This window comes from Sturnira hondurensis, unplaced genomic scaffold (genome assembly GCF_014824575.4).
Source record: "Sturnira hondurensis isolate 20B ecotype Veracruz unplaced genomic scaffold, ASM1482457v3 Scaffold0000780, whole genome shotgun sequence".
In the NCBI taxonomy this organism is placed as follows: Eukaryota; Metazoa; Chordata; class Mammalia; order Chiroptera; family Phyllostomidae; genus Sturnira; species Sturnira hondurensis.
The window spans coordinates 22,064,703-22,307,209 of record NW_028073411.1 but is presented as its reverse complement, the minus strand read 5'-3'; the positions used below and the strand labels follow the sequence as shown (position 1 = coordinate 22,307,209).

The 242,507-nt window shown below is 63.4% G+C and overlaps 3 protein-coding genes across 4 annotated transcripts; 2 read left to right on the top strand and 1 right to left on the bottom strand.

Annotated features, from left to right (window-relative positions):
* Window positions 1-11,774: 11,774 nt before the first annotated feature.
* Window positions 11,775-63,328, top strand: GRAMD4 (GRAM domain containing 4). Of its 2 annotated transcripts, none has more exons than XM_037049313.1 (19): window positions 11,775-11,946; window positions 35,924-36,134; window positions 39,267-39,387; window positions 50,326-50,446; window positions 51,628-51,689; window positions 53,543-53,675; window positions 54,195-54,220; window positions 54,398-54,489; window positions 54,921-55,012; window positions 55,823-55,871; window positions 56,787-56,858; window positions 57,176-57,219; window positions 57,297-57,406; window positions 57,546-57,703; window positions 59,163-59,307; window positions 59,447-59,540; window positions 60,081-60,165; window positions 60,713-60,781; window positions 61,175-63,328. In XM_037049313.1, the coding sequence occupies exons 1-19, from the start codon at window positions 11,918-11,920 to the stop codon at window positions 61,280-61,282; spliced, it is 1,821 nt and encodes a 606-aa protein (XP_036905208.1). In that variant the 5' UTR covers window positions 11,775-11,917; the 3' UTR covers window positions 61,283-63,328. The 2 variants fall into 2 exon arrangements, with proteins under 2 accessions (XP_036905208.1, XP_036905212.1); XM_037049317.1 differs by lacking the exon at window positions 11,775-11,946 and adding an exon at window positions 23,813-24,097.
* A 1,887-nt stretch (window positions 63,329-65,215) lies between these two features.
* Window positions 65,216-93,160, bottom strand: CERK (ceramide kinase). Its single transcript, XM_037049318.1, has 13 exons — window positions 92,787-93,160; window positions 82,820-82,933; window positions 82,293-82,415; window positions 80,814-80,939; window positions 79,643-79,706; window positions 77,743-77,888; window positions 72,141-72,215; window positions 71,220-71,372; window positions 70,546-70,651; window positions 69,765-69,841; window positions 68,661-68,866; window positions 67,866-68,065; window positions 65,216-67,114 (listed from the first exon to the last, which is right to left on the bottom strand). The coding sequence occupies exons 1-13, from the start codon at window positions 92,917-92,919 to the stop codon at window positions 67,042-67,044; spliced, it is 1,596 nt and encodes a 531-aa protein (XP_036905213.1). The 5' UTR covers window positions 92,920-93,160; the 3' UTR covers window positions 65,216-67,041.
* A 17,555-nt stretch (window positions 93,161-110,715) lies between these two features.
* On the top strand, window positions 110,716-225,890 carry TBC1D22A (TBC1 domain family member 22A). The gene is made up of 13 exons (XM_037049308.1): window positions 110,716-110,948; window positions 125,414-125,470; window positions 126,216-126,517; window positions 129,856-130,032; window positions 153,060-153,130; window positions 159,562-159,690; window positions 161,265-161,327; window positions 165,637-165,751; window positions 182,514-182,623; window positions 187,860-187,935; window positions 197,847-197,974; window positions 211,567-211,662; window positions 225,381-225,890. The coding sequence occupies exons 1-13, from the start codon at window positions 110,887-110,889 to the stop codon at window positions 225,507-225,509; spliced, it is 1,515 nt and encodes a 504-aa protein (XP_036905203.1). The 5' UTR covers window positions 110,716-110,886; the 3' UTR covers window positions 225,510-225,890.
* The last annotated feature ends 16,617 nt before the right edge of the window (window positions 225,891-242,507 follow it).

Genomic DNA, 242,507 nt, shown 5'->3' with positions numbered 1-242,507 from the left:
TGGGGGACACAGCACGGTGCAGGGAGGGGAGATGACACCTTGAAGGCCCAGCTCCAGGGAGCAGTGGCTGCAAGGTCACAGCTGTCTTCGCCTCTGCGGTGATGAAATGTCTCTGGCCCCAGCCCCTGAGCCACACTCAGCACTGGAGTCCAGCGCCCACTGTGGGGACATGCTGGGGACAGAGCACAGGCCTGTGGCTCAGCTCTGGGTGCCGAGGGGCAGTGAGGAGGGCCCACCGCCGCAAGGACAGGGAGAGAGCCCGCTGGTCGAGGACGCTGGGGCAGGGAGCACCCTGTCCCCAAGCCTGACCCTGAGCCCAAAGGACCTGCTACCTCAGCTTCCACCAGGGCCAGGGTGCGGCGCCGTTGGGCCTACAGGGAGTCCCAAATTCCAGGGAGCATGGGGACTCTGGCCACCTGGTGACCGAGATACAAGATGTGGTGTATCAGAGACCAGTGGCTTCTGAGCCAACAGGCTCCAGCCCCGAGGAGCCACCAACAGTGAGGGGCTCCTGGTGGCCTGTCTCGCCAGGCAGGAAAGGCAGGCCAATGCGGCTATCTTTCGAGAGGGGCCTATTTGTCATCAGGGCCAGCAGAGGTCCCTGTGGGAAAGCTGGTCTGAGGCCTGAGGGGGCTCTTGAAGTCACCCAGGGGGTGCAGGGACAGCTCTACTGCCCAGGCACTGGCTCCGGCCCCAGGCAGCAAGGAGCCTGGGATGCAGGGGCGAGGGCCCTGCTGGAGTGAGGGGTCCTGTCTGCTGAGATACGCAGCCCCTCCGTGCCCGCAGCTCCCCAGGACAGCAGACCAAGAGGCGTGTCCTCGTCTATCTCCACACCCTGACCCAGAGGCGTGGAGATGGACGAGGACACTGTCCGCAGGCCAGCGCCACCTGGCTGGCCTCTGGGCTGCAGGAGGTGGCATGCTGGGTGCCCAGGAAGCTGAGAAACTCCGGATTCTGTTGACGTCTGTGGCACATCGCCACCGCCTACGTCAGGGGACAGAGGACAAGGAGGGGCTGTTGGCACAGCATTGGGCTCCTGCAAGTTCCAACTTCTGTCGAAATTGGCTAATTGGGTGCTTCGCATGACTCAGGGGGCATGTGCCTTCCCGGTGCGCCCAGAAGGATGGACCTGGCTCGTTTCACCACCCTCTGCCCTCTGCGGGACCGGCAGTGGGTGTCTGGTCTGCCACGGCTGTCCGGGAAGGACAGTGGGCTGGACAGGGAGCACCAGACAAGGAGGCCTGGCGGTACCACTGGCTGTGGGCGTGGGCACGTCCCTTCTCCTCTCTGGGCCTCTGTCCCCTTGTCTGTGAAACAGGGTGAATTCGTTTCCTGTGGCTGATGTAACAGCAGCACACAAACCTAATGACTTAAGCACACCTTCTGTCCTGCGGTTCCGAGGTCGGGGGTCCAACACGGGTCTCATGGGCCGAACTAAGCATCAGCGGCCAGTGTCCTTTCTGGTGGCTCCGGCAGGGGGCGGGATCCGCTCCCCTGCCTGTCCTGCTTCTCAGACCGCACGCTCTCCTGGGCCGAGCCCGTCCTCGGCTCTCGACGCCAGCGGTGGCTGGCACGGTGGCCTCCCTCACTCCCCCACGCTCCGGCACTGGTTCTCTGCCTCCTGCTCCCACTTTCTAAGGACCCTCCTGATGACCCTGGGCCCACCCTGATAACCCAGGACAAACTCCCATCTCCGGTCGGCTGATTGGCAGCCTTAACTGCATCTGCAGCTCTCGACGAGGTGGTGCCCGGAGATCACAGGCCTAGCTGCTGCTGGCCTTGACTTCCAACAGTGGGGCAAGCAGGCGCCATAACAGGCCAGAGCACTGCCAGCGGATCCTGGCATTGTCCACACTCATAGCCTCACGGCCTTGCCAGGCTCCTGAAGAAACAAACCAAGGGAACAGCTGGGACAGGCAGAGGAACACCAGCGTCTGCTGGATACTCGCACTGGACAAGATGGAGGCAGGGCAGGGCGGGGTGGTGAGGAGGAGGGGCCCTGGGACTCCTCGCTCGAGTGGAGATCCTTAACGGGGGAGACCCCCTTACAGAGGTCATGGTCCCGTCCAACCCTGCCTGCCGGCGAAGTGAGCCTGCCGGAGGGGAGGGCATGTGCCTCAGGGCTGCGGGGAGTGCACCTGGAATAGCGCTGATGAGTCCCCTGAGACGCTCCCCCGCGCAGAGCTGGAGCTGGGGGCCCCCACGGGTGGAATCCCAAGCCCAGGGGCAAAAGAGCAGCCCCAGAGCTGGGGAACCCCTTTGTGATTGCTGGCTGGAGGAAAGCGTCCCATGTCAGGCTTTGAGGTTCCAAGAGGTGACGGTGCCCAACCAAATAGAGACCCAATTTAAAAAAAGGGACAACACTGGACAAGCCATCGTGGGTGAGAGTCTGGAGAGAGGATGAAGATGTAGCTACCCCCCAAACCTCAGACAGCTGAATGCTTGGAACAGATGAAGCGATACCAGATGGGGTAAGGAGAAGTATCAAAAAGGCACGAGAGTCTATTAGGAAAAAAGACCACGCCTATTTGAAAAGCCACCAAGTAGCACTTTTACAAACAAAAATAGCAATGCTGAAGCTTTCGCTCCACCGCGGAACAGCTGGGGAGGGAACCGGTGACCAGCGGAGCTCCAGGGTGGGGAGCAGAAGGGAAGAGCAGGACACACGGAGGGAGGGAGGGCGGCCGGGAGGGCGGCCGGAGGCGAGCCCTGGAGGGCAGGTGCCTGGTTGGAAGCGCAGGCCTGCAGGGTAGGGCGGTGCTCGCGGAGGGAGGGCGGAGGTGCTCGGCTGATCCAGGCAGAGGGAACTACGTGTGCCAAGGGCCCAAGGAGCCTGCCCAAAGCCAGTGGGCGAGAGCCCTTGCTCGGTGGCCGGCCCAGTGCAGGGCGACGCTGGCGTGCAGGTGTTTCCAGGCTGTTTTTGCCCCAGCAGCAGGTGGTCTGAGGGGAAGCCAGTGCAGGGAGCCTGGTGGGATGCTGCCTGGCTAGCTCATTTCCTCCCACTCTCAGGCCATGTGGTCCAGGTATGGCTCACCCGAGTCCTTCACGTTTCAGGGGTTGGCAGATAACTTTAGCCAGTGAGTCCCCATTCTGAAATGGCTTGTAGAACAGCTGGGCAGATGAAACCTCTGGTCCTGCCAGGGCTGCTGGCCGGGGAGAATATCCGCCCGGAGCTGCTGTGAGAGGAGCCAACACAGAGGGAGGCAGGGCCCTTTAGTCCTGGATCCAGCCGTTCCTGAAGGGTGCCCCAGGCTTGGCCATGAATGTGTTCATACGTTTCCTGTTCCACTTGAGCTGGCCTGGTTCTCCTCTCACAGGGGACTCTGCTCTCTGTCCCTGTCACACAGGAAAGCCCGGAGGTCAGGTCCCCATGGAGACCCTGGCCCAGCCTGGGGGTCAGGAATGCTTCCCAAAGGAGTGGCTGCTGGGCTGGGCCCTGAGGGCTGCGTCATGGTGAGCTGGGGCCGAGGGCCTGCCGGGGCAGGCTGGCGCGGGCGCTGGCTGTGTTCCGGGGAGTCAGCGCGGCCCACCTGCTCCTGGGCGAAGCCTCTGCCCAGGCCGGCCCCAGGTTCCCAGTGTGGCTCTCAGCCGTACCTCGTGATGGCCGTGGGCGCAGGCAAGGGCTGGAGGCCTGCAGGCGTGACACCTCAGAAGAATTGCACAGGGGTGGGGCAGTCCAGGCCCCCAGGGGTCCTGCCTCATGAGTCACGCTAGTGCATTCGGACCCCAACCTCAGGATTCACTGAAGTGCATGAGGAGAGCGAGTCAGTCAGTGTCAGGAGGCCATCAGCCCCCAGATGTCGCTGTCCAGCCACCAGCCTGTTGCTGCCAGCTGTGCCTCCCCACCTGGCTGAAATGCTCCTCTTCCAGAAAGCCTTCCCTGACCACCCCAGTGCTCCCTCCTGCCTCTCAGGTCCCTTTGAACCCGGGAAGAGCAGGAGCCTGGCTGTCATGGTCTGCAGTTCCATGTGTGTTGTATCTCCCTTTGGCTCATCCCTGTCCACTCGGCGCAGCCGGGCCTGGCACGAGCTCCCGATGGGGAAACACTCCCTAAATGACGAAGGGGTAGTTGGGTGACTCTGTGGGGGCCCAGTCACCCCGCCCTTGCTCTACGCCAGGTGCTGTTAGAAGTGCTGAGTAAGCACTAACTCCCTGACCCCTCATGACGGCCCTCGGCGGTCTGTGGTCTTCAACCCCTAGGGGGTTGAACAGGCGAGGACACACAGGCACAGAGAGGCTCGGCAAACTGTCTGGAGACACACAGCCTCTGTGAGGCAGAGCCAGGGTCAAGTCCAGGGGCTCCTAGCCCCCGGGCCATGACCCGCCCCCACCCGGCCTGTGTGGCGAGAACACCAGGACCAGGGAGGCCACTCGGCCTGCGGCCAAACCCTCCTCCCTCGTCTGTCTCTGCCCTCTTTCAACCAGCAGCTGCGTGTGGACCCTCAGGGGGGCTCACCTGTCTGTCTGTCCATTCACCAAGCTTCTTGGAGGCTGCACGTGGCTTTTACCCCAAAGAGGTGGAGCTAGTCTGGGCCTCTCCACCCTCCTCTTGGGGGCAGTGTTGCCTGTGGGGACACCAAGTGTGTGGTTGGTGGGTGTGTTTTGGGGCTGCAGGCTGACAGGTTCAGCCTTTGGGGACAGAGGCTGGCTGGGCGAGTAACCTGGCCCCCAGGTCCCCCACTGACGGCAGGGCCTGCTGTGGGGCAGGGCTCCAGACCCACCCCCGGCCCTGGAGTGAGGCCCTGGCCCCGGTGTCCGGGGCAGCAGGCCACCCTGATCGCTGGGCCTCCTTGGGGCCCTGCAGGAGAACGGACTCTGGGCCTCGCTGAAGGCAGAGCAGGGGGCAGTCACTCCTGACACAGAGTGACCTGCCTGGGAGGTCCCATGACCCCCAAGGCCAAGCTGAATAGGACCAATAGCTGATGGCAGGGGGTGAGCCACTGGCCGGCCAGATTCACCCCCTGCGGTCTCCAGCCAGACACCCCAGGAAAAGAGGCGGTGTGGGGGTTCTCTCCTGGAGGGCTGAGATACAGAGGGTGGCCGTGGGACCTGGGGTGCTCATCACAGGGAGACCGGAGGGCCTGGGGTCCTGGGAGGGCTTAGGGGACTTTGGGGGACCTTGGAGATCTAGGGGACCTTGGGGAGTCTGGGGCACCTTGGGAGGCCTGCAGGATCTTGGGAGACCTTGAGGAACCTTGGGGAGCCTTCAGGGGCCTCGAGGGGATCACAGAGCCCTTGGGACGTGGGGGTTCTTGGCGCGCCTTGGGAAGGCAGGGGCCCGACAGGGTCAACTAGGGTATTTCTTACCTACACTGTTTGTATAGCCTGCTTGCTGGTTCGTTTTTCGGAAACGGGGCCCTGCGTCCTGACAGTTCCCCACCTTCTGCTTCTGTGACTCAGGCCTGTGGAGAACAGACATCCTCCCGGGTTGCCGTGAGCCGGTGCCCAGCTGGGAAGTGGCGCTGCCCAGCCGCCCCTTGGAGCCATGCTGGCCGGTCCTGCAGAGCCACGCTCCCGCCGAGGCCCCGAGCTCTTCACTGAATGGATCACATCTCCCTGCAGAACGGCTATGTGGGGGCGTGGCTGCCACCCGGGCCAGGCCTGGGGACTCGGGGAGAGTCAGGCTCACTATTTCTGGGTGGGCCACTTCGTGGGTGAAGGTGAGTTTCCCATCAGGAGTTACCACCGAGGGCTGTGTCCCCTTTGGGGGGTGAGGACCAGCACCGGTGGGCCACGGCCCACCCTCGCTCGGGGCCCTTAATCCACAGGAGATGCAAAGCCGCCCCGGGAACTCTATCACCGCTTCTTCGTTCGTCGGCCCGAACCCCACACAGAGAAATTCCCCCTCGTCAATGAGTGACGGCCGTGGGGTGGACGAGGCACACGCTGGTGCCTTCCTGTCTCCTGTGAGTTTCGGGATGGTGAGCTGACCCCCGGGAGCCTGTGGCTGTGAACTCAGCCTGGCCTCCTTCTGCGCTCCTGGCTTCCAGCAGGTGAACTCGGACCACTGCGGCTCTGACCTTTATTAGCCCCCAGCTGCCCTCTCCCTGGTCTGTGGGAGACCGCCCTGCGGCCTCTGGTCATTTCACCATGACCCTGGCCGTCTTGGGCGGCTTCTTGCCTTTTTAGCGTGACTGGACGCCCTTGGCCCGTTCCCTGTCCCCACCTGGGACCAGCCCATCCTCTGAGAGGCTCTGCTTCCGTTTACGGGAGGTTGGGGAACTCGGTCTCCTGGTAAGGGCGTCGCTGCTGCAGGGGCAGCCCTGGTTTCAGGGCATTTCCACTGGACAGAGAAAGCAGACATTTGTTTGTAAATAAACGCAGCATAAGCCAGCACCCACGTTTTCTATCCCGGATGACAGCATTTACAACTGGACCTGCTCGGAAGTCCCCGTTCTCATGGAACGTGGAGAAAATGATTTCTCAGGGGCTCTATGCCACACTGCGCATGCCACCGCCTCGGGAAGACGGCGCCGGCGCCGTCAACCTGGAAGAGTTAGGTTTTGCGTTTCTTTTTGTCCTTGGGTTATATACCACGAGAGGTGTGCAAGTTGTCGTGTGTTAAGGTCACACGGATGCTTCTTCCATGCGGTTCTGCCGCCGTCCCAGTGGGCAGTTAGGTTGTTTTATGTCATTTCACTTTTTATTTTTAGAGTTTTAAAAATTCATTTTGTTTCACTAATAAATCTACAAAGGAAGGTATTTTTTCATTTTTCTTTTTTTTACACTTTTTTTACCCTCACACAAAGACATTTTGTTGTTGATGTTTTAGAGAGAGGGCCAGGGCGAGAGGGAAACATTGGCTGGCTGCTCTCCTTATGCACTCGAACAGGGACTGGACCTGAAACCTAGGTATGTGCCCTGACTGGGAATCGAACCCACAACTGAAAGGTTACAGGGTGACGCTTCGATCAGTTGAGCTACCCAGCCAGGGCCAAAAAAAATAATTTTCAAAGAAGTACTCTCTACCCTGTCTCACCCTTCTTCGGGGGAACTATTTTTGAAATTTATGAGTTATTCTTTAAGTTTTCAAGACTATGAAATAAATTTGTATTCCTCACTTTTAAATATGAATAATTGTCTTTTCTAAGGTAGCCTGTTTTATTTACTCTGTCTTTTCATTATAGCTTTGCGTGTTGCATTGATGACTTTATATTAACATCTTTTTTCAGTGCCCTTGGTCCGCCCTCTGCCTGCCCGCCATCCCTCTCTCCCTCCCCCTCCCGCTTTCTCCCCGGCTGCCTGGTTGGCTCCTGGCAGGAGCCGTAATGACACCAGCTGGCAGCCTTCATCCCTCCCCTCCTGCCCCCCAGCACCTGGTTTGAAGTCGTACTTCCTGTCCAGTGACCGCCCAGAAGGTGGCCCGCAAGCTGACCAGCTTCTCACGCACACCTGATCTGCCCGCCCCCACCCCCCCGCCCCTGGGTGTGGACGTCAAGTCAGTGAGGTTTACTTCCGAGGATGAGAGGCAGCTGCTGCCCCGCCCGGTCCCGTCTCGCTGTCTCCCCGTTCCTTTCCATTCCTGAAGTTCACTGTCATTGACAGATTTCAGGAGAGGCTCCTGGAAGCAGTGACCCTGACCAGGAGCAGCCCCTCCCCAGCCTTCAACGCCAGGGGCCACTTGGACTGGACAGAACATTCTGGGCTCACACGTTCTTTTATCAGAACACATGTTCTGGCGTAAAGCTCGGCTGTCAGCCGTCCACCGGGGGGCTGGCACTTTTCCTTGTAAGTGACACTAGCGTTCTTTTTATAACCAGGGTGTCCAAAGGATGGCCCTTTCTTTTTCCACGAAGTTCAGCAGTTCTGGTCACCGCTGCCTCAGTGTCTGCACCTCCAGGTCAGCTTTCCTCGTAGGGGGCCTGAGCTCTCCACGTGCGATTTCAGGGGTGTTCGTTTTAAAACTCAGGAACACTTTCTCGAATTACAGCTTCAACATTTGTCTGTCTCCGTAACGAGTCGCAGTTCGGGCTCTCTTGCCCGTCTTCCACGCACACCTCCTGTTCTCCCGCAGTCCTTTTTCTCTTACGCTTCTTTTGGATTAGAAAGATCTCCCGCTTTCCGTCTTCCATTTGTCTCAAGGCCCTTCCTGTCCTGTCTCTTCCTCCTCTTGTCCCCTGTAGCTCTGTCTTCACTTCTGGCTGATTTCTGCTTTGATCGCTAGCTATTCCCTGGACCCTTCGACTCGCAAATTTTTTTTCCTCCAGCCTTCCATTTTCTGAGTTTTTCTAATTCTGAATTATGTGGTTCCTTCACAATTCCTTTCTTTTTAAAAAAATTTTGGGCCTTTAGTTTTCACACGTTGCGGGGGGTAAGTCCAATGCACCGTCGTAACCCGTGGGGGGGCTGTCTGCGTGGTAGGACCCCCCCCACGCGGCGGCTTACAGGTGAATTAGGTACAATGAACCACGCCCACAAGCTCAGCTTCTCAGTTGCACCAGCCACATTTCGAGTGCTCAGCAACCACGTGTGGCTGCCTGCCGCACTGGGCTGCTCAGACACAGGGTGTTCCCACCATTCCAGGAAGTTCTGTGGGACGGAGGATACAGGATCACATTTCTCTGTCTCACTGTTTCTCTTACCCTGACTTTGTGTGGGCAGTGTCCTCCGGCCCGGCCTGCCGAGTCCCTCTGGGCTTCCCCCTCACTGGTCACTCTGCTGACAAGCCCCCCACAACGAGCTCACTCAGCCCCTCTTGGGCCCAAGAACACAGAAGGCTGTCCCCCTCCCATTGCGTTCTCCCTCCGGTCTCCTTCAACAGCCCCAGCCCCAGCCCTCACTGACCCCGTGGGCAGGCGGGGCACACCAACCTTCTGCCCCACAATAAGGTCAAAGGGGGTCAGGTGGGACTTCCGGCTGCCTCCACGTGGTTGTGGAGTGAGTGAAGGGCTAGAAGGACAGAGGTCCCTGGCCACCCCCCTGCGAAGGAGAGGAACTGAGGCTGGAGAGGTGGAGGAACTTGCCATGGTTACACAGCAAAGATGCAGAGCCTAGATCCAGGCTAGTGGTGGCCCGCTCCCTGTCCCCACCCCAGGGGGCAGAGGCAAGACTGCTAAGGAGGGAGATCCTGCCACGTAGCCAAGTGGCGGCCGAGCCTGGTCCGACGACCCGGCGCCAGGACTGGATAAAAGGCGGGGCCTGGGAAGGTCTCCAACTGGTCAGCCCAAAGAGCTAGGCGCCAGCCCCTGCGCTTCCGCCTGCGACCACGAGGTGGCGCAGTCTGCTAGGTTCGGAAGCCAGAACTGAAAATCTGTCAGGCAAGCCCGGGCCGGGCCCGAAGGCACGGGACCCCGCTCTGCAGCCTCCCGGCCGGGCTGAGCCCTGCTGAGGAGCCCCCACTCTGCAGGGAGCACAGCCTTCCCCGAACCACAGCAGGGAAAGCCCTTCACGTCATGAATTCAGCCCCCAGAGGTGCTCACAGGTTCCCCTCAACCTCCTGAGAAGCTAGTGCACCTGCAGTGCGGGAGAGCAGCTGATGCAGTGGTGGGTGCTTCGGCTTTTCCTGAAAAGCTGTTACTAAGTCGGAGCATCTTACCGATGGCATTTGAAAGTCCACGAAATGTGAGAATGACGTTTCTGGGTGTCATTTGGTCACTCAGTAGTGCATTTGCTGCATGCCTACTGTGTGCAAGGCACTCCCAGGGACCAAAGGGCAGACATGCTGATTTGCACAGGATACAGAGGCTGGCAGGCCTGCAGCCCCCTGGCTGGCAGGCTGGCACCGTCCACCCTGTTCAGGAGCCCTCCTCGGAGGTCCTGCACGCCTCTGGCCTCCCCTACAAGGTGCACCCACCTCCTTGGTGGGGACCATGTGGGCCTCAGTAGAGACCACAGCCCCATGGTGGGCCCCTCACTTCTTCCTTTTACAGATGAGGAAGCCAAGGCTGGAGGGTTGGTCAGTGTGGCCAAAGTTTGCAACAACAAGCAGCTGGGGGGAGAGAGCAGGTGCCTGCGATGCCCAAGGCTGTGGCCAGGGCTCAGAGTCCAAGGTGGGACAACAGCCTGGAGGCCAGGGTTCAAGCCCAAAGGATGGGGTGGGATGGAAGAGGATGAGGACAAACAGGGGCTGAGGCCCGGGGCCGGGATGAAGGAGGAAGCCCATACAGGAGGCCATGGCTGGGAGGGACATGTGGGCAGGCTTTCATCTGAAGGGTTCAGGATGGACAGAATGGTTCTGAGAGGGCTCAGACTAAAAGGGTAGTCTAGTGTGAGAAGACTTCCTGGAAGAGGGGGCACTTAAGCATGGGTGTGCCTGGAAAGAGCAGAAAGGGGTGAGATGGCCAGAGAAAAACCACTCTCCCTGGGTGTACTGTACCTAAGACAGTACCCCAGCACCTGCTGGGCCCCTGGGCTAGGAGGCTGGAGCCAAATGTGGGCTGGGATCTAAGGTGGCCCTGGAGCACCGGTTGGCTGGCGGGAGAGATGAGTTCAGAGGTGAAGGCCACCCACAGGTCTTGGTGCTGGGAGGGGAGGAGGCACAGCACCTCTGCGTGCCTCAGAGGAAGGTGCCCAGCTGCAGCCCGAGATGGGTAAGGGAGAGCACTCCAGGCAGCGTCTGGAGCCTGTAAAAAGGGCCTGGGTTTAGAAATGGTCATCGGGCACATCTGTGTGCAACCCAGGGTTCACCTGCAGGCCCGGGGGTGAGCAGGCCTTGTAGGACCAGCTGGTCCCACTGGGGACGGCTGCTCTGCGCACGGTGAGAGCACGTCCGTGGGATGTCTGAGTGCCTCTGCGGCCGGTGGTTAGAGAGACCAGAGCAGAGCACGGGAGAGGGGCCCGGCAGAGACCATCAGCAGGGCTAAGACGACCAGGTGCCTAGCAGCGGGCAAAGCTGGAAAACAAGGGCCTTGCCCCTGGGGTGCCTTGCCCTCTCCTAGCACATGGAGGCTCACGTGGTTTGGACCCCCTAACCTGTGCTCCCTAAAGATACCTTCTAGGTATCTTTGCAGTTGTGTTTCAGCTGCAAGCCCAGAAAAGCAGCAAAACCAGACAAGTGACACCATGGCTGCCTCAGGACCAGATGCACTGACCAAGCCCACTGAGTGGGCTTTTGCTGTGGCCAAGAAATGCCTGCTTGCTTTGCTGCACTTTCTCTCTCCACTGAATTCTTTCCTTAGGGGGGACAAGAACCCAGGTCTGGTGGCCTGGCTGGTAACTTCACCCCTGAAGGGAAGGGGGCCGGGTAGCAGGCCTGGGCAGGGGTCTCTCTCTCTGCAGTGCAGTCTCCTTGACTACTGAGGTCGCTGACCCTGCCTTTGGTGGGGACTGATCTCATTCCCGAATTTTTGCCCTACCCACGAGACCACTGCAAACGGATGCGGTCCCCATGTGCCCCTGACGGGGTGTCCGGCGGGCGGGCCCCGGGCAAGGTGACAGCAGCTTGCGTGCTGGTGCGTGGCTGTGCCCGAGCTCTCTGCCGAGCCAGACGCGCGGGACCGCTTGTCGGTGACCGCGAGTGGCTAGCGGACACGCTGGAGCCGCCGCGCAGGCACGTGGGCGCGAGTGGCGGGGACGCACGTGGGCCACCCAAACAAAGGCTGCGCCGCGTGACCACACTCGCGCGCGCGGACCTGCTAGGGCAGGCGCGCTCCCGCGGGCCCAGGCGCCGGCCGCGCGGGGGGCGGGGCGGGGCGGGGGCGGGGCGAGGCGTGAGGCGGCCCCTTTAAGGCGCGGCGCGGGGCGGGGCTGTGCGCGGAGCTCCGGGCTGTAGGTGGCGCGCGGGGCGGGACTGCGGCTGCGCAGGCCAGGCTGGGGGCGCGCAGGCTCCGCACAGCGGGACGCGAGCGCGCGACCTGGCGCCGCCTCCGCCTCCGCGCTCGTGGCCCGGACCCGCGGGGCCGCCTCGTCCGCGCTCCCCGGCGCCGCTGGGCTCCCGGGCGGGCGGCAGGTGCAGCGCGGCCGGGCGGCCGGCGGGTGGATGAGAGTTGGCCCCGATCTCCGCTCAGGGTAAGCGGCGCGCGCGGACGCCCACACGGACCTCGGCGGACAGCGGGACACCCGGACACGTCCCGGCGCTGGCCGGCCCGGGCCGCGACCCGCCGCGCCCCGCCGCGTTCTCCCCGGCGCCGGGAGCCAGGAGCCAGCGGCCCGCTGCGCAGGGCCCCGCGCGGGCGCGCCCCGCACACACGCCCCCGGGCCCGCGCGGGCCGGGGAGGGGCGCGTCCCGGCGCCTGGTGTCTCCGGTCTGCGTTGTGCTGGGCCCGCCAGGGAAAGAAGGACGTTGCGGGGCGCGGGGTCTGGGCTCGCGTGGTGGTCGCGGGGCCAGGGGTTACCGAAGCCAGGCGGGGGCGTGGGCTCGGCGCGTGTCGTCTTCCCGACCCACCCTGTGAGGGCACAGGAGAGGAGGGAGCCCCGGGGCCCTGCGACCTCCGTGACGACCCCGCCAAAAAGTTGTGGGCCTTCGCCGACTCCTCACACCTCTGTTTCTGCCGTCTCCTCTCCCTTTGTTTGGGACTGTTGGTCAGTGGGGCTCTGCTGGGGCCCAGGCCCCTGGGCAGGAGCGGAGGTGGGGTGTAGTGGGGCAGCTTCCAGCCTGGCCCTCATCTGCCCAGAGCAGGCCCTGCACCCCTGTCAGGCAGGGTAGGAGAGCCAGGGACGGGCCCTGCTTCACGTGGAGACTCTGTGGCGGAAAGTGCGCCAACCCCGGGGGCAATTCCAGCACCCTGCAAGCTGGGTCCTCCCAGCAGCCCTGCATTTCCCGAGGCAGGGACCATTGCGTTCAGGGGACACCTTTTGTAGCACAGGGTTTCCTTCTTGCCTTCCTTGAGAGGGCTGGCGAGGAGATCAGAGTTTGGAGCCTCTCCCACAAATGGTTGCCCAGCCCCGTGGCTTATTTTCCAGCAGGGCCTGGTGAGGCGGCAGGGCGAGACTGGGCCAGGCTGTCATGAGCAGCAGGCTCCGGAGGCTTGTCTGCCCTGGCCACACACCTGCTCTGACCTTGGGCAACTGAGCCTGTCTTTGTCTCAGTTTCCCCTGCCAACGGGAGGGGGGCAGATGGGGCACACCCAGCACAGAGTTGAGCACCCTGGCCAGGCTGGAAGTGCCCTTTGCCCCCCGCCCCCCTCCAACGGTCATGTTTCACTGACTGTGTCTGCCCCTCCCGTGTCCTGAGCCTGTTTAGGGACATGCAGTCTGGCTGGGTGAGTGTGTTCCAGGAATGCCCTGGCCCCTGCTCCGGTCTGGACAGTGCTGGACTCACGGCCAGGGCTGCCGGCTGGGACCCAGGGACTGGAAGGTCGGTGTCCCTAGCCTGTAGGCGGGTGCCAGCCCCGTCTCTGGCCTTCTTTCCTCCGAGCTGCCCCGGCGCCCGGCCGTGGGAGGTGGCAGTCCTAGCAGTGTGGCTTGCCCCTGTCATGTCAGGAAAGGCGTTTCCTGGAAACCCAGGGGAAGCTCTCGAGCTGTGGTCCGTTCGGCCCTGGCCCTGTGGGTGTCTTGCTCAGTCTTCCACCAGCGCGCGGGGGGCCCCCACTTGTCTGCGGAGCCCATCCTGGAGTGGGTGTCAGGGGGCGAATTGGCCGCCAGCTCCTGTGACCTCTGCTTTCCTCCCCCTCCCAGGGCCTCACCTTCAGCAGCTGGAAACCAGGATCAGGCTGGTTTCCCTGAATCACCATTTTTGCTTGTGATAGAGAGCGGTCCAGGCTCAGTGAAAGTGGAGTGTTATTAGATTCCAGCACTGGTTGCCAGGGGAGGCCGTGAGCCTGAAGCCCATTCCGTCTGTAACAGAGTATCCGAGCCGCGCTACGGTGTAACTGACGGCGGCACCAAACCCAGACCACGACCTGACGGGACCGGTGTAATCGGAAACGGGGCTCTGCCAGTGTTTCCATAGTGTCGCCCATGTTAGTGGCTGTGCCGTGGGTACCCTGGCACGGCAGGGGCCCCAGTGAGCCCCTTCCAGCTCCCCACACTTCATGGGTTGGGAGTTTCCCTCCGGAAGCTGGATCTGGCCGAGCTTTGTGAGGGAATGGGGCTCTCCCCTGGCAGTGGCCTGGTCCAGCCAGGTGCTCATTTCAGGGGGAGAGCGCACCCCTTGGAGCTAGGCTGCCACCCCTGGTGTGGCCTCTGGTCCCCATCTCTGCTGCTTGGCCTTCTGAGAATGTTGGGGTGAGGACTCCTGCCTTGTGGCTGCCGTGGGCCCTGCAAGGCAGGGCTGGGAGGCCACGTGCCTGTCATCGGGGGTGGCGGAGACCTTACTCCCCATGACACTCACTGGTATCAGAGGGAGAGGAGGGGGTGGAGAGGGAGAGGAACAGGATGCGAGAGGGAAACATCGACCGATCACCTTCTGTGCTCACCCGTGGCTGGGGAACGAATTTGGAACTCAGGTGTGTGTCTGGACCAGGGGTCGGACCTGCGACCTGTCAGTGCTCAGACGACGCTCTAACCTGCCGAGCCACACCAGCCAGGGACAAGGAGACCATTTGTGTCAGGAGCTGAGTGCGGGCTCACTGCCCAGCGGGGCTCCTGCCAGTGTCGGGTGGTGGCAGAGCTCCCTGTGCTGCAAGAAGTCACAGGTGAGCCGTGAGAAGTGAGCCGTGGACGCAGCTTCTGCTAGCCTGGCCGGGCCCCGGCGTCTGCAAGAAGCCACTGGGGTGAACGCGACAGTTCCAGTGGGGCCTGGCAGGCCTTGGTTTGGGGGACTGACAGCCGGCTCGGACTTTCTGGCACTGCCCTGGCCTGGGCCTCTTCTTCCTGGCTCTTGGGTGGCGTGACCATGGTAACTGTCCTGGATAGATTCTGGAGAACCTGAGGGGTGGGTTCAAGTGCTCCCCCGTCGGTTCCTCGGACATGGGAGGAGGCCCAGGTCCCCAAAGGTGACGCTGCTGTGGTGTTTAGAGTGGCGAGGCAGCACCTAGCCCCGGGGGGTGGGGGTGGGACGGGGGGGCAGCCTGGTCCCTGCTGGGAGCCGCTGGGGACCAAGAAATGTAATCTGTTAACTTGAGAACTTCAAGGCCGGCTGCTCTGGCTGCTCTTACAGGTGGAGGAGGAGGAAAGTGAGGTTCCCTAGTCAGAGAAAAGCTGGGGTGTTCGTGTGGCCTGTACACAGGGGCTGGGTGGAGACACTGCCGTAATCCCTTCTAGTGACAGTTGCCATCTGGGCTGTTGTGTGGCCTCCAAGTCGGAGCCGGGGCCGTGATTACGTGTGAGCGCCGGCATTAGCGCCCTGCAGTTACACCGGGACGCAGGGAGCGCTGGCCTGTCAGAAACCTTAACAACGGCACCGGAAATCCGTCGGTGCGGCCTCAGACATTGTGGCCAGTGTGTTCCACACACTGTCCCATGTGGTCCTCGTGACGGGCACTTGCACCCCTTCTGCTGCCTTTGAGGAAACTGAGTCACAGGGAGGCGGGCCTGGCCACCTAAGCCCAGAGCTGGGCTGGGGGCTGGGGCTGTTTGTCTCCAGACGTGAGTCTGCCTCCTGAGTAGCCCCCTGGCAAAGCTACGTTTCTAGGGGTTTGTGGAAGGAATCCGGGTGAGTGCGAAGTGACGCTGAGCCCACAGTGACAGCCACGGGGCCCCCGACCACTGTCTGTGGTGGGGTTTTGTAGCAGCTGCAGGGGAGGCCATTCTTAGCTTCACCTCCCTGCGAGCAGGCCCTGGAACGGAGATGTTAAGCCGCGTGTCTGAGGCCACAGCCACTGAGTGGTGGAGCCGGCTGGAGCCTGGCAGTGCCTGTCGGGGGTTCGGTGGGGAAGGCTCTCGGTCTTGCCGTGTGTTCGTGGGTGGGGCGCTCCACCTGTCCGGGCTTCAGTCAGACCACTGTCAGCCAGCGCCCTGGTCTGCGGTTCGGCAGCCTGAGGTCTGGAGGTGGCCCTGGCTGGAGCTGGCCCAGGAGGGAGGAGGAAGAAGGGGTGGGAGGTCCGCCCCATCCTCAGCACCGGCTGGTGTGGGTGGAGCGGCCGTGGTTGTGTGGGAGTGAGAGCTTCTGGAAAGATCCGTGACACCGCGCCCTGTGATGTGGGGGCCCTCAGAATGCACTGCTCTGAGGTATCACCTGTTCCTTGGGAATGGGGGGAAGGGCAGCTCAACCACAAGCCCTTGGAGGCCCCCAAACCAGAGTCAGGCTGTGAGCACCATGGAGGGCCTCGGGGGCGAGGGGCCCCAGGAAACAGTTCCCCCTCCCAGGGTCCCCGTGTTCAGTGGAGAGGGCTGGGCTGGCTGGGCAGGTGGGCATGTGGGGCATGACCCCAGCCTGTGCCCCAGCCTGTGCCCCAGAAGCTGCCCAGGCAGCTCAGTTTCCTTTCCCAGCTCCGCCCCTGCCCTCTGCCCCTCTGCCCCCTCTGTGGGGTGTGGGCCACCTCTCTGCTCCTTCCCCTGGCCGGGCACCTCCTGTATGTGTCTAGGTGGGCGCGCTCAGCCTCATCGGGCACCCGGGGTCAGAGTTCACACCAGCCCCTTCTGTCGCTACAAGCCATCCAAGGACTCTTGGTGCTCACTGTGTGCAGACCCCAGAGCCCTTTCCTGTCTCCCGTTTCATTGTCAGTGGCCATTTGTGTGAGCTGTACTCACGCCACCTCCTCCAGGGAGCCTTCCCGGCCATTCCACTCCCACAGGGTTAGGGTGCCTGCACTGTGCTCCCTGTGTGTGGCCGGCTGTTGACCTGCCAGCCTTGTGAGTTCTGGAGGAAAGGGCCCGCTGGCTGGCCTCATGGGGGCGGTGGCGGGCGTGTGGGGAATGAATTGTTGCAGGGGCGGCTAGGGACGGGGTGGGGCACCTCTCTCACTGACTGCCCCACTATTTCTGTCCTTGATTATCTTTTTGTTGAGTGCACACACCATTTCACGGCATCCTGCGTGGCATGCTGGACTTAAAAAAGAATGGACTCATTTTTAGAACGATGTTAGATTTACATAAAAATTGCAAACGCAATGCAAAGATCCCATGTGCCTCCCTACCCTTCCCCCTGCCCCGTGTCTCCTGCAGTGAACAGTGGGGGCTGTGGTCCCCATGAGTGAGCCACATCGACACACTGTTATTAAGTAAGGCCTGTGCTTTATTTAGGGTTCCTTACCGTCCCCCGATGTCACTTTCCTGTCCCAGGACCCCCAGCTGGAAGCTCCTCTGGGCTGGGACGCCTCTCTGACCTGACTCTGCGGACAGCCTGGGCAGCCTGGGTGGGGGGGTGTCGGGCACACGCCAAGGCCCCTCTCCGTGGAGTTTGCTTGGCTGATTGGAACTTGTCTGTGGGAGTTTGAGTGTTTTTTTCGGGGTCACAGTGAGGTCATGGGTTTGGGGAGTTGACAGAGGGGAAGTCCCCTGCCTGACCACCATCGACCTTCTTCTTCTGGCCGAGGCTGTCAGGCCCCGCCCCCCTGGGGCCCTCCCTGCCCACACTGTCCTCTTTGGAGGGAGGTTGTCACGCACGGCCCAAGTGAAGGGGGTGGGGGCCGAGTCCCCCCTCTGGAGGGTGCAGCGTCCGCGGGGACAGCCTGGAGACCTCCCCCCACTAGTTAGTGCAGTCCTGACGGAGGTCCGTGTGCACTTGCGACCCTCGGGGCTGTGAGACAGTCCTCACCCCGTACTCATGGTCCCCTGTCCCAGCTGTGGCCATTGGAGGGTCCCCGGTCACCATACCCCATCTTGGTGGGGTCAGGGGAGCGTGTCCTCACTGTCCGGCCCACCAGGGCTCTGGCTCCCCGTGTGTTCCCCACCCAGCCCCAGGTCAGCCAGGTCTCCCAGGAGCTTCCGTGGAGGGTGCTTCCAGAGGCCCAGATCTGGGTGCTGGGCGTGGCCGCCTCAGAAACGGAATGGGGACACTGTACGTCTGTACCCGCTTTGCAGACATCAGCGCCCGCTCTCAGGGAGAATGAGTTCTCTCTGTAGTACGCAGCCACGGTCTGACACTCACCACACGGACCTAACTGTCCGGTTCCATTGTGGCTGCCCAGCGGGCTCAGAACTGTCATCGTGGCCGCAGGAAGTGGTTGTGTGGGCCGCGGTGCGGCACACGTGGGCAGTTCCTTCTGCACTTACAGGAGCAGGTGGGGGGCCAGCGGGGTCCCCTGCAGGGTCCTGCAGAGGCCGGGGGAGGTGTGTGGAGGCGGTGGCCTCCCTGAGAAGGTCCGAGACTTGCAGGGAGAGGCAGAGAGGACGGCGGGTCCCTGCTGAGCCTGGGCAGCCCTGCCTGCGTGCGGGTGGGCACACACCTGATCCCCTCTGAAACCTGGGAGTGGGGTTGACTTTGAATGCACCCAGAGGTCCGGCCCGGCAGCTGCACCTCCAGGTGTGCATCCTGAAAGCCCTTTTCTCTCTGCTGTCGGGGGGGGGGGTGCCACATGGCCCCGTGCCTCCCTCAGTCCTGGGGGGCGGTGAGGAGGCGCCGGGGCCCCACGGGGGGCAGGGCTGTGCTGGGCCCCACTGGGCTCCTTCTGCTTTCGGGGCTGGGTGTGTGCGCCCAGAGACCCCGAGCAATGGGCACAGGTGGCTGTGGGTGCCGTCCGCCAGGGGACGTCGCCCTTCCCTGGGTGTCATGCTCTGGGGTGATCAGGAGAGTTTCTGGGGTCACAGTGGCCCTGGCGGCTGCCTGGTGGTGGCGCAGAGGGGGCACCCTCCTCACCCTGAGCCTGGCCCAGCCGCAGCCCGGAGGGCAGCCTCCAGCTGGCAGTTCGGCTTTTCTGGCTGGGAGTGACCCGGGAGGTTAGGAGGACCTGCAGACCGTCAAATCACAAATCACTTCTGCCAGAATCTCCCTCTTGGGAGGGCAGACTGTGACTGACCGCCCCCAGGGCTGCCCGGGGTCCACCGCCCAAGGGCTGTCCCCTTGTCCGAGGCAGGGGAGGGAGGGGGAGCCCAGCCATCCCCAGGGGCCCCGCCTGGCTCTTCTGGCAGCTCGCGGCCGTGCCTCAGGTTCTTTCAGGGCCTGGGTGGGCTGGTACCCAGGGGCTGCTTTCTGTTCCCTCCAGAGAGGAGGGTCGGAGGCAGACGGGGGACCGGACAGGAGGACACTTGGAAGGCCTGTGGTCCGTGCTGCCTGCGGGTCAGTGGCAGCAACCCCGGCCCCCCCCACCCCCCCACCCCCACCCCCGGCACTGGGTTAGCATGTGCAGGTGTGCTGGGCCCGCCAGGATGAGGCGGGACAGGGGTGTTGTGTTCGACGGCTGTTGCTTAGGAACTCGGGGAGCAGACAGCTCCTATCCGGGGTCGTCCTTTAGAGAGTTAAGGTGCTGTGTGAGGTGGGTGTGGGGTGGAGGGGGAGGAGGGCAGTAGGGGCCCGAAGGTGCTGGGCCCAGAGGCAGAATTTTGAGGAGTGAGGGGGGATTTGTGGACATCACAGTCCCTCGAGCCCAGCCCACTGGCTGCAGATGGGACTTGGCTGCGGCCGGCACGTTGCTGGGGAGGAAGTGAGATGAGCCAGCTGCCGGAGAGCCAGGCGTGGGGGGCAGGCGGTGCTGTGGGCAGGGTGGGGACATGCAGGGCGGGGTGGCCTGCCGCCCTGTGTCCCGGATGTCACACCCTGCTGGGGTGGCCTGGGGCCAGGTGTCGGTGTCTGTCTGGAGGGCCCGGGGCGTGGCCTGGGAGGGGCGGTGGGCGGGCAGGGGCTTTAACTGGGCTGCCCAAGGGCCGAGTTCTAAGCTGACCATCCAGAATCGTGGCTCTGGGGGTGGACAGGCCAGGGAAGAACAGCCTATAACCCCCATCTGCTGCCCAAACAGGGTGCCCGTGGGGGAGGGAGGGAGGAGGCCCCGGGGGGCAGTGGTGGCACCCGGAGGGAGGTGCCAGGCATCACAGGTTGGAGTTGGCTCTGCTTTCTCCAGGGGCAGGCAGCTGGTTCTTGGAGGATCCAGGATTCTTGGGGATCCTGTGGGGGTGGGACCGGCCTCGAGGTCGCAGGAGAAGGGGAGATGGGGCCTCCCTCCAGCAGCCGCCCCCTAAGCTTTGAAAAGGCCCACCTGGCCCTTTGTGGTCACATGGCCACCTACTGCGTTTGGAGACTTGGCCATGGGGGGACGTGAACCCTGGGTGTCAGGGCCCCTTCGACATGGCCCAAGGGTGGACTGCATGGTGGGGGCCGGGCTGACCGGGGTCTGTGGGGGCTGTCTGGGGAGAGGGGGGCTGGGGGGTTGCAGGCGTTGGAACAAGTGCTGGGTGCCAGGGGTGTGTGTGGTGGCTGCCGCCCCCTCCCCAGAAGGGGCCACCTTGTCCCTGCTGTGCAGACGAGTGTGTGCAGGGCCAGAGAGTCATGGGGGCAGCTGTGCTGCCTGCAGGCCTGGCCTCCCTCCCTGGCCCCCCTGCCCACTGCTTTTGGGCTTAGGTGTTTAGAAGGTGGACGTGGCTGTGTTACCCATGTGTGGGCCTCTTTGAACCCCTGACCACTCTCTCCTGGCCCACGCTCTGTGGGGACCACAGTCCTCTCCACCTCCCAGCCCCTCCGAGAGACTGTCCCGCACTCATCCGTTCTGCAACCCCGGTCCACAGGTGCCTCGCTGGGCCCAGGGCTGCCTGCCCTTGCCCGCCCCGGGAGGGGCCACCTCATCTCACATTCTGTCGCCTGGGCTTAGCTGGACTTTGCCGCTGCCTGAGAACACGGGGGCTGCAGCTCGCACCCGTGTTTACCAGAATCAGACGAGGCCGGCACCGCTGCCAGTGTCCCCGCTCATGTCCTCAGGGAGGCCTGTGTCCCCTCCCCTGTACTCTGGCAACTGTTGCCATGCGGGACGGGAAGGGTCAGGCGGTGCTGATGGGCCACTGGCTGCCCTGGGCCTGCAGGGCGGTCGGCAGGGAGTGTATCTTCACCCTCGTCCCCGGCGCTGGGCCCAGGGCCTCTTTGAGGCAGGTGGCGGGTGGTGGGTGGCTGTCCCTCCGCCTCCCCTCCAGGCTGCCCAGCACCCCAGGCCGACCCCTCCTTTTAAGTCGGGCGAGCGTGTCTTTCACGATGGACTGCTTAGCTGTGTGACTGAAACTCATTAAGTGACTGGTTCTCGCTGAGTCATTGGGAGAGCCCTGTGCAGCCTCCCGGCTTGGCCACTCACGCCGGGGCTGGGCTGGGCTCAGTCTCTCTCCCAAGGTGGCCAGTGTTTCGGTCAGGTCAGGGAGGCACTGCGCCTGCTCCCCCAACAAGGAACCCCAGGGTCACAGCGGGGTTTCCCTCCCCAGAGTGGAACCGGTGGCTGCATCTGTGGGGACCAGCCAACTGGCTGGCACCCACTGCGTGCCATGCAGAGGTCTCGGCCGTCCCAAACCCCATGCTTCTAGGACACGGCGGTGGTGCTGGTGGCGTGGGGGACGCCGGCTTCCTGCCTGCCGCCGGTTCTTCCACACACAGAGGCCGGCCCGGCTGCATGGAGCTGTGAGGTCTTGGTGATAAAAGGGCCTATTATGACCTATTTATAAAGCACTTCGGAATCACTTCCACGAGTATTGTCCTAAATTCTGTGTAATTAGAAGATGTAAACCCTATTCTGTGATTATTTTTGTTCGCCAACATAACCTGAATTAGAGCTCTCTCTGTGTAGGTGTGTAAGAAGGAAGCCACGCTAACAAAAACTCAAAAGGAGCCAACTCTTATCCACCAAACGGCACCGGTGTGGTGCCTGTGGGCCGTGGGCCGCGCTGACCCTGTGATGGGCAGGCCCTGGCCCCTCACCTGCGGCAGAGGGGTGAGCCCACGGGAGTGGTTAAGCCTCCCCGGCGCTGACTGGAGGCTGGTGAGCAGCACCCGCCCAGCGCCCCCCACCCCCAACCTCCGGCACCCGGCCGGCAGGTGAGCCTGGTGCTCCAGGGGAGGTGCGCACATGGACCCCCCAGGTGAGGAGGGCAGGGTCTCTCTGCTCAGCGGTGCCTGTTAGCTGCACCGTGGGCAGGGTGGGCGTGGGGCCGGGTTTGCACAGCAGCTCCCGTGGGTTGCAGGGGACTCGAAGGGGGCGACTCCTTCTGCCTGTGTTCCAGTCGTGGCCGCCAGCGCCCGCCACCGGGGCCTGTGTGCTTCCTTGCTGTCAGCTGAGTGGTCCCCCTCCTGCTCATGCCCCCAGCTGCCGGTGGGGGCAGCGCCCCGGCTCCTCGTCCCCTGGTCTGCGCTTCTCTCCAGGGTGACCCCGCACCGTGGTGTGATTGCGGCTTCACCCACCTGCTCAGAGGCGTTTGCCCGCCCCCGATGTGTGAGAGAGGGACTGGTGGACATGGGCGGGTGGGTGGCAGAGGCTGACAGGGACATTCTGGGCCAGGTCCGAGAGCAGACAGGTGTGCTCTGGGGTGGGCCGGGCTCGAGAGCCACCAGCAGTGGCCAGAGGAGCAGTGAGGGGGCTCTGCCCCCTCAGAGTCCATGGGTGGGGAGGACACCCGGGGGGGGCCAGGGCGGGTGGGTGTTTCCGCCAGTTTCAGGTGTAGAAATGACCCCGCCGAGGTCTGTGCAGGAGATGAGGCTGGGGCCAGCCTGGTCCTGGGCGAGGGGTGTCTCCCAGGGACCGAAGGGGAAGGTTGAGCCACCCTGAAATTGGGGTGCGAGGGGCCAAGTCGGGAGTCTTGGAGGCTGGGAGGGGCTGCTCCGCGGCACAGCATCGAGGGGAAGAGGTTCAGTGCCCTGCACAAGGGGCCTGCAGACCAGGCCTGGATCACCGTGCCCTTGGCCCAGGGGCAGGGGTGCTGGTTTCGAGGGCCCTTGGGGAGTGAAGAGACAGCGGGTGCACAGGGTGGTGCTGGGGAGCCAACCAGAGATGGGGCGCCACAGAACCGTGGCGAACCTGCCACAGGTTTCCAGAACCATCCAGGAGAAGGTTGCCTGGAGGGAGTGTCCTGGCCTGTGACTCTGCCCTCGGTGAGGAATTTCCGGGCCCCAGAGACCCCCATCTTGTGGCCCCTGTGGCCGGCAGTGCTTCTGGGAGAGGGAGGTGAGGCCCAACATGCTGGGCCTGGTGGAGGCGTTGGGGTCCCCGCCTGGAAAACGGGCTGTCGGTGGCTCAGCCCTTGGCCAGGGTGGGCCGGGCACAGCTGTGGGGACTGCTCTTCCCGCCCCAACATGCCCGGCCTGTGCCAAGTCCCAGCCGTCCCGTGTCCTGTGCTGTCACCAGGGAGCAGCTGCTCTGGCTGACAGTCCCCCAAGCCACCAAGGGTGCCCTTGTCAGGGGCCAGGGTGTGAGTTCACAGGGAAGCCTCGAGCCTGGGATGCGCGGTCAGACGCTGCCCTGCCCTGCAGGGTGCCGGGCCCTCCGAGTCTCCGGCACTTCCCCCGGCCCCGCTGGCTATGGCCGGGCAGCCGAGGGCAGCTGTCAGGGTGGAGCGGAGCTGGCGGCGAGGACAAGCTGGTGAGATGGGGCACCGCACACTGTCCTGGCTGAAACTGGCCCCAAGTGGACACTGCTGGGACCACTGAGTGTTGGCCCAGCACCCAAGGGGCCCGGGGCAGGGTTGGGAGGGACCTGCGAGTGAACAGATGCTCAGGCTTGGGCACTTACCCAGCTGAACCTTGTGGATGAGGCCACCGCCAGGGCCTCCACAGCGGGGAGCGTGCTCAGGCAGCCAAGGTCGGGCAGCCTTTCTGGCAGGGTCATGGCCCTAGCCCCTGTGTGGCCGCTGAAGGGCGTGCCTGGGGCCTCCTGAGGCGTGGGGGTGTCATGTGCCTGGCAGAGGCTTCGGATGGCCTGCTCCTCTCTGGAGCAGCGACAGGATTCTGTTCCCTTTGGACTCCGGAGGGGATTCCCCAGTCTGGCCATCTCGGGCCTTTCCACATCCCCGAGGCCTCGGGCTCAGGGCTGCGGCCTGCTCTGCTGTCCTCTCCAGGTCAGGGAGGAGGCCGTCGTTCTGTTTGCCAACCTGTCCGTCTGGTTAAGCTGCTTTGGGTCCTGCCCTCCCCTGGGAAGCTACTGCCAGACCCGGGTCGGGCAGCAGCTGCCACAGCCTCACAGAACGAGGCGCTGGGGCCGGAGCAGGGCCACCCCACGGCTGGGGCAGGGGTGCGCGTGGGGTCCTGGCTGAGGGCCACGCACTGCGAGGCCACGTCAGAGAGTTCCTTCTGCTTCGTGCTGGGTTCTCCTCCAGAGAAGAGGAGCTGAGGCCCAGAGCGTGAAAGCTGAGTGTGCAAGAAGTGTGTAAGGAGGCGATGGTGTGGCGTCGGGATCTTAGACCTGGAGGTGCCCCGCTGAGCGATGTCCCTCTCACGTTGCAGGTGACTCCAGACAGGGTGTGAACCAGGACTTGAAGGGGGCCTCTCTGTTCCAGGCGGTTCTGGGGGCAGGCTTGTGGGCAGTGTGGGCTTCTACCCACGGCCTGGCCGCACACCTGGCCCAGCGTGGGGTGTTCTGGGTACTTTGGGCTCTTCGGTCACTAAGGCTGGGCAGCGGTGACCTTTTTTGGCGGAAGTTTGATGAAAACTCTAGTCAGGTGTCAGGTCCAGGACTCCACAGCTGGAGCCTGAAGATTCTGAGGGTGGAGCGTGTGGGGCACCAGATGCCCCCCACCCCCCAGCAGCGGCTCCCCACTGCTTCTCAAGGGGGCGTGCCAATGCTGATTCTGGCCCCTCGGGGTCCAGCTGGGGGCAGGAGTCTGTTTGGAGGGCTGGCCTCGGCTGTGGGTGGGAGCCGCTCCCCGACGAGGGCAGGAGGAACTGATTCTGGAACCAGGAGCTGCCCTCCTAGTGGGGCCCTTGCCCGAGTGGCCCAGAGGGCCCGGGGCGGGGGTGGGGGTGGGGCTGCACCATCGGCAGCAGTACCAGCCTTTCCAGGCCTTGGCGGGCAGAGGGGCGGATGGAGCTGAGACACAGTGCGGGGAGGTGAGCGCCTGATGGGGACTGGCTCCCACCAGCGGCTCTGCCTCACTGGGCGGCCCAGCAGGAGACTTGGAGGGTGGGGTGCCCATGGCCCAGTCTTTTGCAGCCCCCGGTGTCGGGCAGTGTGGTGGTCCCTCGGGACTGATGCCGAGAGCCTGGGAACGAAGCCGACTGCGACGTGGGGTCAGGTCGGGACATGGCGCGGCTGAGGGGATGCGCACACGAGGTTGATTCTGGGGACCGGGGACTAGATGGCTCTGTGCAGCTGCCCCGGGGGAGGTGGGGGCTGTGGGTGCTGGCAGCTTCAGCCTTATCTCCGCATGTGCGTGTGTTTGGGGATGTTAACACTTCTGAGAGTTGGCATCACCTGGTGGCGTGAGCTGCGCTCCACACATCGGCCTCATCCCTTGGGACACGGAGGTGAAACCCTTCCTCCCTGGCCCCCCTTACACACACACACACACACACACACACACACACACCCCCCCCCCCCCCCCCCCCGGCTGTCTCTTGACGACCTGTATGGGGAGGAGGCCTCTGCAGGCCGCCCCGTGTGGGGACCGCCTCCACAGACGCCCAGGTGTGCGTGGCTCCCTCCCCACTGCCCGCACTGCAGCGTGCGCACCCCTTACAGACACCGTGTTGGGGGCCTACAGTCGCACGGTCAGTCTTCCCAGAGCACCTGTGCGGAAACTGGGTTGTTTCACCGCTGATGTCTTCAGGCCAGCGATGCCTACGGCCTCCCAAGAGGGTGGCCAACCTGTCACTGATTCCCACAGGGGCCACCGGCTTGTCCCTGTGCTCTTTCGTTCCCAGGCAGGCTGTCTCCCTGAGTGGCAGCACCTGTCGGTCCAGGCTCCCGTGGGTCCATTACCCAAAAGGCCTGTGTTCGCTGAGCTGCCTGTGAGGCGGGACGTGAGCCTGGCCGCCTTCACTGGACCCGTCCTCGCGCACACAGGAGGTGGGGCATGAGGGGTGCGTACATCAGTGCCCAAGTGTGGGGACTGCTCATGGGTAGAGAGATTCCTGGTGCGCTGGGTGCCCTCCAGGGAGGGCTTCCTGGAGGCGGAGACATCCTCGACCCGTGAAAGGTCCTCAGGGCCCAAGGCAGGGAAGGCATTTGTAAACAGATGGGTGGGGGAACCGTGGTTTGCTTGGCAGAGGCTGTGGGGCTGAGGGTGAGGAGGAAGCGTGGGCTCGCAGGCGCCTTCTCTGGCCAGCACGAGCCCCCGGGGGAGGCGCAGGAGGGGGGAGGGTGCACTTGGGCCACCCCAGTATGCAGGTTTAGTGTGGCACATGTGAGGCCCGCAGGTGAGGGCGCTGTGATACTAGGGCAGCAGGCCCGGCCCCTCCCTCCAGGTGGCTGAACCCTCTCCAGCCCTGTAACTGTGGGGACCCTGGGGTCGCCTCTCCACACACCCCCTCTGTCTACTGGAGCGAGGGCGTGCCAGGGTGGGCCACGCCCGTGTGCAGGAGGGCTCCCTGGCTGTCCCATGTGCCTGGGGAGTGGGCCAGTGAGGTGAAGGGGTTTGGGGGAGGGCTCCCCCACCTGGCTCCTCAGGCGTGTCTGTGCACGCAGCTCCCAGCTGCGGCTGCAGAGGCCTGGGGCGTGTGGGGGCATGGGCTGAATGCCTGGGCCGCCCCTGCGCTGCTCCCCAGAGCCACTGGGGTGGATCTCGGTTCTTAGGCCCTCTGGTCTGGGAACCCCGTTGGCGTCCTGTGTTAGGGGTCCCCGAGAGCCTCGGTGTGGTACTCTCTCTGCTCTTTGCTGTCAGAATTTAAATTTATTAATATGCCTCCAACTGCCAACTGGTAACCCATTACATGCGCACACTTGTAGCGTGCTTCTGTTTTTTAAGTGTCGCTGTTATGTCTCCCACCCCACCCACCCCCACGAGGAGCGCTCCGCAGAGCGGGCACAGGCTGTGTGCGGCCGTGGCCGGTGCGGTTGCGGGCAGCTGGGGCCCGGGGCGTCTGCAGCCCTCGGGGCGTCCCGGAGCCAGCGTGGAAGAGCGGAGGGCGCTGGGGCTCGTGTGTAGTTTTGATGTGGGGGGCCCAAGGGTTCCTGGCTCTGTGTCGGGAGAGAGTTCTCTGCAGCGGAGGGTGGGGGTTATTTTCAGAGTTTTGTTTTGTTTTTAATCTGAATCGTTTTATTTTAAAATTTAATTTTAAAACTTAGTTTACTGTGTAGTAGTCAACATACTCAGGGTCCGGGACGCAGAAGGGCTGAAGCGTGTGGTGGCTCCCCAGCACCCCGCACCCTCCCTGGTAGCCGGTGGCAGCCCACACCATGCGCGCGAGCTCCCTCCCATGCCTGCCTGCACTCACGCTGGGGCGTGGTCTCGCCCACTCCTGCCCGCCCGCCTGTCTGTCTGTCTGTCTGTCTCTGAGTCTCCATCCCATGGTTCCTTCTGGCAGTTCTGCGGTAAGGACTGTGTCCGGCCACGCTCCTCCCTGGGGAGGAGGGTCCTCCCTCTACAGAGGACCCTGGGGAAGGCTGGCTCCTCAGACTGTCAGCCCGCCAGGTGGCTGCCACTGTCTGGGCGGGGCCTCCCCGGGCCTGTCTCTGTCTGCCCTCCTTTTCGGAGCTCAGGCCCGTGGCCCCCCTGAATCCCAGCAGGAGCTGGGAGACAACGAACAGGAGACCTGTGTGGGGCTCCTCTGTCCCCACGCTGGGAGCCGGCGGGACTGGGGCAGAGAGCACTTGGAGGCTTTGGGGTTTTTATTATTATTATTTTTATTTTTTGACCGGACAGGAGTTTTGTAGCAGAGGCTGAAATCAAGGGCTCGGCCCCTCCACCCTGTCCCGGGCTCCGCTCGTCTCTCCCAGCTGAACCGGTGCAGCTCTTGCTGGCCCGGCGCTGGCCCGGCGCTGGCCCGGCGCTGGCCCGGCTGGGCGAGTTAGACGATGAGGGCACAGGAAGGACAGGTGTTCTGGGGGCACGAAGAGTACTCTCACCTGGGGGCTCTTTAAGGCGGCAAGTTCTTTCAAGTGCACCTGGCCCTCCATCCACGCCCCGCCAGGCAGCGTGCTGGGTGGGGAACGAGGACGGCACGTGAGGGGGCGTGGGGAGGGGTTGGAACACCCCTCCGGGGGATGGGGTGCAGGCCTGGGGGCGGACAGCTGCTCCTGGAGGAGGCGGGCTAGGCCCTGCGTTCGTGTGGTCTTTTCACTGTGCTGTTGGTCTGTCACCGGGGAGCACAGGTCCTGCCCTGAGACTGAGGGGTGCCAGGTCTGAGGGTGAGGGCGGGAGGGGAAGTTGGAAGGGGGAGAAACACTTTTCAGAACCGGTCTCCTTGCGGCCGACCCCTCTGCCTCAGGTGGTTACGGGTGCTGTGGGGGAGTCCCCGGCACACGCCCAGGTGGACAGAGATGGGTGGCCTCCTCCCTGTGTTCCTTCGGACCGTGCAGAGCGCAAGAGTGCCCGGGCCACTTGGCCTCACCCTTTCTTAAAGGACCAGGTGAAGGTGAGGTCCGCATGTGTGCGGGGGTGCGCCAGTCCCTGGTGGGGGCCCAGGTGCTTATGGAGGGCCCAGGGCCCCCTGGGCCGCCCGGTCCCTGCGAGTGGGCGGTCAGCCCCAGCACGCGTTTGAGAGCCTTGTTCTGCTAGGTGTCTATTGCTGTGAGACTAGGGCCAGGACCGAGTCGGCCACGGCCACTGGTTTTGTAAATGGTGCTTTTTTGGCCCTTAGCCACACCGGTTTCCGGTTTCACGGCGGCAGCCGAGCTGAAAAGTGGTGACAGAGCCCGAGGCTGCCAAGCCCCGGACCTCATGACCTGGCCCTTTGCAGGTCCGGCAGAGCCGCACCCCAGGCTTTTGGCGGCTGCAGCCATTCCTGCCCAAGGGCATTCGGAGAATGTCCTGTTCTCCGACAGCGGCCAGCGGTGCGCTTTTCTGCCTCAGGTGCTCGGGCCGGAGCCATAGCAGGACACCCAGGAGCCCTGGGCCCCCGGAGGGCTGGGGCTGCCCGAGGCCTGTTGCTAAGAGCAATGCGGGAAGGAGAAAGTGACAGGCTCCTGGGTGCGGTTCCTGTTCTTGGCTTGTTTGCTTGTGTGACAGGGGTTGTCCACTCACTCACTGAGACACGTAGGGGTTCCTGCTGACGTTGTTCTGTCCGGGCAAACATCCGTGTGGCGTCCTGCCGGGCTTCCCACTCCGAGTCCTCCACAGAGGGGCCCCTGAGCTGCCACGCGGAGGGATGGACGCGTTACTAGAGGCCTGTGTCCGGGAGGTGGGTGGCTGGGCTGCCTGGTGTTGAGACAAGCAGAGGCCCAGGAGTCCAGTGAGACTGGCTTATGTCCCTGCCTCCCCAGACTCAGTTTCCCTGTCTGTCTGTTGGTTTCAGGGCGGCTGTGCCTTCAGTGGCCATGATTGGGACAAGCGATACCTGGGATGGGGAGAGGAGGGGTTGCCTGAGATCTGGGGCCCCATGTCAGCTTTGGGGTACAGGGAAACCTGGGGGCAGTGAACACAGCATCTGCAGGGCTTGTCCACCCACTGTCCCCTGCTGTGTGACCCTGGGACCCCAGGTTTGGGTCCCTCCCAGTTGAAGCTGGCAATTCCTGGGGTTCTCGGGGTGTGCTGGAGCCTCTGACCCTCGCTTCCCTCACTTGTCAGCGCCCCAAAGATGAAACGATGGTGACACACACAGAGAGGGTTCGTGGTGCGGTGAAGGGGACGCTTGGTAAACCCTGGCGCTCTTGCTGTGACCCCCGCTGGTGGGCCGCGACTGCCCTGCCCTGCACCAACCTCGGGGAAGCCTCCAGGAGGCCCTGGGCAGGGGCTGGAGAAACCGGCCTGGGGAAGGTGGTGGGATGCACCCCAGGCCACGCCACAGTGCCCCGCGGGGTCTGGCTTCGGGCTGCCGCTGACCCGAGTCGCTGTCCTGTGTGGGGCGGGAGGAGCAGCTCGTGGACGGAGCTCGGTGCCCAGCTTGCCGCTCCTTGTGGGCCCCCGACACACGGAGGCAGTTAGCACGGTGAGGACCACCCGGACCGGCGGGCCTCCCACCCCGGCCACAGGAGTGGGGTGTGACGGAGGGCAGGGCAGGGCTGGGGGAGGTGCAGCCTGGCCGGGCAGGCGGGAGGTGCTGACCCAGGGGTTGGAAGGAGGTGGTGGCTGCCCCGTGGGTGGGGATGGCACCAGCCCAGGCAGGGTCCCATCAGAGGCCAGGGAGCTCCTGGGACCTCCTTGGGGACCCACGGGGGCTGGGACGGTGATGAGCAGGGCAGGAGGATGGCGGTTGTGGCCCGCCTCCTTGCTGCTGACCTTGGGGTTGGAAGGGTGGCCCCAGTCAGGGTGCTGGGGTGTGGCAGCCCTTGAGTGCACCCCTGTCCATCCCATCTGGTACCTGTGAGCACAGCCTTCTGGGGCCTGCCTCCTGGGGGGCCTTGGGTCCTCTCAGAGACTCTCATTCTGCACTCTGACCTCTGCCCCCTGAGTGGGGTCAGGAGGAGGGTGTGAGGGTGCTGGTGTTACGGAGCCCGCTCCCTGCACGGCCTCGGCTGCTGGGCCGGGGTCCAGGCCGGCTACCGTGCCGCCTCGTCCCTGGCTGCAGGGGCCTTTGTTCTCGGGACCTTTGGGAGCTGGCCTTAATGGCGGTGAAAGTGTGTGGACTTGTAGTTAGTTAAGTCCTGTGAAAAACAGACGTATTTGGTACCCGAAATCCCTTGTTTCTGAGTGTTTTGGTGTGTTTTACCACGGGGTTTTAAGCCCAAGGAGATCTGCCTCTCTGTGTCACCCCAGGTGACCAGGGCCGTGGGCGTGACTTCCATCCCGGCCACACATCGCTCTGGTGGCCACAGGAGTGTCTCCACCACGGATACTAGCAAATACGACCCGTCGGGGTCTCACTTCTGGTTCCGACGACGGCCTGGGCTTCAGACGGGGACAGCGGAGACGTGCGCGTGCGGACCAGGCCTGCGGTTGCTCAGAAGGGCCCAGAGGGCGGGGTGCGTCCTGCCGTCCGCAGACACGCAGCTCCAGCAGGGCGTTCGTCTCACACGGTGGTTCCGGCGGATGCTCTCCATGGTCGCTGTCATGGAATCCTGTCAGCGTGAACAGCAGCGCCGAGGGCACCAGGGTCGGGCAGACCTGTTGGGGGCGGCACGGTTGTCGTGGGGGAGAGGCGCCCACGAGGGCGAGGGGAGCCACCTGGGAGCACCCACTGGCTGGCTGGAGTTCACAGTCAAGACCGTGGTTGTCGTGTGGTTGTTCGTGTGTGCCGTGCCTCTTCACACCAGTGACTTTTATAAGAAGTGTGTGTCGCCCAGGTGCACAGGTCCCCCTGAGGGGCTGGTCCCTGCACACTCCAGAGCTCTCTGGGCCTTTGGTGGGACCCCAGGTCACTGAGGAGGGGCTGGCGGCCCCAGCAGGCCCCCGGGCCCCAGGCAGGGCCCCCGTGTGGCATTCTCTCCGCAGAGCCTGCTCTCCGTCACAGTGCACGCGTGGAGTGCTGCACGGGGCGCGTCCCATGAGCTTGGTGGGACCCTGAGTCCCCGAGGACGAGTCCCTGAGGGAAGAACCTCAGGCCTCCTGCTGGAGGAGTGCCCAGGTGGCCGTAACCTTGGAATTAATTTCCCCCGGTGCTCACAAGCCCAGGGGCCACGGGGTCCGGCAGGGCTCCTGGGGAGGTCCGTGCACTCTGCCCGGGAGAGCTCTCCCATCGCCGGCTCCTGGGCACCCCGGGCTGCCGCCCCTGTGCGCACCCTTCCTCCCTCCCCTCACGGAACCAGGGTGGCCGGCGGGTTTCTGCCAGCCGGCATCCGCACCCACTTCAGGGGCCTGTATCCTAACAGGATGGGTGCAGGCCCCAAACGAGTGGCCAGCCCCGTTGGAAGTCCCAGATGACACATGAGACAGGATGCTGGAATCTGGGGGGACTTGGAGGAGAGGCCCTGGGACAGGAGATGTCAGGAACCAGGGTTGCCAGGCCCCATGGCAGGGCTGGCTGGAGCCTGGGGAAAGGAAGCCCCTGGGTGGGCCTCTCATCCAAATGCCCCAGGGTCTGGTTTCTTGCTGGGTGGAGAAGGGGCTCTGGGGGGCACTGTGGCCACCTGGCCTGGCCTGCCTGCAGGCAGGGGGCTGCGGAGGGGTCATGTGATTGAGACTGGGGCTGTGGGCTCAGCCCAGTGAGTCGGGCTGCTGGTGGGACCTGTGACAGGCGGGTGAGCTTGGGAGCCCTGCGGGCGTGGGGGTGGAGCCGGCAGCGCCTCGGGCTGACTCCAGGAGTGTTGGGTTCTGCCAGCAGGAGCCAGGCTGATGGCCGTGGCTCCCAGACAAGCCTCAAGTCTGGGGACACCCAAGGGTCATCAGGTGTGAGCCAACATCTTGAGCCCAGGTGTGAGGCAGGGATGGTGCCTGTGGGTCTCAGGTGTCCAGACCGATCCCGGAGACCCCCAGCATAGGGCTCTTCTCGGCTGCCTGTGATCTGTGTGTGCTGGGGTCCTGGGGAGCCACTGGCAGGGGGCACTGTGGGGGTGCTACTTTGGACTGGTTCTCGGTCAATGCCCCCTCCCAACCCCTCCCCACTGCAGAGTTTTGGACTCCATGGGGTTGGGGTCATCTTCCCTGAGGACAGAGGCCTGGCAGATGGCGGGCAGCTGGGACCAGCTGCTGGGGGGTGGGGCAGGGAGGTGCTCGGTCCTCACTCAAGTGACCCCCCAGGGGCGGGGTGCTTCCTGTGGTCAGTGGGTGAGCCCCAGGCCCTGGGGGTGCGGCTGGGCTTGTGGGGTCGCAGCCGGGGGCTCAGGGGGAGCAACGTGTGCAGTGTCTCCAGAGAGGACATCTGGGAAGCCACAGACTCCAGAGACTGGGAACCACTTTTTTTAAACCCCTGGGCTGGAGAGAGAAATAAAGCCCTTTGTGGTTTCCCAGTCCACTGGGCCCCAGACACTGCTGCCTCTGTGCGTCCAGAGCCGCTGGCGGGGCTCCAGAGCGGAGCCCTCTGTGTCCCCGGCCAGCTCTGCTGGACGCAGTCCTGCGCGCAGAGGGCCTGGAGCCTGGCGGGCGCTGCCGCGGGACCAGCACCAGGTGTCCACTCTGGCGGGCGGTCTCAGGTTCCCTGCGGAGCGCCGTGCCCTCTGAGGAGGGGTCTGGCAGAGCCTCAGCCAGGGAGCCTTCTCCAGCAACTGTGCAGGCACAGGGCAGCGGGTCCCCTCGAGGGGGGGCGTGTGGGGAGCTGCCCAGGGGAGCCTGTGGGGGTGCACTAGGGCTGGTTCCTGGGGCAGCCTCTGAGGAGGTGGGTTTCCTCCCATGGGCCTGGGGAGGGGTCTAGTGGGGGGGGACACAGGACAGCAGCGACCAGAAGACAGGCACAGGTAAGGCCTGTTGAGGTGGTCCCCTGGACACTGGCCCTGAGGGAAAAGCCCCTCTCCGGGTGTCTGGGAGCCTCCGCCTTCTGTGTGGACGTCCGTCCGCTGTCTTCACCTGGAAGGTGGGGGTTGTGCTGTGTTGCGAGGCATCCCCCAAATCACGTGCCGCCAGAACCTGTGAGCGGGCCCTTACTTGGAGACGGGGACTTGTGCATGGTTCAGACGAGTCATCCTGGGGGTGGGACGCCCCTTGCAGGGTGCCGCGTGGGGGCTGCCCGGCAGCTTGGACCCACCCTGTGGGTGGCGTGGGTGCTGGGGAGTCTGGTCCTCACTGGGCAGCAGCCTGCATTGGGGGGGTGGTCAGGGGGAGCCAGGCAGCCGGGACGGAGCCAGCCCCCGGGAGCCCCTTGCTAGGGCAGGCTGCCTGTTTCCGCTTGACGTGGGCTGCTGTGAGCAGCTGGCAGGAGAGGTTGGGGCTGGGGTGGCCTGGTTCCTGGAGGGACGTGCCCCATTGGGCAGCCCAGTGCACGTGGACCCGGTGCCGACCCTGAGGCTGGGTGCGTGTTGCCTTCTGATGGTGGCAGGCCCGGACACTGGGCGCTTTGTCCCCTCTCCCTGTGCGGCCACCTCCTCTGCTTGCAGGAGCTGAACTGAGAAGGAAGGCCTCAGCCTCTGGGAGCAAGCTCTGTGGGACAGGAACTCTGCCCAGGAGGGACACGCCTGGACGCTGCCCTCCAGGCCGAGGGCAGCCGGGGACCCAGCTCTGGGGTCTGCCTGACGTTGGCCTGCAGGGAATCGAAGCGAGAGGAAGCAGGTTTCTCGTGGCTGCACTTCTCCCTCGCGCAGTTTGGTTTCCTTCGAAGAGCAGTGGGAGGCAGCGCAGGACTTTCGGGAAGAGGGGCCTAAGGAACCGCCTGCAGCCCTCGCACAGGGTCCTGTGTCCCCGTCGTGTGTCCCCGTTGCTGTCGCGGTGACCGTGGGGCAGCAGCATTGGTAACTGCCTTCGTCACTCACTGGGACATGTGTCCAGCGCCCAGCCCTGCCCCTGGCAGTGGGGAGTGGGGGTGATTCCCAGCGCCACCGTCGCTCTCCGAGGGAGCGAGACCAGCCCCATCTGTTGGGTTTGCTCCCAGGGCGCATCTACACAGGCGAATTCAGGGGTGGGGGGCCCAGCTGTGTTCGTGGCCTGCTCCCTCCACTGTGGGGCCGCCTTTCGTTTCCTTTGCCGGTGGCATGGGCCTGGGGCTCCTCTCTCGGAGACAGCCTTGGCTCTGGGAGTTCGCCTGTCTGTGTCCTGGGCTCCGGGGGCCTTTACCAGCCCACTGTGCCCCGCAGCAGAGGCTGTAACCCGTTGTGCGCCCGCTCGCCGCCCCAGCCCCGGCATTGCTGCCTGGCCTTCAACGACTTTTTGTTTGTCCGCTTGACCGTTGGGCCTCCTCAACTCTGTGCTCCTCTCCTCAGTCTCCTGAGGAGACAGTCACCCCACCTCGAGGGACTTGATAAACACTAAGTTATCTTTTTTTTTTAAGTTTACTTAACTTCTTAGTCCATCTGGAGTTCGCTGTGTCTTTACGCACATATTTTTCCAGATGGCTGGCCACACGCCCCCGCCCCTGGGTTCAGGGGTGCCACCGCCCCCACCCCCCCCACCACGGTCCCGCATGGCACTGTGCACCCCGCACTCTCCTGAGTCCCAGGGGGGCACTGGGTTTCCTGCGGCTCTGGCACCAGGGCTGCGTCGGGCCACCCTGGAGTGTCCCCAGGGAGAGCCGAGACACACCTGTTCCCAGAGCGCCCGCCCACAGCCTCTGCCCTGACCCTCGCACGTCTCCCCTGTCCCCGCAGACTGGAGCTGGTGCTGGTGTGTTCTGTTCTGTGTGGGGCCCTTGCCGGGGGCAGGGACACCAAGGGGAGCCAGGCCCCTGGAGGGCAGGGCAGGCGGTTCCCCGGTTCCCCCCCCCCCGCCCCCGCGATCCACAGCCCTTTGTGGGGAGCCCCGTGTGCCAACGGTCGGAAACAGGAAGCACTTCTCCCCGCCGCCCTGGTTCTTCGTGAAATACCCAAGCTGGGCGGTGAGGGCCAGTTCACAGATTCCATCCTGCTCCCCCACTTCCTGCGGCCTTGTGTGGAAATAACCGTTGTTTACTGGGCCCCGGCCCAGTGTCAACCCGCAAGCGCGTCCGTCATCTGGAACTCTTGGGCACTTCAGCCCTGCTGGGTCATCCCCACATCCTGCGTGGGAACTGAGGCTCAGAAAGCTGGTCAGCAGCAGAACAGGCTCCCGGCCTGTGTGTGTCCAGGCCCCCGCTTCTGCAGGGCCTCCTGGAGCAATCGGGGCCTGAGTGTGCGTGAGGCCCGACCTGCGGCCACAGGCGCAGCAATGTGTGGCCCTGCTTTGGGCTTGAGTGAGGTTGGCCGGACGTGCAGGGGAAGGGCCGCTCACACCCCTCCCCTGGGGATTTGGGAGGCTATCTGGGTCTTCCTGCCTGGGTTGGGGCAGAGAGGGGGCACTGGGTGGGGGGCCAGGAGGAGCGAGGGCCCCCACGGGGACACCGACACTGGGGGCACGTGTCTGTCCCAGGCTCGTGGAGCCCCAGCCACGTCCTCACTGCTGGTCAGGAGGACCTGTGAGGGTGTCAGCCCCACTGTCTGTTGCCGTGTCCCTCCCCTGCCCTGTCCCAGGGTCCCAGCTGCTGGGACCCAGGCCGACCCGTGCCTCTGGTGCGAAGGCCCTGCGGACACACTAGGCTCCTTCTGTCCTGTGAGGGGCACAGTTGGCTGGCTACTGTGCACAGCAGTGGCAGGAAGTGGGGGCGTGTGGGGCAGGAGCCCCGGAGCTGGCTGCCCCCGAGGGCAGGGCCATGCCAACGTGGTGGAGACCTGCTGACCGTGTGCCCCCTCTTCTCTCGCAGGGAGCCTGACCGCAATGTGAAGGTAAAGCAGAGGGGCCCCGTCCTGAACATGCTGAGGAGGCTGGACAGGATCAGGTTCAGAGGTCACAAGAGAGACGACTTCCTGGACCTGGCAGAGTCTCCCAACGCCTCGGACACCGAGTGTGGGGATGACGCCCCCCTGAAGGCGCCTCGGGCCTCGCCCCGGGACAGCGAGGAGCTGAGGGACCCCGTGAGTGAGCGTGTGGGCCTCCTTGGGCCAGAACGCCCCCACCCCCCACCACTGCTTGGCCTGGTACCCCGAGCCCTTGGGGTGGGGTCCCCCAGCCCCAGGGATTGGGCTGAGTGTGGACCCAGGGGGACGTGTCCCGCCCAGATGGTCAGAGACGAGCTGGGCTTGCTTGCCTGCCCTGCCCTGCCCCCCCCCCCCCCCCCCCCCCGGCCCCTGCCCCTGGTGGGGCTGGTACTAGACCCTGGGTGAACTGCCCCTCCTGCACTGAGGGCTGGTCCAGGAGCTGCCTTTCCTTCCCAACTGGTTTCCTGGGTTTTCACACAGAAGTGATGCTGACCCCAGCTTGACCCCAGACTGACCCCCAGCCTGACCCCTGGGAGCACCTGGCATGGGGGAGGGGGGAAGGAGATGGACAGGGTGCTGTCTGGAAGCTGCTGGCCGTGGCCTGCTGCCGGCAGCCCTTGGTGCATGCCCCTGACCCTCAGCAGTGGGTTCGGCCCTCAGTGGTCCACATGGAGACAGTGGTCCCCGTGGGCCTGTTGGTGGGGCCCTCTTCACTGGGGCGGCGCACGTCTGTGGTGGCTTGTTGAGGCTCTGTGGCCCCCACTCGATCAGGTACCGGAAGGCCCAGCCTTCCAGAGGCCCACGTTTGGTTGTGGGGGCTGATCTCTGGGGCTATCATGGGGGGTGTGGTCCCTGGGCTCGTCCCCCATGGGCACAGCTGCTGAGTGCCCCCACTGCCACTGAAGACCCCAGGGCCACCTCAGACTGCTTGTGTGTGGTTTCCTGGCGTGGACACCAAATCTGGTGGCCAGGTCATTTCCCCTCCGAGTGCCTGAGCCAGGCTTTCTTCGCCGATCTGGCCGGGGAGCGGCGGGGGGCGCTCGCCTTCCCCTGCTCTTTGGATTACTAATACTCTGCCCGAGACCAGCCTGTGCGCCCTCTCCTGGCAGGACCAGTAATCTACCGTACTGCCTCCTGGGAGCCGGCTGCTCCCTGGGTCACCCAGGCCTGGGCCCTGCTTGCTGCGTCCCGGGCACAGAGGTGTTAAGAGCGGCGTAGGCTTGGCTGGTGCAGAGAGCAGGGTTTGCCCCGGGTGGCCGGTGCCAGCCTGGGGCGCTGGGTCCGTGGCCCTCGGATGTGCTTAGGGCCCAGGGCGGGCCTCTCAGGAGCAAGGACCCCCACCTGTGGTGTCCAGCTCTGCGAGTGTGAGTGTGTGTGTGTGCGTGTGTGCATGCCCTAGATCCTACACAGAGGCTGCAGTCGGGCTGTTCTGGCTCCCTGCTCAGTCTGCCTGTCCATCTGTCCATCCAGTGCCTGTGGCAGCTCCCAGCTGTAGGAACTGTCTTGGTGGAAACCCAGAACCCGGCACCAGTGGGCATGTGTGACTGAGTGTGGGGTGGGGTGACAGCCTGGAGGGTCTGCAGGCCTGGGGTGGTGTCCCCACAGGCCAGGGGACCAGTGATTTAGCCTGGCAGCCCACCTGTCCCTGGGCTCTGGGGGTCTCAGCGCTGTCCTAGGAGCATGAGGCAGACCAGGGTGGGCACACAGGGACTCTGTGAGCCAGGCCCCCTCGCTTTCCTCCTGATCCTCCTCGGGGCTCTTTTTCCAGGGTGGGGGTGGCTGGGCCCGGTACCCTGGCTGGGCACGGTGGGGTGTGCCCTTGCTCCAGTTAGCACCCCGCCCACTGAGGGACACCGTGCCGCCAGCGTCTGACTGTCCCATGAGCCACATGCCTGTGGGGCTCGAGTCACCCCCGCTGGCTGCCGGGCGTACGGTGTCGGGGACACTGGCAACTGTTCCGGGTTGCCTAGCTGCGAGTGTGCCGGTGTCCTCCACAGCCACCCGGGGCCCGCATCTTTCGCCCTTGCCCTGGTGTAGGCGATTTCTAGCTTTGCGGTTTTCCTGACCTGGGGGGTGGGGGCGCCAGCACTCGCCCTGGGCGGTTTAGTGTGCCTGGCTTTCGCTGTGAGGGTGGTTGGCTGTCCCCGCTGGCGTTCGGCCTCTTTCTTTTCATTGTGCGTCACGTTGTGGGAAAGTGTGTGCCACACACTGCTTACTGCTGTGACCAGTGTCGGGTGTCCAGTTCCGTGGGTGAAGTACATTCACATTGTTGTGTGGCTGCCATCTGGGCTGCTGAGGTGGGGGATGGGCAAGGAGGGCCAGCCAGGCTGGCTGGCAGGTGGGGGTCTGCCCACCTCCCCCCGACCCCTGGGTCTGCCCTTGGGGGCCCCTGGCCCAGGACACAGAGCCTCTGAGCAGCGGGAGGTCAGTGCCAGGCCGTGGTGGCCGGGGCGGAGGGTCTCCCAGCATTTGGGCTCCTGGGGCCTGCTCCACCAGGGCAGACCCTGTCCCCGCTGCTTGTCCCCTTCCACCCTCACCCGGCCTGGAGGGCTCGTGGAGACCAAGCCTGAGGAGTCAACCACCCGTCACCTGGCGGGGCACGTGCTGCTGCTCCTCGCCTGCTGTGCAGCAAGACGTGGTGGGACGGCCACAGACGTGTCCCTGTGCAGCCGAGGGGCCCCGGGCGTGTCCCTTTCCCTCCTGTGTGCAGGGCGTGAGGTGGCCCCCTGCACCACCCCTGGTCGAGGGGATACCAGGCGGTGGCTGCAGTGAGCCCTCTGCAAGGGGGCTCTGTTGGGGCCCACTACCCGGGGAGTGTGGTCCGCCCCGATTCTGCAGCCTGGCAGTGGGTGCGGCCGCCCACCGCCTTGGGGCGCTCTCCCTGGAACTCGAGGGATGCAGCCCTGCTCCCAGGCGTGGAAGCCGGGGCTCCTGTGCTGGGACTCACCCCCCCAGGAAGGCGCCCCGCCACTGGCCAGTGCTGAAGTCGGAGGTCTCCGGCCCCCTGCGGCCTGGGGGGGAGGTCGAGGCCCTGGTTCAGGTTTTCTTTAAACTGAGCATTCTCAGGGCTCCGGGAACGTCCGTGGTGTCCGAGACTCTCTTCCCCCGGCCAGTGCAGCCGAGGTGCACGGGTTGGGGTTATAACTAAGGCTGACTGCACACTGGCCTGGTCTGTGGGGGTGTGGCAGGTGGGGGCTCTGGGCCCACCCCCTCCAGGCGTGGGGTTCTTGGGCCCCTTCAGGACGAGGGGTGGACACAGGACGCTAGCTCTTCGTGCTTCCCTTCCAGGCCGGCCCGGGGACCCTCATCATGGCTACAGGGGTCCAGGACTTTAACCGGACAGAGTTCGATCGACTGAATGAGATCAAAGGCCACCTGGAAATCGCCTTACTGGAAAAACACTTCTTACGTGAGTGCCCTTGGGGGAGGGAACCAGTCACAACTGCGTCCCTGGGCTCGTGGGGACAGATGTGGCCCCAGGGATATCCCACACGGCCTTTGGCCCTCCCTCCCTGCCCCCCGCCCCCCACCCCGAGCCCCGGCGGCCCCTCTGCTGCCCTGCCAGGCCGGGCGCGCAGGTTTGGTGGGAGGTGATGTCCACGCCCCGGGGGCAGAGGAGAAAGTCCTGGGGCAGGAAGGAGACCGCGCTGCTGCTCTGTTCCCAGCAGTCAGCTCGGGGCTCGCCGAGCTCGGTGCGGCGCAGGCGGTGCTTGCTCTGCTCTGTCCGGTTTGCACGTCCAGGTGGGAGGGACAGTGGCGGGACGTGGCCCTGCACTCCCGCTGCGGCTTGGGAGCGCTGACAGCAGAGGTCCCTTGGGGGGGGCCTGCGGGTCCCTCACACAGAGGGTCTCGTCCGGGTGTTGCCTCTGATCACCCATTGCCCCTTTCTGACCCTCTGACCCCTCTGAGGGGTGAGGAAGCTGAGGCTTGGAGGGCGGAGTGAACGCAGTGGCCCAGAGGAGGCGCCCTGACCCCGGCGGGCAAGCCCAGGGCCCACGGGTGCGCAGCTGTCTCTGCTGACCCGAGGCTGTGGCAGTGTGCTGTGGGGGAGGGGAGCAGCCCAGCCCCGCGCTCGTCACACCTGAGCCACGCAGACAGTGCCAGGCCCCACTGGGTCTCCCCAGGTCCCCACGGAGTCGTCTCCCTCCTTCCGTCCTGTGTCTCCCTGGGGGTTCAGGCGTCCAGTGTCACGTCTGAGCGGCAGCCTCGAGGGCCCTCACTGGCAGGTGGAGGCAGGAAGCTGTGGGGTGCCCGCTGCCTGCTCCCAGGAAGTGGGCCATGTGGCCATCACTGCGTTTCTGTAGTTCATCCCCCCCCAGGGGCTGCTGTCTCCTCCTGCCCGCAAACCCCCTTTGCGGGTCAGCACGCCCCCCCCATTGGGTGAGTGGGTGTGTGCGTGTGTGCACACGTGTGTGTGCGGTGTGCGGCTCTCCCCCATGCAGCCTCGGTCTCCCCACACTTCCAAGGTTACTGGGGGAGTGGCCCAGCTGGGTCTGCCCAGGGCAGCAGGTGGTGACTGGCCTGCCTGTGAGGCCCCCTGACAGGTGCCTGTGACCTTGGCTGGTGCCAAGCTCTGCAGGGAGACGAGTGAGCAGGCAGGGCAGGCCGTCCTGCCGGCTGATCGGCCAGTGCGGACGGGGCTGCCTGCGGAGCTGGCCCGTCCCCCTCTGAGCATGGCAAGGATCTGCTATGTCAGCACATGGAACCTCATGAACTTGGCTTTTGTGGGTCCAGTGGCCGGAAATCAGTCGCATCACGAGTCCTGATGAGCTGGAAGAACCAGGCACTCTCCATGAAGGGGGGGCAGTCTGTGAGGGCCTCTAACACGGGGCGGGTGTTGGCGGAGGGGGCGGGCAGTGTCCTTCTCAAGGGCAGGACAGCAAGACCCATGGGAATGCTGGTCTGGGGCTGAGGGGACCGTGTGGAGGAGAGGAGACCCCAGTTGAGGGGCCGCGTTGCTGGTGTCCTGGGACCCGCTGTCTCGGTCTGTGCTGGGTGCTGGGTTGGAGACGTGTGTCCTGTTCCCAGGGCCCTCGTGTGGTCAGAGCTGGGCCTTCCGTGCAGACGGCCTCCGGTGGCAAGGAGGGGCCTTCTTTTTCAGCGGGGTGGGGGGGATTTCGGCGACACACACAGAGCGTGTGGTGTCGTCTCCTCCACAGCCCCACCCCCGGGAGTCCCTGCCCCCACCCTGTCCTTCCATCTGTAAACGTTTGTAGCAGGAGCTCAGCACTTTGCAAGACGAAAGCCGCAAGTCTCGTGTCACAACTGGAAAATCAGTTTTCCTTTGAGGCTGTCGCCACCCCGACACGGGCTCGAGTTTCCCTGATAGCCTCGTTCGCCGTCCTTTTTCAGCAGAGGCCTCACGGGTGCGACGGGCGGGGTGTCTCTTCGGACCCTGCTGCCTCTCTCCTCTTTGTGGAGCGGCCAGGCCCTCCGTCTAGGGGTCCCCACTTCGGACACGGCTCAGGGTGTCCCAGGACTCAGCAGGGGCCCTGTTGTGTCCCGTCCCTCGGGGCACATGGGCGGCGGGTGACCCCAGCCCCAACCTCAGCCCTCAGGGCTTCGCTCCGGCATCTCCTGGAGGCAGCCCCCACCCCCTCTGGCTCCGCCGCTTTTCCTCCGTGTCCCAGCCAGTGAGTTTCCGAGCATGTCCAGCTGCTCCGAGCGGGGGAAGGGCAGGGTGCGCGCTTGGACGCTTCCCTTTACTTTCCAGTTTCCAAAGCAATGACATCATTCCCTGCTAGGGTTTGCGCCGTGGTGAGACTGCGGATCTGAGCGTCAGTCCCTGGGCTTGCCGTCTCCTCGGGGCTCAGACACACTCCCCCCTCCCCCAACCCACCCCCAGCCGCTGGGGGGGCCCTTCAGGTTTGCGCTGGCCCCCGTGGGTGACACCTTGCTTTCTGGGGCGGGAAGACCTCCCAGGCTTCTCTGAGCATTTCCAGCCCACCCTGGAATTACTGTATTTTGCTGTGTATAATGTGCACTTTTTTGCCCAAATTTTCAAGGGAAAAATAAGCATGTGCCTTATACAGGGGTAGTACTAATTCTGTATCCATGTAAATGTTTTTAATGCTTTTGTTCGTGCTTATGTGTTTAAAGTGTAACTGTAGAAAGCAGTAACGATATCCGTGTGCAAAGTCATGCTTCGGAATATGATAATCAGCTTTGTTTCTAAATAAGTAAATGAATTAAGTGATTAAAATGAACGACGTTTTTCCTGAAAGTTTGGGCCAGAAACATGGGTGTGCATTATACACGGCAAAACACGGTAACCGCTTCTCCCTGCTTCTGTGGGTGGGAACCCTCTTTTCTTTAACCCGTCCCTCCACCCGCGGACACTCGGGCTGCCGAGGACACCTGGCCATTGTGAGCAGAGCCGCTGTGAGCACAGGTGTGCAAACACCTCCCTGAGTCCCTGCTCACAGACTGTGACCGAGATCCTCGCCGACCCCGGTCTGACTGCCCCCTCATTTTTCTTTAGTGTGGCAGGTGCTGGTTCCCGGTGAGGGACAGCGACCAGCACCTGGGCCGAGATAGCTCACTTGGCAGCCTCAGGGTGGCGCTCAGCCCTGTGGCATTTGGTGGGCGCGGGGGGCGCGTTGTTTCCTGTGCTTTGCCTTCCAGGGCGTCCCTCCAGGGGGTCACATCACCCAAAGGTCACCTGTAAGAGTCTTTTCCCTCTTTTTGGCTTCCTCAGTTCAGTGCAGAGTTTGGTTCATTTGTTTTCCTCTAACAACTCACTCGACACAGTTTCAGACTCGCTGGAATGTTGCGAAGACCCCGTGTGGTTTCCAGCCAGTCTCCTCCCCGCAGGTCAGCACTCTGTCGCCTGCGCCTGCGTCTCCTTCCCAGCCGCGCGTCCCCCCATCTGTCTGCGTTTCCTCCTCCGAGCCGTTCGGTGGCCGACTCAGACTGGACGGCAGGGTGGCCTGGGCCCCGGACACCTGTGTGTGTGTTTCCCGAGAGCAAGGGCGCCGTCTCACCCAAACCCAGCAGGCCATCGCAGTCCACCCACGGGCCCCTCACGGGCCCGTGACCTCCCCGGAGACCTTGTCCTCGCTCCTCCAAGTGCCCCAGAGACGTCCTTCCCAGCAGAGGGGAGTTGGGTCACGTGCCACACTCGTCCTGCCTCCCGTCACCTGCGGCGGTGGGCCAGGCTGCGTCTGCGATCCGTGCCCACGGTCTGCCGGCCCGTCCGTGCCGCCGTGGTCAGCGCCCTCCCGCCACGCAGCTGCCGTGGTGCTTTCTCTCAGCAGAACAGGCTGCTTCTTGCACAGAAGGAAATGGCGAAGCGCACAGCGGCGCTTCGGTTGTTAAATATTGAAGGGAACAGATGTCTCTTCTGTGAGAAAAGGACACAGGACGGAGAGAGAGGAGTTGAGTGCGAGCTGGCTCGTGACCGGAGGCAGGATCCTGCGTTCGTTAAAGCAGCGCATAAATAAATGAGAAGCACCGCCACACACTTTGTCCTGAAGTCCCGCACAGCCTCACACCGCACGGGCCCCCCTTGTTGGCAGGGGCACATTTACCACCCGAGGGAGCAGGCCAGCTAGGGCCTCCGGCCGTGTGCGGTGTGCGCGTCGCCCGCCCCACAGTGGAGCTGGGTCACGTGGAGCTGGGTCGCGGGGGTGGGGTGGGAGTGCTCACAGGGCATGGGGGTGCTGGGTCACACCGAGACCCCTTCCCGTGTGTGCCTTCCACGTCGCCGAGTCAGGAAGGCCTTTGGAGTCCCCCCAGACAGGCTGGAGGCTGACCATTGGGGCTGCGCGTCCTGGGGTCTTCAGCCCTCAGGCGAGGAACTGCCACCATCTCTGGGCCACCGACACCCACCTGCTCATGGCCAGGGCCAGGTGGGGCCCGGTGGACGCAGCCAGGGAGGCAGCGGTGATGGTTCCTGGAGAGCCTGGCTTGGGAGAAGGGCCCCTGAGCTCCCGGGGCTCCCGGGGGTCCCCTTCCTGCCCTGCCCCTCACGTGTCCATGTGGCTGCCTGCTGCCCTGGGGGGCTTCTTGGGGAAGCTGGGTGGGGCCACAGGTGGGCCTTCTGGATCCCTGGACTTCCCAGGAGGCCCTGGAGGGGAGGCTCTGGGCCGGTCTGCTGGGGCCGAAGTCCAGGAGGCTGGGGAGCAGCCCACCACCGCCAGTGTCCCGAGAGGCACCGTGGTGTTCGAGGCCCACAGGGACGGGCTGGGCGTGGGGTGGTCGGCTCCCTCTGGACCCTCCCCTTTGGGCCTGGAGATGCCTCTCTGTGGGGATCTGGGGTTTTGTGTGTGTGTGAAAAACTCATGTGTATTGGTTGTGCCGGGAGGAGGAACCCTGTGCCTGGGGCGGGGGCGGACGGCCCTGCCCCACACCAGTGTGCTCCCTGAGCCGTGTCTGCCCTTTCTCAGGGGCGGCTGGTGGATGGCCGGGGCAGACAGGAAAAGGACAGTCGGTGAGCAGGGGGGGACAGATGAGGGCGATGGGGCTGGGGGCTGAGTCACGCAGAGTTCACCCCGGAAACCGTGAAAGTGGCCCCTGAGAAAATCAGGTGCCTGGCCCACTGGGCTGGCGAGGATTTCGTCTCCTTAGACCACGTCTCCTGCCTGGTGAGGACGCTCCTCCATTCATCTTGGGGCACAGAGGCTGACTGTGCCTGGCGGCGTGGCTCCTGCCTGCTGACACCCCCTTTCCTTCAGTGCACAGTTTGGAGGGGAGGCCCCTGCTGTCCCGGGTGAGGGGCGGCCAGAGAGGCGGCCGGTGTGCCAGCCGTGAGTGGGGTTTGCATGGCTCCGTGTCCCGGCCCTGCCATGTCTGGCGGCTGCCCGGACCATGGCAGCATCGAGCTCCAGGGCGGGTGTCACAACAAAGCTCCGTGACTTCTCTCAGTCTCCCCCCGTGTCCCGCCCACTGAGCGGCTACTGGGCTCCCTGGGCTGAGAGAGGCGGCTTGAGCCCCACTCCCAGGTGGCACTCCCTGGGCCCCGTGCACGCCATGGGGAGAGGGGCTACCAGGCCAGCACACCCTCCCCGACCCCTCCTGCTGAAACTCCCCTCTGTGGAGCCAGGCTGTCTGCTAGCGCGGGGTGGGGGGCCTGGCATTCCAGCTCCACGGGGGACGCCTCTTCGCCCACATTGTGCCTCTTGTGCGGAGCTGGGCCTCGGGGAGGAGCGGGGGAGGCAGCTGCCACCTCCCGAGAGTCCCCCGGCCTGGGCGCAGGGCCGGACAGCTGTGGGCGCCAGTGGGCGGGCGGGCGGATCGGCGGACGGACTTGTTGCCCCCTGGATGCCCCCTCTACATTCCCTTCAAGGCCCCCCCAGGCGGCCCAAGCCCCTGTTCTCCAGGTGCCCCCTTCCTTGCCCCCATCCTCTCTGGTGTCTGGTCCCTAAGCGCGTTCTCTGTGTCGCCTTGTTTCCTCTGGGCTCCGCTACTCTGACCTGGCGTCTGGTCTCGCCATGCTGGGGGCCAGGGGTCCCAGACTGCCCCCCACCCCGCTGGGAGGGAGCAGACAGCTCATGGCTATGGGGAGGGGCTGGGGCCCGGAGGGCTCCCCTGCGGTTGCACGGCGAAGGGCCAGAGGGTATGGGGGCGCGGCAGGCACTCGTTTCCTGGCTTGGCCCTGGGTTCGACCCCAGGGCGGCCCTGGGTGCGAAGCAGCCCACCCTCTCTTCTGGAAGGCACAGGTCCCTGAGGGTCGTCATTCTGGGTGAAGTGCTGGCCGGCTCCTCTTCCTTCTTGTCTCACATGGGGGGACTGTGACAGGGGCGCTTTCACCCCGCACCGGGGTCATCTCCTGAAATGAGCCTGAAGCACAGCAACGCCCCGCCCGCTCCGTGCACGCCACGCCACGCCACGCCACGCCGCGCCGCGCCGCTTCCTGGTCCCCGGCAGTTCACCATCCGAAAGCGCTGCCTTGGTAGCAGCGGCTGATGACTGGCAGTCGGTGCCTCTGGAGGGAGAGATAAAGGGAGAGATAAGACTGTCCCTTACCGTGACCGTGACTCACTTCCCGCCCTGGCTGCTTCCCCAGAGCGGGGGAGGAGGGGCAGAGCACACAGCGGCGCGTCTGCCCTGGCTGCTGAGAGGGGGCGAAGGGGCATGCCCTGCCGGGGACCTCACACCTGGGCCCTTTGGGGGGGGCTCTGGAGGGGTGTGGCTCTGCCTTCAGGAAGGGTCCCCAGCGATGGTGGGTGGGGGCCAAGGTGGGCGAGGAGGCTGGAAGCCCAGAGAGTTGGGGTGAGAGGTGAAGAGGGAGGCGAAGGGGCAGAGCCTGGGGCCTCCAGGGTCAGGCCCCCCACTGGCTAGGGGGCGGAGCCACCTTTTGAGGGGTCCCTGTGTGTGCGTTCCTGGCTGGTGGGAAGCAGTTTATTTAAGGATTATCACTTGAGTTTTATTTCTGGCGTGGCTGGGCCCGTTGAGTTGTGTGCCAGGAGCAACTCCTGGTTGAGATTCTACTTTCACAGGTTTAAAAATAGCCTGGAAGTCGAGTCTCCCTCCCTGCCCGTGCCTTCCCCGGAGGCTGGGCGGTGGGCCGCACCGGCCTGAGCCCCTGGGTGTCAGGGAGCTGTGGGCTGGTTGGGGGCAGGGGGCTCCCAAGTCACGGATCAGCTGGCCAGCGTGCCCTTCTCCCTGACCTGGAGGCTGACAGCTGGAGCAAGTGGATGGGCCAGCCCCTCGTAGGGAGTGCCGGCTGCAGTCCTTGTCACGCGGTGCTGGTTTCCTGTTTTCAGGGCTCCGTGTCTGCACCTCGTTCTTCCCTGTGTCTTCAAGGGCCGCAGCCCCCAGTCTCCACGCAGAAATGGGGCCCAGACAGGGCCAGATGACTTTTTCTGCCAGTGCGGCCGGCCTGTTGAGGTGCCGGGCTGCTGGAGGGGGCGTTGGGACAAGGGGACCAGGCTTCAGGAAGCCAGGCCGACATCTCTGTGGGTTCTCCGGATCGCCTGTCTCCCCATCTCATTCTGCTGCCCTCGGCTCGGGGGAGGTGGGCATTGCGGACCAGGTCCCCTGGGAGCCGACCTGCTTTCCCTCCGGGTCCGCAGACCTGGCCACTTCCTTCGCTCACGTGCGTGTCCCTTCGAGTAGGAACGCAGTGGGAGGTTTGCGCGTCCTGGTGCCAGCTACTGGCTCCCGGGTGCACCTGTGCGCCCTGGAGGTCGGGGGGTCCTGACTTACTCCTGGGGGGGGCACTTTGGCTCTCCTGGGCCCCCCCAGCCGTAGCCCCGGTTGATGCGCCAGCTCAGCAGTTGCTGCAGAGCCCCAAGCCCGTCTTGGCTGTCGCCAGGCCCGAAAAAGCTGGACTCATCGGGTGCCATGCCGCAGCCCTGCCCCAGGCCTCTGGGCCTTCCCTCCCTGAAGGGCTGCGACTGGAGGCCTGACCGACAGGCAGGCACGTGGCCCCTCCTCCAGGGCCCCGCTGGTGACCTAGCTGAGCTGCTGGGGAATGACGGCCTCCTGTGCAGAAGCTGGACCCGTGCAGGGTGCCCAGCAGAGGGCCGAGGGGCTCTGGAGAGCCTCCAGGAGCGCACTGCCGCCCTGCGTGCGTGCGTGCTGTGCGTGCGTGTGTGTGTGCGTGCGTGCTGTGGGAGGCCGAGGGCGCGTGGCAGTGTCCTCTCCGAGCGTCCTTGTCACCGCGAGAGTTGAAGCTGGTGAGGGCTGCCTGGCTCAGGGCACCATCTGTGGAGACACCACCGGGGGCACTGGGCAAATCCTGCTTCTGGTGCGTTTGGGGCTCAGCTGGAGGCGGGAGCCTGCTGGGGCCCCCGCACCCCTGAACGCCCTTTGACCCGCCAAAGAGTGCCCTTCCCTGTGCTGTGAGCCGTGCACTCCTGGGCCAGGTGGGAGGATGTCATTCCCTGACCCTGGAGCCACTGGGGCCTCCTGGGACCCAGAGTTTCATCTCAGGGGAATTGTGGTGACCACAGTCCCACCCCCCTGGAGGCGTCCATGTCCCGATTACCAGAACCTGTACCATGGCACCTTACACGGCACAGGGACTTGGCAGAGGTGATGGAGTTAAGGATCTGAGACGGGAGATGATCCTACGGGGGAGGGCATTGTCATCCAAGGGTCTTTTTGAGAGAGAGGAGGAAGGTCGGAGTCAGAGGTCACAGTGAGGTCATTGCCGGAACACAGGCACCTCTAGGAGCTGGAAACGACCGGGAAACATCCCCCTGGAGCCCCCAGAGAGAGCCCACCCTGCGCCTTGAGCCCAACCACCCACCTTGGACTTGCCCTCCACGGCTCTCAGGGGGGTCTGTGCCTGTGTCAGCCCGTGTCAGCCCGTGTCTGCGGCCGCCGTGCTCACAGCAGCGGCAGGGGGGCTAACGCAGGCTGTGGGGGGGGGTCCTCGTCTGGCCCTGGGGGCAGTGTCACACCCTCCATCTGGTGGATTGGGGGTGTCTGCTGGGGATGGGGTGGGCCCAGCTCGGCCCAGTCCCCCACCCTGGCACCCCCAAGCAGCCCAGGAGACAGACGGTCCCATGTGAGGCCAAGGGGCCCGGGGCCGGCCGCGCAGCCCGACAGCCCCCAGAGGACCCGTGTCCAGTGGGGGCCGGAGAGAGGAGGCCGCCATTCAGGTGTGCGGCTCAGCACTTTCAGGCAGGAGGGTGGTTCCCGGCTCTTCTGCTCAGACTGGAGAGAGCGCCCCGCGGTGGGGAGCCGCAGGCCTGTGCTGTGCGAAGGGCCCGCTGCAGTCTGCGTGCTGCGGCTGACCTAAATACGTCACTGTCGGAGGGAGTGGGCCGTGAGGTCTGCTGCCCTTGCTGAGACCATTATTTCAGGCTCGGGGGAGAGNTGCGGCTCAGCACTTTCAGGCAGGAGGGTGGTTCCCGGCTCTTCTGCTCAGACTGGAGAGAGCGCCCCGCGGTGGGGAGCCGCAGGCCTGTGCTGTGCGAAGGGCCCACTGCAGTCTGCGTGCTGCGGCTGACCTAAATACGTCACTGTCGGAGGGAGTGGGCCGTGAGGTCTGCTGCCCTTGCTGAGACCATTATTTCAGGCTCGGGGGAGAGTCGCTCAGAGAGAAGGCCTGTCAGAGGAATAGCCACTAACTGCCCATTGGTCTAGTTTAACGTTTAGCTGCCTTTGAGCCACCAGGAAGTGAGGCCCTTGGAAGAGGTGGGACGTCTTCTCCTGGCCTGGCTGGGACCAGGGTGTGCCCATCCCCAGGCTGTGTCTGGGTGCTGCTGCCCCTGCACAGCCTGCCCTGGGGTGGCCCCTGTCCCCACACTGGCTGTGGAGGGCCGGCTCTGCAGCCGCCGGGGCAGGGGACTTTGTGGGGTGCGTGGCTTTGGCGCCGGGGGACAAGGAGGCATGTTGGTCTCAGCTCTGCAGGGAGCTGAGGGAGGGGAGGGGAGGTGAGCTGGGGAAGGGGAGCTGGGGCCGCCTCTGGGGGACCCAGAGCCCAGGCTGGGCGCATGAGACTCCTCTGGGGGGCTGGGGCCCCTCATTTCTGAGCCCCGCAGCTGGGCAGGCTGGTCCCTGGCTGGCCAGTCATCGGCTCAGGGGAGGGGCTGCTCCTGACTTTTCAGGTTCCAGAGGAAGCCCTGCCCCGCCCTGCCCCCCCCCCGCCCCGCCNCCCCCCCCCCCCCCCGACTCCTCCCTGCCCCCGACTCCGCCCTGCCCCTGACTCCGCCCTGCCTCTGACCCCAGAGTCACAGGAGGCTGCTCGGGTCTCTCTCTGACCTCTGACCTTCCTCTAATGAATTTGTGTGACCCAGGTAACCCAGCCCTCTCCTGCCTTCACTGCATCGAGTTTGCCAAGTCTCCGGTCCTCCTGAGGCCACTTGGTTGCAGGGGTCAGAACGGGGACCTCTTTGGGCCCTGGATCAGCTCACATTCGTCTCCTGAAGCTCCCACGGCAGCCACACGGCATGTGTCTGTCCCCCTAGACGCAGTGCCGGGCCTGCTTCCTGGTCCCAGGGTTCCGCACGCCCCCCGCTCCCCTGTGATGCCCCCCAGTCTTGGGGCCTCCCACACCTGTCCCCGCCCTCTGCTATTCCCCAGGGACCTCGGCCTCCCTCTCCAGGTTGTCGGCGCCCCAGCTGGCTGAGCTTCTCTGGCCACCCCCCTCCTAGGGCCGCCCGGTGCCCGTGTCCTGGGTCCCTGCCCCTGGGCATCCTGCCAGTCAGCGTGGTGGCTGAGGTGCCGGGGACATCTGTCTTGCACCCAGTTTACTTAGTGAAGCAGTCTCACCTTTGCCTCGCCCCTCGATTGCCCCCGCCCTGTGAGAGGAGCCTGACTAATAGCCCCGCCTACGGGTGTCCACTCATGACGGGAGCGGGCAGCCCATGTCTCCCATCAGGCAGCCTTCACTGCCCCTCTCACCTGCACAGCCTGAGGGGCAGGAAGTCACCCGGTCCTTCTCTCCGCACAGAGGAGGAGCTCCGGAAGCTTCGAGAAGAAACCAATGCAGAGACACTGCGGCAGGAGCTGGACCGGGAGCGGCAGCGACGGATTGAGCTGGAGCAGAAGGTCCAGGAAGTGCTGAAAGCCAGGTGAGGAGGTGACCACGGCTAGGTGAGCAGAGGCAGGGTGAGCAGGTACCCACAGCCAGGTGAGCAGCAGTGGAGGGGACTGGGTGCGTCCCGAGTCTCCTGCGTGGGCTCCTATTCTTTCCCCTCCAAGTCCCCATCCACGTAGTCAGCTGCAGGTGGGGACAGTCACTTGGGTGGCTGGCCCCTGGGAGCAGGGTGTGCAGGCTGGGCCCCTCCCTGACCACGGATCCGTCCCTAAGACTCCACCCCCACCCCAGGGCCCTGCGCGCGCCCTGCTGGCTCCTGTCCCTCGGGGCCTCGGAGCTCCCTGCTCTAGGTCCTGGCTTTGGAGTTACAGTCCTGCAAACCGGGCTGGCTCTTGGAGGTGTGGGGTGAATCCCACGTGTGAACAGAGCAGAAGCAGTGCCCCTCCTCACTGAATCCAAGGGTGTGCACGTGCTGAGGGTCTCCTGGCCCCACGGTCCTGGTCCTGGGGCCCCTGCATCCCCAGGCCCCACTGAGGTTCACTGGAGCAGTGCCTCCCCCACGTCCTGGGGTCTCTGCCAGATGGGCACGCTGGGAGCCCGGAAGCAGCAGCCTCGACCAGTGCAGAGCGAGGGAGGCGGGCCTGGGCAGGCAGGAGGCGAGGGCCGGCCAGAGCAGCAGGAGACGCCACCGTGGGATGGGCCGGGGCCAGGCCTGTGCTGAAAGTCCGGCTGACGGTCGGGAGCTGGTGCCTCCAGGAGAGCGCTCCAGGCCGGGTGACCGCTGAGGCTGGGGGTGGCTGGGCCACAGGGGCTGGAAGCCAGGCAGGTGGTGGGCACGGGGACCTGGGCACAGCCAGCTGGGGCAGGTGTCGCCCAGTCTGTGGCCTTGCGTGGTGCTTGATAATACTGTGTGTTGAAAGTCTTTTCATTGGCAGGCCAGTGAACTAGCAACAGAGAATATGTGTTCTGAGCCTAATGGTGAAGCAAGGAGGAGGGTGTGAAAATTAACAGGAAAGAAAAGGGCTGTGTGTTTACAAGGCGTGTTTTCTTGGTCATTAACAGGAAAAGTTATGCCTCTTAGGACACAGCGAGGGGCCCAGAGGGAGCCCCCTGGTGGCGTGAGCATGTGGTGCAGTGGGGCATGGTCGGGCGGCCGGTGTTTTGAACTGGCGGACGTCAGGCTCCCCACTTCTCCCCTCTTCTCCCCTCTTCCAGAACCGAGGAGCAGACGGCCCCACAGCCTCCGAAAAGCCAGGCCCAGCTCAGTAACGGTGCAGGTAGGCCCCCTCCCAGCGGGTGCTGGTGGTGATGGAGGGTGTCGGTCCTGCTCCGGGACACGCGTGCTCGCTGCCGTGGCCGCCTCCTGTAGGAACCGGGCCAGTGTCTCCCTGGGAATGGGAGCAAACATATGTCGTGCCTCGGGAACGTGGTTGCGGCTCTCGTGGGCAGGCCACGCCACGTGGGTGCCGCCCTCCCCGCAGAGAAGCAGTGTCCTCGTTGCGTTGGCCACGTCGCCAGTCATTCCCCCTGCAGGGGGCAAGTGAGCAGGGGGCAGCTGTGGCTGGTTGGTGTCCCCGAGCGCCCCACCGCAGGACCCAGAGCCAGCCCTGGTCTCCGCCCCTTTCTTCCGGCCCCAGCTCGGGCTCCACAGCTCTCCCCGCGTGCCACGCCTTCCAAATTATCCCTTGGGGGGGCGGTGTCGGGGGACGCCGGGTTTCCATCTGGATGTCGAGGGGCCTCATGGGAGCTGTGCTGGGCCCTGGTCTCTGGGAGCTCGGACCCAGGACCCACTTCCGCAGGCTGGCCATTCATGGGAAGCCCCCTGCCTGTGTGGGGGCTTGGAGGGTCGCCCCAGGAGGCCCTGAGCTATAGGCCCTGCCCAGTGTGGAGACGAGACTGAGGCCCAGAGGGAAGACCGCCCCAGGGCCGCTGCCTGGCCGAGGACCCCCATCCCTGTCAGGGCCTGGCTTGCTCGCTCTCCGGCCAGACGCTGGTGCGGGGGGGCCCGGGTGCAGGACCGGCTGCTGCATCCCTAGAGCCTGGGTCTCGGGGTTCTCGGGCCCCACAACCGGCGGCACAGGCTCCCTGGCAGGAGCAGCAGCACCGGGGGCCTGGGAACCTAGCTGTGCGTGACAGTGATGAGTCTGCAGTGGACGGGGGCATGTGGGGTGCAAGACTCCGACTCCGCGGGACCCTGTGGCCCCGGCCTCTGCCAGAACCCACACTCGGCTGCGTCCCTGGGAGAGCTGTGGCCCCGGTGGGTGGGGCACCAAGTACAGCCCAGCGTGAGGGAGGCAGGGACAGGAGTCTGGGGGCGCAGTCCTGCAGCCAGGGCTCTGGACCCCCAAACCCGTCATCAGCCCAGAGCAGGCCCGAGCCACACCTGGGGGTCGGAAGGCTACAGCCCATTGGCTTTTGCGTTTTGAGTGTTTTTACATATTTTAGTGGTTGAAAACACATTTTATGGCTGGTGAATGTTACCTGCGTTTTAAATGTCTATGTCTAGAAGCACACGGGGTCCATAGCTGCTGTGGGAACACAGCTGATCCTGCCTCCCACTCAGACCCTCAGGCCGTTGAGAGCCCCCACGCCCTCCCTGCTCCTCGGTGGGGCGTGGGGGCCTGGGGACGAGGCCCTCTGATGGTGGTGGACAGTGCCCCCTGTGGGCATCTCTGAGACCTGCACCCACAGTGCCCCTGTTCTGTGGGATTCATCCCTGTTTTCTGGATCTGTGGCGTGGGTGCCTTTCTCAATCCTTGGCTGTGGAAGAGCAGAGGCCACTTCACTGCTGAGGCCCCATAGCACCCTGTCCCCAACACTTGCCCCCTGGCTGGGGCTCTGGGTCCTTGGCAGTGAGCCCACCCAGCCACTTTCCAAGCAGACCAGCATGCTGGTAGGATGGGAGGCAGGCCCACGTGGACTGCACTGCCCAGACAGTGCTGGTGTGGAGACGGCCTCTGTCAGGTGGGCCCTGAGCAAGGCCCACAGAGGCCCAGGGAGGCCCAGCTGGGCTTGGTGGGCCTGCTTGTGGGCCTGCCCCTCCCCACCCCAGCTGGGGATTCCGAGAGTGCCCACTCGCCTTTCTGCTGCCCCATGCCCCGTGCCTCAGCTGATCCCCCCGTCCCCACAGACCGGCGCGGCCAGGGGCTGTGCTCCCGCGTGCAGAAGTGGCTGTATGAGAAGTTCGGGGAGTACATGGAGGACTTCCGGTTCCAGCCCGAGGAAAGCGCTGTGGAGACGGAGGAGCCCCTCAGTGCCCGCAGGTGGGCCCGCCAGGAGGAGGGGGCCTCCAGGGGCCGGGCCGGTTCTCGGGGAAGCCAGGAGGTGGGGCTGCCTGTGGCACGGCTTGCTGGCCTGGCTGCGCCGGCCTCTAGGGACCGGCCTCCTGTGGCCGATGCCCACAGGTCTCACAGGTGTCTGGGGGCCGCTGCACCGCCATGCCCGCCACTCTGGTCTGATTCATGCTTGTGACACATAGGGACAGTGGGCTTAGGGAGCAGCGTCCACCCGCTGGGCTTCACGGGGTCCTGTGCCTGTCCGAGAAACACTCCACGCCAGGTGCTGGTGTAGGTCCTGGGGACCGTGGGCGGGAGATGAGGGACAGTCCGCAGGCAGGGCCCCCCAGCATAGGGGGCGGCAGCGAGGTGCCTCCTGCACGTGGCTCCCACAGCTCTGGGTCTCCGGTGCTGCCCATGAGCCAGCACAGCCTGGCAGGTGCAGTGTCGGGGCGCGGCCACACGCGAGTCCCTGCTGGCGCTCACCTCCGTCCTCTTGTCTTACAGGTTAACTGAGAACATGCGGCGACTCAGTAAGTTCCTGGCTGGGGCTGAGCCCTGGTGGGTGTGGGGCTGGCTGAGGGCTCTGCCGTCCTTGAGAGCCTCTGCAGCCTGTGAGTGCCTTGCTGCAGCCTCCGGGCTGGTGTGGCCAGCCCTGCCTCCAGGCCTGCCTACGGGCCGGCTGACCATGCCCTCCGTCCTGTCCCCAGAGCGTGGCGCCAAGCCTGTCACCAGCTTCGTGAAGAACCTCTCTGCCTTATCTGACTGGTACTCCGTCTACACGTCGGCCATCGCCTTCACTGTGAGTGCGCCCGGCGGCACGGGCGGGGCAGGCGCCTTCTCTGAGCAGGATGGCCTCAGTTTCTCCACCGTGAGGGGGTTGGGAGGGTCAGGCGAAGGTCACCCTGCCTGACAGAGGGGGTGCTTGGGAAGGGACCTCTGGCTGTGCTCTGGTCTGCTCTCTCAGCTGGGCGGAGGGGCAGCGGGGAGGTCTGTTCTGTGGGACCCGGGGGCCAGGCCAGCCTGTGAACCACCGGTCCTAGTTCAGGCGGGGGCGGGCGGCCCTCAGGGTGGACAAGGTGCTTCTGGGAGGAGGGGCCTGGCTGCCCCACCTGCCCTGCGCTGTGGCCGTCCGCCTGCCTCCCCGGTGGGGTGGGCGCCCTGCCTGCATGCCCCCGCCCACTGGGCCCAGACTCGGTCTGCCCAGCCACACACCCCGCCCCCCCCCCACAGGTGTACATGAATGCTGTGTGGCATGGCTGGGCCGTGCCCATGTTCCTGTTTCTGGCCATTCTGAGGTTGTCCCTCAACTACCTCATAGCCAGGTAGGCCGGCCAGTGGGCCTTGGGGGGGGTGGCTGTGCTGTGTCCCCACGCTGCCGTGGGCATTGGCGTTGGGGGTCAGCCCTGGGACAGGCTCCAAACCCCCAGGTTCACTGGGGCTGCCACTGGCAATTCCCAAACTCCCCGCCCCTCCTCCACCAGGTCCCCCCAGACCTCCAGAGAGATGTGGGGTGGGGGTGGAGGGAACCCCTTCTGGGCCCCTGCAATTGTTTGTGGGACGAGAGCTGGGTCAGAGTGAGCCCTGGGCTCTGCGTGGTTGCGACCCTGGGGGCTCTGGAGGGAGGCCAGTGTCCCTGTGCAAACATCCATGTCTCTGGGCCTCTGGGTCCCTCTGAACCTGTTTCACCCCGGCAAAGTGACCATGCTGCCACCGGGCCTGAGGGCCCCGGGCTCTGCGTCGGGCCGGGCCCTGCAGCGTGTGCACGCTTCCACACGCTTGTCTTCTGGGCACTTCCCAAGGCTGGCCCGCTGGTAATGGGCTTCGTAGAAAACATTTAAATGTGCCAGGGAAGGGGCTCCCCCCCCATGAGACGCATCCACCACAGGCCCACGGCCACCTCACCCACTCACCTCGGGAGGCTTCTCATCCCATTGCCCCTGGGGGTTTTTGAGCGTGTCCCCGTTGGGAGGGCCACCTGAACGGTCTGCACCGGGGAGTGGCCCTGACGGTCTCAGATGTGAGGGACAGGGGCTTCTGAAGCCCTCTGGGTCTGAGTCCCGGGCGCGCCCCCCCTCTGGCACGCGGGTGGGGCCTGGAGGCGGCCCTGCAACCCCGCCCTCTCCGGTTGCCAGGGGCTGGAGGATACAGTGGAGCATCGTGCCGGAAGTGTCTGAAGTGGTGGTGAGTCCCGGGGTGAAGGTCTCGTCCGTCTCCACTGGGCCAGGCCCCGACTGGGTCCCCCACAGGCCGCTGAGACCTCTGGGTGCAGCCGCCCGGGTGCCCACCCAGAGTCCTGCCTGCCCGGGAGAGGCTGGGCGGAGGCGGTCAGCTGTCCCCAGCCCAGAGCCCTGGGCAGCTGCTCCCTGACCCCTTGACAGCTGGCCGCCCCAGTCCCCTCCCAGTCCCCTCCCTGGCCCTAGCTGGGCTGTCCGCCCTGCCTTGCCCTCCCAGGCCAGCCCAGAGGGTGCCCGCCCCAGCCTGCTACCTGGCTCTGCCGTCGACGTCGCACTGGCCACACGCCTGCTCAGTGGCACGTGTCTTGGCTGCCTTGGGGCTGGGACGGCCGAGCCAAGTAGCTGTGATGGAGCTCACCTGTCCGCTCTCTGGCCCTCCCCCCACACGGAAAGTTTGCTGACCTCGCTCAAGGGGGGACTCTGGTCCCTGGGGCAGAGCCACTGAGTGTGGGCAGGAAGGAGCCCTCAGGGCCTCCTCAGATATTTGAGTACCTACTCTGTGCATGGGCACACAGTAGGTGTGCTGAGTGGGCAGTGCGGGCAGGGCCAGGGGGCTCTCGAGAGAGCTTTGCTGAATGAGCTCACATAGGCAGGGCCGGATCTGGTCCCCCCCTTGCCTCGGTTCCCCTGCCTGTGCAGTGAGGTGGGGGGGGTCTGCATGGTCTCCGAAGCACCTTCAGAGGTGAGCCTCAGCCCCATGGTTATGAGGGTGCCCACTGCCCTCCCACCCTACCCTCTCAGGTGGAAGGGGGTGCCTTCCAGAGTGGCCACCCCGTTCGGGCCCCTTGGCTGTGGGGCAGCTGAGTGGCCTGGGCTGCCCCGTGGGCGCTGACTCTGAGCAGACCCCCCCCCTTTGCTGAAGGAGCCTCTGAAGGAGGACCTGACCGTGTCCGAGAAGTTCCAGCTGGTGCTGGACGTCGCCCAGAAGGCGCAGGTGCGGCCGCCATCACCTGTAGACGGTTTGCCTGTGGCCCCTCACGCACCCGAGACAGCCCCGAGGCGTGGCAGGGTCTCCCGGTCTGGTCGGGGACCCTGCCGGCCAGGGCCCAGCCAGCTCCTGGGGTGGGGGGCACACAGGGCGGGGTCTGAGGTCACCGTCCCCATGTTAACCCGCGATTCAGACAGGACCCCCCAGCTCAGCCTGGGGGATGGGGCGGGACCACGGGCTGCCAGGGACCCCGGGGCCCTCCCGGTGCGGCCATCGGGACGGTGGCCCCGGGTCTGCCCTAATGCAGCCGCTGCCTCACACAGAACCTCTTTGGCAAGATGGCCGACATCCTGGAAAAGATCAAGAAGTAAGTCCCCGTCCCCCTGCCACCGCCGCCTGGTCGGGGTGCGCCCCGCGCCCGGCTGAGCCCTGTCTCCCTCGCAGCCTGTTCATGTGGGTGCAGCCGGAGATCACGCAGAAGCTGTACGTCGCGCTCTGGGCCGCCTTCCTGGCTTCCTGCTTCTTCCCCTACCGCCTGCTGGGACTTGCCATGGGTGAGCAGGCGGCACCGGCGGGGGCTCAGGTGGGGCCGGGCCTCGGCTGCCCCCGGACTCCAGCGCCAGCCCGGAGCTGCGGCGGCTCTGGGGGGCTCAGTGGCCGGTCCTGGCTGACGTGGGCTGTGTGCCCCGCCAGGACTCTACGCCGGAATCAAGTTTTTCCTCATCGACTTTATCTTCAAACGCTGCCCGAGGCTGCGAGCCAAGTACGACACCCCCTACACCATCTGGAGGAGCCTGCCCACCGACCCCCAGCTCAAAGAGCGCTCCAGCGCCGCCGCGGTGCCCCGCAGGGTGAGCCCGCCCCCCACGGCGTCCGGGGCGAGAGCCAGCCCTGCTCCGCGGGCACACGTGCTCCCCGGGGTCTCGTGTCTCTCCTGTTCCACGGGGCCCTGGAAACAGACAGCTGAGGGGTCTTCCCTGTGACCTCTCTCTGTGGTGCTGAGGGGCCGGCCAGCCCTGGGTGGGGATGGCTGCCGGTGGAGGCCCGTCCCGCCTGGTCCCACAGGGATCCTCCCATGGACTCCTGGGGATGGGCAGGCCTAGGGCGCACAGGCTGTGGGGTGTTGGCCATGGCCACAGAGAGCCTGGGGTCCTCGGGAGGAGGGTGCCCTCGCAGTGGTCACTCGGGGGGTAGGTGCCAGGTTCAGCGATCTCCAGCTCCGAGGCTCAGGTACAAGGCCAAGCAGCACTCGATGGGCCCGCCCTGTGCTCACAGTCTGGTACTGGGTCCACATTTCATTCATCGGACACTGTGTCCGGAGCCAGCCCAGGTGCTGCCCTCTGGGGCTCAGGCAAGTAGGGCAGTTCTGGGCCCAGTAGAGCTCCTGGCAGGTCCAGGAGGGCTTCCTGAAGGAGGTGGCATTGCATTGCCGATTCTCCTGAATGAATGTGCTCTGGGGAGAAGGGTGTTCAGCGACCTGTTAACACTTCTGTCAGTGGGAGGGAAGCTCTGGGTTATGGTCCCAGTTTGGGGACAGTGAAGCTAGTTGGGGCCTGAACTCAGCAGCTGGGTGCTCTGTGGGCGTGTGTGAGGTGGTGGACCCCAGGGAAGGGGCAGAGAGACTGGCAGCCTGGCTCCTGGACAGCGAGTGGGGAGCCCTCTGTGGCCCAGACGGGGCCTTCATGAGGTCAGGACCGCTTTGTGCAGGCCACTCTCAGGAGACCGTGAGGGAGGCCAGGACGTGGGCCCCTGGGTGGATGGCGACCCTGCACAGGCTGAGCCAGGGCTGGCAGCTCGCCCAGGCTCTGGGTGTCTGACCTGGCGTCACGTGGACCCTGGTTTTTCTTTTGTCGCGGTCACATGTGTCTGTGGTCTCCCTCGTGGCCAGCTGTCGGGGCCTGACAAGGTATGGGGCCGTGCGGGAGCCCTCTCCTCCCGCGGGGCTGACGCTGTGCGGTGCTGTGCCGTGGTTGTCTCCCTTTTTGATGCTGCTTCTGGTGGCCTGTGCCATGACCAGTTCTGACCGAGCCTGCGGCCCGGGTCTGCGTGTGCTGGGGTGCAGGCTCAGTGTGGCGTTTTGGGGGCATCGCTGGGGGAATGGGGTGTCCCCGCTGTAGTGGGGCTTCTCGCAGCGGGAGGGGCCGATGAGGCCCCGGTGCCCGTCCTGGCCCGTGGGGGAGCCCGCGCCCACAGCTGGGCGCACGTGGCTGTTCATGCACCTGCTGCTGGTGTGAGGGGCGGCCGTGTGTGTCCCTGTCCCTGTCCCTCTCCGCACTGGCCTGGCTGACGGGGACACGGCCCTGTTGGCAGCTGCAGACGACCACCTCGCGGAGCTGCGTGTCCAGCGCTCCCGCCGGCCTGAGCAAGGACGAGGACGCCGGCCGCCTCCACGGCACCAAGAAGGGCAGTTTCCACGAGATCTTTAACCTGACAGAGAACGAGCGACCCCTGGCGGGTACGTGCGTCTCTGACCAACTTGGCCGAGGGCGGGGGGCCGCCCGGTCCAGGCTCTTCCACCCCTCCGCCCCCCGTGGCCTTGGCCGGGCGAGAGAGCAGGTGGGCCCCGCGCAACCTGGGCGGCTGTGTCCCCGCAGTGTGCGAGAGCGGCTGGCGCTGCTGTCTCATCAACCGGGACCGGAAGATGCCCACGGACTACATCCGAAATGGCCTGCTGTACGTGACAGAGAAGTGAGTGAGGGCCCGGGAGAGTGTGGGGTGCAGGCGGGGTCCTCGTCACGCTGCTTTTGGGGAGTAGCTGCCCTGAGGTTCTTTTTCCTCTAGGGCGAGACTGCGCTCAGCTCATCCCAAAGCTGTGCACCCCGCCCTGTGTGGAGGGTCGGGCGGGGGCTGCTCTCCGTGTTGGGGGCCCCCGGCCAGTTGTCCCCCAGCGGCAGCGAGGGCCCAGGCTCCCCTCTTCACCCTTGGCTGAGGGAGCTGGCCGAGGAGACCCTGGCCAGGCCTCAGGGACACACATGTGCCTCTCTGGGGGCGTCTCCGGGTCTGGCGTCTGGGGGTACATTTCAGGTTCAGTGTGGAGTGGGAGGTTTTAACCTTGAAAACCTGTGAAGGTGTATTTAAAAGTGAAAACTTTTGTAAAAGGCCAGAGCACCCGACAGGGATGGGGGGTTCTCTGTTCGGGTTGCCTTTCATCTGCTCGGCAGGCGCGGCCGTGGCCGGTGGCCTCCGGATTCAGGTGCTGGGTTTTGCCCCCTCCCCCCCGCCCCGTAGTTACTTGTGCTTTGAAAGCTCCAAGTCCGGCTCCTCCAAGAGGAACAAAGTCATCCGGCTGGCGGACATCACGGACATCCAGAAGGTGGGTGTGCCCCCATTTTCCTGTTTCCCCTTGTCTTGGGAAGAGGACAAGGTGCAGGGGTGGGGTTTGCTTGGAAGGTGGACGTATTTCCGAGTGGGGCAGGTGCTGCCTGGACACTCCCCGGGCATGGCTACCACCCGATCAGGGCTCCCCTTCCAGAGGGCCCCTGGGTCCTGCCACCCCCACCTTCTGTGGGCCAGCGCCTGGCGTCCCCCCGCAGGTTGGGCGGGACATTGTGGCGAGGTGGGCCCAGCGGTCAGGGTCTGGGCCCCTCTGACCACAGTGTAATCCGACTCTCGTCCCTTAGACCCCCGCCCTGGGCAGGTTCAGGTGAGGGCATGGACAGCTGTCCCCACCCTGGCATTGTCCAGCCAGTGTCCCTGATGTGTGGCCCCATGGAGTGTCCTTGAGTGGGTGGCGGGGCCACCCCCTCCCCGCAGTGCGTCTTGTCGCCTGCAGGCCCCCCAGAGGACACCCCGGGTGCAGGGGGGCAGCAGGGCTGTGTCCCCTGACAGAGGCTTGCGGTGACTTGCGCTCCTGTCCCCAGTACAAGGTCCTCTCTGTCCTCCCGGGGTCTGGCATGGGGATCGCCGTGTCGACGCCTTCGACCCAGAAAGTAAGTGCAGGCGGCGGGCAGCCCAGGGGTGTGTGTGTGGCCAGGCTTCCCCCTGGTGGGCTCAGAGCCACTGACTCCGGGGGGCCCCTCGTCCCCTTCTCCTGCCCCTGTCCACCCCCCTCCATCCCTGTGGCCACAGGAACCCCTCACCACACTGAGATGGGGCTGGAGGCTGAGGCCTGTGGGGGACGGCCCAGCACGGCCACTCGGGGGGCAGAGCTGGGGGCCCGGCCTGCACCCTCTGCTGCAGTCTCTCGCAAGTCGGGCCTCCGGGGGCTGGTCTGTCCTTGAGCACCCAGACCCCACGTGGCCCCATCAGGGCCTGGGCGTGGGCGGCCTTGTCCCTCACCCACCTGGCCACGTGGGCTCAGGGACGGCACTTCCTCCCGCCAGCCTCTGGTGTTTGGCGCCATGGTGCACCGGGACGAGGCCTTCGAGGCCATCTTCAACCAGTACGTGAAAATCACGGCAGCAGTGGCGGCGGCCGGCGGCGACAGCTAGGGCCGTCTCTCCGGGGAGGCTACACGGTCCCAGCCGTCTGGTGGCGGGGAAGAAGCGGGATGTCCTTGCAGCCTTTGCAATAATGCCCCTTGACCTGAGGTCCCGTGGGGCCGCCCTGCGGCGTGTCGAGGCGCCTTGTGCAGGGCTGGGGCCGCGCGGGTGCTGCTGGCCCGTCTGCAGGTGAGGCACATCCCAGACTGTGGACACAGGGCAGAGGGTCCTCCAGGCCCCCAGAGAGGACGACACGCAGGACGCGCAGTGTCCCAGCCCTCGCCAAGCACAGCTGCCGCTCCTGTCCCTGGCCACTCCTCTGCACCAAAGCCATAGCTGAAGGACGTCGCTGATGGAGGACAGCAGCCCGTCACCAAGCCCCGTCACCAACCTCCGTCAGCGGCCAGCAGGACTCTCCCTTCCGTCAGCCGGCTGCCGGCTGCATGTCCTCCCAGCGCCCTCAGGCCGGGACTCTGCTGGGTCTTGGGGGGGCCCGTGCGCCTCAGGCCGGGGTCGGGCCCATCATCCACCCGGGCCGCCTGCCGTCTGGGCCTGACGAGCCGGTGCGGGGCCCTGTCACCGGCCTCTGATTCTGGTGCAGAGAGGCGCGTGGCCAGAGCAGTTTTTCATGCTTCACTCTCTGGAAAGGCCCGGGATCAGAGTCTTCCCGGCCTTGGTGGCTCCCGGTGAAAGTTGCTGCTTCGAGGCTGCCACTGGCCTCCGGGCTCAGCCACCAGTGTCAGTCAGGGGGTTCCAGGGCTGGGCGTGGGGGTGTATGGGAATGTCCTGGGCCCCTGGTGGTCCCTGCTGCTCAGGCCACTTGGGAGGACCCTGTGGGGGCATGACTGTGAGCCGGACATAGAGCTGTTCACCGGCAGTCGGGCCCCAGCGTTGGACAGCGTCCCTGGCCGTGTCCCCTGCCTACATGCCTGTGGGTAGGACTGAGCCTCGCCCCTCAGGTCCCCAGCTCCCCCTGCCCCCTCTGCCCAGGAAGCCACTCTGATGGAGGCGCCCAGGCTCGGTCCATCCCGGGACGGGCCTGGAAGCCAGCTCTGTGGCACAACAGGCCCGTGGCTGAGGCAGCAACACTCGGGTGGGTCAGTGTGCTCCCCGTCACGGACCTCGCTGGCCCCTCGGCTCACCCCGAGTCCTCGGGGGCCACTGAGGTGGTGGTTTTTTGAAGAAACAGATTATATTTTTTACAGAGAGCGAGCTGTTTTTCTTATTTTTGTATCATTTTTCACGTGTAATTTTTACCTTTGCTCCAGTCCCAGCGTGCTGGTTTGGGGAGAGTGGTGGCGTTCCTCTAGTCGCTGTTCATGGGAAACCAGGGGCGGAGAGGCTGCAGGACCACATGCTGGGGTTCAGGGGCCACTTGGGGGAGCCACACCCACCAGGCAGGGCTAGCACACGCCCCACTCGTCGGTGAGGTCTGAGGGGACTGCAGCACCCCCAGCTCTCGGGCACCCTGGCCTGGCGGTCGGGATTCTGCAGGTCGGAAATGAAGGCAGAACCCACTCTCACCCCTGGCCATGGCTCCCACGTCCATGCAGGTGGGCCGGCTCTTGTGGGTCCCATAGAGGCCTCGAATGCACCCAGGGGACCAACCCCAGAGGGGACTCCTGTTCGTGTCCAGGGCATAGTGGGCCCTGAACTGCCCCCAGGCACGGGCTGTAGGGAGGACTGGCTGCCATGGGGCCCATGCGTGTGTGTCAGCAAAGCTGGAGTTCTGGCCCTAGCCCCAGGGGTGGCCCTGTGGGTGCATAGGACTTGTCGGCTTCAGCAGAGTGAGTGGTCCAGTTGGAGTCCCTTCCGAGAGAAAGGGAAATGAAGACTCGCCACACGACGGTGCGGCTGCCTGGCCCTGTGGGCCGAGGGGTGCAGGGCGGGGGGCACAGGACGGGGTCCCCACATTGCACACTGGGTCAGCGGCAGGAGGGGCCTGGGCCCACGATGGAGAGAACTTGGCGTTCTACTGAACTGTGTAGAGTCTGTGCAGATATTTAATTTCTGTGACTAACCACTGGACTAGAATGAATGTTAAATTTTTCCGTCTGAGGCTCATCTGCTCCGGTCTGTAAGTCGTCGTCAGTGTTGCCCCAGGCGGCAGAGGGGCTGTGTGGTGTGAAGAGCCGATGAAAACCCCCTGTAACACTTTTTAAAGAAAACCTTGTTTGTTTAAAGAAAGAGTCTTGTATAAATTATAATTTTTATTTAAATAAACCGGAAATGCTTTCTGCTAAGGTGGGTGAGGGGGTTGGGGGCCAGGCCATGCAGGCCATTGGAGAGGGCAGGTGCAGCCGGGGCCCTGCAGCCACCAGCTCTGGAGGGCCACGGGGTTCAGCTCCACGGCTGCCTGGCTGAAGGTCGAGGGGGCCAGGGCCCCGCCCAGGTGGAGGGCTGTGCGGTGGGGCCGTGCACAGCTCGAGGCTGGGAGCCAGGCCTCAGAGGAGGAGCCGCCAGCGGCGGCAGCGCATGGAGGACAGCCGGGGCCTGGCCCCGGGGCGGTGGGTGCGGTGCCGGTGGGTGCGGTGCCGTTGTTACCCCGAGGGTGTACGGGGAAGCTCAGAAGTGGGGACACAGCACAGAGTTTGGGATGCAGCCCTAGCCTCAGCCCCACCCCCACCCAGAGGTGCCTTTCCTGGGGGCTCTGGGCGCCTGGGGGACCTAGGTCTGCAGGCAGAGGGGTTCCCAGTGGTACACGTGCCTTGGCTGGTGCAGGGACTGACACTGGACCCGGGGATGCAGGAGGTCGCCCGGCGCCGAAACCCCAGGGGCCTCAGGCTGGACTGCGTTGGGCAACCCCGGGCACCCCGGGGTGCCCTGCCTCCCACACCCAGAGCCCCCAAGGCAGGGTCTTCCAGAGCCGCCCAGAGACTGGGCCAGGGCTGGGGAGACCCGGCCTGGCGGGTTGGCTCTGCTGCCAGGTGTGGCCTGCCCACGACCGGTCTGTCGTGGTGTCATCCTGGGGCGGGGGCGTGGCTCTGACCCACCACAGTCCCCGGGAAGCTGGCATGTGACAGACACTCAGGGGAGAGCCTGCCGTCCTCCCTGGGTCACTGCAGACGAGAGGCTGGACTCTGGTTTTTTAGCCAAAGTGAACTCCCTGACCTCCCATGCCCGCAGCCTCCCCTCACCCCAGCCCCTCCTGGCAGCAGGCCCCCACTGGTCCTCACATGGGGGACACCCTGCTCCCTGGGGGAACCCTGGGTGAGGAGGGAGCTGGGCTGGCTGCTTGATGGTGTTTGTTAACCTGTCAAAGAGGCGCACAGGTGCACGTTTGGAACGGGAGTACCAGCCCCGTTTCGGTGACTGGCTCCCTCTGCTGGCCGCCACATGCTAGTGCGTGCGTTTGACAGCAGTCCCTACCAGCCCAATTTAGGATGGTTCAGCTTTGATTTTTGGACTTTGCGACAATGTGAAAGCTGTACATGTTCAATAGAGGCCATAATTCAGAACAGGAATTTTGGCCTCTTTCCAGGCAGCAAGTGATATGTGACGCCGTGATACTCGGTGACGGTGGCGTGGCCCCACTGCGCTGAGGGAAGGGCCTGCACTGGGCTGGCGGGGGGTCCGCAGGTGGGGTGTCAGCACACGTTGGACCTGGCGTGTCTTCAGCGGACGCTGGCTTTGTCAGGGCAGGGCCCTATGTCTGCAGGGGCCCCTCATTCTAAGAGGGCGCCTCCTGGCTTTTCCTGGCAGGGAAGACGGTTCTTTGGCGCCCGTGTAGTTCTTGGGTCTTATTCTTGAGGACTCGGGGCCCCTTCCAGCAGAAGCCTTCGCTCCAGCTGTGAATCCGAGTCAGGGCTGCCCTGGGGTGGGGAGAGCCTGGGGACTTGGGGACAGACAGAAGCACAGCGGGAGGTACAATCACTGACTGCTTTTTTCTCAGACTGGGGCTCTCTCCATGTGCACGGTTTATTTCACAACAGCCAAGTTCTTCCCAAAGTAACTTTATTTTTGTCTTCTCGAACGTATCAGTGGCCATTTTCTAATCCTGAAACCAGCAAGATTAGAGGAATGTCAGGCCCCTTCTACCCACACTGCCCCAGAGCAGAGCCCGCAGCCCGGGCCTGAGCAGGAGGGCCGCTCGGACCAGCCTGAGGGCTCCAGGGCACAGACCGCCCCTCTCTGCACCCCTGCTTGCTCCAGCTGCCCTCCGCTCGGGTTCCCCTGCAAGTCCCGAGGGCAAAGGTGCGGCTGCTCCGTCCAGAGGCTCTGCGTGGGGACGCCGACCGGGCATTTCTGTCCTAGTACGGCTGCTGGTGAGCTCTTGGAGTGTCCACACGGTCACGCCGGCCCCCCAGAAGTTCCAAGTGTGCGATTGCGAGCAGGCGGCCAGTAAACTCCACCCAGGCCGTCTGGGAACAGCCCAGCGCGGCTGTTCTTTCGGGACACGGGCTGCTCGCTCTCTGCCCCGGACCTTGCTGGGTCGGCAGTGAGTGTCAGGGCAGACCCGAGCACGGGCAACATCTCCCAGGGGCCCGAGGGATGAAGGCTGCCCTGGGAGACCTGTGAGGAGCAGAGGTCCCGGAGCGGCAGGAGGCGTGGCGGCCCTGCTGTCAGGGCTGCGAGTCCCAGCATCTTTGGCTTCCTCTCCCCAGGAGCAAACACTCAGAGCGACAATGGCCAGCGGACGGTAACTCTACACCCAGGCTTCCCCACCCGCCAACCACTCAAACCGTGCGACTCTCAGAATCCCTCAACGACGTGGTCCATCAGAAGAACACACGCTGTTGAGGCGGCTCTTCCGCCTGACTCGGGTGGGACGGGGTGGGAAATTCCACTGTCCTTCCACACACAGATGCCCGCGAGTGGGCTCTGAAACCGCGCGGCCCTCAAAGGCTGGAGGGGCCGCGAGCCTGGGCCAGCTGCAGCACTGACGATGCGGACACCTCGCTATCTTCTGGGCGAGCGGGCACAGCCGCCGAGGAACAGGTGGGGAAAAGCGTGAAGATGAGCAGATCGGGGCCACAGGTGTGCATTGGGGCCCTGCCCCCCAGGGCCGGGTCAGGCCCTAACGATGAAGTTCCACGGTGCGCATCCCATGTGTGGCCTGCCGCCTCTGTCCACTCTGCCTCTTGTGCAGCTGTGAAGGGTCGCGCTGTGACCGTAAACAGTGTGGCCGCTGCCTGAGCGCCCAGCTGGATTGTCGCGGCAATGCTGGATGCTGCCGTGGAGACAGCTGGCTGTGGAGGTGCAGTGACCACTTCCATGCCCTTTCCCCCTGGTCCACTGCTGGGTGCGGGTGCCTGGCAGAAAGGACACGGGAACAGCGCCCTCACTGTGAGCTCGGATGGAGGTAAAACCAGGGCAGAGAGCCCACTGCCCGCTGCACCTGACCACGGACCACTACTGATGAGCCTGGCAAAGCGGATCAGAGTGCCCGGAGGCGCCCCGTGGCCTGACGGGGCCTCAGCAGAGAGCAGTCCTCTTACACTGTCCCTCGAATGACCGCAACAGAGCCTGCTGACTGGCCATTTCCAAGTGTGTGTGCTAAGATCCGTGAAGCCAGCGCCCCAAATCCACGATGACTGCTCGCCGAGAGTAAGTCGCGTGACACGCAGCCCAGCGATGCGCATGGGACTGAAAACGCCGGGTACGGTCGCAGAACTGTGGGCAGAGGTGTGTCTTCTGAAGTCAGGATTTAACTATCAAAAATAAATTTCTAAATTTAAATGTACGTATCCACATAATTGGTCTGTAGTAGTTTCCCAACATTCACACTTCCAGGAGCAGCCAGAAGGTGGGCGATCAGAGGAGGCGTCTCAGTGGTGCGGCTCCGGCTTAGGACAGTCTTCGATGCCCCGTGCAAACAGCCGCACCAACTGGCAGTGGACCCTGTGGAGACAAAGGGCCGCGCTGACGCCCCGGGTCCCCGACTCCCGGTCCCAGAGGTGGGGCCACCCTCCCACCGGACAAGGCGTGCGTCAGAGCCAACGCAGGTCCAACCCCATAAGGACAGTCAGGGATTGTTCACACTCCAAGAAGCTCCGTAAATGAGGGCAGGTGGCGGCCCGGGAGACCTGGGGATCAGAGGGTGGGGCTCTAACTCCGACGGGGCGACCACAGGCAGCCACTGTCCTGCCTCGGCCTCGCCAGCTCACTGGGCCCTGTGCACGTGGGGGTGGACAGGCCACGTGGACAGGGCCCCCCGGGCCTGTGCACCCCATCCCAGTGACCGGTGGCAGCCCAGCCCACTCAGAGATGGTCAGGAGTGGAGTTTCCAGAACCAAATGCAGTGGGCCGCAACAGGTTTGGGGAGGTCCCCCCTCCCAAACTCCCCCTGCTGGAGGAGCCCCGCACTGCCAGGCCGGGTGCAAGTCCAGGCAGTGGGCTGGGCCCCTTGGGGACAGAGCGCCTCCTGGTGGACGCAGGAAGCCAGGACTCAGCCAGGGCCCCTGATGGCCCTTTGTTTAGGTGGGGATGAAGCAGGTGCTGGTGCGCGGGGCGCAGGAGAGGAGGAGCTGACACCGGGGGGATTCAGAGGCCTGTGCAGGCGACCACATTAAGACCTCGGCGCCAGAAGTGGAAGCCCAGGTGCCGGGCCGCACCCTCGCGGCCCGGCCGTGGCGACGGGCGCCTCACCCACCTGACCTCCAGGGCGGAGCCGTGCAGCATCTCCCCGTCGCAATTCCAGGTGCTGCTGGACACGGAGCAGCAGCAGGGGGAGGGGTGGCTGCAGATGGGGCCCAGCCCCGGCTTGCTCTGCTCGCTCTCCTCCTCCTCCGCCTGCTTGGACACAAACTGGAATCTCTTGACCCGGTAAACTTCCACAAAGGCGAAGTCAAACTAGAGGCGAGGGGGGAAATGTGTTCCCAGAGTTACCGTGTGGGGAGGGGCGGCCGCCCCCCTCCCGTGCACACGGCCCCCCAGGGCACACGCTCTGGGCCGCACGTCCAGCTCACTGGCGCCCAGCGCTGGAGGGAAGTCCGGGACCTGCCCTCCCAGGCACCCGGCTGAACACTGGGCCGGCCTCTGGGAGTCCGCCTCGCCGGCCGCCACCACCACTCGAGAGTCCAGACTGGCAGAGCACCTCACCCTTTCCACACGGACTGTTTAAAAAGCCACGGCAAACACAGTGTGGGTGTCGTATGTGCACAGTTTGAGTTTTTAAAAAACAAAGTGCACTGAAACCAGAGACTGATCCCCGGTTGTCTGCACACTGTCCAGCCCGGGCCATCCCCACTGTCACCTCCAGGACGCAGGTGACCAGGCTAGGGCTGCGGGAGGCTGCACCCCAGCCCAGCCCTGGGCACTCGGTCGCTGCCCGCGACCCACGGGGGCTGCGGAGGTTCACCGCCTCGCTGCCATCTGTTCGGGCAGCGAGAGGCCGACTCCAGCAGCCACGTCTGCCGGTCTCTGCGCTCAAAGGGCCCCCACCCACCTGGTCGCGCTGGTTGGTGTGCCGGACGAGGAACCGCAGGAAGCTGAACCTGGAGCACTTTCGGATGAGGATCAGATCGCAGGACCCGTCCCCCAAGTGGGCGGCCGGGGACAGGCCCCGGGGGCTCCGGGGACACGCACAGGACATGTTGGTGGAGTTGATGGCCAGGAACTTGCCGCAGACCACTTTCCACTCCTCCACCTCCTCTGGTGGGGGAACGGGGCACGGGGGCGTCCGGTCAGCGCGGGCAGCCTGGCGGGGCAGGACCCGCCCTCGCTCCCGCCACTTTGGACTCTCTCAGGCCTCCCGCAGCCACACAGCGGGGACAGAGGCCCGGCAGCCGTCTGTCTGTCCCTGCTAAGGACACTGCCACGCAGGCTGGGCACCCACTCTGGAAGCCATCACTGCCCTCGTGCGGGGACTTTGGAGGGGCGCTGTGGAACGGGGGCTGTGCACGGTGGCCTGCTGGTGGCTACATGGGTCAGTGTCACACTTGGAAGTGACGCCTCGTGACACCAGCAGGTTCTCTGCAACTCATGCGGCAGCCCCCCCGGACGCTGTTCCCGAAACACAGCGTGCCCACCCCTCNGTCCCTGCTAAGGACACTGCCACGCAGGCTGGGCACCCACTCTGGAAGCCATCACTGCCCTCGTGCGGGGACTTCGGAGGGGCGCTGTGGAACGGGGGCCGTGCACGGTGGCCTGCTGGTGGCTACATGGGTCAGTGTCACACTTGGAAGTGACGCCTCGTGACACCAGCAGGTTCTCTGCAACTCATGCGGCAGCCCCCCCGGACGCTGTTCCCGAAACACAGCGTGCCCACCCCTCCGCGAGAGGCTGGCAGATCCCTATGACCCACTGTGCCCCTCACTGGAGACCACCCACCCCCACTCCTGAGCGGTGCCGGCCTGAAGTGCCCGCGGCCCGGAGGAAGGCGGCAAACAGCGCATTTCCAAACCCCTGCTCTTCCCTGGCCAGCTGTTCCCCACCCCCCACCCCGCGTGGCCACCAACATTAAAGGGGGCACTCAGTGCAGCGAGGGAGGGCCTGGGGCCGGGGCGGGACGGAACACGGCGAGGGCAGGGTGCTTCCCCGGAGACCTTACCGGAACTCCCCAGGCCGTAGAGCGACCTCTTCTGCTCCTCCTCCAGCTGCTGTCTGCTCTGCCTGCAGACAAAGCACCTAGAAGACGAGGAGCCGCCTTCCCTGACCCAGGGACCTCACGGTTCTGGCCTCACGCTCAGAACTCAGAGTCTTCCCACGCAGCAAACAGGTCAATGCCAAAGCCTTGGTTAAAAGTACTTCCTTCACATACTAATTTGAATTTTCAAAATTTGACTTACTATTAAAAATTGCATGTCATCGTGTCCTTCTCTAAGACTGGTGACCCCTATGAAGGCAGAGAGCACCCCGAGCCCCTGCACTAGCCCCCCAGGCGCCGCGCCAGCTGGAGGACCAGACATGAGAGGTGCCATTCAGCACGTGCATCCCACTGAGCCTGAGTCACCATCACAGGACAGAGGACGCCGCCATTGTCAAAGCCCGTGGCTCAGAACTGACTCCTGAAACCAGGATCCACTTGTGGTCCCGAGCACCCCGCCCTCCCGCCGCCAAGCAGGCCGTGCGCCACCCCGTCAGCACCAGCTCATCAAGTCGAGCGACTTGTCCATCAACGTCTCCCTCCTGCCATTCTGACCTCAGGGCCTCAGACTCTCCCCTCTGGCCGGGAGGCCGGGGGGAGGGGCCGATGTCTAAGTGACTTCTAGGGGACGTCCAAGCCCTTCAAAGACCCGTAGCCTCCGCGTCCACCCTCAGGCCTCTCAGCGGGAGCAAACCGCACGACCTGCCCACTCTCCCATCACCCCCCATGGCCCCCGTGCGCTTACCCGGCCCGGCAGGGCTTCCCGTCCCGCGGTGAGCCCACTGTGTGCTGTGCGGGCAGGAAGGACACGGTGCCCTCGTAGCAGTGATGACACAGGAAGGTCTTCAGACCTGAGGACACAGACCTCTCAGAGCAGGGCCGAGCGGGACCGCCCTGGGGTTGGGGGCCAGAGGACCCCCCCAGGCCCACGCTGCACCCTGCGTCTGGCTGCCGGGCTGCGCCGCGGTTCTGAGTAGAGCTCTCCTCAGGGTACAGCTCCCCAAGTTACTATTCGCTCCTCTCCCCAGACAACGCTTTTGACTCCAGAACTCGGAATGACTCAATGTAACTTAACGTGGACTTGCTCAAAAGGACCCAGAGAGGGCAGTGTGCGGACCAACGCCACCGATTTCATGCTGCCAAGAAGCCCACCGCGGGACGAGAGCTGGACCCCGCCCCGCCAGCATCTTTTCTGTGCTGGGAAGCCACACGGCCTGAACCGAGCAGACGTCACTCTGCGCAGCCTGGAGGTGACCAGATGGGAGGGGACCAGCCGTGACCCAGGGCCGGTCTCAGGGCGCCCAGGGCCCGTGGCTGCAGGGGGGACGGTCCTGGGTGTGTGTGTCACCGGTGCCCTCCTCTCGCAGGGTGCAGACGAGGCCACCGAGGTGCACAAACGCCCTCAGTGTCCCGCGTTACCTGAGAAGTCGTATCTGACGAGACCCATCCAGCGCTTCTTCTCGCTGTCCTTGATGATGTCCCCGTAGAAGCCGTACCCCAGCAGGGACACCGAGTACCGCAGCAGCGCCCCGTTGTGGTGCACGGAGGACACGTCCATGGCCAGCGAGTCACCTGCGGAGAGAGGCCCCGGGAGCTGCTTCCCGGCCACCCACCCCACCCCGTCCCCGCGCCGTCCCGTCCTGCAGGCGCTGAGAGATGTAACTAGAACACAGACGACGCAGGAGGCGCCCAGGCAGCGGCCCGCACTGGGGCCCCGCTCTCGAGTCGAAGGACAAGACTTGCCAAGCAGGCGCAGAAAGCTGCCGTGTGTGACCGGCCGGAGCGCACCCACGGAGCCCGTCCGCTGGGACCCGCGGGAGGGAGGGGGTCTGACAAGGGAGGAAAGGCGCACGTCAAAGCACGCCGGGGACTGCGGGTGACACAGTCGTCGCAGCAAGGCCGGGGACAGGGGCCTCGGCACGTGTGGGCGGTTGGGCAGCCGCCCTGGTGCTCCAGCCCTGGGGGAGGCTCAGGGTGCAGGAGCAGTGAGGCCAAGCACACAGGACAGGGACAGCTGTGGCCGCGGCCAGAGACCAGCCTGCCTGACCAGTGACAAGGAGCAGAGCCCAGAGAGGAGAGAAAGCAGAGTGCAGGGCATGGGACAGGCCAGGACCGAGGGGCAGAGGCCTGGCAGGTGCATGGGGACACTGAGGGGAGCTGGTCGGGTCACGGGGTGCTGGCACGCCCCTACTTCGCAGCGCTCCGGAGAGCTCCGAGCGGGACTCATGTTTCTGAAGGGTCCCTCCGATGTCAGGGGAAGACAGACGAGGTGGCAGGAGCCCCGCTGGCAGAGGGCCCGGGGGCGGGACGGACAGGAGCCGAGAGGCAGGTGGGACCCACCCAGGACGATGTGCAGGGCAGAGGTTTCTGCGTCGTTGGTGCCCACCGTCGAGTAACACACACAATCCGTCGACCCTGACAAGGGAGGAGGAAAGCCTCGATGTCACTGTGATGACTTTGAAAAGCGGCAGGTTTGCAGTCAAGTGCACGCTGCGCTCTTCCCTCTCTGTGGCCTGGAGTCACAGGGAGCGAGTGCACTTGGTCTGCAACGTGGTGGGTACTGGGGACACCGACGTTAACTCGTCGGAACGCCGAGTTGACCTACGGGGTCTCGGGGAGTGGAGCCCTGAGAAACACCTGGGGTGGTGGCGGTGGTGGAGGGGACGCAGCTCGGCATCCTGCACCAGCGTCCCCTCCCAGCAGGGACAGAGACAGCGGCGGTGTCTCCAGTGGGAAAGCGCAGGCAAAGCGGGACGGCGTGGGAAGGTCGTGGGAAGGCGCCGCAGAGGCCGGCACACCGAGACCAGCACCGCGCTCACAGAGAGGCGCTTCCTGGTCCCCATGCGCCTGCCACAGCTGGAGCCCCGGCCGGTCCTGCCGGGGACTGGGCGCAGCTGCCACTGGCAGACAGTGATGCGGGCAGGGCCCGGCCAGACCTGCTTGGAACGGCCCTGAGCTCAGCGAACCAGGCTCCCTCCTGCCCCCGCACATCCGCAGAGTGGGGGTGGCCTCAGGGTACCCCACCCACCTGGGCCCTGAGGTGTGGCTACTGGGCCTGGGGCTGAGCTGGGTCAGAATCCAGGTGGGGTTCGCAGCCTGAGTGGGCAGAGAATGCCCCGAGGCACCATTTCACACCAGACTCCTGAACCCCATGGCCCAGGTTCCGCCGAACAGGTTTGGGATGGGCTGAGCAGTCTGTATGACGGTGGGGCGGTATCACCACTGACCGACTTTGACGAGTCAGGCTGCCCGGGTTCACAGGCCCAGGCCCCAGGCAGACACTGGGCTCTGCCCACAGGACTCAGGCACCTAAAAGTCTGGCTTCCAGTGAAGCCCAGGCATGCGTGCACGGTTCCCAGCGGCCTGGTTCGGCCGCTGGCTCCTTTGTCAGCAGATCCAGAACCTGGTCCAGTTGAGGTCAGAGCAGAAGGGTTTTTTATTCACTCCAAGCTGAGCGCGGCTTCTACAGCGGCTTATGTGTGTGCACACGTGTTCACACTCACACACTGTAACGTGCGTATTTTTTGTGAACCTTGACGGGAGTGACATCTGGTTCCAAAAATGAGCCAAAATGTAAACACTTTCAACCCAACATTTAAGATCATAGGGATGGCTAACTCTCAACATGTCATTAACTCAGCCAGACTGCCTCCCACACCCTGACCTGAATCCCGAGGGACCCAGGCAGCCAGCACAGACCTTCCCGGGACAACAAACTGGGAAGGAGCCGCCAAATTAACTTGAGCCAGGGCCCAAGGTAGAGTCCTTCATGCCCCTAGAACTTTCCAGAAGTTCCCAGAGCTGCACGCTCCACCGTCCCTAGAGTGAAGCCTGACCAGACACCCAGCCTCCCCTGCATTTAATCAGATGTCACACGTATGATCTTTCGGGCAGGAAAGGCAACAGTGACTCTTGTGTGTGGCTTCTCAGTGGCACCAGGCCTTACAAACCCAAGACTCCTGACGTCCCACTTCCTTTCTGGGCCTCCTGGTCTCTGGTGGCCCTGGGCTCAGCAGACGCAGAGGAAGCCAGAGGTCTTCTACAGTTGGGGGGGGGGAGCAGGCACCCCGGGCCCGGGACAACCAACACAAAGCTGCCCTTCCTGATGCCTGGCTCAGGGCTCAGGGCTCAGGGCTCAGGGCTCAGGGCTCAGGGCTCAGGGCTCAGGGCTCAGGGCTCAGGGCTCAGGGCTCAGGGCTCAGCCAGGCGCCCTCTCAGCTGGGGGGCGTGGGCGGACGGGAGGGGCTGCCATCCCCGCTCCCAGCCGTGCGAGCCTGGCCCCCCTCTCGGGGTGCTGGCGGGCAGGGACGTGGCCCACTGGCCCAGGGCTCCAATTCACTCGGTCGGGCGTAGCCGCAAACTGTCCACCAAGAGAGTGTGGCAGCGGGGAGCCCAAATGGCGGGGGATTCCAGAGAGGAAGCCCCGCCCCCGACAGGGCGGGGCGCGTCCACTCTGCCGTCTGTCCTTCCTGACGCGTGCAGCAGGGGCGCTGTTTCCCACAGGACGGCTGGGATTATCTCGTTGGAGAAAGGTGAGATTTTTAAGGAAGGTAATCAGCTCACCTCACTCCTGCTCAGAGCCCTCCATGGGGCCACTGTGCTGCCCCGGCCCCACACCTCCCACCCCACCTTCCACCGCCACCTGAGCTCCCACAGCCACGCAGGGCCTCTGCAGGCGTGCCCTTAAACTTGCACCCTGCACGGCCTGTTCCGCCCCACAGGCAGGGACTGTGCAGGTCGGGGTCCTGCGCCAGAGGCCTCCCTGAGCACCTGGTCTGGGCCGGCGCTCCCCACCCCGTGGGGCTCTCCCCAGGCCCCACCACGGCAGCGGCAGCGGGTCCGCAGCAGGGTGACCAGTCTCTGGGGAGGGAGCGGAGCGAGCGCACGGCGATGGAGTGAACGAAGAGTCCCAGAGCACGGGGCGACTGCCGGTCCCTTGTCCAGCTGGCACCCGGAGTGACAGCAGGGCTTCAAGTCCCTCCCAAGTCCCCAAGACACCTTGTCTCCCTTGACCTTCCAGGACATAACTCCCTGGTTGTTTCCACAGGCGCACGTGGGAGCCAAGAGGAAGAGCCCGGAATGTCCGGAGATCTGCTTATGGGGCGTCACAGCTGGCTCTGCCATCGAACCCCCGGGAGCCTGGGGACGGCCCAGCCCCAGTGACACGTGCTCTACGCGCTGTGCTCTCAGCCCCCTGGGACCCAGGCAGCTGCAAGGCCACCCCCTCCCAGCACTGCCCGGACCCCGTCCTCCCGGGAGCTGAGTCACCCTGGATGAATGGGGCAGGTGGCAGGCACCAACTGCCCCTGTAGTGACAGCCAGCTGCGGCCGTCCTGCCTCTTTCCACGCAGGACACGGCCCCGCTGAAGCGGAGGCCACAAAGCTCAGCTCCCAGGAGAAGCGAGCCAGCCTCTGCGTCCCGGGATGCTCTTGCTCAGGACGGAGAGCTTGTGGCTGGTGAGTGCATCCCATGCAGCTGGGCCTGGATCCCCTAGGCCCCCACGGGCCTGCAGGTGTGGCCACCTCGCCGTCCAGGTCCAGGTGGCAGGACTGTAGGCGAGTCTGTGGCTGGCAGTGGACCTGGTGACAGGCTCCTGTCTCGGCGGCAGAAGCGCAGGTGCCGGGAGTCGCCTGGTGGTGCAAGTGCTTCCTCCGTCGAGGCTTCAGTTCCATGCAGCCTCCTCGGGGCCAAGGGCACGCGGGACAGGCCTCGAGCGCCATCCTCCCTCCCCAGAACACATGTCCACCAGCTGGGCCCCATCCCAGACAACGTCCCAGCAGCCGACAGTCTCCAAGGGCGCTCTGTCCTGAGGACCCTCATCCACCACCAACGACTCCTCCAGAGCGCCGGAGACCTACATGCACTCACTAGCTCCAGGGGCCCCGGGACCCATGTCCCAGGGCCCCTGCCTGACTCCCGTCTCAACCCCACCAGGCAGCCGTCCTCGGTGCCCCCCACACTCCCACTCTACCCAATTCCGTCAGCTCTGCCTGTGCAGCTTCACCCTGTCTGCCAGCAATCCACGTCGCCAGCGTCACCCTAGGGCCTGGTGGCTGTTTTTAGCCACTCCTAGAACAGAACATAGGGCCTGATCTGCAACCCGGTCAGGGCCACTCCCCTGCTGACCCAAGGTTCCGTCCCCTCTCGTCCCCTCCGTCACCCCACCCTACATCCTCCAGCTGCACAGGCCTCTTGCCCTGAGTGCATAGCCTGTTCCCATTTCTCCAAACCAGCAGGCCCTCAGCAGGACCCCATGTCCACACCGGCTGGGCCTTGCCTGTCAGCTCTCCCTCCCCAGAACCCACCGCCCAGCGGCATCTCCTCTGAGGCAGCCACTACAGAAGACCCTTCCTAGCTACACCCGTGTGCGTCCACAGGCTTCTCCACGGGCCTCTCCACGGGCGGAAGCCAGGACTGCCTTGTTCTCTGCTGGACCCCAGCGTGCTCCCCACTCCCTGCTCCCGCTGCCCTGGCTCAGCCCATGCCAGGCCCGTGTGGGTCCTGCCCCGGGCAGGTGTGAGTGGTTAAGTTCTTTTCTAATTTTATCTAGAGCTTCGGGTTTCAGGTATCTGCGGCCATCAGTGAATGGAAGGGAAAATAGATCGGAGCAGAGGAAAATGAACGTCAAGCACCCGGGACACACCACACACAAAAGCCTAAACTTGGAAAGGAGCTGTGAGACCAGCCAAGGGCAGATGCACTGAAGGCCTCAGCCGGTCGGAAGGGTGTCCTGCCTGCGGCTGGCGGGGGCCTCTGCTCCCCCAGTGCCCGCACCCCAGGGCAGAGTCTTCACCCGTGAAGTTGGCTAGGACGGTGCTGACCTCACACGGCTGTCCTGGGAACAGGAGTCCCGGACGCGTGTCCCAGAATGCTCACCCAGAGCCCGGCCATACCGACCAGACAGCAGGCGACAAGCCGGACGGGGGCGCCTCACCCCGCCTGTTGAGAGCAGAGCCCTGAACCCACAAAGCAGCCCCTGATCAGCTCACAAACACAGTGCTTTTCCAGACCTACGGGCTTCCCAGGAAGCCGCACAAAACACTGAGCCAGCTCCTTCCGGACCCAGCGGGCCCCCGGGGCTGACAACCCCACGCCTCCCCGGACGCCCTGCCTGACACTCAGTCTCTGGGCCCCTCCGGGTCCAAGGAGGCCTCAAGTGCTGCGCTCCAGGGACTGGCAACGATTCAGCCAGCCCCTTGCGTCCCCACCCCTGCCGCACGGTCCCGCTGCATTCCTGGCTGTCAACACCAGGCAGGAGGTAGGGTGTCAGGGAGCAGGACAGGGCTCCCTCCAAACACACCTCTGTGACCCTTCGATGGGTCGGTAACCACCGCCCGAGAGAGCGGCAGCGCTTGTGTGATGACGGAATCACGGTTTAAATGAGGACATGGACCTGAAGGGAAATGGGAAAGGAGGTCCCCCTGTATGTGGCCTGGTGACGGGGCGTCCACGGACACAGAGAGAACCCTGAAATGCCCTGAACTAAGGACTTCGGCCGGGGTGGGGTAGAGCCAGAGGGGCCGACCATCTACCTCGGGCCAGCCCAGCGGAAGGTGGGCTCACACCCCCACGTGCACGTGGGGCCTGTCAGCTCCCAGGTGGTGCCACAGTTACCTAAAACGGGGGGCGGCCAGGCGCCCCAGGGCCCCAGGGTTCTGGCCCACAAGGGCTCTCTGGACCCTACCGCCCCTCCCACCTCCCCCACAGCTACTGTGAACCCTCTCAGACCGGCTCCTGCCCTCATCCCCACCTGATGGGCTAGATGGCCCGGCTTTCTGACCTGGCCCTGCCGTGGGTCGGCAGACCCAGCCCCTCAACCCACCCTTCCGGTTGGCAGTGGCCCACCAAAAGCCCCTTTCGAAAAGACTTTCAGCTGGGAAGTCAGCAAGTCTGTGGCCCCGGCACTGGAGGCTCAGGGCACAGGCAGGAGGCCGGTCCCACCTGCAGGAATGATGCCGATGCGCAGCCGGCTGGGCAGCAGTGCCGCCTGGGGCTCGTTCTGGTCCACGCCGGCGCTCCTCTGCGTGCTGCCGATCAGCCCGTGCAGGACCTCGCTGAACATGCCGTCCCCGCCGACACAGACGATCCTGGAGGAGCAACACGGGCACGTGAGCGTCCCCGCCCTGCCGTCCCCACAGCCCTCCCTCCATAGCTCCTCATGGCCCTTCTGCGAGGGACAGCGTGTCCCTGAGCGCGCGCAGTGCAGCCGACATACGTCCACGTCCCTCCCGACGCTCCGTCCTGCCCTCAGCACTGCTCGCCTGCCGGGGCTGCCCAGCCCTCCCTGACCCTGTGTCAGTGCCCTGGGTGACACGTTTCTGCTGCCGTCACAGCCACCGGGAGGCTGAGGCTCCCAAAGGCCACCAAGGGCAGGGGAGGACCAAGCCCCAGGCCCCGCTGTGCCCCCCTGGGCAGAGTCAGCTCCTCCTCAGCCCCCAGGCCTGCAAGTCCCTTCAGGCCTCGCTGCGGAGACAGAACCAGACAAAACCGAACGGGAACAGGCCCCTCCAGCCCTGGTGGAGGTCTCCAGGGAGGGGCCCCACCCCCACCCCCCGCAGGCACTCTGGTGACAGCAGCCCCTGCCCTCCCTGCCCCCTCACCATCCCTGCCCCCCCTCAGAAGCTCCTCTCTGTCTCTGCGGGGCACCTGTACCGGCTTTGCAGGACTCTTCTCTGGGGGCGTCCCGCACACCTCTGGTGTCCCTGGGGCGCCAGCGCCCACCTGGGACCCCAGCTTCCTGACTCACAAGCCTCCCAGCAGCGCTGACCCAGGGGCGCAGGGACGTTCACGACACGGAGCCCTGGTGCAGAGCCTGCCCGGCCGCCCACCAGCATGAGTGGGGAAGCACAGAGCAGGACCGGACCCTGGCTGCCCCTCCCCTGCCTCAGCTCACAGCCCAGGGGACACACAGCTCCATTTGGGCAGCACGGTCACCTCCGAAACCCGCTTTGGCTCACCCCCCAGTGTGACACCTCCACGGCACTGGGGCCAGGCCCCCGTGTGTGTTCTTCGAGGGTTGGGTGCTGGGACCGGCTGGCTCTCTGTCAGACGTCCTGAAGACCGCCCCCTCTGCGTGGGCTCTCTGCCACTGTCCCGCCAGCTCTCGCCCGCTGGCCCACAACCCAGAACCTCACTCGGGCCCTGGGAATCCAAGCCTGCCTCCCTGCCATTCACCACGCTGGCCTTCAGCGGGGCCTGCTACCTTCCCCACGCTGCCCCGTGCCCCGTGCCGTAGCAGCTGGCCTCTGAGGGGCGGACGTGCCCACCGGGCCGGGCAACACACGCACAAAGCCACCTGGGGGCTACTCCGCCGGAACGACACTCCTTTTGGGTCACTGTGGCCAGAAACACCCAATCAGGGCCTGACCAGGAGGGAGCACCTCAGGGACTCGGACGGAGACACACGAGCAAAGGGACGGGCCCGCACACAGCCACCCGACTGAGGGCCTGCTCTGTGGGCGAGTGCCGGGGGCGGTCGCGACCCCAGGCGTCCTTTGGTGGGAAACCAACCACGGGGGCATCTGCATGGAGACCGCAGACAGGGGGCTGTTTGACTCTGTATGAGACGCGCTTGCTTTCTGTAACAGACACCGGAGCCCGCAGAAACCACGGGTGTTCACGCCTGTACTATGCACTCACATCACCCTGTGTAGGCAGCGAGGCCAGAAGGAAACACAAGTCTGCTAGACAGTGGTCTCTGCCTCTTCCCATTTTCTGCAAGAAGCAGGCTCACTTCACGACCAGAAAGAAAACACCAGGTGAGGCAGCGAACAGAACCGGGACGGGGGGTCAGACGCGGGAGGACCCACTGCCCACGGGCGAGGTGAAGGGGGCTACTCACCCGTCGTACTTGTCCAAGTCCGTCTCGTACAAGGTTTCCTTGGCGTGATTGGCGCGCTCCGTGACTGGGGAGAGACGCATTGGAATCCTGCAGCAGACCCTCGCGTCTGGCAGCCCACCCCGGCCATTAAAGGCCCCACGCGTCCTTCAGGGGAGCTTCCCATGAGAGGTCCCTTCTCAGATGGAACCCGAGTTCCTCCCAGAGAAAGTAAGCTGCACCTGCCCCACAGGGTGGGCCCCCCTCTCAGAAAGATGTCCTGCCAGATGGCACCTTCCTGGCATTTCATGGCCGACAGGTAATGGCTTTATGGAAAGCAACTATACTTCTATTTTATAGTTTTCCCTTATTATCCAAGTTACTTTGAAAACTTGGGAATACACTAATATGTCGAAAACATAAAGTCTGTCCGGAGTCTGTACGCCCCACGGGAGAAACAAGCCCCTGCTGACCCGCCAGCACCGCGGAACAGCCCCGCACCCTTGCGCTCCCCACGCCGCATCACTTTCCAGCGTAAAAACTCTCTGTGAAGACTGTTGGAAGGACTACACGCCATTCCTTCAGGTTCACCATGATTTTATCTTCCTGTTCCCTGTCTGGGGACATTTAAGTTGTGTTCAGTGTTTTGCTACCATAAAAGGTGGCAACGGACCCGACTGTTTTCCTGGAAAGGTTTAGAAAACTGCATGAGTGGGCAAAACCCCTCGTTTTTAAGGCCTGCGGCCCACATGGCCCATTGCCGAGTGCCCTCGAAAAAGTTCACACGAGACCCTCAAAGTGCCCACCTCCCAGTATTTTCTTGGCACCAACAACTCGCTCTGAAAACACGGAGCCACGAACACGGGAGCACATCACCTTTCCTACAGTATCACTTGTAGGTCAAGTTGTTTCTAAAACATTAATCGCTTTTCTCTCTGTCTTGCAAGACTTTTCTGTCTGTGAGCTTTTCTTCTTTCATCTACACGGTGTTCTCCTTCAGTGCTTTACGTGCTAGACTCAGCTAGAAAAGTGTATGTTCTTTATTTGTACTCTTCTCTTTCTCATTTGTATACAAAAAACAAAACCACACATTGTGTTTTGTTTAAAATAACCTCAGAGGCTACAAATCTCCAGTGGCCATATTTGAATCCCTCTCCGATCCACTCGTCCGTGGCCGGCAGGGCGTCAGCCTTACCGATGACCTCGGTGGTGATGGCGGCCAGCTCGAACAGGGGCGCCACTTTCTTCTCATAGATCCGCTTGCCTCGGCCTTTCCCTCCGAAGGGGTTGATGAACACCAGCAAGTGCTTCGGTCTGCATGCTGCAAACAGCAATGACACGTGGGTCACGATGAATGTGACAAAGGGGCGAGGGGAAGACCCGAGCTGCTGAAAACCACACCCCCAAGTTTGAGACTTCTGCTCAGGTCGTCTGAGAACAAGTGTTCGTGAGTGCCTGCTCGTGAGCTCAGTCAGTTGGAGCGTCGTCCCCACGCACCAAGGTTGCGGGTTCCATACAAGAAGCAACCAGTGAATGCGTGAGAAAGTGGGACAACAAAGCAATGTTTCTCCCCCCCGCCCCGCTTCCCTCTGTCCTATTTTTAAGTGAATGGATGCAACCTAACCACAGAGTTTTTAAAAAGATACACGGGACTCCGTTAAAATCAAGACGGTACATCATCCAAGGAACGGACGGAGGACGGTGACAGCGCCAGCCCCGCCGCGGGAGGCGGCGCTCTAATCCATGGACCCACCAGCAGAGCGGACCCACGGTGTGTGGACAATGTTTGCATGTCATTGGGAAAGACAACCCAGCAGAAAAACGGACAGAAGTCGCTGTACAGGTGCCCTGCAGGTTTCCGAGTGGCCCGTGAACGGGCATGCGTTTCTTAACTTCAGTGGCTGACGGGGAAGTGCAGATGACAGCTGCAGTCGACCTAACACCCCCACCCCCCACCCCCAAAGGCTCAGGTGTGAAGGGTGCAGTTCAGACTCGGGCTGGCCATGACCTGGATGTTTAAGGGCGGGGAGTGTCCCTGCAGCCCCCACCATGGGACAGGCTGGTCGTGCCTCTGAGTTTGGACACGTGTACCCTGTGCAACCCAGTGACCCCAACCCCAGGCAGACACCCAAGTGTGAATGTGTGCAGCCAAGAACACACGCTGGGACATATGTGGTGGCACTATGGGCAATGCCAGGCTCCCAATGACCACAGTGAGTGGAGGAATGGTCACACATTCATGCCGCAGCCACCTGCGCCCCACACCACAGCCCTGCTGGGCTTCTCCAGCCAGAGCCCCCCCTGCAGGCACCGTACCCACTGACCTCTGGTCAGAAGAGGCATGAGTGGCACAGTGACACATTGCCTCCAGCTTGGCTACAGGTGGGCTGTGAGAGGCAGGAAGCAGAGGTCACGGCAGCACACATGCACGTGGGCGCACCACACACACTCACATGTATAGGCACATGTTTTCCCGTGCAACATGACCACACAACACACATGTACACGCACCTAGGCACAGCGTGCACACACATGCGGGCACCCACACATACATGCACCCACATACACTCACACGTGCACACCCCAGAATACACATGCACAACAGTCACGCATACGTGCAGGCGATTCCAGAGCCACTTGGTCTTTCTCTAAATACCATTCGGGCGGCACGTACTCAGATTGTCCAGTTGCTCCCGGAGGGTCTGCAGCCACAGGTGACACACCTGCTCGTCAACACCACAGAAGGTCACCTGCGCACACTTCCAGCGGTGGCGTCGGGCTCTCTTCACACAGTGCACTACAAAAAGACAGGCGCATCAGCTCCTGGCAGACCAAGTCATCCCCACGCCCCGCCTCAGAACGGGCCACACCCCTACGAGACAGGGCCACGCCCCCCGCAGGCTCCGATATCCGGAGGAGGCGGAGCTCGGAGCTCTCCCTGCTGCTGTCCCTGCTGCCCAGGCAGGGCTCCCCAGGGACACTAGGAAAAACCCAATGGCTCCGCCATTTTGGTATACACAAGAAAATAAAGAAAACACGATCACTGATTAAAATCATAGCATGGAAAACGACACAGGGAAGTCTGCATAAAAACAGCCCGAGGAGGCACGGAGTCTGTTAAAGTGACAAAAATGTCCCTGCCGGGGAGCCCGCCCGGGATTAAGGAGGACCACGTGTGGGCGGACCCATGGGCCCCACTACCTGTGAATGCAAAAGGCATTTCCATTTTCTGCCACTTCCCGCCACCGTAGTGCTTCCCGTGACTGTCCGTCTCCTCCACGGTGATGATCTCAGCCACAGGCACAGAGCAGGCATCTGTAACGACAGTGCGGGTCACACGTTGGACCAACTCATCCGATGCCCTGAACGCAGGGGTCTGGCACTAGATCCCAGGAACCGTCAGCTCCCCTAGTCTTTAGATGCCCGAAAGTTAAACGTAGAGTCATGTGTCATTCTTCAGTTCAGAGCCTAGTAAATCTGGGCAACTCGGTGTCACCAGGGGAGGGGGTGTCGTAGCCCAGAGAATGCCCAAACGCAGAACGGAACTTTTCAAACAAGCGGCACAGCCCTTAGCGCGCTGACGCCGGGCCAGCCGCTGCGCTCTGCGCTAGCTGGGGAAGCAGTGGTTGGGGAAATGATGTCAGAAGTCTAGAGGCACACAGCAGCACCCAGAACCAGGGCCACACAGAGGTGGAGGCCGGGGCTTGGGAAAGACAGGGACCGGTCCCATCGAAGGCAGCGGGAGACCCGACGGGATGCCAGGGTGATTGCCCCGGACATTCTCCACTCTAGGAAAGCCAGGAAGAGGCTGCCCACTGGCTGTCCGGCATGCTTGGGGCGGCTGTGATTATAGGACTGCTGGCACCTCATGTAAAGGGGGGCAGACACTCGGCCGTGGGACGACAGCCTGTGACCCACCCTGTGGGCTTGGAAGAGCTCGCCCACCGGGAGAGCACAGGGCTCAGGAACCGCATAGACTGACAGTGAGGCCCCAGGAACAAAGCCCTCCAGCGAGGACCTGAGAAGGTCAGCAGCAGCCTGCTGGACAGGAGAAACCGAGAACGGAATGACATCGCCCTACACTGTGCAACAACAGCACAGGCCGCCCTGGGAGGCACCGGCTGTTTGCGCCTGCGCACACGGGACACATTCAACAGAGACCGCCACCCGCACCTGCGCACATAAGACACGTGAACAGGACTGCCGTCTGCGCCTGCGCACACGGGAACGTAAACTGGGACCGTGTGCGCAGGAAAGATGCCGGAGAAGGCCTTGCGGGGAGCCGACCATAGGAACGCAGGTGGGGCACTTTCATTCTCTACTTGAGACTGGCGGTTGCTTGCGTTTTGCATCATCCTGCACTGCGTGTGAAATTAGATGGAACCTTAAAGGTCTGTGTTAAAGGTACAGGAGCAGTTGTGAGGTTGCCGCGCTGCCTTGGAGAAGGTTACCCCCCACACCAGACGGCGGCTGGCAGCCGGCTACATCGGAGCCAGGAGCGTACCCACCTGGCCGCCTGCTGCACCGCAGGCCCGGCTGTCGCCCGGCCCACAGCAGCCCTGCCTAACTAGGGGCTATGTCTGCAATGCTGATCATGCCCCCGGCCTGGCTGACCCCCCGCCCCGGCTCACCAGCTGCTGCCGTGGGGTTACAAGTGCACAAGATCTCTTACCACGTCACTGCGTTCCTGGGCTGATCGGGCCCTATCTGTGGAGGGCGCACTGGCCAAGGCTCTTGGGAGTAACAGAACAAAGAGAGTAACCATTCTCTCTTTGAAGTAACAACCTGATACTGTCTAAACAGAACCCCCAGATGCCTCCCTAGAACAGGGCTGCTTGCCTGGGACCACGGTGCTTTTGTGGTGCCAGCCAGTGTTTCCTGGGAGCAACATCACCTGAGTAAGGACCATACCTTGTGGGGTTCATGTGCTTAGCAACCACCTCTCCAAACAGAAAATCCAGAGGCAGGCGGTCCCGAGGCCTGGGGAGAGGCAGCGTGTTTACTCCGTCACTCTCCTGCGTCTCCGGCCCCCAGGGGGCACCGGCCCAGCCATGTGGACGTGCCATGAGGGCCTCACATCAACCTCCTAAATTCAAGCCTACCTTCCCTGCTCCAGGGCTCTGAAACCTGCCCCCCCCAGCCCCCCGCAACCCCGTCTGGGCAGGGTGCTCTGTGCCGGGACCACTTGCTCAGCAGCCCCAGAGCCCTCTGATGCTCTCCCAGCTCCGGCCCCAGGGCCACTCCCAGCGAGGGCCTGAGCACACAAATGCGGACCCTGCATGCTCTGCCCAGTTCCTCCGTGGCTGTGGCCCCTCCCCTCGCTGGTCCTTGTGCAGGTCCCTGGCCAGGCGCCTGCCCAGATCCTTGCCCTGCCATGCTTCTTGGTCAAGCCCCCTGTACAGGGCTCTTCCTGTGAACGTGTGGTCCTGGAAGGGGGGGGGCCACAGCCAGTGCTGCCCCGTGTCCCCAGTGTCTGGGCCCAGGGAACATGCAGCATGTGGACCCTGCACCGCAGAGCCAGCTCCAGGACCAACACTCAGCCACACGGGTCACCTGTCTCTGTTCGGCACGCGAGCTGCCTCACCTGTCCTCACAACTGGGCCCACCATCCGGTTCCTGCGCTCGGTCCCAGGACCAGAGGGCACAGATAGCTCTGGGGCCTGTGCCGAGCCAGAGGACAGAGGAGGGCCAGGGGCTGGGCTGAGTCCTGTTCTTCTCCCCCCGCCTGGTAAGAAAGGCCCGTGGAGGCTGTGGAAATGAACCCCACACCCACATCCAGGATGCCCTCTAGGACCGTCTCTGAAATCAGGATGACACTGGGCCCGCTCACGTGCCGTGGCGAGGACTCCGGGCCCAGGTGGAGACAGACACAGCACTGGGACCTCAGCGCCTGCCGGGGTGGGTGGGGGACAGGCCCACAGGCGCCCGTCCCTCCCGCTGAGCCCAAAGAGGAGGACTGGACAAGATGAAAGAGGCCAAAGCGCAGCAGGCCGCTGCTGGGGGAGCCACCAGAGCGATGAGCAAGTGCAGGGAGGGGCCTCTGCCGCCGGCTCTGACCCCAGGGCCGCCCGAGGCCAGGCCCAGTGTGCTGGATGCTGAAGGAAAGCCCGCCACTCCGGCTGGGGGAGCCCGAGCATGGCGGGAGGGGTGCAGGAGGGCGTCCTGACTCCGTGTGGCCTGACTCACACCTGGCCGCCCACGTGTGGAACACGCTGGAAGCACAGGGGCACCCTGGGAGCCGAGCGGCCTTCCGTGCCAGCACCCAGAACCCAGGGGTGGTCCCAGCAGCGTGGCACCAGGAGACAACAGGGGGCGGGCCAGCATGTGCCCCGGGCCCCTCCCACAGTGTGAGACACAGGGGCCATCTGTGCCCAAGCAGGCTGAGCACCTCCCAGGAAAACACAATTCTCCAGAAGAATTTAACAGGACCCAGAGTCTTACAACGCAGTAATCAAACTGTCCAAGATCCAAACTCATCAAAATACCAAGAACCCGGCAACGCAGACAGTCTCAAGGGAAACCGTATCTGAGGTGACCCAGACTCGGGGATGGGGTCACACACTTCACATAGCCACTCCGCCATGCTCTGTGAGGTGCTGCTAAACAAAATGGGTGGAAAAATAGAAGAAACTGTAAAAGGGAGCCGAGCGGAGAGTTTAGAATTGCAAGGACAGTATCTGAGGAAAAAGTCCACTGGAGAGGCCGAGGGGTGGAGCGGGTGTGGGAGGAGAGCCAGGAGTCAGAGCAGGTCAGCAGGAGGAACCCGTCCAGGAGAAGAGAGGCTCGAGACTGAAGCCTGGGCAGGACCTCCCAGCCCCCAGCAGGTGGGCGGCGCCCTCTCCCTGTTCCTCCCCACACACTGCAGACAGGATGAGACTCTTGGAGGTGCAAAGAAGGGACTTTCCCGGGGGACCTCGGGGCTGGGGGACCTCTGGAGGGGGCATGCCTCAGGGATCTCAGAGTGGATGTCAGAGAAGCTGTCAGCCCAGCACTGCCAATGGGTGCATGTGAAAGCTCCCACAGAAGCCAGCTCCCTGGCTGGAGGCCCAGGGAAGGGCAGCCCAAGGAGACAGGAAACCCGAGGCCAGACCACTCCCTGCTCGCCCCTGCTGCTCCAGAGAACATGGAAGACTCTGGCTCTGCCCCCGCTGGGGAGTCCAGACTTTTGCCCTCAGGGGTGTAAGGAGGCATCCCAATACTCTGGGCCAGGCTAGAGCGAGAACAGGACCTGTAGGGAGCTGAGCTACCCCCCACCCCATGGCTGGCTGATGACCAGGCTCACTGCCCGCAGTGTCCGTGGGGACAACGCAGGAGCTGACTTCCACCCCACCCCAGCAGCAGGCGCCCCTCCTCCTCCTCACCAGGAGGTGTCCCCCAGAGACTCGGAGGAGGGTTGGGACCCTGCACCCTCCCCCTCCCCCGCCCACGCAGGTGGTGGGACACCCTGCAGGGAGCAGTCACCAGGCGGGCCCACCCCTCCCAGCCGGGGAGGCTCAGTGGGGCCCAGTGAGGGGCCGGAACTCCCGCCCACCCAGCAGCAACAAGGGGCCCCACGACCCCAGGAGCCTGGGCTGCCTCCCCCAGGTGGCAGTGATGAGCCCATGCTCCCTGATGGAGTCAGTGTCATCAGCTGATAGAGAGGGGTTGGATGAGGTCCAAAATCTCGCAACAGTATGAGCACGTCCCAGTGTTGATGGGACTTCGCCACCATGCCCAGAACCAGGAAGAGCTCAAAGTGAATGGGAAAGACGGGTGTGGCTCAGTGGTTGAGCACAGGCCTGTGAACCACAGGGTCTCAGGTTTGATTCCCGGTCAGGGCACCTGCCTCATTGCAGGCCAGGTCCCCAGGAGGGGGTGTGCTAGAGGCAACCACACATTGATGTTTCTCTCCCTCTCTTTCTCCCTCCCTTCCTCTCTCTCTAAAAATAAAATCTTTTTTTAAAAAAGACAGTCACGAGATATCAGCACAAGGGTGGCAGAGATGTTGGCATCACCTGACGAGGAGGTGAGGGCGTCCACGGTGGATGTGCTCCATGGGAATCGCACACCGCAACAAAGCCCTATAAAGTCTCAGCAAAGCAGCAGCAGACACAAAGAACCAAATGGAAATTTTCGAATTGAAAACCAGAATAACCAAAATAGAAAACAGATGGGCGGACTCAGCAGCAGAATGAAGGGATGGAGCAAAGAATCAGTGAACTGGAAGCTTGAACAATGGAAACCACTCAGTCTGAATAACTGAGATAAACAGACTTAAAGCAATTAGTGGGGCCTCGGGGAGCTCTGAGACAATAATAAAAAGACCATCTTTTTTGTCACTGGACTCTCAGAGAAAACAGGACTGAAAACTTCCCAAATTTGTCAAGACATAACCTCACATCTGACAAACTGAAATAAATCCAAATTGAGACACATCATAGCCAATATTCTGAAAATCAAACACAAAGAAAAAAGTCTTTACGTTGGGAGGCAGAAACACCTCTTTATCTAGAGAGGAAAAGAATTAAAATGGCGGTGGACTTCTTGTAGGAAGCCATGGAAGCCAGAAGGAAGGGGAGCAGTATTTCCCCCTGGGCTGTTGGCAACTCAGATTCTTATACCCAGCAAGGATGTCCTCCTGTGATGAGAAGCCGGGGCACTCCCGGGTGAAGGAAGGTCAAGAGCACTCGCCGCCGGCAGACCTGCCGTCAAAGAACAGGTAGAGGCAGTGGAAACAGGGTTCCCTGGGGAAAAGGGAGAAGGACCATGGTGAGCAAAGACACGGGGATCACAGTGGGATTTCCTTTGCGTCCTGACTTGTCTAAGTTATGTGTGAGGGTCGAAGATAAAATTACAACACAAGTGTGCTTCCCTTGTTGGGGAGGAAGCAGGACTCCACATTAGGAAACTGGGGAGAGCCCATGTTGCAGAAGGGGGCACGGTGTCCGCACCCCACTCAGGTGGCACGGCGACTGCCCCGGGGACCTGGGCGGGTCAGGTGTGTGTACGCCGACGTCTCGGGCAGCCACCCGGGGTACCCACGGGGAGGCACGGTAACAGATGAAGACACAGGTAAGTCAAGATGGACTTCTAGAAGGGTTTCAAGTAATCCACAGAAAGGCAGGGAGAAGAAGAAGGAGAAATAGAAAACAGGGAGAAAAAAAGAAAACAAAAAATAACAATGGCGGACCGGAATTCACATTAAAAGGACAGGGCCTGGCCAAGTTCTTGAAAACACGTGGCTGGACTGTGTGGGAGCTCACTCTGAAGCAAATGGTGTCATGGAGTGGGAAGCAGGGGTCCAGGAAGGAGGACGTGCACGCACCGATGCAGAGAAAGCAGGAGCGGCTGTGTGAGCAGGTGCAGCAGACTTCGGGCAGACACAGCTCGGGGCAGAGCGGGACAGCGCGCGGGGGGACCGCGGGCTGATCCACAGCGATCCTGAACATGCGCGGGACGCACGCAGAGCAGGGAGACGTGCGACGCCCAGGCGGACGGGCCCACAAGGCCAAACAGGAGGGGGCCGTCGTGGTTGCAGACGCCCGCACCCCCCTCGAAATGGTACAGCTGGCCGAGCAAGCAGACTGGGAGCGAGAGGGAGGCTCCGCCATCCCGCATCTGTCCCCGTTTCTGGGAGGCTCCGCCCCACAAGAGCTGCCGAGACAAACAGACCGACCAGCCCCACACCCTCCTCGCGCTCCCGCGTTCTCTTCACACTCGGGCGGACACGGGCAGGCCGGGCGAGACTGGCTGGAGAGGAAGGAGCCGGCCGCGTTCTGGCGGTCGGTCTGCAGACACCCTGCTGCTCCTCCGAGGAGGCTGCGTGTGCCCTGTGCAGACGGGCTCTCTGCTGACAGCTGGGTCAGAGCCCGAATGAGTGTGTTCCCCAAACTGCCCTGACGATTTTTCCAGATGACCAGCTCTGTCTGTTTGGAAGGTCACGGTATTTTGGGCCATCAGCATCAGTTGCTTTTACAACATGTCTCACTGCCACGGCTTCTTCAGGAACAGTGATCTAGAGGAGGGTCGGCCGCCCGCAGGCCGGTGCAGCTGGCTGCCTGCTCTTACCAATAAAGTTTTATTGGCACGCAGCCACACCCCTGCACTTGCATACTGTCTGCAGCTGCTTTCTGCCCAGAGCTGGCCCACGGAGCCTAAAACATTTGCTCCCTGGCCCTTTAAGAAATGCTGCTGCCCTATTTTAGAATAACAAACACCAGCTCACCTTGGAATCATCTCAGAACACTGGCAGTTTATCTGCTGCTGTGGAACCACGTGATCTGACAGCCACCAAGGCAGGCGCCTGAAGGACCAGCAGGGAGGGCGGCCATGACGTCTGATGTCTGCTCGGAAGCCCCGGGGCCCGTGCACCTCTCCCTGTGGCGGCTCCACGCGGACTCTGCGGCTTGCCCATGCGTCGCTGCACAGGGAGTGCCGGGGACACACTTTGTAAATACGACAGCCGTGAGCTGCTCACGGGGCTCACCGCCCGGCCGGCGTCCCAGGTGGGGCTGTGGAAGGAGGGGGCTCCTCCCTCAAAGGTGGAGCCTGGGAAGTACCCATGCCCTGCCCCCCCTCGCCAAAAGCTCCCCCCCTTCCCAGCCCCAACTCTAGAGGAACCCACTCAGAGTCTAAGCCTGGGATGAAACCCAGATGTGGTTTCAGTCCATTCAAGTTCAACTGGCACAATGGGGCGCTTAGAGAGGACTCTGTGGGGCTTTCTGTTTTCATTTTCAGCCGACCCCACCTCCGACCAGGGAGCACGTGCGGGCAGCCTGAGCCAGGTGCCACAGCCCCTGTGCCTACGGACTCCTTTCGCTCCCAGACATCGTCGAGTCATGTGCCCCCATGGCGACCCGCAGAGCAGCCTGGGGCTGGAGTTAAGAGCCAGCTCCCTTTGCAAACCACGTGCCTGAGAACGTGCCTGAGAACCTGCCTCCCAGTTTCAGTTTTCCCGAGAGCAGGAGCTAAGATAGGGAGAAATGGGTGCGGGGGACCAGCTGAAATATCCTAAGTAGCCACACCCTCAGCCCCCACAGGGCCCTGGCTCAGGCCCCCTTCTCTGTCCTTTTAAGAGGTGGGGTTCTCAATGTCACCCCTCCCCTGCCTGTCCTCGGAGCTCCATAGTGGCCATCTACCTGGCCTCAGGGACGGGTCCTTCCAGAGGCTGTTTTTGTATGGCCTCCGCCCCTTCCCCCACCAGGCCACAGTCTGTCCGGGCACCTCTGGACACACCTGGGGTGGGGTAGGGGTGGCAGCAGGGCTGGGCATCGCACTTTGCTGACCGAATCATTGTCCAGTGGACAGGTGAGGGTCTGCCCTCTACCCTGGAACAGGGAACCATCAACTGGGGGCCCGATGCCTTTTGGGGTGCAGAGTTACAAGGAAGCCCAAAGAGCTGGCATGGCTGCAGAGCCTCTACACAGTGTGGGCTGTGGGGGGACAGAGGCGAAGGTAACAGGCTGCCCGGGCACCTCTGGACACACCTGGGGTGGGGTAGGGGTGGCAGCAGGACATCGGGGCTGGGGTGGGGGCATGTCCAGGAGGCTGGACAGTGGCACCCCAGTGTGACCTTTCTCGCAGAGGGGATGTCAGAAAGACCCTACAGGAGTGAACTCTCAGACACCTAGCCACAGATAAGCTCTCAGCACACAAGGCTTCTGGGGACTCAAGGCCAGAAACCAACAGGTTATGGGTCCAAGGCCACCCTTGACCTTGGCCCGACCTAGCATCCAGCTCTGCCCCACCTGCAGACCCACAAGGTCAGCGTCAGAGAGCACCTGCAGCACCCACCACGCACCTGCATTTGCCCGAAGTGTTGAAAAGTCATCCTGAAATGTGACCTCTACCACCCCCACCCCAGTCACTGAAATGATGAATCCGTGTCCCTCCCCTAGAGACCTGGACCAAGGTCCCCGCACCCCGCTTCTTCAGGCTGAGCAGACCAGCCCCTCACTGTCACTCCAGGCTGTATCAGGCCAACAGCCTCCTGACTGCAGTTCCTGTCCCTTCTGTGTCCCTCTCCGCAGGGGCCCTTTAAGAGTGTGATGCTGGACAGAGCCGTCCAGGGCTTCCATGGTGCGCACGGTGAAAGGCCAGGCCCCCACCTCAGCCCCTGAGAAGGCCTGCGTCCCCTCGCCACAGTATGCCCCTGCTGGCTGGCCCCAGGGCCTTTGCACTGGATGTCCCTCCTGCCTGCACCCTCTCTCCCCACAGTGTGCGGGCCTGTCAAGGTCTCCGGTCCACCCACCATGGAAGGGAGGGCTGCTGAGCCCCCCGCAGGCACTCCTCCTCACATATGCCTGCCTGTGTGTGTCCCTTTGGTGCAAAATGTGCCACTGGGCTGGGACTTTGTCACAGGCACTGGGCTGCACAGCTGGAGCCCTGCCAGACGGGCTTCAGTAACAGCTTGGAGAGGACACACAAATGAAACGCAACACGCCCACACTCACCAGCCTGGCTTTCCCCTGCGTGGTCGCAGCCCCTCACTGTCCAGGCCTGGCCTCTGGACTCCCCTCTCCCCAGGGTCACGTGACGTCTCTGGGACATGCCTCTGCCAACCCCTCTGCGAGGCTCTGCGGCCCTTGACAGCCCGCCCTGGGTGTGTGCACTCAGCCACCGCAGAGCGAGCCCGGCGCTGCGGCGGCCTTTCCTTTTTAATCCAAATGACACTTCTCCGAACCAGCCCGGCACATCCGGGACAGAAGGTCAGGGCCCTCCACTTTTCCCCAGAACGAGCCCCGGACCTTCCAAGACTGCCTCTGGCTTCCGGATCCCTAAAAGCGAAGCCTCCGCCTCCGAGTTAAACTGAGAAACTGGAGCCCACAGCGCCCCCTCGGGACCCTCCCACCAGCCTCTCGGGACAGTGCCCTTCAGATACCTGTGGGCTGGTCCAGGGGATGCGGCACGAGGGCCACCTCCGGCCACACACCGACCTCCATCTCTCGCCTCGCCCTCCCGGATCACACCCCAAGCCCTCCCGGTCGACAAGCCAAGCTCGCTCTTTGTCGCCCCGTCCCCCGAGTGTTGTCACTCTGTCCCCTCAGTGAACACACTCTCTGAGCCCCGCCAGAGGCCTCCAGACCCCCACCGCTTCCCCGGTCCCCTCCGCCTCCTGGGCCCCCTCCCTCCTCTGTCCGGCGCGCCCGGGGGACTCGGGCCGAGCCGCGGGCCGGCGGCGAACACTCACCCTCGCCGGGGACGCCGGCTCCGGGCCCCGAGCTGGGCCACCAGCGCAGCAGCGCCCGCGCCGGGTCCAGGCTCACGGCGCAGCGCTGTCGCTTCACCCACAGCACCGAGCGCAGCGGCTCGGCCGCCCCCATCGCGCCAGCCCTGGGCGCCGGCTGGTTCGGGCTGGGAGGCGGACGCCGAGGGGCGCGGGACCGTTAGCGGCCCCTGGAGCCCGGCCGGGTCGAGGCGGCGGCGGTGGCGGCCGCGGCAGCCGCGGCGGCTCGAGGCGGGCGGGGCGCGTGGCGGGCGGCGCTGCGTCACCTCGTACGCACGGCGGCCGCGGGGCCGGTGAAGGCGGAGGGGACCTCCGGGGACGGGGTGCGGCGATATGAGGGGTTCTCGCGGGGACCCTAGGACAGATCGGATCCCGGCGGGTCCGCGCTTCGAGGACAAGGCGCTGGCCCCCGCGCGGCCGCGGGGCTCCAGCTCAGAAGGAGGCGGTTCCCCTTCGAAGCCTTCCCTAGGGTCTCAGCAGCGCCCCCGCGGCGGGTCGCAGTGGCAGGCGGGGCCTCGGGCGGCGCAGAGACGCTGTGTGGGGAGTCGTGCGGAGGCGGCCGGAGGCCCCGGGTCTGGGGCGGGGCGGGCCCTTCCAGTGGGCACCCACGCCAGTCGCACCCACGCCAGTCTCCATGCGGCGACCAGGGGTGGCATGTGACGTGAGGCGTTGGGTCCCTTCCTGGGCTGGGCCGGCCCTGCGGTCCTCGAGCGCCTGAGGGAGCTGTGTTTGTGGGCCCTCGCACACCCAGCGTGGACACACCGCCTTCTCCTCTGCTGTAGACCCATCCTGGCGACTGCACTGCCTGAGGAGGCGGGGGCTGCGGCGTCCCCGCTGCTTGTGGGGACAGTTTCAGGGCCTGGGGATTCTGCAGTAAGGGGCGGAGCCCGCTTTCAAACCAGGCCGGCTGGGACCAGGGGTCCCCACGTGTCCACACTCCCAGGCTGAGGATAGATTCTGCCTGAGGAGAAGCGTCCTGGTCCCAGGCAGCAGAGGGTGGCTCAGGGGCCTGTCCAGGGAGTACTGCCCATCGGAGTGCTCTATGTGTCCCCTGGGGCTGGAGGCCGCAGACAGCAGCTGGGCTTCCCACAGCCCCTGCCCTCCCACCCCAGCCTGCAAGCAGGGGATGCCGGAGTGTGAGCGGCCCCGGAAACCCAGGAGCCAAGGGCCCTGCAGGCTGCCTGGCAGTGCAGGCCACCTGGAGGAGGATGGCTTCCTCCTAGGGCCCTGGGAGAAAAGGGGGCGGGGGGGGGGGGCAGACAGCTGAGCCCCTCTCCTCAGCAGGCCTGAGGACAGGAAGCTGCTGTTTTGAGCCCAGATTAAACCCTCCCCTGTCTGCAGGGGATCATCCCTGACCCCCCAGTCAAGGGGATTGCTGCACGGCACCCCATCGGGGCTCCAGCCCGCCCTCAGAGTGCATCTGCCCTCCTCAGCTCCATGGGGACATGCCCGTTGTCCCCTGTAGCTCCTGGGCCAGAGACAGTCTAGGAGTGCAGTCAGCAGAGCACGCCTGCCCAGATTTATCAGAGAAGGAGGGACACTCCTAGAAGATGAGCAATGTGCTCAAAGGCACAGGGTTTGGAAGGGATGAAGTTCTGGCTTCTGGGCCCCAGCCCCTGGCCTCTTGCAGCTCACCTTGCCCAGCCCAGTGTCTCCTTGGCTCCCTCAGGAGCCTTCCCTGCAGATGGCAGGAGGGTGAGTCTGGCACGGGGTGGCCCATGGGTAGGCCCCGAGCTGCCAGGGCCCTGGGAGCCACCCGCCCTGGGCGCAGGCAGGGCTGAAGTCCGGCTGGGAGCCCCAGCCCCGCCCGGGGCAAGGCCTGCCTGCTGTCCCTGCTGGGGCTCCCTCCCACACCGCTGCCCTGACCCTGTGGGAATGTGGATGTGAAACTTCTCTGGACACCAGGCTGCGTGCGAGTGAGCGGGAGGGGGCGCAGCAAGGGCTGCCCGGCAGGAGCGCAGGCAGAATCCCTGTCTCCCTGCCCTGCCTCTCTCCAGGACCCCTCTGGCCGAGGCTCCTCCGCCCCTGCCGGGCTACTCACTGAGAGACCCTTCAATGTCACACCTTGGCTCACAAAAAGCCTGTCATCTGAGTGGGGGGCCACAGAGGACTCTGACCACAGCCTGACCTCAGGAAGCTCTGTGGAGGGGACGGCAACTCAACTCTAAAACACCGGGGAGCCCCAGGGCGGGACCCCTACACTGCTTCACTCAGTGGACTCCAACCTCATAGGCCAGGCCCAGGGCTCTCAGAGGTGGCACTTAGGGGTTGAGTCAGGACCCCCTAAAACTCTGTGTTGAAGCCCTCATCCCCAGGACCTCAGCATGGGGCCGTGTTTAGAGACAGGGCTCTGAAAGAGCTGACTAAGGCAGAGTGAGGTACAGTAGGTAGGCTCTAATCCAGTCTGGCTGGGGTCCCTTTAAGAGGAAATTTGGACCAACAGAGACCTGGGGCCCTCACATATGAGGGTCAATGGCATGACGGGAGAGCAAGAGGTCCTCGCTCTGCAAGCCCAGGAGAGAGGCTTCGGGGGAGCCAAGCCCGCTGGCGCCTTGCCCTTGCCCTTCCAGCCTCTTCTGTGAACTAGATCCAGAAAGAAACAATTTCTGATAGTGAAGCCGCCCAGTTGGTGGAATTTTGCAACCCTGGTGAAGAAAACTGGGGCCTGGCCCCCGGGAGGCTCTGGTTCTGAGCTCAGCTGGGAGGGGCCTGGGTGACAAAAGACCCCACGCTTCTACCCGACGAGAAGGTGACAGTGAAGGCTAGGTTTCAGAAGACACGCTCCCTGCAGGTGAGCTGGGTGGGGGATGGTCGGGAGGCCTGGGGCCCAGGACTCTGAGTGCAGCTCTGGGGACACGGGAGGGACAAGGCAGCTGCTGGGCTCTGCTGTGTGCAGAGTTGGCTGTGAAGGCAGCCATCCAGAGGACTGTCAACTTGAGCCTTCAAAGGCCCCAGCACCTGGATGGCTTCCCAGCCACCTCGCTCACCTCGGCCGTGGCAGACACACCTTTCTCATGCCGGGTCCTGGCTGAGCACCGTTCCCACAGGTCTGCCGGGAAAGCCCTGCTTCAGGTGGGGCTGCCATGCCAGCCTCACAAGTCCCCACCTGTCCCTGGCCTGCTGAGCGCACAGCTGTCCCCAGTCCTCCGCAGGGCCTCAGCCCGGAGCCAGGAGCTCTGATCAGTCAGGCCCTGCCACCTGCCCCTGTCCAGTCTGTAGGCTTGGGCTTCGGCCCGGGTCTCTGGCCAGCTCTGACCCGCTCACTGCCAACCCAGGGCACCTCACACTCGGGCCGCCTATACCCTGAGGTTCTGCCTAGGCACATGGCATTGCCACCGAACAACCTCAGGTGTACCGCCCACTGGGTCGTCCACGCCAGAGGCCCTTCCTGCCCAAAGAGCCCTGGCCACCAATATGGACCTGGGTACCAGCTTCCCCTTCCACAGCACCCTCTCCAAGGCCTCTGACCTACTTTCTCTCTGTCTCGGGAGACCTTGGCCTCGTTCACGGTGACACCTGCCTACATAGCCGCCCCGGCCTGCTCCCCACTTGGTCGGCCACATGCCTCTGGGGCACCAGACCTGCCCCTACCCCACCCAGACTCAGCTCCCAGACTCAGAGGCCAGACCCGCTCGCCTGGGCGAGCCCCAGCCCAGGCTGGGCGGAGGGGAGCCCTCTGGTGGGGGCCATGAGTGGGGCTACCCAAAAACAATTCCAGAGGTGGCCAGGGACTGGGGCCACTGGCACCCCTGGCGCCGTGGGCAGCACTGCACCCAGGGAAGGGCCCCAAGGCCGTTTTCGCCTTGGGGCTGGGCCCTGTGGGCCCCAGGCCCGTCCCGGTGAGCCCCTCTTTTGGGTCCTGACAGGCTGCCCGCCCCCGTGCTCAGTACCAGTACCAGCTCGTTCGGGCCTCAACACCATGGTCCCCAGCCCTTTGGGCACCAGGGACCGGTTTTGTGGGAGACGATTTCCACAGACCGGGTATCGGGGGTAGTTTCGGGATGACTCTAGCGCATCACATTCGAGCTCGCCCGCTAAGGTGGTGCAGCCCAGTTCCTCACAGGCCCCGACCAGTACCGGCCCGGGGGGTGGGGACCCTGTTCCAGGCCACTTCTCTGCAACCGAGGAATCAGCCTGGGGAGGTGAGGAGTCTCCGTCAGGGGATCCAGCATTAAGGGGTGACCTGGGAAGTGTTCTGGGTGTCTGCACCCAGTGCGGAGCAGGATGGGCGGCTGTCCATGGGGGTCTGCCTCGGCTTCTGCGGGGGGGACTCTGGGGCAGCTGGGGAGGCAGGGAGACCCCCTCCTCCACACAGCCGGAGGGAGCTGGCTGGTGGGTTGGGTCGGGGGCCGGAGCTGCAGGCCTTGACAGAGGCAGGCAGACTGTGGGGACGCTGCCCGAGGCCCCTCCTCAAAGGGGCCTTCCTGCGTGTGCAGCTCGGTGGGGGCTCTGGGACGACGCAGGGCGGCCTTGACCCCTGTTAGGGGCTGGGAGCCGACACCATGTCTGGGCTCAGGGGCTGGGGGAGGGATACCCAGGGAGGTCCCCTTCTCGGGGACATCTGTGACACAGCCCAGAGCTGTCTCGGAGGCCTCGTCCATCCTCATTGGGAGGAGGGGTGTGTCGGGGTGGGAAGACCTGGCCTTGTGCCCAAGGCCTGCGGGGACACAGGGGAAGCCATCACTGCCCAAAGAGCCGCCAACTGTGATTTCCAGGCCGATAAGCGGAGGCTGGGTCACTCGTGCAGTGTGTGTGTTTGTCTTTTTGTATTTGAGGTCTATAAAAAAATGGAGAGGAAATAGCAAAGGCTCACGAGCCAGATGACCTGATTTGGCCACAAGGGGTGAGGGGAGGCGGGAGCGCGGGGAACTCCTGTTAACCAGGGGTGGGAGGCAGGCATGTTGGCGGGGCGTGAGGGGTGGGGCTGCACCTGGGGCCAGGCGCACCTGAGAAAGTGGGGACCTGCTCCGAACAAACCCCCTGAATGCAAACGACACCCTCCAGAGGGAAGGCACGTAGCGAGGAGGGTGGACAGTCTGTGCCCCATTCAGAAGTCTCGTGAACAAGGGGATCGTACTGAGTCCAAAATGACACCCAGAAAAAGGAAGAAAAAAATAACAGTGGCAACAGCTTAGACTGCAGGCCGGTCTTGGAGGATCGCTGACACCGGCTGCTGGGGAAGGAGACAGGCCACGCTGAGAAGGCTGTTGGCTGGTGGTGGAGGCCAGAGGACTCAGCGTGGGAGGGCCGGCAGGGAGACTGCGAAGAAAAGAAAGGACAAATGGGACACCCGGGGGACCGAAGCACAAAGACCAGGGCGGGGAAAGTGATGGGACTTGAACTTTGGGCGCAGAGCTGTGCCCTGAGGACAATGTTGGCAGGGAAATCGGGGGACCCAGAGCAGCTGGCTTCACCCCGTTCACAGATGGAGAAACTGAGGCCAGAGAGGGGCAGCAGCCTCTGAGGAAGTGCAGGAATGCAGCGGGTCCTGCGACTCGTGTTCCCCGAGCCCTCCTGGGTGCCAGGTCCATCCCGGGCAGGGACCAAGTCCAAGGGCAGGGTGGCCGAGGGCTCCTGTGTGGAGTTCACGGTGGGCAAGACCATCAGGCAGGCCCAGGGCCCTGGCTGTGAGAGTGCCTAGCAGAGGGGCCGGCCCTACCAGGCGTGGGAAGGCCTGCTGGGTGTGGGCACGGTGTTTCCGTGGGGAAGACGTGGGGAGCACTGGAGAATGGGGTGTGTGGCCAAGGCAGTAATTACTGCTCTCCCGGGAGAAGGCGTTACAGAATTTGCAGAATGCAGCTGGGAAACAGGGCCCTCCTTCAACCAACGCCCTGCTCTCTGTCAGTAGGGACCTAGCTCACAGCCTCCCTCGGGGACAAAGCAGAATGTCCCCATTTTAGGGAAGAGAGGCTTGAGGCCCAGAGGCCCCGTCTGCCACGAGGGTGGGGTTGAGCTGGGCCCTGGTTTATCTGAGCCAGAACCGGCCCACCCCCATATCAGCAGGGGAGCAGGCAATCTGGTCCCTTTTCCCCAGAGACTTCCGACAAATTCTCACACAATCAAACAAAAAGCAACGCCAGAGCCCCTCGTCGGATGCCCTGCCGTCCCAGGCCTTTGCTGACGTGGGGGAGGGGCGTTGAAAGGAAGCCGTCCCCGGCGTTTGGGCGTCACTTGCTCGTCAGTGTCAAAGTAAGAAACGTCCAAACCTCTAGGGATTTTTATGAGTTTATTTGAGCCAAACCGACAGCAGTTGCCAGGAAGTAAAGTCTCCAGGGACTGAGGTAAAGTGCTCGGCAGCACGGCAGCCCTGCGCCTTATTTCACACATTACAGTCACGTGAACCCCACTGGTGACAGGCCAGGGGGACAGAAGGTTGTCCGGGACTGGACAAAGACGTGGACGAACTGCGCGTTTCTGGGGAGGCCGTGACCAGTCATCGGGATCACAGCAACCTCGGGGTTTTCGGCCTGGCTCTGGGGGCAGACGGTTCCCCGCGGGTCTGGGCAGAAAGAAGGCGCCCTGTCAGCTCCAGGCCGGGTCATCTCAGATGCAGGGAGACCCAGGTGGGATCAGTTGCGGCGAAGACTGAGCTCTGTTGGGGAAGGTGCCGGCCCAGGACGCAACCTGCTTTTGTTCAGGGAGCTTGTGTGTCACACTGTCCTGTGAGGTCCCTTCCTGTCTCTGTGGGTGTACAAGGCCACCACGCAGGCCACCCTGAGCGGGTCAGGTGCGGCGTGTGGCCCTTTCCCACCCACTCCGGGCTGCCAGTGCCGGTGAAGGTGACCGGGGACTTTCTCAGCCCGGATCTGGGGCCCCTCACCTCCAGCACCTCACTGTCACGCCTCCTGCCAGGAAGCCGCGGTGGCTGGGAGTTGGGACCCCATCTCGCCTGGACCTGTTGGAAGGATAATCAAACACACCAGCAGGAAAAGGCTTTCCAACCCACAGCCCGGAGCAAGTCTCTCTTCCTGCATCCCTGGGCACCAGAGGGACCCTTGTAAAAAGGAAAACCGGTTTGTGCAAGCCCCTCCCCTCCTCCCCCTTGGGCCTCCAGCCTCCAGGGGCAGGACCTCAGCTCCGGCCTAGAACTTTCCAGCCCCCCTGCGCCATGCACCCTTCCCACCCTGGATCCCGTGGGCCCTCGTCCCTGCACTGCGGTCTCTGCCGCAGGACAGCGACCTTCCCGCCTGCCCCCCCTTCACTGTCCACGCCTCCCGCCCTGTTAAGAAAGGGCTCCTTGTCACGGCCACCAGATGCTGTGGTGGGTGTCGGTGTGCTTGCGCGTCTCAGGACACTGATCACGCCGGACCGTGTGTGTTGTGGAGTGGGGCTCCAGGTGGGACTCCCGGTATCTACATCACACACACTCTCTCTTGGTAACGGTGGGTGGGTTCATCAAGGTTATGCAACAGGGTGAACCCCTCGGCCTCTCCGACCCCATCTCCTCCCAGCCGGCTCCGCTCCCACGGCCTCGGGTCAGAGCTCCCGCTCGGCTTTGCTACAGACACGAGGAATTCCACTTGAGGCTGGAGTTTCACAAAAACAGTCCCTTGCCCGAAAGTGCCTCTCCCGGGAGGGGAGGCAAGGGGCGGACGCTCTGTGTATCGGAGCTGCGGGAACTCCTGACCAGAGTCACGGCAACGAGGGTCCACAGACCCATGAGCACCATCTTCCTCCAGCTCCTGCTGGCGCCCAAATGCCTGGGGCCCACCCCCTCTGTACTTCCCCTTCCCGGCACCCAAAGGAAACCTGAACTCCGTACTTTCTGAAGCCAGATTTGAGGCATCGCCGGGTCTCCCATCTTCTCGGTCGGTTGGTGCCTTCCCAATCAAAAAAACCTTGCCTTATTCCAAACCCCGATCTTAGGAGCTTTGGCCTTTCAAAGCCTCGGGTACATGGGCTTCGCTCTGGTGACAGTCCCACGGAGTCTGGGGCGGATGTGAGCACAGGCCTCAAAATCTCCTCTGAAAACAAAGGTGAAGAAAGCTGACGCCCCGCCCTCCCTGGCCGGGGGGCCTCGGGGTCTTGCTCTGTGGTCCAAGGCCCAGCAGGGAGGCGACTTCTGCCCAGTCCTCCTGATTATTCCCGCTCCACTGTCTTCGAACCTTGGAGGTGCTTCTTTTTTTTTAAATTTTTAAAAATTATTTATTTACTTATCTTTAGAGGGGAAGGGAAGGAGACAGGGAGTGAAATATCAGTGTACGGTTGCCTTTCCTGCGTCCCCTGCTGGGAACTGGCCTGCAACCCAGGCATGTGCCCTGACTGGGAATCAAACCGGGATACTCTGGTTTGCAGGCCCGAGCTCAATCCACTGAGCTACACCAGCCAGGGCGAACCTTGGAGGTGCTTCTGGCGGCGTCTCCAATTACTCCGCTGTGGCACCCGGAAGCAAAGGCGGAGCCTGAGGCCAAGGTGTTTGTGCAGCACAGGCTGTTCCTGGGGTGGGGCCATGATGACCCCGGGGACAGGAATGGGCGCCTTGGGTGGGAGAAACAGCGAGGGGCTGCCGATTGGCCTGTGGGACCCCAGGAGCCTCTGGCTTGGCCCCCCCAGTTCCATCCTTGGCGCCCCAGCCCTTCACGCCACTGCAGTTCCAGGCTTTGCACTTGCAACAGCCTGGCCTCGTATCCTGCAGGTGTCCCGAGCCTGGTATCAGAGGAGCCAGGGGCAGGAAGCCAGCTGAGCCCGAAGGCAGCGGTGGCACAGCTGCTGAAGTGACAGGCGGCCATGAGGCTGTGAAGGGAGAGGGGACAGGTCTGTGAGCCTGGCCGGTTTTCATCCCCGTGTCCCTGGAACCCACACAGAGCCTGGCAAAGTGCGGGCGCTCACGGCACGTTCACGGGCGAGAGTACAGCACAGGGGAGGATGTGGAACGATTCGCTTTAGTTTTAAGTTGTGTCCTGATTTATTGATCTGAGACAGAGAGAGGTGGACACCAACCTGCTGCTCTGCCCACCCACACGTTCACTGGCTCTCTCCCGAATGCGCCCTGCCTGAGGCTCGAACCCACAACCCTGGCGCATTGGGGCGGCGCTCCAACCAACTCAGCCCCCCAGGTGGGGCTCAAGGGAGCAATTTTGAGACAAAACTGCGTTTAAATCAGGGGTTGTGTACGGAAACCCTGACCGGGACATACTGGGGCCTGGTGGGGACCCAGGCCGGCTGGACAGCGCCGGCTTTGGAGAGGTGACAAGGCAGAGCCACAGACCTATGTGGTCAGGGTGTTAGGGCTTTTAACAGAAGCCAGAGGCCCACATTTGTGTGCGGGGGGGGGGGCGTCCTTGCTCCTGGGGACAGCCTCAGGCTGTCCCTGCCATGGCCACCCCAGACAGAGGCGACCCCTGTGCGGTCAGCAGAGTTCCTGCTGGATGGTTAGCAAGTGGTCAGCTCTGGCCGGCAGGGCAGGGCGGCTCAGGGGTGCCCTCTGCACCCCAGCCCCACCTGAGACTCCCCCTGCCTGTTGGAGCCGCAGGCCCGTCTGGTTCCTGGGTGCTGTCGCTGTGGCGCAGGTGGCAGAGCCTGGTGGCCGAAGTGCAGGGTTCAGTCCAGACTCTGCCTGGGGGGTGGAGCCCTGCCACCAGGGTTTCTCCCCCGGGTCCTGGGGACGTCTGGGGCCAGGTCACTCTTTGTGGTGGTCGTTCTGCAGCACCTCTGCTTCTCCCGCTGGAGCCTCCAGTGGCCCCTGCTGTGGCCTCTAAACGTGTGTCCGGACATCACCCTGAGTCCCCTGGGCAGGGGCGGGGGTTGCCCCACGGAGAAGCACAGCAGTGGACAAGTCACGGGACGCCTCGGGCTCCACACTGTCCTGTGTGCGTGTGGGCTCCAAACCCACCGCCTGACGCCGCAGAGCGGAGGACACCTGGGACATGTCCCGAGGGGTCTGTGCATGCAGGCCAGGGCCAGGCCTGAGCTCAGGGGGGTGGCTTCTGCGTACTGTCGCGGAGACGGCCTTCGTCCCACCGGGCCGCAGTCCGCACCCCCGAGGTCCCAGCCTATCTGCACAGGTCAGGCGGCGTGTTCTGAGGCCGGAGGGGTGGCTCCTGTGCCCACCGGGAGCCTCTGTCCCTGGCAGGGTGGCCGCGGGAAGTCCCACGCTCTGGCACATCTTTCCGACGCAAGTGGCCATCGCCCTGGGCTGCCCTGGCCCGGATTTCGAAACCTCCCTCTGGCATGGAGCTGGCCGCTGGGCTCACCTCGGGTGACACCAGGTGGGTGACCTCGTTTGGTTCCTGGAGCAGAAATAGAATAGGCGCCTCTTCGAGCCAGGGCCCAGCAAATCTGCCAGCGTCCCTGCGGGTGGACTAGGAGAGCTATGGAAAATTCCGCAGCCGTGTGCCTCCACGAGTGGGGGCGGGGGGTGCCTTGAGGACGCCCTGGCCCGCCGTCCTCTTGCTTGTCCCCAGGCCAAGGACCGTGAAGGCGGGGGAGGTGCCAACCCCAGAGACCTGGACTCGGTGAGCGGTGGTGAGAACCTGCAGCCTCCACACCCCCCCAGGTGGCCTGCGTGTCGGTGGTCCTTGCACTGCCCGGCGAGACGTGGTGGGCTTCCTCTTTACCCTGTCCCACCTGGAGTCTGGGACCCAGACCCTGAATCTGCTCCCCACCCGGGCCTGGGGCTGTGCTCACCGCCCCTCCCCGGAGGCCAGTGGCCATGGTGCTGCTGCTATGGGCTGTTCTCTGTCTCTCTGTCCACATGGGGCTCTGGCGTCCGGGACACTGGGGCAGGTGGCGTGGGGAGAGAACCCCAGCTGGGGGCCCAAGGACCCCTTCTGGTCTTGGCTGCTCTGCTGACTGTCCCGGTGACCACCGGGCACTCCTGGCCCCTTGCTGAGCCCTGGGCCCACTTCCTGTGAAAGCAAGCCAGGGGTGCAGGAGGCCAGGAGCTCCCTGGGCTTCCCCGGGCCTCCCATGTGCTTTCTACTCGAAGGCCCCCGCATTCAGAGGGCAGCGGGGTCTCAGAGTCAGAGCTGGGCTTCTGCTGGACAGCTGCTGTGGGGTCAGGAGGTGGGGCGGTCTTTCTCAGGACTGCCCCTCCGACGTCCGTCCCTGTGGCCGCTGCGACACCCAAGAACCAGGGGTTAGAGAAGAGCGTGAGAGAGACCATCCTTCCTCCTTCCAAGGGGCTACCCTCTCCAGCTGTGCCACTGCCTCTGCCCTCTGTCCTTTGTCCCTCTGGGGGCTGCTGATTGTCACGAGGGGGCAGCAGGACAGACTAGTGGGGGCGTCGAGGGCTGGGGCCGAGTGCAGCCCGGCCTTGGCTGCCTGCCCACCCATGGAGTCGGGTGCAGGGAGAGGACCCTAGGTTCCCACCAGCCCTGGGGTGCGAAGACCCGGGACACGTTCCTGGCCTGGACACACGCCTGTTTTCTCCGTGCAGGTGGTGGCTTTTAGGGGAGCAGCGGCAGGAGGGGCCAAGTCTTCAGGTGCACACAGCTTGTGCCGTGTCCTGCTTAAACTCTGTGAACAAAACAACCCCCCAGTCCTGACCCCCCTTCCTCTTGCAGGAAGGAAACAGGCCAGAGTGGGCCGGACCTTGAGTCGGCGCGAACACCGGCGTGTGGGAGGCCACCGCAGGGTGCACTCCTTCCAGGCTGTCCCGCCGCCCCCGGGGCACGTGGCCCTGAGCCGGGCGTGCTGGGCCTGAGGACAGCCTGGCCCAGAGTTCCCGGCCAGTGGCAGGCCTGGCGGTGGCTGTGAGGTGTGCGGTGTGCGGTGTGCATGGGAGGGGCCTCAGTGTTGTGTAGAGTGATTCTTGGGGACGCAGAGGACCCACTGTGTGCTGAGAGCCCATCCAGGCAGGGCCAGGCCAGTCTGGGGTTCAGGGGGCAGAGAGAAGTTAGCGGAGTGGAGTGCAGCGTCGCCCTGGTCCCTGGACTAACCGGGGTGCCGGGCCCGGCTCTTGGTGCCAGGCTGACGTCCCGTCGAGGCCTTGCCCCTGTGTTTTCTCGTGGGGTTCTAGCAGATCCTGTGGGCACACGGGGTGGGGAGGGGCGTGGGGAGGGGCATGGGGCACATAGAGTTGGGGCCACCTAACCGACTGTCAGGCTGCATCCGCATGGTCCCAGCTTCCGGAGGGTGATGTGATGCCTGTGGCTCCAGGGACGGCAGGACAGGAGGAGCTGTGGGCACCCCAGGCTGTGGGTCCTGGGCACCCAGCATGGAGGGTTGGGGGGTGCTGGGCCTTGGGCTCTGGCCCCTGCAGGCTTAGACGTCATCCCGTCCAGGGAAACAGCTCCCGGTTCCTTTCTGATTTCTCTGAGCCTCCTGGACACGCCGCCCACCCGAGGCCAGCGTGCGCTGTGATGACTCACGGCCTCCAGGCTCTGGAGCTGAGCCCCAGGCTGTGTGGGGAGCAGGCCAATGCTGGCTGGATGCCGGGCCTGGCCCAGGCGGGCAGCCGCGAAGGAGCGTCTGGGGTCAGTGGCTGACAGGAGTGACCGAGGAAAGGAGGAAATAGGCAGGGCAGGGAGGCCGGGGGAGGGGGGGGGCAGGGCAGCAGGTGCGCACTGCTCCTGGCCTTGGCCAGAGCCCAAGATCGTCTGAGGCAGGGACGCAGGCAGGGGCAGGGGCAGGGGCACGGGGCTGAGCCCAGTTCTGGTAGCTCCAGGAATGAGCCCCAAGCTGAGAGCGTCTGTCAACAGCTCCCCGGTGTTTAAAAAGAGAGAGGGCTCTCAGTCTCCTCCCCCCTCGCCCCTCTGCTCCTCCCCCTCCCCCTCCCTTCCCCTCCCCCCTCTCCATATTGCCCACCTTCTTCCCTTGATCTGAAGACCCCGGTGAGGTGCCCAGGGTGGGATGAGGCCCCATCTCACAGATGGGGAAGGCGAGGCCCACAGAGGGTTGGGACTGACTCAGCTGTTACTTGCTTCCATGTCTTCTGGAGACACTGCCTGCACCAGGCCTTCCCCGTGGGGACACTGCTGGACTGGACACTGGGCTGGATAAACTGCCGGGAGTGAGTCCCCTCCTCTGGGGCAACCACCCCTTAGTTATCGTCTGGCGGTGGAGCCGGGCAAAGGTCCAGGGGGCGTGGAAGGGGTCCAGGCCTCTGGGGCCGGGACAGGTGGCCCTGGCTCTGCACGTCTCCATTTCCTCCCGGTCACTCCTACCCAGCCCACCGGACTTGGGAGCCCAGCCTGCCGCTCCTGACCGAGGAACCCAGCGTAGGCCAGTGAGGTGGGGGGGAGGTTGCTGTCCACTGGGAACCCCCTTGGCTGCGGTGCTGGGGACAAGCGTGAGGAGCAGGGGGCAGACGCAGCCTGCTGCAGGGACGTGCAGATTCCTGTCCAGAGCCCTGCAGGGGAGGCGTTGCCAGCCCTGCCACTTGGAGGGCCTGGTGTTGGCACAGGGGCCCCTTTCTGCCCACCTTGGCCGGCCTGGGCTTCCTCCCCTGCTGGCCGCCACCCTCCACACACCGCTCAGCAGTTCGGGAGGGGTGGGGGGTGGGTGTCCAGGCCTGGCTCCCTGGCTGCCTTGTGCCAGGGGTGCAGAGCGGGCTGCTGGACCTGGTAGCCCTGGATCCTTTGGGTGCAGAAACGCTGAGGGCCTCTGCCCGGGCGCCTCACTGCAGGCACAGAGGCATTCCTGCCGACCCTGCACAGCCCCAGCAGCCCAGTCTCTTCCTCGCGGCCTGGGGCGGCCCCAGTCACCACTTCACTGAGCGCCATCTAGAGGTGGATCGTGAGCACTGCAGGGAGGGACTTCACTTCCAAGCAGAGCCTCCTGGGTCCTGGAGTCCTGAGTCCTGAAGTTGAACGTGAGCTGAGGGATAGGCGCGGGGGGCGCACACTGTGTGCCCTTCGCCAGGGCCTTCCGACATGGCTGTGCATGTCTGTCGGTAAGGACACTCGACACGCACATGCACATCCCACCAAGTCCATGCTCGTTTGTTTTCAAAGATGTTATTTATTTATTTTTAGAGAGGAGAAGGGAGGGGGAAGAAAGGGAGAAAGCATCCATGTGTAGTTGCCTCTTGTGCACCCCCTACTGGGGCCCCGGCCTGCAACCCAGGCACGTGTCCTGACTGGGAATCGAACCGGCGACCTTTTTGGTTCACAGGCTGGCGTTCAGTCCACTGAGCCACACCAGCCAGGGCCACATTTGTTTACAAATCACGTGTGGCCACAGTTTTGTAGTGTTGTCTGACGTGCCCTGGCCCTCTGATCCCCTCTGAGGACGTCCAGGACTGGCCTCGTGTCCTCCTGGCCGGAGTGTGACTGTTCCCAGGACAGGTGGGCCTCCGTGCAGTGGGGGGGACCACTGGACTAAGCGCTGGGTCTAGGGTCTCGAAAACCAGCCTGGTGGTTTTCTGTCTTTTCTCCTGCTGACCCGCCCACACACAGAGCAGGGAACATGGTCCCAGCCTTCCCAAGCCTGGATCTTCTGGCTGCGGCGTGGAGCTTTGGGAAGCAAAATGCTCACTGCCCGGGCTGTGATCAGGGAAGTTGTAGCCCTGGCGGCAGCTGGCCTCTGTGTTGCGACTGGGAGGAAAGACAGCCCGAAGCCCCGATGCTGGAGGCTCGGGATGGGTGCCCCAGGGCCCGTCCTGCCGCCCGCTGGCACGTGGCTCCCTAAGACCTTTCTTTCAGAGAAGCCTTCGTCCTCGAAGGTTTCCGTTTAACGTGTGTAAGCCGGCCTGAGCGGCATTTGCCTTTCCGGAAACTCCCGACACCCCAGCTTGTGCAGAATTTAGTGCTGGGAGGGGATGTTGCATTGAGGGAGGGACCCCTGTCTCTCATGGGGGGAAACTGAGAGACTTTGATCTAAGTCGTGAATTACCGTGGTCTATGGAATCAGAGCCCTAGAGAGCTCCACGCCCCACCCCCTGTGGGTGTTACCTCGTTTGGCAAAAAGGAGCTTGCAGGTGTGCCTACATTAAGGGCCCTGGCGTGGGGCACGCTCCTACCCTGGGCAGGGCCCGGGAGGAATCAGGGTGAGGGGCCCCGCATGATGGACGAGGCAGCGGCTAGAGCCTGGAGCTCTGAAGCTGCAGGGCGGGGTCAGGCCTAGGAGGCAGGCCCCTGGATGCCTGCAAGCCCAGGAAGCAGGTTCCCCCTGGAGCTGCTGGAGGGGACACACCTCTGCCACCACCGGGAAGCTGATTCTGGACTTCTGACCTCCAGAACGGTAAGAAAATGATTCGGGTTGTTTCAGCCACTTAGTTTGGGGTGATTTGCCACAGCAGCATTCAGAGACAAACGCCACCTCATGTCACCTCTTCACTAGGGGCCCCGGCCGTGTGCCTGCAGGACCCGGAGAATTGGGGGAGCTTTGGAACCCGAGGCTTGGTGGCTCGCTCACCGAGGTCCTGTTGCTGACGCTGAGACCTCATAAGCCCGAAACGGGCCCATCTAGACGCAGAGAAGCCCCAAAACACCATTTTCCTAGGACCTGAGTGAGGAGAAGCAAGCCTTCACTCCAGGCTACGGCTCTGAGAGCCCCTCAGGGGGGCGCAGTCCACAGCCTGAGCCCCGAATCGGTGGTTCGCCTCTGGAGCCTTTTCCGTCCTGGCCACAGAAACCGAGGGCGGAGAGGGTGTTAAGGCAGAACGGCAGGCCTGTCGCTAGGTGACAGACATTTCTAGTTTGAATCCTGCCCACTTGGTAAGGCTTTTGCCTGTGGCTCCCAGCCCCCGGCATTGGCCAGAAACACATTGACTGACTCTTACTTAGGGTTTAGGGTTAGCTATGTCGCTAGAGGAATCCCAAGCTGGGGTGACGGCAGCTCAGTCTTACTCCTTCCCCTGAGTCGCTAGATGGGAGAGCACGCGGTAAGTTACAGGGAGCAACCCAGGTTTGAGATGTTACGGTTCCTCCAGCGCGGTCAGCTTCCTTTGTGAACCCCTCCTACTTCCGTCATCTCCTTCCTCCTCGACCTCACGCATTAGTTCTTACAATCAGAGGAACAGAGCTGGGAGGACCCCCCTGCACCCCCCGTTCCCCCTGCTGCCCATGGAGGAGCCTGAGGCTGTTAGCAGCTGATTCCATCTCGGAGGATTTCTGGGAGGGCCCTGGGGCTGGGATCAGATCTCTGGGGCCTTCCTGAGTGACACCGGCAGCCATCCCAGGAGACTCCCCAAGGCAGTTAAAAAGGGGCCCCCCAGGATCCACCAAGGCTTGATCAGAGGTCTCTGGAGATTCCCGAGATCATGTAAGGACAGGCTCCCGGGAAAGTTCATAAGGCTCAGCAGCAAAGGACCCCTGAGGATGGATCCACGGAGGGGTCGGCAGGAAGTCACAAAGGATCCCCTGAGATCACCCCTGGGAAGGAGGTTCCTGGAGAAGCTCTGAGGCGGTGACAAGCGGGGACCCCGGAGAGCCCCTGTGGTGGTCGTCCATGGCACACTCAGAGAGCCCACCGTGCTGGGCGTGGAGGCCGGAGACGACATGGCCCCCTCAGCAGGTTCTCACCAGACAGATGTGTGTGCAGACAGACGCACTCAAAGTGCAGACGGGACATGTGCTGGTGTCAAAGGGCTGGTTCACCCGCTCGCACTGACACCCAGTTTGCCGCCGAGAAAGCGAAGGTGTATTTAAGTGGGACACAGGCAGGCTGGTGCACCGAACCCCAGGCCAGCTGCCCCAAAGGCTCCTGGGGACCAGATGGACACGGGAAAATCATTAGTCCCAGCGACTAGTGGGGGCGGGGCATAGGCTCCACTGACTGGTTGGGGCCATGGGGCAAAGCAGCTGACCCCTGTGTCAGGTCTTGATGTCAGCGCCACCTGTCTGGTTTCGTGAGGGCGTGGTGGCAGGGCTGTCCCCTTTTGGGGGTCTTGGGCTGAAACATAGCTGAGGCTCAGATGTTGCATTTAGTTTGACTGGAACTGTTCCTGTGGCCACCAGCCCTAAGGCTTTGTTCCTGGGGCTGTTCGCCACTCACCAGAACTCCATTGTCCATGCAACCGGCTTCCTTCCTGAGGAAGGCAGTGGACGTGCCGGGGGGAGGCGGCAGGTGAGCCTGGGGCAGGACGAGGCCAGTTTGACTCCGTAGGACAGCAAGGAGGAAAGCTCACGCTGAAGGAGTGAAGTTTCTGTACCTTTACCCAGAGTGGGCACAGGGAGATGTACAAAGCCCACTGTTGCAAACAGGGTGAAGGCACGGGGTTGTGTGTGTGGTCCAGGGCAGCGTTCACGGGGGTGGGGGGTGGGGGACGGTTGGCGTGCGACCAACCATATAAAATGCCCAGGGCAGTACAGGGCATGAGGCAAGCCCTTAGTCAGTGTCATGCACCACCACCAAGTGGGATGGGGCGAGGTGTGGGGAAACTTTAATTAGAGAGCGTAATCAAGTGCTTCTTTGAAAAGAGACCCGTCAGAGAAGTGCCCCGGAGCTCCCGGAAGTTCTGCCTCGGATCCAGTCGGACAGCCGGTCCCTAACCCCCAGTCTCTACGACAGACCTGAAGAAATGTAATGCAAACTGTATGCTTAACCATTTTCGGTGGCCCCGTTAAAAAAAAAAGGTAAAAAGATGTGCAAATAATTTTAGCAACACACTTTATTGAACCGAATGTACCAAACACAGTATTTCAACACATCATCAGTATAAAAACCGACACATGGGTACTTTTTTTGGAACCAAGCCTAAGACATCCTCTGTAGGCACGCACCGCACATACGTGCACGGCACTGCTCAGGCGGGGAGTCCTCTCGTTTCAGGAGCCCCTGCTGCTCAGCTGAAGCCGGGCCTGACCCCACTCTCCCTTCCCTCAAACAGGCTCTGGACATAGTCTCCACCACCGCCCGCAGCGTCGCCCTGCCCTCGGGTCAGCACCGCTGTCCCTACGAGGACCCGGCCCGCCGCTGCATTTTCCCGCCGTGCCGTCGGGCGGCGCCCTTTCACAGCATTGGGCGTTTGCTCCGGCATCTTGCAGGGCTGGGGCGGAGGCGGGACTTCCGGGCGCGCGGAGGCACAACTTCCGGAGGGAGGCGGAAGAGCCTCTCGGCTCTACGCTCGAGAGTCCCGGGACTGCTGAGGGGGTCCCCCGGGGTACGGGACAGAGCCGCGGGGGCGGCCCGGCAGCACTCGGGGTCTAAGGCCCTTGGGTCTGAGGGATGCGGAGGGGCCATGGCTAGCGACGGGGCCAGGAAGCAGTTCTGGAAGCGCAGCAACAGCAAGGTCCCGGGCAGGTAGGTGTGACGGGGCGCTCCGGGTCGGGGTCAGGGGTCAGGGGTCAAGTGGGGGCGTCGGCGGGCCTGGCTGCGGGTCGAGTCGGGGCCTGGGGCGGGGTCGCTTGGGCTCGGAGGACGCTTGCTCGGGGGTGGGAGGGGACTGGGGTCGGAGCGTGGTGTCTGGGGCCAGACGGCGGCCCCTCAGTCGGAGCGAGGCTGGAAGGAGGGGGCGCAGCTGCGGCGAGTCCGTCCCGAGACCGGCGGGCTCGCCCGCGCTTCCCTGGGCTCTCGGGGTTGGGGGCGGGGAGCGGTGCTGGAAGGAACCGACCGGTGGAGCCGCGGAGTCTGGCGGAGTCGGGATGGGCTTCTGCCCGGGGCGTGGCGGCTTTGACCCACTGGACTGGCCGGGTCCCCGCGTCGGCTGCTGCTTTGCCTGGAGGAAGGAAGGCCGCGGGAGGCCCCCCTGAATTTCCGTGTTCCCCCTTTCGGCCTCCAATCCGACTGCTGTCTTGGTCGGCAGCAGGAAGCGAATAAAAATAGAATAAAACAAAACAAAAAGTGCCCGCGGCGCCCTGGTGCAGCTGGACGCGGTGCAGCTCCGAAGTCCTCATCCGATCGCCGCGTCACCGGACCCGCCTGGCCGGCCAGGCCCCGGAGACTCGGTGGAGCCGGCTGCTGGTGAACACAGAGCGTCTCCGAGCAGACTCCCGCAGTTCTAGGCGGTCTGTTCTCTCTAGAAACTTAAGTCTGGGAAGCTGAATGTTGAGACCGGTGGCATCACAGTACAGTACCTGCGGGCAGGGTCACGCAGGAGCGCCACGCACACCAAGTGTCCCTCTGGGCGCCCCTCTGCTCCAGCGCGGAACTGTGGACTTTTCACCGTCCAGGCAGGAGCGCGAGTTCTCCCTGTGAGGTGGGCTGTTTGGGAGGGAGGGAGTGACCGCTCCGACGCGGTGGCTTTGGGGGTGGGGCCCCCCTCTTCCACACTGTGGGACTGAACTCGATTGAAGAACAGCGAAGCCCGGGCCGGGCGCAAGGCCATGTGGACATTCAGGCAGAGAACAGGAGGTCGGGGTGGCGGCCAGTGCTGACCAGTGCTCTGGAGCCCGGACTTGGGGCCTGGCGCCACGGGGCACTGGGCCTTGTGTGCTGGTTTTGGTTCTCTAGGTTCGGTTCCGCCTTGGTCTAAAGAAGCCGCATCCTAGCGGCTGGTCTGGAGGCTCCCGCCGCGGAGGTCCTGTGTGTGGCTGTGACGGTGGATGGACTTTTGGGAGGGTGACTGTGTGTCTCCTGGTCATTTCTCCTTGGCTTGAGTTCAGTCCTGTGCACTGCAGATTCACGGGCCGTGCGTGTTTGGAAAAGGGGTCTTTGCAGATGGTCAGGTGATGGTCAGGTTAGGGTCGGGTCACACCGGATTAGAGTGAGCTGTGGTCTAACCACTGGAGTCCCCCCCTTTTTAAACGATCTTATTATTTACTTTTAGACGGGGGAAGGGAGGGAGAAAGAGAGGGAGAGAAAGATCAATGTGTGGTTGCCTCTCATGCGCCTTCTACTGGGGACCCGGCCCGAAACCCAGGAATGTGCCCTGACTGGGAATCAAACCAGCGACCCTTTGATTCACAGGCTGGTGCTCAATCCTGAGTCACACCAGCCTGGGCGACTGGTGTCCTGATAGGAAGAGGGGGGTTTAGACGCAGACACAGGGGCCTGGGACGATGGCCTTTGAAGACCAGGGCGGAGACTAGGGTGATGCCTTTTCTGGGACCCTGTGAATGCTGCGGGAAGCGAGGCAGGCTCCCCTCCTGGAGCCTTCAGAGTGGGGGGCCCTGCCTACCCTCGATTCTGAGCCTTTCTGGCCCCCAGAAGTATATGAGGATACGTTTCTGTTACTTTAAGCCACTCAGTTGGCGGCGATCCCTTTGGACAGCCACAGGGAACTACACCGTCCTCATCATTCTCTGCTGGGAGCCGTCTTGGGAAAGACACTTTCTCCGAGTCCACGCTGTGCTGTGGCGGAGTCGGAGTCTCGGAGCGCTGTCCCATGGTCGCTGCGGAGCACAGGATGGAGAGCGGGGCCGGGCTCCCGGAAGGCCCGGGCTGCGGCGGCCTGCCCCCAGCCTCGCACCTTGCCTGCACCAGTGCTGGCGTTGTGCGGGACATCGGCCCCCGAGGCTCGGTCACCAGCCACAGGCCCCATCTCCTCCTGCCTGAGTACGGCACTGCCCGCCCCTGCGTGTCTGCACTCGCCAGCCCTCAGGTGTCTCCCGTGCGTGTTCCATCTGTTCTTCTCCAGTGTGGACCTCAGCCCAGAGACAAAAAGGAGAGAGACCACACCCCCCACAGGGTGCAGAACTGTCCAGGGTCATTTATACGGCACACCCCTGACTGGTTAATAGTTAAGGACAGTTTCCTCACGCTACTTCCTGTGACAGCGGTGGCTGCAGTCACGGAGCACGCAGCGTGCCGGCCGCCCAGACCAGCAGCTTCTCCCGGTTTCCCCACTGTTCCCTCTGCAGAAGAGAGGTGGGGCCGCCCGGGCTGTTCCCCTTGACGGGGAGCTCTCGTTTTGAGTGTCCCCAGGCTTCTTGTTCCTCATTCTGCAGCGCTGCTTCTCCATTCCAGGGGCTTGCATGGAAACGCCACCTGAGCCCCGTGGTGGCGCCTGCAGCCATCCGCGAGGTCAGCTGGGTCAGCGGCAATGCGGGTTCCCATGCATGCGGGAGAGTGAGGTCTGAAACACAGTCACTGTGACCAATGCGGTTACGTAGGGGTGGGCTGGGCAGGGCGGCCAGCCCAAATGGGCAGCACCGGTAGGCTGTCCTTGCCCGGGGCGTTCAGCCCCCTGCTCCCCCCCCGCCCCGTCCCGCCCCGAACGAACTGGCTTTGTGCTCAGGCCGCCCACCCCCCACGGTGCCAGGTTCCGACCACGGGCCGACTCCTGCGTGTTCTGCGCATCATGGAGCCCGTCTTCCGCAGCGTCCGCCAGAGGAGCCCTGCTGGCCCTGGGTTGGGCACTGCCCGGGCCCGTGTGGCCGTCGCCTGTCACCTTCCTCTGGCCCAGGCTGCAGCCTCGAGCTTGGCCCTGCTGCTGGGGCTGCACCGCCTGGGCGCAGCTACGCCGCAGCTCTCCGCGCTCTCCCGGCTTCAGACGGGGTGGGCGTGGCCTGCGTGAGCGCGCGTTCTGGGTGCTCTGCGTGCGTATTCTCGTTTGTGTGTGTTCTCGATTGGGTTTGTTCTTGTGTGATTCTCGTGTGCGCGTGAGCCTGTATGCTGGCAGCAAGGGTGGCCTGCTGGGGCAACTCCGCGTTGTGCTGTGGGGGTGGGAAACGGCAGGGGCGGGGCCCTGGTGGCACCGCTCTCTGAATTCCGGCGGGGTCCGGGAGGAGGAAGGGCGGGGGACGCGGGTCACAGGTGTACAGCACGCGACAGTGTCCCCTCCTGGCCAGGGTACTGGGGCTCGTTTCACTGTGGGGAGTGCACGACGCCACCTCTGAGGCCTGGAGGAGGGACCCGCGCGTGCGGCGATGGCTCTGGGTCGGTTGGGGTGCCGTGGGGGCGCTTCGCCAGGGACGGTGTTCCGTGGAGCCGCTGACAGAGCCACGTCCACCGTGGGCCCATTTCGTGTTCTCTTTAGCATCCACGCGGGTCTCGGGTGGACTTTCTACAGCCGTCGTGGCGTACCCTGCTTCAGCCAGATGCAACTCCGGCAACCTTCGTATCTCAAGTGGCTCTGACGGGGGAGGGCCAGCTCGGGGGCCGCAGGAGCCCTTGGCAGGCGCGGCTAGTTGCGCCTGGTCCCGCGAGGCTGCTTCCCTCCGCTGCACGGCGGCCTGCATTTGAAGCGCCCTTGTTGCAGAGCTGGCGCGCTGAGCACGGCGCCATGAAGGCAGCAGCCCTGCACTGACCGTGGGTCCCGGTGTGCGGAGCGGCCCACGTGGGGCCTCCCTGTCCTTGGGGACGTGGCCCCAACCTGGAGCTCTGTGGGGTGGCTGTGGCCCGTTCTGCAGGGGAGGCGCCCGTAGGGTCCTGTGGCAGCATGGCCGGCGAGGGGTGCGCCACGCAGGGTGGGGCGGTGTCAAAGTGCACTCTGAGGTAGCGTCCGTCTGGTGGGTGCTTCCCTGGGCGCTTACGTGGGCGTGGTAGTGTTCTGCAGTGGGAGGCCAGGGCCGGGCCTTCCTGGCTGTGGGAGCGGCCTGAGCCAGGGCCCGGGGAGGAGAGGATGCAGGAGACAGAAAAGCCCTGCCCTGCGGGGCCTGCCTTCAGGGGTGGGGGAAGGCCGGCTGCACAGTGGGGGTAGACCAGGTGCCAGGGGAGTGCGTGCCTCAGGGAGGAGGCGGGGTGGCCTTGGTTCCTGGATTGCTGCTGGTGGGAGTGAGGCTGTGGAAGCGCTAATATGGGATGGGGAGGAATAGGAGCCCTGATCCCGGCAGTGGGGACAGCGGTGGACCCAGGGGGCCAGCCACTGTGTCACTAGGTGGCCAGCCTGTTGTTACCTTCTTGGGTGACTGATGGTGATGTCATTGTTCGGCTGGACATAGACGGCAGGCAGGTGTGAGGTGCAGTGTTTGGGGCAAAGCTGTTTTCGGTCGTGCACCTGGTAGTGTGAGGTGGCGCGTGTGTGGCGGATGCTGGCGGCGGTCAGGAGAGAGTACTGCCCCAAGTGAGACGGTGGCCGGCTTGTGACCTCGGGTTTGGGGGTGGCGGTCAAGGGAGCACCTGGCAGGCTGCAGGGACTGGGAGAGGGAGCCAAACAGGGGTTCAGCAGTGAAGGGGGCCCGGGAAGGGGGCCCGGGGCTCGTGGCAGCTGCTGGCAGGCTGGTGGAATCGTACTCCTTCGGCGTAATATTCAGAGACATCCTTTGTGTGTGTTTTCTAGGTTTTCTGTAATAAACACCTTGTCTTTAGGAGGTGTATGTAACACACAGCTCTAATAGTTTCAGGTCCACAGCCTAGCGATGCGCTGTTGTGAAATGGTAACATCTGCCACCGTGCGTAGCTGTAAACTAGTTTTTCTTGTGATGAGAACTTAAGATTTAGTCCGTTGGCAGCTTTCCAAGATGCAGTACAGTGTCAGCCACCTCCCACCCACCCCCCTCCCACCCCCCTCCCACCCCAGCTTCTGGTGGCCGCCAGCCTGCTTTCTGTGTGCGCGAGCACACGGGGCTTTTCTGTGTGAGGGAGAGATTCACTGTAAACGCACTTATCCCCAAGGTATGTATGCAGAGACCACTGGGGTTGGCTGGCCTTTTGGCTCAGTGATCGCCGAGTCTGCGCGGGGCCCAGGGCCATGAGCACTGCAACAAGCAGCACGACCGCCCCTCCTTCCAGGGGCTGGTGCTCGGGCCACTGTGTCACTGGGACCTTGCCGGACCAGTGCGCCCTTGGTGGGCATGCGCAGTGGGTATCGGTATGGGACAGCTTGCAGGCCTTCTGGCCTGGGGCCTGAGGGGCCCCTGTTTCTGCATTGGCTCTGTGGGGTGGACAGGTCTCAGACCACGCCATGGGCGGCGGGGCGCGGTGCTGTCTGATGTGGGGGTGGAGCTACATTTAGTTTCCTGGGAACTCCGCACTTCTCCGAGCCCCCTGCACCGCCTGGGAGCATGGGGGTGGCTGAGAGGGGCCGGGGTGGCTCAGTCACCAATCCTGCCATGCCTCAGGCAGCCTGGATCAGACAGGGGGCGGGGGGGGGGGGGTGTGCGGCCTCGAGTGATGACTGCGTGGAGCAGTGGGCGGGCTCCCGGGGAAGCCTGTGGCAAGATCCACCTGCTACCCGCGAGGCTGAAGTCGGGGGAGGTGTGTAACAACCTGTGGTTGTAACGTTTTTCGTTTATTTATTTTATGCTGCTTATGACGCTGCAGCTTTACTTCTTTTTCTGCTCTGGTGCCCCCTCACCCTTCACTGTGTTGTGCGTAGCTGCCCCACCCACTGCCCCCGACCTCCAACCACACGGGGTGGGGGTCGGCTTGCCCAGCCACTTTCTGTCAGAGCTGGCACCTCGGCATGGGGTCCTCGCCCGAACCGGGAGGACGTCTCCGGGATGCGCAGGGCGGACCACCTGATGGCCAGCACCCTGAAGGCTGGCAGCCCTGGCTCGGGGCCCTCTTGCTTGCTCACGTCTGCCGTGTTGCCAGGGGCTGGTTTCCGTCTTCCTTCCCCCACAGGGCTTGCCTCTGTGCTGATGGTCGGCCCTATTATGGAGTGGCCGGGCAGGCCTTTTCTGGTTCCTGGGGTGTCCCAGGGCCCGGCTGGCAGTGGGACTGCATGGCCCAGCAGCCTGTGGGTCGTCAGTGACCACCGAGGACCTCGCTGTCCAGGGCGGGTCCAGGCTTCAGAGCCGGGCTGGCCACGAGTAGGCCCTGTATTGTCTTGGATCTAGGGTTTTCGAAAACGTTTCTTTCTTTCTTTTTTTTTTTTAAGATTTTATTTATTTATCTTTAGAGGAGAAGGGAAGGAGAGAAACATCAATGTATGGTTGCCTCTCATGAGTCCCCTGTGGGGAACCGGCCTGCAACCCAGGCGTGTGCCCTGACTGGGAATCAAACCATGATCGTTTGGTTCGCAGGCCTGCGGCTCAATCCACTGAGCTACACCAGCCAGGGCTGGAAAACGTTTCTTGACCTGTGCTGTAAAGGCAGCCCAGACAGAAGGGGTGGCCCTGGTCTCAGGGACCTGTGTCTTCGTCCAGGCCTTCCACTGCCTGCCTGGCCTCGTCTGTGACCCTGGCCCTGGCGGAGGCCCACCCTTCTCTCACACTGAACCTCAGCTTTGCCCCGTTCATTGCTGCCCGCCTTCCCCTTCCCAGTGGTGGCGTTTTAGTGGGGGTACTGTGGGGAGGGAGGGGCTTCTGTGAGGGTCCCCTTCAGGGCGCCGTCCTGGGTGGTCTCTGCCCCGACCGCCCTGCGCTGCCCGTTGGTCTGGGCCTGTGGCCGCCGCCCAGTGCGCGCCTCCGTGGCGTTCCGGCGCCGGAGCTCTTGCTGCCCCCAGACTCATTCACCGGGTCTCCTGCCCGGGACCCCTCCCGCTGCCTGGCCGGGTGGCATCAGGAACTCCCAGGCTGGGCCTGAGAACACGGCTGCCGGTGCCCAGCACTGCCCACCGGTGACGAGTGGGTCTTCCGAAAGTTAGTTGTCCCAGACTGTGTGATTTCCACACGACGTGCGTGGGAATGTTTGGTTCTATGATGGAGACAGGACAGGCTTTTGTCATTCAGGTGGAGGGTGTGGACTCGGACCTGCTCAGGGTGTATTCGAGTGATGGTCCCTGGGCGCTGGGGCCTTGCTTGTGAGCCCCTGCCATGGTGCGCCCCTTCCTGGGCACCTGGGCCAGGGAGGGGCCTTTCTGGTCCGTCCCCCTCTGCCCCTGCACCCCCCTCTGCTCCTTCCTGAGCCCTCCCTCCCTCTTGGTGTCTGTGGGGACACCACTGGCCCACCCCACGTTTCGCCCACTTACGTGCACATGGCAGTGTTCTCGGCGCGTCCGCCGAGGGCACAGCTGTCTGCACTGGCTGGGTGAGAACGTCTGTGACACCTCGCCCGGAACCCCGGCCCCGGCATCTCCGGTCTGCCTTCCTTCTGCAGGTCTGCCTGTTTGGGACCTTCCCCCAGATGGAGTCCTTGTTCCGTCCCTCGTGCCTGGCACCTGTCCCTGAGCATCACGGTGGCGAGGTTCCTCCCTGTTGTTCGGTGCCAGTGCTCCGTTCCTTGTTCAGGGTGTGGACGGGCCTCATCCGGTGGACACGGCCGTCAGCCTGTGCCTTGGGACTGTGGCCACGTTCTTGCTCTTGTAAAGAACGCTGTGCAACTTCCTGTGTCGGTGTGCGTTCATCTCTCGTGGGTGTATTCCTGGGAGTGGGGTTTCAGGGTCAGGTGGCAACAATGTGGCCTTTTGCGGACCTGCCTGCCTGCTTTCCGAAGTGGCCGCCTGACTTTCCTTCCCATCAGCAGCACACAGGGTTCAGTCTTCCAGTGTTCTCGTCCACACTTAGATACGGGCTCAGTCTTTGCCGCCCTGCAGGGCGTGGGGTGGCGTCTCACTATGCTTTTTGTCTGCGTTTCTCGGGGAGGCAGGGGTGCTGAGGTGACTTTGGGAAGAGCGCTGTGTGCAGTGTGAGAAGGGTGGGGGTGGGGGGCTGAGAGTTACCGGAGGAGTGTCCCCAAGGAGCCAGCCGCTCTGGGAGCCGGGCCCGCGCACAGGTCGCGTCCACCTCTCCTCGCAGAGCCAGACAGGCTGCTGGAAGCCCCGCCCAGCTGGCAGGTGTTCAGAAGGCACAGCCGCCGGGACAAGTTGGGAGAAACGCGCCGTGAGGCGGTCCCATCCCGCGTGCGGGGCGTGCTGTGCGTGCTGTGCGTGCTGTGCGTGCTGTGCGTGCTGTGCCTGCTGTGCCTGCTGTGCCTGGAGGTGGCGACATGGCACCCTCACCTGGCGGGTGCAGGTGTTTGGCTCCACGAGGATCTTACGGGAGCATGGCTGTGTGCGTGGTCCCTTGTGGTCCCTCGTGGCCCCTCGTGGGCCCAAGGGGCGTGGCCACACAGGTGAGTGCAGCGCACGCACCTGTCCCTGTCCCCCCAGCGCAGGGAGCAAACTATCACTCCCGGTGCAGCCCCTGTGCTCCGGTCCTGGTCCCGGCTCCGGATCTGTGTTCTTCGTGCGTGCATGTGCGTGGGGTAGGACCTCTGACCGCTCCCGCGTGTGTCCAGCCACGGCAGGCAGCGCCACTTTCCTTTGTAAGAGCTTTCTGTGCGTGCCGTCGCCAACGTGGGTGTTTGACTCGCTGTCGGTGTCCTGTTGGCGACTCTCCTGTCCTGGTTCCCGTAGCTGAGGCTTAGCCGCTGCTCCTGTGGGCCATGGCCCGTCATGTGTCCCTGTCCCATTCACTTGGTCACGCTGTTGTGAAGGACGCCCAGATGCTTCTCAGACCGACTGCAGACCCTGCCGCCCCTGGCCCCTGTGCGCTGGAGCAGGCGCCAGACGAGGTGCCGCGGTGCTGGTGCAGAGGGAGGGTTCGGTCGTGGGTGTGACTCAGTGCCCGTTCCACGTGGCCACGGGTAAACCTCCGGCTCACGAGGCGTTGTGGGCCACTCTCGAAAGTTACCAGTCACTGTAGTGCTTTCATGCAGTGTGAGTTACTGGGCGTTTGGTGGACGGTGTGTGTTATAAGACAATTTCATGATCTGAAATGGGGTAGCTGCCAGTTATTTTCCTAAAATGGCTTCAGTTCAAACCTGTTTTTCATTTTAGCTAGCAGGACCAAGTAAAAATGAAATAAGATAGAATGAGGCTCATTTGAGTCTGAGGGTGAACTTCGTTGGAGCATCTTCTGCTCCGTGAACAAGCGGCGTGCCCATGAAGCATTAGTGAGTCGGGGCTGCGCGGAGGGCGGCCTGCAGCCTGTGATAGTGCAGCGGACGCTGTGAGCACGGGGTGCAGATGCGGCGGCAGCAGGCCAGGCGCCCCCTCGGGCAGCCCGTCAGAGCTTCCGGACGTCCTGCAGGAGCGCGGGTTCTCGGGTGGAGGGGCCGGCCCACGGTGGGCGCTGCCTGCGGGCCCCTTGGCGGCGTTCAGCCCGCAGCCGTACAACAGCCCTCCCCTTTCACGCCCGCTCTCTCTCCTGCTCTGGGGTGGGGCGGCTGATGCTCAGACAAGTGACCTGGTCGACCCCAGACCAGCTTGCATCTGCTGGGGGTTGGACTTGAACCCAGGCCTTTTGATTCTTAACACTGGAAGTCTGCCTACCAAGGTCAGGGATGCCTCCTTGAAGTTTCCGGGAAGGGACCGTAACTGATGGGTTGTGCTTGATCTAGGCAAGCTGACTTTATGGCTGTTTTCTTTTATAAGGAAAACTCATGGTTTCCGTGGATCAGGAATTCAGACCCGACAGCGGGAGAGGCATGTCTGCTCCGTGTTGTCTGGGGTGTCCCTGGGCCTTGGCCGCCAGCTGGGACCTCAGCTCACCTGTGCATCTTGCACGTGGGCCTGTCTGTGCGGCTGGTTTGGGCTTCCTTGGAGCACTGGGCTGGGGTCCAAGAGAGACCCCAAGAGAAACAGGTAGAAGCTCTGTTGTCTTTTAAAAAAATCACATCTGCATTGAGATTCACATATTATTCATCCTTTTAAGTTGGTGTGCAACACCATTTACTCATTTAAAGTGTTGGATTCAGGGGTGCACTCGTATTTGTGCGCCCCAAAGTGGGGCGCCCCTCCTCGCAGTTCTGGAGCATGTTCGCCCACCCCTTGGGGAGAGGCCCTGTGCTCTCCCGCCTCCCGCACTTTGGGGCCTACAGATTCGTTAGTTCTAGGACATCTTAGGTGGATGAAATGTGACTGGCTTCTTGCACTTTGCACATATCAAGGTTGGTTCCTGTTTGGTGTGTGTCGGCTCTTCGTTTTGTGGCTGCGTGGGACACCGTCGTGTGGGTGGGGCAGGTGCTGTTTGTCCGTCTGCCTGCTGACAGCGTGGGGCTGCCTCTGCTCTTCTGGCGTCAGTGAATGCACAGCCCTGCGTGGGCGCTGCCCTGCCGGCGTCAGCGCGGGCGTGCGGCTCCTGTGTCCGGGGCATCCCGGGCAGCGGGGCCCTTTGGGTTGCGGGCCGCTGTGTGCATCCCCTGAGCCACACCAGCCAGGGCCAGGATTGTTAACTATTTTGGGGTTGTTCCTTGCGAGTGTGTAGAAATATAACCAATTTTCATACATTTATCTTGGGTCTCAAAACCTTGCTGAATCTGTTTTTGAGTGTGGTTCTTTTTTAGTGGCTTTCTTAAGGTTTTCTGTACACAAGATCATGGCATCTGCCCCGATAGTTTTACTTCTTCCTTTCCAACCGGAATGCCTTTCCTTTCCTTTCCTTTTGCCTCATTGCTCGGGGCGGAACCTGCAGCACCGTGTGGAGGGGCAGCGGGGAGAGCAGACGGCCCGTGCCCCGTCTCCGGCCGTGAAGGGCGGTGTGAGCTGCGGGTTTTGTGGACGCCCCCGGTCAGGGTGGGGACGTTGCCTTCCCCCCCTGGTCCTTAGGGCCTCAGCATGCAGGGGGCTGAATTTTGTGAGACACCTGGTCTGCGACCACTGAGGTGATGGTGTGTTTTTTCCCTTTAACGTGCTGTTTTGTGGCAGCTGATTTTGGTTGTGAAACTAGCCTTGAATTCCTCGGGTGAATCCCACTTTGTCACGATGTGCAGTTTTTTCTAACCGATGGCCCGTTTGGTGTGCTGGTGTTCTGTAGAGGGTTTTCACGCATCTGATTATGAGACGTCTTGGTCTGCCGTTCTCCTCTGGCGGTGTCTTTGGCTGGGAAGTGTCCCCTCCACTTCTGGGCTTTAGTGGGGTTTCTTGAGAATGGGTGTCAGTTCTTCCTTCCGGACTCGTTGCGCTTGGCCAGTGGGGCAGACCCTCCGGGCCCGGCCTCCTTGGGAGGCGTTCCAGCGACTAAATTCGGTCTCTTCGCAGTGTTATGTATCTGTTTAGGTTTTCTTTGTCCCCATTAAATGTTGGTGGCTTTTGTCTTCTGGGAACCTGTCCATTCATCTGAGTTACTCACTTCGTTGGTCACGGCGTTCTTGTAATCTCAGTTGTTTCTGTAAGGTCGACGGTGATGTCTTTGCCTTCATTTCTAATGTCAGTGATTTGAGTCTCTCTCTCTCTTAGTCCAGCTGAAGATTTGTCGGCTTCGTTCATTTTTTCCTTTGCCGTTTTCCGAGGCTGTATATTTCAGAGGTGACCAGACCAGTGGCTTCTCAGTGACCCCTGAATGCCTGCTGAGGTTCCTAGGAATTTCGTCTTCTCTGTTGGTGGGTGGTAGGTGGGCGCCGCCCCCCCCCCCCGCGGCCTCCCCAGAACAGCTCCGCCTTTGTCTGTGCTTCGACGTGATGGTCCCTTTGAAACGTCGGCTCACTGCTAGCACCCCTCTCACACGTTAAAGGACACCCACAGGACAGCAAAGCCGAGGCTGCCTGTGGTGACACTGGACTGAAACCGTGTGGACGTGTGCAGAATGCGTGACTATGGCTGAGAGACTGTGTGGCTTCCGCGCAAACACAAACCCTTGCAGGGGTTACAGATGGTGAGTCAGGCTGGCCTCCACCCTGAGGAGGCGGGGATGAGGACCGGGGACAGTCTGGCTCCGGGTGAGACAGGGTGCTGGGGCTTGGTGACAGGCACTCTTGTGAGGTGGTGGCCTTGGTGCACCCAGCTGCCTTTGTGACCCACCAGCAGCCTGGCCTGCGTTAGACCCCTGCGCTTCCCCTCCCTCGTCTCCTCACCCCTCCAGCTCTGGGCCCCTCACTCCTTGGCTCGTGGCCCCGTTCTCCCTCTCCAGCCAGCGCTGCAGCATTGCTCAGAGTCCCCTCCACGGGTGAGGCTCCCTGGGAGCCAGCCAAGGCTGTCCCCCACCAAGGAGCCACGAGTGGGCTGGGTCCACCTGGGAGTTGGGTGAACCCCGAGGTTTGTGTCTGTAGGCACACCCACAGAGCCCTCTTTGCCCCGTGAGTCGACACAGTCACAGGTTCTAGGTTTGGGGTGTGGCGTCTTTGAGGGGCTGACCATACCACCTACGTGACAAAGGAGTCCTCTGCTTTCGGGAAGGTGCCCCACGTCAGTAAGAAAAGGGTGAGTGCCCCCTTGGAACAGGGCCGCAGACCACGCAGCAAGTTCACAGAGAGACAGTGAAAGTGAGCAGAAAAATTCGAGCAGTGTCCCCTCACTAACCCTCGAGGGGACACACCCCTGCATGGGGACCCGTCCCTTCCACCCAGCTGCGGCCTCTGGGCAGGCTGCCAGGGGTGGGACCGTCCTGCCACTGGCCTCGGTGCCAGCAGCCACATGGGTGCATCTCCCATCCCAGGCTGCCTGGTTCTGGGACCTTATTCCCGCGTGGGCCTTGGTTGTGGGCAGCGGTCTGTCCCCGGAGACGTTTGCTGCCGTGTTTACAGCCACAGACGATTTTACGCGTGTGCACGTCTCCCAGTCGACTTTGGTCACGTGAGCCCTGCCACATTGCGTGGCGGGGGGTGGCGAAGGGAGCGGGGGTCCTGGAGTCGGCTCTCACTCTGTGGNTGTCAGGGGTGGGACCGTCCTGCCACTGGCCGCGGTGCCAGCAGCCGCATGGGTGCATCTCCCATCCCAGGCTGCCTGGTTCTGGGACCTTATTCCCGCGCGGGCCTTGGTTGTGGGCAGCGGTCTGTCCCCGGAGACGTTTGCTGCCGTGTTTACAGCCACAGACGATTTTACGCGTGTGCACGTCTCCCAGTCGACTTTGGTCACGTGAGCCCTGCCACATTGCGTGGCGGGGGGTGGCGAAGGGAGCGGGGGTCCTGGAGTCGGCTCTCACCCTGTGGTCACGGCTCCCGGAGCCCACGGGTGGGGATGCGGGAAGTGCCAGAGGGCACGGGGAGCCGTGTGCCCTGTGCCCCGTTGCTCTGCTTTGAGTTTGCCGTGCTGCTCCTGTGCTTCTTCAGCAGTTACGTGGTGCGTGGGGGTGAGAAGCGCACTTCAGTGAGCTGAGGCTAGAAGGGGCACCGGGAAGCAGCCATGACGTGTTGTCACCGAATGAAACCGGCAGGCTTCCGAGTGGAGGGCAGCCGTCGCCGCACACCGGATGGTCCGTGTCTGTGTGCACCGTCGCCGCCTGAGTGGGCTGGCCTGCTCCCTGTGTGGTGTCTGGGGGGCGGTTCCCCGGTGGGCGATGCTGCCCTCAGAGACCTGCACTGTGTTTGTCCCTCCCCGCCCTCTGTTGTGGGCCCTATAGTCTTCCTGCGTGTTTCTCCTGGGGGCATAGTGGCTGTGGAACCCCAGGTCTTGCGTCTGTGTTCCAGGCAGGAAGAGGGAAAGCTAGGGCCAGGCGTGTGTCAGCCGTAGTGTCTCTCGTCAGGCAGGGAGGGCCTGTGTGCGCTGTGCCAGCCTGCACAGGCACGTGGCCACCCCGCCCGGGCGTCCCCAGGAGGAGGGTGTGGGTGGCTCGCTCTCTGCTTTGTTTCCACCTCTTGCCCATTAAATGCGCTCTGGGGAGAGTGAGACTATGTAACAAAACTGTTAGTTAAGCCTCGGAAAAGTGGTGTTTGTCCTTTCCATGCTCTGCTCTGCGTTCCGTGTTTAGATCGGAGTTTAGATTGGACGGTGTAGCTGCGAGTCTCCCGATGGGCATTGTGGTCAGTGTGCTGTCCCCCCCCTCGGCACGTGTCCATGTGCAGAGGCTGCTGGGAGTGCCCCCATGGCTGGCGGCTCCCGGCAGCCTGTCGCTGTGGCTGGTGCAGGTGGGGTTGGGGCCCCTGCGTGGGGCCTGCTCCAGGGAGGGCTGAACGCCTGCTTGTTTGCGGGCTGTGGACTTGTATGGGGCCATTCATCCGCCCAGACAGCCAGCGGGCAGCTCGGGCTGCTGACGGGGCGTTGCCTCCCTCAGGCTCCTGGGTTTTTCAGCCGGTCTTTCTCCTGAGTTGGCGGTGGGCCCAGGGGAGCTACGAAGAAGCTAACGTGTCTCCCCTTTCTTTTCAAACAGCATCCAGCATGTGTACGGTGCCCAGCACCCCCCTTTTGACCCACTGTTACATGGCGCGTAAGTGAAGCCTCACTCTCCTAGGGGCAGTTGGCCTGGGCCTGGCGGCTCTGGTGGCCTGCCAGCCCCCTGGCATTCCTGGGTGGGGGAGGGAGTGGATGTTGGTTCAGCAAACGTGTGTCGAGCGCTGGCTGGAGTGAGACACTGCTGCCTTGTCCGGCGTGTCCCCTGTGCGGAGGCAGACTTGGAAGCCACGGCTCAGAGCAGGGCTGCCTGTGTAGGGCACACGGAGCTGGAGCCCCCTGCTGGGGGCTCCCTCACACTGCAGGGCCCCCTGCTCGGCTGCCTTGAGCCCTGCTTGGCCCTGTGTTGGGCTCCCCCACCAGGGGCGGGCAGGAGGGCCGGCTGGCCTTGCCCCAGAAGTTACAGGACACAGAGCAGCTGATGTCACTTGCAGGCGCATGGTGGGGGTCTGGTAGCCCCGTCCATACCCCCAAAGGCTGTGCTCTGTGGGCGGTCCCTCTGCCCAGAGCTGCCTCCGGAGGGTGGCAGGGATCCTGTGACGAGAGCGGGTCTTGGCCAGGCGAGGTTTGGGGTCGGCCTTCTGCCCCAGCCAGAGCTGCTCAGCGGGCTGCTCCCCGCTCCCGTGGTGAGTGCCCGGCGGCTGTGCCCGGTCTCTCTGGCTGGCTGGGCTGCGTGTGCTTTCTCCGCGCCCTCCCACTCCAGTGACACCGACAACCGTGCTCCTCTTCCCCGGGGGGCTCCCTTGCATCGTCTGTCCGGTGAGACCGCCTGTGCTTTGCAGCTTGCTCAAGGCCACGCCCAAGGTGCCCCCCACGCCTGTGAAGGCCAAGAGGGTCAGCACCTTCCAGGAGTTTGAGAGCAACACCAGCGACGCCTGGGATGCCGGCGAGGACGACGACGGGCTGCTGGCCATGGCGGCCGAGAGCCTGCACTCCGAGGTGGTCATGGAGACGGCCCGCCGCGTCCTGCGCAGCCACAGCCAGCGGCAGGAGCAGCTCAAGCGGCAGGAGCCCCCGCCCGTGCCCGACGGGGACCTGCGGCTGGTCAAGTCCGTCAGTGAGAGCCACACGTCCTGTCCCACAGGTGGGATGGGGACATGGGCTGGTGTGCGTTTCTGCAGAAGGAGACGCTCCTGCGGGGGACGGTGGGGGCCCTGCCCTGCAGGCCCTCAGGGTTGTCGCCCAGGTGGCTCCAGGCCTTCCCAGGCAAGAGGAGCCACCACGCTCCTCTCTGTACCCCCGGCTGAGGGCCTCTCCTCCAGGCAGAGTGGCAGGGTGTGTGGCCCTCCTGGGCTGGGTGCGAGAGGGCCACCATGAGTGCTGGGGCCTGGGGACCCTCCCCCCGTGGGCAGGTGCCGGTTGCTCCAGGGGGCGTGTCCAGCTCGGGGCCCGGACAGCTGCCTGCCCAGAGGACTGGGGCTTCCTTGGCATCTTCCCGCGGGGACGTGCCCACGCGGGTGGGTGGGGCCTCTGGGCTTCGTCCCAGTGATAAGTCCCTGGGGGGGCCTCTGCGGCTGCAGCCCTGGAGACCTCTCTCTCGCTGCTGCTGCTCCTCCTGCATCGGGGGGCAGGGTGGGGCTGCGCAGGTACCCAGGAGCCTTGCGGTGGGCCGGTGCTGTGCCTAGGGCTGCGGGGAACCCTCGCACAGTCAGCTTGCCGCCTGGTGGCTGGATTCTGAGACCTGGTACCAGCACCATGGGCTCGCGGGAGGGCCCCTCCTGGGCCCAGGCAGCCGGCTCCTCATGGGGCCTCGTGTGGTGGGGAGCGGGAGGGGCAGCCCGGCTGTATCCTGACTCTTCCCAGGGCACTCATCCCCTTGAAAGAATCCGCCGCCCCCTGGACTCCCATGACCTCATCCTGATCACTCCCCAAAGTCCCCTGTTCTGGGCCCCATCACAGGAGGGAAGTGGGACTCTTTCACAGGAGTTTACAGGGGCACACACTCAGCTCCTGACACATGTGGTATGTGCTTTGGGGAGCTGACTGGAGGTGGGCTTGGGCTGCCTCCCTCTAGTGGCGTGGAGCCTTTGGGCGGCCGTCTCTGGTCAGGGCCAAGTGAAGGGCAGCTTGTGCCGAGAGAGGCCTGGTGACCGTTCACTGCCCTTGGCCTCCATGTCCCTGGAGCAGGTCGTCTTTCCTTTGCCCTCTGGACAAGCCTGTCGTGCGCACTCGCAGTGACGGTGACAGCCATCATCCACCAGTCACTTGCCGTGGGCAGGTGCCTTAACAGCCCACATCATTGCTTAGTTTGTTGACCTCACAGCAGCCTGGGCAGGGTTGGCAGCAGGGGTGCGCAGGGGGTGCAGAGAGGGCTCACGGCTGCCGGACCACACCCGGTCTGGGGGTTCAGGCCCAGGGCGTGGGGCCCTGCTGTCAGCCCAGGGCCTGGCCTGGCCTCACGCATCCCTGGCTCTGCCCCCAGGGGATAGGTGACAGTGTCTGGGACAGTCTGAGCTGTCCCACTGAGGGCAGGACCCGGAGGCCAGGGATGCGGCTCCGCCCCGCTCGTGCCCAGGATGGGCCCCCAAGGGGAACCGCTGCCGGCGCGGGTACAGCGAGGCGGGTGAGACCGCTGGAGCCGGCTCTCGGGTTGGGTGCCCCCGGTCCTCTTGGGAAGCCAGCCCCAGTGGGACGGGATGCGTGGGCGTCTCCACGGTTTCCCACTCCCTCAGGTCAGCCCTGGTGTCACCTGGTTCTCGCACAGGGAGCCCCGTGCATGCGTGCTACCTGGCACGCCAGCAGGGCGGCACATGTGTGGGCGCTGCCATCCCCATGAAACAGATGGGACTCGGGGTTCGGGGTACATCAAGAAGCGCTCCGGGGTGGGAGCCCCTGTCTGGTCTCCTTGAGGAGGGCCCAGGAGGAGTCTGGGAGGCTCCCGAGGGAGTTGAGGCTGTCCTGGCTCAGCGGGGGTGGAGGCCCAGGCCTGGCCCGCCTTTGCTGGGGGTGGGGTTCTGCCCGCCAGGCCTTTGCCCTGGAGAGAGACCTGCTGCAGGGCTCACCTCCACCCCTGGCCGGGATGGGGCTTCACATGGCTCCCGTGTGCGTGCTGACCGTCTTGGTGGACCCTGCCCACGGGCGCTGGAGCTGGGTGTCATTGTGCTGCCCACTCGCGGGGGTGGGGAGACCTGGTCCCTGCTCCTTCTATTTCCTGGGGGGCGGTGCTGCCCTCCTGGTTCTACTGCCCCACCTTGGAGGGGCCCAGAAATACGCCCTGCCCAGGAGTAAGGGGTCCTTCCGCGGTGTGGCAGCGTCTCTGGGGTCATCGCCAAGATCACAGAGAAATAACGCCCAGCAGGTTCAGTTCCAGAACCCAGTGCAGCCCCCTTCCTGTGGCCCCTGCAGCATGGCTGAGCGTGGGTTCTGAGGAGCGGAAGGAGCCAGAGCCGTGGGAAGGGGATGGGCGCTGCTGTCTCCTCTGGGCCCACTTTTGCAGGCTTTTCTAGAAGCTTATCTGGGCCAGACTCTGCCCAGAGGCTGCGGTCTCTGCTCCCCAGTGCCTGAGGGCTCCTGTTGGTATAATGAGCTGGGGGAGGCAGGAAGGGGGTGGGGGGGTGTCCACCTGCTGGCCTGGCAGCAGCCTCCACCCGTGGGTGGTGGCCCGTTTCCTCCGAGCGGTTTGTTCCTTCTCGTTCCTGGAGTTTATTTTTCACTCCATTTTAACTTTTCGTTTGGAGATGGGATGGCTCCATGGGGTTTAGCCCTGAGCCTCTTGCTGCGGGGTCTTTTGTTGGTCCCGGTGGCTCTTTGGTGACTTGAGAGCCTTCAGCCCTTCCCCTTGGCTGTCCCCAGTCCTGGGCTGCTGATGCGCTGCTGCCCTGAGCTCTGGGGCCCCGGGGCCCCGGGTGAGGGCTGAGCAAGTATGCACTCGGCCCCCACCCTGGCCGCGCAGGGGAGTTTGGTTTCTTTGCTTCCCTGAGGAGCTTGGGGATGTTGAGGGGGGCGGTCAGTCAGGCGTTGGGGTCCTAGTCTTGGGACAGTGGGTGCGGGCTCTCGCCACATCCTGGTCCCTGGCAGGCCCTGGCCTGGGCATCTGCGTGTGGTGCCTTCCTGCCCTGCACTCCCGTCCTGGGCATCCGGGGCTTTCCTCGACTCCCCCCAGAGCCCTCCTCCCAGCCCTGCTCTGGCAGACCTGCCTGGGGCACCTCAGCTGCTGCCCAGCCTTGAGGCGGTCTGCAGTTGTCTGGTGCTCACACTGTCCTGCTTTTATGTGGGGTGTCTGTGCCACTGGTGAATGACACCTGCTGGTAGAGGGGAGGGGTGCTGTCACAGGTGTTGGCCCGTTTCACTCTACTGTCCCCGAAGCTGGGATCTGCACCGCCCAGTGTGGGGAGCCAGGGCCGGCAAGGTCCCTGGTGGAGAGCGTGGCTGTCAGGAGGCCGGGCGGCCGCCCTCACCTTCATTCCCTCTCTCCCTCCACAGAAGGTGCCGGCAGCACCGTCCCGCTGCAGAGGTCCCAGTCTCTCCCCCACTCAGCGGTGGCCGCCCCAGGTGGGGCATCTGACCCTGGCACCCTCAGCAGCTCGGCGTTAAGTGAGAGAGAGGCCTCCCGGCTGGACAAGTTCAAGCAGCTGCTCGCCGGTCCCAACACCGACCTTGGTAAGTGCCGAGGGTGGAGGGTGCACACTCAGCTTGCTCTGGGGGGCGGCGGCCTGTGGCCCTTTCGTGCACTTGCTTCCCTGGGTAAGGCCCTTGTTCAGATGGGTTTTGTTAATGTGCTTCCAGCGCCGATGGACCGGGTGGCTCCTGCTCTTTCTTCCCAGAGCCCTAGTGGCGCCCCCTGGCTTCGCAGGGCCGCCCTGGGCGAGCCGGCGTGGGGGCAGGTGGACGGCTCTGTTCAGTGCACATGGGCACAGCTCTGCGGACCGACCTCAGGCCACTGCCGAGCTTGCCTGCTCCTGCCTGGGTCTCCCAGTGGCCTGGGGGCGGCAGGCTGGAGTGCTGCAGGGGGCCGGCCAGGCCGAGGGAGGCTGCCCACAGTTGCCACTGCACTGCCTCTGGGTCACGAGACCCGTGTGCACGATCTGAGGCACTTGTTCCCGTTCGTCTGCTGGGACACCACACGGGCCCGCATGCTTGCAGCTACGTGTCTCCTCTTTGTTGAGTGCACGCTGTGCTGGGCATTCTGCTGGACGCTGCAGCTTCCAGGGTGGTCACTGAGGCCCTCCTAAGTTGGAGATGGGGGGGCAGTGCCAGAGTGGAGCTCTGGGGGCTGGGGTGCCTCGAACCAGCAGCCCCCTGCTGGGCCAGCAGGTGGCGTGCGAGGCCCGTGGACTTGGCGGCGGGCAGCCCCGGGGCGGGCAGCACAGGCTGTCCTGTAGCTGTGAGATGCTGCTCTGGACTGGGTGCCGCCCTCAGGGTGGGCTTCTCTTTCCTACTCCTCTGCCCCTGTGCCTATGGGAGAGTCACCCTGCACTGGGGTCCCTTCTTCCCCACCGACCCACCCCTCCTTTGCTGGTCCCAGGCACCTTTGCCCAGAGGTGGCTCAGGCAGGCGTGGCCTCAATCTTTTGATTGTGACGCAGCCTCGGGCTCACGGGGAAGCCCTGAGAATGGCGCTCTCCACCCAGACTTGGAGAAGCCCACCCAATCGCCCTTGGTACTTTTGCCATTCCCTGCGTGTGCCCGGTGTGCACTTGTCCCCTGGCCCACGGGACCAGGTCCATAGGCCTTGTCCCCTGCTGCTGGCCATGCTGCTGAGTGCTTCCGAGGACCGGGACGTTCTCTCGGCACAGTCACAGTGGCGGCAGAGTTGGGGCGTGCCCGGCTGGGCCCCGTGTTCACGCGCTGACCGCCGTCCCGCTGAGGCCCTGCACCCTCCCTGCTGGCCGGGAGCCTCACTGGGCCTCGCACTGTGCTGCGTCACAGCGTGTTTGAGGTGGTCCCAGAGGCTGAGCCACAGGGTGGCAGCAAGGTGGGAGTGCTGGCTCTGCAGCTTCCTTGCTGTGACCTTGACCTTGAGCTGGCTTGTTGCCCCCCAGGCCCAGTCCTCTCGTCCACCTGCAGACATCATGGTCCTCATGCCTGGGTGCCTGTGCTGCCCGGGCAGGGCTGGGGGTGTGCAGCCCACAGGCAGCGCTGGGCGCGGGCAGTCGTGGTCTGTCGTGTTCACCTGTGCCGGACCTCTGTCCTCGTCTGGTTCCGCAGCGGCACACCCTCGGTCCCTTTGGGAGTGTTGGTCGGTGACGTGGCGCGGTGGTCTGCACGCTTTCTAAGGCGTGTGCTCAGCGCACTCTTGACGCGGGCAGTGGGGAGGGAGCTGATGGAAACGGGGTTCTTGACAGGGACCCCCCTTCCGGGCCAGGACCTGAGCCCTGAGGTGGCGGCTTCTCATGGGCCTTCCCGGTGGGGTAGCTTTCGAGCTCAAAATCGTGCGTGAAAGTACCGCTTTGCAGGCGCTTGGGGAATGTGCGTGTGCGAATGTGCGTGTGCATGGGCTGCTTGAAGGGCGCCGCGTAAGCCATAGTTTCTGTTAAGTTGGTGGGATTACGGGTTTTTCTTTCTTCAGAATTCTGTTGAACTGTCAGATCTAACAACTAAGAGCCAGAGCTGCGGTGCCGAAGGTTAAGCAGTTGCCGGGTTTGTGGGCGGGGCGGAGGAGACGGGGGCGGCCGACTTCGTGAGGCAGCATCGCGTGGATCCCTTGCTGTGGGCCGTCTCCCAGCGTCTGTTGGAAATCGGGGCGAGTCCCCGCGCCCCGTGAGAGGAGCCGCCAGAGGGGTCAGCCAGAGGGGTCAGCCAGAGGGGTCAGCCTGCTCCGCGCTGCTCGTGTTCCGTGACGGCTCCTCGGAGGAGAGGGCGCCACCTGCCGGCCGGGCCCTCTTCTCTGCTCGCAGGAGGTGAGGAGCCGAACAGCGGGGAGAGTCTGAGCGGCTCTGTGGGCCGCTTGCTCCGTGCTCTCTGCAGCGCTTGTCCCTGTCACTTAGCTCTGTCACCTTCCGCCCGTCACGAGCGTTAAACAGTTGTGTCCATCAGGCCACCTGGTGGGAGCCCCGCACGCGCCAGGACCGCGTCCCTTGTTCTCACACGGGGGTGGTCGGCTGGCCCACGGCGCGTTCTAGGCGCTGCTGGCGGGGTTACGCCCACCCCGTCGGTCTGATGTCTCCGGTTCCCCGGCCGACACGGGTTACCTGGTGTTGGGGGGAGTGGGTTAGGGTGGTCTGTTTGATTGTGGGTGACAGAAAACCAGACTTGGGGTTCGTTTTTACAGATGGGGGTTTATTCTTCTCAGCCAGATACCGGAAGGTGGGTAACAGGTTGGGTCTCTGCAGCATCTGTGAGTCTCGGAGCTCGTGGCCGTAGGGTGGTGGCCACCATCTTGTGGTGAGGGGAAGGGCAGTCCTAATGGCATCTGTATTCTTATCAGGGAAGCAGGGTGTGACCCAAACCGGGTCCCATGGCCACTCTAGCTGCAAGCGATGCCGATGCTGAGACGGTAGTTACTGCCTGTGGGTTCGGCCACGGCACTTTGCACCTGGAGTTCTGGTACCTGGGGGGAGGAAGGGGCGGGTGTGGGCAGGCAGCCAGCTGAGTTTGCCAGCTCACCCTTGAGGTCGGGGACTGTCTTTCTGGTGGGTGGCATTTAACCCGCGGCTGCCGTTGAGTGAGGTTCCAGATGTGTTGAGAGACCCAGGAAGCGTTTGAACGATTTCCAGCCACGTGCAGCGTGTGTTGGGTGTGGAGGGCACAGGGCATGAACTCTGAACACTCACCGCTGGTGGGCGTTTGCAGCGAGCCCCCCGTGACCTCTCTCGAGCCCAGAAGGGGCTGAGACTCCGAAGGGCCACACACCATCACGTAGCTGGTGTCTAGTCCCAGAAACAGGAAAAATTGTCTTTGTTTTAAGGTGATTTCAGTTCCTTGGAATTCATATTTAAAAAAAGAAAGACCTCAGACCATTAGAACTGACATATGGAGAGCTGAGCTGAGCTGAGGAAAAAGCTCAGAAAGAGTGTAATTGTGTGTTCAGTTAGAAAAGCTGATGCACTTGGACCCCGGGAGCTGTGGCTGTGATGGCGAGTTGGTACCCGCAGCCCGAGGACGGGGCCAGGAGCCTGAGTGGACAGAGGTGAGCGTCTGTGGCGGGCAGGCCACCCTGCATCCGTACAGAACGGGCAGAGTAGTGGGGGTCCTCGCCGGCCAGCCCCAGGGCAGGTGTCGGGGGCTGGGCTCGGGGGATCAGGCCTGGGGTCTGACCGGACCGCCTCCGGGGACCGGCGCCCTGACTGCTGCTGAGCAGGGAGAGCTCTGCTCCCCCACAGGCCGGGCCGGGGCAGGTGGGCAGTACGCTTTGTTAGGGGTTGGTGGGCCCCACGGCTGCAGACCCTCTCGGGGGGGATTGAAATAGGCGTCCTCGAAACTTCGCAGGTGAAGCGGGAAGGAAGGGGATTCTCGGAGGATCTGGAAGAGAGTGGGGAGTGGCCGGGACTCACTGGGGGCAAGAGAGGGTGGTGGGAGCTGGAGCCGCAGGGGTGTTCACCTGCCCTGGTCAAGGGCTTTGGGGTGGTGGCTGTGCTGGTGTCTGTGGGGACGGTGGTGACGGTGGGGTGACGACAGTGGTGATGGTGGTGACGGGGGTGGGGGTGACAGCGGTGGGGGTGACGGGGGTGGTCACGATGACGACAATGGCGGTGGTGGGGTTGGTGAACCTCCGACGAGTGCGTGCTCTGTGTCGGTGTCTGGAACTACATGGGATCCCCAGGACGAGCCCAGACCGAGGGTCCCCTGCTGTCCTCCCGTGCCCCCCAGCGTCCTGTGCTCTTCCCTCTGCACCTCGTGGCCCCGGAGTCTCCGTCTGGTCGCTCACCTTCCCTGGGCACATGTGTGGAGGCCGGGGCCGGCCCAGTGCCCTTGCCCCAGGAAGGGAAGTTAGTGTGTTTAAGACAAAAAGCCGGAAAATAGAGAAAAAACCGTAGGCAGGGTGCCGCTGTGGGCTCTGTCCCTCCCAAGCCCTGTGTTGATTGAAGGCCCCAGTGGCCCTCCTTTCCCAGAGGCACCTGTGCAGGGCGGTGGGGCAGGAGAGGCCTGATGCGAAGACCCCTGAACTGCCCTGGTGACCGGGGTGCAGCGAAGATGCAGGTGGAGGCGAGCGAGCGTGAGGGCTCTGACGGCGGCGGGTCCGAGAGCTGTGACCTCACGCAGGCAGCAGGTCTGGATGTCTGAGCAGTGCCTTCCAGGGGACAGAGTGCGCTCCACCGCCCACCTGGGGACAGAGCTGCCAGGGCCAGAGTGTCCATTGCCTTCCTCATTGTGCCTAGAAGCGCGTTGGTGGTTCATTTTGTCACCTCCTGGGGCCTGGCGGGCCGTGGCTGCTCAGCAGCCCACAGCATTCTGTCGAAACCTGGTCTCCCGGCGCACGGGCTGATGGGCGTGTGTCTGTCTGCGTGGACACCTCTGAGATGGCCAGGCCCTGCACTGCCCGGGGCCGCTCGTGGCTGTGGGCCCCGGAGCCCCTGCCCTGGACTCATGCGCACAACTGTGTTGTGAGGGCAGGTGCCGCTGTGTTCAGAGCCCTTCCGGGCGCAGTGGCCTCTACTTGCTGGTTGGTTCTGGGAAGAGAAGCACAGCTCTGCCGTCAGTGTGCTGACACTGTTGTCCTTGTTGCCTCCGGCCCCCTGGGTGGAACACCCGGACCAGCGGCTCCCAACAGCAAGCCTGTTCCCCCAGGGCAGGAGCCCGGAGTCTACGGCGACTGGGGAGGCCGCACGGCCTGGGTCCCGGACAGTGGCCCCTCACAGTGCCTGCCCATGGTGGGAGGGGCCGCCTCCCCGGGGCCTCTTTTATGAGGGACCGACTCCAGAAAGGCGGCGTCCCACCCAGGGTTGGTGGCAGCGGGTCGCAGCAGCTGGCCGTCTCTCCACTTCCTCGTGTTGCGCACCGCTGTGCCCCAAGTGGGGACACGGGGAGTCTGCCTCTGGGGTCTGATAAGGACAGATCACGCTTGGTTAGGGTGAGACAATGGGGAGAGATTTCTAAGGACTGGAAATGCAAGGGGTGGGAGATGGAAAAGAGTTGCGTTTGGCGTCACCCCAGCACGTGGGGTGGGAAGTCGGCTCCTGAGGTCAGAAGGAGCGGCCGCCAGGGGCCGAGAGCCCCTGGTGGAGTGGAGGACATTAGAACACCACCTTTACTCAGAGGCACCGGGATGAGGGACGCAGCGCCGGGAAAGGCCTTGGCTTTGGTTTTGAGCTGACTCCTGAGAGAGTGATACCAAGTGAAAGCCTCTGGAGAAGTCGTAGAATGTATTTAATTTGGTCCTAAAGGGAAAGGTTCAAGTTCACTTGCAAGGCTTAAAATCTAAATGTTGTTTTCTCATGATAACATGCTCTAAAAAAACGAGGTAAGGATATCTTTTTAGAGATTTACTTTTTACTTATTTTTAGAGAGAGGGGAAGGGAGGGAGAAAGAGAGGGAGAGAAACATGGATGTGTGGTTGCCTCTCATGTGTCCCCTACTGGGGACCTGGCCTGCAACCAGGCCTGTGCCCCGACTGGGACTCAAACCTGCAGCCCTTTGGTTCTCAGGCTGGTGCTCAATCCACTGAGCCCCACCAGCCGGGGCTGAGGATATCTTTTAAACTCCCCTTATTCAACGCGTCACATCACCCATGTAGGGTCCAGAAGCAGGGATTACCACGTGATAGGTAGCAAGTAGGAAGCCACAGTTGCCAGTCACCGTGCCCCCGTAAGTCTCAGCATGTTGGGGACAGTGGGGGAACAAGGCTTTGGGTCCCTTCAGGCACAGCCACGCTTTGCCATTTGCTCTTGGAGTGTTCCTCACGTGTAAATGGGGACGCGGTCCTCGCCTCTGGGTTGCCCTGGAAGCACGTAAGGTGGTCTCGCAGTGTGCCTGGCACGGGTGGGCGGCTGTGCTGACAAGGCGTCCCCCCCACCCCCCGCTGGGCCTGGGAGACCCCCAGAGCGCGTTTTCAGAGAGGCGGCGTGAATACAGATGTGATTTATAACTCGTTCTTCTCCTGCTAATGTTATGTTGTAAGGCTTTCCCATGTTGCTAGTCTTCATAACCATCACTTTTAATGGTTGTATGTTTTCGAAATGATCTTTATTTAAAATTGTTATTAAAATTGTATATCTGTCTAAGTCAACATTTAATTCGTATGCTTAATCAAAGTTGAGGCGTATGTGCCGGTGTCAGAAATGCGATGTAAGCTGCACTTGGAGAAGTGCTCCTTGATGTTCGGGGCTGGGGGCAACTGGGGTGCAGGAGGGCTTCCCACGTAAAGGTTGGGGGCGTAAAGCACGTAAAGCACTCAGCTCTGCTCTTGTTTACTGGGTTTTGTAAATTGAAAAAGCTGCAGTGTGCAGTGTTTAGGAATTCACATGGTCCCTGAGGGCTTACATAATGGCACACAGATCTCCCACTGGCCCTCCAGTCTCTCTTCCCCTTTCGGAAGTGTTCCAGGCGCAGTCAGGTGACTGGGGGGGTCCCTCCCGGGGGGTCCCTCCCGCCTTCTTCTCAAGCTGCAGCTGGAAGCAGACCAGCCGTGGGTCTGCGTCCTGCCCCTCCCTTTATAGCACGCACACTGGAGGACAGCCAGCAGGTGACATCCAGCACCTGTGCAGGAACGTTCTGTTCACAAGTGTCGGAATGGCACAGAAATCATCAACTTTTCAAGGAAAATGAAGATCTTAAATGGAGGTGAAATCCACAGCATTTTGAGTGTGTGATGCAGCAGTGTTCGGTCCCCTCCCGGCACGTGCAGCCTCCTAAAGGTGCGCGCGCACCCCCGGAAGAGTCTTGGCGCAGGCCAAGCTCAGAGGTGACCCCATAGCCCGCCCCCAGCACCCCCCAGCTGTGGTCTGGGTGCAGAGATGGGGACGCAGACGGGGGAGTTGTGTCCCGTGCTCGCCCCAGCGATTTCTATGGCAGCCAGGGTGCGGCGGGGTCGGCCTGCGCCTTAGTCAGAGAAGCGTGGTGTGTGCACATGCACGCACACGTGTGTACACTGGAGCATCATGCACCCCTCGAAAGTGAGGAGGATTCGCTGTTCGTGACCACGGGAATGGTGCGGGGCTGCCCGGACACTGAGGCAGAGAGATGCTGCGTGTCTGCGATCGTCGGGTGTGGGGCGGCGGGCGCGGGCCCGCAACACCTGCTTGTTCGTGGTGAAGCAGGTGCGCTCTTCGACGGGCCAGAGTGGCGGTTGGTGTCGCCTCCGGGTGGAAGCAACGCGCTGATCAAGCTCGGGCGGTGACGGAGGTCGTAGNATGGTGCGGGGCTGCCCGGACACTGAGGCAGAGAGATGCTGCGTGTCTGCGATCGTCGGGTGTGGGGCGGCGGCGGGCGCGGGCCCGCAACACCTGCTTGTTCGTGGTGAAGCAGGTGCGCTCTTCGACGGGCCAGAGTGGCGGTTGGTGTCGCCTCCGGGTGGAAGCAATGCGCTGATCAAGCTCGGGCGGTGACGGAGGTCGTAGGGGCAGCACCGCTGGTCCCTGGGTCGGGGGCCTCTGGCCTGTGGGTGCTCCGTGGGTCAGTGGGAGACCACCAGGCCGCCGGGTGCAGGCGGAGCCACCCCCTGGCTGCACGTTCGGCCCCGAGCAGCCTCCGGGAATCCGTGGCGCCGTGGATCAGCCCGCCGGGAGGGCCTGCTCGCTTTGGCTTCGCCCTGCGAGGGGTCAGCTGTTCTAAATGAGGAGGCCTCTGTCATCAGGGTGGGTCCTTGCCCCGGCCCGAGACACTCGGCCTCCCCCAGGCTCGGCCTGAGTGTGACGCTCCCTGGAGAGGGTGGTTTCTGGGGCGGGCTGCTGGCCGCCCCCATACTTACCTGATAGTGGCAACACCAGCCAGGGGTTTCTGGAGAGCCTGTGCCGCCTGTCACCAGTGATGGTGGTGCCGGTGCAGCAGGCTGCCTGCCCGTCTCCAGGGCTGGGCGCCGGCCCAGTCAAGGCCCCGGTGCCCAGGACGGCCTCGACCTGCAGCCGGCTCTCGGGCCCCTGCTGAACTGGTGAGCGAGGACTCAGGGCATCCAGGTGCAGCCCCCCCGCCCCCTTTTTTTGGTGGAAGACAGACCAGCTCACTGTGCAGTGTTCTCCTCCTTTGCCAGGAGGCCGTCAGCAGGGACTCTGCCCTCTGTCAGGTTGTGGGGTTGATCCACGCGGCTCTTTATGCCTGGAAAGCACCGCATGTTAAAACGCTCCTCACGATCTGTTCAAAGGTACTCCCTCCGCAGCCCTCCGGGGCTGTCCCGTGTGTCCCGCCTTGCACAGGTGGCACTTGGGCTGCCGCTCGAGTTCTAGTGGCCTCGTCCCTCCCGTCCGGCTCCTGTCTCACTCCTGTCCCACTCCGTACCCTGTTGTGCAGTCTGCCCTGCCAGGCACACAGGGCTGGCATCCCATGGCGGGGGGTCGGGCACTCTGGCTCCCCGTGGCCTGTGAGGGGCTCGGGGCAGAGGATCGCGCCTGCCGGCTCTGCACGCTGTCTGAGGTCACCTTGGCTGCAGCTGTGTGTCTGTGGTGTGACTATCCCTCAGCAACGTCACCACCCGGAACCCTTGAACCTCCTGCTCTCTGTCCTCGTGGGCCCACACTTGCAGTGTGTGTGCCCAGTGGTGTCTAGTAGGTGACGGCCTTCCTGAGTTGGGGTGGGGCCTGGCTGCAGCCTCGGATCTGAGCCGCACAGGTGGCAGCCTGCCCACATTGTGTGATCCGCATCCTGCCTGAAGCCCGTAGCCGGCGTGGGTAGCCTGCGCGGCCCGGCCAAGAGGTGGGGGCTCTGCTCCTGCGGGGTCTGATTGGTGGCGTCTGCGCTGCGCCCTGGGCTCCCAGGGAGCCTGCTGAGGGCCCCTGGGGCTGCTAGGATGAGGGCTGCACTGGCTCCTGGGGCAGCAGCCCAGGCCTCCTCTGTCCAGGCGGGCAGGGCAACTGGCCTCTGTAGCTCCTCAGGCAAATTGGGCAGTGGAGGCGGCTGGCCCCTGGGCCCCCACCCGGTCCCAGACTCCCCATCACGGGGCTGGAATCCTCACTGAGGGCCCACCAGAGGCCTTTGGGGAGGTCGGGAGTGACTGGGTGCCAGGCTGTTACGTGGCTGGCCTCCTGAAACACGGCACAGGCTTGACACACGTGTTGTCCCAGTACCGCCCGGGCCTCTACACGAAGCCTGCTCCTGTCCTGCCTGTCAGCCCACTCCGCCTGTGCCTCCGGACTGGGTGGTGCGGGACCACGAGGACATCTGCCTGCTTTTGTTCCCCTGTCTGTGTGTGGTCTCACGGCCACCCCAGTCTGCCTGTGGGGGCTTCTGTGTGGGCCTTGGACAGGCTCCCTGAGAGTTCGCGAGCGCAGGGCGGGTGTTCCAGCCCGGCACGGCCGCGGGGCCCACTGCGGCCTCCGCCTGCCTTCCTGCCTTGTTGTGGCACGCTGGCCACACGGGCTCATTTCTGCTGTTGAGTGTGCCACACACATTATGTGTGTGAGCATCACACACACACATTGACGTGTGCATGTTCACATGCACACACACGCACACACCGCAATTTTGAGTATTTCACATTGTTTTTCGTGCTCGAAACAGCCTGTGCAGTAGGAGCTGCTGCCCCCGCTTGAGGCGAGGCGCGGAGCTCCGAGTCCTTTCAGGCCCGCTGGCCAGGGCAGGTGCCTCCTGCACGGCGGCTCCCTCTGTCTGTCCGGGGTTGGGGGTGCCTCCGCACTGTTGGACCCCGCAGTCCATGCAGCGAGTCATGCTGAGTAAGCTTGGGGGCGATCGGAATTTCTTTGAAGGCGTGTTCGTGCTGGCCTGCCATGAGCCGGCGCTCGTGAGGAGCATCCCGCGCGGCGTGTCTCCTCTCTCTTGGCTGACGGGTCACTGCCAGGAGAACACGTCTCCTGATGTTGTGGCCAGGTTGGTCCTGCATCTGGAGGGCCAGAGAAGGGCCGAGGCGGGAGACTCTTCCCGCACAATTTATGAACGGCCGGGTCATAAAGGAAGCATTCGCATGGCCGGTTTGCCCAGGGCGGGCACGCATGGGACCAGAAGGGTGTCACCAGGGAGGACCCATCTCAGGAGTTGGGCATGGAGGCAGGGCTGGTTGGGGTTGGCAGAGCCTGTGGGGGGTGGGGGGGCAGCGGGACAGTGGCACAGCTGGAAGGAAGGCTCTGTGGCGGTGGGGCGAGGGGTCCCGGGCAGCGGGGTGGCCCTGCCTGGGCCCCGTGGGGTCCTTACGCCGTCACAGGCGTGATGGTTCGTCCGAGCGCGGTGGCAGGTGCGTGGCCTTCGTGTGGCCCCTGATAGAGAGTGGGAGGGGAGCCTGGCTTGGGGGGCAGCAGGGGTCCTGGGGGCGCAGGGTCCTCCCGTGTGACAGAAGTGCCTCTGGAGAGCAGGCCTGCGCCGGCAGCACGGCCGCTGTCCTGCCCGGGGGAGCCTGCACGGGCTGCCGGGTGAGGCAAGGAGTGGGCTGAGCGCGCTGTGGGGACAGCGAGGCTCCCTCGCCACTTCGTTTCGGGAGTGAGACCCGGTCCTCGGCGCTCCTGACAGTCCTGTCCCCCTGCGGGCAGACGTCTGCCTGTCTGTGCTCGTGCGCGGTGGGCCTGGTGTTGTTTTCAGTCTTCTGTGTGGGTCCCGAATAAGCCTTTTGTTCCATTCAGAAGATTAAGGGCAGTCTTTGGTTGAAAAAATTTTAATGAAGCACCTAACAGAGCTATTATTCATTTCTGAAACAAGTTGCCACGGTTACCATGGCGATATTAAGCCTTCTGGTAACCGTCTGCCTGTCGGGCTGCAGGCAGTCGGTTTGCGTCCGAGGCTGATGGGGGAGCTGCCGGTCCACGGGCCGGCGCCTGGGAGGAATTTTCCAGCTCTGCTGAGTTCAATCATTCAAGGAATTTATGTTGTAGGAACATAAAGCTTATAAATCTAGTTTATCATATCTATCATTTAATTGTTCATGCAAGCCAGCTCTTCGTGCGGCGATTTACAGTAATCTCAGTGAAATAACAGTTTTGTGTCATGGAATGAGGAATGCGTGTGCAGAAGTTGTTGAGCTCCTTAAAATCTTTGCGCTCGGAATGTCAGGCTCCTGTGCTGGAAGGTGAGAGAGTGGTGGGCGCGTGGGGTCTGCGCCAGGGGCCTCGGGGCCCCTTGTGGTGTGTGCGTCAGGCCGCCAGCCCTTGGGAGGCGGTGCTGGTGACGAGACTTCCCGGGGGACTGGGCGCCTGCTGCAGCGGCTGCCACCACGGGGCGAGCAGGGTGTCCCCGGGGGCTCAGGAGAGCTGGGTGCTGGCTTGGGGAAGGAAGGCACTGTGGCTGACACTGAGGTGCTTTTCATACGTGCGTCTGTTGGGGGCAAGAGTTGGAGTCTGCGGGGGGGGTGGTGGTGGTGGGGGGGGTGTGCCCTGGCACGCGGGGAGGCAGAGGGCGCCCAGCGCTTCTCCGCTCGTGTACGTGGCACTCGTGTGCGCGGTGGATGGTGGCATGTGCTTTCCCATAGCGAAGTCAGCTCTGCGAAGCTTCCGCGACTTCCAGAGAGCACGGTCCAGCAAGCGTTACGGCTGCGGCGGGTGGCTGTCACTGGGCCTGGGGACGCAGCCCCTGTGCCTGAGCTCTGGGCCTCTGCCCGGAGGTGCCCCTAACCTGGAGGGGGCCCGGGGGCCGGCCGCGAGGGGAAGGCAGGGCCTGGGCCGAGGGTGGGGGCTCCCCTCCGAATGCTCCAGACAGGCTGTGTTATGAAAAATTTCAGGCACACGCAAAGGTCGAGACCCAGCGCAGCCGTGTCCCTGCCGCCGCTCCACGGGTGTCGGCGTTCAGCCACGGCCGTCTTGTTGCCCCACTTTCCTTTCCTCCCTTTGCTGTAGTTTTTCACAGCAGATCCCAGGCATCATGTCACTTCACCTCTCTGTGCTTCACTGTGCACTCCGGAAAAAGTCTGCCGCTGTTTTTAGAACACAGTGCTGACGGAGAAGCCCTCGGCAGCCGGTTCCCTCCCGGAGTCTGTGTGGCCCCTTGCAGCCTGGGGCTGGGTGGGGCATCGCCTTCCTTGGGAGTCAGAGACCTTGGTGGACCGGGCAGGGTGGGCAGCCTCACGGCCTGGGACACCCGTTCTGTGCTGCCCTCCCTCATGGCGGAGAGCCCGGTGGGCGGCTGCCCTGGAGGTTCTGTGGTGTGTTGTGGCTCCAGTCGTGATGTTCGGGTCCCCTGTGAGGGGGGTTGTTGCAGACGCTGCCTCCCCCCGCCCCAGGAGACCTGTGGGCAGAGGACTGCATGTCCTACGGTCCAGAAAGGCCGGGCGCGCCAAGCATGAACGGTTAGGCGCAGCAGTGACTGACGCGGCTGACAGGCGTCCCTGGCGAGTCTTCGGCTTGGTCTGTGGTGCTGGTCGTTTCCCGTTTCCGTTCCCAAAGATGTTCTCGTGCTCCGGGAGTGCTCAGTGCAGGTGCCCTGCGGCGCGGGTCTCTACCGAATGCCCCATGTCCTCGGTGTCCCCTGCCCGTGCATTTACGTGGCTGTGGGCTGACATGTGAGCAACCGGACTTTCTCTCTGCTCTCAGATGGTGCCTGCCAGGTCTGCTGGTGGCGTGGAGCTTCCTGGTTTCCGGGTACGACCTCTGCAGCCTGTAGGACAGACCAGTTGTGTGAGAGGCGACCAAACTCGGTGGGGCTCTCGGTTTGCAGAGGGTGCCCCTTCATCCCAGGGAGGGAAGTGGGGTTTGCGATGAAGAAGTTTCAGTTCCAGGTGGACACTTGCGTGGAAACACCTTATATGAGTATAGTGCACACAAACACTGGGTGCGAGCAGCACACGTGTGTGAACAGTTACATACACACTTGAAAGGCCTGTTCTGGTGGTGCCTGGGGGTGGAGCCCCGTCCCTGCCCTGGACACCCCTTCGGGCAGCAGCACGCCGTACGGCAGAGGAGCGGGGGGGCAGCGGAGGGGTTTGCGCTCTGCGCTGGGGAGGTACGCGTGGTAGGAAGCGCCTGCCTGGTGAGAGGGGCTCTGGAAAGTTCCATTCGTTCTCGCTTGTGCGGCTGCCCGCCCTCCCCCACGGGTCCCAGGGTGGTGGGGGGCCCAGAAGAGCACTCGGGGTTTCTTATGGCACTTACTGCCGCCCTGCGCTGTGGTGTCGGCCTCACAGTGGGAGCTTCCCACCGGAGCAGGAGAGCGGGGCCTGGTGGGGGCTGCCATGCCACAGGCAGGCCGAGAGCTGAGGGCTCGCCGGCCCGGTGCACGCCGGTCTGCATCTCGGAGGCAGCTGCATCCCGGTTCTGCTTGCCGGCCCGGTGCACGCCGGTCTGCATCTCGGAGGCAGCTGCATCCCGGTTCTGCTTGCCGACCCGGTGCCGACATCCCGCCGTCATCTGGAGGTGCCTGCTGGGCTATCCTGGGGCCTGCGAGGTGTGGATGGGGGACCCCAGACTGGGTCTCATACCCTCATCTGGAAAAGGGTCTGAGAATTGCCTCTTGAGGGCGAGAGACTACCCCCTGGGGGGAAATGGGCCTGGGCACAGCAGCCCCGGGGGCCGCCTCCCCCGCTGCTCTGGCCGCCCCAGTCCACTTCCTGTTCGGTCGTGCAGCACAAACCGCTTTTACCGGGAGTGCAGCCGGGGTCGTCGTCAGGTCGGTGCCTCTTTGTGTCCGTGCGTGGCCATTGCTGGCGCCTGTGCCCGCCCTGTCGCCTCCGCTCTCCCCGTCTCTGACGGCCCGCCCGGTTCAGGCCTGCATTATGTCCGCCCGTCCATCGAAGTGGCTCCCGCTAGTCCCCCAGCTCCCTCTCCCCCCGACTCGCTCTGTGGACGGCAGGAGGCGGATCAGACGCGGGCGCTGCTCTCACTCCGACTGGAGCAGCTGCCCGCTGCTCCCGGGACAGAGATCAGACTCGCGGTATTGAACGTCCCCGTAGTCGGGCTCCTAATTGCTCGTTCAGCCTTCGCTGCACCAGACACAGGGTCCCGCCGATCGGAGCTGTTGACTCCGAGTCATTCACGGAAGCAGGTACCGAGATGTGAGAGACTGCTGGCCCGGCGGGCAGCGCTGGGCTAAGTAGGTACCGTGCCCGCTGATGGCAGTCAGCAGCAGCCCTCCTCCTCCTCCTGGCCTGGTGCGCGGCTTCCCACCCGCGTGCTTTGTGTCAGTGCCCTGGGAGGCCCGCCCCTCGGGCCACCCGAGGGCCCAGCGCATGGACGTGGGCGTGGCCGGGCTCCTGGCAGTGCTGGCTGCTCCTGCCGTCCTGGCATGGTAACCAGTTACGCCCCGCTGGCCACTTGGCACAGGGTGGCGAATGGGCGCCTGCCTATGCGGAGCCCGGGCTGGGCTCACTCGAGTTCAAGGAGCCTGTGCTGCCTGCTTGTCACTTCGTAGGTGGGGGGTTGCTGCTGTTGGTTGCCTCTCGTCCCCTGGTCCCTGTGGCCGGGATGTGGGCTGCTGCCCCGTGCTTGGGGAGCCCTGGGCGTGGTGCAGACTGAACCCAGGTACAGCTCGTGCTGGCGGGAGTGGGCACAGGCGGGGAGCCGGGGCAGGGCCCCTGGATCAGGTCGGGGACCAGCAGTGGACTGGGGAGTCGCCCCCCGGGCGGAGGCTCTGGCACGACAAAGCTGGTCGGACTGGGCCACGGGCAGCAATGGGCTTGTGGTCAGCTGGCGCCCCCCGCCCCCCGGGTCTCTCCCTTGAGCCTTCTCCTGGGCACCCACGTGGGAGGGCGCGCAGGGGCTGCGGCGCCTTATTGCTTTGCCTTCGTCATCACGCTGCAGCTCAGCTTGAAGTGCCTGAGCCTGTCCCCGACGAGACCGTCTTCGGGCTTTCTCCGGGCTCCTTGTCTGTGGCTTCCTCAGCCACAGGTGACATTTAGGGGCTCCTCCAGGGTGAGGGGTGGGGACAGGGAACTCAAAAGGGGTGGGATTAACCTCAGGGTCCTGGCCAGATGCGTGGGCACGGCCCAAAGCTCTTCTAGGGGCTGCTGCGTGGCCGTCCCTGCAGGCACTGGAGCGTCGCAGTGTCAGAGGGACTGTGCCTGCTGACCCCGTGTTGTTGCTGACACTGTCAGGGGACCGAGTGGCCCTCCAGGTGCTGCCGTCTGGTTGTGCCCCTCTCTGCCCCTGCTGCCCTGAGGTGGGGCGGAGCTAAATCCTCGGGCGAGTATGTGTGCATTTTGCTGCAGGAACTGGGGCAGTCAGGGTCTGTCCTCAGTGGGTCCCCCAAAAGCGTGGAAGCGAACCCCAGGCTTCTCATCTGTGCGAAAGGACTTAGAGTTTTCACGCGCAGCAGCCTGCCCTTTAATTAAACGCCACTCGGCCGTGGCCGTGGATTGAGGGCATCGAAGGGAGCGCCACGCAGTTAGGCGGGGGTGGGGGGGGCGACTGACAGGTATCCGGTTCTCCGGGCAGGGCCGGGCTGCTGGGCACAGGCCCTGCCGTGCACGTGCCTTCCCTGCTGTGGACTCGGAAACGCCAGTTTCCCCATAAGCATTTTGGGTGTGTTTCTGGATTTCCTGTCAGTAAAAAGTGGATGTAACTGAGTTAGTTAGTTCCCTGTCACTAGATGTTCAGGTCACATCTTTTCAAACACACACGCAGAGCGCTGCGGTGACCACCTGCGTGCACGACCCCCTGTCCGCGCTGGCCTTAGTTCTCCGGGCATAGTCCCAGTTGCGAGGCGACCAGCTCTGCAGCTGGGAGTTGTTTCCGCGGAAGCTTGGTGTCAGCTGGAGGTGGTTCCCCCAAGACATTGAGTCGCAGGACGGCCCTCAGCCCTTCTGGCCCTGGACCACCTGTGTGAGCTGGAGTGTGTGGGCTGGCTCTCCTGACAGGCCTGGGAGTGGCCTGCGGGCGGGGCCTGGGGTGGCTGTGCTCCCGGGGGGCTGGGGGGTGGAAGTCTCCCTTCCTTGGGGTGGCGTTGCTGTCCCAGGCTGTCTTTTTGGCGAAGGGACATTGGGAAGCTGATCATAAATGGAACCTTCAGAACTGAGTTTCGGCTCGTTGGAGTGATCTTAGCAGCTCATCGCAGGCCGTGCACCCTCTGCAGTGGAGTGCAGCTCCATTTTAGCTTCTTGCAAAGCTCCGCTGGACTTTGAAACAGCAGAGGCGTACAAGAGTCTAGGAGTAGCAGACCTCGCTGCTGTCTCCCCTCCAGTGCCAGGGGACTGTGTGTCTGAGCAGCCGGGAGGGTGGTGGACCCCAGACCCCGCTCCGCATCCTTGTCAGAACTCGGGGTTGTGGGAGCCAGTGGCCTAGGTGGCTGCGACACCCTTTCCTGTGAAACCACGTCCTCAGAGGCCGGCCTCTGGGGAGGACCCCTGGCCTGTGGTCAGCAGAGGGCGGGAGGGGCTCTGGCCGCCACCTGGACCCACCTGCTCTGAAGGGAGCAGAGCCTGGGGGTCTGCCTCTCCCCACCCGTCCCCCAAGCTTCCTGCCTTGGCTGGGAGGTAGTCCCCACCCACTTTACACAGGGAAAGGTATTGCTGTCTTCAGGGGCTGCCTGGCTCCCTGCCTGGATCTCTCCAGCCCGCCCAGGGAGCCCCCAGGTGACGGAGGGCCTTCTCTCCAGTCCATCTGCCCTGTGGACCTTAGCCCTTCCAGGTTCCCGGAGCCCTCGCCGCCCCCTCACCCTGTCCTGCTCCCACTTCTCGTCCAGCGTGGATGCCCCTGCTGTTGGGCATGTCTCTCAGAGCACATGCCTTTGCCCCCCGAAGGGGGAGTAGTTCAGGTGGGAGAAACAGTGGTGCTTAGAGAAGTCAGATTGCAAAACTTCATTAAGTCGTTTCTAGCACCGAAGGGTCATCAGCCTAGAATTCCGGAACTGCTGAGAGAGTGGCCAGGCCCCCTGGGGGTTTTGGCCTCTCCTCTGGGAGCCAGGCTGCAAGGGGGCCGGGGAAGATGAGCAGAATCCTCACCCCCGGCCCCTGCCCCCGCCCATCCACAGCGTGCCCCTCTGGGGTTAGTTTCTTCCGTGTTTCTCCGCCCTCCACACCTTCCTCAGACGCTCCCGGGCCGGCCCGTGCACTGCCCTTCCCCACCCACTTGGCGTGGTCAGTGTCATGGCGTTGGGCACTTGGGCCTTGTTGTCTCTGCTACCTTGGTTGTGCCTCTGGGTGACAACCAAACCATGAGGGTCTGGGGAGTGTGGCCCTCAGGCTGGTCCCACAGGTGTCACTTGCGTGTGGGCCTCAGGCTCCACCGTCAGCTCCTGCTCCCGCCCTCCGTCTGTCCGGTCCACGCTGACACACTGTGGTGGTCTTGTCTTGCGTGCGGCACTGCCCCTCTCCCGCCGAGCTGACCTGGCTGTGGGTCGGGGAGACCTGCTGGGTTTGAACTGGGCCTCGCGGTGCCTCTTGGGCAGCAGCTCCGTGGGAGCCTCTGCTGATGCCACTTCCTCACTGAAGGGCCACCCATGTTCCGTGTGTCGCCTCTCCCCTTTCTCAGGTCTCACCTCTCCCCTACCTGCCGGAGCCCCTGGAGGATGGGGATGGACCTGAGGGGACCCTCTGAGGCCAGCTCGGCTCCCGGGTGGGGGTGGCTAGGACCCTGTGCTCGGCCGGCGTGACTGGGTGTGTGCAGTGGGCTCAGAGCTGGATGTATTGGAGCGGATTGGGCCTGGGGCCGCTCACCGCGCAGCCCGGCCTCTCGGGCGAGGGGTGAGACGGGGGACAGGGGGACTGGAGGAGCAGGAGTGCGATTCGCAGACTCTCCTTGTGCCGCTTGGTGTCCAGTTCCTCTCACTGGTGAGCGGGCGATGGCGGTACATGTGCATCTCTCCTCCGTGTTTCTGATAAAGCTCGTAGAAAGTCAGAATAAAGCCAGTTAAAAAGAGATGGAGTGGTAAAAAAAGTAGTTTACATTATGGGTTGATTTTTCTGTTATTTCTGGATTCTTAGGCAAAAATATGCTTATAATTATGAGTCTTTTGTGTGCACCGTTTGTGACAGACTCCTGGTCCCGTTTTGCAGGAACAGTTCACAGCCAGTCAGCATGGGGGCCTGCCACGTGTGTCGGTGGGGCTCACAGAGCGTGTGCGCTGAGCGGTCACACCAGGCGGCACCGCAGACCCTGTCCCTGTACCCGTCTTGCTGCCGCCTTGTTCCCCGGGGAGGCCCGTGCCCGAGCGTGGCAGGTGTGCTCGTCTGTTTACCTGGAAGGAGGACGTGGCCGCGGGGGCGTCCCCTGCTGGGCCCTGACCCCCCTCTGCCCTGCATGGCTTCTGCTTCCTTTGGTCACGGAGCATCCGCCGTGACGACTTCCCGAGTGGGACCTCCGTCGGGAAGTGCGGCCTTCACAGTGCAGACGCGCACAGAACCGTGGTGTTGGCACGAGTGACCGTACTTTGAGATTTCACTTTTCGGGGAGCAGAGCCACGGTTGCAGAAGAAAGCAATGCCGTTCGTTTCTCACCTACTGTTGACTTATTAAACTTTTCTGCGATTTAATTTTATCTTTGAGGCCCAGTGGTTTTGCGGTCTGGTTCCGAGAGAAACAGGACAGGAGGCTGACAGGACCGGCGAGCACAAGTTTTCGGCACAGAGGCGCTGTCTGCGGAGATGGCGGGGTGGGGGGGTGGGGGGGTGAGGTGTGGTGAGTGCGTCCTGCAGACGCTGGTCCCGAGAAAACGCCTCTGCTCACGGCAGCGTCAGAAGCAGCACACGGTGAGGCACAGGGTTTCACTAGAGACAGCGGGACGTCTCGTGATGGCAAGAGGTCCGAGTCATCACGGAGATGGGCCTTTCTAAATGCGTGCGCACCTGGTGCCACAGGCTCACAGCACAGGAGCGACGCTGACAGGGACCGATGGGGGGACAGGCAGAGGCACAGTCGGGCAGCAGTCTAACCCTGGCCCAGGTGATGAAACCCGTGCCCCCTGGCCCGGCCGCTGGCCTCCCCGAGTGCATCCCCCTGTGCACAGTGAGTGTTTAAAATTGGTGGAGACGGCAGAGATTGGAACGACTCTGTCGGCCGCCCACACACACTCCCAGGCAACTCACGGTCAAAGACCCCACAGTGGGGTCTGAAGGTGTTTGGGACCGAACAGTGAGTGCGCATGTGGGCTTTATGGGGCGGGGCTGGGCGGGCCGTCTACGTGGGAGAAGAACGAAGGCCTCCTTGGCGATCAGAGCCTCTGCCTTGAGACGCCGGGAGGGACGGAGGGCGCTGAGTGCCCTGCTGGGTGTTGCCCGCTGTCGCTCGGCCCCGCGGTGGCGTGTGGCGTGCTCCATCCGTCTGTGGCCCCGGGACCACCGCTGTGGCTGTGTGTCCACTCTCGGCGTCTGTCAGCTGTTTCTGCTCCCCACTCCGCGGGCTTCCGTGTTCTTATGCGTCGGTCTCAGTTCTAGGCGTGTGCTTTACGTGTCAGCAACACGGACCTTCCATGTTGTCTGCTGCGTGTGTGTGTCATGCCTGTTGTCCACATCTTTAACACTGTAGTGGCTTTGACCGTACGGCCACTTCAGACTTCCTTCAGGGTTAACTTGTGACTGTCCTTGTCTACAGCTCCGCGACATGTGTGTCTCGTTGAGAAGTCCTTTCCCGTCTGCGAGTATCAAACGTTCTCTGATGCGTTCTGGTATTTTTACTTTCCCCTCATGTACACACACACCGTTTTGCTCTCTGAACTCCTAGTCGTCTGGAAAGTGGCTAGAGGCCGTTGGCGGCGGCCCCGTGGCCTGAAGTGCCCTTCCTGCGGTGGCAGACGCAGGGCCGCCCGTGAGTGCTGGTCCTTTTCCGTGTTCCTCTGTGATACTCTTTATCGGCGCTCCTGTGCCCTTGGCCTTCCAGAAGAACTCAGGGTCAACCCACCAAATTTCAGACACATCCCATAGACCCTGTTGGAACTTGGGTTGGAAAACATGTTTCAGGGCCCCAGTAAGCAGCTTAATGGTTTTGAGTCTCAGATCCAGGAACATGTCGTAGCTTTTATAGCCTCTGTGTCTCTTTGGTCTGTCCTCTTCCTTTGCAGTCACTGTCCTGCCCCCTGTCACCTCTGCAGTGGGCTCCTTGTGACCACGTGGGCCCAGCCTCCCGTACTGTGGTCAGGCCCCGGGGTGGGGGGTGTCCCTGGGCTGGGAAGCCCCCTTGGCTCCGTGGACTCCCCTGGGCTGTAGGTATGACCTCGGTCGCCACTTCCTCATGGAGACCTTCTCACTCAGAGAACACCCTGCTCCCCGGCGCGTGCTGCCGGTTGGTTGAACTGTCATGTTGGCTGTGTCCTGGGGACGTGAGCTCTCTGAGTGCGGAGCTGTGTGTCCCTCCGAACCCCTCCCGCCAGCCTGGCGCCGGCCCAGAGAGGTGCCCCCCGAGTGCTGCTCCCCTGGGGGTCTGGGCGCCACCTTTGCGTCTGGGGGTCTCAGTACAGCCTCCGGGTTTCTTTACAGGCTGTTTTCTGTGACGCTCTGCGTTCGCCTCTCTTGCGGGCTTTTGGACGTGCTCCTCTCCGGCCCCCCTGTGGACTTCTAAGCCTGCGTCCTGTGGTTTGCTGGCCTCTCCGCTGGCTCTGCCTCCCTCTCTCCACTGGCTTCCCCCTGGGCCGGCCTTGTGCTTTGTGGCTCTCGCAGCCCCCAGCCTCACCTCTGACCCCAGTCTCACCCCTGACCCTAGCACTTTTCAGAGCAAGCTGGAGAGGGCTCTCTTGGAGAGCCAGTTTGCCAATTCTGCCCTCTTCTCAGCGGCTCAGAGAGGGTTGGCTGGTCGCCTAATCAGTTACTGGTGCAGACAGGGCTTAGCTCTACAGCGGCCACTCTGGCCCACCTTCGTCCCCTGGGAGACTCCCCCCATCCCGGGGCTGCTGGGGTCCTGGTGGACAGGTGGGAGGGGTGAGTGGGCCTTGGCACTGGCGCCAGGCCCCTGTCAGCCTGGCCTGTGGCCTTTCCCATCAGCCAGTTCAGCACCTCAGTCCAGCGACAGGGCCCCCGACGTGGAGGCTGGTGCTCACTCCGGGGGCGAGCCCTGATCGCATGTTCTTCCTGCAGCAGCAGCTGGTTCTGTTCTGGTCGCCTAGATTCTGTCCTGGGCCCCTGTGCTGCACTCGTCCGTGGGACTGGCCTGGGTGACAGCGGCCCTGGAAGAGAGGCAGTTAGTAGAGGGGGAAGACCCCGTGCCCCCTGGCCCGGCCGTTGGCCTCCCCGAGCGCATCCCCCTGTGCACAGTGGGTCGTGGCCCTCACCACTGCAGGCTGTCTGGAACACGGAGGAGGTGCACACGGAAGCCCCTCGGACAGCGAGGCTGGGAGTTGCCCTTGGCCTCTCCCTGCACCATCAGGAGTCCCCTGGGGGCGACTCCCTGGAGGTGACGGGTGCAGGGAGCTCGGGCCTCGGTGGCTGCTCCCAGCTGTCCTCAGGAGCCGCTGCCAGAAACCTGGGCTGCGGCCTTGAGTGGATGCCTGTTGCTGGTGTCTGGGGGGCAGGCCCCGCCGTCCGGGCCGTCCCTGGAGAGCTGGGGGGCCCGGCGTGTCCCGGGGCTGCTGTGACGTGGGGGTCCTCGCTGAGGCTGCAGCCCGGGGTTCTCTGCTTTCTTTGCCTAGACTCAGCGATCAGAGAGGGTGGGTGTCAGGGCCTTGTCTCTGCTGGTTGCATTGCCGAAGTCGCCCCGTCGATTGTTTCTTTTGTCTGTAGTCTTAGCCATCAGCTCTGAGCTGTTAGGAGGAGGCTTAATGAGCAGCACAGCAGATCCCTGACCTAAAGGAATGGAAGGAGCACCATGGTTTCTCATATAGGATCAGCTGAATGTTGCTATGCTTACAAATTGAGGTCTGACAGGGTTCAGGCCCTTNGTGACGTGGGGGTCCTCGCTGGGGCTGCAGCCCGGGGTTCTCTGCTTTCTTTGCCTAGACTCAGCGACCAGAGAGGCTGGGTGTCAGGGCCTTGTCTCTGCTGGTTGCATTGCCGAAGTCGCCCCGTTGATCGTTTCTTTTGTCTGTAGTCTTAGCCATCAGCTCTGAGCTGTTAGGAGGAGGCTTAATGAGCAGCACAGCAGATCCCTGACCTAAAGGAATGGAAGGAGCACCATGGTTTCTCATTAGGGTCAGCTGAATGTTGCTATGCTTACAAATTGAGGTCCGACAGGGTTCAGGCCCTTCCTCTTGCCTCCCTGGTCCCCAGGAGGCTCCGCCCTGCCCCTGTCCTTGGCCAGCCCTGCCCCTCCATGACAGTCCCACCTGTGGGTGTCTGTACAGGCGGCAGGGACCTGTGTAGTCAGACTACCTGAAGGCCCCGCTGTCCTCGGTGTGCACTGTGCACGCACCTCTCCACCATGCGGCTGCCTGCAGGGCCGGTCCGGAGGGACCGCCCCTTCAGGCATTGTTCCCCAGGAGGTGGTGGGCGTGGGGCGGAGTGGAAGGGAGAAACCTCGTGCTGGTGCTAAGGTGGGGAAAAGGTGTTTATGGAGGAGAGAGAAGCAGAGAAGGGGGTGGGGGCTAAGGATGGAGGCCCCGGAGGCCCCCGGCCCCCGGGGTGCTCACCTGCCCTGGGGGGGTGCCAGGGACACTTGGGTGCAGGTCCAGACATGCCCTGAGAGTTGCAGGTGAACAGGTAACGTTTAGCGCTGTTGGGATGGGGGGCGCTCCTCTCGGGTGCTGAGAACACCGGTGTCTGGGTCCCTCTGGGCTCCTCTGCGGGGCTCCCCACCCCGGAGCCCTGGGGGAGGTGCCCGCACGCGGGGGCGCTCACCTTGGTAAACCCTCTCCCCTGTCTCTTTCTGGCCCACAGAGGAATTGCGGAGGTTGAGCTGGTCCGGGATCCCTAAGCCGGTTCGCCCGATTACCTGGAAGCTCCTCTCAGTAAGTGTCTCGTGGACTTCGTCCCGTTCCTGCCACACCACCGTCCTCCTGCGGGGACCTGCCTCTTCGTCCGTGCTCCTGTGGGGGACTCACCGGGTTGGCCCGTGTGGCCGGCCCTTGGGGCCTGGGCAGTGTCCGGCCTTGCTGTGGAGACGAGGCCTTTGTTTGGGCAGGGGTGGCGGAAAAGGTAAGCAGTGCTCTCCGGCAGCTGGGTTCTTTTTCTCCGTGCTCATTGTTTTAAAAAAGCCCTCGTGAGATTGTCAAACCTGGGGCATGGAGAAGTCCCAGTGTCAAGGACTGTCAGCTCTGAGGGTCAGTGACAGGGGCACTTGTTCGAGCGAGTTTGCTTTGTCACGTCGGTCCTGACGTCAGGGCAACAGACTGGGGTGAGAACCGTCTGTTTCGGTGATGGGGGGCGCCCTGGGCAGGGCGGGGTGGGGCCGGGGTTCACTGCCAGCCGTAGGCGAGGCCCCGTGGAAAGCCCCGCGGTGACAGCTTCCTTCTCTTCCTTGCGCGTTACTCTCGGAGCTGAGTCAGTACGGAAGTCCGTTTGCTCTAAATTGGGTCTGACTTCAGTATTTAAAAGACTCTTGCTAACGAGTCTTAGTAAATTTGCAGCTTGGTACCTCGTAATCCTCAGTGCAGATGCGGCTGTGTGCGGTGAATATCCGTCGCTTAAACGCGCTCTTGCCAGTGAAGTTGGACCCGCTGCCGCTGCTCCTGCTGGTTCCGTGGGGGCTCCTGGCTGCTGTGCCCATGTCCGCCCAGGCCCTTTGTTTGGAGCCTTCCGGGCCGCCCCATGGGGAGCGCTGCCGAGGGTGTCTGGGGGGCGCGCTGCCTCCGGGGCGGGTCCTGCCGGCCATGGCTCCCGTCCTGCTTGTCCTGCCCAGGGATTGACTTGGGGACAGAGGCACGGAGAGGGAATGCCCTAGGTGCCACCTGGCTGGGTAGACGGGAGGGAGGGTGGCGGTGGGCAGAGGCTGCCACTGGGAGTCCTGGCAGTGTAGAGGACAGTCTGTGGCCTCAGGTGTGTGTTCCTTTCACTGGTCACAGGGCCCTGTGGCCAAGAGAACGGTGACCAGGCCCCTGTGGGACACGGGTGGGAATTGCGGGGGAGGGGGCGTAGCTGTGCAGAGAGTGTGGGGGCAAGGTCGTGGGGGGGGCGGGGGGGTGACAGCCAGTAACAGTTCTGGCGTGGCAGACAGGTGAGTAAAGGACGAAGCCCGTTCTTCCGTGGCGGAGGGGGCGCCAGGAGCGGGAGCGCAGTTCAGGGGGCGCCCACTCGCGCCCACTCAGGCCAGGCCCCTCGGGGAAGGTGGGCTGCTTGTGTGGCGTCTCCAAGGATGTGGCAGGGTCACTGTGGGGAGGACGTGAAGCAGTGGGGCTGGGCGAGCAGGGCCCCTGGCCGGGGACCCTGGATCATGGGACAGAGGCCCTGGGGGCCGGTGCTCAGGGCCTGGGCTGGGCTCCGGCTGCTTCGCGCACACCCCGGGGGGCGGGATGAGGCTGGTTTCTGCACGAGTGGAGCGGGCCCGTGGGAAGGTCCCTTGGTGGGTCTGCCTATGTTTTCACCCAGCAGGGACTCAGCGCTTCCTCTGTCTCAGGCACCACTGGGTCCTGGGAGGTGGCAGTGCGGGGAGGGTGGCCCAGTCTCCGCCCCTCCCCAGGAAGGAGAGGGGTCCCTGCCCCTCCCTGTCTGCCCAGTCCACACCTGGGGCCCGCAGCCCAGAAGGGAGGGAGTCTGAGCCCCAGAGCCCTGCGTGCCCCCTGCACTTCCTTTGCTCTGGCGTTTGTAAGTGTTTTTTTGGGCACCTGTTGCCTGCACCTGCTCTGTGGAAGCGCTGGTCTGGAGTGCAAGGTGTGTGGGCACAGACTGTGGGTGTGGGGTGTTTCTCGCCCAGGGGTGCTGGGCCTGCAAGCTGGCTGTGCTGCGGTGCCTCTCGGGAGGGCACTAGAGCCGGAGAGAGCAGACTGGGCCGGGGCGGGGGTGGGGCTGAGGCTGCAGGTGTGGCTGTGCCGATCAGCGGGTGGACCAGGAGCCAGTGGGTTCTTTGAAACCACACTCAGTCCCCGCCTCCCGGGCTCCCTGTGCACTCGGGGAGCAGGCTGTGTGCGTTCACTCTGGGCTCTGCTCCGAGGAGAGTGCCGCGGGGGGAGGCAGGCTCTGGGCCCCAGGGACAGGGACCCACTGGGTGAGGGCTGCGGGTCGCGCATGGGCGTGGACAGGCAGAGGGCAGCCTGAACCGGGGCTGTCCCCTCTCATCCTGGAGTCGCTGACCCAGCAGCACGCACAGGCCTCTCTCCTGTGCCCTGGCCGCCCTGCCACAGTCAGCCGAGCAGGGCGTTGTCGTCGTAGGCTGGGGAGCACAGTGGAGGGCGCTGCCACTCGTCCTCCACTCAGCAGGTACGTGTCCAGGGTGTGGCCCTCAGCCAGGACCCATGCAGGTGCTGTGTCACCGGCTGTCCCGGAGCACGGTGCGGGAGGGCCCCGCTTCAGGGCCGCAGAGAGGGGCTCTCCCAGCCAGGCGCTCCCTGAACCGAGGGTCCCGGCAGGTGCCTGCTCCGCTGTCCTTCCTGGGCGCTTCAGCACACTGGAGTCCCAGGGTGATCTGCAGTGTCAGAGTTTGTGTGGCTGGCACTGCACCGTGGCACAGGCTCTGCTGAGGCAGCCAGGCCAGGCGGGGATGGGGGCAGTGGACCTGGGACAGCTCCCGGGCGCCTTCCAGATCCGCTTTTCCTGCTGGGTGCATGTTCACATCTCCCGAGGAGCTGGGGAAACGCCGATGCCCAGGCTTCTACAGGGGCCTGGGCTGGGGACTCAGGCCCCACGGACAGGCACACGTCAGCCCGCTGGGGTGCAGGTCCATGGGCACGACTTACTGAGAGCGGTGTGTGGCCCTGGGGCTCTGGTGGGCCTGGGCGCTCCGTCCCAGCCTGTTCTGCTTCCAGGGCCAAGAGCTGCAGTGCTGGACCCAGGACCAAGGAGAGGTGGCCATTTGTCTAGTTTACAGGACACATGACCAAAGCTGCACTTGAAGGGGGGCCTGTTTGAAGACCTGGGCACTGTCTTCCCTGTGTGTTCACAGTGCTCGCGCACACGGCCCGGTGGGTGGCCCCGGAGAGCACTGTGCTCCATGGGCGGGAGGAGCCTGGCTCTCGTCCGCGAGTGTGTCCCTGCACCCCGTCGGGACTGCACCCTGGCACCCTCCGCGCCACCAGGCACTGAAGTCCGACAGGCATGGTGCTGACTTCGCCGCCCTTATCTCTGTGGGAACTCGGGCAGACGCAACTCACACGTCGAATCCCCCGCTGTGGGTGGGACGGCTGGAAGGAGAAGTGACGCTCAGTGCCGTGGTTCTCACCGTTTCCTGAGCTGGGTTTGCCCCGGGGATGCGGGGGGTGGTGGGGGGCGTCGACGCCTGTGTCTCTGGACAGCTGATCCGAGGCTTCGAGTGCACGAGTTGACGGTCACGATCAGTGTTTGTATAGCTAATCCAGCAGTTATGCTTCCTGTGGTTCTGTCATTTAGGACTCGCCGCATTCTTGGATGTGTCTCATTTGCATAATTTCCAGTCTTGCTTAATTATCTGCAGGCCTCAACTTGCCTCGTGTTCCCGTGTGTGCTCCTCGTAGGAGCGGCAGCGTCAGGAGGGTGTGCGGGGCTCTGTGCCCGCTCCCTTGGGGCCTGGCTGCCTTGGGGAGTGTCTGTCAGCAAGTTCCTTGACGTTTGGGGAGTGTGGAGAATTTTCGTGTCTTGTCCTGCCCTCTCGGAGCCTTTGGGCATCACTGCCCATGGCAGCCCCACACTTCCCTGGGCTCCCTGTTGCTTGGGGGTGGCCCTTGAGGGTGCCGCACACCTGCCTGCCACTCACCTGGGACGTCAGGCCTGGTGCCAAGCAGGCCACGCTGCGCCGTGGGCTCCAGGAGAGCATGTGACCCTCCCCGGGGCATCGGCTCTGTCTCTCACAGCCCCCCTGCGTCTTCTCCACCTTTGAGACCAAGCCTGACCCTGACCCAGGTGCCAGCTGCTCACTGCTCATGCTTCCCGGTGTCGCCCAGGCCTCTTCCTGCCCGACCCCAGGGCGGCGCCCTTCCTCAGATGGTGCAGTGAGCCAGCATCTGGGAGCCCAGGGCTGGAGGGCCCGCCCTCCTGATCGTGTGGTCACATGCCCTCAGGGGCCCCGAGTGCCACAGAGAGCTGCCGCAGGAGGGGGACGCTGGCCACCACCAGGGGGTCAGGTGGCAGGTTTAAGACAGTGGAGGGTGGTGACCTTGGAGCAGGGACTTGGGGAGGGGGAAGAGGGGCGATACCCCTTGTGTGGGGGGGCAGTGTCTTCCAGTCTCGGTCATTTTCTGAAGAGTGAGATTTTGGCTCTAGCGTTGTGTGCCCTGCGGGGCTCTCACCGTGTGGAGGGAGCAGCAGTTAAGGGGCTCGGTGTCACTTCGGTCTTGACCGTGGAGCAGGGCCAGCGAGGACGGTGTCTGTGGGCAGGCTGCCTCAGCCCTCAGGCCTGACGGGGGCCAGCTCTCGGAGGTGCAGGCAGGTCTGTCCGAAGGGGCAGGTTGGGAGCTCGGCAGGCCCCACGGCTCCCAGCACCTCTGTCACAGCTCATCAGCTCTGCCCTGGCGGCGTGGAAAATTCCCCACACAGCGGCTGCGCACAGCGGCGTTGCCGTCAAACTCTGTAGAGCAGCCGGCTGTGGGTGGTGGGCTCCCACCGGTGGGCCACGGGGCTCTTAACTCATGCGACGCCTGACCATTGAGTCAGGAGCGCTGGCCTCGTTTCCCTTAAACGTTCAAGGAAGGATGACGGCAGCCAGCACAACAGCAGCTGTCGGTGTGGATGAGTTTAAATGGTACCTATCTTTGTCAGATCAGCAAAAAAAAAGTGTTTTGCTGGGCCCCGGAATTTTAGTGATTAGTTTCCCTATGCCGAGAGATGGAAAAGGTGGAAAACTACTGGTCCACAGGAGTGGGTTTCACCAGACGGAGCTGTGACTTCTTCAGCAACGTCTGGTGGGAGCAGCCCTGACTCCGGAAGCAGGGGGCCGGCGGCAGGGAGGTGGGCGGGGCCGGGCGGGAGCCACTGCACTGTTTCCTGGGTGGTATCAGGCCATCTGGCCTCGAGTGCCCCCGGGAGCTCCAGCCAAGTGTGGGAAAGGAGGCCAGTGTGGTCTGTGTCCACCAGCAGGTGCCCATCCTCAGCGTCCCTGTGTCCGGGGTGTGTGTGCGTGTGTGTGCGCCTGTCTGTGTGGCTCCCTGGGCGGGACTTCTCTGGGCTCTCTGTGCAGAGCCACGACCCCAAGCAGCGTGGGAGCTCAGGTGAGGGCCCAGGAGGCCCTGCGGCTGGGCGTCCGCTTTGGTCCAGGCTTGGGGCCCGTGACTCTGGGCCTGTCACTGGGTCCCTGAGCCCTCTTCCGGGCATGGGCTCAGGTCGGCCTGGCCCCCTCATGGGATCTAAGGCAGTGTGTGTGTGCCCTGTGTCTGTACCTTGGGCCTGGGGTGGAGCTGTCCCTTCTCTGTGCTTAGCTGGTGCCGCTGACCCCGAGGACAGAGAGGAGTAAACTTGGGTGGCTCTTCTACAAGTGTCACCGGACTTGATGGGGCAGTTGTCACCGTGGGCGTGGTGGGCACTGTGGTCCCCACACATTGTCTCTGTGGCCACCTCTGGGTTCCAGCCAGCTCCACTGTGACTGGGTGCCCCAGTGCACGGCAGGGTGGGGACCCGGGGAGAGGGCTCCGAGAGCAGCACAGGTGGGCAGCCACGCCCGGCCTTGGGGCCCTGGGGTGGGGCGGGGTCCACTCTGAGGAACACTTACCTCCCCTTGTTTGGCCGGAAGCCAGGGTCCAGGGGACAGCGCTCCGTCTTTCTCAGGAATAGGGCCCCCTCCAGTGGGGCCTGAGGTGTGGGCTGTGTCAGCTGATCTGCCGTGACAGTGGGCGGGTCCCTTGACTGCTGGCTATGGCAACCTGAGCACCAGCCAGCACAAGTGTCCCTGGCCGGCTGAGCCACACGCCTGCTGGCAGGTTGCGTGGCACTGCGGAGGCCGGGACTCACATGTGCGCGGCATGCCTCGGTGTTGGCGCTTCACTCGTGGGCACTGCCCCTTGGGGAATAGGTGAGTGCCCTGTCGTGCCACGGGTGGCAGAGTCTTGCCCACCTGAGGCTGCCCGTGCTGGGGACAGGGCGAGGCTGGCTGGGACCCAGACGCACAGTCCACGGGGGGCCCACGAGCTGCGGTGGGACGGCAGGCCTTCCCTTGGAGGGCTGGGTGGCAGGTCGTTTGTCTGAGTGAGTGGCTCCCATGGTCGGGCGGCCCCGCAGCCCCACAGCTCCACCCCTGTTGCGCACAGCGGCCAGGTCAGACTGGGTGGCGGCTGTGTTAGCTCTGACCACACGTCATACTCTGTTTGCGTGTCTCCTCCCCCAGGGCTACCTTCCCGCCAACGTGGACCGAAGACCGGCCACTCTGCAGAGGAAGCAGAAGGAGTACTTCGCCTTTGTGGAGCATTACTACGACTCCAGGAAGGACGACGTGCACCAGGATACCTACAGACAGGTGGGCGCCCTCTGCTCCCCGCAGGTGGCGCCCGGGGCACGCGTTACCTGGGTGGTGGCTCATAGGAGGACGTGTTTCGTCTCGCAGGTCCCCGTGGGGCCACAGGCTTGCACTTTCTGGTAAAAAAATGAACTTGGAGACGTAACTGATTTCTAATTCACAGCATGTCCTGGGTCTGCGGTTAGAACAGCCTTTTGGGATGTTTAACCCTCAGAGGCTTTGCGAGATGTGAGAGTTCAGAACGGCTTGCACTGCAAGTCGGCAGAGGCGTGGTTCTTAGCTGGCAGTGCAGCCCCAGTTTCCGAGGTGAACTTCTGCGTTTCCTGGTGTGTCTGGGTGGACGGTTTCCCTTTTGGAAACCCCGCCCCTACTGAAGGGGTTTTGCCGAGCCCGCTACCCTGATGGGGCCGTGCCCGCTCGCCTCTCAGGTTGGTAGCGGCGTGTGAGAAGATCCAGGGACAGGCCTCTGCTGGGCGACCCCTGCTCCTGTGATGGGGTAGGTTCCCAGGGACCGCCCTCCCCACCACAGCGTATGGGGGAGGCTCGAGGCCTGAGCAAGGACTGCGGGGGTGCTGCTGGCCAGCCACTGCATGGAGCCTGGCCCTGTCACTCCCAGGCGCCCCACAGGCCAGGGGCACTGCCTCGTGGTCCCTGGGGGCACCAATGTGAGACAGACTGTGTTGCGGTTTGCCTCGGGAAGGGTCAGCTCCCGTGCTCTGGCCTCCCACCTCACTGGCCGGAAAACAGGGCTGGCTCGGTGTTGAACGTGTTCCTGATTCCTCCTACTGCCGCCTGGAAGCCGTGTTCCCTAAACGCCCCGCATGCTGGCTCCCAGCCCCTGGGACAGTCTTCTCACGGAGTGGTCTCGCCCTCCTTCCACGCCGCCTGGGCTGGGGGTCTCCAGGCCCTCCTGAGGGAGGGCTAGATAGGATCCAGTTCACTTGGGACGCAGCCCCACCTTGCAGAGCTGGGCGGTGTGCGGGCTCTCGAGCTGCTGACCCGCCTGCGTGGATGTGCGGTCCCCCCTGGGCCCGGGGGGTGTTTCCCCGGGCGGGGGGGGCGGGCCGTGTGGGGTGGGGGGGAGCAGGTGCGATGCCAGCTTAGGCCCCGATGCTCGTCGGCTGCTTCTCGCCTCGCACGTGGATCTCTCTGCAGGTGGGGACTTTGTTATGATTCTTGTGTCTGAAGGAGGGTTGTAAATGTGAAAAGTGGACTAGGTGACAGGGAGAAGGTGTGGCCTGGGCTCCAGGAAGAAGCTGTCACCGCTGAAAGCGTGGGCGCTGCTGATGCGCTCCGGCTGCTCCTGTGTCGGGGGCTGGAAGTCAGCGTTCACCAACGGCTGTGGATTGTGCCCTGAGCAGCTGAGGGCTGGCCCTGCTCCTGGCCACGCCGCAGCCGCTCGGCGAGGTCGGGCCTGGCAGCAGGCCTTCGGGCCAGGCCTCGGGGTTCTGCACGGGGCCAGGCTGGGTTTCAGGGACCAGTGTCGGCTCATGGTGGTCGTTGAGTGTCACCATTTTAATCATAATGCTCAAAGTGACGTTTGCATCTTCCGTCTTTCTCTTCTCCTCCTCCAGATCCACATAGACATCCCGCGGATGAATCCGGAAGCGTTAATACTCCAGCCCAAAGTGACAGAGGTGAGGGCGGGTCTGGAGGTGCCTATGGGGCGGTCGGCGCCGCCGTCCTAGGGGGCTGGTGGGTGCTGTGGAGGCGCTTCACCTGCAGCAGACGTGGGCCTCAAGGCCGACGGGCCCTCCCCGCGCTTCAGACAGCCTGACCGCGTCGGGCCGAGGCCTGCAGGGCGCGCAGCTGAGCGTCATGGGTGCGCAGTGCACTCCTGGGCCCACTGGAACCTGGCTGCTCTGCGGGGCTGCTCCGTGTCGCCACCCTCTCTGGGCACCCGTCCCTCTCCTGAATTCCGTCTGTGACTGCCCGAGCCTGCCAGTCCGATGCGTGCCCGTCCGATGCCTGCTGCGCGGTGCCTGCCGTGCGGTGCTCGCGTGCACGTGGCGCAGAGAGAACGATGACCTGGGGCTGCGTTGTCCCTGCGTGGCCCGGTTTCTGCAGGTGGCTTTTCTGTCTCTGCCTTATTTCCTGCAGTCGGCCGTCTTCCTGGTTGTGGAGGAACCCCGTTCCTGCGTTCTTCCCACAGCCTCGCTCCTGCTGCTGGGCTCTGGGGTGGCGTCTGGGGTTGGCCCCAGGGACCGGGCCGCCTGGCGCCTGTGTGGACGTTTATGCCTCAGACTGACCAGCGGTTCCCCAGGGCTCTGACTGGGGCGACACCACTGCGTTGCTCGGGCGGTGTGCCTGCTGGGTGGGAGTCTGGGGTCCGCTCCTGCCTCGCGCCCCCCCCCAGCTCGGAGTCCTGGTGGGTGGCACCTGTGCCAGTTCTTGATGTCACTAGCATGGTCCCCCATGAGTCTCCAGTTGGGGGTCCCTGCGCTCATTTCCGTTCTGACGGTGGTCTCAGGCGCACGTCTCTTCACGTGCTCCTGGACTCCCGTGCCGGGCCCTCTTCAGGGAAACGCCTGGCCCTATCTGTCTTTTACCTGTTTGGCCATTGATCTTCTGTGTTAGGGATTGCACATTTTTACCGGTTGTACTTGTAGGCAGCTTCTCCTGCCCTGTGGCTGGTCTCTCCCTGTCTTTTGGGGGGCTCTCGGGGGTTAGAAGTCTTCCCCTGTGTGTCCTTTGCCTTCATCTCTCCTGGCGGGCCGCGGCAGGCTCTGCTTAGAAGCCTCTTTCTGCTCACGCACAACGTAGAGCTGCCTGCCCCCCCCCCCAACCTGAAAGGTTAGCCTTTCGCCCCTGCCCTGCCCGTGAGCGTCAGCTCTGCGGCGGGGTGCGGCTCGGCTTGCTCTTTTTGTCCGTGACCCAGCGCCACTGGCGGGGGGCGTGTCCTGGCCCCACAGCTGTGTGGCTCACCCTTGGGCAGAGCTGGTCTTGTGCTCTCGCTTCGTCCCCGTGCTCACCTGGCCTCCCCAAGGCCACGCCCTGCTGATCGGTTCCCCTCCCGGCCAGTCTGAAGTCCTCCGCAGGGCGTCCACGACCTACCCCTTCCTCTCCACGGCCAGGGCGTGGTCGAGGGCCTTTGCTGTCCTGGGGACGTCTCTGGGGTCAGAGGCCCGCGTCTCCCCGTCTGCTGTCGAGGTCGGTCTGACTCGTGATTGGGTTGCGGGGAGTCTGTCGGTGGATGTGGGAGAATCGAGGTCTTCATGAGCTTCAGTCTCCGTCTTCACCGGCATGCTAATTCTCCACTTTAGGGCCACTTTTAACATCTTTCAGTGAAGTGTTAAAATTTGCTCTGGAAAAGGTCTTGTATGTTAGGTTTTTTCTTANGTGCTCTCGCTTCGTCCCCGTGCTCACCTGGCCTCCCCAAGGCCACGCCCTGCTGATCGATTCCCCTCCCGGCCAGTCTGAAGTCCTCCGCAGGGCGTCCACGACCTACCCCTTCCTCTCCACAGCCAGGGCGTGGTCGAGGGCCTTTGCTGTCCCGGGGACGTCTCTGGGGTCAGAGGCCCGCGTCTCCCCGTCTGCTGTCGAGGTCGGTCTGACTCGTGATCGGGTTGCGGGGAGTCTGTCGGTGGGTGTGGGAGAATCGAGGTCTTCATGAGCTTCAGTCTCCGTCTTCACCGGCATGCTAATTCTCCACTTTAGGGCCACTTTTAACATCTTTCAGTGAAGTGTTAAAATTTGCTCTGGAAAAGGTCTTGTATGTTAGGTTTTTTCTTAGTTATCGTGTATCTTGTTATTATTATAAATGGTGTTTCTTTGACCTTGAAATTTTTCCTGTCTGAAATGCCTTTTTGTCTCCGTTGCTTCAGTGAGCACTCCCACACGTCGGCGTCTCCCGTCTTTGCACTTAGTGTATTAAAGAAGCCCAGCGTTGTTAGAGCAGGGCGGTCGGCTGCGCCCAAGGAAAAACCATTTTCTGTGGAGCTGGTCGTTCCGACTGACCCTCCTCCATCGTCCTTTTCCACGGGTGCGCGCGTCATGTGGGGGGAACGACCGATGGCCGCTCTTCTCGAGTTCTTTCTACAGCGGCAAGTAGAGTCTGCCACAGGCACTCGGTTTGTTTGTATGGTTTTCCTACCACTTGGCATGTTCCTTGCAGAGCTGGCCTCTCGGCCTCAGCGGGGACAGCCACTGATACCTGTCAGCGGCCTGCTTGTCTGTGATGGCTGGGGACCTCGATCCTGCTGGTCGGGTGCGCCCGTGGCCAGGCGGCGGGCCCCTGTCCTTCACGACCGCTCCTCCGCTCCCGTGGCTGCAGTGGGGCAGCCCAGCGTCGGGGCGGACAGGCATCGGGTGCACGCGTGGGGCTCTGCAGCTGGCTGAGCGGGCCAGGCGTGAGTGGGGCGCAGCCTCCTTGGGGGACGTGCAGTCGTGAGGAAGGACTTGGGGAAGAGTGTGGAAACACTGGTGGGGTGTTAGCCAGGAGGCAACATCAGGGTGTTGTTTCTGCCTGTGGAAGCAGCGTGTGCCTGGGCGTGTGACGCCCAGAGTAGACCCACGCTGCTGGGTCCACATGCCTTGGTTTCCGCCTCAGGTGTGAGCTGAGGCTGTCGGCTGGTGGCTCCTCTGCTTGGAGCTTACCTCGTGGTGCAAGCTAGCTGCGTAGCTCCCTGCATCACGCTTGCATCCCCCTGACAGCACGGATGAGGCCCGTGGAGAGTGCATGCCCTCCGTTTGGAGCTGGCACCCAGTGGCGGCGCCTGCCCTCCTCCTTGTGCCCTGCTGGTGGGCACAGAACCAGACATGTGCTCTGAGCCTGTTGTGCACACACGTGCACATCTGACTGTGTACAGGTGCACGAGGTCCTGTGTGTGCGAGAGCGTGTGCACAACATGCATGTGTGCATATGTATCGTGCGTTCATGTGTGTGTGTGTGTGTGTGTGGCCTGGGGTTGTGTGCCCAGGGAGGAACCCCTGTCTGACAAGGTGGGGGTGGGCGGGAGTGGTGGCACAGAGGCTGGGGCAGGGAGGGGAGCACTGTAGGGAGAGGGGAGGCTGCGGGCGGAGGTGCGCCCCCCGTTGCTGGCCCGACGGTGAGCGGTGGGGGGACGTGAGTGAAGGGCAGGTGCCTGAGGGGTCTCCCTGGACGGTGGTGACGTTCTCATGACTCAAAAGCGCCTGCGCACAGAGCCCGGCTCAGAGACACCGAGACCGGACTGGCGGGTGTCAGGTGGGGGGGCGGGGGTAGGGGAAGGGGCTCACGATGAAGTCAGCTGTCCTGGGGGTGTGCCCGGCGGGACGGCTGCAGTCGACCACGCCGTGGTGAAAGCTGCCGTCACGCGCAAACCGGGTGTGACTGAGGCTGGGGGCTGCCCAGCGTCAGTCACTGTGGAGGTCGCTCCACGTTGTGTGCTGAGGCCATAACGTGACCTTGTGTCAGCTCTCCCTCAGTCCAGCAAGTTCGTCTACCTGACGAGGGGGCTCAGAGCCCCCGTCCATGCAGTCAGCCACCATCCACCTCCTCACCACCCACCCGCTCACCCCGCCTGTGCACCCCCACCCGTCCGTTCATACCTGTACTCTTTCAGCCCGGTGTCCACTCGCCCCTACTTGTCCTCTGCTGACCCCTCCCTCCCTGTGTCCCTCAGGAGCTGCTCGCGGGCAGGCCAGGGGCGGCTGCACTCCAGACCAGGGCCTAGGTGGCCACATGTAGGTGCCGCCCGGGGCCGGGGGCAGAAGGGGCGTCTGTGAGGGCCTGCACAGGCGCTGGGGCTGAGCCCCACAGTTGTCGAGATGCTGCATTTGCTTGTGTGTCAATAAGAAGTAGGATTGTTAGAACTTTAAGAAGAAGTTTAAGTGGCCATGGGTCCTGTGTATGTTTTAATATTGGCAACAGGGAACAGTGGACAGTGTCTGTTTTAAGTAGAAGGCGGCATTTGAAGTTTCCCATGAGCCTGCTTTGACTTCAGCATGTGTTCCGTTCCCTTGCAGATTTTTGAGCGGATATTGTTTATCTGGGCCATACGGCACCCTGCCAGCGGATATGTTCAGGGCATCAATGACCTGGTCACCCCCTTCTTCGTGGTCTTCGTCTGCGAACACACCGGTAAGGCCCCACGGGGCGTGCTCCTCACAGACGTTAGCCGGGACCCGCAGCAGCCTAGCGCTGCAGCGTCAGCCCAGTGTTGAGAGTTGTCAGGAAGCCTGCCGTCCTTAATGACAGCTGGTCACAGGAAACAGCAGTTTTCTGGTGGGCGCCCGCTGCAAAAGCCTCTTCGCCGTGTGCCTGACTGCGGAGGTCCTGGAGGGCAGCGTGTGCTGTTAACACCTGTTCTCAGCAATACCGGAGAAGACCCGCACCACACCTCGAACTGGGCGGCCCCACCGCAGGCCCCTCGGGGCGTGAGTGTTGTGGCCCGGCGGGGAATGCTGGTGGGTGTTTTGTGCACCTGGGGAGGCCGGAGCCTTCCGGACCGCGTTTCTTCGGCATCCCGCTGCCTCTGCCCGGGGTGTGCCGGAGCGTGTAGTTCTCCGGGAGGGCACGTTGCGTGCGGAGGGATTTGTCTGCTGGGGCTTCCAGGCCGGCCGCCGTTTCACTCCCGCACGCGCTTCCTACCGTAACCTGTGTTGGTCGGCCCTCGCCACGCAGCGTTTCCTGTTTTGCTCGTGTTTCACGTCCACAAGAAACCCCGACAGTGCCTGTCAGGGATGCACTGCCTGCTGTACTGGCGAACAGGAGAGCAGCAAGGTGGGGCGCTCGGCTTTGCTTCAGCGTTTGCATGTGCAGCCGTCTCATCCCCTGCCAGGCCTGGCCCCCGGTGTCCCCAGGACCAGTCCTCACGGGGGTGGGAGCCTGTCAGTGCAGTGCATTTGGTTACCGCCCCCGCCACCCTTGTCTCTTCCCACGGTGTTGCAGAGACAGGTGCTGCCCTGAGCCGCACAGGCCTCTCCAAGGGCTTGGCCTGCCTGCGTCCTCCCCTCAGACAGCTGGTGGAGGCATGCTGGCCACCCCAGGGCAGCAGGCCCGCTGTTCGAGTGTCTGTGTAGTGGGCCCTTCTGCCTGCCTCCTGCCCAAGCCTCAGCCTCTGAGCCTGCTGAGCCTTGTCTCCTGGTTACTGGTCGGAAAGCAGAGTCGGTCCCTGTTTCTTCTGTCCAGGCTCTGCTGGGCACATGGGCGCAGCATCGGGGTGGGCTGGGCGGGGTGTGGGGGGTGCATCCCGCCTGCAGCTGGTGCTTGCTGCGTCTTCCAGCCTGTCCTCCACCCTGGGCTGCGGTTCCTGCCGGTGCACAGCCGTGTCGGGCACGCCCTGAGCCCTCCCTGAGTCTTCCCCAGCAGGTGCCCACCTGGCCTGCCAGCGCAGCGCTCCCGTGTTGTTAAGAAGGCTCCCTGAGGTCGCCCTGCTTCCTGCAGTGTCCTGTCGGGCCACGCAGCCCACCTCGCTGAGCCAGCCCCCTGCTGCTGGGCTTCCTCGGGCTCCTGCCGCCAGGCCCGGCGCGGTTTTTGAGGAGATCTCCTGTTCTTCAGACAGGGCTCTCACACCCCGTTAGCAAACTGTGTCGCCTGTGGCTTGGAATTAAGGACTGGTGTTCTGTCCTCTTGAGTCGCACAATTTAAGCAGAGAATTACATTTTAGTTTTGCCATATATTCTCTCATAGTAAAAGAACAAAGATGTGTGTAGACAAAGGGGAGTGGAAATGGGAGGGAGGTGGGGAGGGCTGGAGGGGGTGGGTTGGCATGGGGGTAAAAGGCAGAAAACTGTACTAGAACAATAAAAATAAAATTTGAAAAATATTAACAAAACAAAACAAAGAAGCACCTCCCCCTGTTTGTCTTCATTTAAGTCTAGGCTTGATTCCGAGCGGCACTCTGGACCCTGGGCCGCTGGGTGCGGGTGGGGCCTGGGGAGGTGAGGGGTGGATTCTCGTTGTGGTGTGTGTGAGCTCTGATCGATCTGATTATACGTGTCATTTTCTCCTAATATAATTACTCCCGAAGTCCGATATGGACAGGGCCTGAAATAGACAGCGCATGTACTCACGGGCGTGACTGTTCCGTCCGCAGGGTGCCAGGCGTGGCGGGGGGCTGGGGCGGAGGAGCCGGGCCTGGTTTCTCCCGATTGTTCATGGTGAGAGGGGCGGTCCTGCTGCTGCTTGTTTGTACCTAGTGGCACATTGCTCCGTCCGAGTGTTGCACGGACCCAGGCTCTGCCAAGCGCACCTGCTGAGTGGCTTCCATCAGTGTCCCTGTGCCCGCAGGCACCGACGTCCCCAGTCAGTCGCAGAGACACGTAAGGCAGAAACCAGAGCTCTGAGTATAGAGGTGTGGGTGGCAGTTCTGGCTTCCTGTGGGGGAAGTGGACGGAGGGGCCGGGGAGAGCGTGCAGATTAGCCCTGCAGAGGGGCCTCTGCCGGGGGCAGCCCCGAAATGCCAGTGAGGTGCCCTGTCCTTGCAGAGCCCGTGACTCAGAGGTCGTCCCAGTGTCTGTTTAAAGACTTCCTGGTGCTGATCTGGGTTGCAGACTCACTGCTAAAAATAGGAAAATGCCGTGCAGTGTGGGTCCACGGGCCCGGGCGGCCGCTGGCGTGTCCTGCGAGGGCCTCCTGGCGGGAGGTGCGCTTCTCCACACAGCAGCAGTTGCATTACGCACGCGCAATTACTGCTTTTTTTAGTAACTAAGCATTTTCCAAAGTCATTAAACATTAAACATAGCTTTTTTGAAAAAGTCGTGACAATCGACTTCCAGTAGGGAGGCAGGACAACTGGACAGAGGTTGACAAGGAGCTGGGAGGGGGTGAGCAGAGTGGACGCCAGCTGGACCTCCAGGCTGTCCGCAGAGCACTGCACGGCAGCGGGGCACATGTCTGTGCACGTGTGGCCCGCGGAGCAGGCCTGCGCATGTTGGAGCAGCGGTGGGGGGGGAGGTGCATGAAGCGTGTTCTCTGACCGCCGTGACGTCAGGTCCGCTGTCAGGGGCAGGAGGGAAGGTGAAGGCATCCACAAGCCCGTGCAGATGGCAGACGACAGCCACAGGAAGTGTCGCGTCAGAGGAGAATGTCAAGGGCAGCTGGAAATCACTTCGGAATGGGTGAAAGCGGAAACAGCCAACCCAGACTCCCAGGTGCAGCCAGAGCCATTCCTCTGGGGAGATGTACAGCTCTGTCCTGCACCAGACGGGCTCTCCCGGGCAGTCAGCAGAAAGGAAGCACAGGGCGCAGCGCGGGAACGAGGAGTCAGACTGCCTGTGTTTGCAGAGGGCGTGACCTGAGCCCAGAAAACGCAGAGGAAGCCACGAAACCCCGGGCAAGATCGGGACACGAAAGTCAGTCGGGTTTCCCTACTCTTGCAATGTGTGATCCAAAAACGAAGTTACAAAAATAGCTCCTCTTACAGTAAAGCGGGTAGAAATTTAGCAAAAAACAGATTTGTATTCCAAAACCCAAAAAGCACTGTTGGGGTGTTTTAAAGAAGGTCTCAGTGAGGAGGGACCTGGTGTCTGTGCGTCCGGAGGCGTCTCGGTGTGCCGGTGGCGGCCTCCCCAAACTGCCCGAGGACTCACTGCAGCCCCGGGCAGAGCGGCAGCAGGCTTTGCGGCAGAAGTGGGCCCGTCTGCCTGCGAACATTCATGGAAGTTCAAGGGCTCCAGGTTGAAGAGCTGTCAAAAGGACAGTCGGCGGACTCCCGCTTTGCGCTACCACCACCCACCACACAGCCGCAGTGACCGGGGCAGTGTTGTCCTGGCCGGCGGGCAGCTGAACGGCATAGACCCGAGTCTAGAGACGGCCCTTTGCTCCTGAGAGCTGAGCTCTGACGGGGGCCACGGCCCTTCAACGGGGAGGCCATGTTCAGCAGGGGTGCTGAGCGCCTAGATGTCGGCGAAATGCGTGAGAGCTGGACTGTAAAACCCGTACAGGAAAGCAGAGGGGCCAGTCCTGGCGACCTTGGGTTGGGTCAGGCTTTCTGAGGTGCGACGCAGCCAAAAGTGACAAGAAGAAAGGAGGTGAATCAGACGACGTCAGAGTGGAAACGCTTGTGCTGTAAATGCTGTTCTAGAGAGAGCGCGGGCACGTCTGTGCGGTGGGAGAGGCATTGGCAGATCGCGCCTCCAGTGACAGATTCACACCCGTAGGAACGAAGAACTCCTGTAACTCAGACTAATGAAAATTGGGCTGGTGTTGGAGGAGACATTTCTGTAAGGAACGTTGGCACGTGAAACGGTGCTCGGTACCGTCAGTTCCCGCAGGAGGCGAGTCAAAACCACAGCGAGGCTGCTCTCCGCTCCCACTGGGGACCTGTGGTCAGAGCGGGGGACAGCAGGGGCTAGTGCTGGCGAGGGCCGTGCTGCGGGGGGGTAAACCGGCGTGGCGGCTGTGGTGGGCAGCCTGGCGTCCATCACAGCGACCCGCGTGGGGCTCCAGTGTGAGAACGTGCACAGGGCCCAGCCTGTGACTGTGGTCCTTGTGCTCGGCTGGTGCTGGTGTGGTGGCAGCCAGCGTGCACCCCCCACTCCCCTGTGTGACCGCGCTCGCCATCGAACACTCCTGTCCTGGAAGCCTGTGCCTGCTGTCGGAAGACCTAGGAGCGGGGTCCTGAGAGAAGGAGCAGCCGGGTGACGCCAACCCCGCAGGAAGCCAGCCCTCTCTCTGGCCTCGGGACCTGTTTCTGGGCCTGCTCTCCATCCTCGCAGTTCTGGTGTGGCCGCCTGGCGCCCCGGCAGAGCGCACACGCCTGCGAGGGCTGCCCTGCAGACGCCGGCGCTGACGGTGAGATGGACCAACAGCGGCGGGTGGCCAGCAGGGCTCCAGTGCAGGGTGGGCCTGGAGCACCAGGCCCGCGGTTGGCCCAGGGGAGGCGGGCCCCTTGCTCTGCAGGGTGGGCGTGTTGTGCGCCCGGCGGGTAGCCAGCTGGCTTTTCCAGTGTGAAGACCGGCCTTGTGGGGGCTCGCTGGGAAGGTGTCGGTCCCCCCCTCCCCATTCCCCGCCTGGGCTGGGGGCCTGAGCCGCTCCCTGCGGCAGGAACTCCCTCTCGTGCTGTGCCCGGCACCCCGGCAGCTGGCAGACGCGCTCGTTGAGAGACCTGCCTGGGCCTTTCCTCAGGCCGACCCCTGGCCCCGCACGCTGTTCCGTGAAACAGCAGTCACGGAGCCGTCGCTTTTGTTGGGGTTTTTCGTCTTCACTGGGTTTTCTCACCCTTTCCAAACACGTCTTCCTGACTCCTGGAGGCCCCAGCTCCCCACTGCCGCCGCTTCCTCCGGGAGCTCTGGGGGCTCCGTGGTGGTTCACCGGACGTGGTGGCTCTGGTCCACTCTTTTGGCGGCTCAGCTAAGCCACCGGTGTCGGGCCTCTGAGTGTTGGCTCCAGTAGTAAGGACTGAGTGAGTATTCAAAATACTTAGTACACGGGAGCCTTGGGGGTCCTGGAAGTGCCCGAGCGACCCTGCGTGTGTGACCTGCACAGCACCCAGCAACAGGAAGGCAGTGTCTGCGGGGCCCGTGGGTGGCGCGTCTCCCCCGCACAGCGCTCGCCGGCCCTCAGCCGCGTGCTGCCCGGGAACCGCGCTTGCTGTTACTCTGCTGCTGTAAACAGAGCAGTCCCCAGTCCTCGAAAGGAAGGTCACTGTAGTTCCTGAGGACGCCGTTCCCGCAGGGCTGGTGAACTGTGCGGACAAAACCCCGTCTCCAGGCCGACTCTGAAAGGAGATCCATTCTGGCCCACAGATGCGATGCCGGGTGGTGCCAGCAGGGGGCGCACCTGGCTGCTCGGCCCAGTGTGTGGGCAGGGGCTGTGGGGAGATGGCACTGACTGGGGTCAGAGCAGAAGGACCCTGAAGGAGCGAGTTGTCATTGAAGTGACAGCGCGTGGGACGCCCTGGTGGGAGCCGCTTGCCGTGTTGGGCTGTGCTCCCGTCTGTCCGTTGCCTCGGTGCGTGTCCTGGTTCCCTTCCTGTGCTGACCCCCTCCTGGGGGGGCAGCTCTCCTCCCCACCCCTCTCTACTCTGTCTCTGTGTATCAGCACCCGAGGTTTACCCATCTGCCTGTGTCAGGCTGCGGTGGGGGTGGGGGTGGCTGGGACTCTGCCCAGGAGTGTGGCCTGAGGCCGTGACAGCCATCTGGCCTCCGAGTCCTCAGCCCGGCGAAGAGCTTGATTGCTCTTGCTGGTGACTTGGCTGCTTCTGTTCTGTGAGCGACTTTAGCTCTTTCCTCTTGAGAGAGACACGCAGGACAGTCTCACGGCCTCGGATCCGCGCTCTCCTGACACACCCGCCTTCCACAGCAGCTGTGAGAGGGGGCGTGCAGAGCCACTCGGGCCGGCCGTCTGGGGAGTGTCCTTTGGCGGCTGCCAGGGCGTGGGTGGGGGTTTCAGAGGCAGGGCAGAGTGACACCGCAAGCCCAGGAAAAGAGCACACTGCCCGTCCTCGAAAAGTGTCTTCCGTGAGAGGGAAAGGCAGTGCAGGCCTGTGAGCAGAGCAGGCTCCGTCCGTGGTCTGCGCGTCCGTGGACGGGCGAGGTGGCAGCAGTAGGCGCTCTTCCCCTTCGGTCATTCGCTTCCAGAGCAAGACCCCGATGGGGACCAGTGGTGCTTGTTTCTAAGGAGCCCTGGAGGAGCTGCTGCTGAGGGGCGTGCTTGCATGTGGATGGACTCCTTGTGACGGGCCCGCGTCCGAGCTCCCTCCCGTGGGAGAGGCGCAGGCTCGGCTCATTGCCCGCCTGCTGCTGTGCAGAGCGCTCGCGAGGCTGTGCCGTGCCCGGCTCAGGAAGCCGCTGGTGCAGCGCAGAGGGGCCCCTCCCTGGGCCTGGTGTCCCTGTGGGGCGCAGCAGCAACGGCTGGCGAAAGGGAGGACGGTTGTCTGCAGGGAGCCCACGGCTGCTGCAAGAGGCCCCGGGGACAGGCCGGGGCTGCCTCTCGTTGTCGGAGCAGTTTCCGCTGCGGACGCTGTGGGGCCATGGCTGCCAGGTGTGGGCTGCGTGGCCAGGGCATGCGGGGCGGCGGGGCGGCTTGTTTTCCCGGGGGCGACTCAACCCATATACCGGGCCAGCACACGCACAGAGACAGGTGCCCACGCACAGGTGCACACGCACAGCGATGTGTCTGCACATGCAGGGGAGACTGATCCGCTCAGGCATGGGGTCTGTGTCCCCCGCCACGTGGGAGTCGGGGTGTGGGTATGCCTCACCCAGCCTGCCCTCAGACTGCAGGCCACAGTGAGGGGAGGCCTTTTCACGACGCACGCTCTCCCAGTGAGGGCCAGTCACTCCCCCTGATGTGCTGAGCAAGGGGACTGCCCTGAGGTGGCCCCAAGGCCCAGCATGCCGGGGCCCGAGAGGTGACACCCACTGGTGCTGCCTGGGTCCCGTGGGACATGGGAGCCTTTGGGAAGGCACTGGTGTTGGTCTGGAGGAGGGGTGTCTAAAGAGCAGGTCGCTGGGGGATGTGGGTGGAGGGTCTCGTGGGAAAGTGCTGAGCGCAGGTGGAGGGAGCAGCCGGGGATTCGGGGAGACTGGTTGGGTCGTTGGGTCACAGAGCCAGTTGGGGGGGTGGTGACAGGTGGTGCACTGGTGGCTGGGTCTGACCAGCTGGAAGCAGACCTCTGAGAGTGTGCTGATGGGCTGTGCACAGGTGATGGGGGGCCGGCTGAGGACGTCCCGAGCTTTGCCCTCACCCATGGGAAGGCGGGAGTCGCCACTGCCCCAGAGGGTGAGGCCGGGCGGTGTCGGGGGCTTTGGCTCTGCAGGGCCAGCGGGGGCTCAGTCCTGGACGTGAACCGTTCCGTGGCCTGCTAGACCCCCGAGCAGGCTGCCTCCTTCTGAGGGAGCAGTTGATGGAGACCCTTTTCCAGGTCCTTGTGTCCACCTTGTGTCCACCACTGTCCCCAGGGCCGGTGCTGGGGAGGCATTGTGGCCCGCTGGCTCCACTTTCCGGCTGGGGTATGAGCTGCTCCTCTCTGTTTCCTGTGTGGGTTCAGTGCGTGGTGGCGGGAAGTTCCGAGGACCGAGTTCCGTGGCCCTCACTTCGGCCTGCGGTGCTCGGCCCGCTCTCTTGGACTAGAGCCCTGTCCCTGTGCCCAGTGGTGACAGAGACGGCGGGGCCCCCGAGACGCTGTGTAGCAGGGAACCCTTCCGTGCCAGAGAGCCTTGGGCAAGCGCACGGTGGCTCCCTGGGTGCATGGTCTGGTTGCGTCGTCTGCCTTCTCTGGGCCGAACGCTGGCTGGGCCCGGGGCCCAGGTTCCTGAGGCTCCCCCGGGGATGCTGCTGCCTTGGAGTGGTGACAGGGTTGGCCTCCCCTGAGCAAGACGTCACGTGTGCTGGGTGGTGAGTGCGGGCCCGGAGGGCCTCTGTGCAGGAGCGGTGAGGCACGCCAGGCCGAGGAGCAGCACACCACAAGGCCTGGCGGCGCCCAGGAAGGGACCGTGCGGGTGAGTGGTGGTGTGGGTCTGGACAGGCCAGAGGGGGCCTTCTCACGGAGAAGCCTTGGGCTGGGCCGAGGGCCTTGGATCGGACGGGGTGCTGTGCAGGAGTGGTTTCGTTAGGGGGCAGGTGGCTGCCTGTGTTTCTGAAGCTCTGCCGGTTTATCACTCAGGGCCTGAGTCATTACCCCCTCCTCTGCCGCGGTTCGGCCGCAGCAGGGTCCAGGGATTCCTGAAAGGTGGGTAGGGCGTCGGCGGTGGGTAACAGACGACAACACGCCTCAGAGGACAGTGAGGCTCTGTTCCGTGTATTGCAAGTACAAGCAGGTTTTTATATTTTCATTTTTAATAGTGATTAACATTTACAGGTGCATAGCACGATCAGTTAAGCAGAAAAAATCAATACGAAGGCAACCAGGAAAAGTACAAAAGTTCCCATAGTTTCAGTTATGTTAAACTAAAGTTGTTTTGACCAGGAGAACCATTAATCAGACAATTTGAAATAGCTCTGTAACAGAGTTTGAATGTCTTAATTGTTTATTAAAGTTCTCAGAGTTTGACATGGGGCAAAAGGTTGAGTATAAGGCCTTTGTGATGTCTAACTTAGCTATCTATCCCTTTCTGTCTAAAATGTCTCTCTGTGTACTGTAAACTCTGACTCCCTAGTAACTATTTCTACATGCTTAATAGCTAACCAGCTTCTCTTATTTCTTTGCCTGTCCAATTTCAATTGATGTATATTCCTATTCAAGGTAAAGAAGGGGCGGTTATTCAAATGACTTTAGACATTCAGGGGTTATGTCATTAGAGGGGATTTTCCATCCTTCCAGGCAGTTCCGTGGGGAATACTGATGTTTTCCCCTCAACTGTCCCTTCCTCTTGGGTGATTTTCACAGGAATAAGTAAGTACAGTACAATGCCTGTATTCAGTAGCAAGAGTAAAATACTTAAAACAGCCAATTGTTAACCCATTTCGGATGCCACGTTCTCTTCCGTGGAGACGAGTTCCTTGAACTCGAGTCCTCCACGCCCGGACCGTGTCAGACAGCATGGTTGGAGTTGGACGTGGCACTCCTCCAAGCAGCCTTCCTCCCCTCCGTTCCCTGGGCAGGATAGGCTTCCCCTCCTGGGAGGCCAGCGTGCTGTGGCCTCTCTCCACCCAGTTTTCAGCCTGCTTGTCACGGGCACCTCCCAGGTGACTTTGTGTCACCCCCTGGTCTCTCAAGTCCCCGCTTTCCCAGAAAGGCCACTGTTAATGCAGTTGGGTGCTATGGTGGTGATGCGGTTGTCTCGAAGGGAAGGGGAGGGCCGTGTGTGAAGTATTTGATACGCAGCAGGCCCCGGGCACCAGCCCCGAGAGAACAGGTTTGGTTCCCACCCGTGCAGCCCGGCACAGGGCACGTGGGTTGTGACGAATGAGGGGAAAGTTGCCACGGCCAGTCCCGGGCCCTGCTGCCCCTTGTTGTCCTGGAAGGAAAGCAGTCCTGTGGGTCTGCCGCGGCCCCAGGCTCTCTGCAGGGGGCCTGCCCGGGCCAAGCCCCTGGAGCGGAGGAGGGGACAGGATTCACAGCAGCCGCACGTGGTCCGGTGTTAGTGTCTTCATTCATTTGCAGCAGAGTGAGATGGGTCGCCTGCCCATTGGGGAACCAAGTGAAGACAGTGCCGCACAGTGTAACAAGCAGCTTCTTCACGTTGTTCCGCATAAATTAGCAGAATGCTTCTGCACCTTGCACCCCGTTGAGCTGGAAATGACCGAAGCCCAGGGAAGGACGGGCGGGCCCGGAAATCCAGGGGGTCCGGTCAGCTTTGGTGGTGAAGGGGTTACTGCGTAGTGTGTTCCTGAGCCACAAGATGTTATTTATAACCCGTGTCAGGAGCAGTTAAACTGATGGATGATTAGGGAAGTTTAATAGTTGAATAATAAGAAGCGGTTCTTGACAGCTGCTTCTCTCGCCGGGAAGCGTGTTTCGTGGCTGTAACGACTGTGCGCAGGGCGGGCCATGCGGTCCGGTGGGGTGTGCCTGCACCCCGTGCTGTGCCACGTCCCTGGTTACGTGGCGTGCCAACAGAAATGGAAATGCCCATTACGACTTTCTGATTTATTGTTGAAGTGGTTTGTTAATTTTGACCGACTCCAAGCAGTTAATTAGCACACATTGATATATTTGATTAGAAGTGCGCTGGTGTGGAGCTGGGTAGGAAAGGTCAGGGAAGTGAGTTACTTTCCAGCCGCCCCAGAGCCGTGTCCTGAGTTTCGATTCCTGCTGCACATTGACCGGAAAGCAGTCGACGGGCAGCTCCTGAGCGTCAGCGCCGCGGGGCCCGCCTGGACCCTCAGGCCCAGCGGTGCCCCGCTGCTCCCCCCACCCCCCTCCTGGGGCCAGGGTTTGTGGGAGTGTTTGTCCTCGGGATCCATTTCTTACGTTTGTGAACAGCAAGCATTCAGAAAAGTTCTTTTTGGAAATAAGCAGAAATGCTGTGAAGTGGAGAACACAAATGACTGATAAACTGAAAACACGTCCAGCTTCCCAAGGAATGAGAATGCAAATTGAACCAGTAATGCAGTTCTATTTTTGTCTATCAAATTAGCAAGGATTAAAACATGATCCGCAGTGCTTTGTGGCGGAGGGGAGAGTGACACCCTGCCCTCTCTGGGGGAGCAGCCCGTCTGGGCAGTGCCAGGGTGCCGGTCGAGGGGCGCGGCGCCTCCTGTCTGGAGGACGGGCTGTTGTGGGCATCCATCCCCAGGCCTCGAGCAGCCCCTGTCCAGCCTCGGGAAGGTCAGGCCGGTTGGGGTGCGCTGACCTCCCAGCAACCTTGAACCCGAGTTCACAAGAAACCCTCTCGCTGTCTGGCGGTGGCGGGGCGTGGATGACAATCCCAGGGTGTGGGGCTTCATCGCCAGTCTCATTCTGGCTCATTAACAAGCTGCACACGGCTGTGGCTGGGAGGTTCAGTTGGTTGGAGCATCGTCCTGCCCACCAGAAGGTTGCGGGTTAGGTTCCCGTCAGGGCACAGGCCTGGGTTGTGAGTTCAAGTCCCTGTTGGGGTATGTGGAAGAGGCAGCTGATTGATGTTTCTCTCCCTCTGTCTCCCTTTTCTCTTTCCCTCCCTCCCTTCCTCTAAAATCAATAAAATCATATTCTCCATGAGTATTTATTGTTAATGAAAAAATTTTACTTATATTTAGAGAGGGGGAAGGGAGGGAGAAACAGAGAAGCATTGATGTGTGGCTGTCTCTTATGTATGTGCGCCTCCTATTGGGGACCTTGCCCGAAACCCAGGCATGTGCCCTGACTGGGAATCGAACCAGCGACCCTTTGGTTCTCAGGCCAGCGCTCAACCACTGAGCTGCACCAGCTGGGGCCTCAGAGGGGCTTTAACAACCATGTGTGTGTGCATGAATGCTGTGGGTGAAGTTCTCGGCCCCTCCCTGCTTTAGTGTTGGAGTCTCACCCTTGCACCTTGAACGTGACTGTCTTTGGGTCTTCACAGAGGTGACTGAGCACGTGAGGTCACTGGCACCTGAATGCTGATCCAGCCGGACCCGAGGGCCAGGTTCAGCAGGGATCTTGGGCTGGGGGCCTGCAGCCACTGAGGTCCTGGGGAGGCCTGCCTGGAGAGCTAGTCTTGGGGCAGCTGAAGCGGAGGATGTGCCCTTAGCTCCGTGTGGTGGTGGGGAGCGCTGCCCGGCCCAGCCCACCCTCCCTGCTGCCCGGACACCTGCTCGCCTACGGCCAGGGCGGCAGGAGGCGTCTCAGCACGGAAGGCCGTGGGCGTGCCTGTGTGTAGAAGGGGCTCTGTGGGCTCAGGGAGCAGGGAGTGGAGGCGCCCCAGGACTGGTTGCCTTGCACCCTGCGGAGGGAGACCCCCAAAGGGCACCCGCATCTCCTGCACGTGGTGGGGGCTGGGCGGTTGCCTGACTTTGGGGCAGGAAGTGCTGGGCAGGCAGGGGTGCAAGGGCTCCCGGAGAGGGCACAGCCTGGGACAAGGGCTGGAGGCAGTGGCCTGGTCGTGCACATTCCGGGGGCAGCGTGCTCCTGTTCCTGCCCCTGCCTGCCCGCCGCCCCGCTGTGGCCGCTGGCCTGCTGTGGCCATCGCCCCCTGGGCTGGTGTACAGCCAGGCACTTCACACTGGGCAGGTCCTTTGGCTCCTGTGGCTGCGGCCTGGGGGGTGGTTGTCCACCTGGTGCCCACCCCGAACCCTGGCCCCCGCTAACTGCCTCCCTGTTCCCAGGCCCCACTGCAGCCGGCATCGTAATCTCACTGGTCCTGTGCCAGCTTAATCATCTGTCATTGCGCTGTGGAGGGGCAGGGCTGCTGGGGGCAGGGTCCCCGGGGCCCTGGGTGGCATTCTCGATGGTGGAGAGCTGGGGCTCCTGGGGGGCCCTGCCTGTTGATGGGTCCCTTTAGAATGCCTTCTCCTTCAGCCCGCCCCACAGGGCCTGGCATTAGCCCTCCGGGTCAGCAGTGGGCTCTCTGGCCTCCAGGCTGGCTGACTGGCCTTTGGGCTCCTGGAGTGGGTCCCCGGGCCCAGATGCAGTGGCCTTCAAGGCTCCTCAGCCACTGCCGTGGGGCCTTCGCCTTGTCTGTGGGCGCTGAGCTCTGGGCGCCTGCCTGTGGCCTGGGGGACGGCCGAGGCTTCGTGGGTGCTGGGGTCTTGTGTGAAGTTCGTGGGAAGAGAGCGTGTTCCATCCTCTGTGGCACACCACGGCCGTTCTTTCCACCTGACTGAAGTATGACACGAGTGGGGACTGGCTGCGGCAGCTTCGATGACAAGCACAGGTCCCCGCTGTCCACCTGCCAGTGCAGCGAGGCCAAGCATTTGCTGTTGGCTGTCATGCTCAGGGGGAGATCGGCAGGACCTCACGGTCCCAGCCTGCACTTTCCAAGCCGCATGGTGAGAAGCACGGGCCACAGGCCCCGAGACTGAGGGGCAGGCATCTGTCTGGCCGCCCTGCCTCCGTGAGCACCCTGCTGGCAGGGCGGGCACAGCCCAGGTGGTGGGCTGGAGTGAGGGGGCTGCGGGAGAGGGCCCCCCGCCGTGCTGCTGGCTGATGTTGCTGTAGAGGACGGTGCCACCACCTGGACCACCCGGGTCAGACAGGTGACCGTTGCAGCCAGCCTGCTCCTCTGCCCGCAAGCCTTGGCTGGCCGGCTGCCCAGGCACCAGGCCCTGGGTGTGCAGGGCCTGTGGGGCCCGGGCTGTCCCCTTTGCCACAGCACAGGCAGGGGGACGCTGGAGGGAAAGGCCCAGGGCCTCCCTCTGCCCTCCCCTGTCCTGCCCTGCAGCTCTGGCCTACGGCGCTCCGTCCCGCCCAGGGGGAAGACCAGACCCTTCTGCCCACCCCCCGACACCCTCTCCTGATTCTGCTGGCAGTGGTCTGTCCTCGTGAGTTCGCACGTGTGGGCTGTGGTTTTTCTGGCACCTTCCGTGTTTCATGCCCCTTTGACCGTCAGCACGGGCTCAGGCTGGTCCAGCCCTGCTTGTCCGGACCGCTCGTGCTCCGCGGCGGTTCTCAGTGTCGGTGCCCGGGGCCTGAGCTGACCCAGTGCAGTGTGCCTTTGCAGCCCTGTGCCCCCACCTCCAAAAGCCCCCACTTTGACCCTGAGCTTCTTCCCACGTGTGGGCCCCATGCAGCTCAGCCACCCCGAGAGCCCTGGCCCTTGGTGGGGGCCGGTGTCCGAGATGCGAGTCCATCTCTGTTCTTCTGCCCGCGCCTGGCCACTCATGACCCAGCGGAGGGCTCAGGCGGACTCAGGGCTCACGCCCCATCCCCCCTCCGGCTGGGTTTCTCCTTGCCTGCGTCCCACAGCTCTGGGGCATTTCCTCCCGAGGGCGGGGCATGGTCTGCGCTGCCCCCCCACCCTCCAGCGTTCTGCGTGAGGGGCACAGGCGGACCTGGGGCTAGAAGTCTGTTCTGTCCCGCCATCTTTCTGATACCCGGCTCAGGGACCTTCCCACTGACTTAAAGTGCACACCCGGGCGCCCTGTGGGCACCCTGAGCCCCCAGGTGAGAACATGGCCGTGCCTGGGCGTCCGAGGGCCAGGAGAGTCCCCAGACCGTCGCACGCTCCCAGGGAAGTGCGTCAGCACAGACCAGGCCTCTGGTTCTGCTTTGAGGCTCTTCCCCATCGCTTTCTGGGTGACTGCAGTTGCGTGGAGAGTGGTCAGCTTCTCTCCCAGGTCACTTCAGTGTGGGGTCCCAGCTCCTCACTGTCTCCAAGTAAACACACGCGTCGTCCCAACAGGTCAGAGCAGCCAAACCCTTGAGAACTGCCAGGATCGCAGGGAGCGTGGGAAGCGATGCCAGGCATCGCCCGAGTGCTTTTCAGATGTTGCCCCAGTTCCGGCTGAGCAGCTGCTGTCGGGCCACCCTCGGGTTCTGCCACCACCAGCACCAGAACCCTCAGGTCCGGGGCTCCCTGTCCAGGTGCCCTCCCCTTCTGGGCCCCGCTCGGCTGAATGGCATGCACGGGGGCAGTGTGTGCCTCTGGGGTCAGATGGTCTCGAGGTCACCTCAGTCCTGGCTGTTGGCCTTTTGGGGGCCATGACTCATGCCTCCCCACCTGACAGTGTGACTCTCCCAGACCCTGATAGCAGACGGTCTAGTGGGTGGGCATCTGCCTGGGGGAGCCTGCGCTGACCTGCTGTCTTAACCAGGCTGTGGCCGTGGGGTTGGGCGTGGCCCCCCGCCAGCCAGGGTATTTCCTGGGCGTGGGCTTGTCCTCAGCTCTGTTCTGGTCACAGCCTGGGGTTCCAGAGTGTTCAGGGTGCTCTCCCTGCCTGCTCCCTGTGGGCGGACACGTTCCCCGGCGGGGTCGGATTTCTCTCATTCTACGAGGGCCATGTTCCAACTCTCTTAGTGTTTCTAAGACGCGTTGGTGTGGGGGCCCTGAGCTAAACACCATTCCTTCGTTTCCCCGAAGAGCCGTAAGTGGCCCACCATGAGCCCTGACACCTGAGCTGGCTGCCCACCCTCGGATGCAGTAAGAAGCCAGCTGAACACACAGAGAAATCCCCCAGGCCTCCTGCGCAGAGGGCCTGGCACGGCGGCCCAGCTGCTCTGTGCGTGAGGGAGCTCCGGTCCTCGAGTGGCCTATTTTCCTGCTCGCCTTTCAGCCCAGGGTGGGGTGTGTCTCAGAGCTTGGAAGGCCCTCGGAGGAGGGAGGAGAGCGTGTGGGTGGAAACGGCCTCGGGGGCCCTCCGCTGCTGCTGTTGCCTCAGCACCGTGGGACGGGGAACGCAGCCCAAGCTCGCCCTGTGGGTGGGGGTGGCGTGCTGCGCGGGGGGGGCCCCAGCGTCTGTGAATGAAATCCTGGAGCAGGAAAGGCAACTGGATGCGCAGGTGGGGCCGGCCTGCAGGAGCTGGGAGACTTGGGTCCCGCCCTCATCCTCGGAGGTGACCGCTCCCCTGAGGCTGCCACCCCTGTCCTCGAGGGCCTCCAGCCCCTCCTCACCCTGGGCCCGCCCACCTCCAAACCCAGTGGCTCTCTACCACACGACATTCATGTTTCTGACCTTTAAACCTGGTTTCCTTGCAAAGACGCCACACACGTTTGCAGAATAAAATGTAGGTGAATAGAATTTTAAGAACAGGGTACACATTTTGGGGTCACCGATGCGAGTTGTGCTGGGTGACAGCAACTTTGTAAAGGTTGAAAGTAGGTTTGTTCAGATGCCTGAGACGCCATCCCAGGAGTCTGTTTTGCACCTCAAAGCTTACGTCTCCTCGCCTCCCTGTTGGGGACTCGATCCTGCACTTGGGGAGGGGCGGTGTGTGCCCTCGTTGCCCGTTCTTCCTCCCAGACGTGAGCGTTATTAGCTCTTGCTCGGCATTCTGCTCGCTGCGGGGGGACCTACCTGCTCGGCGTCGGAAGCTCTGACCTTGGGATGGAGCTGTTGGAGGAGTTACTACTGAGTGCGCGTGGAAATGTCTCAGAAACAGAAATTTTATAACGTTATGGAAAACTTTCAGCTCTCTTCTAGGAATAAATGGTATATTTAGGTTCTCTCTTATTGGGATCTGAAATGCCTGAGAAGCAATCACTTATAGTCTGTCACTGATGCTAATTAACTGGAGAGGATTGAGAATATTAATTGTCTGCATCTGATGAGGCCCTGGAGTTGAGACCCACGGGGCGGCGGGGTGGAAGGGGCGCAGGTCTGCTCCTCAGCCGGGCGGCCAGCCTTTCCGCACCTCCGGGTCGCAGGGGAAGAAGGGGAGCTGTGTGGGGCCACATGTGAAGTACACCGAGATGGGCAATCATCTCACCGTGGTTTCGGGGACTTTTCGACCCTGGGCAGGGCCATGTTCACAGCCGTCCTGGACCACATGAAGGCCACAGGTTGGACAACCCTGGTAGAGCAACAGCAGTGGGCCCTGGAGAGGTGAGGGTCCGCCGGTCGGTGCCCCTTGTCCTTGTGCCCCGGGTAACTCTTGTGTCTCTCCCGTGCTCCACAGAGGAGGAGGATGCGGACGTCGCCGACGTGTCCCGCGTGCCCGCCGACATGCTGCGCAATGTGGAGGCCGACACGTACTGGTGCATGAGCAGGCTGCTAGATGGCATTCAGGTGAGCCCGGCTCCTGGGGACGCGCCCGCCGCCCCCGCTCAGCTCAGGTCTCTGCCACTGGAGCAGCACGTGATCCTCGGGAGGACGGGGTGGGGAGGCCCGGGGTGGGGGTGCACACAGCCATGGGCGAGCCCACTGAGGCCTGCTTCTGGGCTTGGCCAAAGCCTGGGGTGCGCCCACTGTCTCCAGGTGCCGGGTGAGGGGCTGCGGGAAGGGAGCTGTGGCCGGGGAGGGTGGGGTGGTGGGCCACCCCCAGTGGGGAGCTGCAGGGGAAGGAACCACCACCCCCGGCAGGGGCTGGAAATGTCGGGTGGCGTTGAACAGAAGTGGCCGACGAGGCGCAGGGAGTCCTTACTGGGGGTCCCCCGGGGGTGGAGAGCACGGCCTGGACGCCCGTAGTGGGTCCAGGGGGGCTGTCGGGCAGCCCGCGCGGGAGGGCAGGATGCCCCGGCCAGCGCGAAGACAGACTGGCCCTGGGCCTGAGTCGCGGCCCTGCAGCCCCACCCAGTCCCGCTCTGCAGTCTCCCAGGCCACCCAGGCATGCGAGGGGCGTGCGCTCCGTCGGGTGGGTCCTGTTGGCGGGGACCGCGTTGACACGTGGCTGAGATGCCTCACACAAGCTCGGTGATTGAAACAGTGGCGGCGGTGACGTGGTACGTGCTGTCGTGAGTAACACCTCCTGACTCGGGAACGCTTCAGGACACAAACGTCTGGTGAGGAGGAAGGCGTCGCTTCACTCTCTGCGACGCTCTCTCGGTCCACGCTGGTGGGAGGCTCCGGGGCCCGGGTGGCGCCGCCGTGCTGGTCCGGGCCCGGCTGCACCGCAGCAGCTGAGGGAGGCGCGGCCTCGTTCTGGCGCCGCTGGGAAGGGGGGGTCCGTTCACCCTGGCAGGGCCCGTGGGCGCCACCTCTTCACGCGGGCGCGTGCCCTGGCAGATGCTGGTGCCTGAGCGCCCACTGCCACGTGAAGTCTGAAGCCACGTCCACGGACATTTGGACTTGGCCGCCTCACAGTCCATCGGCCTGTCTGGGCCTTTCCCCCACGACGGGCCCCGTGACATCGTCGGCTCGAGCTGTGCAAGAGCCCGGCCCAGACGAGCTGTGCCGCCTGGAGGGCAGGCGGCAGTTCTCCGAAGGGCGGGTTTGGGGCCAGAAGCTCAGATGTTTGTGACAAGTACCGTCAGGTATTTTCCTTGAAGGGACAGGTTAACTTTGTTCGTTTTGGGGAGAACGTCTGCCCATACCCGTTTGATTGGCCGGTTTGCCTCGTATCCCGTCTTTCAGGCACAAATAAGGTTTCTTGAAAGACGGGTCTAGCCCAGCTCCCAGCTCAGACAGCGCAGCAAAGAGCTGGGCCTGAGAAACCGCCTCTCTGGTTGCGCCCCAGGACTCTGCGCGTCCTTCCCTGTCGCCGCTCGGGTCGAGGCTCAACACCGTGCCGCGGGGTTGCGGGGTTTTCCCTCCGCCACGGCGAACACCTGGCACCAGGGACCGGCTCGGTGGCCCTGCCTTCAGCTGGGCGCGTGCCAGCCCTCTCGGGGACCCAGCGGTGGGCCGTCCCCTGGGAGGACCGCTGCCCTCGGGGAGGCCCCCACGCGCGCACAGGCCTGGGTTTCTCACGGCGAGGCCCCCCAGACGGGGGCCGCAGGAGCACAGAACCGAGACGGACGCAGCGAGCCAATGTGGCGTTCGGAGGGGTTGTAGTGAGACCGTGGACTGGGGTGCAGGGACCGCGGCCCGGGGGGTTTCGGACGCTCCGGGCCAAGGAGGGGCGTGGAGGGAAGAGGAGACGTGGAAAGAGCCCAGGGTGTCCAAAGAGGACCAGCGCCTTCTAGCAGCCAGGTCACGCGGGGGGTTGGTTAGAGCAGAACGAGGAGATAACTGAGCAGGTGGCACCGAGGAATAACAAGGGGGTGACAGAGGTTAGGACGTGACAGAGAGGGAGGTCCAGAAAGGGAAGCACTGCGGGGAGGCCGGCACAGCCGGTGGCCCGAGCTCCGTGCTGAGGGAGGCCACTGCTCCCGCTCTTCCGTCCGTGACGCGGGTCTGCAGAGGGAGGGCCACAGTGCCACGCGGAGATGTGGTGGGAGGGGGGAGCCGCTGGCACTCGGCGGACGGCGGACGACCCAGAGGAGAGGCGCGGGACCCGCTGCTGAGACTGCCGGGTGGCGATTGCGTGGGAAGCAGGCCGCACCGGCGCGGCAGCGGCCAGTGGAAGCGGACGCCGCGTGCTGTGTTCTCTGGAAGAGCGCGTGTTGGGCCAGACGGGTCCGGGGTGTAGGGCTCTGACAAGAGCTGCACCTCTGTCGCTGGGCGACCGGGCAGTGCAGGGGGAACGGCGGGGGTGCGGGCCGCAGAGAGGCCGGGGCCGGAGTAACCGTCGTGCAGTGGCCTGGCTCTCAGAGGAAATGCGTGTGGAGGCGGAGGGCGTGGCCCCGGGAAGGCCCCACGCTGGAGCAGCTCTGAGCCGTGTCTGTGCACCTGTGGCCCATGAGTGTCAGGTGCCAGGGGGGGGTGGGGAGCACCGCCAGTCCCGCTGCGCCGCGTCCCCACCAGTGNGTGGAAGCGGACGCCGTGTGCTGTGTTCTCTGGAATAGCGCGTGTCGGGCCAGACGGGTCCGGGGTGTGGGGCTCTGACAAGAGCTGCACCTCTGTCGCTGGGCGACCGGGCAGTGCAGGGGGAACGGCGGGGGTGCGGGCCGCAGAGAGGCCGGGGCCGGAGTGACCGTCGTGCAGTGGCCTGGCTCTCAGAGGAAATGCGTGTGGAGGCGGAGGGCGTGGCCCCGGGAAGGCCCCACGCTGGAGCAGCTCTGAGCCGTGTCTGTGCACCTGTGGCCCATGAGTGTCAGGTGCCAGGGGGGGGTGGGGAGCACCGCCAGTCCCGCTGCGCCGCGTCCCCACCAGTGTTGCATTTGTGTTGCTTTTGACGATGCTCCATCGCAGGGCTTTGTTCGGTTGCTTGTTTTTTGAGAATATTTTTTTACTCGAGTTTGTGGTTTGTCAGTTCTTTTTATTTTACCAGCGTTTTCTGACAACCAGGGAATTTTAACTCTTGACGGCCTGTAACTCACCATTCTCCTTCCTCTGTGGTGAGGCACTCCTGCATCCTCGCTAAAACGCGCTGTGTCTGGCCAGGGCGCCCACGTGTTCTCCGTGTACTTCTCAAAGAGGCTCTGTGGTCTTAGCGTTTGCGTGCAGGGCTGCCCTTAGCCGGACGCAGACCTTTCTGCTCATCCCCCGGGTGGAGCAGGTGGTAGGTTGCCTTTCAGGGGCGTTATTCCGGGGGCAGAAAAAGGGCAGCAGTGGCCCCAGCTGAGTGCCCTGCCCTGGGGAGCGGACCCCAGGTTTGGGGTGTGGCCTCCTGGCTTCTCCAGCTGGTTGTTGGGTCCCCGTCAGCCCGGAATGTAGCCTTTCTTGGGGAGGGATGAGGAGGGAGACCCCCACTCCTTCAGGGAAGGCAGCCTCAGTGGGGCCCCTGCTTCCTGGCGTGTTCTCCCGGGGCCACGGGCGCTGGCGGTTTCTCTGACGTTTGTCGGAATCGGACGTCATGTCATCCTCGGGGCCTCTGCTGGGGGCTGCAGGGTCCCCTCTCGCCCACTTCCCACCCCAGCTGCTTGTTTCCACGCCCAGCCCGCCCCTCGGACTCCGCCATCTCTTACGGGGCAGTGCTGCTGCCCCGCCCCAGGGCCTTTGCCAGGCTCCTCCTGGGCCACGGGCTCCTTTGTCCCTGCACCAGGTCTGGGGTCTTCAAGTGCTGTGGACCTGTCCCCTCTGAGCAGCACACCTGCGAGGTTGGCCATCCAGGAACATCACCCCCAGGCATTTTCCACATCACGCCAGGTCGCTCCCCACTTCCCTCCTGGGCCCCGGATGCAGATGGCAGGGTGGGGAGGCCACTGCTGTGTGCTGCCCCCACAGACCTGCCTGCACGTGGGCGAGGCTGGCACCCCTCATGCCTCCTGCGGGTGCCTGCTGTGCCTCCCCCACTGTCTGCAACGCCAGGAAGACTCCCCTTTGTTGACCTTGCACTTGCCTGTGCTGGGCCTGAGCTGCTGGTGCCTGCCACCACCTGTAGCCCCACCACACTCACCCTGTAGTGAGGCCTGGGCAGCCTCCCTGGTGTCACTCCTTGAGGACAGGCTGTCCCCCAGCTTTGCCCAGCGGGAGCCTATCGGGGCCACATGCTCCATGGAGTTCAAGGTCCAGGGTACAGTGCCCTGGTCTCAGTTGCTTTGGGTTCTGTGCTCACTTTTCATGTCTTCACGGGTCTTATGACCCCCTAAAGGACACGCCCCAGGCCTCCCGTGTCAGCCTCTGGGGCTGTTCTGACCAGTCACCACATCTGTGTTCTGTCTCTGACCCGGAGGTCGGGGGTCTCGTGGGGCTGTTGGGGGCTGGCTGTGTCCTTTCTGGGGCAAATCTGTGCCCTGGCCTGTCCAGCCTGCATACTTGGCCTGGCCCGTCCTCACCTTCCAAGCAGCAGGCTGACGAGTCTGCCTGGCATTGCTGCTCCCTGACAGGACTCTCCTGCAGCCCTCTACTACCCAGAAGGCCCCGGGGCTACTCTGGTGCCCCAGAATGATCCAGGGGAACGGCCGCTTGCGACAGGCGGTCAGCAGCATTAACCGCCTTTGCCAGGCCCCAGGGGCTGGGCCCTGGTCATTGGGGGCTGTTGTGCAGCCCCCCCCGTGACCACCAGAGGGTGCAGGCCTCTCCCTGTGCAAGTCCAGCTGGAGCCCTGGTTCTGAAGGGCCCTGGTGCTGGCTGAGGCGCCCGTAGGCTGCTGTGTTGGGGGTGCCCAGGCCTGCAGGAAGGGGTGCCAGCCACCCTTTGTCTAAGCCGTGTTCTCGGTGGTGACAGTACTGGTCCCAGGGCCTCTGTCCTCCATGCCTTCTGCATCTGGGGTCTGGTCCCTGAGCCACCCGTGCAGCAGACGTGTCCCCAAAAGGAGCTCTGCCCGCCCAGGCCCATTGGCTGCATTTCAGTCTGAAGGTCTTACACATGAAGTGTCCCTTAAATGTCCCTGAGACGGGCATCTCAGGGCTGAGCCCCGATGTCAGGGGGGTTGGACTCAACCTCGGAGTCGGACTCGTGGGCACTGCCACGGGCAGGGTCTGCAGCCTGCCCCATGGGCACGCACCTCTCTGAGAGGTGGTCCTGCCCTGTCCCAGTGCCGTGTCCCTGCAGGGTGTGTTTTCTGGCTTCGCACGTGACAGTCACCATTGTTTTTCTTTAGGACAACTACACCTTCGCCCAGCCGGGGATCCAGATGAAGGTGCGGATGCTGGAAGAGCTCGTGAGCCGGATCGATGGTAAGCCAGCCCCGTGGCGGGCAGGGTGGCGCGGAGGCTGTGGGAGGCGGCCCACCCAGCCCCCTCCCCCCCGCCCCCCCACTGGTGCAGGACAGCCGCACATCCTGCCAAGGCCCGGCGGGCAGGGTCGCCCCACCCTTTGTGGGAGTGATGGGGTTGGAGGGCCGTCCCCGTGCGGCGCAGGGAGCTGAGAGCACCCACGGGTGGGCAGTCCCCACTCCGTTAGGCCTGGTGGCTGTCGCGACTGGGGTGACAGTGCACTGGGCGTGGCCGTCTTCCGTCCTGTTTCCTGCCTATGCCTTCGTGCCAGGGATGCTGGCGTGATTTCTCCGTGGAATCCAGTTAATTACCGGGTCTGGAAATGACATCTTTCATAGTGTGGAGAAATTAAGGTGTGTGCTCAGGCCATTGTAGACCGTGCTTTCGTGTTTAAGTGGGGGCTTCGCGGTGTCTTTTACCTTCACCCTTGCAGCAATCCCCCCGTGACACGCTCACTGCCTGTCACCCCGTGGCAGCAGAGTTTAATTAAGTGGGAGAGAGTGCGGGCTGCACCAAGCCTGCTCGCCTGCAGTTTGTTAAGTTAGTGAACAGGGCATTGACAGGACAGGAAGCAGAAGCAGGCGTAGATCTGTGACCCAGCCGGCCCGTGACCAGGTCCAGAGAGGGGAGCTGGTCTCCCGTGAAGAGCCCTGGGGGAGTTGGCAGGCGTTCTGCCGAGCGTGCAGAAGATGGCGCCCCGCTGCCTCGTGGACGCGGGGCCTGTGCCTTTGCCTGCAGGCAGCCTCGGCAGTGGGCGTCTGCACACGGAAGGCCCTCGGCCCGCGGGTCGCTGGCCGGTGCACCCCGCGGAGCCATGTTGATTCGGGACCCTGGCAGGGTTTCAGCATGTGTGTGACGGTTATTACTAGGTTTGCACGTTGTGGACGGCTCCTCCGGTGACGCTGACCCGGTTCAGCACATTCGGCTGCTTTTCCACCCGTGTGCTCAGAGGGCCGTCTTCTGCTCGTGTGGCGGCGGTTGGCTGCGTGGGCTGCTGGCTCCACAGTGGGGCCGCTCTTGGGCTGGTCGGGCATTTTCCGACCAGTAGCTTCCGACTGCTCCCCAGCCTTGCTTGGCCCTCTGAAGTACCCTTTGTGGTGGTGTGAGCCACGCTGCTTTGGTGGCTTGTTCTCTCCTCTTGTGTCCTGCAGGCCAGGTGTCACGAGCGCATGGGGGTGAGGAAGTTGTGGCGAGTGCTCGTTTGCTCCTGGGGACTGGTTGGACGGGCCTGCTCTGCACTGTGTGGTTTGGGAGGCCAGGCACTGCAGCGCTGCCGGCACTGGCCGAGTGGGTGGCTGCGGCAGCCGGAGGCCCCCACCGGGCCGGGGCCTGCAGGTCTGTCACACTTGAGTTTGTCATTCTGCTTGTGAGGACGGCCACTTCGTCCTGCAGGTTTCCGTCAGGTTGCCAGCCCTTCTGCACCCAGAGGAAGCTCGACCATGACAGGTCACACTGTGTGACATTTGTGTTCTCCCAGCGGACCCTGAGGGGACTCCTGTCATGGCCCCAGAACAGAAGTGGCCCGGCTGTCATGCAGGAGACCTGCAGGAGTGACAAATTTGGACTCTCCAGCTGGTGGGAGCCGTGCCGCAGGCAGCCACCTAACTCCCCCTCCGCCATTTCAAGCAGTCACCTCGTGGAGGAAGAATTTGTGGGCTTGGAGCCTTTCCTGGGACTGTAAAGATTTTATTAAAGGCAGGATATGGGGGGAAGGAAAAGCTGCCTTTAAAAACACCACTGCATCATTTCTGCATTTGGGGGGAAGAAGAGCAGTTATTCCAGAACTCTGGCACTTTGCGGGCTCGTTGAGGAGGGTGAGGCGGTGCGGTTCTGGCCCAGGCAGTGCGTGGCACACGGAGCTGAGCCCCCCTGCAGGGTCCAGCTGCGGGGTCCAGCTGCAGGGTCCAGCTGCGAGGTCCAGCTGCAGAGTCTAGCTGCGAGGTCCAGCTGCAGAGTCCAGCTGCGGAGTCCAGCTGCGGGAGGCAGGGTGTTCCAGCAGAGGCGTCGTGAGGATGTTCCCCAGAAGCCAGCAGAGGGTGGAGAGGTGGCAGAGGTCACATGTCACATGTCTTGGGGCACAGAGGGAAGCAAGGCTGAGCAGAGAGGGCCGGCGCCACTGTCTTCATTTCCAGTGGGAGTGGCTGAAGGACGTCCAAGAAATACTGTCACGCGGGGTTCCATTTTGAGTGGTCTTGCATTCCCGTTGCCCCCAGACCTTTTGGAAGCGTCTGCCCCGTGGGCAGAAGGGTGCTGTGACTGAGGGGGAGACTCGGGCCTGCGCGCAGAGCCCAGGCGGAAAGCAGGAAGGGCAGTGGCCCAAGAGGCTGGACCCTGCGGGGACGAGGGTCCGTGCTGAGTGTGAGCTGGACCACCTAAGAGGGACCCTGGGGTCTCTCCTGTGACCTCGGGGGCAGGACAGGAGCGGGAGGTCCGAGCTGCCTGCTGTGTGAGTGGGGAGAGCCGGAGACTTCCAGCCAAGTTTCCCACTGAAGACACCTCAGAAATACTGGGCAAGATTTTGTTTTTAAGTTAGCCAGCAAAAAAAAGAAATAGAAGGAAAAAGAAACCACATTTCTTAAAAGCATTGAGCCGCTCACGAGAGAACAGAGACTTCAGGCCCAATCCCCAGAGCCTGCCGGGCCCCGGGGACGTCAGCCCCATGGCGTGTTGTCAGCACCTCTGAGGGCGCTCCCTCGTCTGGGAGGCGTGGCCCTGGAAGCCTCACGGAGTGAGTGGGTTGGAACCCTCCACTGGTCGTCCCAGCCTTTTTGGCACCAGGGGCCCATGTGGTGGAGGAGAGTTTTTCCACGGGTGGGGGTTGGGGATGAGGAGGTGGAGCTCAGACGCCCACCTTCTGCCAAGTTCCCAGTTCCCGACAGGCCATGCACAGGGACCAGCCTGCAGCCCTGGGGGCTGGGGACCCCTGCCCCGCCCCTGTGCCCTCTGAGGCCTTGGACAGTGACACAGCCCTCCTGGAGTGTTGGCACCCAGGCTGGTGTCCCCAGGGGGACCCCCAGGGTGGGCGGGGTCTGTGTGCTGGAGCATCTGCCCACGAGGGGCTGAGGGGTGTGAGTCGCCCCCACAGCGCGCCCGCACACATGCACGCTCTCATGGGGCCCGTCTTCCGCCCTGGCCCTGCCCTTCTCTGCCTCTGCCGCCCGTCTGCGGGCCCACCGCTCCATTTTTGAATTTGCCTTTCGTAGCTCCCAGCCGCAGAAGTCCCGTTGGACTGTGTTTCCGGGCTCTGTGGAGAAACACCACGTGGCCCTGCCCCCCCACACGTCCTCTGGCTGCTCTTCTCCGTTTCCCCTGAGTGGCGGTGGCAGCTCTGCGGGGAGCGCCCGAGCTGTGCAGACCCGATGGTTGTGGCTGGTCCCTGCTCTTTGTTGTTTTCTCGCCCCAGGAACTGGGAACGTCTGACCGACTTCCTGCATGGGCCGTTTCACTTAGCATGTGTGCCGTGTGTGTGCATGTATGTACACACGTGCATGTCTGTAGATGCACGTGTGTTTGTGGAGGCGTGCATGTACACATGTGTGCACACACATGTGTGGCTTGCAAAGCCTTCCTCAAGGTCGGTGCCCTCTCTGAGTGGGGGGCTCTGCTTGGCTGCCTGGGCCTGGTTGGGTGGCCGGGGGCGGTGTCTGGCACTGGCTCCCTGAGCAGGCTCCTCGGCCCCCTGGGGACACCCGTTGTCACGGACGACACTAGCCGACCCTGGAGAGGCCAAGGGTGGAGTGGGCCATCACTGTTACGGTTGTGCGCTCTGACCCCTGTGTGACAAAATCGGGACATTTTCTAAGGGGGAGAGGCCCTTCCTCAGCGTGTCCGGGCCTTCTTGCCTGCAGGTGCGTTCCCCCCTCCCTGCGTTTCTGAGTTGGCTCGGTGTGACTTAGGTGACATTTCTCTGAAAGCTGTCTCCACTGCTGCGTGAGGTTGAAATTGACTTCTTCTTTCACGAGAGAATTCAGTTACAGCTGCTAAACTGCATTCAGCTTTGTCGTCACCGAGTGAAACGTTTTCATAGCCGCCGTGGGGGAGCACCAGAGACCAGAGACTGAGCCGCCGGTGCCGCCGTAGCCCTGGGACGTCCTGGAGCACCACGGGCTCCCCGCACCCCGTGTGCCTGCGGCCTGCCCCGCGACGGCTGGCGGGAGCATCGCAGCGAGGGCAATGTCCGCACGGGATGCGTGGACTGGTGGTGGGCGGAGTGCGTGCAGGCCGTCGGGACGTGCAAGGGCCACGAGGCCGGTGCGCCGCAGGGCTGCGCTCTCCTGCTGTCTCCTCACTTCAGGCCGTGGCTTCAGGACCTGCTGCTCAGGGGCCTGCCCGGCCTGAGCGCAGCTCTGTGTCCCTTGGTTCCGGTCACTGTGTCTTGCAGACACCGGGTCGTTGGGCAGCAGGCCCTCCCAGCCAGGCGCTGCCTCTGAGACCCCGTGCCCTCTGTCTCGCTGGGCGTCAAGACCCTTGAGTCAGGCTGGCTCCCCGCGCCTGCGTGGGAAGCCTGAGGGTGCATTTTGTTGCGTGTTTGGGAGGAGGGGTGCGCGTGTCATCTGGTACACACAACACACAAGACCAAAAAAAAGGAGCGAGTCTGGTGTGACGCAAAAATTGTGTGAGGAGCACACACCTGGTTCCCGTCCCGCCCTGTCACTGACCCTGAACGTGGCTGCAGCACCGCCCACAGTGCTCAGGGCAGCTGGTGTCGGTGAGGTGCCCGGCTGTGCCAGGCAGGGCCCCAGTCCTTCTCCTGCGTGTCTTCCCTATGCCGGCTTTTCCCAGTGATGCGGCAAAGTGTGTGTTTACGAGCCGGGCCCCTTCTCTGGCCTCCATTCCCGCCTGCTCGGGGCGCAGTGCTGTTCTGTGGGCCTGGCGAGCCACCCGGCCTGCCTGTGCCCCAGGCTTTCCTCGGGGGTGCAGCCCAGCCACAGTGAGGCCACCACCAGACCCGTCCCCACTACTTTGGTTCCTCTTGGGACTCCTGGCCATCAACTCGTGTCTTCTGGTGCCTCACCCTCCACGTGGTGCTGAGGGGAGGAAGGAGCTCAGAGTATCGGGCATGTCCAGTTGCGAGGAGTGAGCTACGCCCTCACCTCTCGGCCCGCAGCCAGCACAGCGCCACGGGCTGGGGGCCTGCATGTGCTGGGGGGTTGGTGGAGAGGTTGCCTCCACGCTCCAGGGCTCCTGCAGCGGTGGTGGCTTTGGGGGCTTCAGTGTGGTGTGCAGGGGGCTGCCCCCTCTCCCGAGTGGGTGTTGAGGGCTGGCACAGCCTCCGTGTTTGCTGTCCTGTCCTGTCCCTATATGGTCGCCGTCTGTGCACTTCCTCCCCAGGCTTAGCTGTGCCCCAGACTCCACAGCCCCCGCCCTGCTACCCCTGCCTCCCCAGAAGGGGCGCAGCCCACACGGCGGCTTCCTCATCTGTGCGTGTGATGGAAAGACAACACCCAGTCAGCATAGGTGATGCGTGGGGGCCGACTGGGCAAGAGTGAGCTTGTCCAGTGACTCCTGTGGACGTCCAAAACAGTCCAGGCACGCAGTGGCCCCGCCCCGTGCGAGTCCTTCCTCGCCACGGCCGTGACCTCTGGGCTTCCCTGGCTGCTCCCACTGACTGCCCAGCGTGCGGGGTGTTGGGACAGCATACTCTCTGGGGCAGGGCTCGATGTGCAGGTGTCTCCAGCATCCCTCCCGCTGCTGGGCGGTCTGCCCAGGGCTCTGGATGTCCCGCTCTGCCAGGGGCTCGGGCTCTAAGGCCCAGGATGGAGGCTCTGTGGCTTGGGACCCGCCGAGCACACCCTGCAGCCGTCACAGTCCCAGACCCATGTGGCGTGAGACCACCCCCAGCCTGCCCCTCTGCCCCGGCAGGCCTTTGGGAGAGGAGTCCAGTCCCCTGGGCCTCCCATGGTCATCTCAGGACCTCAGGGTCAGGCTTGTGACCGCTTGCCATCAGCAAAGGCAGTGCTGCCACAAGAGTGTGGCTTTGACCTTGTCACCTGGGACCCTCCTGGACCCTCCCCTGCTCCCCTGCTCTGTCTCTTTTGGGCCTCACCACCGCCCCAACTCCTGCAGGCCTGGAGAGCCAGGTCACTCTCAAGATCCCACCCCGGCGTGCCTGGCTGGGTTTCTCCCGCCAAGGACGTTCTGTCCCGTGCGAGGAGACTGAACGCTGACAGGCGCCGGGAGCTCTGTTCCAGCCCTGCGCTCCGTGCCGCCACGGGGCCGAGCGAGCCTCTGCTCAGAGCCGTGGCCTCTGAGACGGACACCCCCCCCCCGCCCACTTAGGGCCTCTACAGGAGCTTCAGGCCCCCCACAGTGTGCTGGGCTGGGACCCGTACCAGGGTCTGCCTCCCTCTGCAGGGCCACCGGAGGGGCGGAGGCTCTGTCCCTTTGCAATGTCGTTCCTGGAACCTCCCAGCCGCACTGCAGGGTCCATTTTAGCTGCCCTGGTGACGCCTGCGGGTCATGATTGAGGGGCTTTTCTCCTTCACAGTGACATCTTTGTGACCCTCTGTCCCAAGATTGATGTTCAGAGTTTATTGCCAAGCTGAGACTACTTAATTAAAGTGGAGACTTCCAAATAACGCAGTTCTCCTTGACCTTAAGAAAGAAAAGTGGCCATCAAACCTGGCTTTGAAACGATTCCCCAGAGCCATTCTGTCCGTGGTCACCGGTTGCTGGAGGGACTGTGAGCCCTTCTCTGTTCCTCTCCATAAATAGCCGGTGTCTGTCTTCTGCTGTCAGGCCATGTCCGAGCCGGCAGCTGGCGGAGGCGGTCACCGCGACGGGGTGGTTCCCTTTCCAGACCATGAGCTGCAGCTCCTCCCTGAGAGGCGGCGGGGCACTGCCTGCCTTCACGAGGGCCAGCTGTGAGCGGGTCCTCTGCGGGCGGGGCGCGGTGGCCTCCCAGCCTCCTCTGAGCTGCAGTCGTACCGCTGCCCCCGCCCGGCACAGTCGGGCTGAGCGGGCTCTGGCAGCTCGGTCCTCTTGCGCCATGCTGGAGCCCCATGTGCGGACGTGTGTCTGTCTCCCTGCTCAGGAGCCTGGACAGGGTGGTGCGGGCATGGGGCCTCTCATCCACCACTTACCGTCGCTCAGGCCCTGCGGCCCGCCCTGGCCTTCTCAAGTGTGGGACTCTCCACACTTCAGATGACCCCTGGGTCCACAGGATGTCACTGCATGACGGAGGTGGGAGAGTTTGTGCCGCAGACGTCAGCAGGCACCAGAAATTGGGGCTCTTTCCCCCGGAGCCCACAGGCAGACACCGGCCTGCACCGGCCTGGCCCCGGCCCCACTGCGGACTTGGCTCTGGGGCATGGGATGTGCGGCTCGGTCTTGTTCCCTTTGTCATGTGTCAGCATCTCTGCTCAAAGGCGTTGAGTGGAACCCCTTCTTTCCCTCCAAACAAGTTTACTCCCCTCCCAGGTTGGGGCCTTGGGTGCAGCTGCAGGGGCCCGGCGGCCACAGCTGGGCGCTGGGAAGGGCCTTCTCCTTGGACCACTGGGCTCAGCCATCCTGTCCCTCCTGACTCACGGAACAGCCTCCTGCCTCCTCTCCCCTGCTCTCATGTCCCTTTGTCCCTTTGCCTCGCTGACCCACCCTCTGTCAGAGGTACGCTGGGCCTCTGGGCTCGGGGCGCCGGCCGAGCTTCCCCTCGTGTCCTCCACAGTCCTGAGACTGAAATCGCTGAAACGACTCCACCTGCCTGTTGACCCCCAGGACGCCTCCAGGGGGAGCAGGGGTCCTTGGAGGACCGGCAGTGGTCTTCGTGGCAAGGTGGCCGGGTATGCGAGTGAGGATCAGGGTCCCCATGGGGACGCGTGCCCGGTGCCGGGCCGTGGCTGAGGCTGTCAGCCCGCCCTGCCCCTCACCCTTCCAGGCTGTGGTGGGGGTGGGCTCCGTCGGGGCCCCTGTCAGGACAGGTGTCCTCCGTGGCCAGTGCTGGCCCTGAGCCTGGCCGCTTTTGCTCAGTTTGTCTTTACTCCTGCCCCCTTTGCCACTTTGCTCGTGAGCTGTGGAGGCCCAGGAGTCCGCAGGGGGCCTGACACAGGCCTGGCCACAGCCTGCAGCAGCCACTTGAGGGCTGTCCCGCTGGGGACTGGTTTCTGAGCTGAGGGAGGCTCGAAGCCCCCCCTCTGTGGGCCTGGCTGCCGGAGAAGGGCCAGTGGGGGCTGGGCCCTGGGCTGTGGCCAGCACTGTGCCAGGGGCTCCCCTGAGAGTGCTGGACGCTCCCTGTTCCCCAGGGGAGAGCCTGTAGAACATCCCAGAGCTGTCCGAGGTCTGTCCGTTGCCTTCCCGCCCCCCAGCTCCGCGCCTTCCCCCCCGCACCCCCCCCCCGCCCTCATGGTACAGCGCCAGGCCGGCACGGAGTCTGGTCAAGCTGTTAACATAAAGCAAGTCCCCGGATGGAAGGAGGCCTTCTTGGCTGTAAGCGGCCACGTTCGCTCTCAGGCTGGCTTTTGTTCTTTGTATCTTTTGACTGATTAGAGAGTCGAAACGTCCCCCTGAATTAGAGCCTATTCAAGGCACCAGAGATGTTGCCGCACCCATGTCTGCCCTCAGCCTGCAGAGGGGCTTTGAAAAGTGTGCTTCGTCAGGCGCCCGAGTGCGAGCAGTTAGCTCCCCGCCGGGCGGGTGGGCGGGCGAGCGACTCCGGACAGTGCCTGGTCCTGCAGACACAGCCTCGGGTTCGTGCCAAGTCAGCGGGTTCCGTGGGCTTTTGTTCTTTTTAGCCTGAATCCTGGGGTGTAGTGTGTTTGCATAGTTTACTTTTACCTTTAATCAAGAAGACGAGACATTTCAGCAGAATTTCCAATCTGCAGACGTGCTGCGAGGGTTGGCCAGCAAATGCGGTGGCCTCTCCTGCATGCCCACCTGACTGGCACCTTCCTGGGCACCTCAGGCTCTGGCCTGCCACGGACGGGTTTGTGGATAGAACCTCTGAGCCTGAGAGGTGACAGTCCTCACACCTGCCTGCGCGTTCATTGTAGGCGCCCCTTACTGCCAGTGAAATGGAGGTTGCGGGTTCAGAATCACCGCTGACCCGGTCTCCTGTGCTCGGGGGAGCGTCCGCTTGCCTTGCCGTGGCCTGCGGAGCAGGAAACGGGCGTCGGCAGCTCCGGCGTCTGCGAGGAAGGGAACCCTGCAGCCAAGTTGTCCACTCTCCAATGTGCTCCGAAGTGGAGGTGGCTTGCCAGAAATCCGTTATGCTCTCCGGGAGGCACACCTCACCCCGTGGCACGACTCTTCCGGGGATGTCTGGTGTTCTGGGGGAACGACCGCCTTCTCGAGAGCAAGGCCCGCTGTCCAGTGTGCGTGGATGGTGCTCGGAGGGCCCTGCATGTGGGTGAGGGTGGGCTGCCCACGAGCACGGACCTTGAGGTGCCTCCCTGCAGTCACGTGGGGCCCCAGGGCCATGGCGCACACCCCCGCCTGGTGAGCACTCGTCTGCCTCTTTGGTCCCCTTCAGGGGTCTGCGTCAGCCAGAGAGGTCAGGCTCTCAGGACACCCAGAGTTGGTGATTCTGACGAGGTGGACAAGGTGGGGCCCCAGGTCTCTGGAGGAGACCCGATGCTCTGGAGGGCTGGACGCAGCCCCGGCTCCCGTGCAGCTCCGCCCTCCCGGCGCTGAGGGGTGCGGGCCGAGTTCTGCAGGGAGTTGCCTCTGCTTCGGGGCCAGGTCACGCCAGGGTTCTGGGCCCGCCTGTGGCCTGGGCGTCCCCAGACGGCCGGCCTTGCTACGTGCAGGGCGAGGGCTGTGCCCAGTGTGCTGGTCCTGAGACACAGGCCAGGGTCACGCATCCGCCTGGCACTGGCTCTGCCCTGTGCCTCTCCAGCCTGGGCGGCCCTCCCTGACGGCCCCGTGTTTGTGTTGTGCAGAGCAGGTGCACCGGCACCTGGAGCAGCACGAGGTGCGGTACCTGCAGTTCGCCTTCCGCTGGATGAACAACCTGCTGACGAGAGAGCTGCCCCTGCGCTGCACCGTGCGCCTGTGGGACACCTACCAGGTGAGCTGCGCTGCCCCCCACTGGGCTCCTGGGGGCACCGCGGGCTCGGAAAGCCCGTCTCTGACGCCCCGGTCGTCTGTGTGGAGGTGAAGAGGGAAGGGACTCGCTGGTGCCACACTTGGAGCCAGAGGTCACTCGGCTGCGCTGCAGGGGTAGCTGGTGGCCCTTCAGTCCTCCTGCACAGATGACAGTCCAGGGGAAGGGAGGGCAGGGCCAGTGGGCAGGGGCTGGGGCTGTCACAGGTGAGGACAGCTGCCGGAAGAAGCCTGTCCTGAAGAAGCCTCTCCCCGCCAGCCCCAGCCGACCCAGAGGGGACGTGGAGCAGGGGAGGCTGGGCCTGTCCCGGGTGGGTCTGAAGGCGGCCAGAGGAGGCCCCTCAGGCAAGTCTGCCGCCCTCATCGCCTGGGTGCTGCTGCCTGGCTTCCCTGCAGGACTGGGTGGGCGGAGCCGGCCCAGTGGGCGGAGGGAGCACATTCCACAGGGGCAGGAGGCTGAGCCGTAGTGGAGGGCAGTGGGAGGTCGGCGGGCCCAAGGCCGCGCAGCTTTTTGGGGTCTGTGGTGGTCCCAGTTTGCGAGGCTTGTTTTCCTGATCCCGTTGGCGCGCTGTTGGCATCTCGGTGGGCCCCACCGGGCCTGGAGACTGCTTTGGGTGGAACGGGCGTGGGGTGAGGAGCGTCCTGTCTCTGTCCCGGCCCTCGGCCCCTCTCTCCGGTGTGTCAGAGTGGGCGTTCCTCCCCCGTCAATCACAGCAGCAGGGACAGGGATGACCCACGTTTCCATCAGTGACGGGTGGAGGTGGGGTGCACAGGGACACACGGGGACACACACAGAGCAGTGTTGTTCAGATCAAAGGGTAGGAGACCCTCGAGTGGAGCCCAGAGGCCTTACGGGAGGGGCCCAGCAAGGAAGGAAAGCCCGGCTGTGGGAGAGCATGGGAGTCAGGGAGAGATTCCAGAGCAGCTGTGCAGTGGAAGGTTCTGGAAGATGGAATGCCCAGTAGGGTAGTCTCTAGGCATTCAGTACTTCAGAAATGAGACCAAGGAACTGATTTTTTTAGACAAGACTTTATTTGTTTTTAGAGCGTGAAAGTGTGGGAGAGAGGAAGCGTGAGTATGTGGTTGCCTCTCCTGCACCTTCTACTGGGGACCTGGCCCACAACCCAGGCGTGTGCCCTGACTGGGAATCGAACCCATGGCCCTTTGGTTTGCAGGCCGACGTTCAATCCAGTGAGCCACACCAACCAGGGCTAACTTTTAAGTTAACTTAATTTTGACTCACCGAAACTTCAATTGAATAGCACGTGGGCCATGGTGAGAGGGGGACCTACCCTCTGGGAAGGCCCGTGGGGGCCACCAATGTGAGTGAGGGGCGCTAGGGAGCCACCACCCTGGTGGCTGTTTTTTAAGGAAGAGTTTCCTTTTGCCAGGCAAGTATCGGAGGGTTGCTTTTCTTGGCCCAAAGCTTTTATTAAATCCCGTCCTATGGGATTTAATAGGCAGGCGGTGGCAGGCAGCAGCAGGCAGCGACCAAGGTGCCGGGGGCAGAAGCCTGTTTCCCCCTGAGGTCCAGGCCTCAGTGCAGGAGGTGGCAGAGCAGGAACCCCCCTGGACCCCTCCGCCCTGGGCCCTCACGCCTGCAGGCCGGGCTTGCCCTCCAGAGTCTGAAGTGAGAAAGGCTGCAGGCCTCTCACGAGGCTGAGCGGAGGGCCCTGGCTCTGTTGCTTAGTGCCGGGCCGTCCGAGTGGCCGGCACAGGGCGGGTCCCTGCAGGGTGGCTGGGAGCTGCCTTCCACAGGGCCGCTGTCATGGCTGTCGGCTAACAGAGCAAGCACCCCGACCCAAAGGAGGATTTGAATATGCATGAAGTCTACCTTGTTTGAGAAGCATTGCAAGTTTTTATTTCTTGAGTATTCAAAAATGGCAGTGCATATGCAAATGTGATTTAATCAGTCCATTCTAACCTTTCGGCAGTCAGCTGCTGAGGGCTTTGTGGTACAGGCTTCCAGTTTGGGGGCCCCGGGGACACAGCCCCCCCTACCCCACTGGCCTCAGAGCGAGGCTTTGGGCCTGGCAGAGACGGGCTCCGACGTTCCTGCTTGTCCCTCAGCACCTTTCCCTGTGCCTGCCCTGCTGCTCCTTTGTGAGTCGGTTGGAGGTGTCGGGTAGGACACGCTGGCCCTGGGCCCTACTGTGTCTCTGGCCTTGGGCGAGGCCGGGAACCTTTCCGGGCCTGAGGCCCTCCGGGCTGGGGTGGTGCCCAGTGCACGGTGTGCGCAGGTGCGTGGGGCCTGTGCTCTTCAGAGGACGGCGGGGCTGCAGGCACCGTGCAGCCCCGCCCCCTGGGCATGCAGCCTGGGTCTGAGTCTGAGGTCTGGTCCTCAGACTCCCCATGGAGACACGCACACTCGTCATGGTGCCTGCGTTGCGGGCAGGAGAGGGTCCCGGTAGGGTTTCTCGTACCGAGTCCAAATTCTGTCCCCTGGTACGTGCAGTTCGGGGAGCCTCTTCCCCGCACGGCATCTCCAGCACGGCCCAGGGGCGCGTCTGCTCAGGAGACAGAACCACAGGAGGCTCCTGGAAGGTGTGGGGACGTGTGGCACAGCCCAGCCCGCCCCCGGGGCCCCAGGCAGAGGTCGCTCCTTGTGTGGTGTGCTGCCTCGGGCTCTGATCACACACGGGCACTGAGAGCCGCCACGGTGTCTGCCCTCACAGTCCTGGATGCCACAGTATAGGATGAGGGGTCTGGCATCAGCAGGGCCAGAGAGACACCTGTCCCTGCCCCTCTCCCAGCTCCCGGCCGTGCTCCGTGTCCTTGGCGTGGAGACGCGCCACTCAGCCTCCGCCTCTTGTCAGGTGGCACTCCGCCCTCGAGTGGCTTCGTCCATGTTCCCTCCTCTTAGGGGACACCAGTCGCTGGAGTGGGAGTCTCCCTGTGCACTGCGACCCTGCCTTCACTACATTGGCAGAGATCCTGCTTTGGGCGAGACTGGGGGCCCCAGACACCCGGGGTTAGGCTGGGGGCGCACTCACGTGCGCTGGGCCCGCTCTCCTGGCTGCCGTGCAGGACAGGCTGGTGCAGCTCTGTGCACGTACCTCAGCCCGTGGGGCCCTGTGTGCTTCAGGAGACAGGGGGTCAAGACAAGCCGTCGGGAAGGACTGAGGGTTCGGCCTGACCCCGTCACCGGATGGCGTTGTGCTTGGGTGTGGCGCTGGCAGCACAGTTATTACCTCCAGGAAAACAGCTTCCTTCTCCCGGCCACGGGTGTGCTGTCTTTAAGAAACCGCCAGGGCTCCTGGGCTGGGCCGGGGGCGGGGCCCTTCACACCGTCCCTGTCCTCGCAAGCTCGGAGGGTCTGTGCAAAACCCGGTCTTTTATCAGACTCCGGATCTGGGGCATTGAGGTGTCAGGACTAAGTTCCTTTTAATTAAATTTCACAAGGAATAAATGTTAACTCCGAAAGTGTCTTTAATTTCCTCCCTGCAGCTGACAATGTCTTTTGAAAGAGGTGCTGTGCACTTTAATCTTCGTCATTATGAAGAGCCCGTTGTGAAGCGTGTGTCAGTATTTCCTGAAGTGAGTTCGCTCTGCCGTACGTCACGGTCATTTCGGGTCTGGTTCCGACCTCTCACTCGTGTTAATGAGAATTGGAAGTGCTCCAACTTCCTCTCCCGAGTTGTGCTGGCACAGGTGTGGCCCCCCCTAGGGCCACCCTGCTGCCCAGAGCAGGTGCCCCTCCAGTCACCAGGTGTGGCCCTCGGTGGGGCCGGGGCAGGGAATGCCTTCGGTCCAGTCTCTGCCTGGCCGCTGTGGCTCTCCGTGGAGCCGGGCAAAGCCTGCCCTCTGAAGGGTTGCGGGGCCGGGGCGCTGGGAGGGCCTCGCCATTGCCTCTGGTTCAGGGCTGGGAGGGGGGAGGTCTCAGTCTCCACCCATCCCCTCTCTGACTCCAGGCAGCCAGATGGGGAGGGAGGGCCTGTGTGCCTGCCCGCGGCCCCTGCCTGAGCAGGACCAGCCTCATCCTCCCACCGCCTGGGGCCAGGAGGCCACTGCCTCATGTTTGGTCTGGTCCTCACCAGTATCTCCAGGTCCTTTAGCAGGAGGCCCACTGACCCCTCAGCACGTGGGGAGTCCTGCCCAGAGAGCCCCGGTCAGCCCATTTGCCCAGCGTGGGGCAGTGGGTGGATGGACTCTGGGGAAATACTGAGCCCTGTTTTAGACGCACGGAGTTGGAGGGCCTTGGACACTACTCGGTGACCGTGCCCAGTGGACACAGGGTCCTGGGAGAAGCAGGCCCATGGATGCTGTGTGGTGTCAGGCAGAAGAGAGGTGCCTGGAGCAGCCGAGGAGGGCAGAGGCATTAGCGGGTGCTCGTGCCTCAGGCTGCACGTGGGAGGGCCCTGCGGCTGAGGCGGGGTGGAGAGCAGACACCCCCTGAGTGGCTGGTGGGGAGTGTCAGGAGCAACAGCGGGAGGGTGGTCTGGGGTCCTGGCTTTTGTTTCCTCTGCCAGCCACAGTGGGGGGCCTTATGGACAGAAATCGGGGTGCCCTTTGTGGGTGCCAGGCTGCCCGCTCCCACAGGACGCTGCTGGTCTCGCGTCAGGTGGCCCTCCATATGGCCCGCTATCCCGGGGAGGGCCTGGTCCCTCAGTGCCCTCTGTCCCCTCTGCTGGCACCACGGGGGCTGGGGGGGGGGGATTTGTGCCGAGCTGGGCGTCAGGAGGGCCAGCTCACCTGGGGCGCTGCGCGGCAGTGGCCGGGTCACGCCATCGGGAAGGAGCTCTTCCCGGTGGCCTCGCCATGCTGTGGCCTCCACATCGCGGAGTGTCCACCTTTCGTGGTGCTTGTCCCACGTCCTCTCAGACCCTGTCCCAGCTGTGCATCGAGGTGTCGGAGGCCTGGAGTGTCCCTGCAGGCCGGGGGCCGGCGGCTCGGGCTGCTCCCTGCGGCTTCGGCTGCAGTGGAAGGCGGTTGTGACGAGTGTGTGTGGGAGTGGACACGATCGTGTCGCCTTTAATGAGCTGACAGTCCTGCGCCACCGTCTCAGCGGTGCCATTGTCAGGGACGAAGGGGACACACAGTGGAGGCCGGGCTCAGCTGTGTCGGGAACGATGCCGGCAGCCTCTCCCGGCCATTAATTAATTCTCCCTTAATTCTCCCTCCCAGTTTCCCGCGAGTGAACTGGAGAAACAATTAACATGATACATGAGGCGAGGAGTTTAGAAATTCAAAAGGTGAAGGCGAGAATTAGTTTAATACATAATTAGACATATTATTTGTGACTGGACGTTTTTTTAAACGTGGCTCACTGAGGCAGCAGGGCCCTATTTTTAGCCCCGGAGAGCCAATAAATACCACTTTGGGCTGTTTTTCAACTCAGAAAGGCTCATAAATTTTCTTAATGATATTAAGTGGCTAATTACATTGTACATTGTTAGAAATAACTCCTATTGCAAAGTCTGATACAACAAAAGTTGCAAGAGGAAGTCTCGGGAGGAGTCCATTTGACTGAACCGCCCAGTGAGGCTCTGGGTGGGAGACATCCTGGCCTCCTCTCTGCGGCCCCGGGCCCCTCCCTGTCGGTGCTCGTCCGGGTGGGGGCCCTGGAGCCTCCCTGTCCGCCTGCCCTGCTCGGGGTTGGCTGGACCCACCTCTTCTTTGCTGTTCCAGTCCAGTTAGAAAGGGAGACCCTGAGCTCAAGGTCAGGGGCGTCCACCCTCTTATCACTCCGCGATTGGGCCTGTGAGCCAGGAAGTGCCCTGCCTGCCCCATGGTGGCCCCGGCTTGTGGTTCCTGGAAAGAGGAGGACGCCAGTGCGCCCCAGTGGGTACGCACTGTCCCCTCATGGGGCCTCTGAGCCCAGGGCCTCAGGGTGACGCAGACATTGTCTCTCTGTCCTGCAGGGAGGAGCCGTGGGTCCCTCTGGGCGGGGCGGGGGCCTGTGAGGGGGGAGGGTGGGCCAGGCTGGGCCTCCCACCCCTGAGGGAGCCCCACATGTAGCTGGGCTCCTGCTGGGAGCTGCCCCATGGGCCTGGGGCTTGAGGGCGTGGTGTCTAAGCCCTTGCAGTTACAGTGGATGCGCACATCGAGGGTCCAGAGGCCCGGTGTGCATGCAGGCAGGTGTGGGTGTGAGCCCCCCCGCCCTGCCTGGGGCAGAGGCGTGTTGGGGAGCCACCGAACTTCTGGGAACAAGCAGGGGAAGAGGCTACTGCTCTGTGGCGGGGGGGGGGTGGCAGCAGAAACCTGGGCCACGCTGGGCTGCTCTGCCCCCTGGTGGGGGCTGCTGTGCGATTCTGTAAGGAAGCCAGAAACTGTCCCCACGGCGTGGGTGTCTTCCCGCAGGGCAGCACCCGGCCCCTCGTTCGGCTGGAAGGGCCACACCGCCTATAGCAGTGTGGCTTTCCCATGGCGGGGCCTGCGTGACAGGGCGGGGGGCTGCACGGCGCGGGGTGCGGAGGGGCCTGGGGCCCCGATCTGCACTGCCCAGGGTCCTGCAGGTTGCACTTGGGGCCTGCTGGAGTTTGCTCAGGTGGCGATGGTGAAGCCGCGCCCTCCACCCCCGAGGCCCTGCCCCTGGGCGCCGCATCTCCTGTGGCCTGTGGGGAGCCCGCTCCCCGCTGCCGACTGGCCCCACACTCCCATGCTCCAGCGGGAAGGACGGTGGGCTCCCAGCTACCAGAGGCCTTTTGGTTCTGAGGTCAGGTTTGAACGTAAAACTGGAAGTTCTGCATTTAGTAAGGCCTTTCTTTGGGGGCTGGAATACACAGTAGATTTTCTATCGCTCTTAATTTCTTCTTAAATTTTAATTTTGCCATAAAAATGATGGATAAAAAGTCATTCCAGGAAAAACGGGCCTGTTTTCGGGGAGCGAGGAGACACTGGCTCCCGTTGCGGCAGAAGCGCAGACTCAGCGCGGCAGCAGCTGTGACCCGGGAGCTGCAGGCGGCAGGAGCCTCCCTGCAGAGCTCACGGGGCTACAGTGCACCCCCGGCCTTGCCCCCGGCCTTGCCCCCGGCGCTGGTGCCCCCGGTCTGGGTGTGCCCCTGGCCCCTTCGTCATGCAGCGAAGCCACGCCTTTCAGCTGAGGACACCTGACACTGGGGCTGGCGAGGTCCCTGATTACTGCCCAGGCCTCTCCCCACACTGGCGTCCCTCTGGGCGTCTGCCCCAGAGCTGCCCCCAGGTGGTGACGAGCACTTTCGGAGGCTGGGGTTGGGGAGGGCCTCCCACACCCAGGCCAAGGGCCGGCTAGAGGAGGAGCCTGCGGCCCTCGGGGCGGAGCAGCCTGGGGATGTCGCTCTGGGGCAGGTTTGGAGAAACACAGAATTAAAGGAGGCGGATTTTGGTCTGAGATCCCGACTGTCCTGGTTACGCCACAGTGTCGGCGCTGCTGGGTGACACCCTCCCCTTGTCCCTTCAGACCGGTGACCCTGGCCAGGGGATGCGGCCGTGTGCTGGCATAGCAGCAGGGTGGGGTGGCCCTGCTTCGCCCGCTTGGTCTTGCCTGGTGCCTGTGACGTGTGTCACCCCCATATACTTGGATAACTGAGAGGAGGGGGTGGCAGGGAGCTGTGCTGCCCAGGCCCTCAGGTGCGGGGGGTGCTCTGCCCAGTTACCTTCCCACCGTGGGCCACGCTCAACATCCGAGTGGACAAGGATGCTACTGTCGGGGAGCCGCACACTGAGCAATTAACCTGAAGAGGTGTTGGGGCTGTCCCTGTCCCCAGGACCCCTCGCCCAGCATCCTGGGGCATCCATTCTCCTGACCCAGTGGTGGGCGCGACTCCCAGATCGGAGCTGCGTGCAGATGTGGGAGACGGAGAGTCTCAGCCGGCGGCTCCTTGTTCTGTCCCATCAGCCCCCACCCTGGACACGCCCAGCTGCCCTCTGCCCTCACCCAGGGACCACGCCCACGGGGCAGCCAGTCTGAGGGTGGGCGGGGCTGGGAGCCAGCCGGGCACTTCTGTCTGGCTGCAACCGAATGACGCGAGAGAGCCACCAGGGTGACGTCTGGACCCTCCAGGGCTGTGGACACAAGCGGCTGCTGCTCCGGAACCGAGTTGGAGAGGGCAAAGGGCGGGCAGAGAGCGCCGGCACCAGGGGACTAGTGAGAGGGACGCCTGGGCTTGGGGGGCGCGCGTGTCCCTGCAAGAGCCGAAAGGCGGTCAGCTTGTTCCCCACCATTAGAAGCCAGGAAAAGAAGAGGGACTGGTCTCCAAGTCAGTGGAAGGAAGGAGGTGGGAGTGGGACGGTGGGACACGCGATGAGAGAAAGAGGGCGCACTGCGCAGCACCCGGAGGTGGACACGCCCCTGCAGGGTGGGGTGGTCCAGCTTCGTCCAAGGAGCAACAGCCTGAGATGCCCAGGGAGACCCTTCCGGCGAGACACCTGGGAGGCCCGCCGGCCTCATGGGGTGCATCTCAGACGCTGAAGGAGCACCACCCACCACAGACGGGTTCCTTCGGAGCACGGGGGACGCTTCTCAGCCCTTTTTGTTAGCATGGTGGCAAACACTGGAGTGAGTCAGGGATGTTGTGAGAAAAAATGATAGGCTGATGGGCCTGCGAGTTAAGTCACGGGATACGTGAGGACGACAGCCAGCATGGGACTGAGTGGGGTTTGTCCTGGGAGTGAGGGCTGGCCTGGCCCTCGTGACATGATGGAGCCCTGGGGCAGGGTAAGGGCAGACAGCACGCGACTGTGCCAGAACATGTAGCCTCGAAGCAGGAGGAGGCGTCACCCTTCACGAGGGCCCGTGCAGGGCGCTGCAGCTGACGTCCGCTCCCTGGGGAGGGCGCCTCGTGCTCCCCGCTCTGGGCAGCGCCGCATTCGAAGGCCTGGCCAGGCAGGGTTTGGGGCAGCAGGAAGGGCGTATGGCGAGGGCAGAGGGGAGCTGCCCGTGCTCCCGGAAGCCCGCCTCCCGCAACAAGAGTCGAACCGGCAAAGACGCCGGGTCCCCAGTGGATGCGCGAAGATTAGATGCGCAGGGAGCATCGGCGGGGTCTGTGCTCGTCACCAACAGTTAGAAGGTGAAGTTCAGAGACCAGTGGCGGTCACGATGACCTGAAGTTCGTGGCAGTACCTAGGGGTCAGTTTAACTAGAGATTTAAGGTTTTTCTGCCCAAAGCTGCAGAGCATGGCCGAGAGAAACGGAAGGGCTGCGTGGTGAGACTCGGCATGCTCACGGCTGGGAAGACTCACCGTGGAAACGCCCTCCCCGGTCGTCGGGAGCGTCTCGTCTGTAGAAACCCGCACCCTCACTGTGAAACGCACGTGGGGGCGCCGAGGACTGAGGGCAGCAGGGTTTACAAAATTAGAAAATGGTTTGGGGAACAAGCGGTGACGGGGAGGGCACTGGAGGGGGCAGAGAGCTGGCTGGCTTCCTGCAGTGTCCAGAACCCCCAGTCCCCCGGGACAGCTGGGCCGTGTCTCACCTCTGTGCCCCTGGGGTTGGACTGTCACCCCTCAGGGATGCTGGGCCTGTTAATGAATTGTGTAGGTGAGCCGGCCAGGACATGGCCAGGGAGACGCCCTTGGGGACCGAGGAAGGGTCAGGGCCGGCGCAGCGGCCACACCGCCGTGGTGCGTTGTCCTGTCCGCCCGGCCGGGCCGTGATGCCGTGTGCGGGGTTGGCCACCACTCTGGATCTTTCTGGGCAGGGTTGGCGTTGAACTGTGGCCTTTCCTCTGGTTTTGAACCCGCCAGCCCCCACAGCCGAGTGGGCTGGCTCCTTAACGTCAGCCCTTGTCCCCGAGCACTGCCACCTGTGCGGCAGCGTCTCGCCATGGCGCTGATGCGACCCCGAGGGAGCTTGGTTTCAGGCGGCCGGTGGTGGACATGGTCTTGTTCGGTGCGTGTCCTCTGGTCTCTGGTCCCACCCACACGTGCTTGTTCTGCGCCTCTAGGGGCCCTGGCGAGTGCGTCAGCCACAGGGCAAACGTTTATTAGGGACTTCTCAGTGTTCCAGTGTCTTCTGTCCTGCTCTGTGTTTCTCGTTCTACGTGGAGTTAAAGTGGTTCTTCCAGTCAGGAGCTGCTGCGGGCCACCCTCCTCCCCAGAGCAGCGCTCCGGGGCTCTGGCCACTCTCAGGCCGGGTTTGGTGAGCTGCGACCTTTATTGCGCGACCACTTGGGAGTGTCCCCAGATGGGGACAGACACGTCGGTCGGTGTGGTCGGTGTCCGGGGGGCGATCGTGGAGTCTGGTGCGGAGACAGCAGATCAGCGCTCCCCCCCCCCAGGTGTGGGCGGGGCCAGCTCCTCTGTGTGCCAGGTCGGCCGCAGGCGGACGAGGTCTCTGTCCCTTGCTCGTCCCGCCCACAGGTGCTCTGCATCCACGGCTGGGGACAGTGGCGCAGGGCGGCCTGGTGATGAGTATTTCAGAGAATCACAGCAGAGGGCTCGCTTGTGCAGCTGCGGTGGGCGCACTTGAACCCGAGCGCAGGATGGGAGACGGTTCTTGCCATTGGAACGGCCTCAGAAATACGCCCACCCAAGCACATAGACGCGGAAAATCTGACGCCAGAAGGCTGGTTCGTTTTTATTTCTGCGCCAAAAATTGTAAAGAAGCTTAATGATGCAATTAAAGGTGAAACATTGTTCCTTTTATTACGTTTTCTCTATTAGTAAAAGGAGAAGGAAAACTGTCTTTTTGCCTCCTTTCCTACATGTTACGAAGTCTGTTGTGTGTAAGTAATTTGCATTCAGTTTGTCTGCAGTCATTTTGAACTTGAGTTTTCTCGTGTCATAAGCAGAAGTGGCTCTGCTGCAGAGCCTCAGTTGCAGCTTTTAGAAAGCCCCTCCCGTCAGGGGCGGCTGACTTTGCCTCCTGCCGCCAGCCGGTGCTGGCAGGGGGGCAGGGGACCGGGCACAGTGGGCCATGACACCCTGCTGGCCCCTTGCCGGGAAGAAAGCCCCGGCCACAGCCCCACCCGTGAGGACCAGCAAGGCCAAGTGGATGGAGGGCTGGGGCGGGCCTGACGCAGCCTGTGCCTGGGGCCGGGAGGAGGCACTGAGCGGGGCTGTCCAGGGTCGTGGAGGCCAGAACCCCCAGGTGGGGTGCAGCTGAGGCCACAGGTTCCGGATTCCGAGCAGGTGGCCGGGGCTGCAGCCAGCAGTGGCCACTCAAGCAGACTGGCCTCTTGCTGGCTCTGAGGAAGACGGTCTGGGTTAGCCCCCAGTCCATTTTAGTTACGGAAAATCTGCCACGCGCAGGTGGTCAGTGGGCAGCTGAGCCTCGTCGAGTCTAAGCGCTGCTTCATTTTGCCTCAGCCCTCTTCTTCCTCGTTTAGAAATTAAGTCTCACCCCCACCATCGAAGCTCCCTTCTCTCCTCTCCAGAGGAGGCCTCGCCCATTTCCCAACCTGCCTCGGCGTCTCCGCAGCGTGGGGTGGACCCGTGGACGGCAGGGCTGCCCCAGCCCTCGCTCCGCAGCGTTTTGTGAATGGCGTCGCTTGTCATCTTTTCAGTGTTCATTCACCTGGGCGGGTAGAGCAGGGTTTCATCTGTCTTCACCATGTGCTGCAGTGTAGCCGTTCTCCTGCCGAAAGACGCTGTTACGTTGTTTCTGAAGTGTTCGGTTGGAATTATAACCAGCTCTAGTCCAACAGTCTTGCACGTGTCTCCTCCTGCCCTGTGTGGAGATGCTCTGATTGGGGAAGAAGCTTCTGGGCTCTGGGACAGACTGCCCTCCGCCCAGCAGCAGCCCCACCCCGTCCTGAGCCCCGGGGCCTGCCCGTTGGAGAACTAGGGCCCGAGTCCCCGCAGGACTGCCAGTCAGTGTGCGGCTCTGCCTCTTGTCCCGACTGCTCGGCCCGCTTGCGCCCTTGGCCCGCCGCGCCTCTTCCTCGCGGGCTCCAAGGGGTTGGCTCTGCATCCGTGTCCTGGACGCCCGTCCAGTGCCGTCCTGTGTACGCTGCAGGCTGCCGTCCTGTGACGGCACCGGCACCCCATTGTGCTGTCTGTGTTATACGCAGACTTTAAGTGTGTGGTCAGGTGTATTGGTGTTTAGGGTTTATGTTTTTGAGGGTGTTTGTTTTTGCACTCAACTCCTGGATGAATGGATTTGGGGGTGTAACTTCATTCTGTCTGCAGTCCTGCCGTGGGGCCAGAGGCAGAGAGGCCCCCAGGGCAGTGGGAGAAGGCACCTGTGAGCGTTGAAGACGATGACGGTGAGAAGCCAGCAGCGACCCAGGAAGGAGAGGAGCAGGAAGGCCTTGGGGAGGGAGAGGCTCGGCCTGGCCCTGAGGACCGGGACGGGGAAGAGCCCTGCGGGACAGGACTGGGAGGTGCCGCCCGAAAGGGTCTGGCCTGGGGGCAACGAGAGGGTCCAAGGTCAGGTGGGGGGCGGGGCTCAGCTTCAGGGGACCGAGTGTTGTGTTAAGAGGTCCGGACACTGTCCTAAAGGCGATGGCCATCTTTCGGTAGTGTGGTGTCGTGGTAGGGGCCCACTCAGAATGGGTGTCTTGGTGAGTGCCGGCTGGGAGCCGGTGGCGCTGAGCGGGCCTCACAGAGGCCTACGTGGCGTCTTACTGAGTTTGAATTATTGGTTGATTTTGTTCCAACCCAGACAAACATTTTATTTTTCTACACTTCTGTTAATGCGAATTAGCAAAACCGTCATAGCTCCTACTCTGGGGACTGGTGTGGACTTGGTGACCGGAAGGCCCCTCCTGACACAGAACACACCAAAGGAGGCTGGTGTGCTTTTAAAAAACATGCCTGCAGAGGAAGAGAGATTTTTGGCCTAGAAAACACGAGAGAGGGTCAGTGCAGAGGGTGAAGAAGCCGAGTCAAAGCCGGCATTTGCCTGGGGCACTGGCCAGAGCGGGGGCCCAGGAGAGCGAGGCCCTGGGGGTCGGATGGCCCGATCGTACCCTGCTCCACACCCCCTTCCGTTCAGCTAGCTGGGGGGACTGGCTTCTGTGGGCGGCTGTCCTCACCTGTGACAGGCCCCGCCCGCGGGCCCNATTTTTCTACACTTCTGTTAATGCGAATTAGCAAAACCGTCATAGCTCCCACTCTGGCGGACTGGCGTGGACTTGGCGACCGGAAGGCCCCTCCTGACACAGAACACACCAAAGGAGGCTGGTGTGCTTTTAAAAAACATGCCTGCAGAGGAAGAGAGATTTTTGGCCTAGAAAACATGAGAGAGGGTCAGTGCAGAGGGTGAAGAAGCCGAGTCAAAGCCGGCATTTGCCTGGGGCACTGGCCAGAGTGGGGGCCCAGGAGAGCGAGGCCCTGGGGGTCGGATGGCCCAATCGTACCCTGCTCCACACCCCCTTCCGTTCAGCTAGCTGGGGGGACTGGCTTCTGTGGGCGGCTGTCCTCACCTGTGACAGGCCCCGCCCGCGGGCCCTGTCTTCCTGCGGGCTGTTCCCTGTGCAGGGGGAGAGAGGGACACCGGCTTTGAACTTGCTGGCAGCTGGTCTGCTCTCCACACCCTGTTTCCCCAGGTGGCTGGCCCGTCGGGGGGATCGCACCCTCCCTGCCGAGACGGGGACGTGGGTGCCCAGCTCGGGCCGCGTGCAGCCCCGTCAGCTCCCGCGTCTGCACAGGCCGCCTGCGCCGCCTGCTGACCCTGCTCCGTCTTCTGTCTTGCAGTCTGAGCCCGAGGGCTTCTCCCGCTTCCACCTGTACGTCTGCGCCGCTTTCCTCCTGCGGTGGAGGAAGGAGATACTCGAAGAAGGAGATTTTCAAGTAAGTGAGCACCTTGCAAAAGGCCCCGCATTTGATTTTCTGTGTGGGGAGGGCCCTTTGCACCTCAGCTCGCGGGGGTTGTTTGGGAAGGGCATGGAGGGGCCGGCGGGCAGCCCGCCTTCCCCACCCCCGGCCCCTTCTGCTGGGGAGCGTGCCAGGCGAGGCAGCTGGTCTGCGGGCCGCCTTGTTCGCGTGGCTGCCCCCAGGCTCTGGGACCCTCCCGGGGCCGCCGTGCCTGTCCTCCGCAGGGTGGCAGCGGCCTGGGACGAGTCAGGGACCGTGCTGGGCCCAGGCCCAGCCACTTGGTAGCTGCGTGACTTGGGGCACGAGGATCAGCCCCTCTGGACGCCAGTTCCTCACTGACGCGGAGGGAGAGCTGCATCCGCACCCTGGATCACGCCCTGTGCCCACCTAGGGCCTCTGGGTGGCCGAGTTGCTGGCCCATCCTCCCCAGTGCGTGCCTGTGCGTGGCAGCCAGACTCCCTGTGGGTGTCTGTCGCCTTCTGAGAGCCGAGGTGCTGGGAGGGCTGTCCCCTGCCAGGTGCAGTGATGAGGACACTGTGTGCGGGCCAGGGCTGGGCTCTGCCCCCATGGGCTGGAGGTGCCCCTCCTCTTCCAGGTGAGGGACAGGCTGGGGGTGGCAAGGCCCCACTGGGGGCCGTGGGGAGCAGCCCCACCCTCTTGCACATGTGAGGGCACGTGTGCTGCTCCCCGCCCACAGACGGTACCCTGGCGGGGTCGGCGTGGACCGGGGCCTGCAGGGAAGGAGTCCACTGGCCTTCGCAGGCCTGCCATCCTAGCTTGGAGGGTGATGGGGACGGGGGACAGGGGACAGTCCCAGCCCATGGGCTCTGTGGCAAGAACCTGGGGGCCTGCGAGCCCTGCACAGGGCCCGGGTGGGGTGGGGGGCGCGAGGCTGCTGCTTCCTGAGACTTGAGATGAACTGGCTCTGCTGTCGTGGGGGCTGGATGGAGAGCAAGTCTGCATGCTGCAGTGAGCTGGAGAATCGGACCAAATGGGGTGAGAAGTGAGGAAACCCTGGTGAGCACCGGAGTTGTGCCTGCCGTGGTGGCACTTCCGGAAAAGGGCTCGCCCCAGGGAAGACTGCCGAGCGCCTGAGGCCCGAAGCTGCCTCCAGCAGAGTGTGTTCAGGAGGAGGCCCTCCAAGCCCCAGCCTTGGCGGGGCTGCGATCCTCCCTGGGGGAAATAACGTGGTTCTCCACGTCATCTCCATGGGAACAGAATCATTTTCGGAAGACGTCTTCCCAGAGAAAGGCAGGCCCTCCTGGCGTTACCGCGGCCCAGCGTGCAGGTGCCGGCAGGGGCAGCAGGGAAGGTGGGGGCCCGCCCCTCTCCCACGCCCTGGGTTCTGAGACTCACTCAGGCCTTCAGTCTCCTGTCCAGCCTGCACTCTGCCCCCGGTCCAGGGTGGCCCATTGGTGGAAGGGCCTCTGTCTGCTGCTGTCCCAGGCCCCGGGGCAGCGTCCCCCCGCTGGTCTACCACACCCCTCAGAGTTTCCCCTGGGCCAGGCCCCGTGTGGTACGTCACCAGACTGGGGTCCCTCCCACGAGGGGCTGCAGTGGCCAGGGAGGGACAGAAGGGTCAGGTCACTCTCAGAGTGGGGCCTGGAGCAGCAGGCCTCCCTGAGTCGTGGGTGCCTGGGGGCCGGGAGCAGCAGGCCCACAGCAGAGGGGTGGCAGTCACAGGTGGGGGGGTAGGACACAGGTGTCAGACTGGGGAGGGCGGCGTGGGTCGGCCAGGTGACAGAGTGGGTCTGGTGAGGCTGGCCCGCTGTGGGGAACACGGGGGTGTGAGTGTGGGGGCGGGTCTGGGGGTGAGCCAAGGGGACAGCAGTTGGGGAGGCCTTGCCCCCTCTGCCCCGCGGGCACTTGGACAGGACCCCAGATGTGGCGGAGGACGACCAAGGAATGGCAAAGGCTGGGGCAGGAGCCCGGGGAGAGGTGGCAGGCAGAGGAGGGGGGTGTGGGGAGCCAAGAGACACCCGAGGGGGAGCAGTGCCGGCTGCTTGGGGGAGCCCTGACCAGCACACGGGGGCCGCAGTACTCAGGGACACAGCCGAAGCGCGGGGGCTCCCGGAGGCACCTCTGGTTGGAACTGTCGGGGCAGAAGCTCCCGGGAGTGGGGGCCCAAGGCTCACTCCTCATCTCATAACGTCTTGATGGGCAGGCTCTTCTGTCAGCTCAGCGAACACGAAGGGAGAACTTCATGGGACAGGAAGGAACTGGAGGAGGCCGGCACGGGGGTCCATGGTGTGCCGGCAGGGTACACGCTAGGTCGCTGTGAGCCTGGACAGCAGGGATGGGCGGCGCGGGGGCCTGGCAGGACCCGAAACCGAGCAGATGGTGACGGCATCATCAGTCCAGGTGTCTGTGGGATGTCCACAAAGTATGTCACCCGGCTTGGCCTGTGAGCAGCCCAGGTTTGGGGGCGCAGGCCACACGTGTCCTCCAGGGGCCCGAGCGGTGCGTTTGTTAAGCACTGCCCTCCCTGCAAGGCCGGACTCGGATGCCGTCAGAGCAGGGCCAGGGTTTGGGGAGGGAAGAGTCTCTTCAGTGGAGGGGCCGTGCCGGCGGCTTCCGGGATGCAGAGCAGCCTTGGACGTCTGCGGCGTGCGCTCGAGGGCTGCTCGCCACCTCACAGCCAGGGCGCCTCTGTGATTCACGACGTTTAGGAAATACACTGACCTTTGAGCCGAAGAAATTATGTATGGAAAAATAAAGGCAACTTATGTAAAGATGGCAAAGGGACTAATGAGTAAAAATAAACAAGTGGATCAGGACACAGTAGAATTGTTAAGTAGCTGTGTCTCAGAGGGGCATTTGGAAATGTCAGGGAAGGAGGCCAGCAGGTCTTAACCAGAACCGGCAGGCAGTGAGAGCCACAAGCCTCCGAAGTTGGGTGGAGAAATTGACAGATTGGGGCAGAGAATAAACCGCCAGAACTGCCTCGAGATGAGGTTCATAAAGCAACCCGGTGGCCCCGTGACCTGGGGATGAATCCCAGCGCCGTCAGAAGCCCTAGTTTCCGGTGGGGCCCCGGGCCAGAGTGCGTCCTCCCGGCAGGCCCTTCCACACTCCCACGCGCCTGTGCCGTCTCCACGTGGGGGCCAGTGGCCCGCTGAGTGACCCCTCAGCCCTGCCCCCCCCCCCCGTTCCCCCATTGCCGGCCTGGGAGGGCGTGGGGGTGTGTGCGGGTTGGACAGAGCGTTCGTCCGTTACCACGAAAGCCAGAACCTAGGAAAGTGACATTGGGGCCTAACCCCACACACAGCGTGAACACAAACATCCCTAACGAAGTGCCGGCCGGTTTAGACCGCTCCTGCAGCCGGTGAGAGCGCTCCAGACAAACCGTTTGACCCGGGAGTTCCGCACCGGCCGTGATGTTCACACCAGTGCATCGGGCCCCCCTGCAGGGCTCAGGGCTGAGTTTNTAATGAGTAAAAATAAACAAGTGGATCAGGACACAGTAGAATTGTTAAGTAGCTGTGTCTCAGAGGGGCATTTGGAAATGTCAGGGAAGGAGGCCAGCAGGTCTTAACCAGAACCGGCAGGCAGTGAGAGCCACAAGCCTCCGAAGTTGGGTGGAGAAATTGACAGATTGGGGCAGAGAATAAACCGCCAGAACTGCCTCGAGATGAGGTTCATAAAGCAACCCGGTGGCCCCGTGACCTGGGGATGAATCCCAGCGCCGTCAGAAGCCCTAGTTTCCGGTGGGGCCCCAGGCCAGAGTGCGTCCTCCCGGCAGGCCCTTCCACACTCCCACGCGCCTGTGCCGTCTCCACGTGGGGGCCAGTGGCCCGCTGAGCGGCCCCTCAGCCCTGCCCCCCCCCCCTTCCCCCATTGCCGGCCTGGGAGGGCGTGGGGGTGTGTGCAGGTTGGACGGAGCGTTCGTCCGTTACCACGAAAGCCAGAACCTAGGAAAGTGAGATTGGGGCCTAACCCCACACACAGCGTGAACACAAACATCCCTAACGAAGTGCCGGCCGGTTTAGACCGCTCCTGCAGCCGGAGAGAGCGCTCCAGACAAACCGTTTGACCCGGGAGTTCCGCACCGGCCGTGATGTTCACACCAGTGCATCGGGCCCCCCTGCAGGGCTCAGGGCTGAGTTTTGTCACTGTGATCAGGCGGGGGCACAGCGGGGGGGGGGGGCCTGCCTGGGGCAGCCCCAAAGGCACCCGAACCCAGGGGTTTTCTTGGGGACAGGTCTCAGACACACTCTCTGCCTCCCAGGGGGAAAGCTGGGTCACTGGCCCCCCGTGGTTTGCAGGAGCAGTGCAGGCAGGCTTAGGGAGCGTCTCAGAGGCCAAGTTCAGGTGCCAGCCGGGCTCAGTCGCAGCCAGGCCCCTCACAGTCAGCCTGCACATTGGCCCTTCCTGGCTTGCCGCCGCCGACAACAGCCCAGCAAGCCACCAAGGGCAGGAGACTGGTTGCATCAAGGCGTCGACCTTGAGATCGGCGCTACCGCTTGTCCCGAGTTTACTAGAAAGCAGAAGCCTACCCCTGACAAAGTGGAGACAAAAGAGCACCTACCTCAGACCACAGCCACCGACACCTTGGGCAGCCGGGGACGGTCCCACATTGCCGCCCACTGTGCGGTGTTCTGCAGTGTGACCCACAGACATTCGGTGAGGACTCCCCTCCCCGTATCCAGCAGGGACATGTGTGCACACACGTCGCCTGTGGGTGTTGAAAGTAGATTTTCGGACCACGGCAACCCTTTGGGGAGGAAGTCAGCACCAGGACGGACTGGTGTTTGCCCTGAAGCATCTGCTGGTTCCTGCTGGGGGACACCCCCCCATAGGGCGCGGGGCTCCCCCAAGTGCAGAGCTGCTTCCTGTGGGTTAATGGGCCTGTTCGGGTCTGTATTGCATCCTGTGTTCATCTGAAGCAGCAAATGTCAGGAAATGCCAAGTAAAGATCAGTTGTCTCTTTCTTTATCATTTCACGACATTTTGAAGACAAAATTGGGTCGGTTGAAGACTAATCAGTGAGTGGGTTACTGTGCTCCCTTGCTGCAGGTGTGTGAGCGTGCGGGTGCGTGGCAGTGTGGCTGTCAGGCTGCGGAGCAGTGCTCCGGGGGCCTGGGCCCTGCACCCCCTGAGGTCTCTTGGGGCTCAGAGGCCATTAGGGGTCTGAGTCCAGTGTGACCCTCGGCAGCTGGGTGGGTGGAGTGGGAGCCGGGGACAGGGAAGGACAGAGCCTGCTCCTCTGGGACTCACTGGCCTCTTCCTCCTGGAGGTCTGTGCTGGGGTGGGGCGATCGTCCTCTGTTGAGAGGGCAGCGTCTGAGGGCCTCATCTCATGTTCCCCCCGGAGCTGCTGGCAGTCTCGGGGCTGGAGAGGGCGGGAGGCCCCGCACACAAACGCCACTGCGCCCTCGCCGAGGCCCTGGCAGCAGCGTGTCGGGGACTGAGTCCTTTCTGGTGAAAGTGGGCGTGGAGCTGGGTTTGAAGTCCACCAAGGGCAGTGAAACCCTGTTCTCTGTGGCTCCATTCAAGCCAGAGAGACGCGACTGCCTCGAGCCACCTGCAAGAACTGGCTGGGGACGGCTGCTGGGGGCAGCTGCTGGCGGCTGTGTAGAGTGATGGGGACACGGCGCTAGTCCGGCTTGAGCTCGGCCCAGGGTCCTAGAGCAGAGGTGGTGCTGTGGACCCCTCACCAGCTCTGTCCCGGGTGGGGCGGGGAGGTTGTCCGTGACCTGACACACTTGGGGACGTTACTAGTGTCGAGAGTGCCATCAGCGCAGGACCCAGGCACAGCGCCTGAGAGGACAGAGGTGACTGACTTCAGGAAGGGAGGCCTTTCCGGGCAGGTGTGGCCCCTTCCTGTGGCCCCTCAGAATCAGCGCACGCTCACCCCTGAGGCCAGCAGCAGCCTCAGAGCGTGTGCTGGGCGGCGGGCTGTTCCGCCTCTCCGCAGCCGGTGGGAGGCGCCCTGCTTGTCTGTGCTCCCGCCCGTCCGCCCGCCCGGGTGCCGTGGGCTCTGAGTGCCTGTGCCGCAGCCTGGCGCCGGCCCCGCCCCGAGCTGGGGCCATCTGGTGAGGGAGGGGGAAGCACCCGCAGGCGGGTGTCTGCCCTGGGAAGTTGGGAGCGTGGGCCCAGGGAAGGTGCCATCCAGACGGGCCCCAGGCCTGGGAGGGAGCGAGCCCACTTCCTAGGAGCAGGAGTGGCGGTGTGCGGCCTGAGGAGGCTGCCCACGGACACGGAGGGGTAGGGGTGGGGGGACCTGTGCGTGAGGCTCCTCGGTGGGAAGGGGAGGTGGCAGCATCTTGGCCCCACAGGGTTGCCAGAGGGGTGAGTGAGGTCACACAGAACAGGGGCTCCTGCTGCTGCCCCTCACACCTGCACGCAGGTGCATATACACACAGACACCTGCACCCACGTNCCCCGCCCCGAGCTGGGGCCATCTGGTGAGGGAGGGGGAAGCACCCACAGGCGGGTGTCTGCCCTGGGAAGTTGGGAGCGTGGGCCCAGGGGAAGGTGCCATCCAGACGGGCCCCAGGCCTGGGAGGGAGCGAGCCCACTTCCTAGGAGCAGGAGTGGCGGTGTGCGGCCCGAGGAGGCTGCCCACGGACACGGAGGGGTAGGGGTGGGGGGACCTGTGCGTGAGGCTCCTCGGTGGGAAGGGGAGGTGGCAGCATCTTGGCCCCACAGGGTTGCCAGAGGGGTGAGTGAGGTCACACAGAACAGGGGCTCCTGCTGCTGCCCCTCACACCTGCACGCAGGTGCATATACACACAGACACCTGCACCCACGTGGGCACACACACATTTACACACACACTCAGAACCTCCGCCAGACGGGGCAGGGGAGGGATTCTTTCAGCTCTGATCTCTGGAAAACGAACCCTCCCTGTGTTTGCAGTGGGGGACCTCGCCTAAGTCGCTCCAGCGCGAGCTGCCCCCCACACTGTGTAGGGTTTGTGTTTCTTCCCCATGTCGGCCCATGTGTTCCATTGTTCTCCGAGGGCTCTCGGGGTCTGTAGGGAGGGGCTGTCCGTGTTTGGAAAGAGGGCAGGTCTGCCTCGGTTGCCCGGAGAATCACTGTGTGTAGCAGTGGCCGGCACCTTCCCGGTGCTGTGGGAGGGGCTGTGGAGAGGGGGGCTGGCCACGTCCTGGTTGCTGGTGAGGCGTCAGGCGTCCGGTCTTCTGGGAAGTGACTGGCATGTGTTCTCCTGGACTCCGGGGGCTTCCAGGCCTGTCCTTGCCTACCTGCCCGCCCATCTGCACACCTGCCTGCCCACCTGCCTGCTCGTCTGCCTGCCCATCTGCCTGTCTGCCCACCTGTCTGCCCACCTGCCCACCCGCTCACCTGCCCACTCTGCCATCCACGTCACCTCTCCCATTTCTTGTCTCTTCCTAGAGGTGCTCCCAGGGGGTGGCAGTGGGCTTTGTGCTGAGTGCTGGGGAGGGAGGAGGAGCTGGCTGTCTTGTCCATGGACCCTTGGGTGGGTTCCTGCCCACTTGCTGGACACAGCCCCCCCCCCCCGCCCATGCCCCTGCCCCTGGCCGCAGCCAGCCACAGGCTGTGGTCACCTTTACTCGGAGCTGGGCTCACCAGGTGGCTTTTGAGGAAGAGTCGCGAAAGTCTGCTCAGGCCACAGGAAGGCATCTCTGTCCCATGACTGATTGTCCTCAGGTGTGTCTGTCGTCGTCGTGAAACCTGCCCTGCTGCGTCCCCGAGAGGGGTCTGCTTTCTCCAGGGGACACACTGTGCGGGGCTCTGTGTGAGCCCATGTGGCCCTGCCACACTTCATGCCCCGGGGGCTGCACCCAGGCCACTGAGGGAGCCTGTGGCACCAGGCCAAGCACCTATCTGGCCAGCCCACCTGCGCCCCTGTGCCCGGCGCCCCTGCGCCGTGGGTGGCCCTGAAGTCCAGCTGGGTCCCCTAGGAAGCGGAACTGCTTGGACCGTGACCGTGGTTCTGCAGGGTGGTGTCTGAGGGCCCTCTCTCTCGGGCCACAGGGCTTGGGCCAGAACAGGGCTGGCTCCCTGATTGTGCCCCATGGGCTGCGCCCAGGACCCTGCCCGCAGCGCCCCTCTCCCTGCTGGCAGGAAGCTCTGGGGCAGCGTGAGCTGGGGCAGGACACCCGTGGGTGGCGTCCACACTGACACCTGTCAGCTTTGCAGGAATGCAGCCTCTGTGCTCTGTTGATGGGCAGTGTCCCCGGTGGGCTGCGCGATAGACGCCCCTGCGGGCCCTTGTGGGCTCCCACGCTCTTCCGTGGGGGGCCCCACAGAGTGGGGGCCGTTGCCCTCCGCCCTCCCTCCCTCCCTCTTGTAGAAGAAGCTTCCTCCACTCAGTGGGCGGTGGGCATGACCCCCGGGACTCAGCCTGCTCTCGGTCCTGGGACCCACCCCAGGCAGCTCCTCCAGAGCTTCCTGGCTGGGCCCTCAGGCTGGGCCGGCCTGCGGGTGGGTGGGTGCAGGGTGGCCAGCGCCCCCTCTTCACTCATTTCTGCCGTGAGTGTGTCCCACCAGCAAGGACAGATGGTCCCTGCGGTTCCTATCATGGGCAGAAAGCCCCTCGTTATCTCATCAGTGGTGTTGGACATCTGGGGCAGTGACCTCCAGGAGGCTTGTCCCTTCAGTCCCAGAAGAGATGCAGGTACCTCGTGGGCCCCGTTGAAACACCTCCCTCTCAGCTGCCACACACCCCTACGTTCTGTCCGAAGCCCTCCAGGGCCACCTGGATGGGTCCAGCCTGGAAGTGAGATGACTGCAGCTCGAGAGGCAGCTCGAGCCCCTCGGGGCGTGCACGAGGCCGGGGGTGGGGGGCTGCCCGTTGTGCTGCTGCTGGTGAGCAGCCCTCAGGCTCCCCAACGCCCCCTGAGAGCCACCCCCGGGGCAGCTCCAGCTCAGCTGTGAGACTCGGAGGGGTGGAGCCCCCACCCTAGTGGGCTGCGCAGTCACCTACGGTCGGGAAGGCCTGAGCCGTTTTCCAAAAACCTGGGATGAAACAGAAATCAAATGGGAACCAGTGCCCAAGTGAGCCCTGTCTGCTGGCCCGGGCCCTGGCTCCTGGCCGCATCCTCCTGCTGAACCAGCTGGACTGATTGCCCAGCTCCTGGGCCCTCTTTGTGGAAAGAGCTCCTCAGGGCTCGTGGTGGTCTCATGTGCCCCCGCCCCCCGAGTCCTCTCTGCTTGTTTAGCCTCGGCCTGGGTTTCTGATGTGGCTCTCCTGCACCCGGGCCTCCAGCTGCACCGGTGTGGGTGGGTGGGGAGGCCCCTTTGGGAGTGTGCTGGTCGGCCGTGTCCGAGTGGGCAGAGTGGGGCCTGGGCAGCAGGGAGGAAGGAGTGAGAGATGGGGTTCTCCGGTCCCCACTTCCAGGGCCAGCGAGGCTGGGGAAGGGCCGTAAGACTCGATGCCACAGGGTCCCCCCAGGGCTGGTGCTCCTGCTCCCCAGCCTGGCCCTGTGGCCACAGTGGCTGCCCTGTGTCTTCAAGGCCCTGCCCACACCCCCAGGCTCCACCCTGCACCACCAGGGCCCCGTCGGGGTCCTTTCTGGGGAGACACTGGCGTCAGCAGCTGCACCAGGCCTCCTGGCACAAGGAGCCTGGGTGGCTGCGGAACCGAGCTGAAGCTCTGGGGCCACCACCCCTGTGTGACTCGGGGGGCCACTCACCCATTGACCCCTGCCCCCTTCAGGACCAGGAGCCCCCTGGAGTTCAGGGGGCACCGGTGAGTAGGCACTGGGGGGCCCTCGCAGTGGGGCCACTGTTGTGCAGTTGAGGTGACAGCAGACACTCACCAGCCCCTCCTGTCAGAGCCGCCCAGGTGTGGCACCCCCGCCGGGCAGACCTGCCCCCGTGGGCCTCTGCCCTGCAGGGCCCGGCCGAAGGGGCGGAGCCTGGCCCTGGGCTCCTGGCCCCGGGCTCCTGGCCTGGGTGCGGGCGGCGGCAAGCGTGCTGCCCACGATCCTCTGTCAATCCTGAAAGCCCCGGCCAGATCTGTACTAGTGCCTGTTCCGTTACCCTAATTAGTTTGAGGATTTTCAGGGCAAACAGGATGGGATTTCTCGGCTCAATCTTGGGGTGTTTGTTTTTTGAGATAAAGCACACGAAAGAAGTTGTGTTGATCTTTTAATTCCTCATGCAAAGAAAAAGTATTTGCTCTCCTCTCATTTGGTGTGTCTGGTTCTCAGTGGGGCGGGCCGGTGGCCGGCCGGGTCCAGCCTCGGGCCTGCAGCTGTGATGTCCGCTGGGCTGGTTGCAGCCCCTTCCCAGGGTGCAGCCCATGGGGCGGCCTTCCCAGGGCTCCGTCCGACTTCGGGGAGCTGGGGTGCTGCTGCTCCAAGGCTCAGGCTCTGCCCCTCCAAGCAGGGACCCTTCCTGCAAAGTGCCTTCGACGGCCCCCAGTGAGCTCACGGCCGGGACCATGTTGCACCCTCTCTGGGGCCTGGCGTCTCCCCATTGTCGCTAGTGCAGTGACAGGTCACAGGTGCTCTCTGGGACGGCGGCGTCAGTATCATTGTCACCTAACACGGTCTGTCATTCAGAGGGTGGGACCCTGCCGTCCTGGCCGTGGGACTGCGGGGGCATGGGCACCTCAGGTCAGCTTGTGAGAGGGGCAGGCAGTGTCCCTGCCGAGGACGCAGGGTCCTACCTGCTCCCCAGCCCCGAAGGACGATGGTCAGGCAGTGGGCAGCCCTGCCCAAGCGGGGCCTGGTGTCAGCCTGTGTTCCTGGAGAAGTCGTGGGCATTGTGTGCCTGGGGCTCCCCAGTCACCTCTACACCTCTGTCACTTGAAGAGGGGTGGCTGGGGGCCACGGCGATGCCCAGAGATGGCCAGGCCGTCTCGGAGGTGGTTCCCCTCGCCGGTGGTTCCCCTCGCCGGTGCAGCAGACGCAGTGCTGAGCGGAGAGGGAGCCGCGTGCATGTGCAGAGACCACCTGGGATGCCCGACTGCTCAGGGTCTGATGGCGTTTCTTCCCCGGGCAGCTGGGCCTCCCCGTCTGGAGAGCTGCATGTGGGGCTGCTGCAGCGGACGTCTCCCAGGAGTGGCCCCTAGGCACCCGCCTGCCAGGCCTGGGGTGCTCCTGCCCCACTTCCCTGCCCACAGCCTGCTGTTGGCGCGCCCCCCCACGGGCTGTGCTCCACTCTCCTTGAAACAGCCGGGCCGGAGGGCAGGCTTGTCCCCGGATCAGGGCTGAGCAGAGATGGGCCCCTGGCCCTGGGGGTTCCCGCTGAATCCCTGCTCCCTGGGCAGATGCCTGGAAGTCCCTCCCAGAGGCCCTGTCAGAAGTGGGGGCCAGGATTTCTGCAAGGAAAATCAGAACGGAGGGGGTGCCCCCAGGCAGGGTTCCCTTTGCTACTCCTGTGGCATTGTGGGAGCCACTTTGCAAGTTGGGTCTTTTATTTGTGGTGTTTTCCTAGGAAGAAGGAGGAAGGAGGTGTAGGGGAGACTGATAAAGTGACTGATTCCACTGCTTCCTGGTGGAACCCAGCAGGGCACCATTCTGGGGCTGGGTGGGGCCTGGGGCGGGGCCTGGTGACCCAGCCTGGGATGGGCTCAGACTCCTGTGCCTCAGTCTGTCAGCCAAGCTGCCAGTGGGGCACAGCGGGCACAGGCTCCCGTGAGGCTGGCTCCCGGCTGGGTACCCAGCCCCTGTGTCACCTTCCGTGACTGTTCCATGGGCCCATGTGGTCACATGCGGAGCACAGAAAAGCGAGGGCGAGAGCAGTTTGCAGGGCTGCCCGCTGACTGCCCGTCTCTGGGCGCCCTCCTGCCAGGCACGGTGGGGGTTCTCCCCAGGGGCGCAGGGCCCTGGGCTGCGACCCAGTGACAGATCCTGCAAAACAGCCCGTGGCTGCGCAGTGGCCCAGTGCCCTCTGCTAGGCGTCCCCAGGACGGGCGACGGGAGAAGTCTGGGGTGAAGGGCGTGTCTGCCTGCTCTCCCCTCCTCCAGCCCTGCAGTCTTCGGCTCGCCGGCTCTCTGCTCTCCCTCCGCCCCTCGGAACCAGGAACTGAATTAGGTCCTGAAATTGAGTGTGCCGCTGAGCCGGGCAGCTGCCGTGATGGGAGGGGACCGCTTCTCACCTTGTGAGTAGTGGGGTCACGGTTGTATGAAGCGAAGTGGATTAAAAATAAAACCAAAGGTGTTTATTTGCGACCTGCTCGGATTGGATTGGCATCTGTGTACGTTGCTTCTGATGGTGGAAGACGGCAGGCTGATGCTGGTCTGTCCCTGGGGACGCTGTGCGGTGGAACTTGCTCTGTGCATTTCATTCAAAGGCCCGGGAAGAATCTAAGATGATAAAGGAAGTGGAGGGAGGAGAAGCGGCGGGGCGGGGGCTGGGGGCGGGGCTGGGGCGGGGCTCGGGGCGGGGAGGGGCCTCTGAGCCGGCGCAGGGCCGAGTTGCCAGGCACCCACGGCCCGGGTGGGCACTGGGGCCCTGTGACAGAGGAGGGGCCCGAGGGGGTCAGGCGCCGGCCCAGCCAGGGTCTAAGCCCTGGGCTCACCCGGTGGGCGGTGGGGTCGGACAACCCGCCATGTACAGGAAAGGAGGTGGGGCTCAGGGATGATGGTGGCTGCCCAGGGCCACACGGTAAGAGGGCCTGGGGTGTGAGCCCTGGTCCTCCCACTGGGCACCTCCGCACCTCCCCTCGGCACCCCACCCTGTGCCTGCCCTGCAGGCACAGGGAGCTCCATGGGCAAGAGGATGGGTTGCTGCTAAAGGTCCAAATCGCGGGGCCGCCTCTGATCCGGGCGGGAAGCATGGGGCGGCCTGGCTCTGACCCTCTGCCGTGCTCCCCAGACCAGCGTCCTCCAAAAGAGGCCCCGGGTTCATCAGACGGAGCCCCAGGGCCCTGGAGCCCATGGGTCCCTCCCTCGAATCCCCTGCTCACCCCTGGGCCTTGTGCACCAGGAAGCCCCCCAGCCCGCTGAGCCCCCCTTCTGCCATGCCCCGCTGGGTGTCAGGCCTGTGCTCCCCAAAACCTACCCCATTTGTGGTGGGGCTGCTGCTACCCTGAGCATGGTGTCGGGAGATCTGGGGTTCAGGGACAGGGTCTTGGGCTGTGGTGTCGTTCTGCCCCTGTGCCTGCCCCACTGAGGGTTCTTCGGGCGCCGGCTCCTCTCGGCCCCTCCCCCAAGCTTCCCCGCTGTGAGCCTGGGGCAGCTGAGTCCCCTAGGGCAGCTCCCTGTCGGCGGGAGCGGAGACCTGGGTGCCGTGGGGAGGCGGTGGGGCAGCTTCCCTGGACACCACGAGTTGAGTGGCCATTTCAAGAGCTGCTGGGTGTCTGCCTGCCTGTGTGTCCCTGTCCCACTGGTCCCTGCTGTGGGGTCACCAGATACAAGTCTGGGCCTGTGGACCCTGGAGTCAGTGGGGCAGCACCTCACTTCCAACTCCAGAGAGCACTGGGGCGTGGGCCAGAAGTGGGAGGTCCCTGAGTTTCAGCTGCATGGGGCAGCTGGGCCCTGGGGCACTGGCGACCCTCAGTGAAATGAGGTCCCGTCCCCATGCTGCCCCACAGATGTGTCTCCTAAGTCCGGGCCTCCTCCCGGCAACCTGGCTTGGTGCCTGAGGGTCCAGGGTGGGGGTGGGTTTGTGGGCTGCCCCGGTGTGGGCTGGGGACGCAGGGAGCCCCAGCACTTGGTGCCCAGCAGAGCTGGGCCCGGGCCCCCACCCCCCAAGCCTGCTGTGGCACGCCCTCTGACCCTGCCCTCTGACCCGGCCTGTCTGTCTCTCTTCCAGGAACTGCTCCTCTTCCTGCAGAACCTGCCCACGGCCCACTGGGGCGACGGGGACGTCAGCCTGCTGCTGGCCGAGGCCTACCGCCTGAAGTTTGCCTTCGCCGACGCCCCCAATCACTACAAGAAATGAGCGTGGGCCCCGACAGCTGCCCCACGTACCCAGGATGGCACCCGCCTGCTGGCCGGCTGCAAGGAGAGACCGGGATGGGCAGTGCTGCCCGACGGGGCGTCCGCCTGGAGGACGTCCGCTGCAGCTGGGGGCCCGACTGGGGTGGGCTGGCTGCTTCTGAGATACCAAAGAGAGCCAGGGGAGGGTCCTAGCCTTTTGGGGGCCCTTCCTGTCCTGAGCGTCCTTGCCAAATGACCGCTTCCTGGAGACCCCGGCCGGCTGCAGCCCCTTCTTGGAGAGGCCCATGTTGGGGGGCCGGGGTGGAGGAGATGGTAGTTGTTTCGGACCTGCGTGGAAATGCAGAGCTTCTGTTGAGTGAAGGAGAATAAAATACAGTGAGTGAGACATGGAGTGAGCCTGACCTGGCCCACAGCAGCGCACCGGCCGCCTCGCGACCTTGCTGGGGGTGGGCGGCTTGCTCACCCGGACAGCCGCCACTGGGCCCGACGAGGGAGGGCTCTGGGGTGGGAACCACGGACCAACTGCGCTCCTTCCACGGTGGCAGGCGGTGTGGACAGAGCTGCGGAGACTCGCGTGGCCACTCCCTTTGCTGGACCCCCGTCTCTGCTGCTGCTGTTGCCAGGGCAGTGGGCCCGGGCGAGGAGCCTGCCAGGGGCTCTGTTGGGGCCGTCTTGCTGCCACACGCTCCCACCCATGTGGAGAGCCCCTTGGGCTCCTCCTGGGACCACTCTTCCTCTTGCCGCTGCCGCCTGCACCCAGGACTGCCTGGCTGTGCAGGAAGCCCCTGATCGACGGGCTCGCCTCTCACGGCCCAGCCGCAGCCACACGTTTGGGCCATAGTCTGCCCCCGAGGCAGTTTGTGGTGCAGACTCGGGGCTGTGAGGGTCCCTGGCATTGGAGCAGGGGGAGCTGGGAGAGAAGGTGTTCTGTCTAGGGCACCACGTGGGCGACGTGGGTAACGATGCAGGGAACCCCCACCTCGGCCTCACTCACGTGCTCTCCCAGAGGGACAGTGTCCTGGCCTGGATGGCCTGGGCTCTGGGCGCTGCCGTCACCATTGGCACCGAGTCCTGGCCTTCCACAAAGGCCACCTGTGGCGCGCCAGGCCTACAGCTGAGCGCGAGGCCCTCATGGGGAGGTGGGGGTGCAGGGCAGGGTGCGCAGACCCCTGCTCTGGCTGGGGATCGGGATCAGCAGGCCCTCTGCCCGGTCTGGGCCCCGTCCTCCCTGCATCTGGGACCCAGGATGTGCCCATGGCCCACCTTGCCCGTCCCCCATCCTGGCATCATTGACGCGGGCGCTGACCGCCCAGGTTCTCAGGGCTGTGCCAGCCCCTGCGCACCCACATCTGCATCGCACCACCCAGGGCCCTCCAGGCAGCGCTGCTGGGCTGTCTGCCGATGGGGTTGGAGGAGGTGTGTCCCCCTGGCGGGCCTGTGGTCTCGCAGTCCGGGGAGGCCATTTCTCCTGCCCCCACGGTGGAGCCTGCACTGAGCCGGGCTGGGTCCTCGCCGGGCTGGGTCCTCGCCAGGCCAGCTTCTGGCCCTGGGGTGGACAGCCACTGTCCCTCCCACAGTCAGGGCCTGGAGGAAGGGACCACTGTCATCTGCAGTCACGGTTTGTTCCCAGGCCCACGTCAGGGACCTTACAGCCTTGGCTGGTGGCCCAAACCCCAGGGGTCCTGAGACAAGCCCCTGGCTGGGGGCATCTGTCCCTGTGAGTCTCTCTGTGCCCCGTCACCTGCCTGCAGGGGGCACAGCCGGGGCCGATGTGTGGGCGGGCTCTGTGCTGGGCACACTCCCGCCGGGCGTGAACAGGCGGGCTCAGCACAATGCAGGGCCCGCCGCAGGAAGACCTCCGGCTGCACCACGCCTGAGCCGTGGGCACTGCCCGCCACGTCCTGGGGGCCTCCTGCTGGACCTCTGCTCGGCTGGTCTGCTCTCAGGGCCACTGTTTGGAGGAGCTTGCTCCAAGTGTCAGGCGACTGGGGCCTCCCCGACCAGATGGGGTCCCCTGGGGTCCTCGCCCCTCCCGAGGCCTCCTCACCCCTGCCTGTGGGCTGGTGCAGCCCAGGCGGCTCTGAACAAGCACAGCCGAGGGACCGCTTGGCAGGCTCCGAGAGGTCCATGCATCCCTCTGTGATGGAGGGCGGGTGTCAGGCAGCCCTGTGGAGGTGGCTGGGTCAGTCTGGGACAGTGGAGGTTGACTCGGGATGGAGTGCGACCCAGTTCCCAGCAAGGACACTCACTGCTGCCCCTGGTCTGCCCGAGGGGCGAACTGCAGCTGGTCCGCCCACCCCTGACTATTCTGCCTCCCTCCCCACTGGCTTTCTTCCAAGCCAGATGGCGTCCCTGCTCCCCAGAACACAGGGTCCTAAGGGTGGCCTCTGAGGAGGCCTTGGTAACATTGGAGGAGCCAGTAAACGAAGCCCAGGGTAGCCATGGGGCCCTCNAGGCGGCTGGGTCAGTCTGGGACAGCAGAGGCTGACTCGGGATGGAGTGCGACCCAGTTCCCAGCAAGGACACTCACTGCTGCCCCTGGTCTGCCCGAGGGGCGCACTGCAGCTGGCCCGCCCGCCCCTGACTATTCTGCCTCCCTCCCCACTGGCTTTCTTCCAAGCCAGATGGCGTCCCTGCTCCCCAGAACACAGGGTCCTAAGGGTGGCCTCTGAGGAGGCCTTGGTAACATTGGAGGAGCCAGTAAACGAAGCCCAGGGTAGCCATGGGGCCCTCCAGCCAGTGAGGCCTGGGCTGACCTGGACCCCGGGGACCTTGCCCCCTGGGGACCCCCAGGGGAAGGGTGCCACCCAGCCAGGGGCTGGCCTGGGGGGCGCGGTGAGAGGCTGGATCTTTCCATCGCCTGCTGTCTCCCCTGCACGGGGGTGCGTGGAGAAACCGAGCCCCTCAGGCAGCTACTAGGAGTCCTCTCCAGGGGTCAGTGCCCTGAGGATCAGCCAGGACAGTCAAGGTGCCCCAGTACTCGAGGGCGGCAGTGCCTGGCCCCAGAGTCTGGTCATACAGGGCAGAGACGCCCAGCCTGACCCTAGCCTCTCAGGGACAGGTGGCAGGAAGCCTGTCCCTCAAGGTCTCCTCACTGTCAGCAGGCACCTCCTCACAGCCACCACCTGGGGTGCTGCTGGGGGGCGGGGACCCAGCAGAGAGACCCCAGCTGGGCTGTTAGAAATGTGGGCCCCTGCAGCGTGAGGGCGGCCTGCTCCCCTTCAGCTGGGCTGGGAGGCCAGAACGGGCTCTCCCCCTGGTTTGGGTAATTGAGTTCTGCAAGCTCTGGGGGGTGGCAGGAGGGAGAGGGCCGGGTCCCTGGGGCCCACCTGTCGCCCCCTTGTAACCCTGGGGGGCCGCTCACCACCTCCTGCCAGTTCCAGACTCGAACTCGTGAGCGGGGCTCTGGCAATCGGCAGGTGGTGCGGGCAGAAGGTGAGAATGGCCGCCCCGGATCCACACGTCAGGGGGCACTGTGCCAAACAGCAGACTTCCCCAGTTGGAGGCGGGGCGCAGACACCCGAAATAAGCAACCCCAGACTGCAACCCCTGGTTCCAGCGTGGGGCTGCCCTGTGCCCCCAATGGGATGGTCTGCAGGGGCCTCTCAGGTTCGAAGGGTGCAGGTCTGATTTCCGCGTGACTTCAGGTCTCTCTCCGTCCCTGGACGGCACGTGTTTTCCTCACCAGGAGAGTTGTGGGCCGTCGGAGAGTCAGTGTGAAGAGATGGGGGGATGCCGGGTGGGTCCCACAGGCAGCGGGGACTGCTGCTCCCTGGGGCCTTCTCTGCCCTGCTCATCTCTGTCCGTCTGTCCAGCTGGGCCGGGGGTCAGGGGTCCTCCTCCCTCATCTTGCCCTGCACCCCTGGTTGTACAGAGAGCAACGGTCTGGGCCCTTCCGGGCTAACTCCTCTGCTCTGCTCACACCCCACTCTACAGGTGAGGAAACTGAGCCACGGGAGGCCAGGTGGCTCGCCGAGCTCACGGAGCTGGCCCAGGGCCCCTGCTTTGTCCTCATAACGCCCAGTGGGCATCACCGTCCCCAGCTCGGAGGTGGCGGGGGCAAGGGTGTCCAGTGACTTAAGGTCACACATCCAGCCCGGCTGAGACTGACCGTCGGGCAGCGTGGGTGGGAGTGGCCGCTGGATGCCATCTGGGGGCCTCCCCAGGCACCTGGTCCCCTGGTGCACAGAGCGAGCCTCCTCCCCGGTCCCCCCGACGGCAGCAGGCACGCCGGCTGCCAGCGGAGCTGGGAGACCAGGCTCTGGGACATCTCCGCCGACTCGCTGATTGGTGTGCTTGTCCTCCGCGTCCCAGGGGCTGTAATGAGGTGTCAGCGGGAGCGTGGACCCCATGAATGTGTGAGGTGACTTTTACAGGGTCATTACTTGTTCTCAGTAAGGTTTTCTTGTCAACTTAAAGTGTAACGACGTGATAGTTCATCTGGGCACCTAATGAAGACATCGGTTCCAGGTTCCGGGGCAGTGGACACCCCGGGAAGGCTGGGTGCCGCCTCTGTTCCCCCCTGCTGCCGCCCGAGACCGGTGCCAGGGCAGCGGCTGCCTCCTCCCGTTGGACCAGGGGCCCAGCGGTGTGGCTTGGCCAGGGGCGGGGCAGCAGCTGAGCCCACCCCAGCTGGGCCTTCCTGACCGAGCCTTCTCCCGCACACCCTGCGTCCCACCTGGAGCTCAGGCCTGAGGGAGCTGCAGGAATCCCCCACGACAGGTTGTGGCCAGCTCTCAGCTCCAGCGGTGAGAACCCTTACAGACCCGCCCGGTGCGACTCTGGTGTCCTGGGGGCTTGTCCACCTGGGAGGACCAGGGACATCTTCACGGAGACTGGTCCTCGAAGGGCGAGCAGGGGTCCGTTGGGTGGAGGAGGGCATTCTGGGCAGAGCAGAGCAGGAGCCACCTTGAAGGAGGGACGTGTGGACCTGGCTGGAGCAGCTGGAGAAAGGGCCGGCAGGGACCCACGCTCGAGTGGGTCTGCAGGGGCGGCGACGGGCCCCGTTTCAGCCTCACCGCAGCCCCTCGAGGGCCGGCCGCTCCCTCGTGGTTTCAGAGCTGAAACTCAGACATTTGCCAGCCAAGCAGCTGCTCTGCCTGTTCTGTGTGAGGCGATGTGTTTATCGCTGTGTGTCCACCCCCCATACTGCCCCGGACCCCCATTACCGGGGCTAGATGCGGCTCCGCTCCAGCCTCCCGCCATGGCCTGGCTGGCTGGCGAGTTTCTGGGTCCCAGTGACCAGCTGGAGGCCGGTGCTTGTCCAGGGGCCTGGGGTCCCTGGGGCAGCCGCTCTGGGAGCAGTGACATGCCCTGTCATTCAGGTCATCGGGGCGAGGGTCACGGTCGCTCTGCTTCGTGTCCCCTCCCTGGGGCCCAGCAGTGAGGGGTGGAGGGCAGGGCAGTGGTGGTGGAAGCAGGCAGAGCAGGGCAGAGTCGGGCCTTGGACTGGGGGGGACGCTCGGTGGGAATGGGGGGCGTGCGGAGGGGGCACTGGGCTGTCTGGGGGCCCAGCCAGGGGGATTCTGACATTCAACCCGCCCCCAGCCCGGTGCCCACAGGGGCGGCCCGGCCCTGCCGTCCTGAGGTCCCGCCACCGTCCTGTGAGACGGGCCACCAAAGGGAGTGCTGGACAGTAAGTACTACGAGGTGCACGTCTTCGATCCTCAGACTGTGTCAGTGCCCCCGGATCCCCGCTGAATGTGAGACGTTTGGCGCAGTGCAGTTTCATCTCCGTCACTCCGCATTGTCAACTCTCTCATGTCACGTCAGTCACTTTCAGAGCATTGTACCCCGTCCCCTTGGGGGGTTGCTTTCCCGCACGCAGCCTCATCTCCTGGGTAATTGTTCGGACGTCGATGGTGATTTTCACGATCCCTTTGCTCGCCCTGTTTCTCACGCCAGCACCCCCCATCTCTGCTTTCCTCCGCCCCGCCCCCCCCAACCGCAGTGGCAGCGCAGGGTGGTTTTTCCCAGGGAGGACGACTCGGGGGACATGCCCGGGTCCTCGCAGGTAGACACACATTTACTCGCTGCCTGGCCGTCACCTCGAATGGGCTGTGCCCGAGGCAGGACGTCCTCGTCGTGACGCCTGCTCCCTCCCACTCGGCAGCGGGCGCGCAAACGGCGCTTCCAGACAGAGCCGCCCGTGTGGGGACGTCTGTTCGTTCTTTAAGCCGTCTTCATTTTTTTAAAACTTTGCAAGCTCACAGATCTTTTAGTCCTCTGAGTCAGAATTCCACCAGGGTCTCTGGGTACAAGGAGCGTGCCTTTGCCTGTCGTCTCCACCGACTGCACTGCGATCTGAAGGCTCCGGTCTCCGTTTCGGACGAAATGTCCTCTCACTCGGTTAACGACACCCTGTGCCCATTGGGGCCCCGCTGGAATGGCCCCACTCCCCGCAGGTCCCCCGTCCTCGGCTCAGCCTCATCCTCTCTGCTTTCTTGTCCTTCCCTCTCCTGTGCGAGGGGCTGGGAGGCTTCGCCTCCTCGTTCACCAGGTTGGGTTTCAGCCGTGTGTCCATGGCTCCTTTCCAGTTGCATTATTTCAGCAATCCTGTTTTTAAATTCAAAGGCCTCTTTCTTGTTCTTTAATCCCCATTTGAAAAGCTGCGGCCAGTTCTTATTTCACAGGCGTGATTCCTTTTGAGTCTTGCGGGCGCTAATTGGAAGTGGAGAGTTCTCGCTGTTGGCCACATCCAGCCCGTTCTGTCGCGGATTATTGGGGGGAGTGACTGGCCGGGTTTAGCTGTGCCCCGCGGCACCACATTTTCTGGAGATAAGTGTATTTTTATCCGCGTCTGATGGAGTGGCCTGGCATGGCCCGGCAGCTGCACCATGCTGCGCCTTCCAACCACGGGGTTGACAGCGTTTGCCGTGAATAGCTCAGCTCTGCGGGCCGTGCAGCCCCCGTTGCAAATACCCAACTCTGCTGTCGCCGCAGGAAAGCAGCCCAAGGCGGCTGGGAGCAGGGAGCTGTGGCCCGGGGCCAACGTTGCTTTGCAAACTCTGACGGTGGGAGCGCCCGTGTCAGGGCCCCCTTGAGTACACCCCGGCTTCCTGGGTAATTGCTTTCACCTGCCGCACGGAGGCGACACGAGGCTGCTCCCACCATGCTTGGTTTTCCTCGAGTCTGTTCCACCCTCACCTCCTCTTCCAGCACCTGTCTGCCGGGTTCCCGGGCCTGGGGGTTTTGGGGACAACTTCTTGGGGAATCTGCACCTGTCTGGTCAGGGGACTCCTGCAAGGCCGAGCCGCCTTCTCAGACTTCCTCTGGTCCCCGTTTCAGCATCCGCGTTGTGCATTTCACAGTCTCCTCAGAATTCCCAGCTCATTAACTCATTTTTTTGGTTTTCCAGCGCTGCTGTTTGTTCGGACAGCTAAGAGAATCATCTCTATGGGACCCAGGGAGGGCAGAGCACTGTGGGTCAGACCGCCATCTTGCTCCCGTCTCCCAGATTCCTTTGTTTCTCCAGCTACACCCCCAGTGCTGCGGAGGCCTGTTTGGCAGGGCGCGTGACCCGCTCTTTCCCGGGTGCAGAGTGGCGACTGAAGCCGCCCCACCCCGTGAGGCAGCCCCATCAGACCCGGGCCAGGGCGCTTCCTCCACCCCGAGCTCACGCGCCCGTCTGTCTGTCTGTCGTGGGCCAGGCCCTTAAAAGTGTTCGGCCCGTTCCAGACCAACGTGACTTGGCTCATAGATGTAGCCAAGCTCCTAGTTACTGCAGCTGGAAACACACATTTGAGCCCTGTTCCGCTTTGGCGGATCCCCTTTATGAGCATGTCCTGTTAGTGCATCCGGGGACAGGGGTGTCTGACCCGCAGCCCTCGTGAGGCCCAGGTTGGCTATGAGTGCGGCCCAGCACAAAGTCGTAAAGTTACTTAAGAAATTATGAGATTTTTTGTGATTATGTGTTGCAGTGTATTTAATGTGTGGCCCAAGACAGCTCTCCTTCCAGTGTGGCCCCGAGACACCAGAAAGGGTGGCCACCCCTGTGGTACTGTCCCTGTGTTCTGTTGTCATTTCTTTTTTATTCTCATTCGAGAACGTTCTTTTCACTGGTTTGAGAGAGAGAGAAATATCGCTTGGTTGCCTCCTGCATGTGCCCCGATCGGGGACTGAACCTGGAACCTTCGGGTGCACGGGACAGTGCTCCAACCAACTGAGCCACCGGCCGGGCTGGGGTCTTTTTCTTCAGGACACTGATCCGGTTCCTGCGGACTCCACAACCAGGACCTCAGCACCTCCCCAGGCCCCACCCCCTAACGTCATCGCTCTCGGGGCTCACGATTTCAACATGAACTGGGGGGACTCAGTCATAACAACACAAAAAATTTTTAGGGAAGGAAAGACCACAGGAAACAAGCGCAAAACGAAAAGAACATACAACAAAGACACAGCAGATCGACCGTATCTGTTTGGGTCACAACCAAACAGGCGTAAGGTGTTCACTGAGAGAGAGACTATTGGACTGGGTTTACAGATGTTTACCTGTGTGTCCACCCAACCCCCTCATCCCTCGTCCGTCCTCCACCCGTGTACCTGTCTGTCTGTCCATCCATCCGTCTTCCATTTGTCCATACAACATCCATCCACCTGTCTGTCCATCACTCCTCCATCCATCCATCATCTATCTACCTATCACTCATCTATCCATCCATTTGTTCATCTGTTTGTCCATCTGTCCATCCATCCACCAAACACTCCCCCAGCGTCCCTCTGTACCAGGCCCCAGGGTTCAGAGAGGCTCCTGCTGTGGTGAGCCCTTGAGACTTTCACAGTGAACTTGGGGAAGACCAACCTGTCAGCAGACATATTAGTAGGGCGTGGTTGGTGTAGGGGGGACTCAGCAGCGGGGGCATCTTCTGGGAACCAGGGGAGCTTCCGGGAGATGTGGACGGCGTCAGCAGGGCCTTGAGGGGCCTGAACACTGGTTTGTGAGCAGAGGGTCTCCTGCGCTGTCCATGTGGTATGTGGAGGGGGCCTGGCCTGGGAGGAGGGCAGAAACAAGGCTGGGGGTCTGGGGGGCCTGGGGGGCGTGGGGCCCCGGCTGCCAGGCTGAGTGGGGTGGCTCTACCTTGCGGGCAGTGGGGAGTGCTGAGCCTTCAGACACGGCATGGCTGATCGTACCACCTTTTGTCAGTGTGGCGGACGGGGCTGCAGGAGGCGCATCCGGGGCCTGGAGGTGGTTCCAGTGGCCCCGTGAGTGACGGTGGGCCTGGCGGGTGGTGTGGCAGGGAGGGTTCCAACTCCTTAGCGTGTTGGGAAGGCGCATCTGGCAGAGCCTGTGAACGTATGGGTCCGGTGGTTACTATGGGAACGTCGGATCTCCCCTTTCTAGCTGAACAGGGTACCACGGGGCAGAACAGCAATGACCTTGGGCTTCGTGGGCACGAGGGTGGACCCGGGCTGCCCTAAATGAGTACTGCCCGCGAGATGCGTGTCCCCGCTGTCCTCTGAGCGGCACTCTGCCCAGAGAAGGCCGCTGTGCCGGCCCCTTCCTCCTGAGGGTGGGATGGAAAGGCTCCGAGTGCGTTAGGCCCTTTCGGTTACACCCGTGGGACAAATGGTTCACACAAATCTCAGTGCAGCTGCCACCGGTCGGCGGAAATGAGTGACAGGGACGAGAGCAGGGGACTCCAGTTCCTGTGCAGGGCGGCCCCCCGCAGGGCACGAACTGCGGCCTCATGTAATGAGTGAAAAAGGACCAGAACAAAATTAATCGTGACGGCGATGATGGTGGTGGTGATGGTGGTGACGGTGATGGTGGTGACGATGGTGGTGGTGACTGCTAACACTTACATTGTGCCTACTGTTTGCTAGGCACTACTGCAAACACTCACCCCAAATCAGCCCCTTTAACCCTTACAAACCCCTAGTGGGTGCTGTTATTCTCACTTCACATGGGAACCCGAGGCGCAGAGCGACGCTCGCAGCACCTGGGGGAGTGGCCGGGGCTGAACACCGGGGCTGACACTGGCACCGTCCAGCAGCTGATGCAGAAGGAAAGAAACGTTTCGGAAACGATCACTGACCCTCAGGAAAGGGCGAGAACTGGTCGGCGATTCTGTAGAAAATGCTGGTCCTTGGCAGGCAGCTCGGCCGGGTACCGTGGGCGTGGCGTGGCAGCCAGGGAGGTGTCAAGGGCCCAGAGGCAGCTGCTCCAGACCACGGGCACTCTGTGTGGTCCCAGGGGGGCGGGGAGTGTCCAGCTCCCTGGGAAGGAGACCCTGTCGCCTGCAGACCCAGGGTGAGTGACCGAGGGAGAGGGTGAGCCTCTTGCCTTTGGAGGCATGCAAGCATAGCCTGATGATCATGGTCTGACTTCCGTTGCCCATGTCAGCTTTGCAGTTCTCCAGGCCTCGAATCACAGATAGGGACAGTAAGGCTCAGTGAGGGGACCTGACCACGCATGCAGAGGCACTAAGACAAACGTGGTGCTCAGGGCTCTATCCACGTAGTCACGTGCAGAGCTGGTAGATGGGAACACTTCTTCCCCACCCCTCATGTTTCCTCCTGGAGGGAACTCCTTGCATGTAACACTCATGGACCCAGGTTGGGGAGGGAGTGATGGTTCTGTAAACCTAACCCAGCGGGTATTCAGGGCCAGCTCGGCCCCAGTGGTCTCTGCCAGGGTCCCAGGGACCAGGTGGCTCACTGGGAGGGTGGCATCCAGCAGGCCTTTGGGGTCAGATGCTGTGTGACCTCGGGGAGACCAGTCTCCCACCCTGAGCATGGGCTCCCTGCTGGAGAAGTGCAGCGTCCTGAGGGTGAGGCTCGGTGGCGGCGGGAGCTCACGGGGTGGTGGCTGAGAGAACAGCAGCAGCTCAGGGATGAGGCCACACAGTGGCCCTGGGACCCAGTCTCCCCAGGGGCTCTGGGGTCCCCGAGGCCCCCGGAGCAGCCCAGGCAGAGGGGCCCCGCCCCGGCCCCTGCAGAGTGTGCGGTCTCTACCCCTCGCATCCCCGCACCTCCGCCCGTGGAAGTAGCTGGGCCTGTTAGTTCCGGTCGGTTTCTCTTACACGTGGACACGTCAGGGAGACACCTGGCTCCATTGCCCAAGCATTTTGCCGCAGCCTCTTTAAACTGCAGCCACTGACCAGGCCTTTGCTTCTCTCCCTTTTGTCCCCGTCCCTCCGCCCCCGCTTCCTCCCACCCCTCCTCTCACGAGCAGCAATTACATGTAAATCCATTTTCTCTGAAAACAAAAATGAACACTGGTCCCAGGCCCAGGAAAGCCCCTGAGTCAAGGGGACACTGCTGGACCGGTGGGGCCGGACAGGCAGACACGAGGCCACCATCCCGTTTGGGTGGAGGGTGGATTCTGACCACGATGGGCGAGTGGGGCCGCCTCGCTAGAATGGTGGATGTGGAGTGAGGGGGTCTGGGCGGGACCAGGGCCGCCAGTGCCCGGTGTGGGGAGACCAGGGTGAGGTCCATGCCATGTGAGGCTCAGGGTCCCGTGAAAGCGTGCCCCGGTGTCTGAGTTCCTGGCAGGATGCTGACGGAGGGACGAGTGTGCTGTTGGCAGGACACTCCTGCTTATCTTTCCCTTTGTGTCCCTCGTCCCTCCGTGACGAAGAAGCAGAGGCTGAGTTTCCAGTTAAACTCAAGGCCTCTGTGCACTGCCAGGGTGTGGGGTCTGGCTGCCCATCGCCCTCCGTCCGCTGGCCCTCATCTGCCGCGCCATCGTTGACGGTCCATGGACCCCCGAAGCCCATCGTCGCCTGCCCGTCTGCCGGGAGCCCGGTGAGGACTCCGCAGGACGGAGCGTTCGCCAGGGAAGCAGTGGTGCAGCAGGGAGGGTCCGGTCCTGTTTGGGGACCCCCAGGGCTTGGTGACGCTATAAACCAGTCAGCTCTGTCGCTGCCCCTGGCCAGGGGGACAGGGCTCAGCGGCCTGTGGCTCTCAGGAGCAAGGACTGATGACTGAGCAGGCTCCGGGACCCAGGCCCCCGCGTCCTGGCAGGTGGGGGTCCCCGCCAGGCGTCTGCCGGTCCTGCAGCTCCACGTGAGGCCTCTGTGGGGACAGGAGGCTGTCTGCTTGGCCAGCGCCAGCTACCTGCCAGGCTCTGTGGGCCAGCTCACGGCTCACGTGGGCAATGCCAGGCTGGCTGCAGCCAGCGCGGCTCAGAGCAGATGACAGCGGGGCCAGCCGGTGAGCTGGGCATCCAGGCTTCCGCCTCCTGGGGACAGAGAGGTCCTTTTTTGTGGCCATCTGAGCAGGGCTGGAGCAAGGAGAGGCTCTCGAAACGTCATGCATGGTCAGTGCTCCTGTCCCCTTCTGCCCCCGGGAGGTGACACTGTCTCATTTGTCGGCCCGTGATGCGTGTGGATGCCTGTGAGGTGGGTGTGGTCTGTGCCCAGCTGGCTGTCCCCACACGGAAAGGTGTGTGTTCAGTAAAGCAGGTGGTGACCCTTATCATCATGGACACACAAGCCGAGGCCAGCCCCCTCGCTGAACCCTGAGGTCTGGGAGGCGGCACTGGGTGAAAGCCGGGTCCAGGATGGGTCTGGCGGTGCCCCTGGGCTGCACAGACGGGAGGAGCCTGGAGGAGGCGCTGGAGGCGCATGTCCTGCCCTCGCACTCAGTCCTGGTTCTGTTTGGACGAGTCAGTTCATTCGGGGGCAGGTGGGGGCGCTCTGGGGTCGTGGCTGGCTGCCGCGGCCACCACATCTCAGGAATGACAGCAGGGCTTTCTGGGGACTCGCTGGTGCCGGCATTCCCGTGTGGACCTGGGCTGAGCTGCTTCGAGGCTGAGGCTCCCGTCAGGGCCGTCTCGGTGGGAAGGGGTGGTGAGTGCGGCCTGGCGGGCGGGAGGCAGAGCCAATGGCCACGGGGCTTCTGCCGGGCAGGGCTTCGCTCATCTGCACCAGCCAGCCTGCGAGGGTGATGAGTTTCTGTAGCCACGCCATGGAAGGGTGGGGTGAACCAAACGCCCCGTGGTGGGAGCCCAGGGACCTTGGGCCCCCCTCCTGGGCCCACAGATGCCTGGTGCCGGCCAGCACCTCTGTCTGGTGGCCGTGGTGACGGGGGAGCCGGCAGCAGACTCCCGGAGCGGCTGGCACTTCGTGTTCTTTCCGAGTGGAGCACTTCAGTTGAACATCCATGTAATTTCTTTGAATAAAAATGCATGTTCATTCGGCACAGAGCTCTCTCCCCAGCCTTTCCATATTAATAGATCATTAATACTCCATGAATGTGTAATCATCTTCTTGCAAAATAAACGCAGGGGCCTAAAAGGGAAACGACGTGTTTACGCTTAAAAGGAGAGCGTGCAGGAAGGGAAGGGAGAGCGGTGTCCCCCAAAACAGCAACCCGGTTGCTGGCTGACGTCGGCCGTGGGGGGGTGGGCTGGGCTGCTCAGGTGGCTCACGGAGGGTACAGCCCCCACCTGGGCCCCAGCCTGCAGAGGGCGCTCTAGGACCCCTGCAGGGGGCTCCCTGGGCGGGGTTAGGGCCTGCCAGGTCTGGTCCAGGTGAGCAAGCCCAGAGGAACGCAGCTGTTGCCGAAGCCCAGGTAACTGGGGGGGTCTGGGCTAAGCCCGTGCTTTCTGGGGTTCCATGCAGCAGCTGCACCTGTCCCTCAGAGGCGGGCTCCGTGGGCCCCAGTGACCTCCCCCCGAGTGCAGAGCTCACCAGGGCGAGGACCCCAGCCCTGGCCCCAACGCCGAGCCCACTTCCTGGGCCCCACTCTGAAAATTCTCTAACTCTGGGTTCCCACGTACGGGCCTCCGTTTCTTCCTCAGTGAACCAAGGGGATTAGATTGGATGGTTCGCCCCTTCCTCCCTCCCTCCTTCCCTCCCCCCCCTTCCCTCCTTCCTCCATTCCACGGCCAAGCCAGGCTCCCAGCTCTGCAGCGGGCACTTTGCTCGTGCCGACCTCTGTGGCTGTCAGTGTTCCGGGAAGCAGGCCGAGGGGAGAGGGACGCATGGCAGATGCGTTTGTCGTGTCCCTCGTTAGCCTGGTGTGGGTCCGCCTCGTTACTCGCTGAGAACAGCGCAGCACCTGCCCGTCCATCTGGTCTTTTGATGACCATTTGGAGCGCCGGGCATTGGCAGGTCCGCAAGAACGTGGCGTGCATCCCAGAAGGCCCACTTGGGGCCGGGGAGGGGTTTGCGGAGCGCGCGTGTCCCTCGGCCTGCAATGCGGCTCCGCCTGAGAGTCCCTGCTCTCTGGTCAGGGTCTTCCTCCCCAGCATGTCCCCGGTGTCTGCCAGGAGCAGGCTTGGGGGTGGGTTTGAATGGCAGCCCAGCCCCGCGGGCCGGCCAGCCCTCTGTCTCCCTGGTGGGCAGCGCCGTAATTTCAGCACCCAGGACAGTGCCCTGGGCTGCTCCGGAAACACGGAGAGTGAATGAGTGACACCTGTCCCTGCTCTTAGAGCTTCCGGTCCAGAGGAGGGGCCAGAGAATGCTGGTGACCGTGGCACAGCTGGTGCATGGCCTGATGTCCGGGTCCCAGCCCCCCCTACCCCCACGGCCCCTCCCCCCTCCCTTTCCACCATGCTGTTACCTCCCTTTTCCTCCCCTCCCCCTACTTCCTTTCCTCTCCCCTGTTTCTCTCCCTCTGCCCCCAACTCCCTAGTTGCTCCCTCTTTGGGGCTCCCACTGCACTCAGCCTCTGTGCGCTGGGCAGGCCTGTGCAAGGTCACAGTCCTTCGGACTGGGGCTCCCTGAGGGCAGCTTCCCTATCTAGTCGGCTTCCTGGGCACCAGAGTCAGAATGAGTGCTGTCCCAGAGATTTGTGTAAGGAGGGCGGTGGCCAGGGAGGGCTTCCTGGAGGAGGGGGGACCCAAATGGTGCTTCACGGGGCACAGGCTGAGGCTGAGGCAGCATTTCAGGCTACACAAGGCTTTCTGGGGTGGAGCTCAGCATGGTTCTGAGCCAATGCGTTTGGATTTATTGGTGTGAATATTTATGGAGTCTGAATACACAGATTAATTAGGTTCTGGTCCTGGTCCTGGCTGCTAAGGCATCAATTATGGACAGGCCCCTCCTGGTCTGACACAGGGTTTTCTCTTGGAGCATGTCAACCAAACCGACCCCTGTGGGGAAGCCGGGGGAGGTGGGCCCCCGTCAGGCCCCTGAGGACGTGGGTATCTGAGTCTGTAGGGGAAACTGAGGCAGTGCACACCGGCTGGAAGGAGCAGGCTCAGGTCTCTGAGGCCAGCACCTCAGGCAGCCCTGGGGCAGGGGCCCCTCATGGTCCTGCTTCCCAGATGAGGGGTCGCAGCTCACCCTTGTTCCCGTTGGCACGGTCCCGATTTTTCACCTTTTGAATGAAGCGTTGTGTCCCGAGTTGCGCTGAAGGACAGGTTGGGTGGAGGCCGTGTGCACACCCACGGTGGCCAGGCCTTCAGACCGCTGTCACCTTGGTCACCTGATGTGGGGTGCCGGCTGGGGCCGGTTTCCAGGTGGGCCTGGTCTGGGGGCCTCAAGCCTCGCTCCCTGCCACGGGCGGGCGGCTTTCTCTGAGGTGGTCGCGGGGACGGGTAGGCTGCGCCGCCGCCTTCGGGACCGAGGACAGCGTTCCCGAGTTGCCGTTCACCAGATGGCCGCTTGACTGTCCTCATCCAATTTACGGAGTCTGAGTGAAGCTGCGAATTCCCCGTGGCTCGTCACGGCACAGACACCTCCTCGGTGGATGGGTGGCACTCGCTCTGGGGTCCTGCCAGGACGGCCGACACCGACTCCCCCCCCGAACCCGCCACCCAGCGGGGGCCACCGTCCTAGTTCTTCACATGCACGCGTGAGCCCGGAATGACCCAAGAGAGCGCATTTGTGAAGTGAATGTCACATGTGAAAACCTGCAGTTGGATTTGGGGGTGCTTGGTCTGATTTTTCTCATCATCAGTCCGGCCGAGGCAATGGCGGTGCCCTTGGGAGGGTCCTTGGCAGGTCAGCCCGCGTCCTGCAAGGGACCAGACTTCTCGTAAACAAAGCTGCTCCGTGTTGGCTGCCGTTGTATGAAATTGGTTGAAAACCTTTAATTGAAGCATTTGGTGGTTGGAAGCCGCAAAATGTCAGCTACTAACCTTTCCCGCAAATTGTAACTGTTGGAAACAGCAGGGGACACCGGCTGCAGCCTGTGCGAAGCGGACTGAACGTGGGGGGCGGGGGCGGGGGGGGCACCGTCTGCTGAGGCTGGAGCATGAGCCCCCATCTGGGGCCTTGCCCAAACAGCGGCCTGGCGGGACCTGTGTGGGGAGCCCAGTGAGGCCCCACTGTGTGCGTGGGCATGTCTGGGAGTCGAGTGCGAAGGCCCGGGCTTCGCTGCAACCGACGCAGGACTGGAGATGAGGCATTTCGCATGTTTTGCTCAGAGAAAACCGGTGTCCGGAGAAGGCGCCCTGCGTGGAGGCCAAGGTGCATGCGTGACAAGATTCCTGCCCACCTGTGTGCACACACGTGTCCACGGGACGGTGTCAGAATGGAAAGCGCTCTCATGTGACGGGATTTCCTCTGAACTCACCAGGAGCCCTGCGCCCGTGGGGACAGTGTCCCTGCATCTCGTGGAGCGTGTCTGCCTGGGATCCCCGGGTGGGTGGCCGACCGCTGAGCGACACAGTCTGAAGAGTGGCGCTCTTTCAGAAACATTCATAATAACACACAGCAAAACGCTCTTCTGAAAACGCCATGGACGCAGCGGTGAGCTGTGTGTAAGGAGAGGAGTGACTGGAGAATGTGAGTGTGTACCAGGAACAATAACTTTATTTTCATCCAATGTTAATGGTTAGGTAATAACACATAGAACTTTAGAATTTTGCTTCAATTTAAGTTTTTATTAAAAGTTACTCTTTTTCAAAAAGAGCTTTTTTTCTGATATACATTGCTATTCCTTTTTTATATTTTAAAGATTTTATTTACTTATTTTCAGAGAGTGGGGAAGGTAAGGAGAAAGAGGGACAGCAACATTTATGTGTGGTTGCCTCTTGAGCACCCCCTACTGGGGACCTGGTCCACACCCAGGCATGTGCCCTGACTGGGAATCGAACCAGCAC

What these genes read in the sequence shown, in the direction of transcription:
- GRAMD4 (XM_037049313.1), top strand. Translation starts at nt 11,918, where the DNA reads ATGAGAGTTGGCCCCGATCTCCGCTCAGG. An exon ending in CAGGAAGTGCTGAAAGCCAG is followed by an intron (nt 50,447 to 51,627) that starts GTGAGGAGGTGA and finishes CCCCTCTTCCAG; the next exon opens with AACCGAGGAGCAGACGGCCC. An exon ending in ACGTCGCCCAGAAGGCGCAG is followed by an intron (nt 56,859 to 57,175) that starts GTGCGGCCGCCA and finishes TGCCTCACACAG; the next exon opens with AACCTCTTTGGCAAGATGGC.
- CERK (XM_037049318.1), bottom strand. Translation starts at nt 92,919, where the DNA reads ATGGGGGCGGCCGAGCCGCTGCGCTCGGTGCTGTGGGTGAAGCGACAG. An exon ending in GACTTGGACAAGTACGACGG is followed by an intron (nt 77,889 to 79,642) that starts GTGAGTAGCCCC and finishes TTGCTCCTCCAG; the next exon opens with GATCGTCTGTGTCGGCGGGG. An exon ending in CGTCAGATACGACTTCTCAG is followed by an intron (nt 70,652 to 71,219) that starts GTAACGCGGGAC and finishes CTGTGTCCTCAG; the next exon opens with GTCTGAAGACCTTCCTGTGT.
- TBC1D22A (XM_037049308.1), top strand. Translation starts at nt 110,887, where the DNA reads ATGGCTAGCGACGGGGCCAGGAAGCAGTTCTGGAAGCGCAGCAACAGC. An exon ending in CCACACGTCCTGTCCCACAG is followed by an intron (nt 126,518 to 129,855) that starts GTGGGATGGGGA and finishes CTCCCTCCACAG; the next exon opens with AAGGTGCCGGCAGCACCGTC. An exon ending in GGCTGCTAGATGGCATTCAG is followed by an intron (nt 182,624 to 187,859) that starts GTGAGCCCGGCT and finishes GTTTTTCTTTAG; the next exon opens with GACAACTACACCTTCGCCCA.